This window comes from Bos grunniens, chromosome 8 (genome assembly GCF_055505025.1).
Source record: "Bos grunniens cultivar Pamir isolate PY7600 chromosome 8, Bosgru_T2T1.0, whole genome shotgun sequence".
In the NCBI taxonomy this organism is placed as follows: Eukaryota; Metazoa; Chordata; class Mammalia; order Artiodactyla; family Bovidae; genus Bos; species Bos grunniens.
In genome coordinates, this window is record NC_141172.1 from 78,491,550 (window position 1) to 78,779,907 (window position 288,358).

Sequence of the window (288,358 nt, forward strand, 5' to 3'; positions counted from 1 at the left end):
CAGGTTGGTTGTTTCCAAGTTTGGATAATTATAAATAAAGATGCTATAAATATCCACATACAAGTTTTTGTGTAGACATAGATTTTCAGCTCCATTGAATAAATGTCCAGAATCATGATCACAGGATTTTATGGAAAGTATATATTGGTCTTGTAAGAAAACACCAAACTGTATTTCAAAACAGCAGTACCATTTTGCATTCCCACCAACAGTGAATGAAAGCTCCTGTTGCTCCACATCTTCATCAGCATTTGGTTTTATCAGTGCTTTGCATTTTGCCCATTCTAATAGATATCTTTTTGCCAAAAAAGGTCCGTCTAGTCAAGGCTATGGTTTTTCCAGTAGTCATATATGGATGTGAGAGTTGGACTATAAAGAAACCTAAACACTGAAGAATTGATGCTTTTGAACTGTGCTGAAGAAGACAGAGAGTCCCTTGGACAGCAAGGAGATCAAACCAATCAATCGTAAAGGAAATCAATGCTGAATATTCACTGCAAGGACTGATGCTGAAGCTGAAGCTTCAACACTTTGGTGATCTGATGCGAAGAGCCATCTCATTGGAAAAGCCCCTGATGCTGGGAAAGATTGAGAAGAGGAGAAGGAAGCAACAGAGGATGAGATGGCTGGATGGCATTATCGATTCAATGGACATGAGTTGGAGCAAACTCCAGGAGATAGCAAAGCACAGGCAGGCCTGGTGTGCTACAGTCCATGGAGTTGAAAAGAGTCAGACACAACTTAGCAACTGAACAACTATAGGTACATCATGATATCTCACTATTTTTTTAATTTGCATTTCCCTGATGACATATGGGGTTTACCCTGGGGCTCAGATGTTAAAGAATCCATCTGCAATACAGGGTTCAATCCCTGGGTCAGGAAGATTCCCCGGAGATGAGAATGGCTGATGACATATAATGTTGAGCATTCTTTCATATGTTTCTTTACCTACTATATGTATTCTTTGGTGAGGTAACTTTTAAGATGTTTGATCTAGTTTTGATTGGGCTATTTGTTTTCTTATGGCATCCCACTCCAGTACTCTTGCCTAGAAAATCCCATGGGTGGAGGAGCCTGGAAGGCTGCAGTCCATGGGGTCGCTGAGGGTCGGACATGACTGAGCGACTTCACTTTCACTTTTCACTTTCATGCATTGGAGAAGGAAATGGCAACCCACTCCAGTGTTCTTGCCTAGAGAATCCCAGGGATGGGGGAGCCTGGTGGGCTCCCGTCTACGGGGTCGAACAGAGTCAGACACGACTGAAGTGACTTAGCAGTATATTGGATAATAATTTTTTAAATCAGGTATCTACTTCTGCTTTATTGATTATGCCAAAGTCTTTGACTGTGTTGATCACAACAAACTGTGGAAAATTCTGAAAGAGATAGAAATACCAGAGCACTTTACCTGCCACCTGAGAAATCTGTATGCAGGTTAAGAAGTAACAGAACTGGACATGGAAAAACAGACTGTCCAAACTGGGAAAGGAGTATGTCAATGCTGCATATTGTCACCCTACTTATTTAACTTACACACAGAGTACATCATGAGAAATGCTGGACTAGACTGAAGCACAAGCTGGAATCAAGATTGCCAGGAGAATATCAATAACCTCAAATACGCAGATGACACCACCCTTATGGCAGAAAGTGAAGAGTAACTAAAGAGCCACTTGATGAAAGTGAAAGAGGAGAGTGAAAAAGCTGGCTTAAAGCTCAACATGCAGAAAACTAAGATCACGGCATCCATTCCCATCACTCCATGGCAAATAGATGGAGAAACAATGGAAACAGTGGCTGACTTTGTTTTCTTGGGCTCCAAAATCACTGCAGATAGTGACTGCAGCCATGAGATGAAAGGATGCTTGCTCCTTGAAAGAAAAGCTATGACCAACCTAGACAGCATATTAAAAAGCAGCAACATTACTTTGCCAACAAAGGTCCATCTAGTCAAAGCTATGGTTTTTCCAGTAGTCATGTATGGATGTGAGAGTTGGACCATAAAGAAAGCTGAGAGTTGAAGAATTGATGCTTTTGAACTGTGGTGTTGGAGAAAACTCTTGAGAGTCCTTTGGACTGCAAGGAGATCCAACCAGTCAATCGGAAAGGAAATTAGTCTTGAATATTTATTGAAAAAACTGATGCTGAAGCTCCAATACTTTGGCCACCTGATGCAAAGAACTGACTCCTTAGAGAATACCCTGATGTGGGGAAAGATAGAAGGCAGGACGAGAAGGGGATGACAAAGGATGAGATGGTTAGATGGCATCACTAACTCAATAGACACGAGTTTGAGCAAGCTCTGGGAGTTGGTGATGTACAGGGAGGCCTGGTGTGTTGCAGTCCATGGGGTCACAAAGAGTCAAACATGATTGAGTGACTGAACTTCCCAGCACTAGAGACTGCAGGTTGTTCAGAGAATGTGCTCTCAGCAATGAGCACATCCCAGAACTTCTGCTGCCAGTGTCTTTGTCCCCACAGTGAACCACAGCTGCCCCCAGCCTCTGCAGGAGACCCTCCAATACCAGAACATAGGTCTGAACTAAACTCTTATGGGGTCACAGCTTTCTTCCTCTGCATCTTGGTGCTTATGTGTCTTTGTGCATGCCCTCCAGGAGTGAAGTTTTTGTTTCCCTCAATCCTGTGCAATTCCTTCTATCAAACCCTCTGGCCTTCAAAGCCAGATTATCCAGGGGCATCTCCTCCCTTTTCTGCCAGACCTTAGACGGGGAAGTCTGATGGGGGCCTCAGAACATTCATTCTAGTGAGAAAACTTTATCTCCACTCATCCCTTGAGGTTTTTCTTGGTGAGATATCCAACAGATACGCAGCTCACAGGGATGTTGTGATGTCAAATCACTATAAGCACTGGAGTTGCAGGGACTGAGTCCTAGGTTCTCGAGCTGAGTTTGTATCAACTAAATGTCCAGACTTATTCAGACAGGCAGGAATCAAGTGCCTGAACATCCAGAAATGCTTGTCAATTCAATTTCTTTTTAACAGCTGGATTCTCCCTCTAGGACTGAGCAGAATGTCTTTACAGACTAAGGCTCAGTCTTCTTTCTTTTGTACTCACCTGTTGGAAACTACCACTGTGCTTTACACATAATATCCTGGCCAGCACCATAAGCCTTCTTCATGAGCTGACACAGCATTCTGAGTAACTGGAAGTTGGAGCAAAATTTTAATTTCAAATTTTTAGTATCTCTCCCATACAAAGACCTGAACAAGAAAGGTAATAGCAGTGTTATTCATAAAAAACAAAACCTGGGAAAAAACTTCAAAATCCATCAACTGGTGAATGGATTAAAAATGTGGTATGTCCATGCAATGGAATAATATTCTAAAATAAAATGAAATAGACAACAGATACATGATGAGATGAATGGACCTCAAGAACATGTCATTAAGTGAATGAAGTCAGATGCAGGAGACTGGATATGGTATGGTGCCATTTGAAATGTATGGGAAAGGCTAATATACAGAGACAAAGTAGGTTAGTGGTTGTCTCTGATGCAGAACAAGGAAATACGGAGGAACAGGGATTAACATAAATGCAGGGATTAACAGTAAAGATGCATTGTTGTTGTTGCTGCTGCTAAGTCACTTCAGTCGTGTCCGACTCTGTGTGACCCCAGAGACAGCAGCCCACCAGGCTCCCCCGTCCCTGGGATTCTCCAGGCAAGAACACTGGAGTGGGTTGCCATTTCCTTCTCCAATGCATGAAAGTGAAAAATCAAAGTGAAGTCGCTCAGTCGTGTCTGACTCTTAGCGACCCCATGGACTGCAGCCTACCAGGCTCCTCCGCCATGGGATTTTCCAGGCAAGAGTACTGGAGTGGGGTGCCATTGCCTTCTCCAAAAGATGCATAAGAGAACTTATTAGGGAAATGTGATTTATGATGAGTGTACAAATTGGTAAATAGAATCATTGAATTAACACTTGAAATGGATGAACTATATGATATGTAAAATATACTTCAATAAAGTATTTTGTTTTAATTCTAAAATTCTCAAGCTTGCATTTTGAAATCCTTTTTGTATCACTCTGCCTCCCAGCCAAAGTCAGTTAGGCAAACCATGTGGCATTTTCATCCAATTACTGAAGGAAATTTTACACTAAAAATGCAAAACCTTCCAATATGGAGCTCACACTGTGACTCCCACAAGGCCTATGCAGAAAGAAAGAGTACTGGAGCGGGGTGCCGTTGCCTTCTCCATACATCCTCTAAATCAAGCTTAAATTCATGTCCTGTGGGAAGCTCTGCTGGTCCCTCAGGGTTCAGGCTCACAGCTGTTGGAGCACTTTCTGCCATTGCTTTATAGCCAGGGGTGAGGCTGCCGACTCATGCCCCACGAGGCCAAAGTCTGCCTCGCTCACCTTCATGGGCTTCTGTCCACCCGCAGCATCTGGGTGCCCATCATGTGTGCAAGAAGGCTCTCAGACACATACCACCGACTCTACAGTGACAGCGTCTCTTGCCCTCCTGGAAGGGCCCATGATACACCCTGCTGCCTCAGGTACCCAGCCTCCACTCACCTCTAGATTCACAAAAACAAATATTCAGATCTAATATTCTCTCTGCCTCTAAATTGCTTAAGCCCATTTTCACCTACCTCCTCCCTGCCCAGAGGAGGAGACACCCTTCCTCTTCCACGAAGCCATGCCTTCTGTCCCATCCGCTTCAGTTTCTTTGTTTCATCAAATATGAATGATGCTTTGACCTCTCCCTCCTTCACTCCTCAACCTCTCAGCAGATTTCCAGTCAACTCGCCCTTGACCTCCCCCTCTCACACACACACCTGACATGTGACATTCAGGGATAACGGAAAGGAGGGCTGGGAAGAGGAAACCAGAGTGGGAGGACCCAGAGCAGGCATTGACCTGAACACCACGTGTTGGAGCACAGATTTCTGCCATCAGCCTTCCCTCCAGGCATTCTCATTCCTCCTCTAAGTTTCCACTAGGAGCGCCACAACCCACAGGCCACTTCTGTCTGTCTTCCCTAGAAGGTTCTGCAAGCATGTAAACATTACCCTTCCCTCCCCATCCTTTCCATCCATCCCTCCTTCCACATCCATCTCATTTAACAGCACCTCATCACCTGCTTGTGGGTCACACATGCCGCTCCGGAGGCCTTGCCTTCATTTAGGCACCGGGGCCTGGTTGCTAAGTCTCCAAATTGATTCTTGAATCCTTTTCTCCTGACGCTAACTTTCTTGGCTCTCCAAGGGCCAACAAGCAACCTTAGAGACCTGACTCCTGAGCTCAGGGACTCCAGCCTCCCCCTCAGGTGACATTTGATCATGTCACCTGCTCCTACACCTTCTCTGGCTTCTCCTCACTCAGAGACTACTGTCCCCAACCTCAGTGTGGCATTAGAGAACTTCCAAAGCCCCCACCCTGAGCTTTCCGGCTCCCCCAACCCTGCATTCCACCAAATGACTTGTCCCTCCTTAACCCCACCATATCTGCCCTGCTCTGTGCTCTATGGTTTCCCCCTCACATCTTTCAAGATGCAGCCCCCTTTCTTTGTGCCCATATCAAAATTGAAAATCTGCTCTTCCCTCTCTGCCTGAGTTGTCAGCCTGTATTTGCTTGTCTGTGTCTCTATCCAAACTGTAAGGATCCTTAAAATAGGCACTCCAATTGGCTCCCCTTCACATTGCAGTGCCTCATACAGTGCCCAGCATGCAGTAGGCATCTTAATAGGTTTTAATATTATTCAGTCATGGTAAAGCTGACAGATCAGGAGAGGATTGCCATTGAATAAACAGTTCCTAGGAGAAGAGGGCACACCATGCCTCAGGGGCCACAAGGAAAAGCACGAGAAATGGTCAGGAGACTTCCCTGGTGGCCCAGTGAATTTAAGACTCCACCTGCAAATGCAGGGGATGAGGGATCAACCCTTGGTAGGGGAACTAAGATCCCGCATGCCGGAAGGCAACTAAGCCTGCAAGCCACAGAGCCCACAGGCCACAGCTAGAGAAGCCCATGCTCGCATGCCACAACCAAGAGCCCACATGCAGCAATTGAGACCTGATGCAGCCCCCAAAATAGTTACTTGACAGCAACAACAAAAGAAATGATCTGGAGGCAGAGGGAGTGAGGAGGAAATGTGTAAAAGAGCCTTTATTGTGTTTTTTTGGCAAGGCAGGGTAAACAGGCTGAAAACTGGTTTGTATGAATAGTTTCAGAGCACTCTGGGATATAGGGGCTCTTCCTAATTCCCTGGCATCTGGCCTTTGGATGATAGAGCAAATGGATAGTGGCCATAAGTGTGAAAACTCAGTAAGGGAGGTAGTTGAGGGGTAGACTCTGGATTAATTGCTTTGGAATTGGAAAGGCACTCCTGGGAAGAGGACTTGGGAGCCAATGAGGGATACAGGGCAGCAACACAAGGTGATTCAGCATATCATCTGTTTGTCCAGGACAAGGTGTGTCTGACATATGCATGCAAGGCATAAGTCAAAGCATCAAGTTTATAAGATGGTAGAAACATGGTTGAGTGAATGGATGGATGGATTGATGGTGGATGGATTGGTGGATGGAGGGTTGGGTGAATGGATGGATGGAGGGTTGGGTAGATGGATGCATGGATGCATGTATAGGTGGCTTACATGCTACCAGTTTCAGGTGGTCTGGAGTAATCACTAGGGCTCCAAAATCACTCTTCTTGGGCTCCAAAATCACTGCAGCTGGTGACTGCAGCCATGAAATTAAAAGACATTTGCTCTTGGAAAGTAAAATTATTACCAAACTAGACAGCATGTTAAAAAGCAGAGATATTACTTTGCTGTCAAAGATCCATCTAGTCAAAGCTATGGTTTTTCCAGTAGTCATGTATGGATGTAAGAGTTGGACCATAAAGAAAGCTGATTGCCAAAGAATTGATGCTTTTGAACTGTGGTGTTGGAGAATACTCTTGAGAGTCCCTTGGACAGCAAGGAAATCAAACCAGTCAATCCTAAAGGAAATCAGTCCTGAATACTCATTAGAAAGTCTGATGCTGAAGCTGAAGCTCCAATACTACGGCCACCTGATGCGAAGAACTGACTCCTTAGAAAGACCCTGATGTGGGGAAAGACTGAAGGCAGGAGGAGAAGGGGACAACTGAGGTTGAGATGGTTGGATGGTATCACCAACTTGATGGACATGAGTTTGAACAAGCTCCAGGAGTTGGTGATGGACAGGGAAGCCTGGTGTGTTGCAGTCTATGGGGCTGCAAAGAATAGGACATGACTGAGTGACTGAACTGAACGGAACTGAGAGCAATCACTAAAGCATTTTGGGTTTTTTTGCATATTTCAAACATAGGAGAATTAGGATTTATCTGTAAAACAATTTTCAGAAAAACTTGAGAAATAACAACAGTTTTCTTTCATAGCCTGGCTATGGTGCATTTATGTTACAGATACCATTTATTCATAATTTTTCCCTTCCAATTATGATTAAACATAAAACTCACTGTAGTTCTAAGTCAGGGCAGAGGGTGGAGAGAGGTGTGTATGGAACCTGTATTCACCATCGCAGTAAGTGCAATACAACTGCAATATTCTGGTTTTGAGGAGCTTATTTGTGCTGACAGAGTCACAGACCTGAGTGGGATGTTCAAGGTCAGAGATGAAGACTTAAGGCAACTGAGCCTCAGAACGGTTCAGTGGCTTCAGAAACGACTGCTATAAGACGACACCCCAAGTCCTTGATACTTGATGACCAAGTCCCATTCTGTCTTTCTGCAGCTGCAAAGACAAATGTTTGCCTCCAATTAACAAATTACTGATGATTTCAAACCTAGTGCAAAGATGTTTCAAAAGGAAGCCACAGTCCAGAAACAGCCTGAAATTCAACTCTCAGATGCATCTCAGAAGTATCTCTGGTGGGCAGCCCCCACTTTAATCTGTTCTATGTGATTAAAAGGGGATTTAAATTTTTTTACATTGGCATTATTAATTTCACTAAAAAACAAAAAAACACCCTGCCAGTGTACATAATTGAAGCTAATATAAATCCAAACAAATACAAAAGAAAGAAAGGTTGTATTTATAAGAGAGAAGATGACAAACCATTGCCATTACTGAAATCTCATCTTCAATGGCTTTGGTCCACCCTCAGAATAGTGCTGGAGACCATTTGAGATGCTCAGAGGTGAATGTGAAGCTGAGATCTCCACTGCTCCCAAAAAGAAAGGCACCAGGACTGGTGTAACATGGCCTTCAGCTGAGAGCTTAAAAAAAAAAACCAGGAACTAGAACACATGGCTGCAGTCAGGACTAGAGAGATGGCATTTGGCTAAGCGGGCCAGACAGTTTATTGCTTATTTCTTGGGCTCCAGTTCATTAAGCATTGCTGTTGAAAACCATAGTGGATCCAAGTTCTAAATGAAGTGGACTCTCCTGGCGATGAGAGATGTCACTAACTGCAGACAAAACCTGTTCAGTTTTTTTTTCCCCCACAGGGTGACAGACCACAGGGAACAGATAACGGGCAATTAGCATGCCCAGCGGCTGAATCTGAGGATGCAAAGCAGCCTTGCACAAACAATAGGTCATCGTCAGGGGCCTGAGGGGACTCGTGCTGTCAACATCTCTCTCCAGCCTCCCACACCGGTAGCGCGTGCCCCTTAGCTTTGTTAGTTCACTGCTGTTTTCTCTGTGCTGGGCTAATTGCAGCAGCACCACTGGGCAGTCACTACCACACCCTCCCCCACCAAGGTGATCGTGTGTCTTCTTTCTGCCCTGCCACTGCCCTGCACCAGGACTCCCAGGTATCTCGTCTCCAGATAAGTTTGTTAACTTGCAGGAAAACTTCCAATTAAAAAAAAAAATCCTCCCTCCCTCCCTCATCCCTCAAAATTCCTTGAAGAATTTCTAATTCCAGCCCTAGCACCTACTTAAAACATAGACTCAGGTGACTATGATGCATAAGCCAGTACTGAGAGTTCTGAATATTATCTCTACATATTATGTAGCAACTGCTATACTGGAATGATAATTTTTGTATACTGGGTTAGTTTGAATATGGACTAGGCAATATTATGAAATTACTGGTAATTTTCTTAGGTGTGATAATAGCACTGTGATTGTTAGGAAAATTTAAACACACACTCATAGAGATAGAGAAATCATATATAGCAAAATGTAAATCATTGACTCTAGATGGAGGACATGTGGGTGTTTATTTTACTAGTATTTCAACTTGTCTCAGCTATGAACATTTTTATAAGAAAAAGTTAAAATAAGGAAAAATTCAAATGCATATTACTATTTCAGTATTGACCATCTGGTGATGTGGATGTGTAGAGTGGTCTCTTGTGTTGTTGGAAGAGGGTGTTTGCTATGACCAGTGTGTTCTCTTGGCAAAATTCTGTTAGCCTTTGCCCTGCTTCATTTTGTTTCTCCAAGGCCAAACTTGCCTGTTACTCCAGGTATCGCTTGACTTCCTACTAGCAAGGTAATTCTCAAAATCCTTCAAGCTAGGCTTCAACAGTACATGAATTGAGAACTTCCAGATGCACAAGCTGGGTTTAGAAAAGTCAGAGGAAACAGAATCAAATTGCTAACATCTGTTGGATCATAGAAAAAGCAAAAGAGTTCCAGAAAAACATCTATTTCTGCTTCATTGACTCTGCTAAAGCCTTTGACTGTGTGGATCACAACAAACCATGGAAAATTCTTCGAGATGGGAATACCAGACTACCATACCCATCTCCTGAGAAACCTGTATGCAGGTCAAGAAGCAACAGTTGGAACTGGACATTGAACAACAGACTGGTTCAAAATTGGGAAAGAAGTACATCAAGGCTGTATACTGCCACCCAGCTTATTTAACTTATATGCAGAGTACATCATGTGAAATGCTGGGCTGGATGAAGCACAAGCTGGAATAAAGGTTGCTAAGTGGAGAGTGAAAAAGTTGGCTTAAAGCTCAACATTCAGAAAACAAAGATCATGGCATCCGGTCCCATCACTTCATGGGAAATAGATGGGGAAACAGTGGAAACAGTGTCAGATTTTATTTTGGGGGGCTCCAAAATCACTGCAGATGGTGACTGCAGCCATGAAATTAAAAGACGCTTACTCCTTGGAGAGAAAATTATGACCAAGCTAGACAGCATATTCAAAAGCAGAGACATTACTTTGCCAACAAAGGTTCGTCTAGTCAAGGCTATGGTTTTTCCTGTGGTCATGTATGGATGTGAGAGTTGGACTGTGAAGAAGGCTGAGTGCCGAAGAATTGATGCTTTTGAACTGTGGTGTTGGAGAAGACTCTTGAGAGTCCGTTGGAGTGCAAGGAGATCCAACCAGTCCATTCTGAAGGAGATCAGCCCTGGGATTTCTTTGGAAGGAATGATGCTAAAGCTGAAAGTCCAGTACTTTGGCCACCTCATGTGAAGAGTTGACTCATTGGAAAAGACTCTGATGCTGGGAGGGATTGGGGGCAGGAGGAGAAGGGGACGACAGAGGATGAGATGGCTGGATGGCATCACTGACTTGATGGACATGAGTTAGAGTGAACTCTGGGAGTTGGTGATGGACAGGGAGGCCTGGCATGCTGCGATTCATGGGGTCACAAACAGTCGGACATGACTGAGCGACTGAACTGAACTGAACTGAAGGAGAAATATCAATAACCTCAGATATGCAGATGATACCACTCTAATGGGCTTTCCTCATAGCTCAGTCGGTAAAGAATCTGCCTGCAATGCAGGAGTTCAGTTCAGTCAGACACAACTGAATGACTTTCACTTTCACCACTCTAATGGCAGAAAGCAAAAAGGAACTAAAGAGCCTCTTGATAAAAGTGAAAGAGGAGAGTAAAAAAGCTGGCTTAAAACTCAACATTCAAAAAACTAAGATCATGGCATCCGGTCCCATCACTTCATGGCAATTAGATTGGGGAAAAGTGGAAACTGACAGAATTTATTTTCTTGGGCTCTAAAATCACTGCAGATGGTGACTGCAGCCATGAAATTAAAAGATGCTTGCTCCTTGGAAGAAAAGCTATGACAAACTTTATTAAAAACAGAGACATCACTTTGCTGGCAAAGGTCCATGTAGTCAAAGCTGCGGCTTTTCCACTAGTCATGTATAGACATGAGAATTGGACCATAAAGAAGGCCAAGCGCCAAAGAATTGATGCTTTCAAACTATGGTACTGGAAAAGACTCTTGAAAGTCCCTTGGACAGCAAAGAGATCAAATTAATCAATCCTAAAGGAAATCAATCCTGAATATTCATTGGAAGGACTGATGCTAAAGCTGAAGCTTCAATACTCTATCCACTTGATGAGAAGAGCTGACTCATTGGAAAAGATTCTGACGCTGGGAAAAATTGAGGGCAGAAGGAGAAGGGGACAGCAGAGGATGAGATGGTTGGATGACATCACCAATTCAATGGACATGAGTTTGAGCAAACTCCGAGAGATAGTGAAGGACGGGGAAGCCTGGTGTGCTGCAGTCCATGGGGTTGGAAAGAGTTGAATATTATTTAGCAACTGAAAAACAATATTATTGTTACAAAATACTTTTTATAACTACAATTTATAATAAGAAGAAAAACTTTAAATCTTTATGTAATAAACTTTAAATCTTTATTACATAAAGATTTTCCATGTCAAGATATACTAATCATTAGAAATCTAAGAAAACATGACAAAAAAAATGTGTGCTCCGGAGTGATGGTGGGGGTGAGGCTCTTACTCTGTGATGTCGGGCGTCTTTGCACAGACTTCAGGGAGGACAGTTCAGGAATGTTCCTGAAAAGCAATTACTCAGCTAAGAGTTTAGCCTACACAAGTAAAGAAACAAAGAGGGCTAAGAAGTATGTAGAAGGATGTTCAATGCAGCACAATTTATAAAAGCAAAAACAGCTGGTAATTAACCAAGCACCTTTCGCTTTGGGGCTGACATAGCCACATAATGGGGTAAGACTCAGGCATCACAATTTAGGATACAGATGTAGGTGTGTTAACCTGGCAGGAGATATCCACAGTTGAAAAAGGTAGGTTAGGTACAGACAGACATATACAGACAGGGAGACATTAGTCTTTGTTTCTTCAGTCTCCAGTCTTTGTTTTCATGAAAAATTTTAAATGTTCATTTATTACTTTTGTTTTTAGTGGGGGAAAAGGCCATTTCCATTTGGGAACCAAAAGGACCCATGCCTGGTGACCCACAGTAAATCAATGGGACTCAGCACATCCCATGGGGCCCTACAGTGGCCCGGTCAGCCGTCCTGGGGGAACACGTACATTAGGATCCCTTCCGGGGATGGGAGGTGGTCCCAGCGTCCCAGCCCCTGGCTCCTGGGAAGGAGACGCACAGGCTATCGTTCTTCCCTCCTCCCTCCGGGGCTGCCAGGCTGCCTTTCATAGTATGACTGAAAGTGTGCCACCCCGTCTGTCTCTCCACAAACATGGAAGATTCGGAGCTTGCAGCATTTGGAGGCACACAGCTTGCATATTTTTATAAAGAAAAATAAACACTGTGTATGGTAACAACCGAGTCCTGATGGAGAAAACACGCTGCCATCCAGAAGGGCTTATGCAGCCCAGGGCCTCTGAGTCCAGACAGGTGGGTACAGGCCGGGGGGGCGGGGGGCGCTGGGAGGCTGCCTGCGCTCGTGCCATGGGGAGGACACCCTTATCTGGTCACGTCGCTGTCGTTCCTGAAGAACAAAAGGCACATGTTGTTTACTCTGGTGGCGACAGTCAGTGGCAGCGTCCAGTTCCCTGTGAGCTCCCGGTCACAATTCCCACCATTCAGGTTCGCCCTTCCACCCACCCCCACATCCTCCCGCTGCTCTGCAGACTGGAAGGCATCCACACGATTTTCCCGCCTAGTCCCTAGGAACACTGAGCAGTGGCTCTCAAAGTGTGGTCCCTGGACCGCAGCATCCACACTGCGGGGATCTTGTCAGAAATTCAAGGGCGTAGGCTCCGCCCGGAGCTGCTGGAGGGGAAATGGACAAAGAGCGGGGTGGGCAGGGGAGCTGGGGCGGGGGGCCGGGGCCGCGGGAACCCGCACCCACTTACAAACTGGCCCGGAGGCGCACCCAATGCGTTCCACTGATGTTGCTTTGGCAGAATTGTGTTGTATGGACACTGCTCCCTTCCAGGAAGACTGGAAAATATCGCTTTTTCTTTGGGCCCATTTAGTTGGGGCACAAGCGCACGCGTGCGCGCACACACACATCCCCAATAAACCAGGGTTCAGTCAGTGAGGAAGAAGAGAAAGAAGGCTGCTGGGAGGTGAGGTGGGGGTGCCTGCCGCAGTTGTTTATGTCTCTTCTTCATCTTCCCTCTCTTGGGCTCCTATAGCTAAAGGATGAAGGAGAAATGTCCATCATCTACACTGGCAGACTGGAGGGTGCTGGAATTGTGCGCTTTCCTGCAGGGTTAATCTAGCTCATCCCTGATCACCTTCCCCGTAAAGGTGGGAGAAGGCAACCCCAGCTCTGCACTCTCTCTTTTCTCATCTTAGGATAACACTCCCTTCCATGCCGTTAGACAGACATCCTCACCTTTCCTCACCAGAGCGCTTTCTACATGGACTACACACTCACAGATCCCCTCTCTGTCCTGAGCAGGAGCTCTGTGTGCCATGCCCACAGAGGCATCTTCGTCCAGCCCACACAGCTCTGTCTGAACCAAGGGCTGCCCTGCCTGGCCACTGCTCACCACTCAGGCCTCCTTCTTCCCTCTCTCCACCTTCTGCGCTGACCATACTGAGCACTTGTAGCTTCTTTGAAACCTTGTGCCTGTCTCTCTTATTCTGTTCTTGCTGCTCAGAATTCTCTTCCCTGGCTTCTGAGTTTGGACTTCAGAGTTCAACCACAGGTCCCAGGTCAGACATAACTTCCTCCAGAAAGACTGGCCCAGGTGAGATGCCCATCTTCTCTGTCCACCCCAGTCTGCTTGGCCATTGTTTATTGGTGCTTTTCCCAGAATCCCATAGACCAAATGATCCAAGACTAAAGCTGTACCAGCAGGTCTGAATACAAACAGCAATGATAGAATGAGCCTCATTCTCATAAGAGGGCATCCTGCTCCTAAGGGTAACTGACCTAACTGTCCTCTTGCACCAGGATCTCCAGATGAACTATTTTTGAGTCTCTTTTGTAAAAGGAAGTCATTGGGCTGTAGTTGTTAAATCAGCAGTGAGCAGAAAAAAGAGAGGAAGAAGCTGAACCAGTCTCTAGATTTTACATTATGGTTGAGAAATTATTACCCACCCCCACCAAAGCTGCCCCATACACTCATCCTGAGAGCAACAGGCAGCTTGACTCCCAAGCCAGGCTCTGAAACCAGGGCCTCATCCCTCCCACTGGTGCCTGCTTCCTTTCCTTCTGCCTGGGGGTCTCAGGCAGAAACGCCCAGAATGATAATCAACTGCCTCCAGGCTCCTAGTTATAAACGAAGAAACTTAGCAGGAGTGAAATAGATGTTAAAAAATTCAGTTCTCACCAGGAGGCCAGCAGACTGCGATAGCCCCCCAGGAAGCTTGTGGACATGCGTCCTAAGTCACTTCAGTTGTGTCCGACTCTTTGTGACCCTATGGACTGTAGCCCACCAGGCTCCTCTGTCCATGGGATTCTCCAGGCAAGAATACTGGAGTGAGTTGCCATGCCCTCCTCCAGGGGATCTTCCTAACCCAGGGATTGAACATGCCTCTCTTACATCTCCTGCATTAGGAGGCGGGTTCTTTGCTACTAGCACCACCTGGGAAGCCCCAACCAGGAAGTTTGCACCTAATGCCAGAGCAGGCTGGGCTGTTTTGGAAGTTCTGGCCCAGAGGGAGGTTGACCTTTCTCTCTCCTCAGTCAGCACATGGACTATGTCAAGCCCTCACACATCTGCAAATAAAACCAGCATTTCCTGCAGAGACGTGGGCAGCTACTCCCAAGGGAACAGAACTATCACAGTCATGTTCCTCCTGCTTTCCCACCCCTACTATGACTGTGTTTCTTGGAGGTGCTGTTCCTCACTTAAAAGCTGTAGCCAGAGTAGCTGGAGGAGACCTTTGTAACATGTGTTCCCTAGTCAACAACAGGGGAAATAAAACAGGATAATGGAAAAAACAACATCAAAGGAAAGGAGAGGCAAGAACTAATATTCGTTTAACCCAGTGGGTGCCCTGCACCGTAATAACTATTCTCATTCATTTTCTTAATACCCACAATCTTCAGAGGTTTATGTAGTACCATGTTACAAATGAGATGATTGAAAATCAGAAAGGTTCAGTAATGTGTCCAAGATCACAGAGCAGAGGCAGAAAATCCTAAAATGATCACTTTTTCTTTTCTTTCTCACTTTGAGGTGGCTGGCCTTCTGCTCCTCTGCAATGTGAAGTCCACCTGCTCATCAGAGACCCTTCTTCCCCTGCCACCCAGTTTCCTGCTTCGCAGGAGTCTTTGTGTCTGTTTGATAAACCACAGGGGAGGAAGCTGTTCCAGGCATGGGTCAAGCAGCAAAGGTTTTTGGAATGAAGGGTTGAAAACTCACCTATTTTGAATGATCCCAATTCTGAGAGAAACAAACACAAACCAGAATTCTTTGGCTGCAGTCTGCTGAAATATCTGGACACTTTTCCCAGCATGTGACATCATTTTCCTTCCAGACTTCAGTGTTAAAAATAGCCTGGCAAACCCTTTGAACTATTGTCTCCTTCAAACACAGTATGGATTGTACGTGTGCTTACGACTTGGAAGAAGTGCTCTGTGAGATGAGACATGGTAACAACCTGTTCCAGTGGCACAGGGGACCCATAGACTTGTTGAACTTATACTGAACACACACGCACACACACGCACGCACACCTGCACAGCACACAGGCCACTCTTACGTGGTACAGTCATGTCAAAGTAGCTCCTTAGACTCCTTTAAACAACCCTAGGATATCATCGAATTGACCAAAACCCAGCCGGAAGCCCCATTTTCTCTCTCCCATTCAGGTAGATCAGGAAGAATTTTGAGAAGCTACCATCTTAAAGTTTCTAACTACTTTTCTGCCTGGATGGGCCCAGCAGATTTTGTTCATGGAAGAGTCGCTAGGTGACCTTCCTGGCTCTTTAAAGGTGACAGCATAGGCCTCCTCTGCCCTGGGCCTTAAAAAAGGCCTCTCCTTTTAGGACCACTCTCCATGCAGAGCAGGTGGCTGAAGAGACATGAGGGTGTTTGCTGTAGAGCCGGGACACCTCCTGGGTGCACAGGATGGGGAACTGACCTGAGTCTTTGAGGTTCATGATACTAGAGCAGCTGGGTTGGACTGAAACATTCTGGCCACGGCCAGCTGGTAGGACAGAAGCAAGAGCTTATTAGAAAATAGGCAGCTGACTGACAAGCCCAGCTCAACACCAGGCCTAGCTGGCCGGGCAGCCCTCCTGAACTCGTTGCCCTGAACAAAACTGGCAGAACCTTCAGCAAGTATGTAAGTGGCTTCCCTCAGAAAACCATGGAGGCTGCCAGAGATCTGAGCTAAGGGCTAGGGGGCGGGTAGAGGGAGCAGAGTGGGGAGTGTGGAAACAGGGCTGATCCCTTTAAAGTGCACAAACCCCAGGTGGCAGGGAGACCCGCAGAGGGGGCAGTTCTGGACTTTCTATATGGTGGGCAAGCAGGTGATTGCGGCTCACCTTGAATATCACAGGAGGACTCCACACCCATCACACCACAGCTGGGTCTGACCCCAAGCTGGTCAAGCAGGTCATTCAGGTTACACCCCATGCCCCACACTCAGCTCACAGTAAAGATTGGGGTGTCCCCGGCTGGACTTCTTCCCACTCCAAAGACTGGGTGCTTTGCCCACTTCTGGGGAAAGGGGTGTGGACTGCAGAATTGGGCTTCGTTAAGGGTTATCAGGTAACCCTGGGTTACAGGACGCCCAGTCAAATCTGAGCTTCATATAAACAGTGAATAAGTCCTTAGTGTAAGAATGCCTCCAATATCATACTCTACTGCTTATCTGAAATTCAAGTTCAACTGGGCATCCTATCTCTTTGCTAAATCTGGCCCAGCAGTGAGTCCCAGCCTCACTGCAGAAGCTGCTGTGGGCCTCTTTTCACTATATTCTTACCATGAAAGGAACAGAGCCCTCTTCCTGTGAGTTAGAGGAAGGGATTGAACTGAGCAAGGACAAATGTCCCCCACCTTCATGGGTGTCAGGAGGGGAGGAGGATATAAGAGAATTGATGCCTTAGGGAAATAGGTTTGATGACCCAGGAGGCCCATGGAAGCTGTAGACTTGAACTCCTACCATTCTCTGCACCCTGCTAAGCCCTGGTGGGCAACTTAATGATCCCATCTGTTATGTTTTCTTTTTCTCCCAAAACACTTACATCAACAATACTCAGGGCCCCAAGTCCCCTGACCAAGATGTTCAGTCACCTGCTAACTGTCCTCTGTGATGGCTTCACAGCATGTAAATATCCCTGTCTATCCACATCCACGGCAGAGGTGACCAGACCGAGGAGAAGTGGCTGACCCTCCTGTCAGAGCAGAGATGGAGAGACCTGCAGGTAGCCTTCCTGGCTGTACCTCCCCTTGTGTCCTTGGGCCAGACCCAGTGCAACAGCTGGTATTAATACAACTGGTTTTGAGTATCATTGTGCCATGGGGCAGCCGGAAATGGTGCCCAGCAGAAGAGCCTTCCTGAGTCTGTGCAAAGGCAACTGGAGGCCCAACCTGGAGAGGCTAGCCACAAGTGACACTGACCTCCAGGCCAAGACTGGCCCCAGGACCATCCACAGTGCAGGCCACCACCAGCCTGCTCTTCTCCTGAGCCACCCCCACCTATCCACCTCTCCCAAGGGTCCCAGAACAGGAGGAGAAGCCTCAGGTTTGAAGGAGCTTTAAAGAACATCTATCTCATCCCACATCCCTGAAGAGACAGGGAACTCACTCTTTATCGGTCAGCATATTCCACCTTCATTCATCTCCTACACTGAGTCCAAGCCCATCAGTCCTCATACTTTCCCCCAGCACCCACAGAGGCCATCTGGACCCCTGAAATCCTACTGCATGACCTCTGTACCAATTTATTAAGCGGTTCTCAGCTCTAAGGAGGTACAAGCATGAAACCATGTTATTTTACACCAAAGATTTTTTATTGAAGTATAAGTGATAAATAACATTATATTAGTTTTAGGTGTACAACATAACGATTCAATATTTGTATGTAATGAAAGTAATCACCACAATAAGTGTAGTTAACATCTGTCACCATACATAATTTTTTTAAAAATCTGTTCTTGTGATAAGAACTTCAAAGAACTTTAAAACTTTAGAAACTTTCAAATATGAAGGTGAAATTGTTAGTTGCTCAGTCATGTCTGACTCTTTGGGAACCCAAGGACTGTAGCCCGCCAGGCTCCTCCGTCAATGGAAAGCTCCAAGCAAGAATACTGGAATGGATTGCTATTCCTTTCTCCGGGGGATCTTTCTGACCCAGGGATCAAACCTGGGTCTCCTACATTGCAGGCAGATTCTTTATAATTAACTATGGGCTTCCCAGGTGACTCAGTGGCAAAGAATCCACTTGCCAATGCAGGAGAAATGGGTCAACCCCTGATTCTGGAAGATTCCCCTGGAGGAGAAAATAGCAACCCACTCCAGTATTCTTGCCTGGAAAATCCCACAAACAGAGGAGCCTGGAAGCTTTAGTCCATGGGGTCACAGAGTCAGACATGACTTAGCAACTGAGCACAACAACAACAACATAATTAACTATAGTTACCATACTATAAATTATATCCCCAGGACTCACGCTTCTTATAATTGGAAGTTTGTACCTTTGGACCCCTCTACTCATATTGCTTACCCCCCAACCCCACCTCTTACAACTACCAATCTATTCTCTATATTTATAAGCTTGGTTGTTCTTTGTTTTGCTAGAGTCCACATATAGGTGAGACCATACAGTATTTGTCTTTCTCTGTCTGGCTTATTTGTAATAGGAAAGAACAAATCTGACTCCATATTGGATCTGTTCCTTTTCCTGTGTTTACTCATGTTGGCTCTGCACCTTTTGTAAAAGACAGTTGCCTACAGCCTGAAATATACAGGATAGCCTATTCTCAGGGCTCTGATCTTCAAGAGCCCATTCATATAGAGACAAAAAGTTGCAGAACAGAGAATAACATTGGTCTTGTTGGAGGATTACAGGAACAGCATGACCTGACATATGTGCACAAGTGCAAGAACAAGGGTCAAACACCGAGAAGCTTGCAGCAACTAACCACGCTCCCCCGGGGCCCCCTCACCTGGCCTTTAAAAGTGCCTTGCAGAAACCCTTCGGACAGCTTAGGGTTTTTTTGGGTATGAGCCACCCTCACCCTGCACAGCCCTGCAATAAACCTTTCTCTGCTCCAAACTAGGATGTTTTAGTTTGTTTGGCCTCACTGTGCATTGGGAGAAAGAACTTGTGTTTGGTAACAATTTCACTTATCAAAACGGTCAATGATTATTTTTAGTCATACTGTGTCAAATCTCTCATTTCCTTCCCTTGATGACATCTGAGTTCACACATTTAACTTCGGATGTAATCCAAGCCTCATCTTCTCCCTCCTCCAGGGTTGACTTGAGGGAGAGCCTGAGTGCAGGCAGGGAGGAGGTCGTGGCTGAACTCCTCATCATCCCTGGTCTTGCAGGCCGTGCTCCTCCAGCGTGTAGGGGTGAGGAGCAGGGAAAGGCAAACAAGCGTTTCTTTTAGGTCATTGGGTCCCAGTGTAGCCCTCTTCTTGTTGGTTACCTCTGCCTCTCGGGTTAATAGTTAAGGACAAGATTCGGCCCAGCTGTAAACCTCCCAGTTGGTTGGCACAGCTTTCCAGGCTCACATCCAGAGACTGCTGGTGCCCTCTGGAGTCAGGTGTATCAGGAGGCCTGTGTCTGCGGGCGTCTTCCTCATGACGACACAGTTCCCTGCAGCCCTCTAGTGCCCTCAGCTCGTACCACCAGCATCCAGCCCCTGGCCCTCTCACAGAGGATGCCAGAAAAGCACCTCCATGGCTGCTCCCACAGTTCCCCTCCCTGGGGCGTCAACACCAGGCATCCCTGTCTCGCCTTTTCTATCTGGTTCACTGACTCAGAGCACTTTGTTCACTGGTAAACCCGTATGTATTGAGGCACAATTATGACCACACTTCGTAAAAACAGCCAGAAAATTCAAACTTTCTGATATTAAAAAGTTAAAATGGCCAAGGTCACGCCAATAAAATGCAACACTGTAGTAGCTTCAAAACACAAGGAAGATAAGACTATGTGGCCAAGAGCACTGTAGAGTGTGAAATTCTCTCTCTGCATCTTGAAAATGACTCCACACAAGTATGGATACCAAAACTGGCTGAGCTATTTAAGCACAAAGGAGTCAGGCCACTTCCCAGAGCACTCATCAGTTATAAAAGACAGTGCCGGGCTGCTTCGTGGTTTCATCTGCTACGTTTTTATCTCTTTTCCCCAAAAACTTAACCCAAACTGTTATTCTACACTGAGAATTCATCACATGGAAAGCCTTAAAATTCAACCCATTCCGTACTATTTGACTTTTCTAAATGAGGAAAGTATATTTTCCTCATTTTTGTACTTTCATAATTCTAAGGGGGGATTAAAATAAACTTTCCAAGCTCTCACAAACAAATAAAAAGCAGCACCTTGAAGCTGAAGCCAAACATGAAAATGTTTGGCTCAAACAACAGGAAAGGTGGTTAGTGTTGTTTACCCAAGGAGCTGAGTTGCAGTTTCGTTAGACACAGGCAGAACTCATCACGTGGGAGCTGGACGGCTGGTGGTTTTTGTTTGTGTTCACTCCTCTGGATTAGTTTTCTACTGCTACACATTTAGCAGACAAAAATTATTTCAAATATAGCAGACTGAACAACAGAAACGTGTTATCTCAGTTTCTCTCAGTCCGAAGTCTGGGTCCAGCTGGGTTAGAGGGCTGTCTATCTGGGCTGAATCCAGGAGCCTGCAGGCAAGATGTCAGCAGGGCTGCGGGGCTCTGGGCACCAGCTTGCCTCCAAAGTCACTCAAGTTCTTGGCAGATTTCCTTTCCCTGGAGAACTGGAGATCCGTGTCCTTGTTTTGGGCCTCGGTCACCCCCAGCTTCTGGGATCACCTGCATTCCTTGGCTCACAGCCCACCACTTCCATCACCAGAGTCTTCAGCAACAGTGCTTCAGATCTCTCTGATGGATTTCTGCCTCCTTTCTCTGAGTCTTCTGCCTTCCTCTTCTGCTTTTGAGGGTTCATGCAAGGACACTGACACAGCCAGATAGTCCAGGATAATGTCCCTGTTTTGAAGCTGGTTGGTAACTTTACATGCATCTGCACATCCCTTCAGCAGTACCTAGATGAGTGTTTGAATAACCATGAATGGATATCCTGGACACATCACTAGAGTTCTGCCAACCACACTCTTCTTCCCTTCCCTTTTGCTAACTTGGTTTTAGTTTAATTTTCTTCTTTGCATAGATGGAGATTCAAGCACTTTTAATAAGAATTTCACTTCCTTTCCACTCTTCTGATTTGAGGAGTGCTGGAGTGGCAGCATCTCTACCAAGGCAGGTAAAGCACTTGACTTGCCACCAGATGTGTGGGCAAGGGCCTGGGCCCTGGTGTTCACATCAGGGTGACCTGCGCACGTCATTTTCATCTGCCAAGACAGTCTCTTCAGCTGTGAAATGGGGTAATGATACACTACTTACAGAACAGCTACAACAATTTAACAAGGTAATATACTTGGAAGGGCTCTGTAATTCTACACTGCTGTATATGCAGGTATAGACATGGATGCACACACAAACTCTTGATTCAGTTCAAATACTGCCTCTCTTGTGATGTCTTCCCCAACCTCTGAAGGTAGAGCTCCTGAGGCTGGGCACACTGCCATCCTGAATAAAATCAGGACCCTCTTTCAGAAGGAGAGCAGAGCACGTTGTTGCCCCAGCAGTTTAGTATCGTGCAGATACAGCTGGTATCTCATAATAACCAGTGACACACAAACTTGTTTCAGAGAAAACAAGAAAAATCATACCCCAAAATCTCCAACACATAAGGTAGACATAAGCAGAGCTTCTCTGCCTCAGCCAGAGTTGGCAGTGTAGGGGGAGGGCGGGGGGGGGGGATACTTTCAACCCCCACCCGTTTAGCCTCCCCCTCACATTACCTATCAGTAAATGTGGAGCATGAACCACACACACCACACACACATACCCCACGCAACTGCACATACAGATCACACCACACACATACACACACACACATATACCACACAATCACACACCAAATACCACACACTCATACAGATCACACCACACACACACACACACACATATACATACACACACACACATCTCTTAACAGGAGATAAGCTAGAAACTTTCAAATTAGGAAAAAGGTATATAAAAATGGTGGTACCATTTGTTCAAATAACTTGGTTAATGAAATTTTTCATAAAGACAGGTATTTTTCCTCAGAGAGAAGTGGCTGAAGTCATTCTGCAGGAGGAATACTCCTGCATGGCAAGGAGGTTGTCTCTACTGAGGAGCTGGTTGTGGTGATGCACACTTGTGCTTGTCTTTAGGTCTTTTAGACTCGGGTGTAGAGAGTCATTCCCCCACACCCCAGAGCTGACTTCCCGGCCTTGCCCCAGCCCACTACCTACTCTCAGATCCAGAACTTACTCCTGCTTCACTGCGGATTCAGCCAGTATTCACACTGAAATGAAGAGTTCTGAAGGCAGGGGAGATCTTGGGGAGCAAGGAGTCCTCACTCCAGGTGAGGGCTAGGAGAGTGGGTGGGGCCCCGACAGTGAGAAGGGCGGGGCGGGGGCGGGGGAGGGGCGCAGGAGAGACACAGCGGGTGGGGCCCACAGAGGAGAGAACCAGGTGCTCCTGTACCCCCCAGAAGGGGAGAGATAAATCGGGGGCCAGACTCCTGTTTTTCTCACTTCCTTCTGATCCCCATTACAAGGCACTGGCACCCTTCTGAACATTTCAGTAGAGATGCTGTGAAATCTCAGCAAGCTGGGGTGCACTCTCACTGGGATTCAAAGAGCCAGAGACAGGACCCCGTGGCTGACCTGTCTGCAGAGGACCAGGGTCAAGTTCCCTCCTAGTGGACAGAAAGGAGGCGGCCTGCCTCACAGATTTCCCAGAGGTGAGCAGGACATGGATGATGGCCTGAAACAAGGCAGGTGGTAAGGAATGGAGGATGGGAGCCCCTGGATCTGACCTTCCTCCTCCTTCCTCTCCTTCTCCGTCTCCTTCTCCCTGCCCCACCACTCTTTTCTCCTTCCTTCCTCAGGCCTACTTAACATCAAATCCAATAGATGTTAATCCAACATTTTTCTTTCCCAGTCCCACTAAGAGGGATTCTAGAGTTTTGGTTCTGTGAGCCAAGTTCAATGTGAGATTAATAGTAACAGTAGTAATATCAGGCCAAAGTACTGCTCAGAACACTTGACATATATGTTCTCCATTAGTCCTCAGAGCAAGGAGGCACATCTGTCTTTGCCAGGTTGGGTACAGCCAGCTGTTCTGTCAACAATGCTGCCTGACAAACCAAAACTCAGTGGACTTCAACCACGAGCACTTTTTCTTGCATTCACAGGTCTGTAGGCGGACTCTCTGGTTCAACTGATGTAGCCTGGGCTCAGCTGGGCATCTGCTCAGGCTGCCCATGAGCTATGCTGGGCTCCATGTGCATCTGCTAGGCTATAGGGACAGTGAGACTGGCTGGGGCCCGTGACTACAGTGCTTCAGTTCAGTTCAGTTCAGTCACTCAGTAGTGTCTGACTCTGTGACCCTATGAATCACAGCACACCAGGCCTCCCTGTCCATCACCAACTCCCGGAGTTCACTCAAACTTGTCCATCAAGTCGGTGATGCCATACAGCCATCTCATCCTCTGTTGTCCCCTTCTCCTGCCCCCAATCCATCCCAGTACCAGGGTCATTCCAATGAGTCAACTCTTCGCATGAGGTGGCCAAAGTACTGGAGTTTCAGCTTTAGCATCATTCCTTCCAAAGAACACCCAGGACTGATCTCCTTTAGAATGGACTGGTTGGATCTCCTTGCAGTCCAAGGGACTCTCAAGGGTCTTCTCCAACACCACCATTCAAAAGCATCAATTCTTTGGTGTTCAGCTTTCTTCACAGTCCCAACTCTCACATCCATACATGACCACTGGAAAAACCATAGACTTGACTAGTCGGACCTTTGTTGGCAAAGTAATGTCTCTGCTTTTGAATATGCTATCTAGGTTGGTCATGACTTTCCTTCCAAGGAGTAAGCGTCTTTTTAATTTCATGGCTGCAATCACCATCTGCAGTGATTTTGGAGCCCAGAAAAATAAAGTCTGACACTGTTTCCACTGTTTCCCCATCTATTTGCCGTGAAGTGATGGGACCGGATACCGTGATCTTCATTTTCTGAATGTTGACCTTTAAGCCAACTTTTTCCACTCTCTTCTTTCACTTTCATCAAGAGGCTCTTTAGTTCTTCTTCACTTTCTGCCATAAGGGTGGTGTCATCTGCATATTTGAGGTTATTGATATTTCTCCCAGAAATCTTGATTCCAGCTTGTGCTTCTTCCAGCCCAGCATTTCTCATGATGTACTCTGAATAGAAGTTAAATAAGCAGGGTGACAATATACAGCCTTGACGTACTCCTTTTCCTGTTGTTCCATGCTTGCACTTGGACAAATGTCTCCTCTCCTCGGAAGCAATGGAATACAAAGAAACTATAGCACTGAAACATATACATTACCATATGTAAAACAGATGACCAGTGCGAGTTTGATGTATAAAGCAGGGCACCCAAAGCCAATGTTCTGTGACAACCTGGGAGGGGTTCAAGATGCAGGGGACACATGTATACCTATGGCCAATCCATATTGATGTATGGCAAAAACCATCACAATATTGTAAAGTGATTATTCCCCTGTGAAGGACAGAGAAGCCTGGCATGCTGCAGTCCTTGGGGTTTCAAAGAGTCGGACACAACTGAGTGACTGAACAATTATCCTCCAATTAAAATAAATACATAAATTTTAAAAAATAAATAAAAATTAAAAATAACTGTGCGTGCAGGGAAAGTTACAAACAGCAAGTTATAAAAGGGCCAAAACCCAGCTGCCAGCTCTGAGGTGTAGGGAGAAAAAGCAGGGTCCTTCACATGATCCCTGCACACAGCACCACCAAGGACTGGTTAGACCACCTAGGCTCCGCCTCCTGCCCCACCCACCAACTCCCCCACTACCCTCACTCCTTTTAAGGGACCAGCTCACTGTCCAGGAAGCCAGCAAGGAAGCCTGTTACCTGTTTTGGCTCCCTCATATTCCAAGCACATCTTCATGTCTTGAACAGAAACACGTAACTCTGGTGCGACTGTCCCTGTCCACTTCCCGCCTTGGGCTGTGGAACAGGCTGGAGCAGGCTCAGAGGGTGGGCCTGTTTCTGAGGGCTCCTTGCGAGCTTGTCATTCAGGGGCAGCTAGTGGCCTGAGGGAGTTGGTGGTCAGCTACAAACTCAACCCTGAAGACGGGAGTTGTGAGGCAAACCTAAGAAACCCAATTGGTTGTTGAATCCAAAAGTGAAATCAGGGGTTGATACCCTTCCAGTCATTCTTTATCTTTCTAAAATGTAACACTAATCCCATTATTTGTTTGCTTAAGATAATTCTGTAGCTCCCCATTGACTTATGGATACAAACTCTGTAGCATAACTTCCTAGTCCCTCATGACCTGAACACCCCCCACACCTCTCTTCACCTGCCCACCACCAGCCTCTGTGCATCTTGCTCCCTCCACCTGGAATACCTCCCCACCACCCTCATCCCCATTACCAGCTCCTTTCTCCACTTTTCAAGCCCCCACATCCTTTAAGATCCAGCTGGTCTCACATCCCTGTACCTTTCTCAGAGGTCCACTTGGGGATTGGTCATGCCCATGTGCCCCCTCGGTAATCTTGCCCCTGCAAAATTGGCATGGTTGTTTATTGAAGCCAGGCCTATCCTCCATGGGACTCCGAGTTCCTTGTAGATAAGAACCACGTCTTACTCACTCTCACATTCCTTTCACTTGCCACAGTACCATGTACATCAGTATTTAATAAAAGTTTGACAGATCAATGAGTGAATGAATGTTCTCAACTAAGAGCTGCCAAGCTCATAAGCAGATTTTTCTACGTGTCTCAAATCAAAAGGCAGCTGGAATTACTCTTCAAAGAACAGAACCATTAAATCACTGAGGCAATAGGAAAGAACAAACACATTTTTTTGGATAGTCCTACAAACAATAGAAAGTGCAACTTCTAAACAAGGGATAAGAACATTAAACATAAAGCTTTGGGGGAAAAATAATCAGTCCTGAGGTTCTTTTTTCTACAATTCTGCAAAATAATCAAAATCTTAACCAATATTTGGGCCTTTTGACATTATATGCCTTTCAAAGTACAGAATGTACCAGCATAACCATGGACCAATGATCAGACAAGAAGTGTTACTGCAAAGTCCATTACCAAATCCCACTTACCCAGATTTCTCATTTCACATGAGCTATCATCTTGCTCCTCTCCTATCTCACCTCTTAAAAGCCTCGTTATTAGGCATGGGGAGTGCATATTTGGATGGTAGAGTATTTGCAATTATCCTTAAGGTGATTCCCAAAGCTATAAAGTCAGAGCTATAAATGGCAAGATGGGCAACGCAGTTGTCAACAGAATATGAAACAACTCTGAAACTGAGTCAGTCCTGCCCAGCCTAAACTGATGGTGCCAGCAGAGTGTATGTATCAGGGGGATCTTATAAAGGGGGTTCAGGGAGCTGAATCAGAAAATGGGGTGGCCTAAGGCAAGGCTCTTACCCTCTCTTGGACTGAATTCATCTAAAAAAGGAGTGACTCGGTGAGCTCTGAGGGCCTTTTCAGCACTAAGGATTCTACAGAAGGACAGAAAATTTCTGAAATACTAAGTAGAATAAACAAAATAGAGTCAAATGGGCCACCACCCACAGGTTACACGATTTACTAAGCTGTTATTTTGTCCTGGGCTTTGTACTTCACACCGTACAAATCTGGGTTTCTATAACCTCACAAGCTGTAACAATATTTGGTGAATGAATTAAATAGACAGTAAATCCAAGCTAATACAGTACACCTAAGCCCCTGCTGCTGCCGCTAAGTCGCTTCAGTCATGTCCGACTCTGTGCGACCCCATAGACAGCAGCCCACCAGGCTCCCCCCGTCCCTGGGATTCTTCAGGCAAGAACACTGGAGTGGGTTGCCATTTCCTTCTCCAATGCATGAAAGTGAAAAGTGAAAGGGAAGCCGCTCAGTCGTGTCCGACTCTTTGCGACCCCATGGACTGCAGCCCACCAGGCTCCTCTGTCCATGGGATTTTCCAGGCAAGAGTACTGGAGTGGGATGCCATTACCTAAACCCCACAGGTTATTTAAATCCGATTCTACTTACACAACAATGTGAGAGACTCCTCAAGCCCTCCCAGTAAGCCTTGTGAGGCTTATTCAAAAGGAGGCATACGATAGGGGACAGCCCATAATCAGAGATACTCCTGAGAAGTTAAATGTGATGGCCATCCTGCTACAGTTCCCGAGTTAGCAAGGGGCCTGAGATTGGACTTACTAGTGTTCCACTGTACCTGTTCCTTGGGAGTACAAGCAAAATGACGGGCCCAAATAAATACACCATGCTTGAACCATACTGGTCATGAAATGTCCTCCCTGGTGAGATGCTGTGGAATCCGGGATGAAATTTTGTAAAATCTCTAATATGGTAGTCCTCAGTAGTCACTTTCCTGCTCAACTTAAGAATCAATTGATGTCCCAACATTTATTAATTGTATGATCTTTAGCAAGTTAGCTTCCCCATCTATGAAATGGGGATAATAGTACCTATCATAGGGTTCTTGTGAAGATTAAATAGGTGTATACACTGTACACAGGTCAGTGCCTATAACATAGTAGGTGCTCTGCAAATGCTAGCCTTTATTATCATCAAAGTGAAAAGCATTATTTTATTCACTCCAAGTATAGGACAGATGGACATTCTTTGGAGTGGTATTACTAAAAGGTTTTGTAAATTTGATGGGCTTAAAGATGGGCCAAGGACTCAATCATAACCTAATACAAATATAAGGCTGGAGTGTTTGGGTCATCGTATTCTTGTCTTATATTATAAAAGGCTATATTCCTCTAACTAAAATTCAATCTGGAAAGACAGGTGAAAAAACAGCTTATTTCTAAAGCTTATTGATTGGCCCTCAGTTAAAGTGATAAAAAAGAAGAAAGTATCTTCCTGGTAAAAATATAAATTTATTTTTAAATGTACTTTAGGTTGAGTCTATGAGATACAACTAACTTTAGGTAAGTATATTAGACAAAAATCTTTTCCCTCACCATTATAGTTAGAAAAGCAGCCTTAAGAGAAAGCAGAGAAGACAGAGAAAGACTTGTGCAAAACCATTACCGATTTGACTAAACATAAAATAAAAAAGATTCCAGACTCTTCTTCCTTAAAAAAACAAACAAACAAACAAAAAATATATATATGTAATGGTTAGAAACAAAAACTGGATGGACTGCCTTGTTCCTAACTATCCATAAAAATACTGGTTTGGAAAATATAAGAACCATTCCACAGGCTAAAAGAGAAAATGTTTCCATTGAGATTGTTTTCTTGAAGCGCCCCGGAGAGAGCTTCAGGCACACCTGGTCAGGTTTCGCTCTGCCCACCTGCCTGAGGGACCCTGTGGTGTGCGGTGATAACACAGCTGCCTATTTTCCTAGTGTCATCAAACTCCCCACACAAGGCTGATGGGCTAGCTTGCTCACAGAGGTGGCACAGGCCGCTGGTTACCACCTGTGAGAGAAGTGCAGGTGGTTGGCGGAGGCACCCAAGGCGGGTCTGAGTCTCTGCTCTGCTACACACTAAAGTCCAGGTAACTCATATGGCCTCTCTAAGCCCTGTGTTCCTCACATATTAAATGGAAATGCTAATGTCTCTATTAATAGTCTTTTTTGTGAAGCTCAAATGAGATAACTTAGAAAAGAACTTCTTAAATTTTAAAGAGCTGTTAAAATGCTCTTTATCTATGCATCACCTGTGGATGAAAGGCAGGGATCTGCAGTTCTAAGCAGTAACTGGATGGAAATTGCTTTGAGATTATAACTGAGTAATATTACAACTTCATCCCATTATATGTGCTCATTGGTCTAACTGATGTAACTCAACAAAGGGAGCTCTGTTCCCTGGGTCCACCTTGTTATATGAAGCACCATAGAAGAGGTACTCACTTTCAATGTTAATAGTTTACAACATTTGTGTTGTCCACTACTACAGAGAACTTTCAAGATAGTGAAAGGTCAGCTCTTGGGATAATATTCTCTTGGAACAAGCCAGTAACAACAGGCTTCATCACTTGAGGAAATAATCTCTGAGTTTCAAGTAGGCAATGACAAAAATATGACTCCTTTTGTGCCTAGTATACACAAAATAAACATGAGTTTGTCGACATGAGGAGCTTCCCTGGTGACTCGGCTGGTAAAGAATTCACCTGCAATGTGCAAGACCTGGGTTCAGTCCCTGGGTTGGAAAGATACCCTAGAAAAGGGAAAGGCTACTCACTACAGTATTCTGGCCTAAAGAAGCCCATAGACTATACCCATGGGGTCACAAAAAGTTGGACATGACTGAGCGACTTTCATTTTCACTTTCTGTCTGACATGTATGAGTGGATACCTGCTGTTTTGGCCTTTCCGGAGTGTCTTTCCCTTGTAACTTCTCTTAAGACATGTGCTTTGCATGGAGCCACCCCTTCAGGGATGGACACTGAAGATGGCTGGGTTTTCAGGTAGGTTTCAGACATACATACCTGTATAACAGACATAGCCTTTCCAGTAACAGAAAATTCAATTTAAATAGGCCTAAACTCAGAAGGCAATTTATAGGCCCATATAACTGATGCAATTGAGGTTTCCTGTACAGCTTGATGTGGGACTGAAGTGAGAAGAAGATTCAGCTTCTCCATGCCTTTTTCCTTTGATGCTGGGTGTCTTGGGCGCACTCTCCTCTCAGGGCTGCATTGTGGCTGCCAGAAGAATATCCTTCATTACCAAGGCAGGGTCTTCCTTTGCCAAGTCTCAACATGCTGTTTGGACTAGTTTAGATCATGTGCCCACTGCAGATGCTCAGCAGAAAGAAGAGCAGACTGACTCGGCTCAGGTCACGTGCTCCACTCTGGAAGTCGGCAACCTCAGAACACACGGATTTTGAAGGCTGGTTAGAGCAAAGGGGACACTGGGTGTGCCCGCTCCATCCTGTAAGTGATCTGGGTTAGACAGTGGTTTAGTTGTTGTTATTTTTTCATCTTGTGTAGCTCTTCAGGAGGGGGAAATAAAGGTTAGCAAAGATAGTTATGCATTGTACTTTCTTCTATGTGAAATATAAATTATAATCCTTTAATATGATTTTTTTTAGATTCTGAAGTGTATCCTATCCAATCTATGCACTCTGTTTCAAGTGCTCACATTTTGAAAGAAAAAGAAAAGAGATGAAATGTCAAACATTTCTAAGAATTAAAAGGAGGAAAAACAATCATAGATAATACAAAATCTAGGAAAGTATAAATAATTTTTAAAAATGACACTGTAAACAGAGTACATAACTTGACTTTACTATTTTACCATGAGCACTGAACATGAAAATATGGTCTTAATACTTCCTACTTAATTACACCTTCAGCTAAAGAAAATAAGCTTACAGAGAAGTTGACCTATTTTCAAAGGTGTAGACTTCACATTTATTAAACACTAGCTAGCCTACTTTAATTTTCAATGAGCACCTTTACCTTTTATAATTTCTTCACATTTGTCACTTATCATGGTTCTTTATGTGGTTTAAAAGTACATTAAAAGTAATTGGAAGATCAGCACCAGAATTACTCTGAGCAAATTTTTTCCTGATCCTCACCTCATCTTCACTTGGCACTCTTAGTGATGTCTTTGAAACGGATAGTATCATACATTTGATATTACAAAAATAAACCTTTCTAAATACTCAAAGCCAGATCTCTTCAGCTCTTTAAAGCTGTCTGGGTTTACAGCTAGAAAGGTACCACAAATCCATTTCCATTTCATGGGGGTGACCATCTTCTGCACAAATGGACACCCACAGAGACCCTGTCCACACTCACCAGGGTCAACCATGTCCCAGACTCTCAAATAACACTCTGACTGGCCTGCCTGATGCCTCCCATGCCACCAAAACAGGGCCATTCATTTGGATTTAGGCACTGCCTGCTTAGCAAACTCAAACTGGAAAAAAAAAAAAATAGGTTTAATGACAATACCCTCACCAACCAACCAAGCTCTGAAGACTTGATCGGATTTGACGGAGGGTGCCAGCAGGTCCAAGCGCCTGAGTATAGAAAAGAAGATATTTGAGGTGGGGCGGGAAGAATAAGTGGCCATGGACCAAAGTTACTGTTCGGGTCTAGAAAAAGGAGGGCACCACAAAGGCAGACTTCCCACGGCCAGTGTCAGCCCAGTACAGGCAAGAAGTGCTTTATAAATATCATTAATAGTGACGACTGAAATATAACATTTCAAGGACTAAATCTTCAGAACACTAATCATCATAAAGAAAATGAGACTTTCTTCTGAGTTTTCCTTTTTCAATGTGGGAATTTAAATATGCTTTCACCAGAGTAACGTTTACTTAACAATTAATGATAATATTCTGTCATGTAAAGTAGAATTGATGGATATTAGTAGCTCAGTCATGTTTGACTCTTTGCAACCGCATGGACTGTAACCCCCCAGGCTCTTCTGTCCATGGAATTTTCCAGGCAAGAATACTGTAATGGGTTGCCATTTCCTTCTCCAGGGGATCTTCCTGACCCAGGGATCGAACCCGGGTCTTCTAGCATTGCAGGCAGAGGGGTCTTTACTGTCTGAGCCACCAGGGAAGCAATAATTAATGATAACATTCTGTTATGTAAAATAGAATTGATGGGTTAGTGTGCATGCTCAGTCGCTCAGTCATGTCTGACTCTTTGTGATCCCAAGGACTGTAGCATACCACACTCCTCTGTCCATGGAATTCTCCAGGCAAGAATACTGGAGTGGGTTGCCATTTCCTTCTCCAGGGGATGTTCCCAACCCAGGGATCAAACCTGTGTCTCTTGCATTGGCAGGCAGGTTCTTTACCACTAGCGCCACCTGGGAAGCCTTTCAATTAAAATATTGCTTCTACAGGTTTTTCCGTAATGGAGAACTAGTGTTTAACCTTTCACCAAAATAAGAGAAAAGTTCACTAATTTTCAATTAATATTTTATAATTATTAAAATAAATATAGGAGAGCAAAAAGATTTATAAAGATACATTTATCATCTCATTACTGTCATTTATTTCTGGATCATGCACAAAAACAACTCCATTAGTACACTTATTATATTATCCATTTCAGTGCTTATATTCAATATGATTACCTTAATTTGAAATTTAGAAGTATCATATTTACTGTGGTTAATGTACTATCTGAAGCGGAACACCAGCTTACTTATTTGTAATTAGGATTCAGACAAATTTCCATGTTTCTAAACACCACACAAAAACTGGTAGAAGTGGCAGAGACTGATTAAGAACAATACTTAATCCAGAACAAAATCCTGTATTCAAACAACACTATGACTGCAATGAAGAAAAAGCCATTGTGAACCATAGGTTTTTGCCAGATGAATTTTATAAACTCAAGAAAGACAAACCCTTAAGCTTTTAACATTCCTCACTTTAGGGGGAAAGGGAAAGGCAAAGGACAGCATCTCCTTCTTTGGTAAGAACGTGAGGCTAGTTGTCAAGAGACCTGGGCTAAAGCCCCAGCTCTGCCCCAGTGATTTTCTTGATCTCTGCCTATTTTCTTGATTCTACAAATTACCTTACTCTAACTCATTTCTGGTGCTGACTTCCAATTCATAGGTCCTGTGATTCTTAGGAAACCGTGATGCTAACAGAGCATCATATCATATCAGCGGTTCATACAGTGTGACTCCATCTGAGTGTGATTCCATCTGAGAATTTTTAAGAAATGCACATTTGGGGGCCCTGCCCCAGATCTACAGAATCAGTCATCTATGTTTCGAGAAACAAGTTCTCCAGGTGATTCTGATGCACACAATACATACACAATTTGAGAACCAATGGGTTAGATCAAAACTATAGTTATGAAATTCACAGTTCCAAATGTGAAGTAAATCAAGTAAGTCTAAATTCATTTATTCAGTTCAGTTCAGTTCAGTCGCTCAGTCGGGTCCGACTCTTGCTTATTAGACTTGGTTTATCAACCACGCTTCCCTGATAGCTCAGTTGGTAAAGAATCCGCCTGCAATGCAGGAGACCCTGATTTGATTCCTGGGTTGGGAGGATCTGCTGGAAGAGGGATAGGCTACCCACTCCAGTATTCCTGGGCTTCCCTTGTGGCTCAGCTGGTAAAGAATCCGCCTACAATGCGGGAGGCACGGGTTCGATCCCTGGGTTGGGAAGGTCCCCTGGAGAAGGGAAAGGCTACCCACTCCAGTATTCTGGCCTGGAGAATTCCATGGACTGTGTAATCCATGGGGTCGCAAAGAGTCAGACACAACTGAGTGACTTTCACTTTCACTTTATCAGCCACATTCATTATCAGGATTATGGCACTGAAGGCATATCAGTCATTTTACGAAAATCTAAAAAGGTAAAATTCAGGGCATTTTTAGCTACAAATAGCCAATGATTTTTAGTTTACCCCTAATTAGAAAAGTTAGGATTTAAATTATTTCTTACTTTTCCAAAGTTATTTATTGTTAGTCATCTCCTAACTATAAAGAACTTCTCTTCAATCTTATGAATAATTACTTAATAAAAAGCATGTTCAGGCGTGCAACATATACTAAAAGCCATGCCTCATCAATATAAAGTATGATAGCAGCCTATGGTAAGAGGTGTTTATACTGCTAACATAAGAAACACACACTGTGAGTTATTCTGCATATTCTAGTAGCTGCAGTTGCCTTTCATACAAGACTTCTCTGACTTTTAATTTCTAGTTTTGTAAGAGCCGAGAAAAGTTCACACACGTAGTGGCTCTATAATCCACCCTCTGAAAAAATTAGAGTTATATATGTAATTACTTTCTATTACTATATAAAATAATAAAATTAACTTTACAAATCATTAATTATTAAATAAATAATGCTAAAGTATCCTGACATTTCCTAAATCAGGTCACCACACACTAAGAGGGCTAGTTCAACTTCACAATCTATTTAGTCTTTACTTTCTGAGATTAGTAAGAATTAGGCTATTTAGAGATAAGACCTCAATATTATGGCCCCTTGCTATGTTTTTAAACATGGTTCCTCTGGTACCAAGAAGAAGCCATACTGTGGGTGAAATGTCTCAAATAAGACAATGAAAATCGTTGATATGGAAAGTGCAAAAATCTGAAACACTTTTATAATTTCTTTTTCATTATTACAGGTCTCTAAAGAAAGATTTTGAAAAATTCTCCAGAATATGTGAAGATAACATGCCAAAACTGAAGCACCCAAGCCCTGGCAAGTCTGTTCATACATTATCTTTTTGGATTTGTTTTGTTACAACAGAAACTTAGTTCTTAGAGCATTTATCCAATGTCATTGGACTTGTTTTATTTTGCTTCATAAGTAAGGACAGTCATTCCTGAAGCAGGACAGCTTAAACTTGGGAAGATGTCACTATAAGAAAAGGCTGAAATTCACTGCCTTTTCTAGGACTCAGTTACAGTGTCAGCGTGCCCTAAATGAATTCACGTCAGTACACTTAATAACTGCACAGCTCAGGAGATGCAGCATAAGCTTCATATACATTTAACACTGGCTCATACTCTCACTACATTTTTAAACCTTTTTGATAGTCTGTAACAGCAGACTTTAGGTGCACCCATGAGACACAATTTTAAGAGGAAAGAGCTGTTCAAATATATTTTTTATGATAGGTATGCCTCTACTATATAAACAACGCTATAAGCATTTTTTCCAGAAGTTTTTATCAATGTATTCAGATGTCAGATTATTATAATATTTCCCCAAAGATTCCACAGACCAAATATTCTGAGCTGGTTAAAAAGGATGACGAAATGAATGCAACATTTAATATAGTCTTTATTTGTTTAATTTGGTAAATGTAGAATGTAATGGTTTCAAGGCAAACTCTGGATGATTTCAGTCACAACTCAACAGTTAACATGATTGTGAAGAACAGTCTTATCTTCAATATCTACCCATCCTTACACAGACACATCTACAGGAATCCATGTACATATATATTAGTTTTCCGTAACTCAGGATTCTCAACAACTCTGGAATTTAGACTTTATATTCTCACGCACCTCAAAATTATCCATTTGATGCAGGATATATAACCATAAGATTAAAAACTCATGCAGTGACACTCAGGGTTTTTTTTAAAAAGTAAATCCAATATTTGATACTTCAATGCTATGTAAAGTGCATTGAATATCTAAAATAAAACAAGTGCCAATTTTATCATGAATTAATAACATATTTATTGTCTTGAAACCAAACAGGTCCAAGATACTTTCCGTCTTTCTGAGTCAGCTTTCTATAAAGTCATTTCTCTCAAATTTCCTATGTAACAAAAACCAAGATATTTCATTTCTTCTTCACAATTAATAAGTGATGGCAAAGGGTTCAAGATAGGTATGTTCTTGATTCAGAGTCAGAAAGTACTTCTTCTTGGGCAGAAGGTTCATAGTCTCCTGTGTTTTCAGCCAATTCAATATCTAAGTCATCATTACTTTCTGCACTGTAGTCAACTTCTTCAAGGAATCGAGGTTCATCTTCATCCAAAACATAAGTGGTGGGGCTGTGGCCAAAGCATACAGAACACACAAGACTTAGTTAGGTCACAAGGCTTCAAAATATGATTATTTGACTATACTGGATTAACTTTGATTTCAGTATAATACAAGTAGTAATTTGGGTTAATTTTTTAAATGTTATCCAAATGAACAAATTAAGACATTTGTAATAGCTGAAAATAATTGCAATGATAATATAGGGTGAATTGCTAACTTTTAATTATCTGACAAGAGTATCAATATATATCCTACAATTAGATAGCTAAAAAAAAAAAAAAAATGGACTCTCTCAGTAGGTTACTTCTTTGAAGGATTTCATCAATTTGTAGGCTTAGGAGTTTATTTTGATCACTATAAATCAAGTTAAAGATAATTTCAAGAAGCTTTATAAGAAACTGTGGTATCTAATTGGTTCCTCCAGTAATACCCTGAAACCACTTATTCTAAGTCTACAATCATTTGCCAAAAGAACAGCCCATATACCCATCCTCACAGTCTCCACTGGTCAAGAATAAAAATAAAAACAAGGGAACATTCCATACTCAGATTACTTACTTTCCCTTGGGACACAGAAAAAGATATTTGCTTAAAAGCGCTAAGTGCTTCTAAATATTTCATTAGGTAGGCTGTTTGGGATTAAGGCAACCCTTCCACTAGGTAACATATTCTTTCCTCTTCAAAAAAATCACATATTCTGATTTCTCCCTCTTTGGGAGACTTTACGCGCGCGCATGCACACGCACACACACACACACACACACAATCAAAGAAACATTACAGAAACATCTCAATATCCCCCTTTTGTGACCAAAACGATCTCAATTTCATATAGATGTATGTTTGTTTATAACCTACCTATTTCCAAAAAAGAATTTTGTATTGTTGATGCAATTAAAAGCTATAAAATCAGACAATAAAAAGGGAACAATAATATTTTCAAATGAGCAGAGAAGCTGATGTTATTAGGCACCGAAAATGAAAGAATTCCTGCAATTGAATACTAAATTCAGTTCAAATATCTGAAGTTGAAATGGAAAAGACAAGTTAATGGATTATATGGTTCTAATTTTATGAGAAGGCAAACCTCATCTGATGAGAGTATCATTTTTTCCTAGAATTGTTTTAATATTGCTCATTAAAGGAAAGAGAAAAATATATTGCAAAATCAACTTGATCTTGTATAGTAAACTTCCTCTTAAACGTTCAGAGCTTGCACCATGACACAATAGTACTGATAAGTCAGGCTGAGTGGTTTGGAGGATTATATAAGACTTTACAACACATCTAACGTTCATAAGAACAATTCCATTGTTACACAACTAAAATATCCTCACTCTGTTAGGATTTTAGGGAAAAAAGTTGAATTAATTATTTGCCTTTAAAATGACAATTATTCTTTTACTTTCAAAAACCTATGATTCATTCTATTTTGACCATGGTGCTTCAAATTTTCAGGGTGTTTTTCTCTCTCTGCAATTTTTTTGAAGAGTTTGAGCAGATAGGTGTTAGTGCTTCTCTGGCCCTGGGCTTTTGTTTGCTGAAGATTTTTTATCACAGTTTTTATTTCAGAGCTTGCGATTGGTCTGTTCATATTTTGTCTTCAGTGCTTGTGATCAGTCTGTTCATATATGTCTTCCTGGTTCAGTCTTGGGAGGTTATACTTTTCTAAGAATCTGTTCATTTCTTTCAGGCGTATAGTTGCTTGCAGTAGCCTCTTATAATGCTTTGTATGTCTGTGGTGTCAGTTGTAACTTCTCCTTTTTCATTTCTAATGTTATTGACTTGAGTATTCTCTTTTTTTCCTGATGAATCTGGCTAATGGTTTGTCAAGTTTGTTCATCTTCTCAAAGAACCAGCTTTTAGTTTTATCTTTGCTACTGTTTTATTCATTTCTTTTTCACTTATTTCTGCTGACCTTTAGGATTTATTTCCTTCTACTGTTTTGTGTGTTTTTTGTTCTTTTTCTAGTTGCTTTAGGTGTAAGGATAGGCTGTGTATTTGATGATTTTCTTGTTTCTTGAGGCAGGCTTGTATTACTTTAAACTTCTCGCTTAGTACTGCTTTTGCTGCAACCCATCGGCTTTGGGTTGTGTTTTTGTTGTCATCTGTTTCTAGGTGTTTTTTCATTTCCTCTTTGACTTCTTCAGTGACTTCTTGGTTATTTAGAAGCGTATTGTTTAGCCTCCATGTGTTTGTATTTTTTTTTTTTACAGTTTCCCCCCTGTAATTGATATCTAATTTCATAGCATTGTGTTAAAAAAAAAAAAAGCTTGATATGATTTGAATTTTCTTAAATTTACCAAAGCTTGATTTGTGACCCAAGATGTAATCTCTCCTTAAGAACATTCCATGTGCACTAGAGGAAAAACGTATATTTTGCTGCTTTTGAATGGAATATCCTGTAGATATCAATTAGGTCCATCTGATATGTGTTATTTAAGGCTTATGTTTCCTTATTAATTTTCTGTTTGGATGATCTGTCCATTGGTGTGACTTAAGTGTTGTAGTCCCCCACTATTATTTGTGTTACTGTTGATTTTCCCTTTATAACTGTTAGCATTTGCCTTGTATATTGAGGTGCTCCTTTGTTGGGTGCAGATATGTTTATAATTGTTATATCTTCTTCTTGGATTGATTCCTTGATCAATAATTACTGTTCTTCCTACACAACAGTCTTTATTCTAAAGTCTATTTTATCTGGGATGAGTATTGCTACTCCAGCTTTCTTTGGATATCCATTTGCCTGGAATATTTTTTCTAGCTCCTCACTTTCAGTCTGTATTGTTTCCCTAGGTCTGAAGTGGGTCTCTTGTACATAGTATATATATGGATCTTGCTTTTGTATCCATTCAGCCAGTCTGTGTCTTTTGTTTGGAACATTTAATCCATTTACATTTAAGGTAATCATTGATATTATGATCCTATTACCATTTACTTTATTGTTTTGGGTTTGTTTTTGCAGGTCTTTTTTCTTTCTTTCTTTTTTTTTATTTTATTTTTAAACTTTACATAATTATATTAGTTTTGCCAAATATCAAAATGAATCTGCCACAGGTATACATGTGTTCCCCATCCTGAACCCTCCTCCCTCCTTTTCTCCTGTGTATCCTGCCTAGAGAAGTTCCCTTAGTACTTGTTGTAAAGCTGGTTTGGAAGGTGCTGAATTCTCTCAACTTGTGCTTGTCTGTAAAGCTTTTGATTTCTCTGTCGAATCTGAATGAGATCCTTGCTGGGTAGAATGATCTTGGTTGTAGGTTTAGTGATTTGCTAGGAAGATTTATAAGATTTAGCACAGAGTTATATTCAAAGCTATTACTTATTACACTGAAGATATACAAAGCAAAATCAACCAGGAGAAAAGGTGCATGGGGCAAAGTCCAGAGGAAACCAAGGCCCAGCAAAAGCCACAGCCAAGAGGTAGAGTAGTCATCAAAGCTTTCAGCAATTTCAAAAGAATGGAGGCAAAAGCTGGAGTTCCAGGCTGCCAAGTTTTCTGGAAGAAAGGAGTTACAGAGATGTGACACCCAACGGTTTTTCTCTAGTGGCATTTGACAAATTCTTAAAATACACAGAGCAAGAAGCTGAAAAGCAAAGCAGAAAGCAGCAAAACAAATATAACAGAAAATAACAGAATTTGGGGCAGTCTTGTGAGAAACCCTGGGCCTACAACTGTGACCTCTGGAAGGCAACACTTATAAAGAGGGCAGGGGTGAATGAAGAATTACACGTTTCATATGTTTTACAAACCTACATCAAATCAGCTCAGTTCCTCACCAAATTGGGGCAATCTGCCCTACACTATGGCCTGTCAGAGGAGAGACTGAATCCTCTTCAAATGAATATGTGCTCTTCCTTATTCTAACAGTCTTATTTTGAAGTTTCAAATAGACATCTATGTAAGAAGAATAATTTTATTCTTTTTCTTAAGTTTTTTTTTTCTTTTAAGTCTTTATTACATTTGTTCCAATATTGCTTCTGTTTTATGTTTTGGTTTTTTGGCCATGAGGCATGTGGAATCTTAGCTCCCCAACCAGGTATCAAACCCATACCCCACTGGAAATGCTGCTTAATGGTATGAGGATCTCCTCTGGGAAGATGGCTAAAAAAAAAAAATGGTATTAGACAGAAGTGATTGTACAATATTGTGAACATACTAAATGCCATTAAATTGTTCATTTTAAAATGGTATATTTTATGCTGTGTGAATTTCATCTTAATTAAAAAAAAATCCAAACACTATTTGATTATAAGATAGTAAATAGGCTTCATTTTAAACATGGCTGTATTTTTAATTACAATAAAACACTGTGTAGAGTTTGGTATTTTTCAACTTTACTTTCCCATAATGTTTTAAAACATACTTAAAATCATATGCTTAATATCCTGAAATTTAGTCACCATCACAAATCCTAATGAGAAATATTATTAACTGTTTTAAGTAAGTAAGTGTAAGTGTTAGTCACTCAGTCGTGCCCGACTCTTTGTGACCCCACGAACTGCAGCCCACCAGGCTCCTCTATCCATGAGATTTTCCAGGCAAGGATACTGGAGTGGGTTGCCATTTCCTTCTCCAGGGGATCTTCCTAATCCAGGGATCGAACCCTGGTCTCCTGCACTGCAGGCAGATTCTTTACCAACTGAGCTACAAGGGAAGCCCATTAACTGTTTTACCAGTTCTCAAATCCTTTAAAAAAGGGTTGCTAAAAGTACTGTTTAATAGTCCAGCTAACAGGTAAAAACACTTTTGCTGGGGACTTCCCTGGTGGTCCAAAGATTTAAGACACTACACTCCCAATGCAAGCAGCCCAGGTGCGATCGCTGGTTAGGAAGCTACAGCCTGCATGCTGCAACTAAGCCCACAAATGGCAATGAAGATTCCAAGTGCTGCAACTAAGACCCAGTGCAGCCAAATTTAAAAAATTTTTGCTAAGTTCAAAAACACTACATGGTTGTGTATGGTCGGGCCACTCAAGATGGCTTTGCTCCTGCTCTGTGTACATCCCCGCTCAAGGAGTCCCTGTCTCACCCACAGCCTGTTCACATGACTAACCTTCCCTCTTAATCATAGAGCCTAATCAATAACCTGCCCCACCTCCCATCCTTCCACTCCTAGCTAGTGACTATTCTACTTTTTGGATCAGAATGGCTCCAGTTCAGTTCAGTTGCTCAGTCATGTCTGACTCTTTGTGACCCCATGGACTGAAACGTGCCAGGCCTCTCTGTCCATCACCAACTCCCGGAGTTTACTCAAACTCATGTCCATTGAGACAGTGATGCCATCCAACCATCTCATCCTCTGTTGTCCCCTTCTCCTCCCGCCTTCACTCTTTCCCAGCATCAGGGTCTTTTCTAATGAGTCAGTTCTTCGCATCAGGTGGCCAAAGTATTGGAGTTTCAGCTTCAGCATCAGCCCTTCCAATGAATATTCAGGACTGATTTCCTTCAGGATGGACTGGTTTGGTCTCCTTGCAGTCCAAGGGACTCTTAAGAGTCTTCTCCAACACCACAGTTCAAAAGCAGCAATTCAAAAAAAAAAAAAAAACAAAAGCAGCAATTCTTTGGCGCTCAGCCTTCTTCACAGTCCAACTCTCACATCCATACATGACTACTGGAAAAACCATAGCTTTGACTAGACGGACCTTTGTCAGCAAAGTAATGTCTCTGCTTTTCAATATGCTATCTAGGTTGGTCATAACTTTTCTTCCAAGGAGTAAGCGTCTTTTAATCTCATGGCTGCAGTCACCATCTGCAGTGATTTTGGAGCCCCCCAAAATAAAGTCTGACACTGTTTCCCCATCTATTTGCCAAGAAGTGATGGGATGAGATGCCATGATCTTAGTTCTCTGAATGTTGAGCTTTAAAAATGGCTCCACCCACTATTAATAGTTTATCAAAGTGGTGATGAGGAACAGGCCCTTCTGCTGGTTTCTGTAGTAACTGACGAGACAACCTGACGCCAATTCCCTGTTAAACTGGTAGCACCCACCCCTGCCACCATAGCAAAACCTGCTGCCTTGTCCTGCCCACTGTCTGCTCTCCAGGACCTTACATCAGGCATGTTAAGACTCATTATCAAAGAAAACCACTGATCTCTCTAGTTATCTCTGGGTGCTTTATTTGGTCTTACGGCTGGGCAACTACAAGAACTGCAGGCCTGCAGGGTGCAGCCCAACAAGGTTTAAGTTCTTAAGTGACTTTCCCCAACATTCCCAGCTTTGACCTAAAAGAAACACACCCCCTAGGAAAAATATAAGGCAGAAAGAGTGTTATATGAAATGGAATTTTTATTATACAGCAAATACAATTGGGTAAAATTAAAATGATTTGTGTGTGGTAATTTCCAACAAATGCCCTAACAATATAAAATATAATTAAATTATAATTTCTTTTCGTTTCACTGAAAAAAAAAAGTTGTATAACTTATGATAAACATAGTGGATCTCAAAAGCCACTAGGATGACAGAAAAGAATAACTTTTTAAAAAGGATAAATACATAAGAAAAGAAAACTGAAGAGATAATAGCAAAGAAGAGATCAACAAAATGTTGGAAGATGGAAGAAGACGGATGAAAAGAGGAGGCTTGAGTTCTAACTTGCTCCACTTTGCTGAACATCTACAGAAGGGGAGGCCAAGAAAAAAATGCCGATTTGTATCACAAAACACTAGAAAAGTTCAGGAATTGAAGATAATGGTTGTCAGGGGAAACTGAAAACAGAATTGGTTAAAAGGCTTTATAACAGCAATCAGACCTTTAGATCTCCTCGCTTAGGCAATCCCCTAATCCAAACAGAAGGAAGCTGACTTTTCAAAGACGTTTTATCAGAGACGCTATTCACTTAAGAGTCAAAGGCAGAAAGGGGGTAAAGTGAGAAGAGTAAGTAAAAGCCTCCTCTAAATAAGTTCTACCAGGCTCCCACAATGCTGGACTTACGAGCCTGGGCAATGTTTATCAATTTTTAAAAATCATTCTCTGGAGTCTTTTTTTTTTGAGAGTTTCCTTCTCCCTAATCTCCCCTTAATTCATTACAATTAAGAATTTTGTGTTTGTGTGTCATCTTACACTGTTGATTTTTATTTTTAATTAATTTATATTTTAATTGGAGGATAGTTATAATGTTGCAGTGGTTTTTGCCATACATCAACACGAATTGGCCACAGGTATATATGTGTCCCCCACATCCTAATCCCCCTTGTCCACCCTATCCCAGAGCACTGGCTTTGGGTACCCTGCTTCACACATCAAACGTGCACTGGTCATCTATTTTACATATGGTAATATACATGTTTCAGTGCTACTCTCTCAAATGATCCCACCCTCGCCTTCTCCCACTGAGTCCAAAAGTTTGTTTTTTACATCTGTGTCTCCTTTGCCGCCTGCATGTAGAATCATCAGTACCATCTTTCTAAATTTCATATATCTGTGTTAATATACACTAGTTGTTTTTCTCTCTCTGACTTACTTCACTCTGTATAGTAGGCTCTAGGTTCATCCATCTCATTAGAACTGACTCAAATGTGCTCCTTTTTATAGCTGAGTAATATTGCATTGTGTATATGTACCACAACTTCCTTATCGATTCATCTGCTGATGAACATCTAGGTTGTTTCCATGTCCTGGCTACTGTAAATACTGCTGCAATGAACACTGTGACATATGTCTCTTTCAGTTCTGTTTCCTCGCAGTGCATGCCCAGCAGTGGGATTGCTAGGTCGTAGGGCAGTTCTATTACCATTTTTTTAACAGACTCTCCACTGTTCTCCATAGTGGCTGCACCAGTTTGCATTCCTACCAAAAGTGTAAGAGGGTTCCCTTTTCGCCACACCGTCTCCAGCATTTGTTTGTAGACTTTTTGATGACTGCCATTCTGACCTGTGTGAAATGATACCTCATTGTGGTTTTGATTTGCATTTCTCTAATAGTGAGTGCTGTTAAGCATCTTTTCATGTCTTTATTAGTTATGTGTATGTCTTATTTGAAGAAATGTCTGTTTAGTTCTTTGGCCCACTTTTCGATTCAGTTCAGTTCAGTCTCTCAGCTGTGTTCGACTCTTTGTGACCCCATGAATCGCAGCACGCCAGGCCTCCCTGTCCATCACCAACTCCCGGAGTTCACTCAGACTCATATCCACAGAGTCGGTGAGGCCATCCAGCCATCTCATCCTCTGTTGTCCCCTTCTCCTCCTCTCCCCAATCCCTCCCAGCATCAGAGTCTTTTCCAATGAGTCAATTTTTCGCATGAGGTGGCCAAAGTCCTGGAGTTTCAGCTTTAGCATCATTCCTTCCAAAGAAATCCCAGGGCTGATCTCCTTCAGAATGGACTGGTTGCATCTCCTTGCAGTCCAAGGGACTCTCAAGAGTCTTCTCCAACACCACAGTTCAAAAGCAGCAATTCTTCGGTGCTCAGCCTTCTTCACAGTCCAACTCTCACATCCATACTTGACTACTGGAAAAACCATAGCCTTGACTAGACGGACCTTTGTTGGCAAAGTAATGTCTCTGCTTTTGAATATGCTATCTAGGTTGGTCATAACTTTCCTTCAAAGGAGTGTCCTTTAATTTCATGGCTGCAGTCACCATCTGCAGTGATTCTGGAGCCCCAAAAAATAAAGTCTGACACTGTTTCCGCTGTTTCCCCATCTATTTCCCATGAAGTGATGGGACCAGATGCCATGATCTTCGTTTTCCGAATGCTGAGCTTTAAGCCAACTTTTTCACTCTCCTCTTTCACTTTCATCAAGAGGTTTTTTAGTTCCTCTTTACTTTCTGCCATAAGAGTGGTGTCATCTGCATACCTGAGGTTATTGATATTTCTCTTGGAAATCTTGATTCCAGCTTGTGCTTCTTCCAGCTGAGCATTTCTCATGATGTATTCTGCATAGAAGTTAAATAAGCAGGGTGACAATATACAGCCTTGACGTACTCCTTTTCCTATTTGGAACCAGTCTGTGGTTCCATGTCCAGTTCCAACTGTTGCTTCCTGACCTGCATATAGGTTTCTCAAGAGGCAGGTCAGGTGGTCTGGTATTCCCATCTCTTTCAGAATCTTCCACAGTTTACTGTGATCCACACAGTCAAAGGCTTTGGCATAGTCAATAAAGCAGAAATAGATGTTTTTCTGGAACTCTCTTGCTTTTTCCATGATCCAGTGGATGTTGGTAATTTGATCTCTGGCTCCTGTGCCTTTTCTAAAACCAGCTTGAACACCTGGAAGTTCACGGTTCACATACTGTTGAAGCCTGGCTTGGAGAATTTTGAGCATTACTTTACTACCATGTGAGATGAGTGCAACTGTGTGGTAGTTTGAGCATTCTCTGGCATTGCCTTTCTTTGGGATTGGAATGAAAACTGACCTTTTCCAGTCCTGTGGCCACTGCTGAGTTTTCCAAATTTGCTGGCATGATGAGTGCAGCACTTTCACAGCATCATCTTTAAGGATTTGAAACAGCTCAACTGGAATTCCATCACCTCCACTAGCTTTGTTCGAAGTGATGCTTTCTAAGGCCCACTTGACTCCACATTCCAGGATGTCTGGCTCTAGGTGAGTGATCACACCATCATGATTATCCGGGTCGTGAAGCTCTTTTTTGTACAGTTCTTCTGTGTATTCTTGCCACCTCTTCTTAATATCTTCTGCTTCTGTTAAGTCCATACCATTTCTGTCCTTTTTCGAGCTCATCTTTGCATGAAATGTTCCCTTGGTATCTCTAATTTTCTTGAAGAGATCCCTAGTCTTTCCCATTCTGTTGTTTTTCTCTATTTCTTTGCATTGATCGCGGAGGAAGGCTTTCTTATCTCTTCTTGCCATTCTTTGGAACTCTGCATTCAGATGTTTATATCTTTCCTTTTCTCCTTTGCTTTTCACTTCTCTTCTTTTCACAGCTATTTGTAAGGCCTCCCCAGACAGCCATTTTGCTTTTTTGCATTTCTTTTCCATGGGGATGGTCTTGATCCCTGTCTCCTGTACAATTTCATGAACCTCCGTCCATAGTTCATCAGGCACTCAATCAGATCTAGGCCCTTAAATCTATTTCTCACTTCCATTGTATAATCATAAGGGATTTGATTTAGGTCATACCTGAATGGTCTAGTGGTTTTCCCTACTTTCTTCAATTTAAGTTTGAATTTGGCAATAAGGAGTTCATGATCTGAGCCAGTCAGCTCCCAGTCTTGTTTTTGCTGACTGTATAGAGCTTCTCCATCTTTGGCCACAAAGAATATAATCAATCTGATTTTGGTGTTTACCATCTGGTGATGTCCATGTGTAGAGTCTTCTCTTGTGTTGTTGGAAAAGGGTGTTTGCTATGATCAGTGCATTCTCTTGGCAAAACTCTACTAGCCTTTGCCCTGCTTCATTCCGTAATCCAAGGCCAAATTTGCCTGTTACTCCAGGTATTTCCTGACTTCCTACTTTTGCATTCCAGTCCCCTATAATGAAAAGGATATCTTTTTTGGGTGTTAGCTCTAAAAGGTCTTGTAGGTCTTCATAGACCCGTTCAACTTCTTGAACCCGTTCAACAGCTGTTACTCCAGGTGTTTCCTGACTTTCTACTTTTGCATTCCAGTCCCCTATAATGAAAAGGACATCTTTTTTGGGTGTTAGCTCTAAAAGGTCTTGTAGGTCTTCATAGACCTGTTCAGCTTCTTCAGTGTTACTGGTTGGGGCACAGACTTGGATTACTGTGATATTGAATGGTTTGCCTTGGAAACGAACAGAGATCATTCTGTCGTTTTTGAGATTGCATCCAAGTACTGCATTTTGGACTCTTTTGCTGACCATGATGGCTACTCCAGTTCTTCTAAGGCATTCCTGCCCGCAGTAGTAGATATAATGGTCATCTGAGTTAAATTCACCCATTCCAGTCCATTTTAGTTCGCTGATTCCTAGAATGTAAACGTTCACTCTTGCCATTTCTTGTTTGACCACTTCCAATTTGCTTTGATTCACGGACCTAACATTCCAGGTTCCTATGCAATATTGGTCTTTACAGCATTGGACCTTGCTTCTATCACCAGTCACATCCACAACTGGGTACTCTTTTTGCTTTGGCTCCATCTCTTCATTCTTTCTGGAGTTATTTCTCCATTGATCTCCAGTAGCATATTGGGCACCTACCGACCTGTGGAGTTCCTCAGGATAGGATAGTTCAGTATCCTATCATTTTGCCTTTCCATACTGTTCATGGGGTTCTCAAGGCAAGAACACTGAAGTGGTTTGCCATTCCCTTCTCCTGTGGACCACATTCTGTCAGTTTTTGATTAGGTTGTTCATTTTTCTGGTATTGAGCTGAATGAGCTGCTTGTTCATTTGGGAGATTAATTTGTCAGTTGTTTCATTTGTTATTATTTTCTCCCATTCCGAGGGCTGTCTTTTCACCTTGCTTATAGTTTCCTTCATTGTGCAAAAGCTTTTAGATTTAATTAGGTCCCATTTGTTTATTTTTGTTTTTATTTCCATTATTCTAGGAGGTAGGTCATAGAGGATCTCGCTGTGCTTTATGTCAGAGAGTGTTCTGCCTATGTTTTCCTCTAAGGGTTTTATAGTTTCTGTTCTTACAGTTAGGTCTTTAATCCATTGTGTGCTTTTATCTTTCAATTTGTTAATTTAGTGTATCACACTGATTAATTTGAAGATATTAAAGAATCCTTGCATCCCTGGAATTAAGCACACTTGATCACAATGTATGATCTTTTTAATATGGTGTTGGATTCTGCCTGCTAGGATTTTGTTAAGGATTTTTGTGTCTATATTCATCAGTGATATTGGCCTGTAGTTTTCTTTCTTTGTGGCACCTTTATCTAGTTTTGGTAGAAGGGTGATGGTGGTGGCCTTGTAGAATGATTTGGGGAGTTTTCCTTCCTCTGCAATTTTTTCAAAGAGTTTAAGTAGTATAGGTGGTAGCTCTTCTCTAAATTTTTGGTAGAATTCACCTGTGAAGCCATCTGGTCCTGGGCTTTTGTGGGTTGGAAGATTTTTTATTACAGTTTTTATTTCTGTGCTTGTGATTGGTCTGTTCAAATTTTCTATTTATTCCTGGTTCCATTTTGGAAGGTTATACTTTTCTAAGAATTTGTCCATTTCTCCCAAGTTATATATATGGAATTCTACTACATATTAGGTCAGACAGACCTGACAAGATATATAGCACATGCTTTCCAACAGGAAAAAAAAAAAGCATATTCTTCTCAGGCAAAATTATGCAGGGTAAATCATATCTTAGCCCACAAACAAGTCTTAATTAAGTTAAGAAGACCGAAATCATATTAAGCCCAACCACAACAATACAAAACTCAAAATCAATTGGGAATTCCCTGACAGTCCAGTGGTTAGGACTCCGCACTCTCAATGCTGAGGGCCTGGGTTCAATTGCTGGTTTGGGAAATAAGATCCTACAAGTTGTATGGTGTGGCCAGAAAAGAAAAGTAGAAATCAATTAGGAAAACTGGAAAATTCACAAATATGTGGAGATCACACAACATGTTCCTGAACAACCAATGAGTAAAAGAGAAATCAAAAAATATCTTGCGAGAAGTGAAAATGGAAATACAACATACCAAAACTGACGACATGCAGCAAAATCAGTTCTAAGAGGGAAGTTTATAACAATAAAGGTCTACATGAAGAAGAAAGAAATCTCAAATAAACAACCCAATTTTACATCTCGGGGAACTAGAAAAATAAGAATAAATAAGCCTAGAGTTAGCAGAAGGTAGAAAATAACAAAAATCAGACAGACATAAATAAAATAGAGACTAAAAAGATCCATGAAACTTAGAGTTAATTTAAAAAAAAAAAGAATAAACTGTTAAGACTTTCTAAAAAAATGGAGAAATTATAAATAAAAGAGACATCACAAAAGATACATTAAAAAATACAAAGGATAAGAGACTACTATGAACAATTATACACCAACAAATTGGACAAACAAGAACAAATGGAAAAAATTCCTAGAAAGATACAAGCTACCAAGACTGAATCATGAGAAACACATAGAAAATGTGAACAGAGCAATTATGAGTGAGGAGACTGCATGAATACTCAAAAACCTCCCAAGAAAGAAAATCCCAGGATCAGATGGCTTCAGTGAATTCTACCAACCATTTAAAGACTAAATAATAGCAATTATTTTCAAACTTTTCCCAAATTAAAAGAGGAGGGAACAATTCTAAATTCATTTTATAAGGTTAGCATTATCCTAAATACCAAAGTCAGAGAAAGAACTTTAAAAAAAAAAAGAAAACTACAGGTCAATATCCCTGATGAACTTAGAGGAAAAGTCCTCAATAAAATGCATTAGGAAATCAAATTCAATAATACATTAAAAGACTCACACATAAATCTTGATCACCTTGCACCCTGTTCAACATATGCAAATCAATCCATGTGATTTACCACATTAACAAAATGAAGGCTAAAAATCATACAATCATCTCAACAGATGCAGAAAAGCATTTGACAAAATTCATCATCCATTCACTCAACTCTCAATAAACCAGGTAAAGAGAAAATGCACTCTTGCATAATAAAAGCTATATACAACAAGCCCACAGCTAACCATGAAATACTAAAAGTTTTTCTTCTAGGATAAGGAACAAAGCAAGGATGCCCACTCTCACCACAATACTGGCTTAAGCAATTAGAGAAGAAAAGAAATAAAAGTCACTCAAATAAGAAAGGAAAAAGTAAATTTTCTCTATTTTCAATAGACAAGACATCATATAGCATCCGTAAAAATACCACCAGCTGCATTTCTATACACTAAGCAATGAAACATCAGGAACAGAAATCAAGAAAACAATTTCATTTACTATAGCATCAAAAACAAGTTAGGAATAAATTAACCAAGAAAGTGGAAGATCTGTACACTAAAAACCATTAAGACACTGTACTCCTATGTTCAAAGCAGTATTATTCACATAGTCAAAGTATAAAAACTATCTGACCATCGACAGATGAATGGATAAGGAAAATGCAGATAGATACTAATAAAAGCTATGACAAACCAAGGCAGCATATTAAAAAGCAGAGCTAATACTTTTCCGACAAAGGTCTGTGTAATCAAAGCTATGGTTTTACCAGTAGTCACGTATGGATATGAGAGTTGGACCATAAAGAAGGCTGAGCACCGAAGAATTGCTGCTTTTGAACTGTGGTGTTGGAGAAGATTTTTGACAGTCCCTTGGACTAGTCCATCCTAAAGGAAATCCGTCCTGAATTCACTGCAAGGACTGATGCTGAAGCTGAAGCTCCAAAAGTTTGGCTACCTGATGTAAAGAACTGACTCCCTGATGCTGGGAAAGTCTGAAGGCAGGAGAAGGGGACAATAGAGGATGAGACGGTTGGTTGGCATCACTGACTCAATGGACGTGAGTTTGAGCAAGCTCTGGGAGCTGGTGATGGACAGGGAAGCCTGGCATGCTGCAGCCCATTAGGTTGCAAAGACTTGGACATGACTGAGCAACTGAACTGAACTTATACAATGGAATATTATTCAGCCTTTAAGAAAAGGAAATCCTTTCATTTGCTACAACATGGATGAAACTGGAGGGCATTATGCTAAGTGAAATAAGCCAAACAAAGAGAAATACTGCTTGGTGTCATTTACATGTGAAATGTAAAAAAAAAAAAATTTCAAACAACTCATAGAAACAGAGAGTAGCAAAGTGGTTGCCAAAGGGTAGGAGGCAGGAAGAGGAGGCAATGCTGCTGCTGCTGCTAAGTCGATTCAGTCGTGTCTGACTCTGTGCGACCCCATAGACAGCAGCCCACTAGGCTCCTCTGTCCCTGGGATTCTCCAGGCAAGAATACTGGGGTGGGTTGCCATTTCCTTCTCCAGTGCATGAAAGTGAAAAGTGAAAGTGAAGTCGCTCAGTCATGCCCGACTCTTAGTGACCCCATGGACTGCAGCCTACCAGGCTATGCTGCTGCTAAGTCGCTTCAGTCGTGTCCGACTCTGTGTGACCCCATAGACAGCAGCCCACCAGGCTCCCCCATCCCTGGGATTCTCCAGGCAAGAACACTGGAGTGGGTTGCCATTTCCTTCTTCAATGCATGAAAGTGAAAAGTGAAAGTGAAGTTGCTCAGTCATGTCCGACTCTTCAGGACCTCATGGACTGCAGCCTACCAGGCTCCTTCATCCATGGGATTTTTCAGGCAAGAGGTAAATAATACAAACTTTCAGTTATTGAGATAAACAAGGTCTGAGGAAGTAATGAATAACATGGTGACTATACAACAAAGGTCCATCTAGTCAAGGCTATGGTTTTTCCAGTGGTCATGTATGGATGTGAGAATTGGACTGTGAAGAAAGCTGGGCACCGAAGAATTGATGCTTTTGAACTGTGGTGTTGGAGAAGACTCTTGAGAGTCCCTTGGACTGCAAGGAGATCCAACCAGTCCATTCTGAAGGAGATCAGTCCTGGGTGTTCTTTGGAGGGAATGATGCTAAAGCTGAAACTCTAGTACTTTGGCCACCTCATGAGAAGAGTTGACTCATTAGAAAAGACCCTGATGGTGGGAGGCATTGGGAGCAGGAAGAGAAGGGGACGACAGAGGATGAGATGGCTGGATGGCATCACCGACTGGATGGACATGAGTTTGAGTGAACTCCAGGAGTTGGTGATGGACAGGGAGGCCTGGCGTGCTGCAATTCATGGGGTCGCAAAGAGTCGGACACAACTGAGTGCCTGAACTGAACTGATACTAGAGAATGCTGGATTATGTAACTGAAATTTGCTATGAGAGCAGAACTGAAAAATACTTCCCAACACACATACACAAAAGTAAATATGTAATGTGATGTATGGACATGTTAATAACTCAATGGGGGAAATCCTTTCACAGTGTATACATATATACACCAAATCATCACATTGTATACTTTAAATATCTTACAATTTTATTTGTGACTTTTACCTCCATAAAGAGGTAACACCAACAATGAAACATTAGGAACAGAAATCAAAAGTACATAAAATAAATGAAAAGGAAGCTTCTAAACATCAATGAGAACAACTTTATGCATATTTATTTAATAAATAAATATATTTATAATTATTTCCATTATTGTTTACCAAGTGTTTTGAAGTGTAGAGAATGCAGGTAATCACTATCTCAGTTATCACATTATATAAAAATAGAGTTCTAATTAATGTTTTACTACACTTAAAACTGTTAAGTTGATACATACAACAGAGCCTGGCAATAAATTGACAAATCTAATGTCAGTGTCTACCAACAAAAACCATGAAGATTCTATAAAATGGGACTATTTCTAACTATATGTATCAGAGTATAAAATGCTAAACTCTAGTATTGTGATTAAGAAATATGACATCAAATTATGTCTGAGCCTGTATCTGATCAAAATTTACATACATTGAATTTTAGGAGCAAAAGATTACCTACTTAGAAAAATACTTGTCACATGTAGTTAAATTTTCAGAGTGATACTATATTAGCTGTTTCTAGTTGATGTAGTCAGAAGATATTGGAAAGCCATTTGATGTATATAGATTATCAACAAAATAAAATTTCTTTTGAAGTATGAATTTTGGCTCCAAGCGTTCTTAATTTATATATTACCTGATACATGCTTACTTTTGAGTTAAAAGTAAATCATTAAGATTACTAAAATAGCATTTCAAATATAAGGGTAATTTACTAAAATTTTATCCAAATACCAATGTTAAAAGAATCAAGAATATTATCACATTTTGGAACATACATTAGATGTGCAAACTTATTTATATAAATTCTAAAGATGCTTGACTGTCAAAGTCTCTGTGCCTTTCCTCTTACTGAACTATGAATTCTGACAGGATAACCGCATAACAAAAGAATAAAACAAGTGTGTCTTACCTAGTCACTTTGCAGCTCGATTCAATCAAGTCATTCTCAAAGTCAAGCAGGCTGGAAGGCAGATTATACTCCAATGGGGATGTCAGTCTTTTCAAACGCAATAGACCAACACAAAATTTTGCTCCCATCTCTTCCAATTCTCGAGTACCAATCTGTAAACCCTAGAAATAAAGCAATCATAAACATGTAACTAGGACATTTGCTATCCTCTGGCTATATCTCATTAAAATTACATAAAAGGAATTTGAAGCTATATTAATAAAATAAAAGCCTGTTACTTTGTATGAACCTACAACTCATAAGCACAGTGTCTTAACAATGTAAGATTATTTTAAGTCAAAAAGGAAACCATCTTAAAAAAGAATTTCTAAAATGTCTATTCTCATTTACTGTGTGCAAAATATTTTCACCAACACACTGAGAAGGGGGGAAAAAAGCAGATGACTATCTTGAAGGTAAGTTATTCTTGGAGCTCATATGTAAAAGTATATTTTTACAAGACCTTGCTAGTACTTGTAATCTACTACTCAGATGCTGACGTCGAAACAGTGTTACAATCAAGGCTCCAGTCTGTATACTTGAATATTAGTTTATACATACTTTTTCTACATGATAAATAGAAACCAGTGAGTAAAGAACAAACAAAAGAAAGGTGACTGTGTAAAAAAAAAAAAAAGAATCAACAAATCTAAGCCAATGAGGTAAAAATAAAATAAACTCTTATGTTTCATGTCAGTTAAGAATGCCCATTTCAAATCTGATCTAATAAAACAAAAATAAAGTTTTACCACAACACTTTTTAATAGTTTCCCAATAAATAATATAAGGTTCAGCAAAAGTTAAACATTACCACATAAAGGATAAAAATTGACTACTGTAAATTGACTACTATTTATCATTTACTTTTCAGATAAAAATGAAACTCTAAAGTAAATAAAATCCTTACACCAACAAAGGCTGCAGCCATCTAAAACCATACAGCAACTGAAGAGGTAAATTATAAAAACTGTTATTTACTCTATGAAGCACATGCCTTTAAAATAATGACTGACTGACTGTTTAAATAGTCTGGCCACCTCCAAATACTCTAGGAAATGTAACTTAATTAACTTTATTAGAAAATGCATTTGCCTTCTTAATCTAAGAGGTTTAGAAAGGCTATGCCTATTCCTGAGTTAGCTCATCAAAAATAAAGAATATTTGAAACCTAAAATTCAGTAATATAAGAACATTCTTGAGAGTGAAAAGATTTGTTTCTTAAAATATTATTAGACTCACACAACTTATTAGCTAATATTAACAAGTTTGAAAAGTATACATTATGTGGTGGGAGGGGAGGGTAGGGGTATATGGGAATTCTGTATTTTGCACTCTATTTTTCTGTGAATCTAAAGTTGCTCTTTAAAAAGTTGGCTAGTTAAAAAAATTTTTAAAGAAGTATATGTTATGATAAAAGGACTGAATTTTAGATGTAAAAAACTTATTTTTTGTAGTAAGACATACTTCTCTAAGAGTTTTATTAAATCAACGTAACTCTACCAGTGTAAATCACATGAAGTATATCAATATAAATCATATAAAAGAGAAATGACTATTCATTGTGTGCCCAGTCACTCAGTCATATCAGACTCTTTGCAACCCCATGGACTGTAGCCCACCAGCCTCCTCTGTCCATGCGATTTTTTTTCACGCAAGAATACTGGAGTGTTGCCATTTCCTTCTCTAGGGGAGCTTCCCAACCTAGGAATCAAACTCATGTCTCCTGTGTCTCCTGCATTGGCAGGCAGATTCTTACCACTGAGCCACCTGGGAAGTCAACTATTTACTATGTATCCATTTTATTTTTAAAAGTTAAAATTAATAATTTTTACAAAACTTGTCTAACATTTTGTTTCAAAATACATTTTAGATATTTTATGTGGTTTTTTCAATGACCAAATACATTTATCAAAGCAAAAACAGAACGTTTAAATAACCCAATGAAAGTCTATAAGTAGAATACAAATCTAATATGAAAATACTGCTGTTATTATGCCATAGATGATTTCAAGGGGCATTTAAGTTTCAGCCTCCCTGACATCCTCTCTCCCTACCCCCAGAAACTAGTTTCATAGACACTGATGCTTTTAGTTTCCTTTTCCAATCTGACTGCATAAAGTATCTCTTTGAGAAAAAATAATTTACAGTCTGTTTCCCTAAATCACAAAGTACAAGATTTTTTTTTCCTATGGTCATTTACAAAAGTGACTGTCAAGCTTTCCCATCCCACACACATACCATCCACTAAAGCAATAACCACGAGGCACAATTTGCGGGCTGCGGTACCCAAGCTCCTCTCTCACCACAACCATGACTTTGGGAGTCTAGAAGTCACCACTTTACAGTATTTGGAGAGATTTGAAAAGATAGCACATTCTGAAAGAATAGTATTCTGAGGTCAACTTAAAGTCACTAGGGAAAAGTCACTCTCCACAAAGTACTAGAATTTCACCAAGTTCTACCCATCCAGAGCCCCAAAGTTTGAACATCAGTTGTAAAATTTATACCTTTTTTTTTTTCTAGTTTGTTATAGAATGGAAAAGTCACAAAGCTCTCCACTTAAAGATTCTGGCACCAACCATAATATGTTTACATTTTTAATACTAAGCACCTGGAAGATTTTTAAACTCCTTCTAAACATAAAGCTATAATTGCTTTTATGTGAGATGCGTGAAAATCACCATGAGATTCACTTTCCTCTTGTACCACATCAAAAAAAACAAGACGCAACTAAACAGAATAACAGTTGTTTTACCTAAGGTCTATTTATTTCCTATGACATGCTCAAACTTTAAAAAATTCAAAGTCACCTAACATTTGTTGTGTGTGTTAGTCACTCAGTCATGTCCGACTCTGTGTGACCCCATAGACTGCAGTCCTCCAGGCTCCTCTGTCCTTGGAATTCTCTAGGCACGAATACTGGAGTAGGTTGCCATTCCCTTCTCCAGGGGATCTTCCCAACCCAGGGACCAAACCTGAGTCTCCTGCACTACAGGTGTATCTTTACCCTCTGAGCCACCAAGGAAGTTACTCTTAAATTTACTCTTAAATTTCAAAAGTAAAGTCTGAACTCTCTTCCATTAAAAGCCTATGGCAGCACAGAAGAGTTTTAGTAAAGAAAAAAAAAAAAAATAGTGAAGGGATATGCATTGAAAGGGCTTCTCTGGTGGCTCAGATGATAAAGAATCTAATCTGCCTGCAATGCAGGAGACCCAGGTTCGATCCCTGGATCGGGAAGATCCCCTGGAGAAGAGAATGGCAACCCTCTCTAGTATTATTGCCTGGAGAATTTCATGGACAGAGGAGCCTGGCTGGCTACAGTCCATGGGGTAGCAAAGAGTCGAACACAACTGAGCGACTAACAAACACTTCATGCATTTATAAGTCACACATGCACAAAATCTAAATATAAAAAAAAACTTTATAAATAAATGTGTCTATTTCTAGTGTAATGTGTCTATTTCTAAATGTATAAAAATATACTTACATTCAATAAATTTAAATGATAGAACTTTTTATTAGTAATGTACTACCTTCAGAGTTCATTATAAATCATAATCACTAATCACTATTTAAATGTGTACTACAGTGTACTTTCTTAAAAATTATGACTATAAACAGACTCAACTAAAACTTCATAAGGACCCAAAGCAAGCTATTAGTTCAGAGAATTTAAGAACAAGAGAGAGACTGTTCTTAACACTGCATATGATTCAATTCCATTATTGTGAATTACATATAACTCAGTATAACAAACATATCATTTAATATACATTTGAAAACTACTAGAGTATATATGAAAGGACAGTCTTGAAATATTTCTATGGCTAGAGATCCTGAGATATTTTACCTTATATTTTCCCTGGTCACAGCCGCACAAAGTACTCTCCATGGTATAGCTTCTTTGCACTCCTATCTCTCTCCAAACTACAACACGAGCTGTAGATTCTTTAGATTTTTCCACTACGAAGCTACAGCTGCTCATGCAAAATGCTGGGGCAATATGGCTTAGAATCTTAGGCAAAGTCTGCAAAGATAAAAATGATAAAATATTTCAAAAGCTTTCTTTTTTGTCATTTTTTTTAATTTCTAAAAAAAAATTTTTATGAAAACATAGTCATTACAGCAGTCCATGTGGATCTTCTTCCTATATCCCCTGCTAACCAAAACATCAAAATAATCCTTTTACTAAGTCAGATTTTTCTGCTTTCCCAAACAGTAGTCAGAAAATAGAATAAAAAGTAATATTCATAGTAATAACCAATAAGTGAAATAAAACTATATAAGAAAACCATGTTTTAAAACATTAAGAAAAACATATTTAAAATGAATATGTCATGAAGATGTTTTTCCACTTTAGTCATGAAGATGTTTTGACTAAGAGATTTAACACTGTAAATGTTAATCATCTCTAAATTAATCAATAAACCTAAGATAATCACAATCTAAATGCCCACATTTTTTAAACTTGAAATTATTCTCAAATTCACCTGAAAATAAAATATAGAATTCCCTGGAGAATTCTGAATCAAAGGCTATGACTAGAGAAATAAGCCAACAGATAAATACATATCTAACAGAAGTTAAATGGTGATACTGGTATAGGAATATCACATCTTTAGAAAGAGAGTTCAGAATTAAAGTCAAAGGTATTTGTTAAAGTTAGTACTATTATTAGTTAGGAAGATTGATCATTCACAAAATGCTGACACAGCTGCTCAGCCACTGAGAAAAACTAGCTAAAGTCACTTTCTATCAAATTAAACTTTAATAAGATTGAGAACTTAAATTTTAAATTAGTAAGTTAAATTTTTAAATGAAACTAAAAGCTCTAAAGTAAATATGGAACTCTACTTTAAAAATCTTAGAATGAGAAAATCTAAGCCGCAGAAGAAGAAACCACTTTTTAAAAAATCAACAAATACGACAGAAGTTTTAAACTACTGCACTTCATTAAAAAAAATGTAATATAATACACACGAAGAGTATTTTCAAAACAATAATTAGGTGACTTATACAAAGCAAAGACAGAATATGAAAAAGGCTATTTTTTAAAACTAGAGATCATAATTGGATCAAACAAAGGATCAAAAATAGGGATCAAACATAAGAAAAGATACTTGATCTCATATATTTATAATTACTGATACACAAACTAAAACCATCAGATATTTTTTCACCTGGCAAAGGTGACAATAAGATGTTTAGAGAGACAGCACTATCATTCATCGGGGAGTACTGATTTGTACAATCTTTATGAAAGACAATTTGGCAATACTAACGAAGTGGCCACCAACAAGGTACAATAATAACAAAAATACACAATGAAAATCTTGTGTAATTGTCAAAAAGAGACAGAGACAGATATAAAGATGAAAAGATGGCCATCAAATATTATGTGAAAAAAAACTGCTGTGGAGTGTGAAAAAAAATACTAAAACATCAAATGCTATGTTTACATACCCCTATGAATGAATGTGCTTACAGGCAAGTCTCACAATACACATTGTAAAAGTGATTGATTAGTGATTGAGAGAAGATAACTTTTACTTACTACTTTATATTTGTGGCGTGTTTCTATTTTTAATATGACTCTACTCATTTATTTTGGAAAGGAGACAAAGAGAGAGGATACCAAAAAGAAAAAGTGCTTTGAAGTTCTGCTAAGGGTAGTGGTATGTTACTGAAATCTGTTTTGGAAAATAATCTGGGGTGCTGATTTAGGCATAAGTATGGTAGGAGAGACACTGGGACAGAAGGAAAAGCAGACAAGATGCAAAGTAAAGATCTCACTTCAATCCTAGGCATACCTCAAAACACACCCATACATGGGAAACAAGGTGTATAACAGATGGCTTTACAAAATCAGCAGAGGAAAGGGGTACTGTTTAATAAATGGTGCTGACGCAACTGGTTACACATGGGTAAACAAAAATTATATCCCTCCATCTCATACAAAAATACATTCCAGATAGAATAAAAATCTAAGTGTGAAAAGCACTTGTAGAGGACAAGTGTTCAGTTTTTCACTGCTGAGTATATTAGCATGGGTTTGTCATAAACAGCCTTTATTATGTTGAGATATGTTCTCTCTATGCCAGCTTTGATGAGAATCTTTAACATGAATGGATGAATTTTGTCAAATGCTTTTTTCTGCATCTATTGAGATGATCATGTGATTTTTATCCTTCCTTTTGTTAATGTGGTATATTACAATGATTGATTTGTGGATTCAGAACCCTTCTTACAATCTTAGAATAAATCCCACTTGATCATGATGTATGATTCTTTTCATATATTCTTGGATTCCATTTGCTAATATTTTCTTTGAGGATTTTTGCATCTACATTAATCAGAGATACTGGCCTATAATCTTTTCTGCAGTGTCTTTGGATTTCAGTATCAGGGCAATGTTGGTTGGCCTCATAGGATGAATTTAGGTATTCTCTCCTCTTCAGTTTTTTGAAATAGTTTGAGAAAGGTATGTATTACCTCTTCTATGTATGTCTGGTAGAATTCCCTTATGAAGTCATCAAGCCCTGGACTTCTGTTTGCTAGGTGTTTTTTGATTACTGATTCAATTTTACTACTGGTGATCAGTCTGTTCAGGTTATTTATTTCTTCCTGATTCAGTTCTGGAAGACTGTATATTTCTAGGAATTTATCCATTTCTCTAGGTCTTCCAATTTTGTTGGCATAAAACTGTTCATAGTTTTCTCTTTGATTTTTTGGTATGTCTATGATATTGGTTGACATTTCTCCTCTTTGTTTATTGGGACTTCTTAATGAGCCTGGCTATTTTTTTGTTTTTTTTGTTTTTTTTTTTTACAAAAAAAAAAAAAATCAACTCTTGGCTTCACTGACATTTTCTATTTGAAGATGTGGCAGGGTCTCAATTTTATTTCTGCTCATTTTATTTCCTTTCTTTTGCTGACTTTGACCTTTCTTCTTTTTTAATTATTGTGGATAGCCGGTAAGGATGTTTATTTGGGATTTTTCTTGTAAAGGATCAAGATCAAACTACAAAAATCTGTTGCTTTTCTATACACTAAAAAACTATCATATAGTTCAGGAATCCAAAGCTAATTACATTCTAGATCTTATAAAAAAAATCTAGAAATAAACTGAAAGACCTATATTCTTGACAATTAGAACACTGACAAAGGCAACTGAAAATGATACAAAAAAACAGAAAGACATCCCTGTTCATGAATTGGAAGAAGTAATATTGCTAAACTATCCATACTACTCAAAGCAATCTACAGATTTAATGCAATCATTATCAAAATACCCAGAATACATAGGGTATTTTTCACAGAAGTGCAACAAATAATCCTAAAATTTATATGGAACCTCAAAAGACCATAAAAGCAATCTGGAGGGGAAAAAAAAGCTGAGGGTATCACTGACTTCCTGACTTCAGACTATACTACAAAACTACAGTAATCAAAACAGGATAGTACTGGCACAGAAAAACAATCACACAGATCAGCAGAACAGAATAGGGAGCCCAGAAATAAACCACTAACATATGGCCAATTAATCTATGATAAAAGAAGCAAAAACATACAATAGGGAAAAGACAGTGTCTTCTATAACTGGTGCTGGAAAAACTGGTTAGCTACATGTAAAAGAGTGAAATTAAAACATTTCCTCCCATCATATGTAAAAATAAACTAAAAATGAATCAAAGACCTAAATTTAAGACTGCTTTACAATGATACTCGCAAAGATCGGCTGATTCTGACAGGCACGTTGCTCTCTATTTAGTTTACCAGGCTGATTAACCTCCTAGAAGTGCTAATTCCAGTTTTCTAAAAACAGGAAAAAGGAAAATTTTAAGAAAAATCCAGCTTCCTTATTTCTCTTATTTGAGATATTACTAGTTTATCTGCTGAGTACAAAGATAATAGGATGATCATTGTCAAGAATTTAGTCTCTTCCTTCTCTATCCCTTTTTGAACATGGCCACTGGAACGATCACATGACTTTTCTAGTTATCTTTGAAAAAAAGTTGGTCAACAAGAGGAAGAGACTGCAAATCAAAGTGCCTAAATTTTCACCACTGTTGGAAAAAATGACTCAAAGCACCTGCCCTATTATTAGTGACTTAGGAGAAGGCAATGGCAACCCACTCCAGTACTCCTGCCTGAGATGGAGGAGCCTGGTAGGCTGCAGTCCATGGGGTCGCTACGAGTCAGACACGACTGAGCAACTTCACTTTCACTTTTCACTTTCATGCATTGGAGAAGGAAATGGCAACCCACTCCAGTGTTCTTGCCTGGAGAATCCCAGGGACAGGGGAGCCTGGTGGGCTACCGTCTATGGGGTCACACAGAGTCGGACACGACTGAAGGGACTTAGCACCAGCAGCAGCAGTTGAGAGTATTAGGAGTTTTTTGACTTACTGTTAACAAATAACTTTAAACTTTAATTTAGCAAAGAGGAGGTGAAGTTATTTTGTAGCCTTTTAATTTTGTTTAGTGCACTATAAGCTTACTACTACTACTGTCCCCTCATGGAGAGGAGCTAAGTTATCTTGCTGAAATGTGAACAATAAAAGTATAAAATAAACAGTACAGAAGTTAAATACAGGAGATAGCATGAGGCAAAAGCAGTAGAACTCTGCACACAGAAATACATGCCACAATCTTGTGTAATTATGAAAGGCAAATACAGATTTGGTACCATGACTATAGTTTTACTCCAGCTTTTTGCCTCTAATAAATAAATAGATTCTGTTATTGATTTGTGTATCAGTTTTCTATTGTTTAGACCTTTTAAGTTAGAATCCTGGAGAAGGGAAAGGCTACCCACTCCAGTATTCTGGCCTGGAGAATTCCACAGACTGGATAGTCCATGGGGTTGCCAAGAGTCGGACACGACTGAGTGACTTTCCCTTCCCTTCACAATAAAACTCACAGCAGAAAACATAGGCAGAACACTTTCACATAAGTAGTAGCAATATTTTTTTTTAAATCTGTCTCTTCAGGTAAAGAAAACAAAAGCAAAGATAAATAACTAGGACCTAATTAAATTTAAAAGTTTTTACATAGTAAAGGAAATGACTGACCAAATGAAAAGACAACCTATGCAATGGGAGAAAATATCTGCAAACGACTGAGGGGGCTAATATCCAAATACATAAATAGTTCATACAATTAAATATAGAAAAATAAACAACCCAATTAAAAAGTGGGCAGAAAAACTGAATGGACAGAAAATGGGTATTTTTCCAGTGAAGACATACAGATTGCCAATAGGCATATTGAAAAGATGCTCAACATCACTAATTTGTAGAGATATGCAAATCAAACCACATGAGCTATCACTTCATCTGGGTTATAATGGCCATCATCAAAAGTTCTACAAATAATAAATGATGGAGAGGGTATGGAGAAAAAGGAACCCTTCTACACTGTTGATGGGAATGTAAACTGATTGAGCTGCTACAGAGAGCAGTAAAAAAACAAAAATAAAGCTATCATATGATCCAGCAATCCTATTCCTAGGCATATACCCAGAAAACATGAAAACTACTTCAAAATGACACATACATCCCAATGTTTATAGCTGCACAATGTATAATAGCCAAGACATGGAAGTAACCTAAGTGTGCATCAACAGATGAATGGATAAAGAAGATGTGGTACATATATACAATGGAAAATTATTCAGTCATAAATAATGAAATTTTGCCATTTGCAACAACATGGATGGACCTGGAGAATATTATGTTTAGTGAAATAAGTCAGACAGAGAAAGACAAACTATCATTTATTATGTATATTATCATTATATGTGGAACCCCCAAAATATATGTATTTATATGTATATTATCATTTATATGTGGAACCAAAAAAAATAAAACAAATGACTGTATATAACAAAACAGAAACAGACTCATAGATATAAAGAAGCTAATTGTTACCAGTTGCGAGACAGATGGGGGTAGTGGCAAGATTAGGAAAATGGATTAAGAGATACATACTATTATGTATATAATAAACAAATAAACAGTACAAGGATATACTGTACAGCACAGAGAATACAGTCAACATTTTATAATAACTTAAAATGGAACATAATCTATAAAAATACTAAATAACCACATAATGCATCCAAAACTAATACTGTTAATCAAGTATACTTTAATTAAAAAACATGAAAAGCTAAACTTTTAAAAGAAACATTTCAATTAAAAAATCTGAAACAGAATAACAAAATGGCAACATTTACTGACTCTAAGTAATTTCTATATGTTTTGTGTTCTGTAGTTTCATGCATGTTTGAAATTCAAAACTTCCTGCCTATTATTATAAATTATAATAATTTATAATAATTACCCTGTATCCCACATCTTCCACAACATCACATGACGCTGCATTATCGTTTGTATGCCACACCGTCTCTTTGATGCTGCACCCATACATAAATACATTCTTTTTTCGGGAGTGACCATGATAATCACAATAAACCTTGAAAAGACAATATATTTTTAAAATGAAAATCCTTCAAATTCATGCACTGCCAAGTAAAGCTAGTTAGTATGAAGCCAATAACAGGTCTGTGTTCCTTGGTCATTTTATTGTAAATAAGCCACCATTTAGTAAGTAGAATTCCTAAAAGTAATAGTACATATCTACCTTTGGAAAGGATTTATGATTAATACTAGAATGGCTAAATCCTTTGCAGGCATGTCCTGCATCAAGCCATCAGTTACACTCTTTCTTTTGTATCTACCATCATTTAAAAAATAATAAATACAATTTTAGGTCAAATGTACAGCTGCATTCATCATTGCCCCAAGGGTTGTTAAAATACTTACCTAACATAAGAGAACATGAAAATGCTCTCATGAAAAACACTTTTTTTTAAAGGGGGGGGGGGAGGGTATGCTTTGTAAGAGCACCATTTTAAAAATGGAAAACGGTCAGACTTGCATGTCAATTTTGCCACTCTGCAAAATATTCCATCTTTACCAAAGAAAGATTAAGGCTTAACATGATGGAAACATTCAAAACAAAAGTTGCTGAAAACAGAAGAAATACACAGGCACAGGGTCTCCTACCATGCCTATACTACCTTTCCCACGTGAAACTTAAGACCTACCAGCTTTAGAACTGGCTAAAGAGTTCAGAGAAGGCAATGGCAACCCACTCCAGTGTTCTTGCCTGGAGAATCCCAGGGACAGGGGAGCCTGGTGGGCTGCTGTCTATGGGGTTGCACAGAGTTGGACACCAACTGAAGCGACTTAGCAGCAGCAGCAGCAAAAAGTTCAAAAATAAGCTTCTAGTGCTTTGAGAACTTGGAAGATACATACTTTTACCCTCGTGTTGTTTAAACACTACAGTCAAATACCTACAACTTACAACCAGGAGTGACCAATGTTCATAAACAATAAAGAAAAATAAAAGGCTCGTGAGAATTATAAAAATCAAACCTAATGAAATAAGAATATGGATACACTGTATTAGATGCCACAATTAATATACAAGTGACTGATGACAAAGACACTTTAAAGAAACTGCTTTTGAAACTAACATACAGCTTTTATAACCAGACAATTATTTACAAAATACTAAGCTACCGATCAGCAAAATCACCTCTTTGATTATACAAACAAACACTGCCACTTACCAGTGGTAAACGCTTCACAGCAGCCAGGTACTGTAGCAGACCCTTGGCATGATAAATTGTAGGGTGTAAGTCTGGATTTGGACTTTGCCATTGTCTATTCAAATCCTCTCCACTTAAGGAACAGCGGTGACTGTATACATGTAAATACAACAATAGATAAACACTGGTATCAATAAATTCTTATATGCACTCGATTTATTTTATGATTCTATTCCACTAAGTATTTCAAACAGGTGTAAGTGCTGGGCTTACCAAAATGCATGTTATAATCATTAAGTAAACATCTATTTAGCATTTGCTATGTGCCAGATTGTGGGTTACATGCATTTAAACTGTAGTAAGCTTGCAGGTCAAAATTTTCAAGCTATAGGAAAAATTCTTCATTCTGGGGTTTTGTTCCATACACTATAAAATGTATTCATGGCCATATTTTCCATTCTGACTACATTTCTAATGCTAAAGTTCTGTACTTTGATTGTATTAATTATTATCAAATGTGCTATCTGGACCTTCCTTCTAAAAAAGATAAGTATATAAAAAGTACACATTCTTAGAAAAATTCAAATACATTTTCACTTAATTGTAGGTTTTAAGTATTAAACTCACTGAGCAAAAATTTAAGCAAAGAGAAGGTGCTAACAGAAATATAAACAGAATTCTAACTGGTCAATATGTTTCTGAATTAAAACGACATAAAAGCTCATTTTAGTTCCATAATCATACTATCTAGAAAAATTATTCTATTTTTAAAATTCAAACATTTCCTAAAACATGATAAATATTCATGGTACTTTTACTGAAATAAATAAAGTATAGTACCCTCAACTTTGGAGATGCTCATGATAGCTAGACAAAATCCCACTTTTCAGAAGCAGTAAAGAGACCTTGGTCTAATTAACACGATAAATGAACTGTACTAAACTATGATCCACATCCACTTAAAAAGTAATCTTCCAGTATTTCCACTTTAAAGAATTCCTCCTCATGTCAGGAAGAAGTTAGCACATGGAGCTAATTCCATATTAGTGGAAAGAGATCCCAGAAAATTCTAAATCTTAGAACAACCAAGATCATGCCACTGATAAATAAGAAAGGAAACTACAACAGAATGATGTGTTAAAAAAATCTTTCTCATATCCTAATTCTGTGATTTTCCTAAAATGATTCAAGCAAAACATACATTTTATGAAATTATATTCTCATGAATAGATACAGAATTTCTCAAAACATATTACTACTACTATAGTTTAATTTTCATTTAAAAATTTATCACAGATTAATTCTTCACTAAATTTTTTTGTTGTTCTAGAAAAATCATGACATTTGCTTTCCATATTAACCTGGATGCTATTATTTCAATAAGTTTACACAGGACAGCCACAAAAATCTAGAATTTCTCTATAACTATTGCTTAACTTACTTTCCATTGATGACACCATCTGGATTTAGCATAGGGACAATTTTAAAAATATAGGATTCTCGTAAACTCTGAGCAGTAGGGTTATTACTCATGAGATACTCCAATGTTCCTTTCATTACCCAGCTTGCATTAGTTTCTCCAGGATGTACTCGAGCAGATAAGAAAACATACGGACGATTTCCTAAAGTGTACATAAAATCTCAAATTAAAATGAACAGCTACTAAAGTATGTATAATGGTTGACTTTGGCGCTTTAGAAATATTTCTACTCAACTGTGAATACTGATATAAAATCAAATTAGAACTCACTATGCACCTACTATTTATAAGTACTGCACTAGGCCCTCTAGAGAAAACAGATATAAAACCCATGTAAGCCACATCTTATATGAAAATAACATATTAAATAGTATTTAAGTCACTTATTTATTTCCTAATGATTAATCTAAATATAAAATTAGTTCTTTAATATTACCTTGATTTCATAAAGAATAAGTAGCTGGTGAAATATAGATAAAATATAAATTTTTCATAAAGTCATGGGGAAATTAAGGAAAATATAATCTTATTTCTGTTTTATAGTCACTATGATAAGCACAGAACAATAGGTATATCTGCTCAGGGATTTACAAAGAAACTAAACATTTAGATATACAAGTCTACAAAATAACACTCAGTTCACCTGCTCACATTTTCATGAATAGCAAGTGCCTACTCTTTCTTGAAAACACCTTCTCATCAAAATTAGAACAGTTCTCTTATATACGTATATATATCTTTTTTTTTTTTTTTACCACAGCTGTACATTTGAGACAACTTAAAAAATATAAATGACGGGGAAAAACAAGTAGCTATTCATTCAGTATTAGCATCAAAACACTTGGGGGGTTTCTGATAGTTTTATTTATAAATAAAATTAACTGTAAATTCTTAAACGGATGGTATAACTTGTTATATTATACTTTGAGTATGACTTCTAAGAATAAGAACTACAGTATATCAATATCAAAAGAGACCTTAGAGGTCACCTCAGGCAGCTCCCTCATATTCAAGATGAGGAAACAGAGGCCTAGAAGTGGGCCCAGGGCTAAGCAATAACAAGACCCAGACTAGCACCCAAGGCTTCTGATGCCTATTCCCAGTACTACTGACCTTACAAAATACTTATGAAGCAAAGAAAAATAAGTAATAATGATTGGTACTGCGAGTGAAGAAGACAAACTTACTGAATTGACAGATATGTTCATAATAATTAGACTCTGGCATTGCTGTTATAGTCACCAAGGGACAGCTGTTTCCAGACAGGGTTTCACATAACACATCTTTTCGAAAATAGATTTGCTGAGGATTGTGTGCTGACTCCAATTTTTGAAGATGCATCTTAATAAAAATTTAAAAGCAAAGTATACAATCATTTAAAACCTCCCTATGATAAATAGGAATAAATGCATCCAGATCTCAAACAGAACTAAATGTGAATCAGATCAGGTTCCTAATCCCTTCTCCAAAACCCTCAAGGGCCCAGACGCACTTGAACATCAGTATTTGGGGAACTCGAGAAAGGGGACAGATACGGTTTGGATAATGTTAATAGTGCAAAGTGCAATATAACCAGTGGAGCTGGCGGCAGCAGCCTGTAATCAGCACGTTATTATTTCTGCAGCAAAACCTATGAAGAGTCACTCTAAGTGGAATCAATATTCTAAATAAGCTCACATCAGGCCAGGCTTTGCTGACAAACGGGTTATGAAAATACTTTTGGTTTCAAAGCCTTCCGAATTTTGAAATTTTGTGACTGTAGATCTGTTAACAGCAACCTAAAATATGGAGACTGAAAATCATGTAGCACACATTTTTTAAAAAATTTTCCTGATTTCAAGATTAATATAGGCTCATTGTAAAATGCCTGGAAAATATAAAAAGTACAGGAAAAAATTTAGAACACCTGCAATTGTACCACCTAGAGTACTACTAACAATACCCAATGTATATAAAAGAAACTGTAATTACATGGAAGACTTATTATAATTTGATTTTACCACTTGATAATTTATACATAAACATAAATATATTAATAATTATAAATACTATATCATATCATTAAATATGTTCAATATATGTTTTTTGAAAACACAAGCTTTTTATACACCAAATATAAACTGTTCACTCCCTTATGTTAAAGATATTTAGCTGGTTTCCAACTTTTGCCTATGTTCATTCACATAATCATGATTTACTGGGTGATCACTATTTCTTGGCTGGAAACTGTGCCAGACACTAAGGATACAATAATGAATAAATGGACTCTGCCCCCGAAAATACAGAGTGCTATGAGGGCTTATAAAAAGGGAGAGGAAGCTTGAAGGGTCTGGGCAGTAAGGAAAGGTCTTCCAGAAAAAATTACATTTAAAGTGAGATCCAAAGGATGAGTGAAATGGATATAAAGTGTGCTGTAGGCAGAAGGAAAGTATACAGGAGGACCATGAAATAATAATTTTTTAAAAAGGACATAGCTAGAACAGAAAGAAACAAATCGAGAATTTAACACAGAAGGAAGGGCTTGGTAGACCAGTCCTTCCCAAAGCACAATATTTGCACTACTGGTAATTAAGACAACTAAATGGTATGTGGATAACCTTCAAATTTTTTAAATAGGTATTTTTACTGTGAATTAAAAAAAAGTTTGGCACATTAAACCAGTTATTTCACAGATATTAACTCAGAATGAGGATAATCTTTAATATTAAAAGATAAATATTAAGTAAATAACAGTTCATACAGTACAAAGAAATGGCAAAAACTGTGCAAAATAGAGAAATGACTAAATGCGCCATGGTAAGAATTGTAGATTTCATACACATGGCAAGAGAAATCACTAAGGAGTTTTAAGCAGGGGATCTATATGACTAGACATGCCACCAAAGAGTCTTCCTGCCACAGTGTGGTAAAACACTGATGAAGAAGAAAGGGGGTGTAAGTGAAATTTAGGACAAAAGTTACAAAGAGGCTGACCCAAGTCCAAGTGAGAAACAATGGTAATGCCTGGAAAAGATCACGGTAGTGGGACAGGAAGAAAGCAGGGATACTTAAAATGTATTAAAAAGGTAATGTCAGTAAAGAACAGAAACAAAAGACTACGTAAATAACAACACTTTATGTTTCTGATGCTATGTTATTCAGCACAATAAAATAGCTGTTTATACCTTTACTGCAGATTGTAACTTTATTAAAATAAAGTGAACTCATTTAATGCTCTCAGCCTTGATATTTCTTCGGCTTTGTGGACTGTGTTTTCCTCTCATTTTTCTCCTCTCTAATAACTTGGAAGCTTGTTTCTAATCACAATGTTCCAATTTCTTTCAATTGATCATATGAAGCTTCATGATCCTTGACTATTAGGACAGACATTCTGTTCTGAGTATAAATCTGTCACAGTAATTACTTGAACTGTTTGTTTTAAAATGCAAATAATAAAAAAATCTTAAAAGAACCCACAAAACAACTCTTACACCCCATACTCTAAGCAATCTGGATCTAGGACTCCATATGAAATCATTAGAAGAAATGAATTCACTACAGAGAAACTTAAATTGCATCCACATTGTCTACTGTTATATTTTCTATGAGATTCAATGCTTCTCACTAAACAAGTTGAAAATTCACCTAGTTAAAATTTTTAAATTTGGATTTGTAGATTTCTACTCAAAGATAGAAAGCAAAAACCATGTCATTTCTGTAGTATTTCTATTAAATAAACATAAAGACTACATTCCCATTTTACTTTAATGAATTCAACAAATACTGTATTATTTTCTAAAATTGTCAACCTTGGACCTTTTTATTACCTTATTGATTTATTAAAATAATATTTCTTTTATTACCTAACACATATACATACAATACAATAACGGTTGTAATATAACGTAATGAGTTCTCACCTGCAAAGTTGAATATGTATATGGATAATGATAAGCAAAATAGCACACATCATCTTTATGTGGAAAATTGACAGTAAATGTAATTGTATAGTAGGATTTTCCCTTTTGCCCACCTGCAGCAATTGAACTTCTTGAGAAGTGATTTCTGCAATAGAAAAGCATAAAATGTTATTCATCCACACAAAAATTCTGATTTTTTTCTTATTTTATTAAACAGAACTTTTTTGGGGGGGAGAAAAACCATGGTTTGTAAAAAGTTTAATTTAAATATTCTTAAAAATTAGACTTGGTACTAATAAGGAGAAGGCAATGGCACCCCACTTCAGTACTCTTGCCTGGAAAATCCCATGGACGGAGGAGCCTGGAAGGCTGCAGTCCATGAGGTCGCTGAGAGTCGGATACCACTGAGCGACTTCACTTTGACTTTTCACTTTCATGCATCGGAGAAGGAAATGGCAACCCACTCCAGTGTTCTTGCCTGGAGAATCCCAGGGACGGGGAAGCCTGGTGGGCTGCTGTCTATGGGGTCGCACAGAGTCAGACACGACTGAAGTGACTTAGCAGCAACTAATAAAGCAGTTAACTGCTATCAGCCAACATCATGACTTTCCATTTCTGGATGTGCTAATTAAACAGCTCCTATTTTATGCATCAATAGAAGTTTTAGACCCCCCCATTTTTTGACAGGTTTCGACATTACTGGATCCAGGCAGTGATGAGCAATGGCTGCTACAGCCACTGGATGAAAGGCTGACAGATCAGACAGCAATATCTCAGTTCACTGATCAGTTTTAAGATTACAAAAAAAAGAAATAACCAGAAATGATATGTTTCCTGATGTGATACAACAGGAATTTCCTGCACCCTCTGTGAAGTATTCTTGTCAGAAATGAAACCTGAAGTTGACCAAGCTTCTAAATCTAACTATGAGTTTAGAAAACTGGTGAGAGGGAAGAATTTAGAATTTATTAACACCACAGGGATGCAATCAGCAAAATCCAAAATATGGGAAATCCAGCATGACAAATGATTTAGTTTCTTCAATAAACAAAGGATAAAGTTAGAAAGAGAGAAAAAGGAAGCCTATAAAGTAAGAGACTTGAGAGACGTATGAAGAAAAATCAAATGCAATGTGTGGTCCTTTGGTTGGTCTGATTTAAACAAACCAACTATAAAGTTAGATTTATGAGACAAGTAAGTCTGAACACTGACTGGATATTTTATCACATTTAGGAATTTTCTTCACTGTGCTAACGGTATTGTGGATAGATTGCCTTAAATATGTATCTCTAATGAAAAAGACTTTTGAAGTATTTATGGATAAAATATATTGGAAAATGCCTTTAAAGATTCAGGGTGGAGGTAGGGGTGAAAGCATAGCTAAAATAAAACCATGTGTTGATAATTATTGAAACTTAGAGATGAATACATGGGGCCTCATCATCCTATTATTCACTTTCGTAAATGTTGGAGATTTCAATGATAAAAAGAATTTTAAACTATATTATTTTCCAGACTTTAAATATCCCTGAGATATGATGACTTAATTTCTACCAACTTAAGTTTCAAAATTCCAAATCACCTTGCATTATTTAAGCCATGAACTGAAGAAAAGCCATGGCCTAGAGATTATTTACTCATGTACACAGACATTCAAGGCAGATCACATCCTTAGAACTACCCTGGGATCAGGCTTTCTAATGTAATCTTATGAGAATAAAGCTTGTAATTAATGAAAATAAAAGAACATTGACCTAAAAAGCGGTATAGTTTTCATTAACTTAGCCATTATATCAGAGAAGGAAATGGCAACCCACTCCAGGATTCTTGCCTAGAGAATCCCATGAACAGAGGAGCCTGGTGGGCTGCTGTCCCTGGGGTCACACAGAGTCAGACACGACTGAAGCGACTTAGCATGCATGCATTCATTGGAGAAGGAAATGGCAATCCACTCTAGTATTCTTGCCTGGAGAATCCCAGGGATGGAGGAGCCTAGTGGGTTGCCATCTATGGGGTCGCACAGAGTCGGACATGACTGAAGTGACTTAGCAGTAGCAGCAGCAGCAGCAGCAGCCACTATATCTTGAATAGATACTCAATGACAAGGTGCTAAGAGTTGAGGAAATGCAAAATAAGGTCCAGAAGTAGATCTTGCCAACTCTTTTCCCCCAAAAGTTTAATATCTATTTGGGGGGGGGGGCGGTGTTCATGCCACCACATTACAGCTATGGATTTTATAGGTTATATTTTCTCATATACTTATGGAAGGTAGTTTTATTCTCATTTTACAGATGAGACAAACAAGCAGCAGAGGACAATGCAAAAATAGCAGTTTTTAATACCCTTATGTAGATTTCAGGCTTGAGGAAAGCAACTGGAGTAGTGTGTGTTACATACAAAGTGGTTAATAAATATCTGTTGAATTAGCCTGAATTCCAATTCCAGATTTAGCAGTAGCCAAAAGAAAAAAATAAAAAATAAAGAAACAAAAATCCTTGCCATCACCTCTTACATAGAAAAGAAAAACAACCCCAGATGCTATGACCATTCACTCAACAATGTAAAAAGAAAGTATTCATTGATGATTTTTTATTGTGTAGAAGACAAGCATGAAGGAAATAATACTTTTTGAAAATCACTGTTTCACCCTTTAACATTTTAAATCAATCTTCTAAAATCTAACCAAGCACTTCCCAGACAATCACTGCTCCACTTCAACTTAAAAGGAAGATATAAATGAGGGTATATTTTTATGTTAGCCTAACATGAAAAGAAATATGAAAGTTATTCAGGTGAAAAAATTACATATAACATTATACTTCTGTTCCTCATTTATTCCCTATTTATTTTGCTTAAAAAAAATGGGGGAAACTCTACTGAAATTAATTCCAAGGAGCGTTTCTTTCTTAGAAAGTAATAGCAGTTAAGATCTAGGTTTTCCAAAGCCCTATCTAAATCATTAAAAACATCAATACAGTATACTAACGCATATATATAGAATTTAGAAAGATGGTAAAAACAGCTTAATTTTAGAAGGCTTCATCTACCTGATAAAACTATAAGAAAAGGCATACTAGCACTAGTTAAGCACAATATAAAATATTAAAAAGTCAAAATCCACTAAACAGAAATCTCAGGATTAAGATTAATAAGAGCAAAGAAACAGGGATGTTAAGTGCATTCAATAGCAGACAGAAATTATCTTGAAATGTATTACAGGCAGAAACAGTAAAAATGGAAAGCAAAGCGTATGATAATCCTAGATTACTTAGTCATGAAGTTGAGGAATAATCCAATTTTGCCACTAAAGCAATAAATGATTTCTAGCACTTACTTCTAACTTGATAAACAGATCACCTGTTTGAAGTCAAAGTTGAACTGGCTAAACTGAAGCAACCTAACTATAGAATACATCTCCAACTAAAACACTGGAAGTTAAAATGAGGTAAACATTTGTGTGAAGAAAAAAAATTATACTTAATATCATCAGAACAACAAGAAACCACTGTAAATTATTTCCTAGAGTTTCTAATTTTAGTCTTCCTCAATGAGGTTCCCAAAGTTTTACAGCTATAAAAGAGCTGAGAACATATCTAAATGGGAGAAACAAGACTGGACATATGTCTGTCTACAAAACACATTTTACTGCCACTAAATATACCCCCTAAAATGAATCTCAAATTATAAAAAAAGAAAACCTTTTCTGTTAGAAGTAATACTAAAGCATATCATAATTCAGAGAACACATTATCTCTTTTATCCCTAAACCGAAATAGGATGAACTAATATTTCCTTCTATAAACTGTTGTCCCGTTATTGTCAGAATACTTACTTATAGTAACAAATGTCAGTCCCCACACGAATCCACCATGGTCTAGCATTTAACGCTTCCTGAACCGAATACATGAGTGGTTGCATACCTTTGATAGAAAGAAAAAAGAGAGAAAACTCTTTTCAGAATTTTTGAGTTAAAAATTAATCCTGTCATTTTAGAAAGCACTAAACATTCATGAAAGTTAATGAATATACATTTTGGTATTTCAACATGTATTTTTTAAAAATCTGAGATGTGTGTGTGTGTGTGTATGCACACACTCAAGAATGGTTGACTCTTTGTGACCCCGTGGACTGTAGCCCACCAGGCTCCTCTGTCCATGGAATTTTCCAGGCAAGAATACTGGAGTGGGTTGCCATTTCCTATTCCATGGGATGTTCCCAACCCAGGGATCAAACCTGTATCTCCAGTGTCTCCTGCATTGGAAGGCAGATTCTCTATCACTGAGCCACCTGGGAAGCCTGAGATCTTTCTCGAAGATCTAAGAACTGGTGCTTTTGAACTGTGGTATTGGAGAAGACTCTTGAGAGTCCCTTGGACTGCAAGGAGATCAAATCAGTCCATCCTGAAGGAAATCAGTCCTGAATAGTCATTGGAAGGACTGATGCTAAAGCTGAAACTCCAATACTTTGGCCACCTGATGCGAAGAACCAACTCATTAGAAAAGACCCTGATGCTGGGAAAGATTAAAGACAGGAGGAGAAGGGGACAACAGAGGATGAGATAGTTGGATGGCATCATGAACTCAATGGACATGAGTTTGAGCATGCTCCGGGAGATAGTGATGGACAGGGAAGCCTGGAGTGCTGTGGTCCATGGGGTCACAAAGAGTTAGACATGACTGAGCAACTGAACTGAACTGAAATCAATGAATGATATGTTTTATTTCCAATTTAACTAAAATGAGGTTACCACTTCAATAAGTGAAAAGTCATTTAACATTCTGCTATTACCTTTTCTATATTAGATCTATCTAATTATATATATACAAATTACACAAAAAATTACATATACATAATATATATTATATAAAAATTATACATATATTCCTCATAGCAAGTGAAAAAAAGAATAAAGTTAAGTATTATCTCCCCTCCAACTCTCCACAGATTCCCATCTACAGCAAGGTAAGGAAAACAATGCCACTGAACCGGCATGATTGTTTTCTTCCTCAACAATAGGTGTTTAAAACCATGCAGAAGGAGGGAAGGGAGAAGGAGGAGGGACAGTTAGCAAAAGCAGGATTAAATATATAGTATATTTTCTTAGGTAGTTTTAGAAATATACTTTCACATACACTTTAAAATCATTTAAAAGGTTTCCAGGTTTCTAACTGGAATTAATGAAATTTATATGCTAATTTTGGAAAGGTTCACAATTTTTATTGAAATCTGGCTCAACTTTTTCTTAAATTATAACCTAAAGATACAATCACCTTTTTCATTTTCTTGCTACAGAATCATTATCTTAAACTTACTTCTGAGTATTTTTATTAGTTTTCAATAGTTTCTTGGGTTCTCTAAGCACATAAATCATATCACTTGCAATTTTAAAAATTTTATCTCCTCTTTTAGTATTTATAATAGTTACTTTATTTTCTACTTTTATTATATTTCAAGAAATGAAACAATCTCAAAAACTATTCTGAATACAGTGGTAAGAACTAAAGCTATCTTGCTTATAATTTAAATAAAAATATCTTGCCATAAGATGCAATATTTGCTGATTGTTTTTCTTAATGTCAACTTTATCTTATTTAAATAATGAGCTAATATTGAATAATTTCTATGTGCCAGATACTGCTCTAAGTATTTTTATACCTTTTAAGTCATTAAATCCTCACAACAGCCCTCTATAGTAGGTGCTTATTTCTTCCTACAACTGGAGCAGTTTCCCCCATACGTCTTATTACACTTAAGTGTTTTTAATTGTTTCATTAAATGACTTTTCAGCATCCACAAACAGAACCACATGGCTTTTCTCCTTAAGTCTGTTGATATAATTAATTGTGTAAATATGTTTACTATTGTGAATTATCCTTGCACTCCAAGAAAAAGTTTTTCTCTTATATGCTATATGATGAAATCAGCTAGATTTCACTTAGAATTTTTGCATCTAAAACTTGGTCTTTTAAAAAAAAAATTACCTTTACTAAGTATTGATATAATATTACACTAGCTCCAGAAAAACATATTTAAAAGGTATCCACCATTTACTAGAATGAGAAAAATCTATTTTTAGAAGTAAATACAAATCAGTTGGAATATCATCCTGATATGGTGACTACTAAATACATTTTTAATTTATTTTCAACAGCTGTAGTCTGTTCAGTATCTCTACTTTTTTCAGTTTCAGTATTTCTAGTTTATCCTATTTGTTCTACTTCTATCTCATTTTCAGCATTTTTAAAAAATTCTCTTACTTTCTTTTGGATTTATTTTTGTTGTTCTAATATCTTGAGTATTTTAATACTTTTAATTAATACTCAAAATATCTGGAGTATTTTTTCAGTACTTGAGTAGTAACTTATTTTCAGGTTTTTTATTTTAAATAATGCAGTTATGAAAGGCATTCCGTTTTCCTCCAAATAGCAGTTTAGCTATGTCCCATAAGTCTATAAAGAGTTCTCCTTTGCTGTACTTTCTAGATCAGAGCCATCCAACTGAGCCTTCTGCCAGAATGGAAATGTTCCATACCCGCACTGTCCAGTGTGGTGGCCACTAGCCATGTGTGGCTACTGAGCACAGCAAATAAGCCTACTGCCTCTTAAGAACTGAATTTTAAATTCTTAAAACAACTGTCTTTTAATCACGCTGTATTTCTTGCAGCTTTTGCTCTAGCAGCTATGTGAGTGCCATGTGGTTATGAGTTTTGTACTGTATAAAGGTCAGTGTTCTGTACGGCAAATGAAACCACCAACAAAATGAAATGGCACCCTGACAAATGGGAGAAAATATCTGCAAATCCTAAATCCGATGAAGGGTTAACACCCAAAATATATGAAGAACTCCTACAACTCGATAGCAAAAAACACACAAACAACTGAAAAGTGGACAAAGGATCTGAATGGACATTTTTTCAAAGATATACATATGGCCAACAGGTAAATGTAAAGGTACTCAACATCACTAATCATCAGGAAAATGCAAATTAAAACCACAATGAGATTTCACCTCACACCTGCTTGAATGGCTGTTATCAAAAGGACAAAGAAGTGTTGGTGAGAATGTAGAGAAAAGAGAACCCTTCTGAATCACTGGTGGGAATGTAAATTGGTACACTCACTGTGGAAAACAGTATGGCAGTTCCTCAAAAAATGAAAAAATAGCACTAGCATTTGATCCAGCATTTCCACTTCTGGGTATTTATTCTTAAAAAACTAATTCAAAAAGACATACGCAACTCCCTATCATGTTTAATACATCATTACCTACAACAGCCAACACATGGAAGGAACTTAAATATCCACTGATGAATGAACGGATAAAGAAGTTCAGTTCAGTCACTCAGTCATGTCTGACTCTGTGACCCCCATGGACTACAGCATGCCAGGCTTTCCTGTCCATCAACAACTCCTGGAGCTTGCTCAAACTCATGTCCATTGAGTTGGTGATGCCATCCAACCATCTCATCCTCTGTTGTCCCCTTCTCCTCCTGCCTTCAGTATTTCCCAGCATCAGGGTCTTTTCTAATGAGCCAGTTCTTTGCATCAGGTAGCCAAAGTATTGGAGTTTCAGCTTTAGCATCAGTCCTTCCAATGACTCTTCAGGACTGATTTCCTTCAGGATGGACTGGTTTGATCTCCTTGCAGTCCAAGGGACTCTCAAGAGTCTTCTCCAACACCACAGTTCAAAAGCAACAATTCTTTGGCACCCACCTTTCTTTACAGTCCAACCCTCACATACATACATGACTAATGGAAAAACCATAGCTTTGACTGCTACTGCTAAGTCACTTCAGTCGTGTCTGACTCTGTGCGACCCCATAGACGGCAGCCCACCAGGCTCCCCCATCCCTGGGATTCTCCAGGCAAGAACATGCAGTGGGTTGCCATTTCCTTCTCCGATGCATGAAAGTGAAAAGTGAAGGTTAAGTCGCTCAGTCGTGTCCGACTCTTAGCGACCCCATGGACTGCAGCCTACCAGGCTCCTCCGTCCATGGGATTTTCCAGGCAAGAATACTGGAGTGGGGTGCCATTGCTTTCTCCATAGCTTTGACTAGATGGACCTATGTCAGCAAAGTAATACCTCTGCTTTTTAACATGCTGTCTAGAAGATGTGGTATGTATATAATGCATGACCCTGTGTGCACACACGTGTGAGCACAATGGAGTATTATTTAGCCATAAAAAAGGAAATTTTGCTATTTGTAACAACATGGATAGACCTTGAGGACACTATGTTAATAACTGAAATAGGTAAAAAATAAAGGCAAATACTGTATGATCTTGCCTATGTGTGGAGTCTTTAAAAAAAAAACTCATAGAGGACACAATAGAGGCTTCCATAGGCAGGGGGTAGAGGGGTTTGCGAAAGTGGTCACAAAGTATGAATTTCCAGTTACAAATAAGTAAGTCATGGTGATATAATGTTAACTAGACTTACTGTGGTGATCCTTTTACAATATCTACACACTGAATCGTTATGTTACACACCTAAAACACATTCTACATGCCAATTATATCTCAATGGAAAATGAAGGTTTGCAGTTATAATAGCATCTTCAAGGACTGCAACTTGTAAACACACAATATCTCATGCTTTTGACCCTGAATTATTCTTTGTCAGACATCAATATTACCACATTTCCTTTATTTGTATTTACCTATTAAACCTCTGCCCAATCATTCATTTCAGCTTTATTATTACTATACAAATATTAATTAAAAGATTAGAAAAGATTGAGGGCATGAAGAGAAGGGGAAGACAGAGGATGAGATGGTTGTATAGCATCACTGACTCAATGGACATGAGTCTGAGCAAACTCCAAGAGATAGTGAAGGACAGGGAAGCCTGGTGTGCTGCAGTCCATGGGGTCGCAAAAAGCAGGACATGACTTACCAACTGAACAATAACAACAATATACACATACACATATTCTCCCCATCTGGCAAATTGTATAATTTTCATTATCTGATTTTTGAGGCCATTTTGACTTATAGTTAATAATGACAGATATATGTTTAATTTCATTCCTTCTCCCCTTCCATTTTGTTTTCTTTCTACTATTCATTAAATGTTTTTTTCCTTCTTTACACCTTCTTATTTTACTTACTTGGTTACATTTTCCACATTTTCTTTTCTTCTTCTGTCATTTGGAAGCTTTCTATTGTGCTTTTCCAACTCCATTTCTCATCCTCACAATTATGATTAACTTTGTGTGTAGACATTTCTCTAGTACTATATTATATTAAATAAATGAGCAATCCAACCAGGACAAGTTAGCTTTCACTCCTCTCATATTACTCCTTTTAGAACATTTTCCCTTAACACAATTTATAAATTCTAAGTCTTCTATCTTGATATCTTTTTCATTTATTTTTCTCAGCGAGGGTTCAGGGTAGTATATTTTCTGAATTCTACATACACAAACATGCAGTTTGTTGGCAGTGACAAACAAATGACGGATTTTACAAAAGACATTTGGCTCTCCTCTAGCTTCCACAGATGAGCGTCCAATACTAACCTGTTTCCACACAGAGAACAACATAGTGATTAGGAGCTCACAGTCTATAGCCAGACTATCTAGGTCTGAACTCCAACTCCACTACGTGCCACATGCACGATCCTGGCAGGTTACTAAACCACTCACGCCTCCTTTTTCTCTTCTGTGGATAACAATCTTACTGGATTGTTTGTTGTGTGAATGAAGAGTATCACATGTGTCAGCACTTAAAGAAGCCCTGGCACATGATACATTTTTCAATAAATGTTAGCTGTTATTACTATTATTTAAGTACTGCAGCCAGTTCTATACCTGAAACTTAAATATTTCACTGGTATGTATAAAAGATTCCTGTCTTCCTTATTTCTTTCTAGGAGTCAGTGAGTCATTTCAACTCGAAACTTTAACCTCTTCCAAGCACACAAAATTCTTAATAAATGGTTAATTATAGTAAGGCAGAACAAGGTTCAGGCTGAGGTCAAAGGGCATAACAGATTTATCTGAAGTGTTCTAATTTTATACAAGACAATGTATTCTGTTATTACTTTTAAAATGATGGTTAATTCTGGTCACAGTGAAGGGAGCTATATTTGGAAATTCTGATTATAATGAAGATCATCTGAACAAAACAGGGTCCCCCAGAAAGAAATCAATCAAATGAGGTAACTCAAACTGAATAAACCACAATCTATTAATACTCAAGTTGATACAGAAAGGCCATATTTGAGTAACTTATTTAACCATGAGCCAAAGGATAAACTTTAATGTGTGTAACATAAATATGCTAAGAACTGTCAAGCCTGTCACTTGAATACAATCAAAATATTAAATTGCCAGAGTGAAACCAGCATCTAATGGCACTGGCCTCTAATAATATCCATGTAAACGCTGAAGTTTTATTAAGCACATGCTCAGTAACAAGGGCAGATACAAAGAAAGACAAGATGTTTTAGGCCCTAATCATTAAATGTATTGTGAATCACAGACAAAATTTTCAAGTTAAAGCTAGCACTGTAATTTAACACATGAGGGGGAGCTAGGTTAATCTGAAGGTACCTACCATAAGCTGCATATGTTATTAATAACTTTACAGAGAAAAAAATACATGCTTCTAATATGGCAAGTATTATAACAGAAAGTCATACTAAAAATAGGAAGATGAGATCCTTGGTCTGGAGGGTAATGGTGGCCACATGAATCTCAATCACTCCACACATCCTCACAAAAACAAGTAAAGAAAATCAACAAGCAGTGCAAATAAAAGCACACATGCCCAGGCCTGCAGCATTACTAGACGACAGAATGTAAGAGACTTGCTCATAGGTAGAAAGATGGGCAGATATACCAGGGAAGTGGAAACAAAGTAGACTGCAGGCCAAAAAATACTAAGTAAGACAAGGAATTTTATAAAGCCACAATTCATAGTGAAAAGTAATATAGCAAGACACAGTGTCTACACACCAGAAAAGAACAACCTATTATATAAAGCAGAAACTACAGGAAACGTAGAAGAAAGAGACACACTACTGACAGATTCCAACACTCCACTCTCATTACAAGACAGAACAACCGAACAAAAGAATATTTATAAAGCTCTAAGTAACATAATTCATAAGGCAAATTTTATGTAGATATGTTGAACACTATATCCTGATAGTAGAGAATGCACCTTCTTCTAAGAATATGTGGAATATTCACAAAAATTGCTCATATATTAGGTCAAAAGGAAATGCCAGTAAGTTCCATATAAGAGAAACATTACAAACAAAACCCTCTGATCACCATATAAAATACAGCTACAAATTAAAATCAAAATGAAAATAAACAAAGAGGGCGGATAACCATGGAGAGACAAGGGAGACAGGTTGACTTTGGTGTCAGACCTTGAACAGAATGAGAAGGGCATCTGCCCAAAAATGCAAAGGAGAGACTGTTAAGTACACTGGAATTGATCAAATAAGTAAATATATTAAGAACAGTATAAGCCAAAATTCTCCATTTTGGAAAAGGAAACCGAAAATATGGAAAGAAAACTAGAATAAAATCTGTGCAACTGAAGGTATCAGTGTGACCTCATGGAGATACTATGTGTACACATATGTGTGTATGTGTATAACATACACACAGAAATAAACATATACATGTTATACATTACTACTGATGAAAATTTCTACATACACACTCGTATATACAAATATATATTCCCTAGCTCCCTTCATGAACAGGTCCAATAATAATGTACACACTATGCACACACAAAAATAAACATATACCTACTATAAATTACTACCAATGAAAATTTCTACATAAATGCTTGTATATACAAATATATGTTCCTCAGCTCCGTCCATGGACAGGTCCAGTAACAATGTACACACGATGCACACAGATCTTATTTTTAAAATATTATTCTCCACTAAAATAAATCAGGGCTTTTTGAAGAAATGACTGCTTTGGATGAGATGGCTGGATGGCATCACGGACTCAATGGACATGAGTTTGAGTAAACTCCGGGAGTTGGTGATGGACAGGGAGACCTGGCATGCTGCGATTCATGGAGTCGCAAAGAGTCGGACACGACTGAGCGACTGAACTGAACTGACTGAGGCTGGGGCATGGAAAGGCAAGATAAGCCTTGGGCATCTTATGCCAAAACACAAGAACACCCATAAAGAATGACAGGGACATGTCAACAGAACACACAACCCAGCATGAAGGGATCACAACGGCCAAATCCTGGGCAGCTGAAACACCAAAATACTGATAGCAGCAAACTACAGCCCACTGATTAAACAGGAAACAACTCTATACTGATATCAACATGTAGAATACTTACTGATTACAAACAGAAAAAAAGTGACTTTACAGTGGAAAAGTCTGGCAGACAACAACTTAATCAGGTGATTAAATTATTACTATCAGCAATAAAACAAAATCCTGTGCCACCAACACACAACATCACTACTGTGATGCCCCCACCACAGATGTCTGACTTAAGTCATGAGGAACAGGAGACATCTCCAAACTGAGAACCACTCTACAAAGTAAGTGCTTTCATTTTCCAAAGTGCCAAGGTCATGAACATTAAAGACTGCAAACTGTTCCTGACGAAAATAGTCTAAAGAGACTTGACAACTAAATACACTACGTGGTTTGAGCTGAATTTTTGTGCTATTAAGGTCACTGATGAGAAAACAGGTGAAAACTTAAATGAGGGTCTAAAGATTAGATGGGGTTCAAATATCAATGATAATTTCCTGATGTTGACAGCTTTTCCATAGTTATATAGAACACTGAAAGTGTTCTAGAATGATGGGGCATCATTTTTGAAGTCCAACATGTAGATAAAGGATACAACCTTTCAGTAAGTTTGAAACTATTTCAAAATAAAATATTTAGAAAATGATGATCTTTGAACTAGAGCCTTCTTGACATATGTTCGAGAGGGTCATTTTAAGTTCCTAATAGGATCTTCATAGTTCATTCACCTGTTACCTCATTTATTTAACAAATACTTACTGAACATCTACTAAATGCCTTACTATAAATACAAAGCCCAGCAACAGAGGTACTGTCCCTGATCTCGTGAAACATACAATTTGGGTGGGGGGCGGGGGGTATGCAGTGAGGAAAGGTATTAACCAGCCACATACAAAAACAATGTAGAATTGTGAAGAGTGCCCTAAAGGAGAAAATGACAAGCAATATTTATTAAAGGGACTGACTAATCCTGTATGGGGAGTCAGAGAACAGAAAGTCAAGAGAAAGCTCAGCTCAACTTCCAAGTATGGAATTAACTAACATGAGCAAGGTGGGAATGCTAGAGTTGACTCCAAAATTCTTTTTTGCTGCCTGGTTCCATATATGTTCAATTTATATAAGGGAGTGGTTAAAAATCTTCATATACTTTGGAGATACTGGGGAGGAAGGTCAGGGAGAGAAAGAGGGAGCCTGTGAGTACAGCTCTCTAAATTACTAAAACACAAGACTGCCATCTAGTGGTAATTTGAGCAAACCCTTTTTGAGTAAGGTCAGCGGAAGGGAGAGTGACGGATTACAATGGCTGTCAGTGTATACCATGATATAAATTCATAAACAAACAAACAAAAAATTCATAAACACAAATTCACAAATAAGATCACCCATTGCAATAAAACTAAAACTAAGAAAACTAAATATTTAATATAATCATCTAAAAATTCTCCAAGAAAAAGGCAACTTATGAAACGAAACCAATTCTGCCCTTTTTTGAGGGACACTGACAAAGAGCAAGACCTCCCTCCACTGGGCATACCTGCTATAAGAACCCAACATTTAAATACTACCCCAAGCAGCATGTCTCAACAAAAAACAAAAAGAAACTTACAATTTCCTAATTAACATTACTTCCTGACTTCAATCATGCATGGCAATCAACTAAATTCTTCCAGCTGAAGACGTTTCCACTGCAAATATTTTCAGCCATCATTACCATTCCTGAAGTGAATTCAATATGAATCTCATGACAATTAATTACATATCTAATTATCATTTCTTAAAATTTTGAATTCTAATTTACTAAATGTTGGTCTACTCCTTCTTCTAACTCTATAGATAACCACGCAAACCAAGATTTGCTGTATGTTGCATTAATCTAACAAATCTAGTATTAGGGTTCATTTAAAAATTACATCTACCAAACAGCTCCTTCTATAGCTCCTCGTTAAGTACTTACAAGTATAGCAAAATAAAAGAAGACTGGCAACAGTTAACATCCTGTCAGAATCTGGAAGGAATCTCTACTTATCTTAAGGCAGATGGAGCAGGACTGAGAGAAATCCAGTTCAGAATATGCCTCACAATCTATTTTCAAATACATATTTTGGTTTTCCACAGCTAAAAGAAGTGTTATACTACACTGTGAAGGCTCTTAAAGAATAACACATGAAGAATATAATGAATAAAAATAGAAAACATAAAAAATATCAATTATAAGAACCTTAAATAGGTCAAAATTACATATTAAAAGGCAGGAGTCAAACAACAAAATGCAACCTCCATTCACAAAAATAATGAGCAAAGACGCATCAAATTCAAACCAATATAATTTTAAATATAATTCTAGGCCATAGATAAGGAATAGAATAAACGTGACTGTTTTGCACTATTAATGTGCCTGTGTGTGTTCAGTCGCATCCCATTCTTTGCAACCCCACAGACTGCAGTCCACCAGGCTCCTCTGTTCACGGAATTCTCTAGGCAAAAACACTTGAGTAGGTTGCCATTTCCTTTTTCGGGGTATCTATCCCACCCAGGGATCAAACCCATGTCTCCTGAGTTTGCTGCACTGGCAGGTAGATTCTTTACCACTAGCACCACCAACGGGTATACACAAAACACAAAAAGAACATAGAAAAGTTATAAATGTCTATGTGCCAAATGATAAAGCATTAAAATAGAAAACAAATATTTTTTTAAGTTGACAGAAAAGGGGCTTCTCTAGTGGCTCTGTGGTAAACGAATTCATCTGCAGTGCAGGAGATGTGGGTTCGATCCTTGAATCAAGAGGATCCCCTGGAGAAGGAAATGGCAACCCACTCCAGTATTCTTGCCTGGGAAATTCCATAGACAGAGGAGTATAGTGGGCTACAATCCATGGCGTCATAAGAGTCAGACATGACTTAGCGACTAAACTACCACACTGACAGAAGCATAGTAGAGGTGAAAGACTGTTTAGTTTTCTTAAGCAAACAGACAATATAAAAAATAAAAAGGATATATAAAACTGAATAAACAGGTTTATAACAATAAATTTAACAATTTATCTTAAAATTATGTTGCCAACAGAGAATACATATTTTCCAAGAACCCGTGAACACTAACACTGATCAGATGTTAAGCCATAAAATTACTCCAAATCATAAATTTCACATCAACAAACAAAACTGATTAAAACTTGAATGCAATGACAAAAATCATAACCAAAATAATTTAACCAACTAAAAATGTAACAAACCCTTTTCTAAGCAATTATTGGGCCAAAAAGGATATCAAAATCACACCCAGTTAGAAACCACCTAGAAAATAACAAGGAGGTATTAGTATCAAAATCTGGAGGGGAGAGGGTATGGAATTAAGTTGTAATCAAAACCAAATTGAAAACCTAAATGCTTGCAGGAGAGTTCCCAACATGGCAGAACTGGAAGACCCTGAGCTCACACATGTCTTCTCAGGAGCACACCAAAATCACAACTATTTGCAGAACCACTGAGGAAAAAGACCAAAACCTACCAGAAAAGATCTTCTACAACTAAAGATATAAAGAAACAGCACGACAAGATACGTAAGAGGGGCAAAGTCATGGTATAGTTAAGATCCATGCCCCTCAGTGAACAATTCACAAACAGGAGACTACAACTGCGGAGGTTCTCCCCAAGGAGAAAGGGGTCTGAGCCCCATATCAGGCTCCTTAGCCCAGTGATCCTGCACCAGGAAACAAGCTTCAAGAATGCCTGGCTTTGACGGCTAGTAGGGCTTCAGGAAGATTGGAGGGCTGTGGAAAACAGACTGTACTCTTAACGGATGTACACAATATCTCACATGTTCCAAGATCCAGGGAAAAAGCAGTCCTCTGAAAAGATCCTGGGTCAGACCCAACTGCTGATCTTGGGAAGTCTCCCAGAGATACAAGAGGCAACTGGAGTTCATTCTAAGGACACGTACATTGGGGGCAGCAATTTTGGGGTGCTCATTCTACCAGGAAGACACTGGTGCTGGCAAGTATCATTGTGGAATTCTCCCTCTAGCTTATTAGCCCCAGGACGCAACAGTCTACAGACATCAGTTCTGGGACACCTGACCCCACCCACCAATAGGCAGGCTGCCTTAAGCACCCCTGAACCAAAAAAGCTGCCCTAGACATGTCTATGGCGACCAGAGACAGCCCCGCACATCAGCTCCAACACCTGGCTTCAGCCACCATTGAGTGAGTACCAGCCCCAGGATCTCCTGGACCCCAACTCTGTCCACTAGTGAGCCAGCACGAGCCCTAGGACCCCTGGGGTTCCACAGCCAGCTATTTCAGGATCCAGCCCTACCAATCAGTGGCTAGCAACCTCTGCACAAGGCAGGGCCTGGCAACCAATGAGACCAGGGGCCAGCTACACCTACCATACCACCCACAGTGGTCAGCCCACCACAACAGAAGGACTCAAAAAGCCCACACAGGAGGCACCTCTAGAGCACATAGCTCTAGTGACCAGAGGGAAATTTGTTGCCGGGACACACAAAATGTCTCCTACAAAAGGGTACTTTTCCAAGGTCAGGAAACATAACCAACATACCAGATACATAAAAACAGAAACTTAGGCAAATGAGGTAACAGAGGAACATGTTTCAGATGAAGGAATAGGATAAAATCCCAGAACTAAGTGACATAAATATATGCAATCTACCCAAAAGAGAGTTCAAGGTAATGATCATAACAATATGAAAGAACTCAGGAGGAGAAGAGATGCACAGAATAAGAAATTACAAAAGTTTTTAACAAAGAGCTTGAAAACATAAATAACAACCAAACAAAAATGAAGAATACAATAAATAAAAATTACAATATAAGGAATCAACAGCAGACTAAATGATACAGAAGAGTAAATCAGCAAACTGGAAGACAGAGTAGTGGAAATCACTGAAGCTGAACAGAAAAGAAGAATAAAAAGAAATAAGGACCATTTGAGACCTCTGGGGCAACATCAAGCACAGACATTACAGGGATATAAAAAGGAAAAGACAGAAAGGGGCAAATAACATATTTGAAGAAATAATAGCTGAAAACCACCCTAATAGGGGAAGGGTATAGATATTCCGGTCCAGAAGCCACAAAAAGTCCCAAAAAGAATCAACCCAAGGAGGACCACACAAGGAGCAAGGAAAAAGCAACAAGTTACATAAAAGGGAACTCCCATAAGGCTGTCAGCTGACTTTTCAGCAAAAACCCTGCAGACTAGAAGAGAGTGGCATGAAACATTTAAAATGAAGAAAGAGAAAAACCTACAATCAAGAATACTCTATCTGGCAAGGCTCTCATTCAGATTTGATAGAGAGATCAAAAGTTTTACAGACAAGAAATAGCTAAAAGAGTTCAGCACCAACAACCAGTTTTATAAGGAATGTTAAAAGGACTTCTCTAAGTGAAAAAGAAAAAGCCAAAACTAGAAATATGAAAACTACTAGAAAAACTCATCAGTAAAGGCAAACATAAAGTAAAGGTAGTAACACAGACATGTACAGAGCAAGTAGAAAGGTTAAAAACAAAAGCAGTAAAATCAACCTATATCCACAATAAGCAGTAAAGGAATATACAAAAAAACAGATGCAAAATATGATATAAAAATGGTAACAGTGAGAAGAAAAGAGTACAAATACAGGGTTGTTAAAATGCATTTTAAATTAAGATATAACCAATCTAAATAATCATGTATATAAATATAAATTGCTACATATAAGCCTCATGGTAATAACAAAACAAAATCTATAATAGATACACACACAAAAGAGAAAGGAATCCAAACATAATACTACAGATAGTCATTAAATCACAGGAGAAGAAAATAAAAAACAAAAAAGACCAACAAAAACAACCCTCAAACAGTTAACAAAATGGCAATAAGTACATACATATCAATAATTACTTTAACTATAATCAGAACAAATGCTCCAATCAAAAGACAGACCCATTATATGGCAACAATATATGTCGCCTACAAGAGACTCACTTCATATCCAAAGACACACACAGACTGAAAGTGAGGGAATGGAAAAAGGTATTCCACGCAAATAGAAATCAAAATAAAGGCAGTGTAGCAATACTTGTATGAGACAAAATAGATTTTAAACAAAGACAGTGCCAAAAAAGACAAAGAAGAACATTACATAATGATCAAGGGATCAATCCTAGAAGAAAATATAACAATTACAAACACATATGCACACAACTTAGGAGCAGCTAAACACACAGGGTAAATATTAACAGATATCAATGGAAAGATCATCCAGACAGAAAATAAGTAAGGAAACACTGGGCTTAAATTACACATTAAACCAGATGAACATAATAGATATATATAAACACTCCATCCAAAAGCAGCAGATAACACATTCTTTTCAAGTGCAGCTGGAACATTCTCTAGGATAGATCTCATGCTAGGCCACAAAGCAGGCCTTAGTAAATTTAAGAAAACTGAAAGCATATCAACCTTTTTTCATGACCACAATGCTATGAGACTACCAAAAAAAAAAAAAAAAAAACCCTACAAAAAGCACAAAGAAATGGAAACTAAACAATATACTCCTAAATAACCAATGATTCGCTAAAGATACAAACAAACAAAGAAAAACAAAGACAAATGAAAAGAAAAACAAAATAGATCCGATGTCTAACTGATACAGCAAAAGCAGTTCTAAGAATTTTAAATTAATATATTTACCTCAGGAACAAGAAAAATATCTCAAACAATCTAACTTTAAACTTAAAGAAAAATAACCCAACCTTACATCTAAAGGAAAAAGAACAAACAAAACCCAAAGTTAGTAGAAGAAAAGAAATTACAAAATCAAAAAAGAAGAAAATAGAGGCTAAAAATATAGAAAAGATCAATGAAACTAAAAGCCAGTTCTTTGAAATGATAAAATTGATTAACCATTATGCAGACTCATCAAGAAAAAAAAGAAGGCCCAAATGAATAAGTGAGGGAAAAAAAGGGGGAGAAGTTACAGCCAATTCCACAGAAATAAAAAAGATGATTACTATGAACAGTTGTATGCCAATAAAATAGACAAGCTGGAAGAAATGGACAAACTTCCACAAACGGACAAACTCCTAGAAATGTACAATTTCCCATGACTGAACCAGGAAGAAATAGAAGACATAAATAAGCAAGACCCATGATGAAACTGAATCAATAATTTTAAAACTCCAAACAAGCAAGAGTCCTGGACCACACGACTTCACCAGTGAATTCTGCCAAACATGTAAAGAAGAGTTAAGATCTACCCTTCTCAAACTATTCCAAAAATTGCTGAGGAAGGACTACAACTGAACTCATTTATGAAGATAACATCCCTCTGACATGAAAAATAAGACAAAGAGATCACACAAAAAGAAAATTACAAGCTATTATCACTGACGAACATAGATGCAAAAATCCTCAACAAAATATTAGCAAACTAAATCCAACCATATGTTAAAATGATCATACACCATAATCCACCGGGATTTAGCCCAGGGATTTAGCACAAGGATGGTTCAATATCCACAAATCAATCAGTGTGATACATCATAACAACAAACTGAAGAATAAAAACCATATGATTATCTCAGTAGGTGCAGAAGAAGCTTTTCATCAAATTCAACATCCATTTATGATAAAATCTTCCCAGAAGGGGGTATAGATGGAACATACCTCAACATAATAAAGGCCATATATTATTAGCCTACACCTAACACCATATTCTATGACAAAAAGCTGAAAGCATTTTCTCTGAGGTAAGGAACAAAACAAGGACACCCGCTCTCCTCACTTTTTATTCAACACAGTATCAGAAATCCTAGGCACAACTGTCAAATAACAAAAATAAAAGGAATTTGAAATGGAAAAGAGGAAGTAAAACTCATTGTTTGTAGATGACATGACACTATACGTAGAAAATCTTAAAGATGCCACTAAAAATACTACTAGAGTTCTTCAATGAATTCAGGAAAGTTGCAGGATGCAAAATTAATATAGCACATCAATAGGTTATACATTATATGGTCATTCCTATAAATGCAAAGAGTGAAAGAAAATAATTCTGATTTTTTAAAAATCAGTAAAAATAAAAATTCTTTAGAAAGAATATGTATCTCAAAACAAGAGCGAACATACATAAGAGAAATACTAGTAGCATTTAAAGTCAAAATAAAACATGCCCAAAGTCTTCCTTTAAACAATCTCAATGATCTAGCCAAAAGCAATGAAACAATTACATAATTAGGGATAAGAATAAATTCTAAGGAACTACCCAAAAAATTCAAAGCATCATCTGAGAAACACTGAGAGCTAATAAGAAAGTTAGGTAAGGAGTTTGATTTTCAAGGAAACATAAAATTCCTCAGCTTCCTGTCTGAGCTACCAGGGAAGCCCAAGAAAATGAGAGTGGGTAGCCTATCTCTTTCTCCAAGGGATCTTCCCAACCCAAGAATTGAACCAGAGTCTCATTGTAGGCAGGGTCTTTACCAGCTGAGCTACCAGGGAAGCCCATCAGCTTCCTTAATTCTAAATAAAGACAAACTTGAAAATACTCTTTCAGAACAGGGGGGAAAAAATACATAAAATACTTAAGAATAAAGGTAAAAAGAAGGGTATAAAACTTACAAGAAGAAAACTAAAAAATTTAGGTGAGGGAATAAAAACTTGAGAAAACAAATATATACACCATGTTTTTAAGTGGCAAGATTTAATATAAGAAATCCAGTTTCTTCCACATTATTGTATAAGTTTATGCAATGGAAATTTGGGGCTGTCTGATAAAATTATTCAGAATAATACTGAGAAAAAATTATTCAGGAAAAATAAAGTTAGAAAAAACTGTTAAATCATTTTTGAAAAAGACTACAGAATGTTAAACTACTTTATGAAGTCAAAATAACTTAAAAATCAAAGTGATATGAGAGCAACAAGGATGGTGCACGAGACTGAAAAATCAGAACAACTAAAATCTAGTGATGCTAGAGCAGCAGAAGTTCCCAAACAAATGCTAGAGTATGATGAGGGCCAGAAGTTGATGAGAGTCGTGTCACTGCTTCCACTTTTTCCCTTCTATTTTCCAGGAAGTGATGGGACCAATCGCCATGATCTTAGCTTTTTAATGTTGAGTTTCAAGCCAGCTTTTCACTCTGCTCTTTCACCCTCATCAAGAGGCTCCTTAGTTCCTCTTCACTTTTCACCATTAGAGTGGTATCGTATTTGTTATTTTTCCCAGCAATCTTGATTGCAGCTTGTGATTCATCCAGCTTGACATTTTACATGATGTACTCTGCATGGAAGTTAATGAAAATATACAGCCTTGATGTAATCCTTTCCCAATTTAGAACCAATCCGTTGTTCCATGTCCAGTTCTAACTGTTGCTTCTTGACCCATATACAGGTTTCTCAGGAGACAGGTAAAGTGGTCTGGTACTCCCATCTTTGTAAGAATTTTCCAGTTTGTTGTGATCCACGAAGTCAAAAGCTTTAGCATAGTCAGTGAAGCAGAAGTAGGTATTTTTCTGGAACTCCCTTGTTTTCTCCACAATCCCAACAAATGTTGGCAATTTGACCTCTGGTTCCTCTGCCTCCTTGAAACCCAGCTTGTACCTTTGGTAGTTCTCGCTTCACACACTGCTGTGGCCTAGCTTGAAGGAATTTGAGCATAACCTTGCTAGCACGTGAAATGAGTGCAATTGTGCGGTAGTTTAAACATTCTCTGGCATTGCCCTTCTTTGGGACTGGAAAGAAAACTGACCTTTTCCAGTCCTGTGGCCACTGCTGAGTTTTCCAAATCTGCTGACATATTGAGTGCAGCACTTTCACACCATCATCTTCTGGATTTGAAATAGCTCAACTGGAATTCCATCACCTCCACTAGCTTTGTTCATAGTAATGCTTCCTAAGGCCAACATGACTTCACACTCTAGGATGTCTGGCTCTATATGAGTGACCACACCATCATGGTTTTCCAAGTCATTATGACCTTTCCTTTACAGTTCTCTGTATTCTTGCCACTGATTCTTAAATCTCTTCTGCTTCTGTTAGGTCCTTTTAACTCTTCTGTCCCTTATCCTGCCCATCCTTGCATTAAGTGTTTCCTTGATATCTCAAATTTTCTTGAAGAGACCTCTAGCCATTCCCATTCTACTGTTTTTCTCTATTTCACTGCACTGTTCATTTAAGAAGGCTTTCTTATCTTTTCTTGATATTCTCTGAATTCTGCGTTCAGTTGGGCATATCTTTCCCTTTCTCCTTTGCCTTTTGCTTCTTCTCTTTTCCCAGCTACAAGGCCTCCTTAGACAACCACTTTGCCTTCTTGAATTTTGGGGAGTGGGGGATGGTTTTGGTCACTGCCTTCTGTACAGTGTTATGAACTCCATTCCTAGTTATTCAGGCACTCTGTCTATCAGATCTAATCCCTTGAATCTGTTTGCCACCTCCACTGTGTAACTATAAGGGATTCTAGTGGTTTTCCCTACTTTCTTCAATTTAAAGCTGGATTTTGCAATGAGGAGCTCACGATCTGAGCCACAGTCAGCTCCAGGTCTTGTTTTTGCTGACCATATAGAGCTTCTCCATTTTTGGCTGCAAAGAATACAATCAATCTGATTTTGGTACTGGCATTTCATGGCATGGGGAAATGTTATTACCACATATTGTGTAATTTAAAAACATAACATATAATGACTTTTCATATTTTGAACTCAAATGTATAAAAGGGTAAAATTTAATTTTAAAATTATGTGAATAGTAAGATTAAGGATGGATAACAAAATGCTAAACAGTGGATTTTATCTTCTATTTCCTTCTTAGAGAATCTTCTCTAAAGTTTATTTACTTTACCAAATTCCCTTATTTGGAATAGTAAATCCCATATGATCCATGGTTTCATAATCCAAAAAACAAAAACAAACAAACAAAAAAACAAAAACACTTACAGCTGGAAGACAGATAAATAAATTCCACTTCTGTGAATATGTAAGTAAATTACTATACGCACAGATATTTAGTATAATACAATAATGTTCATCTCAGTAGAAGTTAAAGTATAAAATAATTAGATACAACCTAAGGTGCAATAGGGTCACTAAACTTTGTAATCATTTTATAAGTCAAATCATATGCTGTACAGTTTAAACTTATACAGTTCTGTAGGTCAATTAATCTCAATAAAACTAGAATCAAAATAAAAATGGCTTAAAAGTCTAACAAAGGAACAGTTGGATAAATGTTACAGAACTTAGACAAGATATCCATTAAACTATGCTTCAGAGGGATATTTGTTTAATGACCAGAAAAATAATGATGATATAATCTTTAGTTAAGATGCAGGTTATGAAACTGTGTGTGTTATGAGCATTTTTTTAAAAAACACATAACTATATATATGGAAAGATCACATAATGCATTATAAAAAAAAGCTGGAAAGAAACAACAAACATTAAAATAAATTTCTTTGGATGATGTATTGTTGATGGTTTTAATTTTCTTCTTACCAGCGTTCTGTTTTCCAGATTTTATACAAAGTGAGTTTGGAATGTATAATATATTAATAGTAATACGAACAAGAATACCCAAAGGGCCCAGGGTGAAAAGGAGGGGAAACTTAAAAATTAAAGCAGCCATCTGTCTCAATGTTTTGACTTGGTTTTAGTTACAGAATTTTATTCATTTTAAATTTAAAATGACACTAAAGGAAGAAATTATCACACAGAAATACAGTTTTTTTAATAGAGAAATATTACTCCAAAATATGTGCTTTTAATTATAAAAATTAAAGTATTTTAATAAAGCTTAGTGTATTATTTTATAAAAGTCAATAAATAAATAGTAAAGGTACCATCTACCTATAGCACTAGTATCTGAATATTCTCTATCATTTCTGGAATAAATATGCCTTTATATTTTACTCATAATTGTCCTTCACTCCTGTAAAATATTATGTTAGCATTATATTGAATATTTATAAGTTAAATAGGGAAAACATAAGATCCTTTACTTATTTTGGTATTATTTTGAATGATTTTTCAATTAAAGTAATTTTTAAAGTTATATGAAAGTTTAAGGTCAACAAATGTTTCTAAAAAATAGGACATTCAATGATTAGCAGTCATACCCAAAAGTCAAAAAATAAAACAAGATTTTATCAAGAATATTCATATCACTATTCATGTAAGTCAATATAACCACTGAATCCTCAGTCAAAATATATTTTTATAAGAATACATCATTTTAAATTAGATTACTTAAAACATTTTTAAAACTTTAAAAATGTTTATAACTAAATCAGATATTATAAGCCTTATCTTCCCATAATTATTACATTAAATAGTGAATCTGATTAAAGCTTTATCCTATGTATGTGAAATAATTATCTGGAGTATACAATTTTCTGTTTTCCATATAAATAATGACAATTGGGAAGAATCAAATCTTGACAGCTTCAATTTTCAGAAATGTCCCCTTATATAGAGTATCATCATATTCATGCTTTTAACATTTTAGAACAATTATCTGAAACAGATAATATAGCATGTCCTACCTTAGCTGTTGCTGCTGCTAAGTCACTTCAGTCACGTCCAACTCTGTGTGACCCCATAGATGGCAGCCCACCAGGCTTCCCTGTCCCTGGGATTCTCCAGGCAAGAACACTGGAGTGGGTTGCCATTTCCTTCTCCAATGCATGAAAGTGAAAAGTGAAAGTGAGGTCGCTCAGTCATGTCTGACTCTTAGCGACCCCATGGACTGCAGCCCACGAGGCTCCTCCGTCCATGGGATTTTCCAGGCAAGAGTACTGGAGTGGGGTGCCATTGCCTTCTCTGACCTTAGCTGTTAAAGCTCTTCAATCTTTATACACCAGAAAAAAATTTTTCTTAACACAAAATTATCATCAAATAAAAAACTTGATGTCTTAATTTTCAATTACTGATATTAAGTTTATACAATTAAATAATCTTCCACTTAAATAATACCTGACTATAAAAACCTGATGCCTTGGCAAATAACCCCAAGTTTGACATCTATTAAAGTACTAATAAGTACAAAGCCTTAAATGAGGCTATAAATATATCTTTTTTGCTGGTACAACCCTAGGGTTTTTAAAAACTGCCTCATGAGAAAAACACTAGAGAAAAACAGTGAAACAAAAAGCTGGTTCTTTAAAATATCAACAAAACTGACCAAGAAAAATAAAGACAAGACACAAGTTACTATTGTCAGGAATTAAATACAGGATATCACTAGAGACCCTGAAGCTATTAAAAAGACAGTAAGAAAATACTATGAACAACTTTACATACACATTTGAAAATTTATAAGAAACTGATCAATTCCTATAAAGAACAAACTACTATAACTCACTCAAGGTGAAACAGATAATCTGAATAGTCCTAAAAACTACTAAAGAAGAAATTTAATCTCTAATTTAAAAGAGTACCAAATAAGAAGTCTCCTGGCCCAGATGATTTCTCTGGAGAATTCTACCAAGCATTTAAGAATTAACACCAAATATGCACAAGCTCTTTCAGAAAATAAGAGGAGGGAGTATTACTCAACTAGTTTTAGAAGTAATTGTAATTGTTACCATGATATGCCAAAATCAGATATGATATAAAAAAACATATATATATATATGTGTGTGTGTATATATATATATATCTCTCTCAATATACCTCTTGAATAGAAATTTAAAAATTCTTAATAAAACATTAGCAATTATATATGATGACTATAATTCACATATTTAACTCATTCACAGATAAAAAAGGCTGGTTCAGTATTCGAAAATGAATTAATATAACATGCCATCTTAACAGGCTAAAGAAGAAAAATCACATGATCATATCATTTGATGAAAAAAAGCATGTGTCAAAATTTAATACCCATTTATAACAAAAACTCTCAGTAAACTAGTAATAAAGGAAACTTCTTCAATTAGATTTTAAAATTTACAGAAAACTACAACTGAATGGTGAACTATAAAGGAGTAGCACAGGCTTGGTGGTACTGAAAGAATTCTCTATCCTAGTTGTGGTGACAATAAGAAGAATCTACAAATGTAATAAAAAGGCACAGAATTATGCACCCACACTGTGCCAACGTCAAACCCTGGTTTTGACATTCTAGTACAGCTACGTAGGATGTAACCATTAGAGGAAATCTGGTGAACAGAACTTCTCTGCAACTTCTACAACTTTTAACTTTTTATGACTCTATTCAAAATAAAAAAGTTAAAAAAGAGATTGTTTTATGTAATTCTCTTCTGGATGAACAGACTTCATTAAAAACTTTATTTTAAGTAGCACATGTAATAAATCTTTAGTTGTACTCAATTTGGATGAAATGTTGTCTTACCATAATTAAACTGACTGTTGGACTTTTCACAGTTAATGATGTTGAACCTATAAGCAATACTTGGTCGCATTCCACTGACTTCAAAGTAAAACCACTGATGATAATGATTGCTATTTATGTCTGAGTTCAGAATAAGGTCATATTCATTTCTGAAAACAGAAAATAAACAAATTTGATGAAAATTAGGAAAATATCTATACACAAACAAAACGAGAAGAATTTTAATGACTTACTTTCTAATTTGAATTACTTTACGCAGATTCCCAGATTCAAATTTGGAGTTAAACTTCAACACATCTGCTTCTTCTGGAATGGTATAGCTAAATAAAAATTTTAAGTAAGAATAAAAAATACATAGCATTTAAACAAGTGAGCAAAAACGAAACTACACTATAGATTAAAAATGCACCATTATTGCTCGCTCACCCTCCTCATTATTTTTAAGCCAAAGAACAAAATCAACACAAGCAAACTACAAACTCTGGCTAATATTTACAGAACAAAATATTATAATTACAAGTAGAGATTTTCCCCACAATTATATAGTGAATATTAATCACAAAAATTTTGTCTCATTAGATGCCATTTCTAAATATTAGTAATCTTATGGAAAAGACCAGTTATTTTTTAAAGTGCATATGACTTGTATTGAGTACCAATAATTCTAGAAACTATGCAGTTCTCAGGTAAAACTATTTTTTTAATTTAGAGAGCTTCATTATCTATTGTCTAATATAATTAGTACCCAAAAGGTGGAAGTATTATTTTCATTTTACATATTCCTTACTTTAGCAAGTACTTATTGAGCTCCTACTAGGTGCCAGATACTGTTTTAGTTATCTATTTCCCTGACTGAATACAAATTCTTGCTCTTCTCAAGCTTACATTCTAATGGGGGAAAATGAAGACTCCCAGAAGACCAATGCTTTTGTCCAAAGGCACTTCAGTTAGAAATAGCACTGGCATGTGACACTTCCCTGGGTCTGGAAGATCTTCTGGAGGAGGAAATGGCAACTCACTCCAGTATTCTTATCTGGAGAATTCCATGGACAGAAGGTCCTGGCGGGCTACAGTCCATAGGGTCACACAGAGTCAGACATGACTGAGCAACTAAACAACAAGAATATTCTACACTTAAGAGTTCTTGAGGTTCTGTGTTACCACATTGTCTGGTCTAACACAGAATTGCTAAGTCACTTCAGTCGTGTCCGACTCTGTGCAACCCCATAGATGGCAGCCCAACAGGCTCCCCCGTCCCTGGGATTCTCCAGGCAAGAATACTGGAGTGGGTTGCCATTTCCTTCTCCAATGCATGAAGGTGAAAAGTGAAAGTGAATTCACTCAGTCCTGTCTGACTCTGAGCAACCCCAAGGACTGCAGCCTACCGGGCTCCTCCATCCATGGGATTTTCCAGGCAAGAGTACTGGAGTGGGGTGCCATCACCTTCTCCAAACACAGAATTAGAAACATTGAAATAACTAAGAAATTATGAATAGATTTGTTTTTTATTTTTGTGAATGTTATTTCAAATTCAGTCATTAGCTCTGACATAACATTACCCTCTCTTAACAAAAATCTTTTAAAATGTTTTATTTCCTCCAAATAAGACTAATGAAATATAAAATCTCTCCAAAATATTAGAATGTTAAAGGAGAGAGAGCGAAAACCCATTCATGGGCTGATTAAAGTTCTCATTACTGAAGACAATGCAATGGCACCTAATGAATTATATATAAGTAAATAAATGAAAATGAAAAATGATGAATATGACTACACTTAAATCATTTGTATCCAGTAATGAGAAGCTTAATCATGCATGGATATGAGAGTTGGACCATAATGAAGGCTGAATGCCGTAGAACTGATGCTTTTGAACTGTGGTGTTGGAGAAGACTCTTTAGAGTCCCTTGGACTACAAGGAGATCCAATCAGTCCATCCTAAAGGAAATCAGTCCTGAGTATTCATTGGAAGGTATTCATTGAAGTATTCATTGAAGCTAAAGCTTCAATACTTTGGCCACCTCATGTGAAGAGCTGACTCATTAGAAAATACCCTGATGCTGGGAAACAGTGAAGGCAGGAGGAGAAGGGGACGACAGAGGATGAGACGGCTGGATGGCATCACTGACTCAATGGACATGAGTTTGAACAAGCTCTGGGAGATGGTGAAGGACAGGGAAGCCTGGTGTGAGGCAGTCCACTGGGTTGCAAAGAATCAGACGTGACTGACTGAACAACAACAACAAAATCATTAAACGCAATGGCACCAGTGATAACCCTAAATTGGAAATTACACTAAAACATTCTTGTGGTTTAGTCGCCACGTCATGTCCGACTCTTAAAATCCCATGAACTGTATGTAGCCCACCAGGCTCCTCTGTCCATGGGAATTTCCAGGCAAAAATACTGGAGTGGCTTGCCGTTTCCTTCTCCAGGGGATCTTCCAGACTCAGGAATCGAAACCCAGGCTCCTGTGCTGCCGACAGTCTCCTGCACTGCAGGTAGATTCTTTACCCATTGAGCCACCAGGGATCACAAACAAATGGCTTCAAAAGTCAGGCAAGTAACATGAAACGATTGAAGCAGACTGTAAACAGTAAGAGACGAAAGTGAGAAGTGGGGACTGTGTAAAATCAGCAAGCATATTTTCCTTCTAAAGGGGATGGTAATTTGTTGTCCTAAGGAAACGAAGGCTCAGTATTACAGGACAAAACTGCAGCATTCATATGAAATCTCCATTATCTTAAGTGGAGGTAGTTTCAGCTTTTAAAAACAAAGCATCAGATGTGATGTTTCCCTTATTAAACCTATTAAAAGCCCACATAAGAAAAACTAAATTTGTAGCATACTCAATTTAACCAAATAAACATGATTTACATTACCATTACATCTCTGGTAAAACATAAAAACAGAGTGAGGCTTAACTAGGTGGAAGTTAACTATATTTCTTTGTGTTTTAAAAGAACACCGAAATTTTAAGATAAGAATAAAACCAACAAAACTAAAACATAAAAATGAGACTTACTTTGGGTTATCTAAGTCATATACCACTCGATCTATGATATCACTCTGATGTATTAGCCTCTCAATATCTTGGGCAATTTTTGTTCTGAAATCATAAAGAAGTTTGACCAAAATTCATTATTATATGCTAAGGCAAGAAGTTTGACCAAAATTCATTATTATATGCTAAGGCACAATTTTCCTCCAAGTAAATTTTGAATAAAAAAATATAAAATGAAAAAAATTTCTTAAAATAAAAATTATCATCCCTCTACATATTATGTGTACAAAATAAATCAGTACATAAAATTTAGACAAAAATCAGTATTTTAAAAGTCTTAAGTTCTAGAAAAATAACCAGCACAAGGCCAACAGCTTTATTTAAAAAACCTTGAATGACTATATGCTTTTCTATATAGAAAATTCTTAATCTAGCATTATATAATTAGGCATATTTACTTTTAGTTTTTTATTTTACAAAACTAACTCATCACTGACACAGCAGTCTATCAAGAAAAAACTGAGCATCAAAGGATTATGATATAAATCCTTGATTTAGAGTCAGTGTCCTAACTTTCAAATAGCAAATTCTTTCTACAAAAGCAAAACTTTTAAAAAGCTAAAATTATAGTAATAAACAAATCAAAAATTTATATCACCCAGATCTTCAACAATGAAAGACATGGCACTTACATATACTCAGATATGCCACACCAAAAAATACAAGTATTCAAGTATGGTGAATGACTAAAAACATCCATTTGTCAAAACCATTTATTAAATATTAAATTTATGAAATACCTACCATAAATGTATAAAAAATTAATACTTACAAAAGTTTGCAGTTTTTCTTAAGAAAAATGGTATTAAAAGGCTGATATAACATCTCAGTTCTACAGCAACATTCTGCATTGTAAAACAAGATAAAAAAGCTCGATACCCACAGGGCCAGCACGTGATGTACCTGAGGAGGCCTGCTGGGGGATGCTGTGGAAAACGGGGGAACACAGGATCTGTCTAAACACAACCAAATGCTGCCAGGTAGGAAGAGACGTTAAGGGTGCAATACCAAATTTACAAGAAACAATGGAAACTTGGATCACTACGTGGAGTCTCTCACATGTTAAAGGCTGGGGATCTATTAAAAAATAAAAACAGGGAGAACAAGATGGCAGAGGAGTAGGTGGACATGGAGGACATCTCTCTCCACAGATACATCAGGAATACACCTTCAGACGCAGAAGGGCATACAGAACACCAGCTGAGAGCAGACAGGAGTACCTGACCAGAGGAAACAAATATATAGACCCACACAAAACTCGGTAGGACGAAGGAACTAGGGAGAAAAACAGGAGTGTTAGTAGGACTGGAACCCCCCCTTGGAGGGTGGGGGAACTGAAGCAGGGGTCCGATCCCCACATCTGGGCAACAGAGTCAGAGGAGAAACATTTAAGGCTGAGAGTGAAACAGCTGATCTGTGGCAGCCTAAATGGAATGCAGTCCTTGCTGCAGCCATACATACTCCAGACAGGGACATAGATCCCCTGGAAGGTACAGCGGCTGGGAGCTGGAGTTCAGGGATTGTGGAGCAATCCCAGGGCAAGGGGCTGCTGTTGACTGCTGAGAGACAGATTGAGGGTATGTAAGGGAGGAGATTGTGGTGGGAAATGCCTGTGGAGGAAAGCCGGGCAGCCATGGAAGCAAGGCAATACTGCTGAGTCACGCGTAGGGGGTGGAGCCATCACCATTGACTCTCTCTCCATAGGTGCCACCATCAGCAGCTGAACAATAGAGAGGCTGGCCCATCAAACGCCTGACACACTGAACTACAGAGTCGGACCCCACCCCAGGGTGCCCCTTTAAGTGCCTGATGTACTGATCTACAGAGTAGAATCCCAGCCAAGGGGGCCCTGAATGGGCAGAGCTACAGAGAAAGACTGGCCAAAGAGGCCTTCTGATCAGCTACTGCTACTGCTAAGTCACTTCAGTTGTGTCCGACTCTGTGCGATCCCATAGACGGCAGCCCACCAGGCTCCCCCATCCCTGGGATTCTCCAGGCAAGAACACTGGAGTGGGTTGCCATTTCCTTCTCCAATGCATGAAAGTGAAAAGTGAAAGTGAAGTCGCTCAGTCGTGTCCGACTCTTAGCGACCCCATGGACTACAGCCTACCAGGCTCCTCCATCCATGGGATTTTCCAGGCAAGAGTACTGGAGTAGAGTGCCATTGCCTTCTCCGATCAGCTACAAGAGGCTGGAAAAAAGACTGATAGGGCCATAACTCCTATGGCGGAGGCAGTCCATGTTCCTGCACACTTGGCGCCACCAGGGTCCCCACAAGCCAAGCAGCTGCATCACCTTCATGCTCAACTCTCACTGGGGCAGAGCTGACACAGGCAAAAAAAGTCTTGCATCTAAGTGTGCAGGGTTGCTTCAGTAGTGTCCGACTCTTTGCAACCTTGTAGACTGTGGCCTGCCAGGCTTCTCTGTCAGGCCTCCAGGCAAGAATACTGGAGTGTATTGGCCAATACTGGTTGCCATACCCTTCTAGAGCACTGTATTTCCTGCTGCCCTAGCCGCCAACTCCCCTGAGTACCCGGTGCTGTTGGAACCCCTGTGACCCAAGCAGCTGCACCATCTCCACAAGTGGCCCTCACAGGGGCAAACTCAAGTCCTCCAGGGCAGCCTCGGGAGCAAACTCCAGTGAACAACCCACAAGTAGAAGTGGAAATGAAATCACGATTGAAACCCAGGGGCAGTGTGACTAAGGAAGAAGACCCAAAACTTCCCACCAGCTGTACAAACTACAGATTAAATCCACACAATCAACTAGGTAGACTCTGTGTCTATGTATATATAAAAGGTTACTGAGAGCTCCCACAAAAGAAAATGCACTAGTTCTGATAGCTGTGGACATTTAAAGAAGACAGAGGAGTAGGACCAGATTAGACTCTGAGCTGCCCCCAAAGCAGGTCCAGAGATCAGCAGTGTTGGAGGGCATCCTAGGGAGGTGAGGTGGACTGTGACTCCCAGTGAGGGAAAGGACTCTGACAGCAGTGACTCAAGAAAAACAATTATTATTCTTATGTTTTGACTTGTTCTGTAGATTCTTTTGGTTTTTTCTTTTTTTCCCACTATGCTATAGTTGTCAATTTTATTGGCCCTATGAAATCTAATTAAGCTTTTGAGCTTTTTCTTTCTCAGCCACATTTTTTATTGTTGTTATAAACCCCTGCCTCTACATTGGGCTTTAGCAGTTCTGGGAAGTTTCCCTTTTTTTTTTTTTTTCCTTTTCTCTTTTTTTAATTTTTCAAGCCTATTATTACTTTTTCTACACTTAATCCTTTGTTTGCTTTTTCTACTGTTCTTTTGCCCTTACATTTAATCTTTAATGTATACAAATCTTCTTTATCTACCTCTATTTAACTTTGCATATGTATTCTTTCTTTTTTTTCTTTCCTCTCAACATATGTTAGTTTTATTTTCATTGCTTTCTTCCCCACTTGGCACTTTGCTTTAGTTTTGTTTTCCAGTTTTTGCTTTAGTTAGCTTTGTCCTGGTAGACGTAATTTTTGGTTTTCTTTGTTCACTGGGTCAATCTATTGCACTTTATTTTTGTTGGACTGTTTTGACTTTGTTCGTGGGTGTATATGTATATGTGTATAATCCATTATTTTAATTATTATTTGCCTGATTTTGTAACTGACATTTGTCTGGGGTTCATTTTGGTTCCTCATTTTTTGACATAATCTCACTTAATGCCATAACAAAACACTTGTAGAATCTTCGTTCCTGACCAGAGATAAAGCCCTGACCCTTTGGAGTGGCAGCACTAACTCTAAGATCCTAGATTACCAGAGAACTAACCATAGTGAGTATCATATAGAACTCACACAAAGGAAACCACTTGAATACAAGACCCAGCATCACCCAACCACCAGTAGGACCCTGTGCAGGACACCTCATCTAGACAACAAATAAAACAAAAATACAAACCCAGTCATCAGCTGACAGGATTACCACCTTACTCAGCCTTGCCCATCAGAGGAAAAACAAACAAGCAAACAAAAACTCAGCACAAATCTCACCCTATACAAAGCCTACACAAACCACTGGACCAACCTTAGCGGGGCAGAAACCAAAAGGAAGAAAGAATTCAACTCTGAAGCCTGGGAAAAGGAGACCTCAAACACAGTAAGTTAAAAAAATAATAATGAAAAGGCAGAAAAATACTACACAAAGAAGGAACAAACTAGAAACACAGAAGTCCAAATAAATGAAGAGGAAATAGGCAAAGTACCTGAAAAAGAATTCAGAATGATACTAAAGATGATCAAAAACCTTGAAAACAAAGTGGAGAAAATATAAGAATCAATTAACAAAGACACAGAAGAATTAAAGAATAAACATACAGAGACAAACAATACAATTACTGAAATTAAAAACACTCTAGAAGCAATCAATAGTAGGCTATTTGAAGCAGAAGAACGAATCAGTGAGCTGGAAGATAAAATGGTGGAAATAACTTCCAAGAGCAAAACAAAGTAAAAAGAATGAAAAAAACTCAGGATAGTCTCAGAGACCTCTGGGACAATAACAAATGCAACAATATTTGAATTATAGGGGTCGCAGAAGAAGAAGAGAAAAACAAAAAGGTATGAGAAAATTTTTGAAGAGATTATAGTCGAAAATTTCCCCAACATGGAAAAGGAAATAATCAATCAATTCCAAGAGGCATAAAGAGTCCCATACAGGATAAACCCAAGGAGAAACACGCCAAGACACATGCTAATCAAACTAACAAAGACTAAACACAAAGAAAGAATATTCAAAGCAGCAAGGGAGAAGAACAAGTACCATACAAAGGAAACCCCATATGCTTAACAGCTGATCTTTCAGCAGAAGGGAATGGCAGGATATATTTAAACTGTTGAAAGGGGAAAATCTATAACCAAGATTACTGTACCTGGCAAAGATTTCATTCAAAATCGATGGAGAAATAAAAAGCTTTTCTGACAAGCAAAAGTTAAGATAATGCAGTATGACCAAACTGGCTTTACAACAAATGTTAAAGGGACTTATATAGTCAAGAAATACAAGAAAAGAAAAAAGATCGACAAAATCAACCCCAAACAATTAAGAAAATGACAAAAGGAACATATATATCGATAATTACTTTAAATATAAATGGATTAAATGCTCCAACCAAAAGACACTGACTGAGTGAATGGATATAAAAACAAGACCCATTTATATGCTGTCTACAAGAAACCCACTTCAGACCTAAAGATACATACAGATGGACAGTGGGAGGATGGAAAAATATATTCCATGCAAATGGGAAGCAAAAGAAAGCTGGAATAGCAATCTTCATATTAGACAAAATAGACCTTAAAATAAAGACGATTACAAGAGATAAGGAAGGACACTACATAATGATCAAGGGATCAATTCAAGAGAAAGACATAAAACTTGTAATTATCTATGCACCCAACATAGGAACACGTAAGTACATAAGAAAAACACTAAGACATAAAAGGAGAAATTGACAGTAACACAATAATAGTAGGAGACTTTAAAACCTCCCTCACACCAATGGACAGGTGATCAAAACAGAAAATAAATAAGGAAACATAAGTCTTAAATGATACATTAGATGAGATGGATCTCATTGATATTTACAGGACATTCCATCCAAATGCAGACAAATACACCTTCTTCTCAAGTGCACGTGGAACATTCTCCAGGACAGACCACATCTTGGGTCACAAATCAAACCTCAGTAAATTTAAGAAAATTGAAATAGCATCAAGCATCTTCTCTAACCACAATGCTATGAGACTAGATATCACTTATAAGAAAAAAACTGTAAGAAACACAAACACATGGAGATTAAATAACACATTTCTAAATAACCAACAAATAACAATACTGAAGAAATCAAAAGGGAAATACAAAAATTTCTAGAAACAAATGACAGTAAAAATACAACAATTCAAAACCTATGGGATGCAACAAAAGCATTTCTAAGAGGGGAGTTTATAGCAATACAATCCTACCTCAAGAAACGAGAAAAATATCGAACGGACAACCTAACTTTACACCTAAAACAACTGGGAAAAGAACCAAAAAACAAAACAAAATTAGTAGAAGGAAAGAAAGCACAAAAATCCGAGCAGAAATAAATGAAAAAGAAATGAAAGAAACAAGAGTAAAGATTAAAAAACTAAAAGCTGGGTCTTTGAGAAGATAAAGTTGACAAACCTTTAGCCAGACACATTAAGAACAAAAGCAAGAAGAATCAAATCAACAAAATTAGAAATGAAAAAGGAGAGGTTACAACAGACAAGGCAGAAATACAAATGATTATAAGAGACTATTATGAACAACTATATGGCAATAAAATGGATAACCTGGAAGAAATGGACAGATTCTTAGAAAAGTTCAGTCTTCCAAGACTGAACCAGTAAGCAATAGAAATTATGAAAACCCAATTTCAAGCATTGAAATTGAAGCTGTGATCAAAAGTCTCCCAAAAAACAAAAGCCCAGGACCAGATGGCTTCACAGCAGAATTCTATCAAACATTTAAAGAAGAGTTAATGCCCATCCTTCCAACTCTTTCAAAAAATTGCAGAAGAAGGAACACTTTCAAACTCATTCTACAAGGCCATCATCACCCTGATACCAAAGCCAGACAAAGACAACACAAAAAAAGAAAACTACAGGCCAATATCACTAGAACATAGATGCAAAAATCCTCAACAAAATTTTAACAAACAGAATTCAGCAACACATCAAAAAGCTCACACACCATGATCAAGTTGGGTTTATTCCAGGAATGCAAGGTTTCTTCAATATATGCAAATCAATCAATATGATACACCATATTAACAAATTGAAAGATAAAAAGCATATGATAATCTCAACAGATGCAGAAAAGCTTTTGACAAAATTCAGCACCCATTTATGATTAAAACTCTTCAAAAAACTGGACATAGAAGGAATCTACCTCAACACAGTAAAGGCCATATATGATAAACCTACAGCAAACCTTATTCTCAATGGTGAAAAACTGAAAGCATTCCCCCTAAGATCAGGAACAAGACAAGAGTGTTCACTTTCACCACTATTATTCAACCTAGTTCTGGAAGTCCTAGCTACAGCAATCAGAGAAGAAAAAGAAATAAAAGGAAAATAGATTGAAAAAGAAGTAAAGCCCTCACTGCTTGCAGATGACATGATACTGTACATAGAAAACCCTATAGATAGCATCAGAAAATTACTAGAGCTAATCAGTGAATTTAGCAAAGTTGCAGAACAAAATCAATACACAGAAATCACTTGCATTTCTATACACCAACAATGAAAAAGCAGAAAGAGAAATTAAGGAATCAATCCCATTCACCATTGCAACAAAAAAATTAAATACCTAAGAATAAACTTACCTAGGGAGACAAAAGAACTATACACAGAAAATTATAAGGCACTGATGAAAGAAATCAAAGATGACATAAACAGATGGAGAAATACTTCATGTTCCTGGGTAGGAACAATCAATATTGTGAAAATGACTATACTACCAAATGCAATCTACAGAATCGGTGCAATCCCTATAAAATTACCAATGGCATTTTTCACAGAACTAGAACAAAAAATTTCACAATTCATATGGAAACACAAAAGACCCTAAATAGCCAATGCGGTCTTGAGAAAGAAGAATGGAGCTGGAGGAATCAACCTTCCTGACTTCAGATTATACTACAAAGCTATAATCATCAAGACAGTATGGTACTGGCACAAAAACAGAAATACAGACCAATGGAACAAGAAAGAAAGCCCAGAAATAAATCCATGCACCTATGGGCATTTTATTTTTGACAAAGGAGACAAGAATATACAATGGGGAAAAGACAGCCGCCGCTGCTGCTGGTGCTCATAGACGGCAGCCCACTAGGCTCCTCTGTCCCTGGGATTCTCCAGGCAAGAATACTGGAGTGGGTTGCCATTTCCTTCTCCAATGCATGAAAGTGAAAAGTGAAAGTGAAGTCACTCAGTCGTGCCCGACTCTTAGCGACCCCATGGACTGCAGCCTACCAGGCTCCTCCATCCATGGAATTTTCCAGGCAAGAGTACTGGAGTGGGTTGCCATTGCCTTCTCCGTCCTATCACCATACACAAAGATAAACTCAAAATGGATTAAAGACCTAAATGTAAGACTAGAAACTATAAAACTCTCAGAGGAAAACATAGGAAGAACACTTGATGACATAAATTAAAGCAAGATCCTCTATGACTTATCTCCTAGAGTAATGAAAATAAAATCAAAAGTAAACAAGTGGGACCTGATTAAACTTAACAGATTTTGCACATCAAACTGTAGCAAGGTGAAAAAGACAACCCTCAGAATGGGAGAAAATAATAGCAAATGAAACAACAGACAAAGGATCAATATCCAAAATATAAAAGCAGCTAATACAACTCAATGCCAGAAAAACAAAGAACCCAATCAAAAAGTGGGAAAAAGACCTAAACAGATATTTCTTAAAAAAAGACATACAGATGGCTAACAAACACATGAAAAAATGCTCAACATCACTCAGTATTAAAGAAATGCAAATCAAAACCACAATAAGACATCACCTCACACTGGTCAGAATGGCCATCATCAAAAAGTCTACAAACAATAAATGCTGGAGAGGGTGTGGAGAAAAGGGAAAGCTCCTGCACTGTTGGTGGGAATGTAAATTGATATAGTCACTATGGAAGATGGTATGAAGATTCCTTAAAAAACGAGGAATAAAACGACCATATGACCCAGAAATCCCACTCCTAGGCATATACCCTGAGGAAACCAAAATTGAAAAAGACACATGTATCCCAATGTTCATTGCAGCACTATTTACATAGCCAGAAGACAGAAGCAACCTAGATGTTCATCAACAGATGAATGGATAAAGAAGTTGTGGTACATATACACAGTGGAATATTACTCAGCCACAGAAAGGAATACATTTGAGTCAGTTCTGATGAGGTGGATGAACCTAGAACCTATTAGACAGAGTGAAGTGAGTCAGAAAGAGAAAGATAAATATCATATTCTAACGCACATATAAGAAATCTAGAGAAATGGTACTGAAGAATTTATTTACAGGGCAGCAATGGAGAAACAGACATAGAGAGCAGACTTATGGACATGGGGAGAGGGTGAGATGTATGGAAAGAGTAACATGGAAACTTACATTACCACATGTAAAATAGATAGCCAACGGGAATTTGCTGTATGGCTCAGGAAATTCAAACAGGGCTCTGTATCAACCTAGAGTGGTGGGATGGGAAGGGAGATGGGAGGGAGGTTCAAAAGGGTGTATACATACACCCATATGTATACCTATGGGTGATTCATGTGGAGATTTGACAGAAAACAACAAAATTCTGTAAAGCAATTATCCTTCATTAAAAAAATTAATTAAAAAAAAAGACAATCTTGGCTCAACAAGAAAAAATAAATGAAAACAAAACAAAACTCTCTGCAAGTAAAACCAAAATCATTAGCAAGCTGAATATGGCCTAGAGGTCACTGGTTTTCAACTTCTGAAACTGTATTTTAGGGGATATAACTCCCCATTTATATGTGCGACCCCATAGACGGCAGCCCACCAGGCTCCCCCGTCCCTGGGATTCTCCAGGCAAGAACACTGGAGTGGGTTGCCATTTCCTTCTCCAATGCATGAAAGTGAAAAGTGAAAGTGAAGCCGCTCAGTCATGTCCGACTCTTAGCGACCCCATGGACTGCAGCCTACCAGGCTCCTCCGTCCATGGGATTTTCAGGGCAAGAGTACTGGAGTGGGGTGCCATTGCCTTCTCCCTCCTTTACCTCAATCACCTATTAAAATATATTGCTCTCCAGTCAAAACAAGTGTTTTCCAGGTACCCCTGGGGACTATAACCTCAAACTTACTAACATTCATCATCAAAGAATAGCTCAGAAGAAAATAATTTGAGCAAGGCAATCTGATAAATGTGCAGTCCACTCAGTATAGTTAATACTCAAGAGTTCACATGATATATGGCCAAAACCAAAATTGTAGTTTTGTTAGGTTTCAGCCAATACAGAGCAATACTTACGAAAAACAATTTAACACACTCACTGCCATATTTACTTTACCATAAGGATATCATAGGATATTGTTGTTCATTACTTAAGTGTTCTCTAAGGGTCCACAGAAGATACTCTTCATAAGTATGGTATAACCTCATATATATGATCACTACATATGAATAAATAACAAGACAGGCTCATGACCTAGACCAGGATGACTCTTGGCTCAGTCATTTACTAGCAGTGTAACCTTGGATAGTTACTCAAGAATCCTAAGCTTCAGCATACTCTTCCATTAAATAAGAGAAATAATCGCTATTTCCTCATAGAGCTGCTACACTGTTAAATGACATACTTTAATAAGCTTATAAACACTGCATAACAAAGTGTTTTTTACTTACTTCGGTATCTGGCCCATTAAAAAAAAATCAATATAAAAGTTATCTGCTACTGACACTATAATTATACTTCTCTACTGTCATCTCCATTTCAGAAATACTTGAACCATTCTAAACATGGTAAGACTAAATCCAAGGTTCTGCTTTCGTATTCTGCTTTTGCCACAATTCCTTCACCTACTTTTAATTTTAAATTTCTGAATACTACTACTACTACTACTTACTACTAAGTCGCTTCAGTCGTGTCCGACTCTGTGCGACCCCATAGACGGCAGCCCACCAGGCTCCCCCATCCCTGGGATTCTTCAGGCAAGAATACTGGAGTGGGTTGCCATTTCCTTCTCCAATGCATGAAAGTGAAAAGTAGGAGGAAGTCGCTCAGTCATGTCCGACTCTTAGCGACCCCATGGACTGTGGCCCACCAGGGTCCTGCGTCCATGGGATTTTCCAGGCAAGAGTGCTGGAGTGGGTGCCATTGCCTTCTCCGAAAGTAGTAATTAACTGAATGAATGAGGGATGTGGGGTGTGTTGAAAGGAAGAATCTTCGTTTTAGACTTTTATGTAGTATTTGATTTTTGTACCATGTCATCAAATACTACATAAAAGTCTAAAATGAAGATTCTTCCTTTCAACACACCCACATCCCTCATTCATTCAGTTAATTACTACTTTCCTTCCACAGCACCTTGATTATTTTATTTCATAATACATCTTATACCTCTTTCCATTAGTACACTGTTTTTTTGTGTGTTTGTTTTTTAATCACTGCAAAGTATTCACAGAATGGATATACCATAACTTATTTGACTGGTCTCTGATTGATGTGTTTTGGGACATTACCCACCACAAATTCCATATAATAGTTGACAAACATTTGTAGGCAGAGTATATAAAATAAAGAGGGAAAAAAGTAACAATCTTCAAATGTCTGAGTACTGTTTCCTTACGTAATTCATAAGCATTTTAAGTACATATTTTATATTAGTTATGCTGCTGCTGCTGCTGCTGAGTCGCATCAGTCATATCCGACTCTGTGCAACCCCATAGACGGCAGCCCACCAGGCACCCCCATCCCTGGGATTCTCTAGGCAAGAACACTTGAGTGGGTTGCCATTTCCTTCTCCAATGCATGAAAGTGAAAAGTGAAAGGGAAGTCGTTCAGTCGTGTCTGACTCGTAGCGACCCCATGGACTGTAGCCTACCAGGCTCCTCCGTCCATGGGATTTTCCGGGCAAGAGTACTGGAGTGGGTTGCCATTGCCTTCTCCTATATTCAGTTCAGTTCAGTTCAGTCCAGTCGCTCAGTCGTGTCCGACTCTTTGCGACCCCATGAATCGAAGCACACCAGGCCTCCCTGTCCATCACCAACTCCTGGAGTTCACTCAGACTCAAGTCCATCGAGTCAGTGATGCCATTCAGCCATCTCATCCTCTGGCGTCCCCTTCTCCTCCTGCCCCCAATCCCTCCCAGCATCAGAGTCTTTTCCAATGAGTCAGCTCTTCTCATGAGGTGGCCAAAGTACTGGAGTTTTAGCTTCAGCATCATTCCCTCCAAAGAAATCCCAGGGCTGATCTCCTTCAGAATGAACTGGTTGGATCTCCTTGCACTCCAACGGACTCTCAAGAGTCTTCTCCAACACCACAGTTCAAAAGCATCAATACTTCGGCACTCAGCCTTCTTCACAGTCCAACTCTCACATCCATACATGACCACAGGAAAAACCATAGCCTTGACTAGATGGACCTTTGTTGGCAAAGTAATGTCTCTGCTTTTCAATATGCTATCTAGGTTGGTCATAACTTTCCTTCCAAGGAGTAAGCGTCTTTTAATTTCATGGCTGCAGTCACCATCTGCAGTGATTTTCTAAAGCAATTAACACTATTGGGTAAGTCCTACACATCTAAATATACAGAATCATAATGTTTTGTATGATTGAAAGAGTTATAGAGTTATATTCCTGCCTCATATCAAACATCTGACACCCACAGAAATTTTTACAAATGATATGAAAATGAAAAATTTGACAAATATGATAAAATGTGTCCTCTGCAACACTCACTGTCACACAAAATATATAAGGATGCAGCAAGAGACTAGCAGTCAAAAGTTTTAGATTACATTGTAATTTCTGATGATTCTGCTGCAACAAATCAGGCAAAAGTTATTTTTATCAAGGTCTCAAAAATCAGTGGAGTAAGAAATCTTTGAAACTTGCAGGAGACACACATCACTTAATCCTCCAAGGCTAAGTTATATTTATCTCATTGAAAATCTTCTGGAGTGACTGCAGGTAAACAGGCTGTAAATTATTGGGTTTTCTATGTTTTCATTTCCTGGAGCTCCATCTCCTTTGCACTTTAACTTGTACCAACACACCCACCTTTAAGACACACATCCCAATTCCCAGGGACCTTTTGCTCTTTTATCAGGCTGTTTAGTATCAAAATTATACTATAAAGCTTTGGTTTGAATAACATACAAATTCTGTGGTACGGCAATAAAAAAAGACAACTACTTCAGGAAAAAGTCTGCAGGTGGCCTAATGTAGTCAAGATGTTGAACTCTAATCTGTAGATTACGTACGTAGAGCAATTTGCAAGGTCTGTGTTTCAGGAATGAGGTGAAAAGTATTAATCATAAATAAGAAGAGAGAGGGGAGAGCTGAGAAGAGCAATAGTAATTCAAGTCTGTATCAACTCTTCCTCCACCAGGAAAGGCACAGTCCTGGGGAGACAGCAAATAGAGTGTGGGTGTATGGGTGGAATAACACTCTCTGAAAGACCCAGTCAGGCAATGACAAAGGCCAACACCAGGAAGAGCTGCTCAGAAAGAATAGAGGTCACCAGGGCTGAAGGTTTAGCTCCCCATCTGCAGACATTTGAGGACCCACAGAATAGGTATAATAGCTATTTGTGGTCATCATATAGATAACCCATTTGCAATACAATTGCACTTCATTAGAGTGAGTTTCTTCACTTATCAATATCAAGAATGAATCAACTGAAAAAATGATCTAATGTTAATTAGAGGCTCTGCTTGGCAGGAATTTCTCTCTTTTATTAGCACAAATGTGTAAAACACCTAAATAAGAGTGTGAGTAAAGCTTTTGAAACATAAATTCCATGAGGGAAAATAAGAAGGCTCCTTGGTAGTTAAAATTAAGGCTGAGAATCAGACTAACAAAATAGTTACAGCCCATTTCCACAATCTTCCCTTCCTTCTAATCTTACCTCAGACATTACAGGCTAATAAGGAAAATTAGAACTTTCAGACTGAGGCAATTTAATGAGGAAATTTGCTCTCAGGGTTTAAAGAACACAAAGTTCAGGAAGTGTCTTCTGTAGTCAAGAGGACATCTTTGACTTTTGAAAGATAGATAGAATCTAAGAGGTGATGCTGAAAAGGAGGAAAAACCTAGTTGCTGACTGATTCTGACTTTTGCCTGACATGTCAGTTCAAGTCCTTCAAAAAGCAAATGCCAGACACAAGTACTCTTGCCTGGAAAATCCCATGGATGGAGGAGCCTCGTGGGCTGCAGTCCATGGGGTCGCGAAGAGTCAGACATGACTGAGCGACTGCACTTTCACTTTTCACTTTCATGCATTGGAAAAGGAAATGGCAACCCACTCCAGTGTTCTTGCCTGGAGAATCCCAGGGACAGGGGAGCCTGGTGGGCTGCTGTCTATGGGGTCGCTAAGAGTCGGACATGACTGAAGCGACTTAGCAGCAGCAGCAGCAGCAGACACAAATACAATCTCTTGCAGCCAACTATGCAACACACCTATTAGGGGAAACACATGTGAAAAGCAGAGGAAAGGGAGCAGCAGCAGGTGAGAAGGGCCTTTGGGTCTGTCCAAAAAGCAGATGTGATCCCTAGGAAGAAAGAGAATATTGAGTAGGAGAGCCTCACACTGCAATGTAGCTCTGCAAAAGTCTCAACCACGCCAACAGGACACCACAGAGCAAAGACTGCCAATGAGTAGATCCCTGAACTGGTCAGGAATGGCTCTGCTCTAGAAACCCCATCAATGTCAGACAATAACTGAAGCAATGCAGAGAGGACATGGCCTCAGCAATAACGCTGAAGGAGATTCCAAAATACAGTGGCTAAAGGCTGTGGGCAACTCCATGGCAGGTTCTCTCAAGAAGGGAGCGATGAGAAACTCATTGCTGTGGCTGCCACAGCCCACCCTTGTGCTGCAAGGATCCACTTCTACACTCATGTTGGAAAGTAGCTGCTCCACAGTTCCTGTGGGCCTCTCCTAAGGAGACACTTAGAAGAAAAATATGAGCAGGACAAACATGGTCCCCATTACTGTAATTATTCTCAGGGCTGCAACTCATCTCCATCCTCCAGTATCTATCAAAATTCCCCTCCCTCTCACCTATCCCTTCTGCAGGTCTTGGTAGCTGGTGTGATTAAGTGACCCAAACACTCTTTAGGTCTCTGAAAGTGTTAGTTGCTCAGTCATGTCCATCTCTTTGCAATCCCATAGACTGTAACCCACTAGGCTCCTCTGTCCACGGGATTCTCCAAGCCAGAATACTGGAGTGGGTTGCCATTCCCTTCTCCAGGGGATCTTCCCAACCCAGGGATCGAACCTGGGTCTTCCACACTGCAGGCAGATTCTTTACCATCTGAGCCACCAGGGAAATCCTTACGCGTCTGAGCCTCTAGCAATCATATCGTCATCATCCCAGGGTAGTTGTGACATGTCTATTCATGTCAGAATTAGTGGATCACTCGAGTGCCACCCATAGTCAACCTGCTGCCACTGTGCAGAAGCAATTTTACCTCTTTTAGCTCATCTGGGTCCTGCCTGGTGGGCCATGACACAAGAGTCTAAAGTAAACCATTGCAACCACAGTTTGCAGTGAAACTGTACCCTTGCTATGTCCTCTGTGGAAAGACTGAACCCACTACACGACTGGGACGACTAACCATGCAGAGCTCAGAGGTGCAGAGATACACACAGCTACACGAAGTACCCCAGTGGAACACTGGGAGCTACAGTAAGTAGAACTACCTGTTTCCACCTCCTGCTTCCCAGACCATGCAGCCTGGGGATAGAAAATCAAGTGGAAATTTCTAATTTAGTGCCTATACTGCATCCTGAAAGATGGCAGCCCATCCTTGCAGAGTATTTCCTCTGAGTTGGAGCTTCATCTGTGGCTTCTCAAGACTATTTCAGCACCCCAAGAGGCCAACTGCCTCTGGATGGTACAGTTTGTGATACAACCAGTGGACACCAAGGCACAGCACCCCCTCCCCACCAATACACACACACACACACACACACACACCATTTCCCAACAAACTCAGTCCCTTGTTCTAATGCTGCATTGTATGTGATTCCATACCTGTGGATCAAGGACTCAATTGGTAACATTAAACATATACTAAGTTGACAAGTAAAAATGATTAATTATACGCTAAATTTAAAAATTAATAAAATAGTTTTTGCCCCAGAAGCTCACAGTCTCAGAATCAAATACCCACAGCAATGTCCTACTTCATCAATCCATACCATATTCTTAACAAGAACATATAAATGCTCTCTAGGTATTGATAAGCCATCATCACAAACCCTTAATCATAATCACTGAAAATACTCAAGTGGTAACAAAAATATATTTTTATGCCCAATATTCATTAGTTGGCAACAGTTAATACTAACCATAATTTCCATTGGGTTGGTCACAAAGTTCATGAGCGTTCTTCAAAAAACCAAAACGAAAAATCCAAACGAACTTTGTGGCCAACCCAATAAAATTAATTGGTAATATTTAACAAGTTCAGTTCTATGAATCTTAAATTATTATACTGTACATTTTTAATCCAAATTTTACAACAAAATGATGATGTGTATGTTGCTATTTTTAGATTCTGTATCTAAATGAAGTTCAATAATAATCAAATTACTAAATTAATATATATCACTAATACAATATTTATTCAAAGATTACTAAATAATCTTTTATATTTTCAGATTCATTCTAAATAGAAACTTTCTAAACTGTCCAATGGCCAGGTTTATTATGCTGGCTTCATTTGAATAAGTAATGAACTTAGAAAATAAACCTACATGGACAATTTCAGAACAATGCAATATGTCCAAAAGCAGGATAAAAAATGACACTAACTTTATTTTTTTTTTCTTGATAGTCAAGAAGATTTATTAATATAGGATGCTTCTGAGGGATATAAGCAGGCAGGCAAGGAGCTCTGCCAATACAAACTTTAATTCAGAGTAATTTTCTTCCTAAAACCCAAAGCAGTTGTTTGTTTTTTTCCCATATGCCCCATATGTTGACAATGGTCTTGTTTAAGAAGAAAAGGAAATCTGCAACTCACCTTTGTACACCATAAGGCCTTTCCAAAATAGGCTCTTTGAATGGAGGAGGAATGTGACCAAAATAATCAGGATAAGCCACTTCTGAATATTCTGGGACAGACTTTGTACTTTTTACAATCTCAATATAAAGATCAGAGTCATGGAGTGTTGGTACATCAGGGACTTCAACTGATGCTTGTTCCACTGATGAAGTAGACTCCGTGTCTTCATCATCTTCAGTTTCGACTCCGGTACAGCAGAGCTTGCCTAGCTGAACCGTTCTTCCCTCAAACAGAACATTTCCACAAGCAGCCACATGTGAACATGCTTTAGTGCACGTAAGGACAGTGACAGGGAGACCATAGTCCTTCATTCCTGCAGTAAAACCTGGGGCTGTTTGAGATGGAAAATTCTGCAACGTAATTCGGTCCAAGGCCTTCACTATATCATTGTTTAAGCCGTGGCCTGATGAAATAGTTCTGTTTTGATCATCGAGCTGCTGTTGGAATGTTCTGTCATTATCTTTAATGTCTTCTTTTGCCAGGTCCACAGAGGCAGGTTTCTCATTACCTTCATCTCCTTTAGGAGACACAGTCGTCTTCATTACCATTCCTTTTCTTAAACTGCCTGAATTCCCAGATGCTTCCTCTCCTGCTGTGGGAACAACAATAGGACCACGAACTTTTCCCTCAAATACAAAAGGCTTTGGTTCTTTGGAGATTAAATCATAGCCCTTTGAAAATAAAAAAAAATGTTTAAGCTTTTATGTGTAAATGTTAACACATATTAAAACACATATAAAACTAAGATCATATTTTATATGCTGATTCAGAAACCTAACAAGTGAAAATTTTAAAGACGGATACAACAGGTACATTTTAAATTTGCTAACAGAAGATAAAATGTTTAACCAGCACAAAATTCATTACACTTATTTTACTATTATAAAAACAGTTCCTGTAAATAACAAATGTGGGAAGTTTTAGGAAAGCATAAAGACATTAATATCATCCAAAATCTATGAAAGGAAATACAACAGCTAAATTGTTATTCATTGATTCAACAGATATTTAGAGTGTTTGTTTTGTGCCAAGCACTGTTTCAGGCACTTAAGATGCATCAGTTTAAAAGAAAAAAAAAAAAAAAACAAAACTCTTCCCCTTTGTAGCTTACATTTTTCTAGAGAAGAAGGGGAGAGGACTGTCAAAACAAAAATTAATAAACATTATAAAAATATATTTTATGGAATGTTAGAAAGGGGTAAAGGAGGAAAGGGGTAATAGGAATCAGGAGGGCTGGAGGGGGAGAGGTAGGTGGCAGTATCAATGCCATTGGTTAGGGAGGCCTCACTGAGCAGATACAAGCAAAGACAGTGAGGTTGCTGGTACCCAGGCCCCTGAGTGGGAGAAGGCCTGGTATGGTCAGAGAACAGCAAGGAGGTTAAGATGGCCAGAACTGAAGGACCAAGATGAAGTCCAAGAGGTGAAGAGGGCCAGATACTACAGGGCCCTGCAAGCTATTTTAAGAATTTTGGTTTTTACCCTGAAAGAGACTGGGAGCCACTGGAAGGTTTTGAGGAGAAGAGTGCCATGACGTGACTTATTTGGGGAGGGAGGAGCAGACAAAAACCAAAAACGGTAGTACAGTCTTTCTTAACCACAGCATTTAAATATTTGGGGCTAAATAATTTTTTTGTTTAATTTGGTTCTGTCTTTCTGGGGAGGAGCAGGGCACCGGAGTGGGGTGGGTATAGATGTAGGAAGATCAATTAAGAGTCTTCTGCAGGGACTTCCCTGATGGTCCAGTGGTTAAGAATCACCCTTCCAATGCAGGGGACATGGGTTTTATCCTTGGCTGGGTAACTAAGATCCCACAGGCCAAGGGGCAACTAAGCCTGCACACTGCAACTGCTAAGCCCGTGAGCCGCAACCAGACACAAGCCCACGCCACAGTGAAGATCCTGTGTGCCTCAACTGAGACCCAACACTGCCAAATAAAAAAAAGTAAACAAAAATTGTTTTTAAGAAAGAATCTTCTGCAGTTACCTATAGAAGCTGGTAAGAAGTGGTTGTATTTTAAATGCACTGTGAGCCAGAGACAGGATATCCTAAAATTGATCAGATACAGGGCAGAAGGTACAAATAGAGGTCATAGATGGTGCCAAGTGTTTGCCTGAACAACTGAAAAGCATCAGGAGTTAGCTCTGATATGTTAAGTGTGAGCTATTCACATACAGACAAGGACATAAAGCAGGCAAATGGATGTATGCTTCAAACTCAGAAGAAAGCTGTATACAGAAGATGTAAACTTGAGAGTCATTTACATACAGATACTACTCTAAGCCATGAGACTGGAAATTATCAGTGGAAAGAAACAGAGAAGAGGACAAAGACTGTACCTTGGGATACTACAATCTTAAAGAGGTTGAAGAAATGAAAACAAAACAACAGGATATGGAGAAGGAAAAACTGGGCTGGAAAGATAAAAAACCAGGAAAGAAAAGTGTCCTGGAAGACAAGTTAAAAAAGTATACTACTGACAGATCAAGTAGTCTTCTCTCTTTCTACACTTTTAGACATGATTTTGATCCATATAACACTTTATCAAAGAAAATACCTCAATTGAGCTAACCTTTATTCTATTGTTTGGCATTAAATCCTTTACATATTAGGGAAGGATTTAAGCCATTTACAAAATTTTGCTATTATAAAGAACTCTGCAATGAACATCCGTTTGCATAAAATTTTTTGTTTAGGATCATTTCCTAAGCACTGAAATAAAATTACAGGGTCAGATACTAATCAATTTTAATGTTTAACACAAGTTGTCCAAATGCTTTCCAAAAATACTTATATTAATACTATTCCCAGTAACTTTATATGAAAATATCTAATTCAACTTCTCTATTCTTTGACAACATTAGATACTACAGTTTTTAAAAGCTTTTTCTAAAGTGGTACATAAGAAATATCATCTTACTACCATTTTAATTTCTCTGACTGCTGGAAAAGCAAACAATTTTCCATACATCTGTTAATCAGTTTAATTATTCACAGGTAATATATTTGTTGCTAGAATATAGGGTTTTTCTTGTTTTATAGTATAAATTCTCACACTTATTTACACACACACACACACACACACATACACAAATACACGTCCCTTAATCCATTTTTACAATTTTTCTGGATTTGCAATTCATCCTTTAATTGTGTTTAACTTCTACACACACATTATGTAGTCAAAATTAAGAATCTTATCCTCTGTGATTCACTCTTTGAATGTCCACTGTATAAAAAAAAAAAAAACTGAATCAAACATAATTCATTTTCAATCTCTGTACTCTTATCTAATCCCAGGAGACAAGGAGGTACAAAGGAAGTAACGCCTAAGTCTCTCTGCATTAAAGGGTTGAAGAGAAGACATCTGCATTAAAAAATATCTGTTGTAGGAAACCTGGTGGGCTAGGTAGCTACCCAACAGAAACATACACAATTGTTGGATAAGATATTAAGCTATATTGGAAGTTCCCTGGTGGTCTAGTAGTTGGGATTCAGCACTTGCACTGCCATGTCCTGGATTCAATCTCTGGTCAGGCAACCAAGATAACCACAAGCCATATGGCATGGCCAAAAAAAAAAAAACAGAGATACTAAAAGATACTATGTATAACAACAAGTAAATAAGAAAACAAGGAAAAAAACAGGACCCCAAAGTTTATCCCAAACTGAAGCAGGTTTTCACTTGGAAAACAATTTGCAAAAACAGGTGACCTGGGGTTTAAGTTTTTCCTATCTCAAAAAATATAAAGAACAGGACAGTAACCCAGAGCTTGCATAAGGTACAGAGTCCAACAGAAGACCCTTCCTCCCATGAAGATGGAACCCCAGAAAACTAAATCTTCGATATAGACGCCCTAGAAATACCCCACCACAAACCAAATAACAGCAAGAAAAGACAACAGTCTCAAACCTTTGCACTAAGAGGTTGAAGCACTACTCACAAAATGATACCAAAGGTCTGCCATCAAATCACATGAATCTGTAACCTGATTCACATTACCTGGGTGGTACAAAAACCCTCAGTGAGGAATTTAATCTATTACAGTGCCTGTCAAAACCAATAACAACAAAAATTTCTGGAATTTCCACAAACAAAATTACAAAGAAAATGAGCAAAAAGAAATGATGCTTTTGAACTGTGGTGTTGGAGAAGACTCTTGAGAATCCATTGGACTGCAAGGAGATCCAACCAGTCAATCCTAAAGGAAATCAGTCCTGAATGTTCATTGGAAGGACGGATGCTCAAGTTGAAGTTCCAATACTTTCGCCACTTGATGCGAAGAGCCGACTCATTGGAAAAGACCCTGATGCTGGGAAAGACTGAAGGCAGGAGAAGGGAACAACAGAGGACAAGATAGTTGGGTGGTATCTCCAACTCAGTGGCCATGAGTTTGAGCAAACTCTAGGACATGGTGAAGGACAGGGAAGCCTTGGCGTGCTGCAGTCCATAGGGTCACAAAGAGTCAGAGTGATTGAGTGACTGAATGGCAATGAAATTTGCTTTTGAATTTCCCTGGTGGCTCAACAGCAAAGAATTTCCCTGTAATGCAGGAGACACAGGTTTGGTGCATGGGTCAGGAGATACCCTGGAGAAGGGAACGGCTGTCCACTCCAGTATTCTTGCCTGGGAAATCCCATGGACAGAGTCTGGTGGGCTACATACAGTCCAAGGGGTCATAAAAGAGTTGGACATGATGAAGTGACTAAACAACAACAAAGTTTTCTTTTATAATAAAGAGAAAGAAGAAATACCCTAGTTAACTTCAGAGTTCAGTAAAAACACATTTACCATTTTATCAAGATTAACTAGAATTTCTGCATATATATCACATTTACACTTTAAATGAATACAAGTTCTGTACATAAATTATAACTCAAGAAAGTTTAATAAAACAAAAATAACAAGACTTCAAAGTTTTCAAACAAAGGTGAAAAAAGATAAATGAGGAAAAAAATAATCCAAATGAAAGCAAGAAAAGATACAGAGATGAAACAAACTAAAATACAAAATAAGATCTCTTAATTCAAATATATGAATAATTATAAGTAATCTACATGCTCCAGTTAAATACCAAAGACTCAGGGTTTAGATTCAAAATCCGAGTATTAATCAGATCAGATCAGTTGCTCAGTCATGTCCGACTCTTTGGGACCCCATGAATCACAGCACGCCAGGCCTCCCTGTCCATCACCATCTCCCGGTGTTCACTGAGACTCACGTCCATCGAGTCAGTGATGCCATCCAGCCATCTCATCCTCTGTGGTCCCCTTCTCCTCTTGCCCTCAATCCCTCCCAGCATCAGAGTCTTTTCCAATGAGTCAACTCTTCGCATGAGGTGGCCAAACTACTGGAGTTTCAGCTTTAGCATCATTCCTTCCAAAGAAATCTTCAGAATGTTCTGGTTGGATCTCCTTCCAGTCCAAGGGACTCTCAAGAGTCTTCTCCAACATCACAGTTCAAAAGCATCAATTCTTCGGCACTCAGCCTTCTTCACAGTCCAACTCTCACATCCATACATGACTACTGGAAAAACCATAGCCTTGACTAGACGAACCTTTGTTGGCAAAGTAATGTCTCTGCTTTTGAATATGCTATCTAGCTTGGTCATAACTTTCCTTCCAAGGAGTAAGAGTCTTTTAATTTCATGGCTGCAGTCACCAGCTGTAGTGATTTTGGAGCCCATAAAAATAAAGTCTGACACTGTTTCCACTGTTTCCCTATCTATTTCCCATGAAGTGATGGGACCACATGCCATGATCTTCGTTTTCTGAATGTTGAGCTTTAAGCCAACTTTTTCACTCTCTACTTTCACTTTCATCAAGAGGCTTTTTAGTTCCTCTTCACTTTCTGCCATAAGGGTGGTGTCATCTGCAAATCTGAGGTTATTGATATTTCTCCCAGCAATCTTGATTCCAGCTTGTGTTTCTTCCAGTCCAGCATTTCTCATGATGTACTCTGCATATAAGTTAAATAAGCAGGGTGACAATATACAGCTTTGATGAAATCCTTTTCCTATTTGGAACCAGTCTGTTGTTCCATGTCCAGTTCTAACTGTTGCTTCCTAACCTGCATACTAATTTCTCAAGAGGCAGATCAGGTGGTCTGGTATTCCCATCTCTTTCAGAATTTTCCACAGTTTATTGTGATCCACACTGTCAAAGGCTTTGGCATAGTCAATAAAGCAGAAATAGATGGTTTTCTGGAACTCTGTTGCTTTTTTGATGATCCAGCGGATGTTGGCAATTTGATCTCTGGTTCCTCTGCCTTTTCTAAAACCAGCTGGAACATCTGGAAGTTCACAGTTCACGTATTGCTGAAGCCTGGCTTGGAGAATTTTGAGCATTACTTTACTAGCGTGTGAGATGAGTGCAACTGTGCGGTAGTTTGAGCATTCTTTGGCATTGCCTTTCTTTGGGATTAGAATGAAAACTGACCTTTTCCAGTCCTGTGGCCACTGCTGAGTTTTCCAAATTTGCTGGCATATTGAGTGCAGCACTTTCACAGCATCATCTTTCAGATTTGGAATAGCTCAACTGGAATTCTATCACCTCCACTAGTTTTGTTCGTAGTGATGCTTTCTAAGGCCCACTTGACTTCACATTCCAGGATGTCTGGCTCTAGGTCAGTGATCACACCATCGTGATTATCTGGGTCATGAAGATCTTATTGTACAGTTCTTCTGTGTATTCTTGCCATCTCTTCTTAATATCTTCTGCTTCTGTTAGGTCCATATCATTTCTGTCCTTTATCAAGCCCATCTTTGCATGAAATCTTCCTTTGGTATCTCTGAATTTCTTGAAGAGTCCCTAGTCTTTCCCATTCTGTTGTTTTCCTCTATTTCTTTGCATTGATCACTGAAGAAGGCTTTCTTATCTCTTCTTGCTATTCTTTGGAACTCTGCATTCAGATGCTTATAGCTTTCCTTTTCTCCTTTGCTTTTCACTTCTCTTCTTTTCACAGCTATCTGTAAGGCCTCCCCAGACAGCCATTTTGCTTTTTTGCATTTCTTTTCCATGTGGATGGTCTTGATCCCTGTCTCCTATACAATGTCACGAACCTCCGTCCATAGTTCATCAGGCACTCTATCTATCAGATCTAGTCCCTTAAATCTATTTCTCACTTCCACTGTATAATCATAAGGGATATGATTTAGGTCATACCTGAATGGTCTAGTGGTTTTCCCTACTTTCTTCTATTTAAGTCTGAATTTGGCAATAAGGAGTTCATGGTCTGAGCCACAGTCAGCTCCTGGTCTTGTTTTTGCTGACTGTATAGAGCTTCTCCATCTTTGGCTGCAAAGAATATAATCAATCTGATTTTGGTGTTGACCATCTGGTGATGTCCATGTATAGAGTCTTCTCTTATGCTGTTGGAAGAGGGTGTTTGTTATGACCAGTGCATTTTCTTGGCAAAACTCTATTAGTCTTTGCCCTGCTTCATTCCATATTCCAAGGCCAAATTTGCCTGTTACTCCAGGTGTTTCTTGACTTCCTACTTTCACATTCCAGTCCCCTATAATGAAAAGGACATCTTTTTTGGGTGTTAGTTCTAAAAGGTCTTGTAGGTCTTCATAGAACTGTTCAACTTCAGCTTCTTCAGCGTTACTGGTTGGGGCATAGACTTGGATTACTGTGATACTGAATGGTTTGTTTGGAAACGAACAGAGATCATTCTGTCGTTTTTGAGATTGCATCTAAGTACTGCATTTCGGACTCTTTTGTTGACCATGATGGCCACTCCATTTCTTCTGAGAGATTCCTCCCCGCAGTAGTAGATATAATGGTCATCTGAGTTAAATTCACCCACTCGAGTCCATTTCAGTTTGCTGATTCCTAGAATGTCGACATTCAGTCTTGCCATCTCTTGTTTGACCACTTCCAATTTGCCTTGATTCATGGACCTGACATTCCAGGTTCCTATGCAATATTGCTCTTTACAGCATTGGACCTTGCCTCTATCACCAGTCACATCCACAGCTGGGTATTGTTTTTGCTTTGGCTCCATCCCTTCATTCTTTCTGGAGTTAGTTCTCCACTGATCTCCAGTAGCATATTGGGCACCTACTGACCTGGGGAGTTTCTCTATCAGTATCCTATCATTTTGCCTTTCCATACTGTCATGGGGTTCTCAAGGCAAGAATACTGAAGTGGTGTGCCATTCCCTTCTCCAGTGGACCACATTCTGTCAGATCTCTCCACCGAGTATTAATACATGCTGTTTAACAGATAAACAGCTAAGGATACCAAAAAGTTGTGAAAAGATTTTAAAAGATACTAGGCAAGTAACCAAAATTTATGTAACTATATCAATAATTAAAAAAAAAAACTTTTGTCTTCAAGTCTTAGAGATAAAAACTAACTTCACTAAAAGGTTCAACTCGAAAGGAAAAGAAATCAATTTACACTTATACACTTATTATAAGTAATAAGCTCCCAAAAATATGCAACAAAAACTGACAGACATGCAAAAAGACAGAAACAAATTCACAATCATAGTGAGAAATCTTTAACACACTTTTCTTAATAATTGATAACACGGAATAAAAGTTTATAAGGACAGAAAAGAACTTCTAAATACAATTAAAAATCTTGTTCTTGTATAGGCAAATATACAGTTAGGCCTAATGGGAGCAGAATGTTTTTCAAAGACATGAGAAGTAGTAACAAAAGCTGACCTCATTCAAACTCATAAGATAAATCTCAAAAATTTCAAAAGATTATAATCATAAAGAGATGTACTCTCACTGTACTACAATATGCTAGAATTCAATAAAAAGATGAAAAAAATTGCAGATTAAGGAGGCAACTCAAACATTACCAATGCATCAGAGGAATAAAACCATAATGGACAAAAAGTTTCAAAACAAAGATAAAGACAACAATAAATAGCAAAATCTGTTTGATGCAACTAAAACAGTCATTAGAGAAAAATTTATACCCTAAAATGTAAATATTAGAAGAGAGGACTGAAAATTACTAGATGTCTACCTTAAGTTGATAATAAAAAGAGAGAGAGAGAGAATGAAATCAGGAAAAATAAAGACATGGCACATTAAGCATATCATTTAGAAATACAGGGATTAACTTCAAAAACATATGGAAAGTTGATTGTAGGAAACAGTAGATAACTAGGAGGAAACATTTTTTTCCAATTAAACTATGCAAAACTACTTGCTCTTTAAACTCTGTTCATGCATAACTTTAATAAAAATTTAAAATCAAATTTAAAAGAGGGGGAAAAAATAACAAAAGTCCATATGGTAAATGTTATTAAACTAATACAGATGTATGAAAGAAAAGCTGTCAAAATGCAGGATTCCGGTACTTCTAATATTCTGCCATCAAGAAACAAAAGGAAACAAAACTATACTTGTAACACCAAATGAATAATTATAGCTTTAAAAGCATGCGCAAGGTCCCCTTGAAAAAGTCTGTTAATTATGCTGTCAATTCTGTTGACTTTAAATGCACTCATTTTACCTTCATCAGGCCACTGAATACTAGCTTTAATACATCTGGAAACAAACTGAGTGGTGTTAAGCATACAAACAAACACATCAGGTAATTTTAAGTTTCAGAGGTTGATGTTGAAAGTGACATGCAAATCCAAGTGGAAAAAGTCATAATCAGTATTAATTCATTTCTGTTTAATAACTCATGACCTGCTAGTATTTGATACAATGATAGCTGAAAAGATTCTTCTAAACACTTTCTATTTCAGTTCAGTTCAGTTCAGTCGCTCAGTAGCGTCCAACTCTAGCGTCCGACTCTTTGGGACCCCATGAACCACTGCACGCCAGGCCTCCCTGTTCATCACCAACTCCTGTAGTCCACCCAAACCTATGTCCATTGTGTCAGTGATGTCATCCAACCATCTCATCCTCCGTTGTACCCTTCTCCTACTGCCCTCAATCTTTCCCAGCATCAGGGTCTTTTCCAGTGAGTCAGCTCTTTGCATCAGGTGGCCAAAGTATTGGAATTTCAACTTCAGCATCGGTCCTTCCAATGAACACCCAGGACTGATCTCCTTTAGGATGGTCTGGTTGGATCTCCTTGCAGTCCAAGGGACTCTCAAGGGATTTCTCCTACAACAGTTCAAAAGCATCAATTTTTCAGCCCTCAGCTTTCTTTATAGTCCAACTCTCACGTCCATATGTGACTACTGGAAAAACCATAGCTTTGACTAGATGGACCTTTGCTGGCAAAATAAGGTCTCTGCTTTTTAATATGCTGTCTAATTTGGTCATAACTTCATTCCAAGGAGTAAGCATCTTTTAATTTCATGGCTGCAAGCACCATCTGTAGTGATTTTGGAGCCCAGAAAAATAAAGTCTGACACTGTTTCCCATCCATTTGCCATGAAATGATGGGACTGGATGCCATGATCTTAGTTTTCTGAATGTTGAGCTTTAAGCCAACTTTTTCACTCTCCTCTTTCACTTTCATCAAGAGGCTTTTGAGTTCCTCTTCACTTTCTGCCATAAGGGTGGTGTCATCTGCATATCTGAGGATATTGACATTTCTCCCGGCAATCTTGATTCCAGCTTGTGCTTCTTCCAGTCCAGCGTTTCTCATGATGTACTCTGCATATAAGTTAAATAAGCAGGGTGAAAATATACAGCCTTGACGTACTCCTTTTCCTATTTGGAACCAGTCTGTTGTTCCATGTCCAGTTCTAACTGTTGCTTTCTGACCTGCATACAGATTTCTCAAGAGGCAGGTCAGGTGGTCTGGTATTCCCATCTCCTTCAGAATTTTCCACAGTTTATTGTGATCCACACAGTCAAAGGTTTTGGAATAGTCAATAAAACAGAAATAGATATTTTTCTGGAACTCTCTTGCTTTTTCGATAGTCCAGCGGATGTTGGCAATTTGATCTCTGGTTCCTCTGCCTTTTCCAAAACCAGCTTGAACATGGAAGTTCATGGTTCACGTATTGCTGAAGCCTGGCTTGGAGAATTTTGAGCATTACTTTTCTAGTGTGTGAGATGAGTGCAATTGTGCAGTAGTTTTTAGCATTCTTTAGCATTGCCTTTCTTTGGGATTGGAATGAAAACTGACTTTTTCCCGTCCTGTAGCCACTGCTGAGTTTTCCAAATTTGCTGGCATATTGAGTGCAGCACTTTCACAGCATCATCTTGTAGCATTTGAAATAGCTCAACTGCAATTCCATCACCTCCACTAGCTTTGTTCATAGTGATGCTTCCTAAGGCCCACTTGACTTCACATTCCAGGATGTCTGGCTCTAAATGAGTGTGAGTGATGATACCATCGTGATTATCTGGGTCGTGAAGATCTTTTTTGTACAGTTCTGTGTATTCTTGCCACCTCTTCTTAATATCTTCTGCTTCTGTTAGGTCCATGCCATTTCTGTCCTTTATTGAGCCCATCTTTGCATGAAATATTCCCTAGGTATCCCTAATTTTCTTGAAGAGATCTCTAGTCTTTCCAACTGAGCTGTCATTGGTTCCTATTTAGAACCAACCAATGATAGCTCAGTTGGTAGAGAATCTGCTTGCAGTGCAGAAGACCCCAGGTTGATTCCTGGGTTAGGCAGATCCACTGGAGAAGGGATAGGCTACCACTCCAGTATTATTGGGTTTCGCTTGTGGCTCAGCTGGTAAAGAATCCACCTGCAATGCAGGAGACCTGGGTTTGATCCCTGGGTTGGGAAGATCCTCTGGAGAAGGCAAGGCTATCTACTCCAGTATTCTGGCCTGGAGAATTCCACGGACTGTATAGTCCATGGGGTCACAAACAGTTGGACACAACTGAGTGACTTTTACTTTCACTTTCCACACTTGGTAAAAAAAACCTACTTTTCTCTATTCCCACATCAAAACTCCTGCCATTTTTATGCACAGTATATAATTCTTATATGTATATAAGACAGAGATGAAAATAGATCATTTCTTCACAGAATAATCAATTCCTACCCCAAATCCCCTCCACAATATTTTTCTGCTTCGAATTGGCAGTGTTTGTTATCACTGGATTTTTTAGTGGGCACAAAAGTGTTAAAAGAACAGCTGGATACTTCCTGTAGGTTGCACGAAAGAAAATTACCCTGCATTCTTTCTCAAATGCCTCTTCCTGCCTTCTTCTTTTTCTTTTTGACAAATATCCTCTCCTTCACTTCTGTCCTCTTTCCTGACTTCCTCTGTCCTATCCCTGATTTCAACATACCCTCCAACATCCGCCAAATCTATGGGGAATACCAAGACAGCAGGGGAGGGAGAGAGGAAGCAACTTGCTGCCTCTTCCATAGCATCCAAAGCTCATTGTTTCCCAGAGAAAAACCTGAATAATTAGAAATGTGAAATGTAAACATTAGCTAGCAAGTACTTCTCTATTTTTATCTCTCAATAGCTTTACATTTAAGTCTTTTTCTTTAAGCAACTGGAAATCAACTGTGAAACTTGAGGGAAGTGGTTTACATAAGTAAATCTAAGAATATATGCTTCAAACCCTTCATTTTACAGTTTAAGATCCTGGGCAGTTTCAGGAATCCACAAATGAGCAGCACAATGAGTGCTAAAACTTAGATCTACTACTTGCCATCAATTCAATCAGCTTTATCATTTAACAGCTGTGCAGTCCAGGTTGTCTATTATATTCTAGTAAATAAATGAGGACTTGTTCAGTCACCAGGTTGTGTCTGACTCTTTGTGACCCCACAGACTGCAACACACCAGGCTCCCCTGTTCTTGATTATCTCCCAGAGTTCACTCAAACTCATGTCCATTGAGTTGGTGATGCTATCTAACCACCTCACCCTCTGCAGCCCCCTTCTTTTGCCTTCAATCTTTCCCAGCATCAGGGTCTTTTCCAAAGAGTCGGGTCTTTGCATCAGGTGGCCAAAGTACTGGAGCTTCAGCTTCAGCGTCAGTTCTTCCTGATGAATATTCAGGGATGACTCCCTTTAGGATTGACTGGTTTGATCTCCTTGCTGTGCAAGGGATTCTCAAGAGTCTTCTCTAGCACCACAGTTCAAAAGCATCAATTTTTTGGTGTTCAGCCTGCATTATGATCCAAATCTCTCATCCATACATGACTACTGGAAAAACCATAGACAGACTTTTGTCAGCAAAGTGATATCTCTGCTTTAATACACTGACTAGGTTTGTCATAGCTTTCCTTCCAAGAAGCAAGCCTCTTCTAATTTGATGGCTGCAGTCACCATCCACAACAATTTTGGAGCCCACGAAAAAAAAATCTGTCACTGTTTCCACTTTTCCCTCTTCTTGCCATGATAGGACCGGATGCTATGATCTTCGTTTTTTTAACACTGAGTTTTAAGCCAGCTTTTTCACTCTCATCTTTCACCTGTATCGAGAGGCTCTTCCTCTTTACTATCTGCCATTAGAATGGTATCATCTGCATATCTGAGTTTATTGATATTTCTCCTGGCAATGAAGTCTTTAAGTTGCTTCATAAGGAGAGTGACTTCTTGTCAACATTTCAGAAACAACTTCCAGCTGTCCTTTTTCCCTGACATTCCATGATTATATGGTGACTATTAGCACAGTTCACAGACTAGCACAGACTATATTTTTAATTATTTTCTCTCATCTCCCTTTCAGAAATGCCATTCTAACGATTTTTAAAAGTTAATAAAATCTATGTCAATTATTTTGATTAAAAAAAAAGATTAAAAAATTTAAAAGCTAGTCCAAAATTTAAATGGCCTAGTTCTCTCATTTTACAGATAGCAGTTTCTCATTTTGCAGCTCAGAATGTTGAAACAATTCTCCAAAGTCAGTCAGAAAAGCAATGCCACTTTCATCTTTTAGAAATGAAATGCAGAAGGAAAAGAGTGATTATGGGTCTAAGAGAAAAGAACTCTTTCTTAAAATGAGTTAAGATGCTGAATTATCTATATTTATACCTGAAAATCATCAACAAGCTCAGGGAAAAGGTGTTCATACATTTTAAGTTCTTCTATTGTTCGTCCTGGTTCTTGCTGGGGTTTTAGTTTGTTAATATCCGTTTCAATATCATCATTCTGAAATAATAAAAATGGGATGTCATTAATTAAGAAAAGTACATTTCAGATTTAAAGTTTCCAAATTATTAATTACATGCACACATAGAATAATCACTACAGAAAGGCTGCATAAATTTCATTGTAAAATAAAACTTGCTTGTATTTTTTGGTTGTTGTATTATTGTTGTCTTGGTTGTTTTGTTTTCTTTTAATCAAAGATTATTCTAACATAACACAGTATTTGGGCTCCTCAAAATAGAAAAACTAACATCAAGATCAATACTAAAGTATGCTCCCTGCCCCCAATCTCACTAACTGCCATCATTTTGCTCAGATTAAAGGGCAGTAAAACTTCAGAAAACTAAACTGAAAAACCTAAGTATATGATGGTGGCAGCGATAATCAAAATAACTTTCATCAAGCAATGAAAATATGTGAGGCAATATGCTAAGGATTTTACCTTATGATCTAATTTAATCTGTGTAAGAATACTGTAAAGTAGTATCATCATCTCCATTTAACTAAAGGAGACTGAAGTACAGAGAGGTTAAGTGGCTTGCAAACAGGATCAGAATGTAAAATCATTTCAAAGAATACACTGTTAGCCAACATAATTCATTGCCTCAAGAGAGAGCAATGGGTATCACACACTCTTATATTCCATGGTCAATAAAGTTCCCTTAGAAAAGATTCAGTATCATCATTCACTCTGTTGTTCATGGAAAAAACACTGAGGAGTGAAACAACAGCTGGAAAATGATTTCCATGTCTCTTTGGGCGAAAAAAATAAAGGCTAAATGTAAAGAAATATGACCTCATAGGAATAAGATATGTACCCAGGATCAATCTGATCTGTACCTGTAAAAGGAGATAGTATACATCATGATGGAAAGATAAATGGCAGTTACCTACTATAAAAGCTAGCTTCTAGGACCCTTAACAACTCTGGCCTAACACAAATACAAATCCATTATTACCCGTGTTGATGGTTAAAGAAAGACAATAGAGCAAACTACTTATTTTTCAGATTTAAATTCATTCTACTGTTAATCCTTAAAATACTTTATATACATGTATCTGATTATATTTATATACTGTCATACTAACAAGTAATTTAAAAAAAGAAAAATATACTATGTATTTCCTATATCTCATAATAAGGAGTTTAGCTATTATTTCTTTAAGCAATAAAATTTTCCCATTGCCATAAATAATAAAGACTAGTTTCATTTAAAAAGTATTGTATTAATTATTGTGTCATATACATAAAATATACGATTTTATATAACCTTAAATTATGCTTTGAAGAACCATACATACATAAAGAAAATATGTAATTTTCTTTATTAGCATCTATTAAAGTAGATAATACTATCAAAATAATTTTTAAAAAAAACTTTAAATATATTCCTTTCTCTAAAAACACTAGCAGTCCAATATTCAGTATTAATTTATGATGATATAGCTTTACAAGGTGGCCATCTGTGGTGGATTCATTTCGATATTTGGCAAAACTAATACAATATTGTAAAGTTTAAAAATAAAATAAAATTAAAAAAAAATTTTTTTTAATTTACCTGTAAAACAGGCACAGTGAGGAAAGAAAACTACTTTCAGAAGTCAATAGCAAAATATTTGTGCTTTGGTTTGAGGAAAAACAAAGATAAAGAGCTCCTGACACATTCAGGAAAAATAAACCTCTTACTTCTTAAAGTTCTTCTAAAATTAAAGAGGGAAAAAAAGAATACATTGAAGTTTATAAACTGACGAGTTCTGGCAATCTGAAGACAAGTCTTCTAGAACCTCCAAATTTCTATAAATTTTCCAAACTCTGAAAAATCTAGGGCAAAGAGAATGGAACCACTAGAGGCTGAACATCTGTGTTCAAGTGTGATTGCAGTCTCTACAACGGATAACCTTTCTGTGTCTTTGGTTTCCAACTATCAGCCCTGTAAAGCAGAGATAATAATACCATATACCTTACAGGATTTAATGACTACTATAGGCATACCCGGACACAGGCTCAGTTCCAGACCACCACAATAAAACAAATGTCAAAATAAAGCAAGTTGGGTGAATTTTTGGTTTTCCAATACATATAAAAATTATGTTCACACGACACTGTGGTCCATTAAGTGTTCAATAAATAATATCTAAAAAAAAAACCAATTAATATCCTAATTTAAAAACATTTATTGCTAAATAATTACAATAAAAATCACTGGTCACAGATCACCATATCTATATATTAATAATGAAAAAGTTTGAAACACTGTAAAACTACAAAAAATGTGACACAGAGACATTAACTGAGCAAATGCTGTTGGAAAAATGGCCAATAGACTTGTTCCACATAAGGTTGCCACAAACCTTCTTCAATTTGTTAAGAACACAGTATCTGCAAAGCACAATAAAGCAAAGTGTAATAAAACAAGGTATGTCTATGTATGTAAGGCACATGCACTAGCACAGGACTATGTGTTCAATAAATTCATCTACTACTTTTTCTTATTACATAATTGCTTGTTAAGGTAAAATGGGGTAAATGTGAGCAATCTCAAATACCCTAGTGAGTAATACTGTCAATAACTTTTTTATAGATGTGAATGCCAAAAAATAAATCTGTGGAAATATTCTAAATTAAAGGAGAGTAAGAGACAAGACAGCTGCGCTTTGCTGGAGCAGCCATGAAGAGATACCCCACGACCAAGGTAAGAGAAACCCAAGTAAGATAGTAGGTGTTGCAAGAGGGCATCAGAGGGTAAACACACTGAAACCATACTCACAGAAAACTAGTCAATCTAATCACACTAGGACCACAGCCTTGTCTAATTCAATGAAACTAAGCCATGCCCTGTGTGGCAACCCAAGATGGGCGGGTCATGGTGGAGAGGTCTGACAGAATGTGGTCCACTGGAGAAGGGAATGGCAAACCACTTCAGTATTCTTGCCTTGAAACCCCAATGAACAGTATGAAAAGCCAAAATGATAGGATAGTGAAAGAGGAACTCCCCAGGTCGGTAGGTGCCCAATATTCTACTGGAGATCAGTGGAAAAATAACTCCAGAAAGAATGAAGGGATGGAGCCAACGCAAAAACAATGCACATTTGTGGATGTGACTGGTGATAGAAGAAAGGTCCAATGCTGTAAAGAGCAATATTGCATAGGAACTTGGAATGTTAAATCCATGAATCAAGGCAAATTGAAAGTGGTCAAACAGGAGATGGCAAGAGTGAACATCAACATTCTAGGAATCAGCGAACTAAAATGGACTGGAATGGGTGAATTTAACTCAGATGACCATTATATCTACTACTGCGGGCAGGAATTCCTTAGAAGAAATGGAGTAGCCATCATAGTCAACAAGAGAGTCCAAAATGCCGTACCTGGATGCAATCTCAAAAACGACAGAATGATCTATGTTTGTTTCCAAGGCAAACCATTCAATATCACAGTAATCCAAGTCTATGCCCCAACCAGTAACACTGAAGAAGCTGAAGTTGAACGGTTCTATGAAGACCTACAAGACCTTTTAGAACTAACTCTCAAAAAAGATGTCTTTTTCATTATAGGGGACTGGAATGCAAAAGTAGGACGTCAAGAAACACCTGGAATAACAGGCAAATTTGGCCTTGGAATACAGAATGAAGCAGGACAAAGGCTAATAGAGTTTTGCCAAGAGAACACACTGGTCATACCAAACACCCTCTTCCAACAACACAAGAGAAGACTCTACACATGGACATCACCAGATGGTCAATACCGAAATCAGATTGATTATATTCTTTGCAGCCAAAGATGGAGAAGCTCTATACAGTCAGCAAAAACAAGACCGGGAGCTGACTGTGGCTCAGATCATAAACTCCTTATTGCCAAATTCAGACTTAAATTGAAGAAAGTGGGGAAAACCACTAGACCATACAGGTATGACCTAAATCAAATCCCTTATGATTATACAGTGGAAGTCAGAAATAGATTTAAGGGACTAGATCTGATAGAGTGCATTATGAACTACAGACGGGGGTTCATGACATTCTACAGGAGACAGCGATCAAGACCATCCCCATGGAAAAGAAATGCAAAAAAAGCAAAATAGCTGTCTGGGGAGGCCTTACAAACAGCTGTGAAAAGAAGAGAAGCCTAAAAGCAAAGGAGAAAAGGAAAGATATAAGCATCTGAATGCAAAGTTCCAAAGAATGGCAAGAAGAGATAAGAAAGCCTTCCTCCACGATCAATGCAAAGATAGAGGAAAACAACAGAATGGGAAACACTAGAGATCTCTTCAAGAAAATTAGAGATACCAAGGGCACATTTCATGCAAAGATGGGCTTGATAAAGGACAGAAATGGTATGGACCTAACAGAAGCAGAAGATATTAAGAAGAGGTGGCAAGAATACACAAAAGAACTGTACAAAAAAACTTCACAACCAAGATAATCACAATGGTGTGATCACTGACCTAGAGCCAGACATCCAGGAATGTGAAGTCAAGTAGGCCTTAGGAAGCATCACTATGAACAAAGCTAGTGGAGGTGACGGAATTCCAGTTGAGCTGTTTCAAATCCTGAAAGATGATGCTATGAAAGTGCTGCACTCAGTATGCCAGCAAATTTGGAAAACTCAGCAGTGGCCACAAGACTGGAAAAGGTCAGTTTTCATTCCAATCCCAAAGAAAGGCAATGCCAAAGAATGCTCAAACTACCGCACAATTGCACTCATCTCACATGCTAGTAAAGTAATGCTCAGAATTCTCCAAGCCAGGCTTCAGCAATACATGAACTGTGAACTTCCAGATGTTCCAGCTGGTTTTAGAAAAGGCAGAGGAACCAGAGATCAAATTGCCAACATCCACTGGATCATCAAAAAAGCAAGAGAGTTCCAGAAAAACATCTATTTCTGCTTCATTGACTATGTCAAAGCCTTTGACTGTGTGGATCACAATAAACTGTGGAAAATTCTGAAAGAGATGGGAATACCAGACCACCTGACCTGCGTCTTGAGAAACCTATATGCAGGTCAGGAAGCAACAGTTAGAACTGGACATGGAACAACAGACTGGTTCCAAATAGGAAAAGGAGAATGTCAAGGCTGTATATTGTCACCCTGCTTATTTAACTTATATGCAGAGTACATCATGAGAAACACTGGGCTGGAAGAAGCACACGCTGGAATCAAGATTGCCAGGAGAAATATCAATAACCTCATATATGCAGATGACACCACCCTATGGCAGAAAGTGAAGAGGAACAAAAACGCCTCTTGATGAAAGTGAAAGAGGAGAGTGGCAAAGTTGGCTTAAAGCTCTACATTCAGAAAACAAAGATCATGGCATCCGGTCCCATCACTTCATGGGAAATAGATGGGGAAACAGTGGAAACAGTGTCAGACTTTATTTTTGGGGGCTTCAAAATCACTGCAGATGGTGACTGCAGCCATGAAATTAAAAGACACTACTCCTTGGAAGGAAAGTTATGACCAACCTAGACAGCATATTCAAAAGCAGAGACATGACTTTGCCAACAAAGGTTCGTCTAGTCATGCGGGGAGCTGCCCGTGAGAACCGACACAGCTCTGGGAGCTGCCTCAGTCCTTGAGGGTTTGCTTGCAAACATAGCTCTCTGTCCCGCCACCCCAGAGATTAGGCGCTTATTTACTGCAGGCACCTGGAGTTCTGTGCAAACTTCTCACGCACAGAGAAATGTTATCTGGTGTAAGGAATAATAACAGGGAGCCATTCCCATGCTCTCAAGATTTCTTGTGACTGTTTGTAAGATGTATAGGCTAACCAAGAAAAAATGTCAACTGCTTTGTCTCTCTCACGCTTTTCTGTATAAATATGAGATGTTGAATAAAGTTGGTGTCAGACTGCGTCCCTTCGTGGTGACGTGTCTGAACCTCTCGACCCCATCTTTGTAGTCTCTTGCTTTAGTTTCTTTCTTAGCCCCGCCGTGCACGTTCTCGGGACCTGATCGACTTTGCCGGCTGGCTCCGGCAGGTTTAAAGAGACGGGGTCTCGCTATGTTGCCCAGGCTGGAGTACAGTGGCTATTCACAGGCGCGATCCCACTACTGATCAGCACGGGAGTTTTGACCTGCTCCGTTTCCGACCTGGGCCGGTTCACCCCTCCTTAGGCAACCTGGTGGTCCCCTGCTCCCGGGAGGTCACCATATTGATGCCGAACTTAGTGCGGACACCCGATCTGCATAGCGCACTGCAGCCCAGAACTCCTGAGCTCAAGCGATCCTCCAGCCTCAGCCTCCCGAGTAGCTGGGACTACAGGCGCGCGCCACCGCGCCTGGCATAGTCAAGGCTATGGTTTTTCCAGTAGTCATGTATGGATGTGAGAGTTGGACTGTGAAGAAAGCTAAGCACCAAAGAATTGATGCTTTTGAACTGTGGTGTTGGAGAAGACTCTTGAGAGTCCCTTGGACTGCAAGGAGATCCAACCAGTCCATTCTGAAGGAGATCAGTCCTGGGTGTTCTTTGGAAGGAATGATGCTAAAGCTGAAACTTCAGTAGTTTGGCCACCTCATGCGAAGAGTTGACTCATTGGAAAAGACTCTGATGCTGGGAGGGACTGGGGGCAGGAGGAGAAGGGGACGACAGAGGATGAGATGGCTGGATGGCATCACTGACTCGATGGACGTGAGTTTGAGTGAACTCCGGGAGTTGGTGATGGACAGGGAGCCCTGGAGTGCTGCAATTCATGGGGTCGCAAAGAGTCGGACATGACTAAGCGACTGAACTGAACTGAACTGAATAACTATATACACAGCATTTACATTTTACTTACAACTGTTTATATAGAATTTACATATTATTAGGTATTATAGGTAATTTAGAGATGGCAAAGTATATGGGAGGATGTGCATAGGTTACATGCAATTACTTCATCACTTTATATTAAGAAATTGAGCATCTGTGGATTTTGGTATCCAAGGTGGGTTCAGGGACCAATTCACCCCAGGACACTCACATAGAGAGATGACTGTATCACTGTCATTAGGAAATACACACTAATATATTTAGGGATAAACAACCATGATATAAGGTATGTAACTTACCCTCAAATGATTAAAAAAAAATTTTTAAATATGTATTCATGCATATACACTGACAACCTCCAAACAGAAAAATTAGTATCACTGTTATAAATTCCTATTGAGTTCTACTTCCCTACCAATTTCCATTTTACATCTGTAGATCACAACATCTGTATATATCTTTAATAAGGACCCTGAGCCAGAAAGAATAAATTATACTCAAAATACTCTGTTTTTAATAGACATGGAAACATACATAAAAGAAATGTTTCCAACAACATACAAAACTTTAAATTATAAACTTAGTGTTAATCTATGAAATTTTACTATGTCTAAACACTCATATCCCAATAAATCCAAACAGTTGATTTTAATATACCTCCTGCTATCTAAGGAACACTTTGTATACAGAATGTAAACTCTGCTGACCTGCCCTGACTCAGAGTCTACCAGTTCATTCACCGTATCAAATCCAGAACCACCAACATACAGTTACCCCAGATTTTTTGCCTTGAACACCAGAGCCTGTAGCTTCCCTGGTAGCTCAGACGGTAAAGAGCACCTGCAGTGCAGAAGAACCAGGTTTGATCCCTGGGTCAGGAAGATCCCCTGGAGAAGGAAATGGCAACCCACTCCAGTATTCTTGCCTAGGAAATCCCACGGATGGAGGAGCCTGGCAGGCTATAGTCCATGGGGTCACAAAGAGTCGGACACAACTGAGCAACTTCACTTTCTTTCCAGAGCCTGTGCTGTTTTTCTTCTCTGTAGCTTCTTGATGCCAGGATGCATACCATCATGTTTTCTAAACTGGCTACCTTTACAGTTTTGCCAAAGCTTGCCTTGGTTATCACATAAAACTGGTTCTACATCTGCTGTTAAGATAGAAATCTCCTTCCAGGATCTTAGACTCTATCCCCAAAGACAGTCAAATACTCAGTGTAAACCAATTTCAATGTAGCATTTCAAGACAAAAAGGCCCAAGGAGACGAGAGTCAAATAAACTCTCTCTGCCCCCAGAAGATACTAAAAGCTAAATAGTTGAAAAATGAAGGAATTAAACAGATGTTTTTCTACAGATACTAAAATGGCCCCCTCTACCACTACCCCCTCTACCAATAAAGCAAAATAAGTTGTGACTCAAACTTAGATTTCCTTAGACTTTAAAATCTAAGTCAGAAACTTTAGATAAAATCTCTCTGGTCAGAAAAGAGTGAAAATATCTTATTTTAAGGACCTTTTCAGACAATGTATTTAAAGCAACATTATTTTCATTTCAATAGCTTAGCATCCACAGTTATTCATGATAAAAAAAGATGTGGATAAAACAAATTAATCTACTGTTTCCTGATAGCTCAGTTGGGAAAGAATCCACCTGCAATGGATGGAGACCCCAGTTCGATCCCTGGGTCAGGAAGATCTGCTGGAGAAGGGATAGGCTACCCACTCCAGTGTTCTTGGCCTTCCTTTGTGGCTCAGCTGGTAAAGAATATGCCTGCAATGCAGGAGCCCTCGGTTCAATCCCTGGGTTGGGAAATCCCCTGGAGAAGGGAAAGGCTACCCACTCCAGTATTCTGGCCCAGAGAATTCGGGCAAAGACTCAGACATGACTGAGTGACTTTCACTTTGAATAGATATATATATCTACCCAATCTTTTTTCTACAAATGTATACATTCATAAAATTGACTGAAAACAAGAATTTATACCAACCTTAAAATTTTGATCTAGGTCATCTTCATTTTCAGTTTCATTTTCAGCTTCTAAATCAATATCATCGTTGTCATCACTTTCATCTACTACGTCATCCACTGTGATACAAAATGTGCTATAAGTAGGTCAGAGGTAAGCATTCTATAACATGCACATCCAAAAGTAGAATGTTATATAATATATATAGCACCAGTATCTCAATTACTAAAGGAAAAGTAAATTACATTTTCTTATTAAAAAATGTCTCTAATGTTGTCCCAGGTGTTGAAAAACCTATGAGATGAAGTGAAAATACTTCAAAATTTGAAAAAGCACTCTAAAAATGTATGGGCTTTTTTACTAATGTTGGCAAGTTCTAAAAAATTAATGTCTTACATTGCAACAGCCTGAATGAAACATCTTGTTTCCTATTTATGATACATTTCAATAACTACTTTCATCCACTTACAATTCACTTCCCATTTATTTCCCTCAATGACTGCCATGTGCCATGCATTGTGTTGTGTGCTGGGAATTTTTAAAAAGATGTGTAAATGCAGTCTCTGCCCTCAGGGCACTTATGAAGTTAAATAGAGAAAGACTAAAAATAATTATAACATAAAAGATATATGCTAATGAAGGCATAAACTTAAAAATGCCATGGGAAAACAGGGACGGGAAGTAAATACAAACTGCTTAGGACCAAGATTATTAGTAACCACTTCACAAAACAAGTAGTAAGCAGTATCTTAGAGGAAAATATAGCAACTTTCTGGGTGAACTTAAGAGTGTGTGAGTGTGGCTTTTAAGAAGAAGAAATGATAACCTGAAAATAATTTTAATGATATCTTTGGAAAATAATAAGTTAATCATGACTTAACTTGCATGCTTGAGAAAGTACTAGGAAAAGCACAGAAGAATGAGGAAGTGAAGGGTATGAGAGGCCAAGTAGTTTAGATTTTCACCCAATAGAAGACAAGTACCAGGGATTTTTAAGAGGACAGTGGTTTAAGACTTTTGAAAAGATCACTCTGACAGGCATGAGCATCAGAACACAGATGTGGAAGGCGACCAATGAACAGAGGAAAAGACAATAACTACGTGGACCAATACAGTAGTAATGAGGACGAAAAACGAACATACATTAGAGAAAGCCCAGGAAATAGAACGCAAAAACCATGAGGGCATGGATGTGGGGGACACAAGGAAAGAAGCATAGAGGAGAGCTCTGAGAGGACTCATGTAAGCAATGAGTGCATTGAGACAAAGTAGAGAATATTTTTAAAGAATATGTTCCCACCTTTGCTTTTATTTTTTATTCTATTGAGGAATAACTGACAAATATAACTGTATATTAAAAGTGCAAGATATAATGATATATGGTAAAATGGTAAATCATGGTAAAATGACTGTCAGGATGAAGATAATACCTCCTTCATTTCACATGGCTAGCACTGTTAACACCTTGTATGTGTGTGTACACGTACATGTGGTGAGAATGCTTAAGATGTACTCTCAGAAACTTTCAAATACACAATGCCACATTAACTAGAATGGGAAAGACTAGAGAACTCTTCAAGAAAATTAGACATACCAAGGGAACATTTCATGCAAAGATGGGCTTGATAAAGGACAGAAGTGGTATGGACCTAACAGAAGTAGAAGATATTAAGAAGAGGTGGCAAGAATACACAGAAGAACTGTACAAAAAGATCTTTATGACCCAGATAATCACAATGGTGTGATCGCTTACCAAGAGCCAAACATCCTGGAATGTGAAGTCAAGTGGGCCTTAGGAAGCATCACTATGAACAAAGCTAGTGGAGGTGACGGAATTCCAGTTGAGCTGTTTCAAATCCTAAAAGATGATGCTGTGAAAGTGCTGCACTCAATATGCCAGCAAATTTGGAAAACTCAGCAGTGGCCACAAGACTGGAAAAGGTCAGTTTTCATTCCAATCCCAAAGAAAGGCAATGCCAAAGAATGCTCAAACTACCACACAATTGTACTCATATCACGCTCTAGCAAAGTAATGCTCAAAATTCCCCAAGCCAGGCTTCAACAATACGTGAACTGTGAACTTCCAGATGTTCAAGCCGGTTTTAGAAAAGGCAGAGGAACCAGAGATCAAATTGCCAACATCCGCTGGATCATCAAAAAAGCAACAGAGTTCCAAAAAAACCATCTATTTCTGCTTTATTGACTATGTCAAAGCCTTTGACTGTGTGGATCACAATAAACTGTGGAAAATTCTGAAAGAGATGGGAATACCAGACCACCTGACCTGCCTCTTCAGAAACCTGTTTGCAGGTCAGGAAGCAACAGTTAGAACTGGACATGGAACAACGGACTGGTCCCAAAAAGGAAAAAGAGTACGTCAAGGCTGTATATTGTCACCCTGCTTATTTAACTTATATGCAGAGTACATCATGAGAAACGCTAGCCTGGAAGAAGCACAAGCTGGAATCAAGATTGCCGGGAGAAATATCAATAACCTCAGATATGCAGATGACACCACCCTTATGGCAGAAAGTGAAGAGGAACTCAAAAGCCTCTTGATGAAAGTGAAAGAGGAGAGTGAAAAAGTTGGCTTAAAGCTCAACATTCAGAAAACTAAGATCATGGCATCCAGTCCCATCACTTCATGGCAAGTAGATGGGGAAACAGTGACAGACTTTATTTTTCTGGGCTCCAAAATCACTGCAGATGGTGATTGCAGTCATGAAATTAAAAGATGCTTATTGCTTGGAAGGAAAGTTATGACCAACCTAGATAGCATATTCAAAAGCAGAGACATTACTTTGCCAACAAAGGTCTGTCTAGTCAAGGCTATGGTTTTTCCAGAAGTCATATACGGATGTGAGAGTTGGACTATACAGAAAGCTGAGCACAGAAGAACTGATGCTTTTGAACTGTGGTGTTGGAGAAGACTCTGGAGAGTCCCTTGGACTGCAAGGAGATCCAACCAGACCATCCTAAAGGAGATCAGTCCTGAGTGTTCATTGGAAGGACTCAGGTTAAAGCTGAAACTCCAATACTTTGGCCACCTCATGTGAACAGTTGACTCATTGGAAAAGACCCTGATGCTGGGAAAGATTGAGAGCAGGAGGAGAAGGGGACGACAAAGGATGAGATGGTTAGATGGCATCACCAACTCAATGGAGATGAGTTTGAGTAAACTCCAGGGGTTGATGATGGAAACGGAGGCCTGGCGTGCTGCAGTCCATGGTGTCGCGAAGAGTCGGACACAACTGAGCAACTGAACTGAACTGAACTGAACCACGCTATATGTTAGACCCTCAGAACTCACTAAAAATGTACACCCTTGGATCTTATCACCCATTTACCATTCTCCCAGCCCCTGGAATCCAACATTCTATTCTGTTTCTTTGAAACTGGTTTTTTTTGTCTTAATTCAAAGATTCCATGTATAAGTGATACCACACAGTATCTGTCTTTCTGTGTCTTGCACATTTCACTTAGCATAAATGCCCTCCAGATTCATCCATGCTGTCACAAATGATATTTATTCTTTTTATTGGCTGAATCATCTATACAAATCACTTTTCTTTTATCCATGGAAAGACATTAAGGTTATTTACAAATGTTGACTAGTGTAAATAATGCTGAAATGAACATGAGTATGCTTTTATCTCTTTAAGATAATGTACCATGTTACATTCCTATCAACAGAGTGCAAGGGCTCTGTTTTCTCCAAATCCTTGCTATTTGCTGTCTCTTGTCTCTTTGATAATAGCCATTCTAAGAGGTGTGAGGGGGTATCTCTTGTGCTTCCCTGATGATTACTGGTATACAGCACCTTTTCATTATCTTCTGGCCGTTGGTACATCGTTCTTTGGGGAAAAAGTCTATTCAAGTCTTTTGCCCATTTTTAATTGCACTATCTCCCTTTGTACTATTCAGCTGTATGAGTTCTGTGTATTTTTTATATTAATCTTTCATTAGATATATAGTTTCTAAATATCTTCTCCTATTCTATAGGCTGCCTTTTCAATAAATTCTCCTTTGCTGTGCAGAATCTTTTTAGTTTGATACAGTCCCACTTGTTTATTTTAGCTTCTGTTGCCTATGGTTTTGTTATCTTAACCAAGAAATCACTGCTAAGACCAACTACATCAAGGATCTTTTCCCCTAAGTTTTCTTCTAGGAGTTTTATAGTTTCAGGTCTTATATATACAGTTTATCCATTTCGAGTCAATTTTTGTGGCTGGTGTAAAATAGGGGTCCAGCTTCATTCTTTTGCATGTGGATACCTAGTTTTCCCAACATAATTTATTAAAGAGACTGTCTTTTCCCCACTGTGTGTTGCTAGCACCCTCATCAAAACTTAGTTGACCGTATTATGCTTGGGCTTATGACCGGGCTCTCTATTCTGTTCCAGCTCTTACGCCTGCTTTATTTGAGTACTTTACTATTTTGATTACCAATAGCTTACACTCAATCCAAAAAAAATCAACCCTGAATATTCACTGGAAGGACCGACGCTGAAGTTGAAGCTTCAGTTGGACATGACTGAGAGATTGAACAACACAGCTTGAAATCAGGAAGTGTGATGCCTCCAACTTTGTCCTCCTTTCTCAAGACTGCTTTGGCTATTTGGGTCTTTTATGGCTTCATATAAATTTTAAGATAGTATTTATATTTCTGTGAAAAATGCCACTGAAATTTTGATAGGGATTATATTGATTATGAAGATAACTTTGGTCAGCATGAACATTTTTATATTAATTCTTCCAAGTCAAGAACACAGGATATCTTTCAATTTGTGTGTGTGTCTACTTCAACGACTTTCAACAACATTTTATTAATCAGCGCACAGGTCTTCAATTCCTTGGTAAAACTTATTTTTAAGTGCTTTATTGTCTTGATGCTACTGTAAATGGGGTTGCTTTCTTAATTTCTCTTTCAGATAGTTCATTATTAGTGTATAGGAATACAATGATGACTTGTATATTGATTTTGTATCCTATACCTTTACTGAATTCATCTATTAGTTCTAACAGTTTTTTGGTAGAGATGTTACAGTTTTCTACTTATAAGATCATGTCACTGCAAACAGAGATGATTTCATTTCTTCCTTTATGAATTAAATGTCTTTTCTTTCTTTTTTCCTAACCTAATGGCTATAGCTAGAATATCTGGTACTTTGCTAAATAAAATGGTCAGAGTGGGCATTCAGCTTTTGTTATTTTCCTTTAGTCTTTATATCTCTTTCATTTCTGAAGGAAATTTGACAGGTGAAGTATTTTTTATTGACAGTTATTTTCTTCAAGCAATTTGAATATATCATCCTACTCTCTCCTGGCATGCAAAGCTTCTGCTTGAAAAATTTGCTAATAGGCTTACCAGGATTACCTTGTAGCTAGGTACCTTGTTACCTGGTGGTGCTAGCAGTAAAGAACCCACCTGCCAATGCAGGAGACGTAAGAGTGGGTTCAAGCCTTACGTCAGAAAGACCCTGTGGAGGAGGGCACAGCAACTCATTCTAGTATTCTTGCCTGGAAAATCCCTTAGAGAAGCCTGGAAGCCTACAGTCCATGTCGCACAGAGTCTAAAGCAACTTGGCACACATGTACCTTGTTACCTAGAAGGTATCTCTAATTTTTTCTCTAACTGCTTTGAAAATCCTCCCTCTGCCTTTGATCTTTAAGAGCTTAATGGTAATGTCTTGGTGAAGATCTCTTAGGGGTGAATCTATTTGGGAATGTTTGAGCTTATGCACCTAGATAGCCATACCTTCACCAGATTTGGTAAGTTTGCAGCTATTATATTTTAGAGTAAGTTTTCTCTCCCTTTCTCTCTCTTCTTCTTCTTCTGAGACTCCCATTACATAGATGTTGTTTCATTTAATGGTGTTCCATTATTCACATAGGCCTTCTTCACTCTTTTTCTTTCTAATTTCTTTTTTTCCTTTGCCTGTATAATATCATGAGATTTGTCTACAAGTTCACAGATTCTTTCCTCTGCTTGACTAAGCCTGATACTGAAGTTCTCTACTGCATTATTCAGTGTATTCTTCAGGTCCAGAATTTGTTTTGTTCTTTTTATGATTTCTTTCTCTTCACTGAAATTCTCATTTTGTTCATGTATAGTTTTCCTAAGTTCACTGAACGGTTTATCTGTCTTCTCTTGAATTATCTGAGCTTCCTTAATCATTTTGAATTCTTTTTCAGATAACTCCCAGATCTCCATTTCTTTAAGTTCAGTTACTGATGGTGCTAGTGGTAAAGAAGCCACCTGCCAATATAAGGGACATAAGAGATACACAGTGGTCAGGCTCACTGGGATTCTTCTGCTCTCCATGGAAAAAACTCTACTGAGGAGAACCTTCCTGATGCCAAACTGCCCTAGACTGGGAGATCGAGTGATAGAAATAAAATGCTCCCTGTACTTTTCTGTGTGGCCATTCTTGGGTTTTGTGCTCTACGGGGTTTCTGATGCTTGTTCATTCTAATCCAGAGCTACCTATTTACATCATATTCTCATTTGCTACTTATTGTTTTTGCTGTATTTGCAGGGAAGATGAGCACTGGAACCTTCTACCCCTCCATTTTGCTGATGTAACCTTCTTTAGACTCTTTTTTACTTCTATTTCCAATGTGACTTATTACCGTGAAGATTATAAACTCCTTTCCACTCTCCAAGTATCTGTTCTCTCTTTCAATTTAGTACCTGAACCTCTGAGTTTTAGCTAGAGGTTATAGATTCCAGCCCCCTTCACAGTAGTTACAGTCATGATTAAATTTTGGCCAACAGTATGTGAGGCAAAGTTGTCAATACAAACTCCAAGTCACATTCTTTAAAAAGGAAACTGCCCTCCATCTTCTTTCATTACCATTTTCCACATGCACATAAGGAAAACACCATAGGAGATGATGAAAACAGAATCTTTTTCCTTTGATGACATGGTGGACAGATACCTAATGTCCAGGATCACCTGACAAGCCCATCTTCTGAATGGATATGTGAAAGGAAAAAAAAATCTATTTCATGGCAATATAGCAAATGGGCTCTGGAGACAGAATACCCAATTCAAATCCTGACTCCTCCATTTACTAACTACATGACCTTGAACAAGTTACATAAGTTATTTTTGTCTAAGACTAACACTTACACTTTCACTATCCTCATCTATAAAATGGAGATACCCATGCATAGTGTTGTTGGGAGAGTTAAAGGAGTTAATACACGTAATGTGCCAGGCAAAGAGTATATGTTATAAAAATGTCCGTTATTACTACTGTTGCTCAAGTGACGAGGGTACTATACTAGGTCACTGGGTAACAGCAGCTCAGTCTATCCCAACTAATACAGTTACCAAATTGCTCTAAATTCTTTTGGAAATAAGACTGAAAAAACTATTTATATTGCATATAGTAACTGAGTCTATTTATGTCAGTGTATTAACAGCAGTTAGTTCTAGATAAACAGAGGAAATGATATTTGGAAAAAGAATTGTTAGGAAGAAAGAAGGAACTGAATTCAGAAAAGCCTACTGCAAACAAGAAAGACAAGCCTTGGATAGGAAGAAGGGAAAATGCAGTTCAGCATCAGAGAGAAAATATGTTTTTAATTTTTAATCAAACCTGTCAAATATCTTCCTTTATAGGTATTTTCCTTTGGTTTCATACTCCAGATGTGAAATGCCATATAGCTTAGAGTATCTAAGACCTTCTTTTCTATTCCAATGATCTACTTTTATACCATCAACACTAAAAATCAATTATTACATTAATAACTTAATCTCACAACTAAAAGCAGGGAATATAAATCATCCTTGTTAATTTTCAAAATGTTCTTGGCTCATTTATAGTAAAGACAAAGATACAGGGGAAAAAAAACTAAAATGGCTATCAATAGGAAACCAGTTAGATAAATTATACAATATCTGTATAATATAATAATTTAAAAGTATGAGTCAGCACTTTCCATAAGGTTTTGGAATATATATTCCAATAGGATTTATTTTGTTGGTCCTATTGCTCTTAAAAATGTGATCTTTCCCTTTGTGTTTTCTAATGGTTATTGTGTGCCTATGTCTATCAAATTCATACACAAGTAAACATACACATGCACCCAAAGGAAAGCTAGTGAATTTTATTCACTTATCTTGTAAATAGTACTTCACTGAACTTTTATTTGGTCTAAGATACACTTTATAATTGATTTGCTTCAATTTTCTACATAAACAGTAACATCCTCCACAGACACTGATATAACTTTATCTCACTCTTTTAATGATTAGTATCTTTCCTTTCCCTGTCTTACTGATCTCACTAGAGCTTTCAAAACAATGTTAACGAATAAAGGTCGAGAGAGGCTTCCTCTAACACTTCATAACTATTTGTGATGTTGGTTACTGATCTGAGTTAGATAATACACAGCCAGCTTGGAAAATATTCCTTGATTCATTAAGAAATTTAATCTGGAACTAATAATAATTTTTATCAACCCCTTTCATGGTATTTATTAAGATAATCACTGTTTTTCTTTCTTTGATATATTGATAAATTTTCATTAAAGTCTTAATATTACAATAAACTTACTTTCAAAAATAATCCTTATGTTGTCAAAGTGTCTTAAATCTGAAAATGCTGCTCAATTCAATTTGCTAATATTTTAGATTTTTATATTATCTTCATTAGTGACAATGATCTGTAAATTGTTTCAGGTTTTGATTTCAGCATCATACTAGTTTCTAAGCTTCTCTTTATTTCCCATGCTCTGGAAAATCAAGTATAGGAAAATTTCTTGAAAGTTGAGAGAAATAACCTACTGTTTGATGTCTTCACTGAAGACAACTTGATTGCATACTCTTGATTGCAGGTTTTCTACTATGTAAGTCAATTTTTAGTGAAAGTCGCTCAGTAGTGTCCAGCTCTTTGCAACCCCATGGACTACATAGTCAATGGAATTCTCCAGGCCAGAATACTGGAGTGGGTAGCCTTTCCCTTCTCCAGGGGATCTTCCCAACCCAGAAATCGAACCCAGGTCTCCCACATTGCAGGTGGATTCTTTACCAGCTGAGCCACAAGGGAAGCCCAAGAACACTGGAGTGGGTAGCCTATACCTTCTCCAGAGGGTCTTCCTGACCCAGGAATCAAACCAGGGTCTCCTGAATTGCAGGCAGATTCTCTACCAACTGAGCTATCAGGGAAGCCCAAGTCAATTTTAGTGATTTATATTTCCATAAAATATTGTCCATTTCAAATATATTTTCAAATGTATTAACAGGAGGTATCTTTAGCATCCACTTACATTGACTGGCTCTCCTCTATATAACTTACCAAGAACTTAAGACATTAAAATCACTCACTAATTCTGTGTTTCTATCAATTTATCCTTATTATTTAAATAATTATAGCTTCATCTACCTTTGTTTTAGTATTTGGCACATGTTATTATCTACTTTGCATAAAATCATCTTTACTATCTTGTTCTAAACATATTGTTTTGTATGTACATATTGTAGGGTAGTAATGTCTTCCTCACCTGTTTTGAGCTGGGAATAACAGATATACAGTTGCCAATCTGTTTAAGAGTTCAGTCTTACTATTTCAAGAGTTTCCAGATCTATCAGCTACTTAGATTTTGTTTTTAACCCAATCAGAGAGTCTCTTTTTTTACTGGGAGTATTTTATTCATTTAGATATCTTATTACTGAAACTGATTTGCTTGTTCTTGCTTTGCATTCAGCATTCTCAGGATTTTGTACATTTTTGAAGTTTTCCTGCTTTTCTATAGCAGCACTTCAAGAATGTTTTCCAAGAAAAACATATACATAATTTTATATAGAATTTCAAAGGGTTCTTAGTCTCTCAACTAGGAACTTAGTCCAGAACTGGACTTAGTCTAGAGACTAAGAACCATGGATTCCTATGGTTCAGTAGATTCTAGTCTATAGATCTCTGTTCTAGATGTTACTTTTACATTTTAAAACACATATTTGGGCCACTATTTCTATAATTACCATTTTATAAATATAGCAATATTATAATATTGATAAATATATGAATATGTATTATTAAAAGACCCAGTTTGTGACAGCCATATATTATCTTTCATCAAAAATTAGTTAATTAAAAAAAAAATTAGTTAATATATTTCAAAATAACAGTAGAACTATTTAGCAATACATAATTTAACAATTTTTAATGTTAAATACAATTACTCTACTACCATGTCTCTGCACACCTGATTTCTTAATTCATCACTAGCCTGGCTGGAGTAATATTTCATGTAATTACTTCAGGTCTCTGCACACCTGATTTCTTAATTCATCACTAGCCTGGCTGGAGTAATATTTCATGTAATTACTTCAGGAAGGGGACCTGGGCAATATGCTCCTGTATCCTTGAAAGGGGACCTGGGCAATATGCTTCTGTACCCTTGCATATCTAAGAATATGTTACTTTTACATACGAGTGGCAACTAATAAGGGTTCAGAAATCTTAAGAACTCTTTTCCTTCAAATCTCCAAGGAGGCTGCTTCACTATCTTTTGGCATTAAATGTTCAAGAGAATAAGTCTTGTGGCCAGTTCAATTCATTCACTAACAAATGTTAAATGCACATTCATTGTGTCTCATGCAATCTAATGGATGCTGAGGATAAAATGAAGGAAAAAAACAGTTTTATCTTCATGGAATTTACAGTCTAACTGAGAAAGATAAAAAATAATGAAAACTGATAAATGTAATGAAGCCTGATACGTGAGAAAGTGATGAAGAGGAGAAAAATTGTGTTATCCATATGTCTATGCAAGTGTCATTAGAATCTTTCTCTCACATCTTCTTCCTGAAGGCTTGTTAGTTGATATAAGTAATCATCTCTAGTTCAGTGATACATCAATCTGGCCCTCAATCCAAAGCCAGAGAAACTGCATTTCATAGAAGAGTGAATTAGAGCTGACGCTCTTTAATCTATTCTTTTCTCCACCGTGTTTGTTGCACATCCTGTTTATTCCATGAGAATGCTCCTTTTATCTAGTTTTCAGATTCAGTACAGTTTTTTTCCCCTCTATTTATAAAGTCTGTTGGTAATTTTAAATGGAATAAGAATGGAATGGAATTAGATCACTACTTTCACTTAGCTATCTTTAATCAAGTCCCAGACTTAGTCTTAGACATACCTTTTAAACGAAGTTTGTAAATAATCCATTTTGACAGTGTGTGTAGACTAAACTATTTTAATAACTACTTTAGAAATGAAATCATAAGACTATACTCTGCGATATATCAATGATAAGAAACTAATTAAATTTACTTTAAAATTATCTTAAATCACTTACTTCAAAGAATTGCTCTCAATTATAAATAAAAGATCTTTTATTTTTTTTAAAGTGATCAACTAATGAGGAAATACTGTAGAAATCTTAATAGCCTAGATTACTTTCTCTTTTTAATTTGCTAGCTCTTATCAAAAAAATTCTGCTTTTTTGTCCTCACATTAAGATAGGTAAACTCTTACTTCCTTTGCTATGTACACAGCATTGTACCAAAATGACAAAGATTCAATTTACGATAATTTTGTATTTTCTATCAGGTAAAGAAAGCTGAGTGCAGAACAACTGATGCTTTTGAACTGTGATGTTGGAGAAGACTCTTGAGAGTCCCTTGGACTGCAAGGAGATTCAACCAGTCCATCCTAAAGGAAATCAGTCCTGGGTATACATTGGAAGGACTGATGTTGAAGCTGAAACTCCAATACTTTGGCCACCTGATGTGAAGAGCTGACTCATTTGAAAAGAGCCTGATGTTGAGAAAGATTGAATGCAGGAGGAGAAGGGGACGACAGAGGATGAGATGGTTAGATGGCATCACCAACTCAATGGACATGAGTTTGGGTAAACTCCGGGAGTTGGTGATGGACAGGGAGGCCTGGCGTGCTGCGGTTCACGGGGTTGCAGAGTCGGACACAACTGAGCAACTGAACTGAACTGAACTGAAGTAATGGTGCAAGTTTTGTTGAACATAAAACTGTAACTGGTTTAGTGATTAGGCATTTTAACTTTTAAAAATGAAGTTCATTAAAAAGCTACAAATGTAAGCTCAAATATAATTACCTAAACATTTATAAGAATGTTTATACATTCTTATATTTTGAAAATTTATATAAGCTATCAAATATTGTTTCTACATGGTGCTGACAGTTCTTCACAATTCACATTTACACATATGTAGCATATCCCACATTCTTTCCCTTAATTACTCAACTGTAATTTCTTATATTTGAAGAAATATTTATTAACTAAAAAGTAATCTGAAAGCATATCATGTTCATTAAAGCCTTCTTTTGCTAGGGAGATGAACAAAAGCAAAAATAGATAAAGTCACACAATTCCAGCAACCACCAGAAGCCAGCAAGAACCATGTGGTCCTACCTTCAGGAGGTAAACTGTAGAGCTGGGCCACAGGTCCAGTCACAGGAATAACAGGTAACTGGAAATGGAAAGAACTTTTAATCGTTGGGAGTGGCAGGCGATTTTTAGGAAAGCATTTCCTCATTATCAGACTGGAGGTGTTGACAAGAGGATCAAGGGTCCTTACTGCCAAACATTCCTGTTTTATAAGAAAAGACAAAAAAAAGATAATGTGCCTTTGGTGAATAAGTGAAACAAGTTTATACTACTTCAGAAAATAATGTGTTAATAATTTTCAAAAGGCACATATCACAAAACCTAATATTTTTAACATAATTATAAAGTAGCTTTGACTAATCTGAAATCTCTCTTTGTAAGAACCTCATATGGCAAATTTGGCAGCAATTTTCCTCACACATCCTAACTTAGCAGAAATCAGTACCATGTTTGGTTCCAGAACTCACCAAAGCACTAATACCTATGAGTGACTTAGGGAGCATTTCAGCAAGCCTAGGGCATAAAATAAAAATTTAATGGAAAAGAAAAAAAGAAGAAAAACTCATAAAGAAAGATGTAAGAAATAAAAAGGAATGTGCATTTAGTGAGCCTTTCTCAGAATTCTATAAGTTATCATGCAATAGCACCTCTAATAAATTAGCTGTTCGACTTAGAAAAGAATAGCCTGAATATCACAGTTTTAAGTTTTAAGAATTTAATTTACTATCCTGTTATCTAATCTTAAGAAGGGCTCTTGAATAGGACATTTGAAAGTATTTCATTTAACACTGTTATTATTGACAATTGACACTTAAATGGCTTTAAATGGCACTTTGATAACCTGTGCGATTTTCAACAGAAATCTTCACATCTGACCTGTCAATAGCTGAGAAACTAAGACTCAGAAGTGTGAAATGGCATAAACCATCACCCAATCTCTCCTCATATACTGTCTATTTTAGGAACAGTAAAAATAAGTGCATATGATTGATCTACAATAGAAAAAGCTGAGTTAACATAAAATGTGTATTCACATATCTTAACTACTCCCACAAAAAGATTAGTTGTCGTGTGTAAGACCAAGAGGGCACAATCAAGATGTTGGCTGGAATTTTCAAGAAGACAGATTTCATTCTAATAACTAGAGTCTTGTAAAAATAAAAGGGTTACTTTGCAACATCCCCACTCCCCATCATCGAGAGCCTTCTACAGATGCTAGAATACCGTTGAGAGGGTTTATGTATACGATGGCTGGCAGAACCAGAATCCCTAACTCCAAGTTTCACTTTTGTACCTTCATTATTTGAAAATATTCTCTCCAGAACAAAGACACAGAGAACACTCACAAATAACATACCTCCCTTACCGGTCATAAAGGATTAATGAATATTTATGAAAGGAACATACAAAACTGAGTATAGATAACAGCACACCTTAGAAAATGTGGCTATATGGAATCCATTCCTGCCCAGGGAAGAGATTTATACATCTTCCTTCTACCTATGAGGGGAAAAAAAATCTCATCTTGCAGAGATAGACACTAAGTACTTTCTCGAACTTAGTCTAAGGTCACATGTGAGAAATGATTGTGCCTTTTGGTTTTCAAATTTTTTAAATATATTTATCATATTGTACTTTTAGAAACAGTAAGTTTTCTTAAGAACCAAATCCTATCATTAATAGATAATCATAATAACAGGAAGGAAATTAAAAACTTACTTGCGAAGTGTTATAAAGAATTTTCATCCCATTGGCATCAATAAATGCTTTTCTTCCCAACTTGATGTTTGTAACACTTTTTAAACTCTGTAAAATTCCTTTTCGAATGAGCATGTTTCTATGCCGATTATCATGGCGGTGCCAATCTACATAAATTGTTAAAAGGACTTGGACATATCCTCTGTCTACAGCTCTCCTGGCATTAGTTTCTTTAACAAAAGAAAATTGAAAAAGAATATTTTTAAAATAATAAAAGACATTGGTAAAGTCAAATTGAAAACATAACCATAATATTGTAATGAATTCTTGTAATTCCTTTTTTCCAAGAAAAACTTTGGCAACCACATATTTCAATATTTTTAGCTAACAAAATAAATATGACAAGTTCCAGATAACAAAGTATAATTTTCTAGAAATCTGCCTATCTATTGTTTTGAGGTAAATAAATATCAAAATATCTTTAATACAATTAAGGTTGTATCTTTCCAAATGTTAATACTAATGAAACTTTCATATATTTTAAAACCTATTAATATACTAACTTTGATTACACCAAAAGGAATATATAAGCCTTTAACTTACTAGTTGTGACTCTGATTTTCTTAAAAGCCACTATCATTATTGCAACTTCCATTACAATATTTGTGTGAAATTAACTTTGTATGTTAGAACACTCTATTTATTTTGTGTCTAGAAGAGCTAGTTTGCTAAGGTGTGGCTATCAGGCAAAGCAAAGTAGCTCTTCCAAACATACAATAGAGGTACTAAAGACCTTTCACATAAGAAAGCACCCCTCCTACCCCATGAGTTTCTCTCAGTTCTCTAATATCAGAACATAATGTCTAAGACGGCATTAAGAAGTTTGTTGATCTCAGTGTCTTTACCTATGTTTTAGGTGTGTATTAGCACATTTAAAACTAGTACTGCAGGCAACTAAAAGCAGCACAGCCTTACTGCTGCATTATCTTAATGTTCATGCCATGAGCCTGGCATTTTGTAGGTAAATATAGATGAGGAAGAGACTGGTATTTCTAACCAAACAACCTCAGGTGAGTTGGTATTGCACATTCTCTTGCACTCTTATCATTGGAGCACCCAAGTGGTGCTGGGTGGCGATCTATAAAAAGTTCAAATAGTTTTAACTAATAATAGTTTCATGTCTTTTAAACAAATATATATATATATATAATTTTTGTTTACACTAGTTGGAATATATAAGCCTTTAGCTTACTAGCTTTTTAGTATCACCAACAATACTTAAAAGATATTACTATCATAATGTCTTAAAAGAATGATTCTCTTAAAAAACATTACACTTACTGAAACTCCTATCACAAACTGTGTTTCCAGTGGAATTCCCAAAAGCCTAAATGGTATTTATGAGAAATATTTAAGTTCTTCATTGAAGATTAAATAAGAAACCTGTCCATAACACACAGTGAGTGACCCTTAGTACACAGCTATCTGCAATCCAGAGTCATTCTACTTGTCAGTTACGTTTTTACCAGATATGTTTGCCTACCATCCTCCTCTGAAGGAGAAAAAGGGAGGGAGTAAAAGAAAGATTATTATTTAAAACTGAAGATATCAGCATTTCAATCATTTTAGGTTACTGATTTCTATAAATCCTTGAAACTCGTTTTAGTTTTTCCTGACTTAGAATTAGTGACTTTGTCATTAGTGATTCTACAAATTAGTAATAAGCTTTAATAAAAATTTAGCTTAATGGCTATTTTAATCTACTCTAAATCAAAAATATACACCTATATTAATTTAAAAATTAATGTTTAAACGCCTTGAACAACAAAGGCAGGGTGGACACATCAAAGCAAGGCTACAGATATTTCTGAAATTAATCCAAGTATCCTAATCTTGGTCTACAGTTTATCACATCATATCTGAAAACAAAGCTATACAGCTAATCTAATTGAATACTACACATTTAAAGGACAAAACTGTCAATTGAATATAGCAGCTATAATACTAATACCTAAGGTTATTTTTTAATTTAACAAATCATTATCAAATATCAGATTTTCAATCAATTAATCATTTGTTACTATTCTTCTCATAATTCAAACTTAAGGGCAAGTTGGTCTCACCCTTGATAGACAGTTTTGGGGAAAAATAACATCAAAAGCCATCAACATAGATCTTTAGGATTGAATGTTATCATGGTTAAATACAATGTTAATTTAATCAACCAGTGAGAATGGGAGTGCTAAGAAAATTAATATTTAAAATATAGATACTGGGTATCACGGAGAGACAGATCCACATAATGTAGATGGTTACTCTCCAAAAGCAACATATGACACATTTCCTCCAACACTTCAATTTCAAAGATTAAAAAAACAATGTTTTAGTTTCTAAATGCATTCAATAAACTCTAAATTTACATTAAGCCACTTTTAATGTTACAAATCTGAATTTATGGTAGAAATAAAATTTCTAATAAGGAGGTTCTAATTGAAAATCATACATTTTATAGAGATAGTAGTTGTCAAAGATATTCTTCATAGTAAATGTTCTCAAGGCCATGTTATGGTCACTTTTTCAAAATGATACTATAGTATATTTACATGTTACTTTCCCCTATTAACAAGGCTTTATGTTTATATAAGTAATTTAGAGAAAGGAAGTTAATATACTTGAAGAAATTATATAAATACACTGATAAACAAGTTAGAGCTCAATAAACATAAATGATATTAGTTATACATCAATCAACTGCTCTAAAAGATAAAATCAACTTTGACGTTAAATTATTACGAACAAGCTTTATAACTGTTAACTAAATCTACATTTCCAGTTTCTTTAAAATAGCAGTTAGAATACTCAGAAAAACAGTATCTAGTATTTCTAGTATTTAAAAACTTACTTGATTTTAGCAATGCAGCAAGAGTGTCTAAAGCAACCCTGTCAACATGAGAAAACACAAACAACAACAAAACTAGTAAAATTAATCTACAATAGTAAAGTCACACAATCTTTTCAGATAAGTAATCAGTATCTACTCCAAATGTCATTCCTGGGATACTCAGTTACATATGGTGCCTCTCTGTATGCCTCACTTCCTTCAGGTTAAAATTGATTATGAGGAAATATCAACAAAGAAGCACCAGAAAATGTTTAAGAAAAGAAAAAGAAGAAAATTAACAATGTTTAAGTCTTCATATCAGAGGTTAGATGAATGGAATCATTGTACCTGTATCTGACTGGGCCAGAGTTCACAAAGGAATACTATTCTGACTGGGCCAGAGTTCACAATGGAATACTATTAACAATCAGACTCGGAGTCACAAAAAAATTAAAACAAAAACAAGTTTTAACAGAGGCTGTAACTACAAAATTCTATAGGTATTCATAGCTATCTGACTTCAAAGTATGTTAGTTCTATCAAGCAATAATCCTAACATTTACTGTGGTAACAAATGTAAAATATTTTGGAACAAGGAGATTAGAGAGAGGATGTATGAGCCCTTAACATTTTTCAGCCATATAGCACCAAAGAGAACAATGATTTAATTCATATCTCAAAAATTCTTACTGCCTATTAGAGCACTTAGATTTTCTCTGAACATAAATATGCAGTTACACACAGTGAAATCAATGCCATTCAGCACCTTTAAAAATACATATAACATCACTGTGGAAAACCTGTAATTCAAGTGCTATTTTAGAAATGAGTTACTGAAGAAATGGCACTTACTTTCAGCAACTTTAAAAATATAAGACTACATACCACAGTACCTCTTAGTAAGATTTCAATAAGGATAATTAATTTGCATATAAATATGTATACTGTCAAATTTAAGCATTTCACTCATCATTAAGGATTTGTTGAATGCCTACTAGATACCCACAGTAGCAGGTTCTTCATGGTTACAAAATTAGAAAATAAAATTAACTCTTACATAGATTATTTTACAATCTCGATAATGTAATAAAATGTACACATCTATGGAAAAGTAAAAAATTAAAACCAAAAATATCTACTCAAGAAAACAAAACTGAAAACAAGGGAATAAAATTAATAAAGCTGCACACCCATTAGTGGTACACATAGCATGATCAGATGACAACTTTTAAAATGACTTAGAAGATTTAGGACAGATATAGTTTTAAGATGGATACTGGTTCACAGTAAAACCTGAAACAATAATCTAGGACTAGGCACAAAAGTGCTCATTTATGATAAATGCTCATTACTGTTACCCTTTAGAGCAAGCCGTTAACAATTACACTTTGGTTTACTGACACAAATAAAGCAACCATATAAAACTTTATTTATGATAACATTTGGAAAATAAAAGCAAAAGTATATGCCCTAAAAAATATAAATTCATGTGACTAAATTCCTCAAAACAATGTGCAGTTTTGGTAATGGCATGTTAAAAGTAAATGAAAAGTATAAAATTAAAACAATTTTCCGAGCACTGATTCATCAGTAAGAAACTTTGCATAACCTTGTAATTAATTACACAGTAATATGCACTTAAGACTGTAAACTATCAGAATAAGGATGACTTTTAAATCGGTCAAAATTAAATACAGAACTAAATGGGCCTTCTAAGTTAAATGGCAATTTAGGGGAAAAAAATGGAAAGGAAGACTTCATTCAGTAAGACCTGACAAGTGCCAAAAATTGTCCTACATGTCTTGTACATGTTTTTTAGTTGTACGTGCTTTATAGTTTAACTTTTTTTTAAAATCCTAGTCTCTAGAATTGGCACATTTTATGAATAAAGACACTAAAGATTTCAGAATATAATATGCCTAGGGTCACATAAAAACTAAGTGAGATGAAAATGACTAAAATGGTTGCTGAGAAAGAAAATTATGAAATCAGAAGTGTCAGTCTCCTCTACAAAGATATGTTGAAGTCCTAACCCCTAGCACCGCAGAATGTGGCCTCATCTGGAAACAAGATCTTTGCAGATATAATTAAGATGAAGTCATGCTAGAATAGACTGCTCTTAATTCATCAAGGCTGATGCTCTAGTAAAAAGAGCGAAGACTATTCGAAGACAGACACACAAGGAGAGAACACCATATGAAGACAGAGTCAGATGCTGAAATGTTGCAGCTACAAGCCAAGGAAACACTAAAGACTCCCAGCAAACCATCGAAAGCTAGGGACAAAGAGGGGTTCTCCCCTACAGGCAACAAAGGGAACACTGGCCCTGTTGACAAGTTGATTCTGAACTTCAGCCTCCAGAGACAATAAATTTCTAATATTAGAAAAAATACTAAAGAAAAATCTCATAATAGTTGTGTAGGATAGATTTTCCTAAACAAGACAAAATCCAGAAGCCAACACTCTTCTAGAGCCACCCTCTCCTCCCCACATCCCACCTTCTAGGTCATCACAGAGCATCAGCCTGGGCTCTTGCATCATATAATAACTTCCCACTTGCTATCTATTTTACACATAATGGTGTATATATGTCAGTGCAATGCTGCTTGTTCAATTCATCCCACCCTCTCCTTCCCCTGCTGTGTCCACAAGTTCTCCACATCTCTGTCTCCATTCCTTCCCCACAAATATGTCCATCAGTACCATTTTTCTAGATTCCATATACATGGATTAATACGCAATATTCATTTTTCTCTGACTTCCTTCACTTTTTACTTAACAGGCTCTAGGTTCATTCAGCTCACTACTCAAATCTGTCCCTTTTTATGGCTGAATAATATTGCACTGTATGTATGTACTCCATCTTCTTTATGCATTCATCTCTTAATGTATATCTAGGTTGCTTCCATGTCCTGCTACTGTAAATAGTGCTGCAATGAATATTGGGGTACATGTGTCTCTTAGAATCTGGTTTTCTCAGGGTATATGCCTAGTAGTAGGGTTTCTGGGACATATGGTATTAATAGATTAATTCCTAGTTTTTTTAAGAGTCTCCATACTCTTCTCCATTATGGCTGTTATCAGTTTACATTCCCACCAACAGCTCAGGAGTGTTCCCTTTTCCCCACATCCCCTCCAGCGATTTACTATTTGTAGATTCTTTGATGATGGTCATTCTGACTGGTGTGAGGTGATACGTCATTACAGTTTTGATTTGCATTTCTCTAATTTAAAAGTTTAAAAATCTTAAGAGCACTTTCAGAAACATCTTTCTCCCTGCTAGCAGTTATGTACAACACATGTGAACCAAAGAAAAGTGCTCTGACATTTTCTAAGCCTTATGCTATATGTTTTTTTCTTGATGCTTATTCTTCACACTGGCAAAACTGGGATATACACCTAATTCCTTCTTCCCATCATGCCTGTTCCATAGCTCCACTAGATTAAAAGAAATTATGAAGTTTGGTGTAAAGTCATCTAGATAGTCTCACCAAGATGTTATTTTAAAGATATTTTTAAAAACTTCAGCACAGAGGAATTTCTGAAATTCTATGTCACTTATAAGTCTGTGTGAATTTATAATATAGTCACCAAAAAGTTACAGAAAAATATTTATTGAAATGCACATTTTTTAATTAGAATTTCTCAGCACCAATATTTTATACTTCCTCATATATTTTTCCAATCTTCCTAAGTCCTACACAGAATAACACAGCTAACAATGGCTTTAAAAACAGTTTATGGCTTATTCATTTAAGAGCAGTGAAGAAGGAAAAGCTTAAGCCCCAGGTACTCATAAAGTTATTTAAGTTGGGAGGTCAATCCTTGCAATTACCTCCAAACCTATGTGTGCTAATTTGCTCAGTCATGTGTGACTCTTTGCAACCCTATGGACTGTAGCCTGACAGGCTCCTCTGTCCATGGGGATTCTCCAGGCAAGAATACTGGAGTGGGTTGCCATGCCTTCTTCCAGGGGATCTTCCCAACTCAGAGATCAAACCTACATCTCCTGCACTGGCAGGCAGACTCCTTACCGTTAGCACAACAAGGGATGCCCCTCCAAACCTATAGGGAAACTCAAAATGACAGAGTTACAATAAATTCAGAGTTGCTTCCTATAAATTAACAATGTTTAAATCCAAAACCTAAAATTGGAAAGGAAAGGAAGTCTGAAAGGGAAGCATCACTCTTCAAACATAAATAATAATCCTCAATCTTCTTCAACTAAATGAAGGGTACTATTTAAGGACAGGAAGAACTGTGACACATAAATGCTCTAGATGTTGAGATTGTTTAATTATGGGGGGAGACCCTATGATTATTCAAAATAATAAAGGAATCATGATACAGATGTCTAATCAATGAATGTTTATCCTTTTTAAAGTAAAGTTAAAAACAGGTGTTCTTTTTAAAACACAGAGAAAAGAATGAAGGGATAATTTAGATAATGACATTCCTTTCTCACAAGTTTAGACCCACTGATTTCTACACGGTTTTAGAAATATATCATGTTGTATATTATAAAGATACTTGTAAAATGTTCTTATCTCCTAGGAACATTTTATATTAGATTTGGTAATGGGTTATAATAGGTTAATTTAGATCTTAAGTAGATCATAGTCATTAGATAAAAATTAATTATGAAGTACTTTAAACATCAAAAAGAGGAAAGGCATAAAAATTTTAAAGATAAAGAATATATTTTTGATAGTAACTAGGATTCATTCATCCACATTACACTGCTTACCTAAACTAATTACACTGCATTAATATAGGCACTGTGCTAATTACAGGAATTACCTAAACCCTCAAAACAATCTTATGATGTAGGCGCCAATACTACTATTTTACAATAGAAAACTGGGGCATAAAAAGTTAGGTAACTGGGGCCTCCCTGGTGGCTCAGTGGTGAAGAATCTGCCTGCCACGGCAGGAGACATTGGTTCAATCCCTGGTCTGGGAAGATCTCACATGCTGCAGAACTAACCCCATGTGCCACAACAATTAAGCCTGTGCTCTACAGCCCTGGAGCTGCAACTCCTGTGCCCACATGTCACTACTACTGAAACCCATGTGCACCAGAGCCCGTGTTCTGCAACAGGAGAAGCCACCGCAGTGAGAAGCCCACACACCACAAATAGAGAGTAGTTTGTGCAGCAATGAAGATACAGCACAGCTATAAATACTTTTTTTTTTTTAAGTTAGGTAACTTCATATCATGAAGCCAGTGAGTGACAAAGCTAACATGTAAATCCAGTTTCTGCCTGCTTCCAGAATCCATTCACTACACCTATTCTGGAAGTTGGTCTTACTAATTGTGATATAATCATTTTCTTTTATCTTGTCACATTTCATCAGATGCTCTAAGACTGTATAATCCTTATATAAGTAAATATGCCACCATCCCACCGAATAATAAATAATTAAATGTGCAAGTAAGCATCCATTTTCAAGAAGGGAACAAGCTAAATATTTGACCTTTATTAAGAAAGGGTGAAAAGACTGGGTATGTTCTGAACCTAATTCATTGTAAAATTTAGCCTATGAATAGTTGATGCAGACAAGTTTTCCCTTATAAAAGATTCACAACTAACAGAAGTAAAAAGAATGAGAAAATTAGAAAACTCATTATTTCGCACATTTTTAAGAAATAATGGATCTAAGCAATGTCATGAAATATTGCTAAGTGATTAGGTGAAAGAAGATGGACCACTTCAACTCGACAATTTTAAGTAATGCAAAACAGAGACCCAGCACCACCTATGAAATATTCTGATAATTAAAAAAAAAAAATCTAATCAAGCCTCAAGCTCCATCAGTCTACAAAAAAATTTGAAAGTATACCTACAAGTTAAAAGACCCCAGGATATAGTTATCTTAATCTTGCAACATTCTGTAAAATGTCACCCAGGTCCTTCACCAAGTAAATCAGAAACAAAAAAACAGAGGGACAGGGAATAGTTACTGACTGCAAAAGATTACAAGACTTATCAATCAAACAGAATGTAGAAGAGCTCTTATTTCAATCCTGATTTGAACAAGACAACTGTAAAAAAAAAAAAAAGAAAGAAAAAAAGACATTTCTTAGATATTCAGAAGATATTACATGATCTTAAAGAATTATTAATATTGTTGAACAAAGAAATGATACTTTGGTAACACTAAAAGAAAAAACTATCTGATAGCAATAATACTTAAGAATTAACTGAATAAATCTCATGGCTGATATTTGCTTTAAAATACTGGTAGGAGGGAGACTTCCTATATTTTTCCTGAGACTTCCTGAGGACTTCCCTGGTGGCTCAGACAGTAAAAGCGTCTGTCTACAATGTAGTAGACCCGGGTTTGATGCCTGGGTTGGGAAGATCCCCTGGAGAAGGAAATGGCAACCCGCTCCAGGACTATTGCCTGGAAAATCCCATGGACAGAGGAGCCTAGTAGGCTACAGTCCATGGGGTCGCAAAGAGTCGGACATGACTGAGCGACTTCACTTCACTTCAGGAGGGAGACAAAGAAGGGAAAGGTGAAATTTAAATTGAAGAATGTTGACACTTGTTGAAATTGACTGATGGGTATATCAGGGTTCATTATTCTATTTGTGTGTAGATTTGGAAATTTCCTAAATATAATGAGGAATAATAAACTGTGGAAAACTCTTCAAGAGATGGGAATACCAGACCGCCTGACCTGACTCTTGAGAAATCTGTACGCAGATCAGGAAGCAACAGTTAGAACTGGACATGGGGAGAAGGAAATGACAATCCACTCCAGTGTTCTTGCCTGGAGAATCCCAGGGACAGGGGAGCCTTGTGGGCTGCCATCTATGGGGTCACATAGAGTCGGACATGACTGAAGCCACTTAGCAGCAGCAGCAAAGGTCATGGAAGCCTGGGTGCTGCAGTCCATGGGGTCGCAAAGAGTAGGACACAACTGAGTTCAGCAACAGCAAATTGGAACTATATTGTAGAGCACCTTAAAAAGAAGGAAGACATTTATCCTTTTTGTTCTGTTGCTGTTGATGAGCAGGATTAAGAGGGACAAATCAAGAACAAAGAAGTAATGGAAAATTCTGTGAGTTTCAGTATCTTGCCAGTCCCATACATCTATGCTAGAGACAAATATCAACACACAACTGAAAATGTTTAGGACTTAACAGTTTATAAAGTGCTTTAATGTTCATGAAATAAACATGAAACAAATTAAACAAATCTTTACAAAAAAAAATAAAAGAACTGGACATGGAACAACAGACTGGTTCCAAATAGGAAAAGGAGTACGTCAAGCCTGTATATTGTCACCCTGATTATTTAACTTCTATGCAGAGTACATCATGAGAAATGCTGGACTGGAAGAAACACAAGCTGGAATCAAGACTGCAGGAGAACTCGAAATAACCTCAGATATGCAGATGACACCACCCTTATGGCAGAAAGTGAAGAGGAACTCAAAAGCCTCTTGATGAAAGTGAAAGAGGAGAGTGAAAAAGTTGGCTTAAGGCTCAACATTCAGAAAACGAAGATCATGGCATCTGGTCCCATCACTTCATGGCAAATAGATGGGGAAACAGTGGAAACAGTGTCAGACTTTATTTTTTGGGGCTCCAAAATTACTGCAGATGGTGACTGCAGCCAAGAAATTAAAAGATGCTTACTCCTTGGAAGAAAAGTTATGACCAACCTAGATAGCATATTGAAAAGCAGAGACATTACTTTGTCAACAAAGGTTCGTCTAGTCAAGGCTATGGTTTTTCCTGTGGTCATGTATGGATGTGAGAGTTGGACTGTGAAGAAAGCTGAGCGCCGAAGAATTGATGCTTTTGAACTGTGGTGTTGGAGAAGACTCTTGAGAGTCCCTTGGACTGCAAGGAGATCCAAACAGTCCATTCGAAAGGAGATCAGCCCTGGGTGTTCTTTGGAAGGAATGATGCTAAAGCTGAAAGTCCAGTACTTTGGCCACCTCATGCGAAGAGTTGACTCATTGGAAAAGACTCTGATGCTGGGAGGGATTGGGGGCAGGAGGAGAAGGGGACGACAGAGGATGAGATGGCTGGATGGCATCACTGACTCGATGGATGTGAGTTTGAGTGAACTCCGGGAGTTGGTGATGGACAGGGAGGCCTGGCATGCTGCGATTCACGGGGTCACAAAGAGTCAGACATGACTGAGCGACTGAACTGAACTGAACTGAATGTGTGTACTTTGTTTTAAACAAACCAATTGTAAAAGGGCATTTTGAGATAACTAGAGAAGAGTAGACACACAGAATTTTTGATTGTGTTAAGCAATCAATAAATTTGTTGAGTACAATTATAGTATTATGGTTATGTTCAGGTCCTTATTTAGCTGAGTTACATAAAGAAGTATTTAGGGGAAAATGAGAAAATACTTGGTACTTGCTTACAGAAACTCATATATATGTAAATAACATCCTGGATTTGCTTAGAAATACTTTAGGAAACATAAATAAAAGTATGGAGGGGGAACAAATGAAACAAAAATGGCAGAATGTTAATAATTGTGGAATATAATAAGTAATTAATATAAATAATTCAAGATAATTAGTTTAACACAATGTAAATGCTATATTTGTTTGAAAAATTCCAAAATAATTTTTTTAAAAGAATGATGATTAATATGGCTCAAGAAAGCACTAAATATAATGAAATAACTGAAAATGCTTTAAAGTCTGAGGTTGAAAGACACACAAACGAATGTATCTATCTATATATATATATTTGTGGGTGTATGTATATATATGTACATATATACACACAAACATAAATATACATATATGTAATATATATTTTGAGACATACATACATATATACATATCTCAAATAAGAAAAAGAATGACATTATTTGACAAAAAAGAAATATATAAATTTAAAATATATCCAGATAATTGTTAGAATGAAGGAAACGGTCATTAAAAGATTATAAAATTGGGTAGGGAATATAGTAGGCATTCAATAAATGTTTCTGAATGAGTGATACTCTGTAAAGGTCTTTTTTCCTATTATAGTATCTAGGAATATTCAAAGTCTAAATTTCTATAACAGTATAAATTCAGTTTTCTAATTCTGATATATTTCTGAAGATAAAACTTTATACTAAAGAAAATCTTTATCATAATTAAATCACTATTTAAGAACTAAGAAAGGACCCTAGATACAATTGAACTCAATCATCTCACTGTACAGATTAAGATGATAAGGCCCAAAATAACAAAGGGTATACTTTTATTTACACTTAAAACATTTACTCACTTCATAAGATTGGAATTCTTCTTACTAAATGGTCCGATGATTTTAAACATCAGTTCCACAACTCCATTTTTCCCTAAAGATACCGAATTCACAGCTGGGAAGCGGAAAAAAAGATGTAAAGTGATTTAAAAACCTCAGTGGATAGAAATGTTTATACATGTGGCACACGGCCGAAAAACATATACAAACTGTTTAGTAAATGTGAACTCTAAGTCTCTCATAAAGTCCACCTTAGTTGATACTTCAAAGGCATGCCAATGGGAAGATGAAGTGGGAAAAGAAGTAAATAAATTATGAAAGTTCCTAGAAGTTGTGAATTCTTTCAAATATAGGGAACTGCCCAAAAGCAACAACAAATCAGATCTGCAGGTCAGATTTTAGATGCAAGTCAGATCTAAGAGCACTACAGGAAAGATGGCTGTGGCCTAGGTGAAAAGTAATGAGGACCTTAATTAAAGCGACTGCAGTAGGCAAAAACAGGTCACAACTTTAGACAGAACATGCAAACAATTACCTAACCAGAAAACTGGGCCTAACATTTTCAGTCTTGGAAGAAATATTATTTAAAAATTATAGATACACCATTTGCTAGCCTCCTGGTGCTTAATGAAATAAAATGCCCTAAAAATGTAGTTCCTAAAGTTTTGTATGACAATTTTAATTTCCTCTGTATCTGCTTATCGCTCCATTATCACTTCTAATTCTAATCTGTTTTGTCTTTCTTTTTCCTTAATTAGGGAATTCAGTGGTTCATCTATTTTTAATCCAATTGTTTCATTCTTTAATGAATTTTTTTAAATTTTATAATGTATTTTTTCTATTTCATTCTCTACTTTCCTTATGTTTATTGCTCTGTTCCTAATTTCTTTATAAATAGAATTCATTAATTTCCTTATGCTCTTTTTAATTATATAAGTGTGAATTATTTAAGTGTTCAAAACTATTTTTCTGTGAGCACACCTTTAGATATACTTTCAAAGTATAGATACTGATAACAGATAAATACACACACATACATACAAACCTACCACTGAGATTATCATTACTTTGCAATGATGTTCTTATAATAAAATGTACTCTACAATCTCAATGTCAAGCGTCTTGTTAACATTCCAATCTCATATCCATAGTCAGGAAATAGAAAATCCACACTTCGGGGGTTGGGACCTAATATTATATTAGTGAGAGACAGAGAGTGAGAGAGAGAAAGAGTATATGTGGATGTGTGTGTGTGTGTGTCTGTGTGTGTGTTGTGAGACACTTCATCTGGGAGGGTGGGTGTGGGCATGGGTGTATGTGTGTGTTTATGTTGGGAGACACTTTATCTGAGGCTACCTCTCCATGTGAATGTGTATGTGTGTGTGTTGTGAGACACTTCATCTGAGAGAGTTGGTGTGGGCGTGGGGGTGTGTGTGTATTTATGTTGGGAGACACTTCATCTGAGGCAATCTCTCTGATCACTGCTCTCTACAGCTTCCTCAGAGGCTCCTGTCCTATTATTTTTGGTTCTGCTACTTCCCTATAGATTGCTAAAGATAATTAGCTCCAGGTGTCTATGCCACTGCTTTCCTTCCTTCTCAGTTTTCCTCTCATCTGTAATAATCCAAATAGGCGCAGCAGTTTTTCCAGTTGTCAATACTCGGTTATTCTTCAACATCTTTTCCACAGGCTGCCTACTCATCAGCCTCACTACATACCTTTACAAATGGGGGGAATTAAGGAGAATTCTTAAGACTTTGTCAACTCACCTTCTTACATACATCACCTTTGAGGGAGTGGTTAGAATTACAAAGAGCCATATTAAATATTCTCGTTCCTTGTCCACAACTTTTAGAGATTTATGGAGTTAAAGTACTTTAAAATTTTCATTTTGTGTTAATGTGACAACATCGAGCTAACTAAAAGCTGCTCTGAAATACTTACAGTTGGCAGAATATACTCGTAAAAGCTGAAGACAAGGCAAAACCAAGCGATGATTCTGCAAATTCTGTTTGACCAAATTCAGAGTTATATTTAGAGCTCCATTAATTCTAGCTTTCACTCCAAATTTTTTGTCTGTTTAAAAATAAATGAACAAACATAATTTATTCCTATGTAACTTCTGAATAAAATTAAAATGTCATAATACTATGAATGCATATTATCAACTACTAATATAAAGTTGACCTGAAATAACTAAAGCTGTAATCATTTTCTTATATATTTTAATACTTCTTACCCTTTTAAAACATGGCTTGAAAGAAAGAGTAAGGGGCAGGCAGGATGACAGGGCAGGGCAACAGAGGCTGGAGTGGCCCAACACAAACTATTACTGAAAGGAATAACTTAACTGATTTACCCTACACAGGAAAGTCTCTCCAGCTTAACACAGTCAAAGGAATGCCATCACATGGTTAAAGAAATTGGAAAGAATCTAAATATACATTACCAACATTATTTACTTAATATTAATTGTACTGTTTTCAGACTTAGAATATGCATACATGCATACTAAGTCACTTTAGTAGTGACTCTTTGCAACCCTATGGACTGTAACCCACCAGACTCCCTGCCAATGGGATTCTCCAGGCATTAGAATACTGGACTGGGTTGCCATGCCCTCCTCCAAGGGATCTTCCTGACCCAGGGATTGAATTTGAGTATTCTATGGCTCCTGCATTGCAGGCAGATTTGTTATTGCTGAGCCACTGCGGAAGCCCAAAAGAATATAATGAAAAAATGAACAGCTTATTAGAAAATAATCTAAAAAATATTATCAAATAAATTTCTAGAGGGAGCTAATTCTTAACAAAGAAAAGGAAGAAAAGAAAGTTCTTGATTTTTATTATTAGGAAGAGATTAAAATAGTAAAAAAAAAATCTGGACAACAAGAATTTGAGAATGTTAGGATTTTTAACAAAGAAAGTAAGCAAGACTAGCAAGCAAAGTTATTTCATCAACAGAAAATGTAAATCAAAAAACCTAATATTCTTAAGGGAAAATTATTCTCAGCCCATAAGGGAAAAGAAAAAAGTTATAAAATCACCCAAGAAATTCAAATATAATTCAATAATATAAAAATGTAAAACTAGGACAACAGCAAAAATAAAGGAAACAGCAAAAATTTAGAAGTATAGAGGAAAATATTAAAAGAGCTACAACTTACAAGGGACATTAAAGAAATAAAAATATAAATTAAACAATATCTTAATTTAAGCACAAGAAAGATAATGAAAGCTTTATGCTTTAGTGAAAAGCACAGGAAAGATAACCTGGTTTTAAATACAGGAGGAAGCATGATATAACAATATTCACCAATACAAAAAGGTTTTCTCATTTTATTTTTCGTTTTCAACAAAAATTTCAGAAAGCAGCCCTTAAATCTCAAATACCAGAGTTTAAAAGTATAAGAAAGAGCTAACATGTTTCTTAAATAAACTGAATATATGTTTAAGTCTTAAGGTCCGTAAGATACCTGAAAAATTAAAGTCATCTCAGGGATACCTTAAGACAATGATTATTAACAGTATTATTTAAATATTCATACAATACAAAAAGATATGCATGAAATACACATAAGTATACAAACTGCATACACATTTTCAGACACTTTTTAGAAAAAGCACTTTAGCCAAATACTTTAAAGTTTAAAAACACAAGGCAATGGCAGAACTGTTAAAAAATCACTACTCAAGAGTTTAGAGAGTCATTTTAATCTCTGTGCAGACAGACAACTCTACACTGAGCTTAGGTTCTAGTCAAAGAATGCTTTTCTCTTTTAACATAATCTAAATCAGCTTCCTCCTTTGTTTTATAGCCTATGTTTTCTCAATTTGTAGTTTCCAATATTTTGTATGTCTTACTATTGTAATAAATCAGTCTTACAATTTTTTATATCTCTTTTGATCTTAACTAGCTTGTCAGCTTTTTAAGCACTGAGACATGACTATCACTATTGGTTGGTCATAGTGATGACCAACCAAACTCATGTCCACCACTGACTCAATGGACATGAGTTTGAGCAAACTCAGGGAGGTAGTGAAGGACAGGGAAGCCTCACGCTGCAATTCATGGGGTCACAAAGAGTCGGACATGACTTAACGACTGACCAACAATGAAAAGAAAACATGTCTTATACCCATGCTCCTCAAAGCATTCCCACGCACACTCCCTCCTTCTAGCCTCAACAATATCCATGTTATGTGTATCCTTTATAACATATACATGCCAGAAACACACACACACCAAGACACATTTCTGATTCTGAGACACTTTTGTCTTCCTTTTTCCATCACATGCAATAGAAATATGTGGGAATTTAGGATCCTCAATTCGTGCAGGTCACTAGTTGACTATAAAAAGCATTCCTAACTAAGGCTAAGAATAAGCAGTAACATTTTAGATTTTAAAGTTTACCAGTTTCAAGGCACACAGAACCAAAGTAAAAAAAGTAGTTCCACCTGATAGTCATGCAAGTGAAATCCTTACCTTTTGGTCCAATCTTTGCAAGAATGGAATGAATCTGAACCATTAACTCCTCATTCAGGGGCGATTCTTTGCTGGCATTCATAAGTAACTGTAATAATATTTGTGAACCACCTTTGGAGACCAAGAAACTCGCTCTTCGACCTCCACCTAAAAAGTTTTTTGAAAGAAATCTGTTCAAACCACAAATTCTTCCATAATATATTAGATATCACACCTTGTTACCATTCAAGTAAAAGTGATGACTTTAGAAAGCAAACAAATAAGATCAGAATATTTATATTAATTAAAAAGTAGCACAGACAGTAAATAAACACTGATGCAAAACTCATGTTCAAGGCTGTAAACCACATGGGTTTGAGGGACACTGGAAGATATCAAATACAAAGCAACAACAAAGAGTATGACATTTTGGCTTCCAAATTCCAATACTCAGAATAGCCTCTGTATGAGAATCAGAAAATTCCAAATACTTGTATATTTTTGATCATTATTTACAAATAGAAATAGACCAAAGGAAACAAAAACTTACCTGCTGACACCAGCTCAACAAGAATGCTCAAGATATTAAGTGTAGTTTGAAGATCTTTTGTGTTCTGAAATAAAGTTTATTTGCTTTATTAAAACATTATAAATCTGTGATTCCCAAACTTCTCTCTGTTGGGAACTACCTACATTTACAGATGACCTCTTTGGTTTCTCTAAGAATAAATGTATTTAGGTTTTCACTATTCTCATATACCACTTCAGTCTCTTTTTACTGCTCTTAAAAATTCTTACAAATCATCTGAGCTATTAATATCAACAGGAATTAATTTGTTATTTGGACATATCAACTTCTACCAAGTAGATAATACAAATAAATGTATCAAAATATAAAAGGCATGACAATGTATATATGGTGACTAATCAGTCACTGAACTCCCCTCTCAAAAAGTAACTGCATTATCAATTTTTTGTGTATCCAGCAAGATAATGTACACACATAAAAGAAATCCAAGTAAATATACATTTATATATAGATTTCTCCAAATGATATAATTCTACTGATATATTCCATTAGATGGCAATGTCATTGGTTAGGTAACCACCTATCAATTTGACATTTAAATATTTAAAATCTTTTGCTATTAAAAAATTATAACCAAAACCAAGTACATACATTTCCAGGGAAGCAAGTACAACTGTACATGGGAAATTCCTGGAATTTCTGGGTCAATGATATGGACATTTATTTTGATAGGTATTATTAACTTGCTCTTAGTGGAGCAATTTACACTCCTACCAGTAAAGTTGAAGAGTAATTATTAATATTTTCCAAAGTCTGGACAAACAATCTAATACGAAAAAATGTTTAAATACTGTACTATGGTTATATTTCTCTTACTAAAAGCAATATTTGGATAAAGAAAAATAGACAAAAGAATTGTGGCCTATTCAAGAAACTGCCTGATCTCAGAATAGAAGGATTTTACAGTGTTTATTTAGACAAATTTCAGAATTGCAATGTATCAGTGACTAGAATGGGACTCTTGTTCTAACTCCTTCCAAAAAGGAACAAATATTGTCTCTGCTTCACCATTTAAGGGCAGAAACTAATGGGTCCAAAAAATCAAATCCAGAACAGAAAGAGGACCGCACATTAAGCAGAGACCCTTCTCTTAGCACTGAGGGTATTATTAACGACCACTGACTCACTGGTGATGAAGTTGGAAGAATGAGAGACAAACATTTGTTAAAGAAAAGAACGGACTGTTACAGAAGCAATATTGCTATGTTTATCTTCTTCCTGGGTACACAGCCAAACCACATTTTCCAGCTCTTTTGTAATTAGTTTTGGGACACGTGATTGAGTTCAAGCCACTGAAACCCGAATGGAAGTTACACTGTTATCTCTAGGCCTTATCCAGATAGGTCTCCCATTTGTAATTCACCACCTCCCATCTCTGCTGACTTCAATAAATTGAGACAGGAGCATACAGAAAAAGTATGGGTAGCAATATACATATCAGACAAAAAACTTTTAAAACAAAGGGTAAAACAAAAGATAAAGAAGGGAATTACGTAATAATAAAAGGACCAAAACAAAAAGAGGATATTAAATTCATTAACATATATGCACTCAATATACAGCACCTACAAATATAAAGCAAATACTAACAGACACAAAAGAAGAAACTGACAATAATACTTAAGACTAGGGGACTTTAACACGCTACTTTAACACAATAAGGTATTGAGAGAGTCGACTCCAATAAAGAGTCAGTTCCTAGGCAGGTTGATAAGAAGTTGGGGGGGGTCCCAGGAAAAAGAGGTCTGGAATTCTCAAGGAGGAGGAAAGGACTTTTTTCCTCTACATGCCTTAGTCTTAGTTACATAAACTTTTTTATTTCTTTCTTTAAGCCCAGGACTGATGATTACACAACAAACAACTCAGTTCAAACTCTGTACTAAGGATTATATAACAACAAGGTATCCTGCGTGAGGACAATTTCCCCTTCTTGAAAGTGAAAGTGAAGTCCTGTCCAACTCTGTGACCCCGTGGAGTGTAGCCTACCAGGCTCCTCTGTCCATGGGATTATCCAAGCAAGAATACTGGAATGGATTGCCATTTCTTTCTCCAGGGGATCTTCCCGACCCAGGGATTGAACCCAGGTCTCCCACATTATAGGCAGATGTTTTACTATCTGAGCTACCAGGGAAGTTTTCCTTCTTGAAAACCTGTCTAATCCTGTTCTTAGAATGTATATCATGGGAGTGGGTCTGGTAGGATCTTTCTATTGTTAACTTCTAATCCTGTTATTCTAAAATGTAAATTGTGGGAGTGGATCTGGTAAAATTTTTACAACCTTGAGACATTCTTTGAATTACTGTAATAGCTAAATTAAAAAGTATATAATGCCCTCACTAAAGACTAGCCAGGGGGGCACTCTCCATCCCCCTTCTGATGTCTATGTTAGAAGCTTTCTCTGTCACTTTTCATACTTTAATAAAACCCTGCTACACAAAAGCTCTTGAGTGATCAAGCCTGATCCCTGGTCCTGAAGCCAAAACTTCTTCAGAGATCAAAAATCCGATACCGTTCACCATAAACTATCAGTATCCTTATTGTATATATTTTCATGTGCCTTTTAATTTTTTGAGACTTGCTGTGTGGCCTAATATGTGATCTGTTCTGGAGAAGTTTCCATGTGCACTTGAAAAGATTATGTATTCTGCTGTTTTAGCATGTAATGTCCTGTTCACTTCAGTCACTCAGTCGTGTCCAAATCTTTAAACCCCATGGACTGCAGCACGCCAGGCCTCCCTGTCCATTACCAAATCCCAGAGTTTACTCAAACTCATGTCCATTGAGACGGTGATGCCATCCAACCATCTCTTCCTCTGTCATCCCCTTCTCCTCCTACCTTCAATCTTTCCCATCATCAGAGTCTTTTACAATGAGTCAGCTCTTCGCATCAGGTGGCCAAAGTACTGGAGTTTCAATTTTAACATCAGTCCTCCCAGTGAATATTCAGGACTGATTTCCTTTAGGATTGACTGGTTGGATCTCCTTGCATCTAAGGGACTCTCAACAGTCTTCTCCAACACCACTGTTCAAAGGTATCAATTCTTCTGCACTCAACTTTCTTTAGAGTCCAATTTTCACATCCATACATGACTACTGGAAAAACCATAGCCTTGAATAGATGATCCTTTGTTGGCTAAGTAAAGTCTCTGCTTTTTAGTGACTAGGCCAAAGCCGTTGACTGCGTGGATCACAATAAACTGTGGAAAATTCTGAAAGAGATGGGAATCCCAGACCACCTGATGTGCCTCATGAGAAACCTATATGCAGGTCACAAGACAACAGTTAGAACTGGACGTGGAACAACAGGTTGGTTCCAAATACGAAAAGGAGTACGTCAGGCTGCATATTGTCACCCTGCTTATTTAACTTATATACAGAGTACATCATGAGAAATGCTGGGCTGGAAGAAGCACAAGCTGGAATCAAGATTGCCGGGAAAAATATCAATAACCTCAGATATGCAGATGACACTTTCTTACGGCAAAAACTGAAGAGGAACTAAAGAGCCTCTTGATGAAAGTGAAAGAGGAGAGTGAAAAAGTTGGCTTAAAGCTCAACATTCAGGAAACTAAGATCATGGCATCAAGTCCCATCACTTCATGGCAAATAGATGAGGAAACAGTGGCTGACTTTATTTTGGGGGGCTCAAAAATCACTGCAGATGGTGACTGCAGCCCTGAAATTAAGAAACGCTTACTCCTTAGAAGGAAAGTTATTACCAACCTAGATAGCATATTAAAAACCAAGTACATTATCAACAAAGGTCTGTCTAGTCAATGCTGTGGTTTTCCAGTGGTCACGTATGGACGTGAGAGTTGGACTATACAGAAAGTTGAGCACAAAAGAATTCATGCTTTTGAACTGTGGTGTTGGAGAAGACTCTTGAGAGTCCCTTGGACTGCAAGGAGATCCAACCAGAACATCCTAAAGGAGATCAGTCCTGAGTGTTCATTGGAAGGACTGAGGTTAAAGCTGAAACTCCAATACTTTAGCCACCTGATGTGAAGAGCTAACTCATCTGAAAAGACCCTGATGTCGGGAAAGACTGAAGGCGGGAGGGGAAGGGGACAACAGAGGATGAGATCATTGGATGGCATCACTGACTCAAAGGACATAAGTTCGGGTGAACTCCAAGAGTTGTGATGGACAGGGAGGCCTGGCATGCTGCAGTTCATAGGGTCTCAAAGAGTCAGACATGACTGAGCAACTGTACTGAACTGAATACACGGTCCTTTGTTGGCTAAGTAAAGTCTCTGCTTTATAATATGCTGTCTAAGTTGGTCATAACTTTCCTTCCAAGGAGTTTAGTTCAGTTCACTTGCTTAGTCATGTCCGACTCTTTGTGACCCCATGAATTGTAGCACACCAGACCTCCCTGTCCATCAACAACTCCCAGAGTTCACTCAGACTCACGTCCGTCGAGTCAGTGATGCCATCCAGCCATTTCATCCTCTGTCGTTCCCTTCTCCTCTTGCCCTCAATCCCTCCCAGTATCAGAGTCTTTTCCAATGAGTCAACTCTTTGCATGAGGTGGCCAAGGTACTGGACTTTCAGCTTTAGCATCATTCATTCCAAAGAAATCTCAGGGCCGATCTCCTTCAGAATGGATGGGTTGGATCTCCTTGCAGTCCAAGGGACTCTCAAGAGTCTTCTCCAACACCACAGTTCAAAAGCATCAATTCTTCAGTGCTCAGCCTTCTTCACAGTCCAACTCTCACATTCATACATGACCACTGGAAAAACCACAGCCTTGACTAGATGAACCTTTGTTGGCAAGGTAATATCTGCTTTTCAATATGCTATCTAGGTTGGTCATAACTTTTCTTCCAAGGAGTAAGTGTCTTTTAATTTCATGGCTGCATCACCATCTGCAGTGATTTTGGAGCCCCCCAAAAATAAAGTCTGACACTGTTTCCACTGTTTCCCCATTGATTTGCCATGAAGTGATGGGACCACATGCCATGATCTTCATTTTCTGAATGCTGAGCTTTAAGCCAACTTTTTCACTCTCCACTTTCACTTTCATCAAGAGGCTCTTTAGTTCCTCTTCACTTTCTGCCATAAGGGTGGTGTCACCTGCATATCTGAGGTTATTGATATTCCTCCCAGCAATCTTGACTCCAGCTTGTGCTTCTTCCAGCCCAGGGTTTCTCATGATGTACTCTGCATATAAGTTAAATAAGCAGGATGACAATATACAGCCTTGACGTACTCCTTTTCCTATTTGGAACCAGTCTGTTGTTCCATGTCCAGTTCTAACTGTTGCTTCCTGACCTGCATATAGGTTTCTCAAGAGGCAGCTCAGGTGGTCTGGGACTCCCATCTCTTTCAGAATTTTCCACAGTTTATTGTGATCCACACAGTCAAAGGCTTTGGCATAGTCAATAAAACAGAAATAGATGTTTTTCTGGAACTCTCTTGCTTTTTCGATGATCCAGCAGATGTTGGCAATTTGATCTCTGGTTCCTCTGCCCTTCTAAAACCAGCTTGAACATCTGGAAGTTCACGATTCACGTATTGCTGAAGCCTGGCTTGGAGAATTTTGAGCATTACTTTACTAGTGTCTGAGATGAGTGCAATTGTGCGGTAGTTTGAGCATTCTCTGGCATTGCCTTAGTAAGCATCTTTTAATTTCATGATTGCAGTCACCATCTGCAGTGATTTTGGAGCCCCAAAAAATAAAGTCTGTCACTGTTTCCACTGTTTCTCCATCTATTTGCCATGAAGTGATGGGACTGGATGCCATGATCTTAGTTTTCTGAATACTGACTTTTAGGCCAACTTTTTCACTCTCCTCTTTCACTTTCATCAAGAGGCTCTTTAGTTCTTCTTCACTTTCTGCCATAAGGGTGGTGTCATATGCATACCTGAGGTTATTGATATTTCTCCCAGCAATCTTGATTCCAGCTTGTGCTTTATTCAGTCCAGCATTTCCCATGATATACTCTGCATATAAGTTAAGTAAGCAGGGTGAAAATATAGAGCCTTGACGTACTCTTTCCCTATTTGGAACAAGTATGTTGGTCCATGTCCAGTTCTAACTGTTGTTTCCTGACCTGCATACAGATTTCTCAAGAGGCAGGTCAGGTGGTCTGGCATTCCCATCTCTTGAAGAATTTTCCACAGTTTGTGGTGATCCACACAGTCAAAGGCTTTGGTATAGTCAATAAAGCAGAAGTAGATGTTTTTCTGGAACTCCCTTGCTTTTTTGATAATCTGATGGATGATGGCAATTTGATCTCTGTTCCTCTGCCTTTTCTAAAACCAGCTTGAACATCTGGAAGTTCACGGTTCATGTACTGTTGAGGCCTGGCTTGGAGAATTTTGAGCATTACTTTACTAGCGTGAGATGAGTGCAATTGTGTGGTAGTTAGAGCATTCTTTGGCACTGCCTTTCTTTGGGATTGGAATGAAAATTGACCTTTTCCTGTCTTGTAGCCACTGCTGAGTTTTCCAAATTTGCTGGCATATTGAGTGCGGCACTTTCACAGCATCATCTTTTAGGATTTGAAATAGCTCAACTAGAATTCCATCACTTCCACTAGCTTTGTTCGTAATGATGCTTCCTGAGGCCCACTTGATTTTGCATTCCTAAGTGAGTGATCATACCATCGTGATTATCTGGGTCATGAAGATCTTTTTTGTACAGTTCTTCTGTGTATTCTTGCCACCTCTTCTTAATATCTTCTGCTTCTGTTAGGTCCATACCATTTTTGTCCTTTATTGAGCCCATCTTTGCATGAAATATTCCCTTTGTATCTCTAATTTTCTTGAAGAGATCTCTAGTCTTTCCTATTCTATTGTTTTCCTCTATTTCTTTGCATTGATCACTGAGGAAAGCTTTTTTATCTCTCCTTGCTCTTCTTTGGAACTCTTCAAATGGGTATATCTTTCCTTTTCTCCTTTGCTTTTCGCTTCTCTTCTTTTCTCAGCTATTTGTATGGCCTCCTCAGACAGCCATTTTGCTTTTTTGCATTTCTTTTTCTTGAGGTTGGTCTTGATCCCTGTCTCCTGTACAATGTCATGAATCTCCATCCATAGTTCATCAGGCACTCTGTGTATCAGATCTAATCCACTGAATCTATTTCTCACTTCCACTGTATAATTGTAAGGGATTTGAATTAGGGCATACCTAAAGGGTCTAGTCAGTGGGTGTTAAAGTCTCCTACTGTTAAGCATTATTGTCTACTTCTTTCGTGCCCGTTAGTATTTGCTTTATATTTTTAGGTGCTTATATTGAATGTGTATATGTTAATGAATTTAATATCCTCTTTTTGTATTCATCCTATTATTATTATATAACGTCCTTCTTTGTCTTTTGTTTTACACTTTTTTTAAAAAGGGTTTTTTGGTCTGATATATGTATTATTACCCATGCTTTTTTCTGTTTGTTCATGTCTCAATTTATTGAGGTCAACAGAGACGGGAGGTGGTGAATTACAAACGGGAGATATAAGGATAATTATTATGGTTTCCCAAGTGACACCAGCGGCAAAGAACCCACTGCCAATGCAGGAGACATAAGAGACAGAGCTTCAATCCCTGGGTTGGGAAGATCCCCTAGAGGAGAAAACGGCAACCCACCCCAGTATTCTTGTGTGGCGAACCCCATGGACAAAGTAACCTGGAGAGGTATGGTCAATGGGGTTGCAAAGAGTCAGACATGACTGAAGCGACTTCGCACACACACACATGCAAGGACAATTATTATATAAATGCGAATCAAAACACCGGGGTTCGACCGCACACCTGTCAGAATGGCTACCATCAAAAGAACACAAAAAACAATTTTCCAAAGTATGTGGAAGAAAAAACCTTTGTACACTGCTGGTAGGAATGTATGTTGGTGCAGCCAGTGTGGAAAATAGTATGAATGTTTCTCGAAACTAAAAACAGAACAAGTGTATGATTCAGCAATTGACTTCTAAGTATGTATCCAAAAAAATAAAAGCAACAAAAACATTTATTTGAAGAGATTTATGAACCCCAATGTTCATAGCAGTACTATTTATAATAGCCAAACTATGGAAGCAACCCAAGTATCCACCAACAGCCAAACAATATTACTCAGCCATAAAAAAAATAATGAAATTCTACCATTTGCAGTAATGTGGATGAACCTAGAGAATTTTATGCTTAGTGAAATAAATCAGAGAGAAAAACAAATAGTATATGCTATCACTTATATGTGGACTCTAAAAAATAATACAAACAAATGGATAAAGCAAAACTGAAACAGTCTCACAGATACAGAAAACAAACTAGTGGTTACCGATGGGGAAAATGGCATGTTAGGGGTATGGAATTAAGACTCACAAACTATTATGTAAAAAATACAGGCAACAAGAATATATCGTACAGCACAGGGAATTTATAGTCATTATCTTATAATAATTTTAATGGAGTATAAATTGCAAAAATATTGAATCACTATGCTGTACATCTAAAACTATAAAAAATATAATATTGTAAATTAATTACACTTTAACAACAACAACAAAAAAAAACAGGAATTCCCTGGTGGTCCAGTGGTTAGGACTCTGTGCTTTCACTGCCAAGGGCACAGGTTCAATCCCTAGTCAGGGAAATAAGACCCTGTGGGCCACATGGTGTGGTGCATCCACAACACAGACACAGCACACACACACTTTGGCCACCTGATGTGAAGAGCTGACGCACTGGAAGACACTGATGCTGGGAAAGACGGGTCAGGAGAAGGGGCGACAGAGGATGAGACGGTTGGTGGCATCATCGATTCAATGGACATGAGTTTGAGCGAACGCTGGGAGACAGTGAAGGACAGGGAAGCCTGGTGTGCTGCAGTCCATGGGGTCTCAGAGTCGGACATGACTGAGCAACTGAACAACAACAACACATGAACTCACTCCTTGATCTTTCCCCCCCAAGTTCTAATGAGATATAATTTGACATATAACATTGTTTAAGTCTAAGGTATACAATGTACTTAATCCTTATTCTTAACATTGCACTGAATAAAATATAAAACTGTGATTCTGAGCATGTCCTGCTGATCCACCACAAACTTTTATACTAGCACAGAAATGTAATTAATATCAACAGTTATGCAACCAATGTATGAAGTACAGTTAATCATGAATATATAGCAACTAACATAATAAGTGAGAATTTCCAGTTTCAATCTTTTAAGCTAAAGATTTCCAATTAGTGTTTTATTTTTAATGTTAAGATTTAAAATAGGGTTATCATTATAACCATAGGGAAATAAAGTTAGAGATTTACCTAATATATATCAGAATGCTTATATCCCCATTGTGAATAATCTAAAAAATAAAACAAACTCCCATTCACTGGCTCTTCCACTAGGATAAAAATTCTGTACTTCAATTTTTTTCCCTCAGTACTAGTTGGTATTAACAGCTACATAATTAAAGCATATCAGTGACCAACCTCTAATGTTGACAGCAGAACCTCCATTCCTGTAGAACCTTTGGCTGTCATTTCTCTCCTTGTTTTTTCTGAAAAGTAGGAGGAAAAAAAAGCTTTCTTCTAAAACATGAAAGAAAAAAAAACTGCATAAAGATTTATCATATAGTTAACATATAATAAGATTCAGTTCAGTTCAGTTCAGTCACTCAGTCGTGTCCGACTCTTTGCGAACCCATGAATTGCAGCACACCAGGCCTCCCTGTCCATCACCAACTCCCGGAGTTCACTCAAATTCACGTCCATCGAGTCGGTGATGCCATCCAGCCATCTCATCCTCTGGCGTCCCCTTCTCCTCCTGCCCCCAATCCCTCCCAACATCAGAGTCTTTTCCAATGAGTCAACTCTTCGCATGAGGTGGCCAAAGGACTGGAGTTTCAGCTTTAGCATCATTCCTTCCAAAGAACACTCAGGACTGATCTTTAGAAAGAACTGGTTAGATAATATATAAAACATATAATCAGTGTCCCCACTGGCCCAGTAAACACTCTAAATTGGTTCTTAAATGTTCCTTCCACTGATGTTGCTAGCTCTACTCTGTGTGCACTTCTGGATTTCAGTTTACAAGACCTTCCCTGCATTTCATCACAGCTTCTGTCATGGACTAAGTGAATCCTTGTCAATACATCTAAAATCTTAAGATCATTATAATAAGACAGGTACCAGAACCAGAGGTGAAGTAGGAACAATAAAGGCAAGCCTCTTTATTATCTTTATGACAAAAACCAGAAAACATTTAATCAAAATTCATGAAAACAGAAGCCTACCACCATTTTGAAGTGGTTTCATTAATACTATTTTTAAATTCTGACTTCAATTAAAAAAAAAAAACACTATAAATCAATTGTACCTCAATAAAAAAGTTTTTTTTTTTTTTAATTTGAAGCACATAGAAATAAGACTAAGGAAGAACAATTCATGACTCAGATGATCCCTTTCATCACAATCAATAGAAAAAAATCACTATAAATTATTTCTATTGTTTAAAGACTTCTAAATTTCTCCACAATTCTTTTCCTTTAATTAAAACAGGGGGAAAGGGAGCTTAGAGGCCAATATTTAGGAAAAGAGATAAACTTTAAATGTATTTATATATATTTTAAATAAATTTTAAAGGTTACACTCTATGTAGAGTTAAAATAACACTGATTATACTCCTCATGTGTACAATATATCCTTGTAGCCTAGCTTACATCAAATACTTTGTACCTCTCATTCCCCACCATTATACTGCACCTCCCTCCCCACTAATAATCACTAGTTTGTTCTCTGTATCTGTGCATTTGCTTCTTTGTTATATTCCCATTTGTTACACTTTTCAGGTTCCACATTTAAGTGATATCATACAGTACTTGTCTTTCTCTGCCGGACTTCTTTCTCTTAGAATAATGCCACCAAGTCCACCCGTGTTGTGCAAATGGCAAATATTGTTCTTTTTATGGCTGAGTAGTATTTTATTTTCAACGTGTGTGTGTGTGTGTGTGTATCATATCTTCTCATCCATTCATCTGTTGATAGTTAAGTTACTTCCATATATTGGCAACTGTAAATAATGCTGATATGAATACTGGGGTGTAAATATATATCTTCAAAAATTAGTATTTGGGGGTTTTTTGGAATATACTCAGGAGTGGAATTTCTGGATCAAATGGTAGTCCTATTGTTAGTTTTTTGAGAAACCTCCACACTGTTTTTCACAGTGGTTGTACCAATTTACATTCCTACCAACAGTGTACAAGGGTTTTTTGTACCACTTCCTCACCAACATTTGTTATTTGTGTTCCTTTTATTGACAGCCATTCTGACAGGTGTGAGGTGATATCCCATCGGGGTTTTTATTTGCATTTCCCTGATGGTTGGTGACATTGTACATTTCTAAAAATGTGCCTATATTTCCTAGATTGTCCATTTTATTGCTATATAGTTGTTCACAGTAGTCTCTTGTGATCATTTGTATTTCTGTGGTATCAGCTATAATGTCTTTTTCATTTCTGATTTTATCATTTTGAGCATGATAAAATGCTCTTTTTTTATGTATCTGGCTATAGGCTTATCAATTTTATCTTTTCAAAAAACCAGCTCTTAGTTTCACTGACTTTTCTATTTTTTTTTGGTCTCTATATCATTTATTTCTGCTCTGATCTTTATGATTTCTTTATTTCTACTAACTCTGGGGGTTTTTTGTTCTTTTTTCCCCCCTACTTCCCTTAGGTGTAAGGCTAGGTTGTTTATTTGAGATTTTTGCTTCCTGAGGTCAGCTTGTATCACCATAAACTTGCCTGTGAGAACTGCTTTTACTGCATCCTATGGATTTCAGATTATTATTTTCATTTTACTTGTTTCCAGGTATTTTATAATTTTCTTTGATTTCTTCAATGATCCATTTCTTGTTTAGTAACACTTGTTTAGCTTCCACAAATTTGCGCTTTGCAGTTTTTTTCCTTATAGTTGCTTTCCAGGCTCATGGTTTTGTGGTTAGAAAAGCACTTGATATGACTTCAATTTTCTTAAATTTCCCCAGGCTTATTTTGTGGCCTAGCATGCTATCTATCCTGGAGAATGTTTCATATGCACTTGAAAAGAATGTGTACTTTGCTGCTTTCAGAGGGAATGTTTTATTTATATATATATAGTTTATTTGGTTTAATGTGTCATTTAAGGCCAGTGTTCCCTTGCTAACTTTCTGTCTGGATGATACGTCCATTGATGTAAGTGGGGTGGGGTGTTAAAGCCCCCTACTTCTATTGTATTACTGTCCAGTTCTCCCTTTGTGCCTATTCTCCCTTTACACCTTTAATATTTGCTACACGTATATAGGTGCTCCTACATTAGGTGCATATTTATTTACAATTGAATTGACCCCTTGATCATCATGTTAAGTCCTTTTCTGTCTTTAAAGTCTACTTTGTCTGATTTTTTTTTTTTTGTTTATTTGTCTGATTTATTTTATTTTGTCTGATACAAATATTGCTACCCCAGCTTTCTTTTGATTTCCATTTGCATGTAACACTTTTTCCTGCAGAAGAAATGTTTAAAGCTAGCAGAGGCTTAATTCATGAGGCTTAATGAAAGAAGTTGCCTCTGTAACATAAAAGTTCAAAGTAAAGCAGCAAGTGCTGATGTAGCAGCTGCAGTGAGTTGGCTACATGAAACAACTGACTTTCAACATAAACAAAATATACTTATATAGGAGGAAGAAGCTATCCAGGGCTTTTCATACCTAGGGAGGAAAAGTCAATGCCTGACTTTAAAGCTTCTCTTATTAGAAACTAATGCCATCTTGTGACTTGAAGATGAAACCAATGTTCATTTACAATTCCAAAAACCCTAGGGCCCTTAAGAATTAAGCTCAATCTACTCTGCCTGTACTCTATCAATGGAACAATGATGCCTGAATGAGAGTACATGGTCTCCAGCAAGGTTTACTGACTATTTTAAAACCCACTGTTGAGACTTACTACTCAAAAAAAAAAAGATTTTTTTCAAAATGGGACTGCTCATTGACAATGCACCTTCTCACTCCAGAGGTCTGATGAAGATATACAAGATTAGTGTTGTTTTCATGCCTGCTAACACAACATCCACTCTACAATCCATGGATCAAGGAATAATTTTGCCTTTCAAGTCTTCCTATTTAAGAAATACATTTCATAAGGCTGTAGCTGTCATAGGTAGTGATTCCTCTAATGGATCTAGGCAAAGTTAATTAAAAACCTTCTAGAAAGAGTTCACCATTCTAGATGCCATTAAGAACATCTGTGATTCACTAGAAGAGGTCAAAACATCAGCATACACAGAAGTTTGGAAGAAGTTGATTTCAACCTTCATGGATGACTTTGAGGAGTTCAAGACTTCAGAGGAGGAAGTAACTGCAGATGTGGTAGAAATAGCAAGAGAACTAGAATTAAAAGTGGATCCCGAAGATATGATCTGCAGAACTGCTGCATTCTCATGATAAAATGTTAACAGATGAGGAGCTATTCTTAGAGATAAGCAAAGAAAGTGGTTTCTTGAGATGGAATCTATTCCTGGTGAAGACTGAAGTGGCAACAAAGGATTTAGAATACTAGGAAAACTTAGTTGATAAAGCAGCAGATTGAGATAAAATCCAATTTTAAAAGAAGTTCTGCTGTGGGTAAAATGCTATCAAACAGCACTGCATGCAACAGTGAAAAAATGTGAAAGAGTGTGTGTAGCTGATTTCACTGTCTTATTTTAAGAAACTGCTACAACCATACCAGCCTTCAACAACTACTACCTTGATCAATCAGCAGCCTACTATAAATATAGAGGCAAGACACTCTAAGAGCAAAAAGGTTATGACTCACTGAGGGCTTACATTTTTCAGCAATAAAGTATTTCTAATTAAAGTATGTACATTTTTTACACATATGTTATTGCACACTTCACAGACTAAAGCACAGTGTAAACACAACTTTTATATGCACTAGGAAACAAAAACTCCACTTGACTCACCCTACTGCAATGTTTGCTTTATTGCAGTAGCACGAAATCAAACATGCAGCATCTCCAAGGACTCTCTGTACTTACACACATGAGCCATATCATATATTATAAATAATTAATTACTTTTAATAGTTGTATAATGCAGTTATACAGTCCCACAGTTTGGCTATATCAAAATTAATTCAACCATTTTCTCATTGTTGGATATTTCAGGTGATTTCTTGAACTCTGATTTTATATACACACTGAAACATCTCCAAATAGTCTTTTTATAATATGACTTTTATTTCACTCAGGTTTCTGAGAGTGAAGTGTTAAATAAAACAGCAAGTGCACTTTAAATTGCCAGATTCTTTTCTCCAAAGCTTATAATAATCATTACACCACCGACAGTGTATGAGAATACCCTATTTTCCATGCCTTCAACAGTACTGGATATTGTCATTCTCTAATTTCTGCCAAAGTAACTAATGAGAAATAACTTCATTGTTTTCATTAGTAATTCCTGACTTCTAATATATGTTTATCGGCTATTTGTATTTCTTCTTCTTTGAGCCATAAATTCCTAATCATTCTCTCTAAAATGGATAGATGACAGGACAATCTTTCACTACTAATTTATACTGTGTCAACTATAAACAGAGTCATTGGATTACATAACCTCAGGGGGCAGTATTCAAGGGCTGGCTCCCCCACTGGTGGATGGCAGGGTGAGGAAACGGACAGTGTATGGTAGTCGTATGACTAGGTGAATTTTTAGTGATGGTGTTGGAGTAGGGGCTTCTAGAATGTGATGGGAAGAATCTACAGTCATAAGAGCAGTTAAACATAGTATCTATAGGTTTAAAAAAATTGTCTTCTCTTGGTTTTTGCTGAAGTGCTTTGTTTTGTTTTAAGGAGTTATTTGATATGAGAAGACAGTGAATATACTAGGTATATCTATCTTTGCACTAATACAGTGACTATCCTTACACATTTACCTTAGTTGATAAACACAATATTTACAAAGGCTAAAATCCAGTATAGCAACTTTCTGAATTAAAAGATTTTGCTAGAAACAAATGCAAAGATCTCTCCTAGGTTTGGGGATGGTCAAATATTCCTTAAATGGGCTACATAGGAATAAGTTACCAAAATAAAATAAGGGCCTATAGCCACGAAGATAGGTTAATAAATACCAGCTTCCTGAACACAGTAAATGCTTGCTGAACATCTTACTTCAATTACCTTACACCTCTAGAATAATGCAATAATAAAAAACCAGTAAACTAAAATAACTGTGAATTGTCTGGATCTTAATTTTAACAGAATGCTTTCAATGTGTCACTGTCAAATATTAAGGCAGCTGTTGATTTACCCTTATTTAGAAAAAGAAAAATCAAGGTCTCTTTTTCCTTTTTAAATCAAGCACAGATTTTGGAATCCTAAATTTCTTAAATTTAAAAAAATTTAAGAAAATCTTATAAATCTTACATTTTTTTTAGCTCCTATTGAGACAATTACATGGGTTTTTATTGGACCTGTACAAATAATGTTATACTGATATATTTACTCATATTATAATTAGACTTGATTTACTAATGTTTTATTTGGGATTTTTCAAATTAATGTTCCTTAGTGAAAAGTTAATACTTTTCTTCTCTTATACTCTGTCAAGGTTTGATACCCTATGGTTCAGTGGTGGAAAATCCACCTGCCAAGCAGGAGATGTAGGTTCAATCCCTGGAGAAGGAAAGAGCAACCCACTCCAATATTCTTGCCTGGGAAATCCCATGGAGAGAGGAGACTGGCGGACTACAGTCCATGGGGTTGCAAAGAGTCAGACACAACTTAACAACAACAACAGTAGTACTAGCTTTATAAATTGGATAAATTATGCTTAATTACAGATATCATTTATTGAACACTTTTAACATCATTTTTATATACTTCTCATATAAATTTCATGCTAATTACATGGTATTTCTTATCTCTATTTCAGAGTCAGTGCAACTAAGTCTCACAGGTTCAAAACTTCCCTAAGGTCACCCAATCACTGAAAGACAGTGCTTGCATTTCAAAGCAGGGACAATACTAATAACTAATATAATACCTGACATCTTTTTGTCAACATTCTACAAGCAGTACTGGAATTAGGTGCTGCCTGAAAAATGGGGAAAGGAGGGCAATCATATATGAGTGAAATCATAATCATTTTTAGAAATAATGCTTTGAAAAACAATTCCGTCCATAGTTATTCAGTTTTCAATTCCTTGAATCTATATAGAAAGTTTGAATTTTACATAAAATCATATATTTCTCATTTTTAGCATCTACTTTTAAGCAATTAAGAAAGCATTTCAAAAACAAGAGATGAAAGCTTACCTTGACTCTGAGCCAGATGAAGAATTTTTGATGTAACATATCTGGCAGTATCTGATTCTGTAGATTCAGTATTGATCTTCTCCAGCTGAGCCAGGAGTCCCACAATTCTAGAGTTATTGGTGAGGCTAAAAAGAATATTACTTTAAATTAGGGCACATTCTACATCAATTGTAAATTCAATACTATGAAGATCCGTTGTTAAAAACAAATCAAAATTCTACCCTTCTAAAAACATTAAGCATTTACACGTCACATATCCTTAATCTGTTTTAGAGCTTAATATTGCAAACATCCAGTTGATTTAAGTGAGAAACATTCTATTTCAAAAAACCACAAAGGTGCATTCAATCCTGCCAGCAATCTTCCATCACATCCTGAAAGTTCACCTTTTCAGTTCCCCACCTCCACCAAGCAGGCTTTTTACACATTCTATGCTCTCCTCAGACTCTAACCATCCCTTCTACCCAACTCCATTTTTCAGCTAGCACCCTGCTTCACAACTATTATAAAGTCAAAGAAGAGAACACTTATCTTCACACAACCAGCACCTTAAACCTCTCTGATTCTCTTCCCACATTCTTTCTTCCTTATTCTCATTCATTATACATTTGTACCATTTGACAGTACCATTCTAGATACTGTCAACAGAGAACAAAACAAACAAAAATTACTGCCCCTCAGAGTGAACATTCTAATGAGACAAAGAAAATACATAAATAACTATATAAATAGTATTAAGGTGGTGGGAAGCACTATGGAGAAAAGCAGGTTGTGGGGATAAAAGGGGCAAGGAGGCAGATGGCTGCAATTTTGGAGAGCATAGTCAGGAAAAACCTCGAGAGGGCACCATTCAGGGAAAGGCCTGAAAGGAGTAAGATAATGAGCAGTGCAGATACCCACTGAAAGAGCTGTAACAATCATCAAATCACCAAGGCAGGACCATGCCTGCTGTGTTCAATTAAGAACAGCAGCAGACTTAGAGTTGGGGGTCATGCAGAAGACAGCACCATCATTCAGAGCCTTGCAGGCCACTGTACAGATGTTGACTTTTTTCAAGTAAATGAGATGGGAAGTTTTTGAGAAGAGTGATGTGCTCTGACTTGCTTTTAAAAGGTTTTCTTTTGCTGGTATGTTGAGACACAAAGAACAATTCCTCCACTTGTATGCCTAACCCCGGCCCTTCTTGCATTTCTAGTGTATTTGCTCCTTCCAGTTGATCCTCCTCTGATTCATCATTTAGCTCTCCCGTGCAATCGCATCATACCCATTGGCACACAACACAATCTAGGAGCTCCCACTAATTAGCACCCCACTTCTCAGCTATTCCTTGAAGATGTCTGTACTTGCCCTCCCACATACTGCTCACTTTTTCAAAGTTTAGTTTCTAACACTGTGAGGTCTCCCCAAAACCTCCTGCAGTCACAGCTTTTCTTTTCATACTCACCGCTGTCCAAGTCAGCTCCTCTGTCTACACTTTCCTCTTTGGGCTTTAATGGCTCCACACACACCTGAGTTTCATCCTATGGCCACTTCTTCTAGATCTCCTCTCATGGCTACTCCTCCCACAAATCTCTAGATGTTGAAGACCCCCCAGAGTTCTATACTCAGCCCTCTTCTCCTCACTCTCCCTACTCTACTGCCCCAAGCAATCTCATGCAACCCCACAGCTGCAAAATCAATACACTGCCCAGCTCCTACATTTAATTCCAGCCTCAACTTACTCCTCTTTGATTGTAACTTTCCCAAACTCACATAAACCATCAGTTGCTCAAGACAAAAATCCAGATTCCCTTTCCCACACTCAACTCATTATCAGCTCTATCTCTAAACATCTCAAATCCATCCACTTCTCTCCATATATAATCATTATTTGGAAAACCAAGATCTACTATCATGACCTTGACAGCTTCCCCTACTTAAAAAATTTCATGAAAAAATCAGTGGTGATATTAATAAATATAATTTTTAGAAACTGTGTAATAAAGTGTGTCAATATTCAGATATCCGCATAATTTACATGCAGAGTACATCATGCAAAATGCCAGGCTAGATGAATTACAAGTTTGAATGAAGACTACTGGGAGAAATATCAACAACCTCAGATGTGCAGATGATACCATTCTAATGGCAGAAAGTGAAGAGGAACTGAAGAGTATCCTGATGAGAGTAAAAGAGGAGAGTGAAAAAGCTGGCTTGAAACTCAACATTCAAAAAACTAAGATCATGGCATCCAGTTCCATTACTTCATGGCAAATAGAAGGGGAAAAAGTAGAAGTGGTGACAGATTTTACTGGGTTCCAAAATCACTGCAGATGGTGACTGCAGCCATGAAATTAAAAGATGCCTGCTCCGTGGAAGGAAAGCTTTGACAAAACTAGATAGTGTATTAAATAGCAAAGACATCACTTTGCCAACAAAGGTCCATATAGTCAAAGCTTCTCATGTACTGACGTGAAAGCTGGACCATTAAGAAGGCTGTGCACTGAAGAATTGATGCCTTCAAATTATGCTGCTGGAGAAGGCTCTTGAGAGTCCCTTGGACTGCAAGGAGATCAAAGCAATTAATCCTAAAGGAAATCAACCCTGAACAGTCATTGGAAAGACTGATGCTGAAGCTAAAGCTCCAACACTCTGGCCACCTGATATGAAGAGCCAACTCACTGGAAAAGACCCTGATGCTGGGAAAGACAACGGCAAAAGGAGAAGAGGGCAGCAGAGGATGTCCATTGACCACTGACTCAATGTACATTTTTTGAGCAAACTCCGGAAGACAGTGAAGGACAGGGAAGCCTGGCATGCTGCAGTCCATGGGGTCACAGAGTCGGACATGACTGAGCACAACAACATATATAATATGTATACTAATATATGACACACTGAACTCAGAAGCAGACAAGAGAATCCAGCTGTCTTCTGTTAAGACAGACATTAAAGAAATGAGCAAACATTTAATAAAACATTCCACTTTCTGGATTTCCCTGGCAGTCCAGTAGTTAAAGACACCAGGATTCCAAGCCTGGGACATGGATTCAATCCCTAGTAGGGAAACTAAGATTCCACATGCTGTGTAGCATGACCAAAAAATTAAAATTAAAAAAATTGGGGAAAAAAAGGATTGTAAATGCCACCTTCTATTTTGACAACTTATTTTAGTAAAAATATTATTACATACAATAATAATAATGTTATATTATTATAATCTAAAAAATAGATTACTATTTTTTAATGAAATAATTTCTCAATTTTAATTTATCATATGGTAGTATTACTATATTACATATAATTATATTGATATATCATAATATAAATGGCAATATCGATGTTATGCTGGACTGGAAGAAACACAAGCTGGAATCAAGATTGCCGGGAGAAATATCAATAACCTCAGATATGCAGATGACCACCACCCTTATGGCAGAAAGTGAAGAGGAACTCAAAAGCCTCTTGATGAAAGTGAAAGAGGAGAATGAAAAAGTTGGCTTAAAGCTCAACTTTCAGAAAACGAAGATCATGGCATCCGGTCCCATCACTTCATGGGAAATAGATGGGGAAACAGTGGAAACAGTGTCAGATTTTATTTTTCTGGGCTCCAAAATCACTACAGCTGGTGACTGCAGCCATGAAATTAAAAGACGCTTACTCCTTGGAAGGAAAGTTATGACCAACCTAGATAGCATATTCAAAAGCAGAGACATTACTCTGCCAACAAAGGTTCGTCTAGTCAAGGCTATGGTTTTTCCTGTGGTCATGTATGGATGTGAGAGTTGGACTATAAACAAAGCTGAGCACTGAAGAATTGATGCTTTTGAACTGTGGTGTTGGAGAAGACTCTTGAGAGTCCCTTGGACTGCAAGGAGATCCAACCAGTCCATTCTGAAGGAGATCAGCCCTGGGATTTCTTTGGAAGGAATGATGCTAAAGCTGAAACTCCAGTACTGTGGCCACCTAATGTGAAGAGTTGACTCATTGGAAAAGACTCTGATGCTAGGAGGGATTGGGGGCAAGAGGAGAAGGGGACGACAGAGGATGAGATGGCTGGATGGCATCACTGACTTGATGGACGTGAGTCTCGGTGAACTCCAGGGGTTGGTGATGGACAGGGTGGCCTGTCATGCTGCGATTCATGGGGTCGCAAAGAGTCAGACACGACTGAGCGACTGATCTGATCTGATCTGATCTGATGGTAAATATCAATACATCAAGTAACCTACATCAACAAAAGCTTTTTGGAGTCTCCATTAATTTAAGACCACAAGGGGATTCTTAGCCAAAGTTTGAGAACTCTTGTTCTAAACTTCTCCTGTACATTTTGTGCTCTGATCTAGAATCAACCCTTTCTCCAAAAAGCCCCGGGTTTTTTTGGTAAGAAATGGTATTAAGACACCAGAGTCTGAACACTAGAGAGGAAATACATCTTTAAAAACAATTCTGTAACTTAGATGTAAGGGAAATTTGCATTATGGAAATCGGAATTCTGAAATTTATTAATTAGGGGTTTTTTTGTTTGTTTTCTCCAATAATATTTCTCTTTAAGGTTATCTGTTAGCATTTTTCAGTAGGTAGAACGTTTACTATTAAAAATATCCAAAAACATATGAAACACACTGATCATAACACATCTTCTGTTCCATTCCAAAGTGAGAGTTTTTTTTTCCAGTAACTCTTAAATTTTTAAATTAAATTACACTGCTACCAAAATAAAACAGCTTGCAATTAAGTGATTCTAAGAATCATACTCTTACAAATTATAGATGTATGCATGAATTTTTTGAAGGAAGGCAAACAAATGGAAATTAAGAACAACGTAATAAGCAAGCTGATGTTCCTATTTTTTACTTTTCTCACTGACAGAATAAAAACTGAACAAAATATTCCAAGCCACCTCCAGCTCAGATCTAAAAATCTAAGACTGTTGACACTAATGTTGAGAGAACTGTAGGGTGAACACTAGAGGGCAGTTCTACCTACTGCACGATTTTTTGTTTTGGTTTAATAGGACTCTGTCAGACCCCATGGACTGTAGCCCACCAGGCTCTTCTGTCCACAGGATTTCCCAGGCAAGAGTACTGGATTGAGTTGCCATTTCCTTCTCCAGGGAATCTTCCTGACCCAGGGATTGAACCTGCACTCCTCTTGGCAGGCGATTCTTTACCACTGAGTCAATGATTTTTATATCACTGATGAACATAGATGCAAAAATCCTAAACAAAATTCTAGCAATCAGAATCCAACAACACATTAAAAAGATCATACACCATGACCAAGTGGGCTTTATCCCAGGGATGCCCTTGCATCCTTCAATATCCGCAAATCAATCAATGTAATACACCACATTAACAAATTGAAAAACAAAAACCATATGATTATCTCAATAGATGCAGAGAAAGCCTTTGACAAAATCCAACACCCATTTATGATAAAAACTCTCCAGAAAGCAGGAATAGAAGGAACATACCTCAACATAATAAAAAAAAAAAAAATGATTTTTAGAGTTTGGCAAATCCAAGCGTAAAGGAGAAAAAACAAACAAAAAAGCTATACAGCTATTCAATGAACAATTTAAACTATAATTTTTCAGCAAAGCAGAAAACTGTTAAATAAAAAGACTCAGATAAGAATTTATCTTCCCTCCCTTGCCCTATTTTGAGGTGAATCAAAATGAGACCAAAACCAACCTCGGGAGGTTACATTTATAACTGATAACGTTAATTACTTGAATAGTTAGAACATTAGGGAATTGAAAACATGACCGATGTGGAGTATATCAAGTCAAGTTAACTTTCCAATGTATATTTTAAAGACACTATCACAAATATTTGTTTCACTGTAGTAGTCTCCTACTGCTTTTGATTCTCTGAGTTTACACACAGTCTTACAGCTATTTCCTTAAAAATATAAATTTTTTATATGTTACAAAAATCTCAATGGTATATACATCCTGCAACAAATAATTTCCCAAGCAAGTGCAAGAGCTAAAGAAACTATCTTCACATTGCAAATAAATTTTATTTACCTCTCATAATAAAATGTAAATTGCATACAGGTAACAAACACGTCTTCGTAAATAAGCTATAAACATCTGACAGCAAAAAATTCATTAAAATATACCAAAGTTTTAAACTTAATCAGTAGTCTTAGTAAATAAGACTTAATTTCAAACAATATGGTATCATTTCCAAAATATGCACATTATCGTTCAGAAATGGTTGTTCCTCATTTCTAACTCTTTAATTTTTATTTATTTTTACTACTTTTGCTTTAATCACGTTTTTATTGTTTCCAAATACTGAACACAAAAGTTTATTTTTCTTTTTTGTTGAGCAAAGGACAATGAAAAATGGAAATTTCACTATCATTCCTTTGTAGAAATAGTTAAATAGTTAAGTATGTAAGTTTAGAAAACAATATTCTTCTAACTGGAAGAGAACAATAACTATTTATCTAACTACTTCTTATATAATAATTAAACGCAGTAAGGCACAGGCACTAAGCTGAACATCCTGATCAACAGAACGAAACTGAGTATAACAGATCTACACTTACACAAATAACTGACTTTTGATACAGGTACAAAGGAAACTCAGTGGAGAAAGGATAGTCTTTCTAAAAACGGTGCTGAACAATCAAATATCCAAATGCCAAAAAAAATGTTCTATCCACACCTCACACCATATAAAAATTAACCCAAATAGGAGCACAGACCTAAATGCAAAATCTAAAACAATAAAAAACTGGAAGAAACATAAAAGAAAATATTGATAATATGGGTTCTGCAAATATTTCTTAGATATAACTCTAAAAGCATAACCCATAAAAGAACAAATAAACAAATGAAAATCATCTAAATTTAAAACTTCTGATCTTAGAAGATACTACATTAGGAACTTCCCTGGTGGTCCAGCAGTTAATAATCCACCTTGCAATACAGGAGACTCAGGATTGAACCCTGGACCAGGAATTAAGAACCCACATGCCTTGGAGCAACTGAGCCCTGCGTCACAACTAGAGAGTCACGTGACACAATGTGACACAAAGAAAGATCCTGCATGATGCAACCAAGACCTGACGCAGCCAATAAATAAATAAATATTAAAGACAGAGAAATTGAGAGAGAGAGACGACAGCACACAGAATGGGAGAAAATATGAAGGAAAAAAAAGAAGTGCAACTGAAAGAAAATGCTTACAATTCAAGTATCTGATAAACAACTTGAATCCATAATATTAAAAAAAAAAAACCTAAAACTCAATTATTAAAACACTAAAATTTCAAAAAATAGAAGATTTGGAAAGAGACATCACCAAATAAGAGATGCTAAAAGATAATGCACCAAACAACTCATGAATTGATGTTCAACATCATCAGCCATTCAGTTCAGTTCAGTTCAGTTGCTCAGTCGTGTCCGACTCTTTGCAACCCCATGAATCGCAGCACGCCAGGCCTCCCTGTCCATCACCAACTCCCGGAGTTCACTCAGACTCAGGTCCATCGAGTCAGTGATGCCATCCAGCCATCTCATCCTCTGTCGTCCCCTTCTCCTCCTGCCCTCAATCCCTCCCAGCATCAGAGTCTTTTCCAATGAGTCAACTCTTCGCATGAGGTGGCCAAAGTACTGGAGTTTCAGCTTTAGCATCATTCCTTCCAAAGAAATCCCAGGGCCGATCTCCTTCAGAATGGACTGGTTGGATCTCCTTGCAATCCAAGGGACTCTCAAGAGTCTTCTCCAGCACCACAGTTAAAAAGCATCAATTCTCTGGCGCTCAGCTTTCCTCACAGTCCAACCCTCGCATCCATACATGACCACTGGAAAAACATAGCCTTGACTAGACGGACCTTTGTTGGCAAAGTAATGTCTCTGCTTTTGAATATGCTATCTAGATTGGTCATAACTTTTCTTCCAAGGAGTAAGCGTCTTTTAATTTCATGGCTGCCATCACCATCTGCAGTGATTTTGGAGCCCAAAAAAATTAAGTCTGACACTGTTTCCCCATCTATTTCCCATGAAGTGATGGGACCAGATGCCATGATCTTCGTTTTCTGAATGTTGAGTTTTAAGCCAACTTTTTCACTCTCTTCTTTCACCTTCATCAAGAGGCTTTTTTTAGTTCCTCTTCACTTTCTGCCATAAGGGTGCCATCAGCCATTAGGGAAATGCAAATTAAAATCACAATGAGATATCAGTATACCCCTACTAGAATGGCTACAATTTTAAAAGAATGATCGTAAGAATTTAAAAAGAATGACCATGACAAGTGTTGGTAAGAATACAGAAGAACTAGACTTTTCATACACTGTGGGAGAGACTATAAGATGGTATTAATGTCTTTGTAAAACAGATCATTGTTAAGTTTCCTAAAAAGAAACACAGACCTACCATATGCTTCAGCCATTCCATTTATAGGTAGTTACTGAGCATGATAAATATGTTCGTTATTTTCACTGAGATAATGATTTAACCATTATACATAAGCCAAAGTTATCAAACTATATTTATCTTGTTATAAGATGATTATATCTCAATAAAGCTGTTTAAAAATTCGTAGGTGACCTTAACACGTACTGTTGGTGTAGTGGATAATGCAGGAACTAAACAAGAGTGATTGGAGAGTGTGACATGAGATGCAGATTGCATTTATAGGCTATTTAAAACTTTTTGGCTTTTGAGGAAATCAGATAAATTGTGTATTAACAGAACTGTACTGTCCTGTGCTTGAGCTACCAGGGAAGCCCAGTAACAGAACAGTGCAGTCTAAATATGGGAAAGCCCAGACTGGTTTAAATGATATGGAATTGAGGAATTAAAGATTCAGTAGAGAAAAATACTAATGATTAAAAGACCAAGAAAAGAGACACATCCTTTGTAGCAAAAAGTAACAGGAAGGTAAGCAAAGGATACAATCAAATAAAGGGGAACAAGCAAATTTTGTGCAAGAAATATGAGGACAATAAATTGTATTATCTCTAAGATTAGGTCAACTTCTGAGAATATGTACATATATATCTGACAATTTCAAATGTTTGAAAAGTATAAAACAGTCATTCCAAAATTTAGAACCAGAGTAGTTAAGATTGCTGGGCTCAGTTCAGGCTGTTTATCAATAATCATTTTAGTAATACCTTCTAAGTTAATTCATCCTCCAATATCATTCAGCCACTCAGTAAAGGTCTATCCAGGAGAAAGACTTTGTTAGGTATGTGTGATGAAAAAATACAAAGTGAAGTAAAAACATTTCAGGTATTTGCAAGACTGGAATGATGAACAATGGATCCTACACTGGGTAAGACAGGGGCTTCCCTGATAGCTCAGTTGGCAAAGAATCCACCTGCAATGCAGGAGATCTTGGTTTGAGCCCTGGGTTGGGAAGATCCCCTGGAGAAGGGAACGGCTACCAACTTGAGTAAGAAGGCCTGGAGAATTCCATGGACTGTATAGTCCTTAGAGTTGCAAAGAATTGGACGTGACTGAGCGACTTTCACTTCACAAGAGAGGGCGTGATGATGAGTCAGTAGATCAGAGCTCTGAATAAGGCAGAACTCTTGCAGTACAGACACTTGAACAAGAAAGCTAGAAAGATAAAACTCCATGGATCTCAAAATTTAACACTTCACTATATACTGGTTAAACCACTATACTGCATTTGTTCAGGTGTTCTCATCAGGTTATAAGCCTCATGTAGAAAGAGAATAGGGCTCATTTTACATCTTTAGAAACGTGCTCAACACTTTTTCTGCAAAGCACTGCATTAAGCATTATGTTTCTTTTCTACTCTCCCAGATTCAGCACTGAGTTAGGTACATAAACATGTTTAATAGATACTTCATAGTTGAGAAAAAAATCTAAAGGGGGCAAAAAAAAAAAACTAAAAAGAGCATCCATAGAAGCCTTTAAAGATAAAAAATATATAATAAATTTTCTATGGAAACTGACGTGCTTTGATCAAGTCTTACGTAAGGAAAAAAATTCAGTAGCCATAAAATATACAAAATGTTATGTTCTAGTAAAATTCTATTTATGTACACTGAAACTTGAATTTCATATGATCACATTTTTATTTTTATTCCCAACCATTTAGAAATGTAAAAACCACTCAGGCCATACGAAAACAAGCAGTAGGTCAGATTCGGCCCATGTGTCAAGTTTGCTGACTCCTGCTTTAAATGAAAAGTTAAACAGTAATAAACATTAACAAAATAACATAAATATATGATGCTGCATTTAAACAAATATATTTTAAAGTAAAAAGTTTCATACAATCACTTAACGTATTATGTCTATAATTTACACATACTGGTATTTAAAATTACAATACCTTTTCTCTGGTATCACTTTTAACTTGCTCATCTTGAATTACTTCATTTCACCATTGCAGATAATCTAAAAAGAAAAAAATACTGATATTAAACACACAATTTTGTTTTCTATATATTAGATGTCATAAAAGTCATACAACTGATCGTTTTTATTATGGGCAACACAAGATAAGATTGGAAACCAAAGGAGAATGTTTGAGTTTTACATGCTTCTGGCAGGTCACTTCAAAGTACAAAGTGTGCCTATTAAACCACTTAAAATCAGTCAGTAAAAGGTCATCAAAAATCCAAGTGCTACAAAAGTGTAAAAACATAATTTATACTATAGAGCCAAGATTTCTTTTGAGACAATTCAAATTATCCTTCCTGTTCTAATATACACCTTAAAATAGTCAAACCAATCCTATGATTAGTGTATTGTCCACCATTCACACAGCAGTCAAGTACGGTAAATATGTATGATTATTTCTGTATGAAAACATTTTAATTAACAACAAATTGTTTAGACAGAGCAAAATCTTCTCAAAAATCTCTCATCTCATTTAATATATTTACGCATATTTTCCTTCAACCAACAGAGGTTTCATCTTTGGAATGTACATATTATATATTTTAAAACCTTACATCTTTTTTAATATAAGGGATCTAAAATAGGAGTCAGTTACACAGATGTTGCAAGGCTGGCAAGCTATAGAGGAAGCCTAGGGAGGCTCAAGATAAACAACTGCAAAAGCAGTTACCACCCTGGGTTAGGAGGGCAAGAAGGAAAAGAGATTTAAAAGAAAAGAGATTTAAAACCCTAAATCTCTATTCATAATTTTTATAATTTTTCAGATTTATTTTACAGCTAGTCACCCAAAAAAAAACCTCAGATATCTTTTAATTTTACATATCGATGCGTATTACCGAAGCAGAATTTTGTGGCATTTTTAAACAAGAAGTTTAAAAACTATTGTCAATTCAACAAGTTACATCCTTATGCAATGTTTAGTAATGCTATATTTAAAGGAAAACAAACATGCCCAAAAAAAGAGATTTCAAATTGCTTAATAGATTTAGAAGATATAGATATTCTCAGTGTTTTACTACAGTAACAAAGAACTTCTCGTTTAACTAAACATAACTTTTTTTCCTTTTTTTTAAACTCAATTATAATAGAGGAAACATATTTAGGACTATCTACAAAAATTACATAGGCTGTTTTTAAAGTAGATAAGAAATTTTTAAGTGCTAACTACTTCTTCTTTTAACTGACTTTTTTAATGCCTACAAAGTCAAAAGTAACTTTTTCTGATTTCCAAATTAATTAAGAATCATTATACATCCAAAGGTAGGGGGAATCTTACATGTTTTCAAAAGCACCATTGTTGCCATAAACAGAATTAAGCTACTTGGTTAAGTAGTATGACTTTCTCTAAAACTACATCAACAGCAAGCCCATCTCAGAAGGTGAAGGGCCTTGTCTCGCCTGTCTGGGATGCCCAGGGTAAAGGGAGCAATAATGCTGGCACAGGCAAGCATACTGAAGCAGGATGAGGACCTCACAGGGTTCCGGACACCAGCCATCACCTCCAGCTCTGCTCAGAGGGATGCTGTGAGAGACAGACTGTTAAAGAGGTTGCAGAACATGAAGCCAAACTACACGTCTAAGCTTACTGAGAGAACGTTCAGTTGATGGCACTGGATGGGCTCCCCTGAGGACGCGGAAGGATGTTGTTTGGGGATTAAACTCTGTTTACCGATCCTCTGAATTCTGATGCTCCCTGAATATTGAAGCTGCAGAACCAAACATCATTTGTGGGACAAGGAGGACCTGGGCAATAAAGTTGAAGACTACATGAAGAATTATGACAGATGACAGGAGGAGAAGGCTGCAGGCCCACAGACTGTGTTGTAAGTTTGTCTCCAACTTAAATCAAAAGGAAGCCCTCCTCCCGAGTCCTCAAGCTTCCTCTTTGTCCCTCTGGGTCATCCAAGTCTGTGATCATGTTATCCTGAGCAAGAACCTCTTCACAACTGCTCACTGTAGATGGAGCCTTCTACATATATAGAGTAAAAAAAAAAAAAAAAGTGTCTGAAGTTCCAAAGAGTTGCCTCCTTAACCTCAACAGATTTCCTTTTCTGAAACTGTACGAAATACACTGCTGCTGAGATTCCTGAGAAGTCGTAATGAACTCAGAATTGAGGCTAGAGCTTGCTTCTCACCCTTTTCCCAAACAAAATTAGTTCCCTGCACAAATGACACTAACGACATGCTTAGCACAGCTCATAGACTACCGATAAGAAATCCATTACAGACTGTGATCAGATGTAAACTCTCAGCCCTTTCCTAGATGTCTTGAAGCTTCTGAGAATGCACAGTCATTCACTATAAATCTCTACTGAAAAGGGTATTATATTTAATATAAGTCTATCTGGAACAGATTTGTAATTTGTACATTTAATGCTTCAATCACTTTTTTCTATTCTCAGTTAGTTTGTATTTTCATTGTATAGGGATGTTAAGAAGGATGTTAAGTCAAGCAACTATGAAGAGAAACACAAAAAGGGATATGAAAGAAGGGGGGAAAGTGCACTTCACTAAGCAAATATGCCCTTTACAGCCACTTTTTCTTGCTGAATCCTGAGGCCAGAGTGCTTCAGAGAAAAGGAAAAGCCTTCTTTTTGCTGTGAAAGTTTGTGTTTATTACAGTACGGTGTAATAGAAAGAGCAGGAACCTAGAAGCAGAAATGTTGCATCTCATGAAGTCTGTGGCTTTGCCAACCAAGTGTGACAAAGCAAGACGCTGAGACCTTATGCAAGAGAGGCTGTGAAGTCCAAGATCAAGGTGCAGGCAGTTACGGTGTCTGGTGAGAACTGGGTATGTGGTTCACAGACCCCCATCTTCTCACTGTACTGTGGCATGGGGGAAGGGCCAGGGGAGATCTCTTGGGTGTCTCTTCCTCCATGAGAAGATGGGGGGTCCCATGTTCCCTCTGTTTCTCCCAATGGTTACATGACATTTCATGCTAATTCTAGCATAGCGTCAAAGCCAGGAATCTGACATTCATACAACATGTGTTTCTAGTTCTACGTCATTTTATTACATGTGTAATTTATATAAACTACCACATTTTGCTATATTTTTACAATATTAGAAAGCATGGATTTCTATTACTTGAATAACTTCAAAAAGATAATGAAAATCACTGTAATCTCAAAATTCGTTCATTTAACATTAATGGCTACACAGCTTCAACTGTGTATGGCCAAAGAAAGTACTTCCAAGGAGATCATTTAATATAACTGATCACGCCTTCTTCTTATAAATACTTTATTATATAGCTGTAGTTTGTTTTCTGCCTACTCACTGCCATTCTTTCTTAAATTTCCTTTACTAGAATGCCCTAGGGCTCAGTCCTTGGCCTTTTCAACTCCACTCTCTTCGCTGGTGATCTCATCCAGTCTCATGACTACTCAACATCTCCACCTGGCTCTCTAATAACATCACAAACTTAACACATCCAAAACTAATCTCCTGACTTTGCTTTCCCTTCCCAATGTGCTCTAACCTCAGCTTTCCTCAAATGTATTTAAGAGACAATTCTCTCTCTGCAATTGCTCAGTCCAAAACGTTAGTGTCCTTCTTTACTCCTGTTTTATACCCCACATCCAACCCCTCAGGAATTCCTGACAATTCTACTCTCAAAACATATCCAGACTCCACTCACTTCTCCACACCCATCAATACTACCATGTGGGCCACTGCCCCTGTTTGTCCCTCTTCTATGTGTGGCACCTACAGTCTATCTTCAACACAACATCCTGACTGATCCTTTTAAAAGCCTGGAGAAAAGAGGGGGGAAAAAATGCAGATAAATCTTGCATCGCTCTGCTCAGAGCCCAATGGGTGCTGCCCAAATATTTAAATGACTTTACGGGCCCTGAAGGAATGCCCCAGCCCTGCTCTCTGTAACTTGCCTACAACTCCTCTTCCGCACACTGCTCTGGACGCACTGGCTGGGCCTCCATGCTTTCCACCAGCACACCAGGCTCACTCTCACCTTACTGCCTTTGCCCAAGCTGTTTCCTTTGCCTGAAATGTTCCGCCAGATATCCCAATGACTAACCAGCTCCCAAATTTCCTTTGCTCAAGAATCACCTTTTCAAAAAACACAATCACCTTTTCTTTTCTTTTTTTTTTATTTTTTTAATTTTATTTTTAAACTTTACATAATTGTATTAGTTTTGCCAAATATCAAAATGAATCCGCCACAGGTATACATGTGTTCCCCATCCTGAACCCTCCTCCCTCCTCCCTCCCCATACCATCCCTCTGGGTTGTCCCAGTGCACTAGCCCCAAGCATCCAGTATCGTGCATCGAACCTGGACTGGCAACTCGTTTCTTACATGATATTTTACATGTTTCAATGTCATTCTCCCAAATCTTCCCACCCTCTCCCTCTCCCACAGAGTCCATAAGATTGTTCTATACATCAGTGTCTCTTCAATCACCTTTTCAATAAAGCTTATCCCAACCATCCTATTTAATACTGTAAAACAGCTCCAGACATCACCCCTTACCTCAATCTAGTTTTCTCTTTTCTCAGAGCACTTCCAGCCTTCTACGACAGGATGATTCAAAAGTAATAGAACACTTTGAAAACTGTACTCAATAACTGATTACATATATATGAACAGGTGTCAAAACAAATTCTTACAGGAAGTTTATTTCCATATACTTACAAATCTCCAACATATGCCCCCATCACATCACATACATCAATCCCATAATCTAATTCATCCCAGAGCCTCAACAGCTTATCACTACTGGTGGCTACAAAAGCAACCAAAATAGGTTCCTTTATTTCCTCAAGGTTTTGAGGAAAAGAGGCAGAAAACCAAGGTTCTTGATATAATCACATAAGTCATGTAGTTTAATACCTAATATCTTGGTGCAACTCTTTTTAATCACCTTGTAAACTAGGCAATTTAACTATGTGTACTATTGATATATATTATTTATTTCTCTCCACTGAACTAAACTTCCATAATAGCAGAAATCTTTGTTTTGCTCACTGTCCCCCAAGTACCTCGTACAGTGCCAGCACATTGCAGGTGGTAAATAAATTTCTGAATGAACAAATAAATGCTTTAAGGACATGAGACAACTTTACTACACAAATGAGCAAGTCTTCATTTTAAAAAACTCAATAATATGGTGGATATGGTACAGTGGCACACAGTATATACACTAACTGCTCTCTAGCATGCCTTCCTGCACTACAGGAATGTAGTACAGGAAAGCCAAAAAAACCCACAGCGTTTCCACTGCAGTTAGGTTCCAGATGTTTTTATACCCGCCAAACTCAATTTTACTTTTATGAAATTTGTTAGACTGAAAGTCACACAAATGCCACCTGATCCCACGGTGAAGAACCAACTTAGACATGCTTTGTTCTACAACAGGGTATACGGAGATGCTAAAGCCTTGTCCAGGGTTTCTCAAAGTGGGGTCCACAAGTTGTTGCTAGAATTGTTTGAGAGTTCAAAATGGAACACAAGGGGTTCTTTTTTCCTTCTCTTTTACTTTTGTGCACCAAGTAGTGGCCCCTAATTAATGGTTTTATTATGTATCATCTGTGTGTGCTAGTACACAGGACCATGTATATTTGGTTCGAGTTGGCTGTGATAACTGGAGATTGCATGGCACACGGAGAAGGTAATGGGCTAATGAATATCAGCCCCTTCCTCAAATTACCTCCCCTAAACCCCCCTTATGCACTGCCAACTGCCTTACAGGAGCAAAAGTTCTACAACGGTAATGAAAAACTGGAGGGAAATTTTAATATTAATGAAAAAAACTGTATACCCAGATGTACCCATTCCTAACATTTTGATATTGCGATGAACATTCCAAACTGTGAACTGAATAAGTGGTAAGGGACTTACATTGTGAAATGTTTGGACTTTTCATGACTTTCTCATTTAGTTGTTTAGTATGTCCTTATGTTTTAGACATTAACATTTGTAATTTACAAATATGCCTGATAATCCAATGTGGCAAGTTTTGAGGCTGAGGTATGAAAGGAGGGTCAGTCGACAATTCTGGTAAGATTAGCAATGAAGAATTGTATCCTCCAAGTCATTTCACTAAATTAGTGCAACAAGTTGCTACTGCTGCTAAGTCGCTTCAGTCATGTCTGACTCTGTGCGACCCCATAGATGGCAGCCCACCAGGCTCCCCCGTCCCTGGGATTCTCCAGGCAAGAACACTGGAGTGGGTTGCCATGTCCTTCTCCAATGCATGAAAGTGAAAAGTGAAAGTGAAGTCACTCAGTCATGTCCGACTCTTAGCGACCCCATGGACTGCAGCCCACCAGGCTCCTCCGTCCACGGGATTCTCCAGGCAAGAATACTGGAGTGGGGTGCCATTGCCTTCTCCAACCAAGAGACACACATAAAAAAACACATCCTTGTATTGAAAACTACTTATCAATAGATTTATACAATGAAATATAGTATTCCATTCTGTGCGGGAAATATTTCAAGTGAAGTAATGACTCTAGCAATATTCAAAACATACAGCTGCAAATTATAGTAGTTTGACACATTAAAGGTACTAATGGGATCTCCAAACAAACACAATAAAGCTTTGGCTTAAAAAAAGTTACATACAATGAAAAGGCTAAGGTAGCAAGTGATACAGCAGCAGAGTTTCACTGATTAGCAAAAGGAAAGTCACCCCAATTGCTGAGAACCCAGTATGTCCAGAATGTAAAGTCATGCCAAATGAAATAGTTTACATGAGATGTAGTAAGAGAAAATTTTAAAGTTCTACAGTATAATAACAGTAAGTCAATGTATTGACATGTCATGTGATATTAAAGACCCACGTGATAAATAGAAAACAAGTTTTCCTGTCCAGACTGAATGATGAAATCAAGAAAACATTTTTTGTGTGTGTGGGACTTCCCTGGTGGTCCAGTGGTTAAAACTGTCTTTCAACACAGGAGACTAAAGTTCAATCCCTGGTCGGGGAACTAAGATCACATATGCCATGGGGCAACTAAGCCTCTGTGCTCTGGAGCCCACCTGCCACAGTTAGAGAGAAGCCTGTGAGGCACAACAGAGAGCCCACATGGCACAAAGACCCGATGCAGCCAAATTAATAAACAATTTTTTTTTTTTTTGGCCACAGAATGCTGCCCAAAGCCAGAAAAAGACAGGATAGCTGATGTTTTACCTTCCTGTCTAGAAACATAAGGTCCACCTTGGAAGAACTTTGTTGGCGTCTGTGCTGAAAATGTTCCAATAGCTGGCTCCATGTGAGGATGTGCTACTGTTGTTTAACAACCCCAGTCTCTCCAAAAAACACCTGACTTTTTAACACAGCATTTTCTTCACAGAGAAGAGTTAGTAAATCAAAAGCTCTGGTGGATGAAATGAAAACGTTCTCTTAAGACATCCAGGAGCTTAGCGGATGAAGAGTTCTCGAGCGTGTGTCAGAGCTGAGTGGTGTACTGCAGGGGTACTTTCACAAACACAGTAGGCCAGATTCTGCTGAGCACTCCGGATGAAGAATGGCTACTGCCACTAGCCAACTTAGCAAACATTTGTTACCATATGAAACAAATCAACCACTACTCTCTGCAAGACCTAGAGAAAGCATTTTGACTTCCAAGTAATAAGATTTTTGGGCTTCCCTGGTGCTCAGTCAGTAAAGAATCCACCTGCAACGTAGGAGACCTGGGTTCGATCCCTGGGTTGTTAAGAGCCCCTGAAGGAGGGTATGGCAGCCCACTCCTGTATTCTTGCCTGGAGAGTCCCCGTGGACAAAGGAGCCTGGCAGGCTACAGTCCATGGGGTCACACAGGGTCGGACACAACTGGGCAACTAAGCACACGATTTAAGATTCTTGGGGAAAAAATTCAAATGACAAAAGGATATCAAAAGATGCTCTTATTGCTGCTTTGGACTTGAGAGTGAAAAGGGGTATCAACAAATTTCAAATCTTGCTGACCTAGAGGAAAAAAATTAGAAAATAAAACTGAACAGTATTTTCTCTTTCTTTTCAAATAAATATAAGACTAAATGAGAGGCCCTTTCTCTGAATCATCTGCTTATTCTGAGAACTTGACTGAGGGGGAAGAATTTTTGTGCACTGCAGTATGACTATAAACTCAAGATGAGACTTACCTGCTCTGTCCCTAAAAAGTGCTAAATTTCTATCAAAGAGTAGTGTCTTGCAAATCATACAAGGGTAATGAACATTTTGCTGCTGGTTTTCAATTTCTTATGTGTATATGGAATTTTCTATTTAACAAGCATCAAGACCAAGGAGGAAATCATCTCATGTTGGTTGAAAATGAAATGTGAATAGTTATTTCAAGTTCAACAAAAGAAAATAAAAACAAGTTTCATATGAAAGAGATAAACCACTATTTTTAGTTTTTAAAACTAGTAACTTTATTGTATAAAACTTTTTCATAAAATACGAAGTAATCAATATACATATATATATATATAATCATTTTTAACTCCTGGACCTTTATTTGGTCCAGGAGTTCATAATGAGGTTCAACTCCTATATCTGAACCTCATTATGCCAGTCAGGGCAAAACAAGTTTTTCAAATTCTGATATAAATTGTTAACAGGCTACATTTTTAATATTACTTTGGCTTATGGTTTTTACTAGCTTTGCTATTTGCACTGTCAATTTTAATGCTTGTGATGAAAACTAGTTAAAATCAATTTACACTGGTACTGGCAAAAAGACAAAGAGACCAATGGAACAAAACTGAAAGTCTAGAAATAAACATATACATCTATGGCCGACTGATTATTGACAAGGGTGCCAAGTCCACTCTATGATGGAAAAAAAAAAAAAAAAAGTCTCTTCTATTGCTGGGACAAATGGATTTTCACAGGCAAAAGTATGAAGTGGAATTCCTACTCACACCAGAAACAAAAATGAATCAACAGTCATCACAATGAAACAACAACATGAATATAAGCAGCTAAAACTCTTAGAAGAAAACATAACAGTGAATCTGTATGACACAGAATTTGGCAACAGATTCTCAGTTACAGCAACAGAAGCACAAGAAACAAAAGAAAAAGAAAGATAAATTGAACTTCAAATTTTAAAACTTCTGTCTCAAAGGACATTATCAAGAAAGTTAAAAGATAACATAAAGAATGAGAGAAAATATCTGCAAATTATATATCTGATAAGGGTTTAATATCCAGAATATATACAGAACACCTACAACTCAACAATAACAAAAAAAACAGTCCACTGAGCAACTGAACTGAACTGAACTGAAATGATCTGAATGAACATTTTCCCAAAGAAGATATTTGTTGTTGTTGTTCAGTCACTCAGTCATGCCCAACTCTTTGCAAACCCCTGGACTGCAGCGCACCAGGCCTCCCTGTCCTTCACCAACTCCCAGAGTTTACTCAAACTCATGTCCACTGAGTAGGTGCTGCCATCCAACCATCTCATCCCCTGTCATCCCTTCTCCTCCTGCCTTCAATCTTTCCCAGCATCAGGGTCTTTTCCAGTGAGTCAGTTCTTCGCATCAGGAGGCCAAATTATTGGAGTTTCAGCTCCAGCATCAGTCCTCCCAAATGAATATTCAGGACTGATTTCCTTTAGAATTGACTAATTTGATCTCCTTGCAGTCCAAGGGACTCTCAAGAGTCTTATCCAACACCACAGTTCGAAAGCATCAATTCTTCGGTGCTCAGCCTTCTTTATGGTCCAACTCTCACATCCGTACATGACTACTAGAAAAACTACAGCTTTGACTATATGGACCTTTGTCAGCAAAGTTATGTCTCTGCTTTTTAGGTTTGTCTAAAAATACAAAATACAGTATTCCACTGTATTGTATGTATATATGCACCATAACTTCCTAATCCATTCAACTGTTAGTGCAACGCATAGGTTGCTCCACGTCATGGCTACTGTGAATAATGTGACTGTAACTCCCATTGGCCATTTCTGTCAATGCTCTAATGTTTCTAGAGTCAAGCTGACACCTATGATCAGCTTATACTGAGCATTTCATTTGATCTGGAATCTGGTTTCTCCTTTGACTTATGCTCTGTGTTTGTGTGCTCAGTTGCTCAGTCATGTCTGACTCTTTGCAACCAAGTGGACTATAGTCCATGAGGCTCCTCTGTCCATGGGATTTCCCAGGCAAGGACACAAATTTCACGGCTGCAGTCACTGTCTGCATTGATTTTGGAGCCCAAGAAAATAAAGTCTGTCACTACTTTTATTTTTTCCCTATCTATTTGCCATGAAGTGATAGGACCAGATGCCATGATCTCAGATTTTTGAATGCTGAGTTTTAAGCCAGCTTTTTCACTTTCCTCTTTCACCTTCATCAAGAGGCTCTTTAGTTCCTCTTCACTTTCTGCCATTAGTTATTGCTGCTGCTGCTACTGCTGCTAAGTTGCTTCAGTCGTGTCCGACTCTGTGCAACCCCATAGACGGCAGCCCATCAGGCTTCCCCGTCCCTGGGATTCTCCAGGCAATAACACTGGAGTGGGTTGCCATTTCCTTCTCCAAAGCACGAAAGTAAAAAGTGAAAGTGAAGTCGCTCAGTCGTGTCTGACCTGTAGCGACCCCATGGACTGCAGCCCACCAGGCTCCTCCATCCATGGGATCCTCCAGGCAAGAGTTATTAGGGAAATGCAAATCAAAATCACAGTATTACTTCACACACACTATAGGATGGCTATAATAAAGAAAAAAACAGTAAATAAGTATTCTCAAGAATGTGGATAAGTTGAAACCCTCCTAAATCACTCATGCGAATGGAGCAACCACTATGAAAAACATTTGGGCAGGTCCTCAAAAAGCTAAATATAGAATTATCATATGACCCATCAATTCTACTCCTAGGTATATATCCACAAGAATTGAAAACAGAGAATCAGATAATCATATATCAATGTATATGGCAGCATTGTTCACAACACCCAAAGGTAGAAACCCAAGTATCTACCAAAAGATAAATGGACAAATAAAACATGGTATATATATACACACTGGAATGGTATTTAGCCATTAAAAGGCATAAAGGTCTAACACACGCTGCAATATGAATGAACCTCAAAAACATTATGCTAAGTGAAACAAGTCAGAAACAATATTGCAAGCTTCATTTATATAAAATATCTGTACATGCAAATTCACAGATATATAAAGTATATTAGGTTACCAGGGGCTGGGGGCAAAAGTGAACAGAGTTACTGCTTAATAGTTACAGATCATGGGGTCACAAAGAGTCAGACACGACTGAGCAACTGAACTGACCTGATCTGTAACAGAGTGATGACAAATTTTGGAAATAGATAGTAGTGACTGTTGTATAATATCATGAAAGTAATTAATGCTACTGAATTTTAAGCTTAAAAATAGTTAACATGGTAAATTTTATGTTAAACCACAATATCTGACCACATAAAAAGACTTTTTAAATGAGCTTACAATATTTTTTAAACTGCCAAGCCTAGTTTAAATAAATTAAATCCTATTTCAGCTAAAGCCAGCAATTTAACAGAAATTATTATCTTTACCATATGAGTTTTTAAAAATCACAGAAAGGAAACAGATTAACTTCAGAATGGTAAGCTAAGTTTAACTACCTGTTTATTTTTCAAGTAAGGTTGGTTAAAGTCTTTTTTATTTGTTTTAAATAAAGAAAAATAAAACTCTTATACAAGCCATATACCACAAGCCAGACTTTAGTAATATATTATAGAGCAAAAATGTGTAAAACTCCTAGGCCTGCTTTGAATAAAGTAAAAAGAAAAAATACCGTGGGAAATTTAGAAAAAGAAGTCTCTTTTCCTATCTGTATTACTAACTCATGCAAGAGTTTATATCATTTGGAGGGATGGAGATTTATACAAAAGAATAGACTAGACAGCCAAAATAAATAGATGCATTAAAAATATCATTCTCTATCAAAAAAGCATTAACAATCATTCCTGGAGTACTGTATCATAAGGCCTAAAATTTGAAGGGCTGCTCTGACTGCTTTGAGCCTCACAGGGCCCCAAATGCCTAAGGAAAGTTCTCCCAGTCTTGCCATAGTCAATGGGAAAGGCTCCTCACCCAGCTAGGTCCACTATCAGTTAAACCAGCTGCATGCCTCTCAGTCCTCAAGCTAAAACTAGTTTCAGTTCCCTGCTAGCCCTCAGAATTATTCACACAAACTAATCACATCCTCGCCCAGGAGTGGAGAGTAGTGGTTCACTCCACTCCCAAGCACCATTCCCCTAGGTTGAGAGTATATATGACTAAAAACCTGCTGTCAGTCTCACCTCATCAGGGTCAGGTAGTAGCTATCTTGCCCAGTTTAGGACAGGTGATCCCTCCTTCACCAATGAAGTGAAGGGAGGTGAACAGGAGATAGTCAGACAATTACTGTATCTAAACTTTCTTTTTACACTAATATCACAGCTATAACCTGAGACCCGAAAATTAGTTCATGGATCCTCCAGGGTATAAAAATTGGGAAAGGCTAGTCCAGACTCTTGTAGGCAGTGCTGGTCCAGGCCAGAATAGGTCCAGTGTGGTTCTAGAGCTTGTTAAGTACTAGCAGACGATTCCTGACTACCATGGCCTCCTAACGACAAGATTTTTCCGATTTTAAGACAGCAATAAAGATCTAGAGGCAATTTCACAATTAGGCCAGAGGCCTCTTACTCAAAAAGACAATACTTTCCTGAGTTTCTCAGTTGTGTGCAGAACTCAGGTTTTGGAGGTTTGCTCCTTGAGTCTCTTTCTTTAAATGTCTAAACAATTCTGTAAAGCACTTAATACCTGTGGCAAGTTATTGAGTTATTGCCCCTCCTCTCCAAAGTCACCCTTTTTGCCTGTACTGTGAAAACAGATTAATGCACTTAAAATACTAATTTCTTTGCCACCTGGCAAGATATTAAGCTTTGTCAAGAGAGCACTGGGAAGACTCTGCAGGGGTAAAGGATTCTGTTCCTGGTTCCGGCATGCCCACTTGGCTGCAGTAGGCTTGGCTTCTCCAAGACCCACTCCAACAAATACGGCTTCTCCAGCACCAGTCTCCTGTAGCAAGTGCAGATTCTCCAATAGGAGGTTATGCAATTTTGCAGCAGAATGCCTCTGACAAGTCATCTCCCCAGGAACAGCTTTCCCTGGCACCCAAGAAGGCACATACCCAGCAAATTCTTCTAGTGCCACAACTTAGCTGCTTGAACAACATCTAGACTTCAGTGAGCCATAGGGTTGGTAACTGCTCTTTGTAGTAACTGCTCTTTGTGTCAGCTAGTCCTGTATTGTCTGTTATCTTGACTTCTTACTGATAAATCCCTCACTGTTCCTATCCCTGTTATAGTCAATACTTCTTTTTTTAACTTTTTATTGGAATATAGTTGATTTTTAATGTTGTGTTAGTTTCTGCTGTACAAGAAAGTAAATCAGTTATACATATACCCCCTTTTTTCAGATTCTTTTCCCATATAGGTCATTACAGAGTGTTGAGTAGAGGTCTCTGTGCTATACAGTAGGTCCTTATTAATTATCCATTTTATATATGTGCATGCATACTAAGATGCTTCAGTCATGTCTGACTCTTTGCTACCCTATGGACAATAGCTCACCAGGCTCCTCTGTCCACGGGATGCTCCAGGCAAGAACACTGGAGTGGGTTGCCATGCCCTCCTCCAGGGGATCATCTCAACCCAGGGACCGAATTGGCATCTCTTACATCTCCTTTATTGGCAAGTGGGTTCTTTATCACTAGCATCACCTGGGAGGCCCATTTTATATGTAATAGTGCATATACGTCAATCTCAATCTCCCAATTAATCCCTCCTCCTCTTTCCCCCCTGGTAACCATAAGTTTGTCTTCTACATCTGTGACTCTATTTCTGTTTTATAATTAAGTTCACTTGTACCCTTTTTTAGATTCCACATATAAGCAGTATCATACGATATTTGTCTTGTCTAATTTACTTAGCATGATAATCTCTGGGCTCATCCATGTAGCTCCAAGTGGTATTTCATTCTTTGTTACAGCTGAGTAGTATTCCACTGTATATATGTATATATGTACCACATCTCATTTATCCAGCTCTCTGTTGATGGACATTTAGGTTGCTTCCATGTCCTGGCTATTGCAAACAGAGTTGCACAGAACACTAGGACATATATATCATTTCGGAAGATGGTTTTCTATGGATAGATGCCCAGGAGTGATCATATGATAGTTCTATCTTTACTTTTTTAAGGAACCTCCATACTGTTCTCCATAGTGGTTGTACCAATGTAAGAAGGTTTCCTTTTCTCCACACCCACTCCAGCATTTATTGTCTGTAGATTTTTTGATGATGGCCATTCTGACTAGTGTGAGGTAATACTTCAACGTAGTTTTGATTTGCAGTTCTCTGATAATTAGTGATGTTGAGCATCTTTTCATGTGCTTTTTGGCCATCTGTTATGTCTTCTTCAGAGAAATGTCTATTTAGATCTTCTGCCCACTTTTTGATTTGAGTTGCTTGTCTTTTGGACACAGAGCTGCATGAGCTATTTGCATATTTCGGAGATTAATCCCTTGTCAGTCACTTCATTTGCAACTAACTTTTCCCATTCTGTGGGCTGTCTTTTCATTTTGTTTATGGTTTCCTTTGCTGCGCAGATGCTCTTATATTTAATTAGGTCCTGTTTATTTTTGTTTTTATTTTTCATTATTCTAGGAAGGATCAGTTTAGTTCAGTCACTCAGTCGTGTCTGACTCTTTGCAACCCTGTGAACTGCAGAACGCCAGGCCTGCCTGTCCATCACCAACTCCCAGAGTCCACCAAAACCCATATCCATTGAGTCGGTGATGCCATTCAACCATCTCATTCTCTGTCGTCCCCTTCTCCTCCTGCCTTCGATCTTTCCCAGCATCAGGGTCTGTCTTTTCAAATGAGTCAGCTCTTTGCATCAAGTGGCCAAAGTATTGGAGTTTCAGCTTCAAAATCACTCCTTCCAATGAACACCCAGGACTGATCTCCTTTAGGATGCACTGGTTGGATCTCCTTGCAGTCCAAGGGACTCTCAAGAGTCTTCTCCAACACCACAGTTCAAAAGCATCAACTCTTCAGTGCTCAGCTTTCTTTACAGTCCAATTCTCACATCCATATGAAACTGGAAAAACCATAGCCTTGACTAGATGGACCTTTGTTGACAAAGTAAGGTCTCTGCTTTTTAATATGTTGTCTAGGTTGGTCATAACTTTCCTTCCAAGGAGTAAGCATCTTTTAATTTCATGGCTGCAATCACAATCTGCAGTGATTTCTGGAGCCCAAAAAAATAAAGTCAGTAACTGTTTCCTCTGTTTCCCCATCCACCAGATGCCATGATCTTAGTTTTCTGAATGTTGAGCTTTAAGCCAACTTTTTCATTCTCCTCTTTCACTTTCATCAAGAGACTCTTTAGTTCTTCTTTACTTTCTGCCATAAGGGTGGTGTCATCTGCATATCTGAGGTTATCGATATTTCTCCCAGCAAACTTGGTTCCAGCTTGTGCTTCCTCCAGCCCAGAGTTTCTCATGATATACTCTGCATATAAGTTAAATAAGCAGGGTGACAATATAGAGCCTTGATGAACTCCTTTTCCTATTTGGAACCAGCCTGTTGTTCCATGTCCAGTTCTAACTCTTGCTCCTTGACCTGCATACAGATTTCTCAGGAGGCAGGTCAGGTGGTCTGGTATTCCCATCTCTTGAAGAATTTTCCACAGTTTGTTGTGACACACACAGTCAAAAGCTTTGGCATAGTCAATAAAGCAGATGTTTTTCTGGAACTCTCTTGCTTTTTCGATGATCCAGTAGATGTTGGCAATTTGATCTCTCATTGCTCTGCTTTTTCTAAATCCAGCTTGAACATCTGGAAGTTCACGGTTCACATATTGCTGAAGCTCGGCTTGGAGAATTTTGAGCATTACTTTACTAGCATGTGAGATGAGTGCAGTTGTGCAGTAGTTTGAGCATTCTTTGGCATTGCCTTTCTTTGGGATTGGAATGAAAACTGTGGCCACTGCTGAGTTTTCCAAATTTGCTGGCATATTGAGTGCACCACTTTGACAGCATCATCTTCCAGGATTTGAAATAACTCAACTGGAATTCCATCACCTCCACTAGCTTTGTTCGTAGTGATGCTTCCTAAGGCCCACCTGACTTCACATTCCAGGATGTCTGGCTCTAGGTGAGTGATCACACCATCGTTATTATCTGGGTCATGAAGATCTTTTTTGTACATTTCTTCTGTGTATTCTTGCCATGTCTTCTTAATATCTTCTGCTTCTGTTAGGGTCACCTGTTCTAAAAGATACAAAATACCTACTATCTAACTCTGATTAGATCAAAAAGGATATTCCTTCAATGAGTGTTCTGCCTGTTTTCCTCTGTCCTGCCTATGTTTTCCTCTAGGAGTTTCACAATGTCTGGCCTTACATTTAGGTCTTTGATCCGTTTCAACTTTATTTTTGTGCATGGTGTTAGAGCTGTCCAGTTTTCCCAGCACCAGGTCTCAGCCTTTTGGCTAAGATCAAGTGGTCTATAATTCTTTACTCTTTCCCTATTAAGTTACTACATGCCTTTTATCTCTTGACTGGACCCAGAAGGATACATACCAACAATTTTTTAAGCTATTTAGTATGCCACGGTAAATAAATCATGTCTGCTTAAGTCATAACAAGTGGATTCTGTTCTCTACAATTGAGTCTTCACTGTTTCTCTTTTGATAAAGAATTTTTTGCTAAGAGATAGGGGCTCATACAATACTCATGACATCATTATTTTAATTGGGAAGTGATACTAATTATACATAGACAGGGTTAAGAATGGCTACTGAAGATTATATTTCTAAGTCTGCCAATTATATACTTCAATCGTAATATTAGAGTACTATCTTTCCTGTAAGGCCTAACTACTATTTTAAAAACTTAGTCTACAGTGAGATACCACTTCACACCTACTAGAATGTCAATAATAAAGAACACAGATAATGACGAGTGTTAACAAGGATGTGGAGAAACTAGAACCCTCATACACTGCAGATGAGAATGTAAAACAGTAACAGCTGCTTTGAAAACAATCTAGCAGTTCCTCAAAAAGCCAAACATAAAGTGGCCATCAAGACTCAGTTATTCCATCTTTGGGTACATACCAAAAAATGAAACTACATCCATACAAAAACCTGTACACAAATGTTCATGGCAGCATTATTCACTAAAAAAAAAAGGAAAGGAAACAACCCAATGCCCTGATGGATAAATAAAACGTGGTATATCTGCAGAATGTAACATTATTCAGTGACAAAAAGAAACAAAGTACTTCTATGTGCTACCTGGATGAATCTTGAAAATATTTATGTTAAGTGGAAGAAGCCAGTCAAGAAAGATCACATAATTACATAATTCAATTTGTATGAAATATTTAGGAAAGGTAAATCTTTAGAGACAGAAAGTAGATTAGTGGTTACCAAGAACTATGAGAAATGGAGAGAGGTATGTAGGAAATGACTAAAACGGTGTGGGAGCTTTTTTGGGGAGTAATGAAAATGTTCTAAAATTGATGGTGGTAATGGTTGCACAACTCTGTGAATGTTTTAAAATCTACTGAATTGCGTACTTTAACTGGTAAAATTGTATGGTAAGTGAGTTATATCTCAACAAAACATATTAATAAAATAACAATTAATAATTAATAAAATTAATTATAATAAAAATAATTAATAAAAACTTAATCCCTGCAGGTACTTACATAATTCAACCATTCCTAAATTAGGGTTAGGGATTTACACTCTCTATACCTCAGTGCCTGCTTCCCATGATGGAATACGATATCCTTTACACTAAAGCAAAACTATAGACCCAGCTGGCTCTAGGACAGATGTATTCTGAGTATACCCTAAAGAAGTCTGGGGGAGAGGTGGGAAGCCTCACAATGCTGTCACATAAAAATCCACAGTATATACCTCCCTAAACTGGGGCAAGTGTCTGCACAAGTTGATTTTTATATATTTACACGTGGCTTACACTAAAATTAAATGTGGGAATCTGGCCTCAGCAGAAAATCATACAAGCAAGATAAACTTGCTCAAGATAGCCCACATAGAAAGAAAAGCAAATAAGTTTGCATTATGATAGCTCAATAAATGCACACAAAGGTTTCAGATCAGATCAGTCCCTCAGTCGTGTCCGACTTTTTGCGACCCCATGAATCGCAGCACGCCAGGCCTCCCTGTCCATTGCCACCTCCCGGGGTTCACTCAGACTCACGTCCATAGAGTCAGTGATGCCATCCAGCCAACTCATCCTCTGTCATCCCCTTCTCCTCTTGCCCCCAATCCCTCCCAGCATCAGGGTCTTTTCCAATGAGTCAACTCTTCGCATGAGGTGGCCAAAGTACTGGAGTTTCAGCTTTAGCATCATTCCTTCCAAAGAAATCCCAGGGCTGATCTCCTTCAGAATGGACTGGTTGGATCTCCTTGCAGTCTTAGATCTTCTGAATTTTTGAGATTTTCCTGATCTTTTGTTCTGAGCTAGAACTAGTTCCAGAGCCTAAAGAATCTAAAACCTGAAGCCCTCAGTTGCCACTGGCTTAAGCCTGGAATCAAGCCAAGTCAGCAAACCAAGTGCACATCAGCCAAGTCAATAAGCATGTGCACACACACTTGAGAAGTTCATACACGTACACTGTCCTCATTTTCATTCCACAAACACGCCACAAAAGAAATTCTGACACACAGCAACGTAAGCCTGTACATTCTAATTATATAAATACTTCAATACACATGGTTTTAAATTTATTTCAAGTCAAACTGCTAAAAAAAGAAAAATGCCAAGAACCATATACTGTTCACACTTCAAAGCCCCATATAAATCTTTTAAAAAACAATCTGAGGAAATATGATCCCTTTGACTTCCCTGGTTTAAACAACTTGGTCCAGTTCCCATTCAACCAGAACAACTTCATTATTTTACTCTCCTGTTTACCAAAGGGTCTCCCCACAAGATATCATTAGACAAAAAGTTTCCACTATTTAAAACATTTTAGAATTAAAAAAAAAAAAACGAGAACCACTGCTCTAATTAACAGTGATAACCTTTGCTGTTAAATACCAGATAGTTGTTCTTGTTGAAAAGGTTGTGGGCAACAGGAAAGGACTACAGTTAAAGAAGATCTGGGTAGCTGGTTCTACTACAGGGAATGCAAAAACAAGTATGCTGCAAATGCATTATCTTTTTTCAGCACTGTTTCATCATCTCAAAGGAAGAAATCACTTTCAAGAACTTAAGTGAACTACTACTGTTCTCCCACACCAGTTATGTCAATGTGATGGAAAACTGCAAATCATGATTATTTAATAAGATCACCAAAAATATGATTATACCCCTTTCCCTTATTAAAGGAAAAAGAAACTTTAAAGGAAGAAGGTAAATACTATCTGCTGTTTAAAGGATAGAAAAGTAATATGCTCAGCATTAGAAAGATAGAGATTACTATCATTTAAATTAAATGACAAACATATACACTGGACATGGCCTGTGTATGTTCAGTTCAGTCGCTCAGTTGTGTCTTGACTCTCTGCAACCTCATGGACTACAGCACACCAAGCTTCCTTGTCCATCAGCAACTCCCTGAGCTTGCTCAAACTCATGTCCATCTGTGTATGTTAACCTACTCTAAATAACAATATTAAGGTATACATTTTCATTTGGTTACCTTAAACATATGACATTTGATGATTACCTTGTGGATAACAGTAAACCTATAAAAAGGTTACACCTTTTACCTTTCTTCATTATTCATCCTCTTAAAAAACACAAGATTTTGGATGTTTCACACACTACTCCACAAAAGATGCTCTGACACTTACAAAGGTCTAATTTGTTCTGCTATATGATGTTTTAATTATAACACAAATAATAGGGTGTTATTGTTGGAGGAACAGAACCCCATTACACTTCAATTAAATAGTTTACTTAATATTTAAAATAACTCTTCCCTCAATACTGATTCCAACTGATTAGTTTTAGACTTAAACAAGTGCCAAAATTCCTAAGTCCATATAGGTGATGAATGAGATTAAAATTCTTACCTTGAAACACACATTTTCCTTGCCTCTAACCTATGACTCTAACCCATTAAAATGGTTTAAGTTTTGTTTGTTTCTTCTTGTTTGGTTGGTTAAGGAAAGTACCACAGCCCTAAGTCATCTCCCATTAACATCAAAATAGGAATCAAAATACACAGGACAGGAAGGACTCAAAAAGCTATAAGGCATCAGAAACAAACAGTAAAATGACAGAAGTTCCTCCTTATGAACAATTACTTTAAATGTAAATGAATTAAACTCTCCATTCAAAAGGCAGAAATTAGTAAAAATGGATTCTAAAAACATGATCCAGGAATCTCCCTGGAGGTCCTATGAAGACTCTGCACTCCCACTGCAGGTGGCACAGGTATGATCGCTGGTCAGGGAACTAAGATCCTACGTGACATGTGGTGCAACCAAAAAATTTAAAAAATAAATAAATAAAAATTAAAATTAAAACATGATCCAACTATATGTCCTCTACAAGAGATTTACTTTAGCTACAAAGGAAAAAATAGGTGGAAAGTAAAAGGATGGAAAAACATATGCCACGCAAACAGTAACTAAATCAATCAATTCAGTCGCTCAGTCATGTCAGACTCTTTGCGACCCCATGAACCGCAGCACACCAGGCCTCCCTGTCCATCACCAACTCCCGGAGTTTACTCAAACTCATCTCCATTGAGTCCGTGATGCCATCCAACCATCTCATCCTCTGTCGTCCCCTTCTCCTCCTGCCCTCAATCTTTCCCAGCATCAGGGTCTTTTCAAATGAGTCAGCTCTTTGCATCAGGTGGCCAAAGTATTGGAGTTTCAGCTTCAACATCAGTCCTTCCAATGAACACCCAGGACTGATCTCCTTGCAGTCCAAGGGACTCTCAAGAGTCTTCTCCAACACCACAGTTCAAAGCATCAGTTCTTCAGCGCTCAGCTTTCTTTATAGTCCAAGTCTCACATCCATACATGACCACTGGAAAAACCATAGCCTTGACTAGACAGATCTTTGTTGACAAAGTAATGTCTCTGCTTTTTAATATGTTGTCTAGGTTGGTCATAACTTCCCTTCCAAGGAGTAAGCGTCTTTTAATTTCATGGCTGCAATCACCATCTGCAGTGATTTTGGAGCCCAGAAAAATAAAGTCAGCCACTATTTCCACTGTTTCCCCATCCATTTGCCATGAAGTGATGACCACATGCCATGATCTTCATTTTCTGAATGTTGAGTTTTAAGCCAACTTTGTCACTCTCCTCTTTCACTTTCATCAAGAGGCTCTTTAGTTCTTCTTCACTTTCTGGCATAAGGGTGGTGTTATCTGCATACCTGAGGTTATTGATATTCCTCCCGGCAATCTTGATTCCAGCTTCTGCTTCTTCCAGCCCAGCGTTTCTCATGATGTACTCTGCATATAAGTTAAATAAGCAGAGTGACAATATAGAGCCTTGATGAACTCCTTTTCCTATTTGGAACCAGTCTGTTGTTCCATGTCCAGTTCTAACTGTTGCTTCCTGACCTGCCTACAGATTTCTCAAGAGTCAGCTCAGGTGGTCTGGTATTCCCATCTCTTGAAGAATTTTCCATAGTTTATTGTGATCCACACAGTCAAAGGCTTTGGCATAGTCAATAAAGCAGAAGTAGATGTTTTTCTGGAACTCTCTTGCTTTTTCCGTGATCCAGCGGATGTTGGCTATTTGGTCTCTGGTTCCTCTGCCTTTTCTAAAACCAGCTTGAACATCTGGAAGTTCACGGTTCACATATTGCTGAAGCCTGGCTTGGAGAATTTTAAGCATCACTTTACTAGCGTGTGAGATGAGTGCAATTGTGCAGTAGTTTGAGCATTGTTTGGCATTGCCTTTTTTTGGGATTGGAATGAAAACTAGTAACTAAAAGGGAGGCTCTACTAATACGAATAGTAACTGAAAGGATGGCTCTACTAATATGAAACAAACTAGACTTTAAATCAAAAAAGGTTACAAGAGACAAAGAAGAACACTATATATTAAGAAAAGGAACAAAAGAGCAAGAAGATATAACAATTATAAACACTCTTGCACCTAATAACAGACCACCAAAACAAATGAAGCAAAAACTCACAGAATTATCTATAATAGTTTGCAGTTTCAATACCCTACTCTCAATAATGGATAGAACAACCAGACAGAAGATAAGAAAACAGAGGACTTGAAAAACACAATAAACATAGACAACTAGACATAACAGACATATATACAACATTCTACCTAACAACAGATAAATTCTTCTCAAGTGCAAACAAAACATTCTCCAAATACACCATGTGCTGCTAAGTCGCTTCAGTCGTGTCCGACTCTGTGCGACCCCATAGACAGCAGCCCACCAGGCTCCCCTGTCCCTGGGATTCTCCAGGCAAGAACACTGGAGTGGGTTGCCATTTCCTTCTCCAATGCATGAAAGTGAAAAGTGAAAGTGAAGTTGCTCAGTCGTGTCCGACTCTCAGCGACCCCATGGACTGTGGCCCACCAGGCTCCTCCGTCCATGGGATTTTGCAGGCAAGAGTGCTGGAGTGGGTGCCATTGCCTTCTCCGAATACACCATATATCAGGCCACAAATTAAGTCTCAATAGATTTTAAAAGACAGATAATTGTACAAAGTATTTCTTCCAACTACAACAGAATGAGTTTAGAAATCAGTAAGAGAAGAAAAACTAGAAAATTCACAAATTTGTGGAAATTAAACAACACATTCTTTTTTTTAATATTTACTCATTTATTTGGCTGTGTCAGGTCTTAGTTGCAGCAGGTGTGGTATGCAGGCTCAGCAGTTTTGGCACACAGGCATGTGAGATCTTAGTTCCCCCACCAGGGATAGAACCCACATCCCCTGCACTGGAAGGCGGATTCCCAACCACTAGACCACCAGGGAAGTCCCAAGAATACACTCTTAAACAACCAAAGGGTCAAAGTAGAAATCACAAGGGAAACTAGAAATATTTAAGAAACAAATGAAAACAAAAAACACAACATATCAAAATTTATTAGATACAGCGAAGAAGTGCTAAGGGGGAAATTTATAAAATTATAAAAAATAAGAAAGACTTCAGATCAACAACTTAAGTTTATAATTTAAGGAACTAGAAAAAGCAGAAATCCAAAACCAGCAGAAAAAAAGAAAAGAATAAACATGAGGGCACAGATAAATGAAATAGTGAACAGAGGAAAATCAACGAAAACAAAAGTTGATCTTCAAAAGATTAACGAAATTCACAAAACTTTAGCAAGATTAATTAAGAAAAAAGGAGCCAGTTACTAATCACAAAGTGGAAACATTACTGATCCTACAGAAATAAAAAGGATTTAATGAGAGTACTATGACCAACTGTGCACCAATAAAGTGGATAACCTAGGTAAAATCAACAAATTTCTAGAAACCAACTGAGTCACAAAGAAAGAGAAAATTTGAATAGGCACATAAATATTAAGGAGATTGAATTAGTAATCAAAAACCTCCCAACAAAGAAAAGCCCCTGATGGCTTCACTAGTGAACTGTACCAAACATTTAAAGCACATCAATGCTTCTCAAATCCTTCCCAAAAAGCTGAAGTGGAGGGTATACTTTCTAACTCATTCTATGAGGCTAGTATCACCCTGATAACACAGCCACAAAAAGACATTACAACAAAACTACAGACCAATATTCCTATTGAACACTGATTCAAAAATCCCCAACACCAGCAAACTGAATTAAGTAGCAAAAATGCAAATCAAAGTCATAATGACATATCATCTCACACCCATTAGGATAGCTACTATGCAAAAAAGCAAAAAATCCACCCACAGAAAGTAAGTGTTGATAAGGATGTAAACAAATTTGAACCTCTGTACAATGTTGGTGTTGCTGTGAATGTAAAATGATGCAGCTGCTATGGAAACAGCATGGTCAGTCCTCAAAAAAATTTAAAATTTAAAATTACCGTATGAGCCAACAATTCCACTTCTGAGTATGTACCTAAAAGAACTAAAAGCAGAGTCTCAAAGAAATATTTGCACACCCAAATACACAGCAGCAGCATTTTTCACAATAGACAAAAGGTAGAAGCAACCCAAGGATCCACTGATGAACAAATAAACAAAATATGGTATATACATATAGTAGAATGTTAGTCAGTGCTGAAAACAAAGGAGATTCTGACAGTTTAGCTGAATTTTGAAGACACAATGCTAAAAGAAATAAGCCAATCACAAAAGAGAAAATACAGTATGATTCCACTCATATAAGGTACACAGAGTAGTAAATTCATAGAGAGAAAAAGCAGAATGCTGGCTGCCAGGGGAAGGTGGGAGGGGAGGAAATGGGCAGTTTATAACTTAATGGATCCAATTAAGTTTTGCATGATGAAAAGTTCTAGAAATGGATGGTGGTAATAGACGTACAACAGTGTGAATGTACTTAATGCCACAGAACTGTATACTTAATATGGTAAAAGTGCTAAACTTTATATGTACTTTACCATAGTTTTTAAAAATACATTTTTAAATCAAAATATGGACCAAACATATGAATGAGTCAATAATGTTAAAAATTGGAAAAAATAAATTTCAAATGTAAACACAAAATTAAAACTGATGAGATGAAATTAACAGATGAAAGAGATATTCTCAAGGCAAAGAAAAAAAATCCCAGAAGTCTAGAGTTGTAGCAAGCTTCAAAGATCTTGTGAAATTCAAATCTTTTCACTCTGTAAATTAGGAGAGAAGCTCTTCAGGGAGGTTAGCTATCTTACATTCACCATCGGTCAGTTCTGCCTACATGCAACAAGAAGCTGTTAATTAATAAATCCCTAGAGTTTTTGGCAAAATAGTATTCAAACTCTATCATATGTAGGTAGTGTTCCTATTATTATTATTCTACCATAAATATTTCATTGACATTATTATTATTCCCAATGTAATCTATACCCTTATAATCTTAACTGTAAATCATTCTCCCCATAGAGAAGATGAGAGGCAAAGACAGCAAGTACCTCTCATCTCCTTAGGACTGTTCATCCTCAGCATGAATTAAATGAGAAATGAAAGGAGATTAAGAAAGAAGCTAAGTGGTCTCTTTTTTCCCGCTTATGAACTAGATGTCAAGCCAGCTTTCCATACTGTGCCCTCACTATATTTGTCTAATAAGTAAAACCAAAAAAAAATTAGATTTGAATATTTATGTGGAAATGTAGTACCAAATCTTTGTTTTTAGACAATGTAATTTCAGAACACTAATAATATAGTCCCTTTGTATCAGCGCTTGACTAAAATGCTAAGAAACCTTTCAACTTTCTGTGAATAACCTTTCAGTTCAGTTCAGTTCAGTTGCTCAGTTATGTCTGACTCTTTGCGACCCCATGAATTGCAGCACACCAGGCCTCCTGTCCATCACCCACTCCCGGAGTTCACCCAAACTCATGTGCATTGAGTTGATGATGCCATCCAGCCATTTCATCTTCTGTCGTCCCCTTCTCCTCTTGCCCCCAGTCCTTCCCAGCATCAGGGTCTTTTCCAATGAGTCAACTCTTCACGTGAGATGGCCAAAGTATTGGAGTTTCAGCCTCAGCATCAGTCCTTCCAATGAACACCCAGGACTGATCTCCTTTAGGATGGACTGGTTGGATCTCCTTGCAGTCCAGGGGACTCTCAGGAGTCTTCTCCAACACCACAGTTCAAAAGCATCAATTCTTCAGCCCTCAGCTTTCTTTATAGTCCAACTCTCACATCCATACATGATTACTAGAAAAACCATAGTTTTGACTAGTTGGACCTTTGTTGGCTAAGTAATGTCTCTGCTTTTGAATATGCTATCTAGGTTGGTCATAACTTCCCTCCCAAGGAGTAAGCATCTTTTAATTTCATGGCTGCAGTCACCATCTGCAGTGATTTTGGAGCCCAGAAAAATAAAGTCAGCCACTGTTTCCACTGTTTCCCCATCTATTTGCCATGAAGTGATGGGACTGGATGCCACGATCTTAAGTTTTCTGAATGTTGAGCTTTAAGCCAACTTTTTCACTCTCCTCTTTCACTTTCATCAAGAGGCTCTTTAGTTCTTCTTCACTTTCTGCCATAAGGGTGGTGTCATCTGCATATCTGAGGTTATTGAGAGCTTAAGCTAGCATTTTTCATTATACCATCTTTACTTAAAAGAATGTCTTAGGTATTTTGGCAGAGGTTTGCTCAGAAATGAAGGAAGTCTTCTTGTCACTTTAGGAAACAAATGGCAACCTTATTTTTGCCAATGATAAAATTTGAACTTTCAAGCAAAAATCAGATTTCTGGAAAACTCATATCCATCACCATGTCACAACAGGGACGGTTTCCCAATAACTTATTTCTGTTGGAATGGGTGATATTAACAAATGTGATATTTTAATAGCTTATAATGAAAAGTAACTTACTGAACCAATATTGACAAGTGACCAAGGCATGATGTTATACAGTCAGACATAGGCATACGATCCACTCTATGTTCAAACCAATGGATTTTAACATAACATTATTAAAAAGTCCACTGATATGATTTCAGATTCCAGACTGCAAATGTCAGGGAGGAGGAAAACTTTCCTTTACTCTCCTAGGTTCTTCTGGCTGGTCTAAAAATTAAACTGGCATGAGACAGATTAACAAGAGAAAATCAAATTTAATGTCATATGTATGGGAATTCCATACATAAGATGGGCCAGACACCCTACATACACGAGAGATTCAAAGATAGAAAGGTAAAATGTGGTGTAAATGTCACTTTGAACTACAGGATGGGACAGGGGCCTGGGGCGTAGAAGAACAGGAGGATCATTCACAGGACAATAAGCAGCAGAGCAGATGTTTCACAATGCAGCCACTAGGATAAAATTTATCTCTGGTAATAACTTTTTTTCTGAGAAAAATCCCCAATTTAAATTCTTCTAGGTGGTTAAAAAGGGGCAGTAGTTTCTCTCAAACCCACAGGGTCTCATCTGCTCAAAATAATCAATCATGCAAAAGTGGCAAATTTCAAGAAGGTTCATTTCAAACTCCTACATAATTTACTAAAAACTGTTATATGCTGAGTCTTGATGTAGTTAGCAACCAAATATAGGGCTTTCCACGTGGCTCAGTGGTAAAAAATCCACCGGACAATGCAGGAGACACAGGAGTCGCTGGTTCCGCCGGTTCAGTCCCTGGGTCAGGAAGATCCCCTGCAAGAAGAAATGGCAACCCAGTCTTGCCTAGGCAATCCCATGGACTGAGCAGCCTGGAGGGCTACAGTTTGGGGGTTGCAAAGAGCTGGACACAACTGAGTGACTGAGCGCGTGCATTCGCGCACACACACACACACCAATAAAATATATCCATAATTCCTTGGAGGCTATCAAAATATCCCTCCCTTTTTCAACCATTAACTGTGTGAGGCTGGATTTCTCTCTGTATATATACTTCAACCCAAACAACATACTGCAATAGACTGAATGTAAAAGCAAATATGAGAATCCTGCTATTTCTATTAAACCAGACATTAGAGATTTACAAAAATCTAAAATGCCAGTCTTCTCACTCCTTCGTTCTTAAAAAACAGTAATCTTTTACTAAAAGAAAAAAGAGTTTATATTAACATGTAATGGGTTTATACTGCTCATTTTAAGTGAATTAATAAAAAGTTGTATCTCTGCTTTAATTTATAACATAATACAGACAGCTATAACCCACAAAAGCTCTCTGTGTGCTCAATAATTTTTTAAGAATATAAAAGAGTCCTGAGACAAAACATTTGAAAACACCTGATTTAAAGAACAAAGTATTAATATCAGATCCCTGCAAAACAAAAAGAACAAGAAGTACTTTTTCTTTATTTTTTTTTTAGTTTTCCTAAAAGACATTACATGAAAACTGAAAAGGGACACAATGGCAAATCAAAATTATTTGATTCCTTCTATGTAACATCAATAAGAATTTTAAAAAAGAAAAGAATGCTTAGATCAAAGTGATTTTGTATATCCTGGAAACATAATGCAATATCTTGATTAGATAAAACATAAATATATCCATTTGATAAATAATATTTTTGATAGCTGCAAATGACAGCCAAAGAAACGAGCAGTCACAAACTCAAAAACAGATGATTAAAATAGCAGCCGCCACCACCGTGAGGGAGACAATCCAAGGTCCTGTCAGAAGGGACAAACGGGTACTTCAGCCACTCTCCAGCAGCATCTCAGGACACCCAGCTCAGGGTCTAGCTGTTCTATTTTAAACTAAATTACATGCTTCCAAGACAGGACAGTAACACTAAGCTCTCAGCCCCAAAAGAGCAAATGGGTCTTAGTGGGATTAACCTGAAGTAACAGGACTCAATCAGCCCAAAGCCCCTTTTCAGCTACAACATCCCCTGTGCTGAGGAAACACAGAAGCAATAATAATATTTATTGAGCATTTTCTATGTGCCAGGCACTGTGGGCTAAGCACTTAACATTCAAGACCATCTTAAGAGTTTACACCATAATTATCCCCATTTTTGGAGTTGAGAAAACTGAAACACAAAGAAGATAAATAACTTGCCCAAAGCAAAGCCAGGATTTAAATCCAGCCTGTCTGACTCTGAGGCCCAGCCCTTTAGCCACTACACTACAGTACACACAGGCAAGTAACCAACAATAATACATAAAGTTGAAAGTCAATGTCCACTGTAGACCATTTCTGTTGTTCATACTGCCTAAGAGAAGCTTCCAATTTGCAGAGAGTCCTCTGACAGGTTCATCCATTACTCTACAGCTGCTGTTCAACTTCCAAGTACCAGAGGACCTCAGGCAAGAAGAGTAGATTTTGGAAGGTAAAACTGGAGGACATTTTTCTTTAGCCCAAAATATAGAATACAGAATAGAATAGAATAGAAGTTAGATCATTTCACAAGTCTTGGACCTCTTTGCCTTCTGCAATTGAAGATAAAAACCATTATTATTTAAGAATCTAACTAGACTATTCCAAAGAGAATAATGCCTCAATTCAAATCAACTCATAGAGCTTTATAAAAACTGCTTTTACAAAAGTTCAAATTACACTACATCTAAATGTTTTGCAATGCAGCTAATTACAAGGGTAGCTCTAGGTCTACGCCTTTCATTTCAGTGTTCAGAGTGAGAATGAAGTTCCAAATATGTGTTGAAGCAACTTAAGGCAGAGTTTTGAGGTCATTAAAAATGAACCTGGGGGGGGAGGGGGCAAAAAAAAAAAAAAATGAACCTAGAACTTCACTGTAGAAATTAAATCAAGCAAAGTGGAATAAGTCATGTTACAAACCAGCCCTAAGGATAAGGAATAAGGAGTGAATAAACACTAACTATCTCACATTAATTACAGAAGAAAATACTCAGATATTTCAGAGTTTTTGTTCAGTGTTAACATTTGGCACACGTTTTAAAATATGTACCATACAAAGTGCCTTAAATAAACTATTATTTTTTTGGCCTACCGAACTGAAAACATTCCACAATATAATTACAAAAATAACTTTCCGGTTTTCTCAGGGATTAAAAAAAAAAAAGAATTTCTAAAACAAATTCAGAGGATAACAAAGAAAGAGATAACTCGATTTACATAAAGATTCCAAGAAAGACATAAATGGTAAGTGAAAATGAGTGATCCAGCAGACTGTTAAAAGTCCTTTCTACCCACAAACTGTACGAACTGCATCACAGACACTGCTACAAACGTACATCATAAACACTGTTACAATTTTGAGTACCTGAAAGTAAGAAGAAAAAACAAACCCACGCAGAATTAACATTGCCACAGAAAATTTCTACTGAGTCTTAAAACATATTAAGTCATCAGCAGTGCTAGACCTGCAGGCACTTGAGAAAGCTATCTTAAAAAAGAGAAACAAGCTTTATGTTATCAACATTCACAACGATGTGTAAAACTCTATTCCAAGATGGATAAATGCCCAGGAAAGGAAACCGATGGACTCAAACCTGCACTGGTACATTAAGAGACTTAAAGGCGCAGGAGGGTAACTACCGTGGAGCCCCGAGCAAGCCTTTGCGTGGGGTTGCAGGTGCCCCTGCACACTCGCATGAAAAACCCGCAACTCAGGAAGCAAGGCTGGAGGGAAACTCTGCACTGTCATCTAGGGCGATCTCCTTCATGTCCAAATCAATCACACAAGGCGACAAGTTGTAAGCAGAGAACACACTTCGGGTCAAGTCAACCATAGAAAGGAAGCAAGCTCGGCCATCGCCGTCGTCACACCACCACCCACCTTGAAGCCGGGTGCACTTAGGGGCTGAGAGCTGGGTAGGTGCGGAGGCAAGGCGCGCGCCCGGCCCCTGCCCACCGCCCCTCCGCACAGCTCAGCTCCGCGCTGCACCGCGGTCACCGCCGAGAGAAAGGAAGAGCAGGGCAGGGGGCCGCCTCTGCTCGGAGACCTAACCGGGTACCCTCCGCGAGGGCTGGAGAGGGGACGACCGAGTGACCATGGGTGGGGGCGGGGTGGGGCGTTTTCCAGAAATCGGCCAAAGCCCCCACCCATCAGGGATTCCCTTCAAGACCTGGTCCACCCCAGAAAGACACGGGTTACACAACCTGTCAGGTAAGGGACCCAGAGGTAGCAGGGCGCAAACCGAGGAGGGCCGGGGGTCGCTCCTTCCTTGCTTCTCCCGCCCCCAAGACACAGCGGCCGGGGAGAGCGAAGTGGTGGCTGCCTGGAGGATTAGCCGCGGCCGAGAGGCTGCCGGCCAGGACGCGCGGACGGCGGCGGCGGCGGGGCGCTCACCGGCTCTGGATGGGGCGCTGGCAGGAGCTAGGCAGAGCCGCAGCACCCGGCTCGGCGTCGGCAGCGCGAGCTGCTGCTCTCCCGACACACCGCGGATACCTCGCCGCCCGCCGCCGGGTGTTTTCATACAAACCCCGGTGGCAGGCTAGGAGGAGGAGGAGGTGGAGGAGGTGGAGGAGGAGGAGGAGGTGGTGGCGGCGGCGGCGGCGGCGGCGGCGGAACCTGCCCGCATCCCAGGCAACGTCAGCGCGGCGCCCCGCCCACCGCACTCCTCAGCCCGCCGGCTCGCGCGCGCCGGGCGGGAGGGAGGGCGGGGCGCGCGTGCGCGCGGGCAGGGTAAGCGCGCTCCGCGGAGAGGGCGGGGTGAGCGCGGGCGGGAGCAGCGACGGGGAGCGCGTTGGGGACCGCGCGTGAGAACGGAGGGAGCGCGCGCAGGGGGGAGGACTAAGGGAGCGCGCGCAGGGGGAGGGCGGGGAGCGCGCGCAGGGGGAGGGCGGGGAGCGCGCGCCGTTGTTTGGGGGCGGGGGAGACCCGGGCGGGATTTTGGAGCGGGTGCTGTTCGGGACGCCGGCTGTTGTACCCTGCAGCTGCTGCCCTACCCAGCCAAATGGGTCTCCGGGCGGCTCCCCACGTCCCGAAAGTCACCTTCCTGTACGCTCCCAATTAGAGCCTCCGCTTTTTTCCAAAACTAAGCTGGAGCCCAACCCCACCCTCTTAAGAGGCTTCTGCGGCGCGGGACCAGCGGTTCTTAACTCGGACTCATGTGAGGTCGCATTGGACCCTGAGGACCGCAGTAAAATTTAGCCTTTTCCTGACTTTAAAGAGAGCTCAAGATTAGACGAAAAAGGAAGCAGCTATCACACCCGAGCTCCCAGAAACAATGAAATTTCACCTTGTGGCAGTGCCTCCATAAATCAGGTATCTAGCGCTGCAACAAGCAAAATAGCGTGCTGATTTATTTTTTGCTTTTTTTGTAAACGTGCATACATAAGTCTCAAAAATGGTAATGCTAAATTAGCCGCTGAAGGCAGAGAGGAATGTTTTATCTGAGCCAAAGTAATGTGTCAGACAGATTAAAATACTGATACATTCTCTTCTGTTTTGACTGTATGTAGGTATATATAATACTTAATACTTAACTATAATATATTCCTAATAAATACTGACATTTCCTTTTTTTCACGAGCATGGATCATCTTTGCTGCTGTTTGTAGTAGCTGGTAAGGAATGTAAAGTTGTTACAACTAGATAGGGAAATAAATTGAGAGCTCTAAGGTTTTGTTTTGTTTTCCTATCATCCTGTTTAAAAGAAAGTAAGCAGGTGTGAAGGCCATTCAAAAGGTAATCCAAGGTACATCCTGCAGTTTGCCCTTGGCAAGTACAAGAGACTAACATTTTAACTAAATCCTTTAGTTTCCTTGACTGTGAACACCAAAGGTAGGTTACAGTACTTTAAATAATTTTAAAACAATTACCACACCAAACCACCCATCCTGAAAACCATTAGCCGAAAACACCTAATTATCTAAATATTTAACACTTCACAAAAATTAAATATATGTGATATACACAAAACTTTATTCAAAGAACATCTTCCTCAATGAATTAACCTGCAATGTGAAAGGTATGGGCTTCTCTGTTGGCATTAGTGATAAAGAACGCACCTGCCAATGCAGGAGACATAAGACACATGGGTTTGATCAATGAATGGGGAAGATCCCCTGTAGGAGGGCATGGCAACCCACTCCAGTATTCTCAACTGGAGCATCCTATGGACAGAGAAGCCTGGCAGGCTACAGTCCATGGGGTCACAAAGAGTCAGACATGCCTAAAGCGACTTAGCATGCCCACTTAGCATGCACATACCTAAAAAGGTATAGATATAAATGTGAAAGTGTGTTTTGTGGAATTAGCATTCAACTTTAACAAAATATCATTCGTATGGTTTAATGGCCAGGAGACAGACCCAGTATATTAACCCACACAAGTAAGTAAAAAGCAGAACCAATCCCTGTTGGTACCTCAGCTTTCTCAACACACCCTATTATGATATAAAAAAAACTTGATGTTTGTAATTGTGATGTAGACCAGAGACTGACCATAAATCATATTCATTTAATGATACTATTCAAATCAGTCTAGCTCATGCTTTGTTGTTGCTGTTTAGTTGCTAAGTTATATGCAACTCTTTTGAGACCCCATGGATGGTATACCACCAGACACCTCTGTTCATGGGATTTTCCAGGCAAGAACACTGGAGTCAGTTACCATTTCCTTCTCCAGAGGATTTTCCCGACTCAGGGATCCAACCCGTGTCTTCTGCATTGGCAGGTGGATTCTTTACCACAGAGCCACCAGGGAAGACCAGCCTCTGTGTTGTAGGTATTCAATAAATGTTTGATTATTTTAACTTTGGACTAGACTGGGAGAGAAAGGTGAGCATGGAGCCCAACTATTTCAATCTCCTCTTTTGTTAATTTCCTTACCTCCCTAACTTTATTAGAGAAATATACAAAGTGCAATAAACTTTATAATGAAACTGGATAGCCATAAGGTTTAGAATAATGGTACTTCTCTCAAAAGTATAGTCATTTCCATCTGAAACCATAAATGTTAGATTCACAAGCTCAATTATGAAGTTTCCGAAACATATCCAGTCTTCTGGAGTTGCAACCTCAATCTCAGGGGTCCCCAACACACAGGTCTCAAACAGGTACCAGTCTGAGGCCTGTTAGGAACCGGGCCACACAGCAGGAAGTGAGGGTCAGGCAAGTCAGTGGAACTCCATCTACTGCTCCCCAGTGCTCCCCATTTCTGGCATTACCACCTGAACCTCTTACCTTCCCACTCCTCCTCACCCCATTTGAGGGAAAATTGTCTTCCACAAGACCAATCCCTGGTGCCGAAAAGGTTGGGAACTGTTTCTTTTTAGGATTGTAATAACTATTCAATATCATTCAACAGTCATCAATTTATTGAGCACCTCCTATGTGCCAGATGCAATCCTCCTGAAATATTCTGTGGAGTTAAACGAATGATAACGCTCAACAAAATAACCAAAAGGTATTCTGTATCAAATTAAAAGCTTTGATCTGCCTCTTGAGAAATTTGTATACAGGTCAGGAAGCAACAGTTAGAACTGGACATGGAACAACAGACTGGTTCCAAATAGGAAAAGGAGTTCGTCAAGGCTGTATATTGTCACCCTGTTTATGTAACTTATATGCAGAGTACACCATGAGAAACGCTGGACTGGAAGAAACACAAGCTGGAATCAAGATTGCCGGGAGAAATCTCAATAACCTCAGATATGCAGACACCACCCTTATGGCAGAAAGTGAAGAGGAACTCAAAAGCCTCTTGATGAAAGTGAAAGTGGAGAGTGAAAAAGTTGGCTTAAAGCTCAACTTTCAGAAAACTAAGATCATGGCATCTGGTCCCACCACTTCATGGGAAATAGATGGGGAAACAGTGGAAACAGTGTCAGACTTTATTTTTCTGGGCTCCAAAATCACTACAGATGGTGACTGCAGCCATGAAATTAAAAGACACTTACTCCTTGGAAGGAAAGTTATGACCAACCTAGATAGCATATTGAAAAGCAGAGACATTACTTTGCCAACAAAGGTCCGTCTAGTCAAGGCTATGGTTTTTCCTGTGGTCATGTATAGATGTGAGAGTTGGACTATGAAGAAGGCTGAGCACCGAAGAATTGATGCTTTTGAACTGTGGTGTTGGAGAAGACTCTTGAGAGTCCCTTGGACTGCAAGGAGATCCAACCAGTCCATTCTGAAGGAGATCAGCCCTGGGATTTCTTTGGAAGGAATGATGCTAAAGCTGAAACTCCAGTACTTTGGCCACCTCATGCAAAGAGTTGACTCATTGGAAAAGACTCTGATGCTGGGAGGGATTGAGGGCAAGAGGAGAAGGGGATGACAGAGGATGAGATGGCTGGATGGCATCACTGACTCGATGGACGTGAGTCTGAGTGAACTCCGGGAGTTGATGATGGACAGGAAGGCCTGGTGTCCTGCGATTCATGGGGTCGCAAAGAGTCGGACACGACTGAGCGACTGATCTGATCTGATCTACACATGGACATCACCAGATGGTCAAAACCAAAATCAGATTGATTATATTCTTTGCAGCCAAAGATGGAGAAGCTCTATACAGTCAACAAAAACAAGACCAGGAGCTGACTGTGGCTCAGATCATGAGCTCCTTATTGCCAAATTCAGACTTAAATAGAAGAAAACAGAGAAAACCACTAGACCATTCAGGTATGACCTAAATCAAATCCCTTACAATTATACAGTGGAAGTGAGAAATAGATTCAAGGAATTAGATCTAATAGACAGAGTGCCTGAAGAACTATGGACGGAGGTTTGTGACATTGTACAGGAGGCAGGGATCAAGACCATCCCCAAGAAAAAGAAATGCAAAATGTCAAAATGGTTGTCTGAGGAGGCCTTACAAAGAGCTGTGAAAAGAAGAGAAGTGAAAAGCAAAGGAGAAAAGAAAAGATATACCCATTTGAATGCAGAGTTCCAAAGAATAGCAAGGAGATATAAGAAAGCCTTCCTCAGGAATCAATGCAAAGAAATAGAGAGAAAAATAGAATGGGAAAGATTAGGGCTCTCTTCAAGAAAATTAGAGATATCAAGAGAACATTTCATGCAAAGATGAGAACAATAAAGGATAAAAGTGATATGGACCTAACAGAAGCAGAAGATATTAGGAAGAGGTGGCAAGAATACACGAAAAAACTATACAAAAAAGATCTTCACAACCCAAATAATCATGATGGTATGATCACTCACCTAGAGCTAGACATCCTGGAATGCAAAGTCAAGTGGGCCAAAGGAAGCATCATTACAACAAAGCTAGTGAAGGTGATGGAATTCCAGTTGAGCTATTTCAAATCCTGAAAGATGATGCTGTGAAAGTGCTGCACTCAATATGCCAGCAAATTTGGAAAACTCATTAGTGCCCACAGGACTGGAAAAGGTCAGTTTTCATGCCAATCCCTATAAAGGCAATGCCAAAGAATGCTCAAACTATCACACAGTTGCACTCATGTCACATGCTAGTAAAGTAATGCTCAGAATTCTCCAAGCCGGGCTTCAGCAATACATGAACCATGAACTTTCAGATGTTCAAGCTGGTTTTAGAAAAGGCAGAGGAACCAGAGATCAAATTGCCAACATCCGCAGGATCATCGAAAAAGCAAGAGAGTTCCAGAAAAATATCTGCTTTATTGACTATGCCAAAGCTTTTGACTGTGTGTGTCACAACAAACTGTGGAAAATTCTGAAAGAGATGGGAATACCACACCACCTGACCTGCCTCTTGAGAAATCTGTATGCAGGTCAGGAAGCAACAGTTAGAACTGGACATGGAATAACAGACTGGTTCCAAATAGGGAAAAGAGTACGTGAAGGCTGTATATTGTCACCTTGCTTATTTAAATTACATGCAGAGTACATCATAAGAAATGCTGAGCTGGATGAAGCACAAGCTGGAATCAAGATTGCTGGGAGAAATATCAATAACTTCAGATATGCAGATGACACCACCCTTATGGCAGAAAGTGAAGAGGAACTAAAGAGCCTGTTGATAAAAGTAAAAGAAGAGAATGAAAAAGTTGGCTTAAATCTCAACATTCAGAAAACTAAGATCATGGCATCTGGTCCCATCACTTCATGGCAAATAGATGGGGAAACAGTGGAAACAATGACAGACTATTTGGGGGGGCTCCAAAATCACTGCAGATGGTGATTGCAGCCATGAAATTAAAAGACGCTTGCTCCTTGGAAGAAAAGTTATGACCAACCTAGACAGCATATTAAAAAGCAGAGACATTACTTAGCCAACAAAGGTCTGACTAGTCAAGGCTATGGTTTTCCCAGTAGTCATGTATGGATGTGAGAGTTGGACTATGAAGAAAGCTGAGCACCAAACAACTGATGCTTTTGAACTGTGGTGTTGGAGAAGACACTTGAGAGTCCCTTGGACTGCAAGGAGATCCAACCAGTCCATCCTAAAGAAAATAAGTCCTGGGTGTTCATTTGAAGGACTGATGTTGAAGTTGAAACTCCAGTACTTTGGCCACCTGATGCGAAGAACTGACTCATTTGAAAAGACCCTGATGCTGGGAAAGATTGAAGGCAGGAGGAAAAGGGGCCGACAGAGGATGAGATGGTTGGATGGCATCACAGACTCAATGGACATGAGTTTGAGTAAACTCCGGGAGTTGCTGATGGACAGGGAAGCCTGGCGTGCTGCAGTCCATGGGGTCACAAAGAGTCAGACACGACTGAGCAACTGAACTGAACTGAAAAGGTGTCCCACAGAAAACCCTGGAGCAGAAGTGCAGCAAGAATAACCTGAGATGAACCTAAACAAACATGACAAGGCTGAGAGGCAACCCCAGCATTTCACAGAATGGAACAGATCTGGGGGCAAAACCCTTTACAGTGGAAATGGTTTCCTATAGTCATGTGGTAGACTATGAATGACATATGATTCAAAGTCAGAAAAGTTGACTTTAGAGATCTGTATTGGTAAGCCACTACACCTTCACTTTCTTCATGGGTGTAACAGAACTTAAATATTCCTGCCAAAGTTCACGTGTGGAAATTTGACATACCCTTGTATCCACCTAACAGAAATTTATCCTAAGGAAATAATCAGGGAAGTGGCAGAGATTTACATAAAAGAATGTTTATCCCAGAGTGGTATTATTAACCATCTAAAGTGTTGAAGAGAAGGCACCTGGTTGATTTTACAGCCATGCAGTGGATCACCAGGAACAGACATAGAGAATAGACTTATGGACATGGGGAGAGGGGAGGAGAGTGTGAGATTTATGGTAAGAGTAACATGGAAACTTACATTACCCTATGTAAAATAGATAGCCAAGCAGAATTTGCTCTATGGCTCAGGAAACTCAAACAGAGGCTCTGTATCAACCTAGAGGGGTGGGATGGGGAGGGAGATGGGAGGGAGTTTAAAAAGGGAGGGGATATATGTATATCTCTTGCTGATTCATGTTGAGGTATGACAGAAAACAGCAAAATTCTGTAAAGCAATTATCCTTCAGTAAAAAATAAATTAATTTTAAAAAAATGATGTGGTAGAGAAGGCAGTTTTAACCTGGGGCCCTATAGGTATAATTCATTAACAGTCAAGCATTTACCTTGAGGCTAAGATCATGGCATCCAGTCCCATCACTTCATGGCAAATAGATGAGGAAACAGTGACTGACTTTATTTTTCTGGGCTCCAAAATCACTGCAGATGGTGATTGCAGCCATGAAATTAAAAGGCACTTACTCCTTGGAAGGAAAGTTATGACCCACCTAGACAGCGTATTAAAAAGCAGAGACAGTACTTTGTCAGCAAAGGTCCGTCTAGTCAAGGCTATGGTTTTTCCAGTGGTCATGTATGGATGTGAGAGTTGGACTATAAAGAAAGCTGAGGGCTGAAGAATTGATGCTTCTGAACTGTGGTGTTGGAGAAGACTCTTAAGAGTCCCTTGGACTGCAAGGAGATCCAACAAGTCCATCCTAAAAGAGATCAGTCCTGGATGTTCATTGGAAGGACTGATGTTGAAGCTGAAACTCCAATACTTTGGTCACCTGCTGTGAAGAACTGACTCATTTGAAAAGACCCTGATGCTGGGAAATATTGAGGGCAGGAGGACAAGGGGACAACAGAGGATGAGATGGTTGGATGACATCACCGACACAATGGGCATGGATTTGGGTGGACTCTGGGAGTTGGTGGTGGACAAAGAGGCCTGGTGTGCTGTGGTTCATGGGGTCACAAACAGTTGGACACAACTGAGCGACTGAACTGAACTGAATAGAGTGAGCAGTGAAGTGCTCTCTTAACCTTTCACTTATGCAGGGTCCTGTGTCACTGAGTTGCTCAGACTTAAAGAATTTTCTAGGCATTTAAGGGGAATCCAAGTTGGGATCAGGAGGCATTTTTGCATAGCATGTCTATAAATTCCTGTACAGGTCTCACTTGAAAAGGGCCTGAATCTCCAAGTCTCCAGAAAGATCCTGTGATTTCTCATTCTAAATAAATCCTCATATTTATATATAATTTTGTAATTTAATTTTATATAACATTTTATAATTTTTTCTTTGAGAGGGCTTCCTGCAGTGTGAGAAAGAGGGAACTTCCCATGATTTTCAGGTCAGTTTCTCAATCCTACCATCTAGACAAGTGCTTTGATTTGTTTCGTTCTTAGTAACCAAAATAATAATTTTTTAGCAGAAATCACAAATACTGAATGTATTCTGTTTTCTACTTAATAAAACTGTTTAGCATTTCCAAAAGACTAATAATTAACCAATTTTAAATGTTACAGAAATAGTTTTCATACCAGCTAATCGTTAATTAGATTGAAATTTAAAAAATGGAGTCAAAATTAAATTCATTTTCTCATATTTAAGAAATTCTTCAATGTCCAGCATATCATTAAAAGAGAAAATCAAGTCATTAAACTGTATGGATTGTATGGTGCAAGTTGTATTTTTTTTAAAAATCAATACTACAATAATTATTATGCATTTATAATTTCATAAATAGGGTGCTATAAGGGAAAATACCCTTCTACTTACTAGAATTGCTTGGGGCCAGATTGGAGCAGATCACTTTGTATATTTTGCATTGTTTCGATGTTTTAAAAGTAAGCATGCAACCTAAGAAAAAATAAAGTTGAAAACAAAAAAATAAAAGAGTCCCCAAATCATATAAACTTCAAATCCCATAAATCCTAAATCTTCCTCTATTCATTAACTGATACATATTACTTGGGTATTTGTATAGCTGCTTTTTCTGGGGCTTAGGGAACATAGCTTTCATTAGATTCTTCAGTAGGTCCAATTATAAAAGGATTAAGATCACAGTTCAAGAGGAATACACTTAATGACACAAAATCACATTCATGATACATTTATATTAGTTAGCAGGTTATGTGCAAATGATTCCATTATTATAAAAACATATGTCTTTATAGGTATAAAAACAAGAATGGAACATTAAAGTTTTAACAACAGTTATCACTTGATAGTTGAATTACAGATCATTTCAAATTTATTCTTTTTGTTTCTCAATGGTTGTTAAACTTGCTACAATAAAAATATGATATTTTAGCCAAGTGGTTACAGAACTTAAATTATCAAAACTAATTTTGAAAGTTATTGAGTAGATTAAAAGTTATGGTACATATAAAGGCATGTTGTAAATCAAAAGACACAAAAGTTAATTATTGTTTTTCTGGCTCTAAAGCAGCCACAGAACAGACACCAATAGACTGTATTAGCCTGAGACCAAGACAAGCGGTAGGAAGTCTCATCCAGAAGACAGTCTCAATTCTCTCTTCTGTCACAATCAACTTTGTGAACAACATCTTTTTTTCTATTTTTTAAGTATCTATTTATTTATTTGGCTGGCATGTGGGATCTAGTTCCCAGACCAGGGATCAAACCCAGGCCCCCTGCACTGGAAGTCTGGAATCTTAGCCACTGGACCAGTAGGGAAGTTCCTAAACCTTTTAAAACAACAGTTAATGCAAATAGAAAAGATTCGGATTTTTTTAATTACAAGGAAAAGTCATGCAGAATTATCTTTGGCTTAAAAATAAGAAAGGATTTTTTATGAATTACTGAAGAAAAGTATTTCTTATTTTTAGACATATGAAATTTGGGGATACCTTTATAGTCTTAGAGCTAAACTAGACTTCAATTCCTCTCATCACAATGAAATGGAAATTTCAGGACAATAATCACTCAAATTAATAAAAGGGTTTATTTGTTCTATATCTGTATCAGTTCCCAGATTCAAGATCCAGATCTTGGAGAGAGCACAGCAGTGAGTCACTGAGATGATGGAGAAGTCCCTGTGGTACTCTGCTGGCAGAACTTGCTGGAAACCTGTCCTTTGGAACTTATTGGAACTCTGTCATCTGGGAAAAGCTCTTCATGGGAAGGTATCTCACCAGAGACAGTCCACTATGAAACTGCCTGAAGGGGCGCCAGCTGCTGGTCACTGGATGCTGTGTGTTGGAGAAGCCACCCAATGGGACTTAATGTTGTTCTTTGCTGTTTGCAATCAGAAGTGGTGTTAGCCGAGTCAGTCTTAGTAAGCGGAAGTCATGTTACTGAGCCCACGCATAGCCTCCATTCAAACCACCGCAGCCACTTTGTTCAGGGGCCCACTGAGCAAACACTGCGGTGTCTGGGGAAAGTATCTGACATCTCAGAGACCATAATTTTGTCCATCTGATAATAAACCTTCTCTGCAGCAGAAAGCCTTTAAGTGGCCTTTCAAAATGTGGAACACAAATGTCTTCGTGGTCTGTGCCCATTCAGAGAAGGCCATCCACATAATCTCCTTTCCGAGTTTCTTCATCACCAATCTCTCAATCCCATTTCTTGAAAGAGTGAAAGCAAAAGTGTTGGTCACTCAGTCGTGTCTGACTCTTTGTGATGCCGTGGACTGTAGCTCACCAGGCACCTCTGTCCATGAGATTTCCCAGGCAAGAACACTGGAGTGGGTTGTCATGCCCTTCTCCAGGGGATCTTACCAACCCAGGGATCAAACCCATGTCTCCTGCACTGCAGGCAGATTCTTTACCATCTGAGCCAACAGGGAAGCCCACAAGTCCCTAACTCACCAGCCCAACAATTGGCAACTGCCCAAGAAGCTTTGTAGATCCATACTTCAGACCATCTCTCAGTCCAGACATGGACAACCAAATCTATTACTCAAAATTCTGCACATTAGAGGGATTTTTCTTCTCTGTTGTCCTTCAGGGTCACCCCTGCTGTGGGCTGTAATGCTATAGCTGTTCACTTTCATATGGTGCCAGCATATTGTACAGATGCATCTGTAAACCGTTTTGATTTTTTTTAATCTTCAGAAAACTAGTCATATATACAATGTCCCTAAAATATCTGGATATTACATGTACTGCTTTTGGTCTTCCTCCAATAGGTGGGAATCTTGGATCTGCCAAAGAACTCTAGACCTGTGAGTCCTCCCTGAGAAACTGAGATTTAACAAGTTTTAATTTTGACACACTGGTAAAAATACTTTCACAACTTGCTTTTGCATTGTTTAAGATGCAAAGTGACAGGCTTATACTTTGACTGTTTATAAAGAAATGCATGTCTAAAAAGTAAGAAAACAATTCATGGATAAGAGGGATTTTTAACCAAAGTATTAGTGGATACTGCTCAATGAGACATGAATATATTTACAGAAAAAGACTCAGTGATTCTGCCTTGCATTGCTTATGGACAACGGTCATGGTATGCTAGTATGTTATTCCTAAAACAAATGATAAGTTGCTAATCGGCTAGAGTCAGCCATCTCAGACTCCATTTGGGAATTTTCCCAAGAATTTTGCATAACACAGGACAGCACAGAAGGAATGCTTTATTTCTCCGGGAATTAATTTCTCTTGATCCCTGTGGTAGACAAGACAGTGCTCCCTCCCCCAAAGGTATCATAATCCCCAGAACCTATGTATTACCTTACATGGCAAAAAGACTTTTCAGACTTTATTAAATCAAGGACCTTGAGACAGAAAGATCACTCTGAATTGTCTGGACTATTCTGAATTATCTGGGCCCAGTCTAACCATACAAGACCTTAAAAGCAGAGAGTCTTTCCTGGCTATGATCAGAGGAAGATGTGATTACAGAAGACAGATCAGACAGGTGTGACATTGCTGGCTTTGAAGTGGAAAATAGAGGCCGTGAGCCAAGAAGTGTGGTGGCCTCCGGAAGCTGAAACAGGCAAGGAAAGGGAACCTCCCCAGAGTCTCTAGAAAGGAGTGCTCCACTGTCAAAATTTTAATTTTAACCCAGTAGGTCCTGTGATGGACTTCTAATCTACAGAACTATCATATAATAAATGTGTGTTATCCTAGCCACGTGGATGTGCTAACTTGTTACAGCAGCAACAGAAAACTAATACCACCTTCATGTTGATTACACATAATGAGAACTACTGTATCCACACTGACTTCTTAAACACACACAAACTTCTCAATTCTGAATGTGATGATACTGGAATTTTTTTTTTTCTTTTAAACTTCCTAGTCAGAAAATGTAGATATATTTCTTACTTCTGAACTGGAGAAAGTCTCATTATTATGTATTTATCATCATACCAGCCCGCCCTCACCCCCAAACTCAGGATGATACACTCTCTAAGAGAAGGTACTCTTACAATAACCTGCATGTTGTTGTTTTAGTTGCTAACTCGTGTCTGACTCTTCTACAACCCCATGGACTGTAGCCTGCCAGGCTCCTCTGTCCATTTGATTTCCCAGGCAAGAATACTGGAATGGGATACCACTTTCTTCTCCAGGGGATCTTCCCAACCCAGGGATCAAAAAATATCTCCTGCATTAACATGGGATTCTTTACCACTGAGCCACAAGGGCTTGATTCATGTTTGCATAAGCTTAGAATATCTCTGAAAACAAACAAGCAACTGATAACAGTATTTGCCTCTGGGGAGAACTGGTAGATGGTGCAGAGAAACTTAAGTTAATTGAATACCATATTATGCTTTAAAAAGCAAAGACATCACTTTGCTGAAAAAGGTCCATAGAGTTAAAGCTATGGTTTTTCCAGTAGTCATATATGGATGTGAGAGTTGGACTATGAAGAAAGCTGAGCACCAAACAACTGATGCTTTTGAACTGTGGTGTTAGAGAAGACTCTTGAGAGTCCCTTGGACTGCAAGGAGATCCAACCAGTCCATCCTCAAGGAAATCAGTCCTGAATGTTCATTGGGAGAACTGATGCTGAAGCTGAAACTCCAATACTTTTACCACCTGATGTGAAGAACTGACTCATTTGAAAAGACCCTGATGCTGGGAAAGATTGAAGGCAGGAAGAGAAGGGGACGACAGAGGATAAGATGGTTGGACATCATCACCAACTTTATGGACATGAGTTTGAGCAGGCTCCGGGAGTTGGTGATGGACAGGGAAGCCTGGCATGCTGCAATCCATCGGGTCACAAAGAGTCGGACACAACTGAGCAATTGAACTGAACTGAACTGATATTATGCTTTTAGATTATACAGTATGTAGTACCTACTAAAATAACTACTTGATTTTTTTAAATTTGAACCTTTTACATTACCTTTTATTTAGAATTTTATATAGAGAAAAGGCTTTCATGTAGTGATCAACCTGTATCCATAGATTAACATATACAGGAACTGTGATAAGAACCAGTCAAATGTCATTACACTGCAAGCTCAAAGTTTAAAAACTCCTCTTAAAAAAGTCATATGTATGTGGGTGAACATGTGTGTTTGTATAAATTATTAGAATATATATCAGAAGTAATAGTGACTGTCTTTGGGTGGTAGATAAAGTGATTTTCATTATCTTCTTTTTGCTTTCCTAAAAAAATTTTCTTCGGTTTGCTTTTCCTAAAATAACTTAAAGGACATAAGGTCACTTTTTAATTAGAAGAGGAGCCAAAGACAGAAACTTACAATGACTTAAGTTCAGCTCACCTGACTGACTACATTTTCCACTTTCCTTGTAGCAAAGAGAAAGTTGCCCCATGCAAGAGAGGGCTGTTGGAGAGAACAGCCGCCTGACCCTGATCAAAATCTCCGAAGGGCATTTCTTCACAACAAGTCTGGTCTTCAACATGAGAAGTCAAGAAATTTGAATTTTCAGTTGGTGCATCACAACCTTATCAGTTAGTAGGAAGCTAATTAAGATTAACTAATCAGACTTTCGGAGAAGGCAATGGCACCCCACTCCAGTACTCTTGCCTGGAAAATCCCATTGATGAAGGAGCCTGGTAGGCTGTAGTCCATGGGGTCACTGAGAGTCGGACACGACTGAGCGACTTCACTTTCACTTTTCACTTTCATGCAATGGAGAAGGAAATGGCAACCCACTCCAGTGTTCTTGCTTGGAGAATCCCAGGGACAGGGGAGCCTGATGGGCTGCCGTCTATGGGGTCGCACAGAGTCGGACACGACTGAATCAACTTAGCAGGAGCAATCAGACTTTATTTGGGGGGGGCTCCAAAATCACTGCAGATGGTGACTGCAGCCATGAAATTAAAAGACGCTTACTCCTTGGAAGAAAAGTTATGACCAACCTAGATAGCATATTGAAAAGCAGAGACATTACTTTGCCAACAAAGGTTCGTCTAGTCAAGGCTATGGTTTTTCCAGTAGTCATGTATGGATGTGAGAGTTGGACTGTGAAGAAGGCTGAGCACCAAAGAATTGATGCTTTTGAACTGTGGTGTTGGAGAAGACTCTTGAGAGTCCCTTGGACTGCAAGGAGATCCAACCAGTCCATTCTGAAGGAGATCAGCCCTGGGTGTTCTTTGGAAGGAATGAGGCTGAAGCTGAAATTCCAGTACTTTGGCAACCTCATGCAAAGAGTTGACTCACTGGAAAAGACTCTGATTCTGGGAGGGATTGGGGGCAGGAGAAGAAGGGGACGACAGAAGATGAGATGGCTGGATGGCATCACCGACTCGATGGACGTGAGTTTGAGTGAACTCCGGGAGTTGGTGATGGACAGGGAGGCCTGGCATGCTACAATTCATGGAGTCCAAAGAGCCGGACACGACTGAGCGACTGAACTGAACTGAACTGAACTGAATCTCACAAGTGGGCTTCCCAAGTGGCACTAGTAGTAAAGAACCTAAACCCACCTGCCAGTGCAGGAGACATGAGAGATGTGGGTTTGATCCCTGGGTCAGGAGGATCCCCTTGAGGAAGGCACAGCAACCCACTCCAGTATTCATGCCTGGAGAATCCGCATGGACAGAGGAGCCTAGCGGGCTACAGTCCATGGGGTCTCACAGAGTCAGACATGACTGAATCAACAGCATACATGCAAACTCACAAGTAGCTGGATTATATCCAGAAAAATAAATTAGCTTTAATAAGGGATGTGCTTTTCTGGCGCACAGAGTACTCTGGCCTACTATTTTCAAAGGCTTTTTTTTTTTTAATGGTAGTATGCTTTCTCCAAGCAACTGTTTTGTTTTGGATTGTGTATGTATGACCAGTATGTAAAACAGAGAAAGTGAAACTGCTCTGGTTGAAGTTGAAAGACCTGCTCAGCCTGGCATGATCTTCACCTCTTTTCCCCAGATGTCCTCCAGGATGGTTCCTTAGAATCCCCAAGACTTGAAGGAACTCCTTCTGACACCAATCTATCTACTAGGACCAAATAAATAAGCAGAAGGTTGCTTAGTGAGCATGGACATGAAGCAAAGAGACTTAGAGCAATATTCCATCCGAGTTCTGGGAAATGTCTGGTGAGCTGTCCCAGTTCCACACAATACATGCCTCACTGAGAGATGCAAATTTATGTTTTCCTGACAGGCTCTCTTTGCCTTCAAGAGAGCTAGACAGTGGTGGATGGGTAGACCAACTCTATGAACACTAAACAAAACTAGCAAACAAAAATCCATGTTCTATAGGAACTGCCAATGTCTGTGGTATTAACCACTTTCACCGGGGCTGATTTTAAGGCCAATGGAATTTACTTGAATACTTAACAATTGGTTCTGTAAAAGCTATCCTGCCAACTTCAGCAGAACACTACTATACATGGGCTCCGTGCAAAACACAATCTGCCGTTTCTTCCCCGTTTGTTCACTCATTTGGGTTACAATGCAGTTCAGGAGACCAGAGCTTTCTTTGGTAATGTTCCTGTCTGGATAATATATGCTGACCAGCTTTATAAAATTTAGAGGTTTCTTGAATCTCTGATAGTCACACATTTACAAACCATCTGTGGATGGTTTCTGCCAAAGGTAAATCTATTTGTCATGTGTTCATTTTTCCTACTTTTATTCAGAGGACAACCAAATTCTAAAAGTTTCACTATTTATTGACAGCAGTGATTCTGACAAAATGTCTGACAAATCCTGACAAATCTCTCTGGTCTGATGATGATTTAATACTGTATAGCCTTTTCTTCCCTATGAATCATCCTGCTGTTTCTTCCTGGAAATGAGATGGACAATTTTTCATCAATGTCGTATTCATACAGCCACAGAAACAAATAACTTGTTGAACCAGAACAAATAACTGAGTTAGTCCCTTTTTCTGTTTATTATCCTTACGTCCTGATTTCACACTGTGGACCTGCAGTTCTGCTGTCCAGGATAAGATAGCTCCTGGTTTAATTTTTTGCAAAATCATATAAGTTTACTATCTTGTGCAGAAGCATAAGCACTGTGAAATATTTCTATTCACTTCCTAGGAAGTGTCACCTAGTGTCAACTGAAAAAAAAATGCAGAACCTAAAAGTTGAGAGTTATGTTTTATTCAGCAAACATTCTGAGGACTGAAGTCCAAGGATTCTCAGATGACTCTGAGTGACTGCTCAAAAAGGGCTAGCCGTGGGGAGGGTGGTGAGCCAGGATATGTAGGGGTTTTTACAACAAAAATCAGGTAGTGGGAAAATCAAAAGATTACTATTAAGTAAAGAAAACTAAACATCTCAAGTTAAGGAATTTAGTGCTTTTCTATGTATGGGAAGATGCAAGAGTCTGGACTTACTGACATCATTCCTTTCATGTGCACCCCAACTGTCTAGTCCATATAGTCAAAGGTCTCTGTGTGTGTGTACATTATGACCAACCTAGATAGCATATTCAAAAGCAGAGACATTACTTTGCCAACAAAGGTCCGTCTAGTCAAGGCTATGGTTTTTCCTGTGGTCGTGTATGGATGTGAGAGTTGGACTGTGAAGAAGGCTGAGCACCGAAGAATTGATGCTTTTGAACTGTGGTGTTGGAGAAGACTCTTGAGAGTCCCTTGGACTGCAAGGAGATCCAACCAGTCCATTCTGAAGGAGATCAGCCCTGGGATTTCTTTGGAAGGAATGATGCTAAAGCTGAAACTCCAGTACTTTGGCCACCTCATGCGAAGAGTTGACTCATTGGAAAAGACTCTGATGCTGGGAGGGATTGGGGGCAGGAGAAGAAGGGGACGACAGAGGATGAGATGGTTGGATGGCATCACTAACTCGATGGATGTGAGTCTGAGTGAACTCCGGGAGTTGGTGATGGACAGGGAGGCCTGGCGTGCTGCGATTCATGGGGTCGCAAAGAATCGGACACGACTGAGCGATTGATCTGATCTGATCTGATCTGATATATATATAAAATCTGTCTAGTCAAAGCTATGGTTTTTCCAGTAGTCATGTATGGATGTAAGAGTTGGACCATAAAGAAGGTTGAGCGCCAAAGAATTGATGCTTTTAAACTGTGGTACTGGAGAAAACTCATAAGAGTCCCTTGGACAGCAAGGAGATGAAACCAGTCATCCCTAAGGGAAATCAACCCTGAATATTCATTGGAAGGACTGATGCTGAAGCTCCAATACTTTGGCCACTCGATATGAAGAGTCAACACTTTAGAAAAGACCCTGATGCTGGGAAAGACTGGGGGCAGGAGAAGAAGAGGATGACAGAGGATGAGATGGTTGGATGGCATCACTGACTCAATGGACATGAGTTGGAGCAAATTCTGGGAGATAGTGAAGGACAGGGAAGCCTGGTGTGCTGTGGTCCATGGAGTTGTAAAGAGTTGGATACAACTTGGTGACCGAACAATGACAACCAACTATCTGGGGCCAGTATTCTATTTTTCTCCACGCTGAGTCCCCTTGGAGTGCACAGTTGGGAGTGGCTGCAGAGGCTGAGGGCTTGGCAGTGGGCAGCCCATTTGTTTCCATTCTGAGTTCCCTCAGGGCTGACCATCTGGGCAGCTGTAATGTGATGACTTGATGGCTGCAAAATCCTTCGAGCAATATTTCTCATTCACACTAGCCTGAGTGGCTGATGTGAAATAAAGAAAACTTAAAATAAATGCCTACCCCAAATATTTCCAGCTGCAGGTTCATCAAGTTTCCTGAAATTCTCAACCTGGGAGTCACTTCTCTGAGGTAAATTCTAATTCTCCAAAGGAACTTAGAATTATGAAATAGTTAACTTATGAGGGAGATACATTTAGAGATACATTTGTAAGCATTTACAAATATCACTTTTAGCTATTTGTGAATTTAATGAAGACAGGCCACAAAAGACAGATTACCAGGAAGGAATGGGAGAAAGGTTCAGAACTTGGAAGAATGCCAAGTGTGAACTCTGGGCAGAGCTAAAGCACAGTGAGCTCTGAAATGAAATGCAAGTCTACAGTAACAGGAGGTGAATTGCTCAAAAACAAACTGTAATTCTGTGACTTTTATTTGCTTGCTGGCTTTGATTCTAGCACATATATGATTCTGGAAAACAAAATGCAGTGCTCTCTTTTCTGGTTGAAGTACATTCAGGTCCTTTGGCACTGCAGTTGAAATTGAAAAGTAGATGAGAACTCTGAGATGTATCAGCCCTGCCCTCTATGAATTAGCAGTAATCATGAGTGTTAGTCAACAGAGTGTGCCTGGAAGGCCACCAGTGTGTAATGGGATCAGGTATCATTAATAATTATAGGAAAATGAAAGGAGACAGTAGCTAAAGGAGGAATTTGAGCTGAGGCAGGCAGCCTGAAGCAGCTGGAAAGCCAAGTTATTATATGTGCAAAATCGAACCTTCCGGTCAGTCTTCAGGAGACTCACTTATTGCCAAGAAGGGTTTAATTCAATTAGCAAAGAGCTGTGGGGAAAAGGCTTGTGCAACCTTGAACTGGCTGGATATCTTTAGCTCTAAAGGAAGGTTATTTTGGGAGGATCATCATAATTCGCTTGCTTCAGCACCTGAACCCATCCAGGATGTGCTCCCTGAAACTCAAAGAAATGCTCTCACATCCAGTATTTCAGCATTTATTTATTTTTTAAATTTTATTTTATTTTTAAACTTTACAATATTTTATTGGTTTTGCCAAATATCGAAATGAATCCGCCACAGGTATACCTGTGTTCTCCATCCTGAACCCTCCTCCCTCCTCCCTCCCCATACCATCCCTCTGGGTCGTCCCAGTGCACCAACCCTAAGCATCCAGTATTGTGCATCAAACCTGGACTGGAGACTCGTTCCATATATGATATTATATGTATTTCAATGCCATTCTCCCAAATCATCCCACCCTCTCCCTCTCCCACAGAGTCCAAAAGACTGTTCTATACATCAGTGTCTCTTTTGCTGTCTCGTATACAGGGTTATTGTTACCATCTTTCTAAATTCCATATATATGCGTTAGTATACTGTATTGGTGTTTTTCTTTCTGGCTTACTTCACTCTGTATAATAGGCTCCAGTTTCATCCACCTCATTAGAACTGATTCAAATGTATTCTTTTTAATGACTGAGTAATACTCCATTGTGTATATGTACCACAGCTTTCTTATCCATTCATCTGTTGATGGACATCTAGGTTGCTTCCATGTCCTGGCTATTATAAACAGTGCTGCGATGAACATTGGGGTACACGTGTCTCTTTTAATTCTGGTTTCCTCGGTGTGTATGCCCAGCAGTGGGATTGCTGGATCATAAGGCAGTTCTATTTCCAGTTTTTTAAGGAATCTCCACACTGTTCTCCATAGTGGCTATACTAGTTTGCATTCCCACCAACAGTGTAAGAGGGTTCCCTTTCCTCCACACCCTCTCCAGCATTTATTGCTTGTAGACTTTTGGATCGCAGCCATTCTGACTGGCGTGAAATGGTACCTCATAGTGGTTTTGATTTGCGTTTCTCTGATAATGAGTGATGCATTTAACTTTCCGTGAATTATACTACTGCTCCCTATTCCCGTCTTTCCTTGCCCTATCTGGCCTCACTAGCATGCAGAAGGATTGAGCCCCTTTGCCTTTAGGGCAGCTGGAGCCCCGGAGTTTGCCACTTCTAGATGAAAACCTTCTAATCCATTTTGGTGTGCAGTATATATACTAACTTCTACAGAAAACACTAGAAAACATTAAGATCCCTTTCAGAGAGAACATTCTGTGGATCTGTAAAAGCGGGTTTGCATTTCCCAGAGGGAGAGTCTCCAAAACCCTCAGGACATATGGATGAGAGGCCATGGAAAAGACCAGGTGAGGGTTTTCTTTGGGGACTCTCAGATATTTATAGCAAAGGTAGAGAATTTGCAGTAGTTTTAACAAGAGTTGGCCTTCAGAGGTGAGTCCGCTAGATGGCATTTCTGGGGCCTCTGAGGAGCTCTGGTTTTTCATGTCTCAGCACAAAAAGAATTCAGCAAGAAGCAAAGTGATAGAGAAGAAGTTATTTATTGGAATAGGACACTTGTGAGGCTTACAAGTGGATGGATGAGGGGATGCCACAAGCTGAAAACTTAGTGAGGTAGTTTTATAATCAAAGGAAAAGTGGGGAGGGGGAAAAGACAACCTTCTTCCTCATTCTTGAATAGACATCAGCCTTCCATTATCAGCTCCTCCTTCAGATTGGGGACAGAAGTTTTTTTTTGTCCCTCCAGGGTCAAGCCGGGACTGTCATGGCATGATGGAAAAATTATTTCAGGTCTCAGTACAATGAGGATCTTTCAATTTGAAGTATCACCTTTCCATAACTTAGTGTTTTTATGTGTGCGGAGAGCATGTCCTAAGGAATCATTAACTTACTGAGCTGATTTGGGTAGGAGTGGGTCTCATGTCACCATTGCTTTATTGTTTGGGGGCATGTCTCATGCTTCTGCTGTGTGGTTTTGTTGCTAAGCAAGCCTGCTTGGTTTTGTGATTAGGCAAACCTGCTTTCTTGAGTGATTATTAACTTACAGGGGTCTTCCATACTTTTTTCTTGGCTTACAATCTTCTAGTTTAATTACCTACTTTGTTTAACAGAATTACCTGCTTCTGTTTAATTACCTACTTTGCCCCTTTACTGTGTCTCTATCAGAAATACATTAATATTCCGTACCTGTAGAATAGTAACAATGATAATTAAAAGATAGTCCTGCATACAGAGCTGGTATAAAGGGTATGCTCAGTAAAAAATGAATAAATGTATGCCCTTTACTGAGAGATCACAAGGAACTAGGATTATACCTGTAATCCCAAAGTTTCCTTGGTTAGTCTCAAAATTGCAAGATATGTGTATCTGTTGCCTGCACTAGACTCTGAGGGTCCCTTGAGCAAGTCCAATTTGTCTCCTAGCACTTAATAAAGTTATTTGGATATAGTGTATGCTTAATACAAATATGCTGAGGTTAATTTAGAGATATCAGTTCAGTTCAGTTGCTCAGTTGTGTCCAACTCTTTGCAACCACATGAACGAACTGCAGCACGCCAGGCCTCCCTGTCCATCACCAACTCCCGGAGTCCATCCAAACCCATGCCCATTGTGTTGGTGATGCCATCCAACCATCTCATCCTCTGTTGTCCCCTTCTCCTCCAGCCCTCAGTCTTTCCCAGCATCAGGGTCTTTTCCAATGAGTCAGTTCTTTGCATTAGGTGGCCAAAGTATTGGAGTTTCAGCTTCAACATCAGTCCTTCCAATGAACACCCAGGACTGATCTCCTTTAGGATGGACTGGTTGGATCTCCTTGCAGTTCAAGGGACTCTCAAGAGTCTTCTCCAACACCACAGTTCAAAATTGTGCTCAGCTTTCTTTATAGGGCAGCTTCAAGCAATTCCTGCTTTCAAAAAATTTACATTGCATGAAGAAAACAAGGTTAATCAGCTTTAATAATTATACACATTACATTTATTAGCAACAATAATTATGGTTATTAATATGGAATGGTTAATCTAAGAACGGTTCTTAATATAAAACTAGAGAAACAATTCAGTTTTTCCTTCACTGTATATGCTTTTAATTTTCCTATCATCGTTCTCCCCTGTAGCCTAAAATTGACGTTTTTCCTATTTGATGGGAGACTTCTACTTTCCTTTTCGAAACCACAATCTTCTGCCTGCTCTCTTCATGGCTTGCTCTGTCAAGCCTTCAGGTCTCAGTTGGGTTTCGCTTTGGTATCTCCTGGGCTGAGACTGACTTAAGGACTTAGGAAGGGATTCCTGGAAGCACTAGAGAGGGAGTAGAGAAGAATGAGACAAGGAGGGAAATCCAATAAGGGACCCACTAGTGGCTGGCTTCCCTTTTATGGGCTACTGCGACTCCCTCTCTCTAGGAGCCCTCTGCTCCACTATATAGAATGTGCTTCAGAATTGTTCTCTAAAAAGGCTGGAGTCTGAGGCCTTTATCTACTAACTTCTCTACCCTTTTGGTTAAGGGGTGCCCCTGGTGAATACTTTCAGTTTGCCCTGTACCTGGCAGAGCAGGCTTCCAAAGAATTTCTGCCAAAAAAGCCCTGAGGCAGAAGTAGAGGTGGGATGCTGTCTGTGCACAGGGGAACTGACCCCTTCAGGTACGGCTCACATCAGACACAGGTGAACCCGGCATGAGGCTTTGCTAAATAGGCTTCCCTTAAGGCATATTGCATAACAGTATTGATCAGCTTTAATTTCATTGTCAGGGTATATCATTTTTTATCTCTGTTCATCAACATCTAGTGTTTTGGGGGCTTCTTTTTTCTGGAAAATGTACTGCAATTTTTCTCTAGGAAAGTTTTGATGTTCCAACTGAGGCAGGAGGTAGATGACTCCTCCCACCCCTCAGGGTAGATAATCCAAGACAAAAATAGCAGGACTGTCAAGACAGGATGCTGGACTCTGCCCAGATAGAAGATAAGAGACTACTTATCACTCATTCTCAAAATTAGGAGACCTCCCTGACTACATAGACACAGAAAGCCTTCTTGGAAGTCAAAAGGGGAGTGACGCTAACTGATGACAACTACCCATAGGCCTCTTCAGTGGAATCCATCTTGGCAAAGAGATGCGTGCGCACACATGGGAGGATCCTGAGATAAACCAAGCATTGTCTCTGAACCAGGCAAATACAAATGACTGACCAGAGGAAACCCAGAAAACCCAGAAGAAATGCTCCAAATAAGTGATGTGAACTGCCACAAAGGCACTGCTCTCTGAGCCTGCCTGTGTGTCAGTCCACATGTACTCTACTCTTCTTCCTAATAAATACTTCACTTGTTTCACTGCTTTCTGTCTTTGTGGGAATTCTATTTCTGCAAAGTTCAAGAACTGGGGCTGTGTCACTGACCACTGGTCTAGTGGCTAGGATTCAGTGCTCTCACCGTAACAACCTAACTTCAATCTCCGGTCGGGAATTGAAGCCCCACTTCAAGCCACTGCAGGCTGAGGCCAACCAAGATCACAACTAGGTTTGGTTGTTAAAATCCTTCCATATTCTGGTCTCTCCTTTACCCCTTCAGAAGTTCCACCAGAGCTATCCAAGAGGATGTCTTTGGGGTTTAAGTCCTCAGAAAGTCTTCCAAAATTCTCAACTTTTATGTCGTACCATTTTTCTTCAGTTGACACAACAAAGCCATAGATCAAGAGAAGGGTGGATTTTATTAATTGCAGTAAGAAAGGAGAACACCAGGGATCTTTCCCAAAGCAGCGTCTCCCCAAACAGTAAAACTGGGGAAGCTAAGGGTACATGCTGGGACATACAGGAGATTTTGCAATGAAGAAAAGGTAGTTGGGTAGTAGGGTAAATTACACTACCAAAGAAAATTATATGTGAAAATAGCACACATCTAAGGTGAGCTGTATTCATTCAGCTCCTGGCAGGAAATTAGGTCCACATGTTTTAACAAGGAAGGCTTTAATGAAGGGATTATTTAAGAATTCCTTTATGAAAGGACCATGCAAGAAAAGGTGAGGGATCTAGAGCTTGCAACAGTGGAAATCTGCTACCATGCCTAGGGTTAAAGGGATAAGCAGAGGAAGAACTGTCATTAGAGCTTAGGGAGAGCAAGGGTAGAGAGAAAGGGCTGTCATGTAAGAGCTAGAGCACAAAGGAAGTTTCAGTTCAGTTCAGTTCAGTTCAGTCGCTCAGTGGTGTCTGATTCTTTGCGACCCCATGAACCACAGCACTCCAGGCCTCCCTGTTCATCACCAACTCCCAAAGTCCATCCAAACCCATGTCCATTGAGTCGGTGATGCCATCCAACCATCTCATCCTCTGTCATCCCCTTCTCCTTCTGTCCTCAGTCTTTCCCAGCATCAGGGACTTTCCAAATGAGTCAGGTCTTCGCATCAGGTGGCCAAAGTGTTGGAGTTTCAGCTTCAACATCAGTCCTTCCAATGAACACCCAGGACTGATCTCCTTTAGGATGGACTGGTTGGATCTCCTTGCAGTCCAAGGGACTTTCAAGAGTCTGCTCCAACAGCACAGTTCAAAAGCATCAATTCTTCTGCGCTCAGCTTTCTTTATAGTCCAACTCTCCCATCGATACATGAGCACTGGAAAAATCATAGCCTTGACTAGACGGACCTTTGTTGACAAAGTAATGTCTCTGCTTTTTAATACGCTGCCTAGTTTGGTCATAACTTTCCTTCCAAGGAGTAAGCATATTTTAATTTCATGGCTGCAATCACCATCTGCAGTGATTTTGGAGCCCAGAAAAATAAAGCCAGCCACTGTTTCCACTGTTTCCCCATCTATTTGCCATGAAGTGATGGGACCAGATGCCATGATCTTCTTTTTCTGAAAGTTGAGCTTTAAACCAACTTTTTCATTCTCCTCTTTCACTTTCATCAAGAGGGTCTTTAGTTCTTTTTCACTTTCTGCCATAAGAGTGGTGTCATCTGCATATCTGAGGTTATTGATATTTCTCATGGCAATCTTGATTCCAGCTTGTGCTTCTTCCAGCCCAGTGTTTCTCATGATGTACTCTGTATGTAAGTTAAATAAGCAAGGTGACAATATACAGCCTTGATGTACTCCTTTCGTTACCACTGTCAAAACCACAGTGCCCCCAGGAAGGGAGAACATAGTGGAATTAATACTCTGACCTCTACCTCCTCCCCAGAAACCTGAAGAAACCTAACCAGAAGTCAGTCTGTAAAGGAGCCTGGGTGATACCATCCCCAGAGGCAGCCTCTAGAAATATAGAGAAAGGTAAAATAATGAATCTTGTGTGGCAGAATGGAGAACAACTATTATAAATACAAGAGAAGATTCTTTCCAGAGAATAAGGATTAATAGACCACAGAAAAGAAGAAGGATACAAAATAAGAGAGAGATCTTCAAATCAAGTGTCAGTGCTATTGCACTTTCCTCTCATGCTTTTTTTTTTTTTTCTCCTTTTAATAGGTATATCTCTCTTCATTTTTCCCCCTTGAAGTTTATGATTGCCTTCATCCTTCTAATGTTGTCTTTATATACGAGTATTTTTTATTGAAGTATCATTGACATACAATATCACTTTCAGGTGTGCATCCTAGTGATTTGATATTTATATACATTTTTAAAATGGTCACAACAGTGTCCAGTGAACATTTGTCACCATACAAACTTATGACAGAGTTGTTGACTGTATTCCTTGTGCTGTACATTACATCTCTGTGATTTAATTTTTTTTATAACTCGAAGTTTGTCCCTCTCAATCCCCTTCACCCATTTCAGTTGCCCTCACAACACCCTTCCATTGGAACCACCATTTTGTTCTCTATGAGTCTGTTTTGTTTGTTTTGGTTTTTGGATTCCATGTGTATGAAAATTCACCTGATAATTGTCTTTCTCTGTCTGACTTATTTCACTTAGCGTAACAACCTCTAGGTCCATCCATGTTGCTGCAAGTTTTCTTTCTTTCTTTTTGGCTGAATGATATAATACTAACTATATATACTAATATCTTCTTTATCCTTTCATCTATCAGCAGACACTTAGGTTTCTATATCTTAGGTATTGTAAGTAACGTTGCAAAGGATATATGCATACAGTTGCATGTATCTTTTCAAGTTAGTGTTTTCATCATCTTTGAATAAATTTCCAGAAGTGAAAATGCTGTATCATATCTTAGTACTATTTTTAATTTTTTGAGGAAACTGAATACTATATTCTATAGTGGCTGCACCAGTTTACATTCCCAGTATGCAAGGATTCCCTTTTCTCCACATCCTCACCAAAACTTGTCATTATTTTTGATTTTTTGATAGTAGCCATTCTGACAGGTATGAGGTGATATCTCGTTATGGTTTTACTTTGCACTTCCCTGATGACCGGTGGTGCTGTGCCTATTTACCATCTGTGTATCTTCTTTTGAAAATGATCTGTTCAGATCCTCTGCCCATTTTTTAATTAGGTTGTTTTCTTTTTTATATTAAATTGTATAAATTCTTTATATATTTTGAATATAAACCTCTCATCAAATATGTGATTTGCATATGGCAACCCACTCCAGTACTCTTGCCTGGAAAATCCCATGGACGGAGGAGCCTAGTAGGCTACAGTCTATGGGGTCACAAAGAGTCGGACACGACTGAGCGACTTCACTTCCACTTCACTATCCCATTCAGTATGTTGCCTTTTCATTTTTGTTTTGCTTTCCTTATCTGTGCAAAAGATATTCAGTGTCACGTAGTCCTGTCTAAAAAAGATCTTCACGACCAAGATGATCACGATGGTGTGATCACTCACCTAGAGCCAGACATTCTGGAATGTGAAGTCAAGTGGGCTTTAGAAAGCATCACTACGAACAAAGCTAGTGGAGGTGATGGAATTCCAGTTGAGTTATTTCAAATCCTAAAAGATGATGCTATGAAAGTGCTGCACTCAATATCCCAGCAAATTTGGAAAACTCAGCAGTGGCCACAGGACTGGAAAAGGTCAGTTTTCATTCCAATCCCAAAGAAAGGCAATGCCAAAGAATGCTCAAACTACCACACAATTGCACTCATCTCACATACTAGTAAAATAATGCTCAAAACTCTCCAAGTCAGGCTTCAGCAATAAAAGTTCATGAACCATGAACTTCCAGATGTTCAAGCTGGTTCTAGAAAAGGCAGAGGAACCAGAGATCAAATTGCCAACATCTGCTGGATCATGGAAAAAGCAAGAGAGTTCCAGAAAAGCATCTTATTTCTGCTTTATTAACTATGCCAAAGCCTTTGACTGTGTGGATCACAATAAACTATGGAAAATTCTGAAAGAGATGGGAATACCAGACCACCTGACCTGCCTCTTGAGAAACCTGTATGCAGGTCAGGAAGCAACAGTTAGAACTGGACATGGAACAACAGACTGGTTCCAAATAGGAAAAGGAGTTCGTCAAGGCTGTATATTGTCACCCTGCTTACTTAACTTCTATGCAGAGTACATCATGAGAAACACTGGGCTAGAAGAAGCACAAGCTGGAATCAAGATTGCCGGGAGAAATCTCAATAACCTCAGATTTGCAGGTGACACCACCCTTACGGCAGAAAGTGAAGACGAACTGAAAAGCCTCTTGATGAAAGTGAAAGAGAAGAGTGAAAAAGTTGGCTTAAAGCTCAACATTCAGAAAACGAAGATCATGGCATCCGGTCCCATCATTTCATGGCAAATAGATGGGGAAACAGTGGAAACACTGGCTGACTTTATTTTTCTGGGCTCCAAAATCACTGCAGATTGTGATGGCGCCATGAAATTAAAAGACGCTTACTCCTTGGAAAGAAAGCTATGATCAACCTAGATAGCATATTAAAAAGCAGAGACATTATTTTGTCCACAAAGGTCTGTCTAGTCAAGGCTGTGGTTTTTCCAGTGGTCATGTATGGATGCGAGAGTTGGACTGTGAAGAAAGTTGAGCGCCAAAGAATTGACGCTTTTGAACTGTGGTGCTGGAGAAGACTCCTGAGAGTCCCTTGGACTGCAAGGAGACCCAACCAGTCCATTCTAAAGGAGATCAGTCCTGGGTGTTCATTGGAAGGACTGATGTTGAAGCTGAGACTCCAATGCTTTGGCCACCTCATGCAAAGAGTTGACTCATTAGAAAAAGGTGCTGGGAAGGATTGGGGGCAGGAGGAGAAGGGGACGACAGAGGATGAGATGGTTGGATGGCATCACCGACTCGATGGATATGAGTTTAAGTGAATTCCGGGAGTTGGTGATGGACAGGAGGGCCTGGTGTGCTGCAATTCATGGGGTCGCAAAGAGTCAGACACGACTGAGCGACTGAACTGAACCGAACTGAGTCCTGTCTAGTTTTGCTTTTGTTGCTCTTGCCTGAGGAGAGGTCAAAAAAATATTGGTAAAACCAGTATCAAAGCTTACTGCCTACGTTTTTTTCCTAGGAGTTTTATGGTTTCAGGTCCCTCATTCAAGTCTTTAATCCATTTTTAAATTTATTTTTCTATATGTTGTAAGATAGTGGTCCAATCTGATGTATTTTTTCGGGGTCAAGCCCCGGTTGGATCCAGGGATTCCCTCAGGATGACCGCATTGGCGATTAGAATAGCAAAGCAGAGATTTATTAGATGCTCAATAATGACTGGTTTACGCGGGAAATCAATAAAGTTCGTGACACCAAACTTGCTCTGACCACGGAGGCCGCAGGCGCCCTCTCAAATAGCGGAAGGTGCCCCACCTTAGGCGCTTTCTCCAGTGGGTCTTAGAAGCCCAGGCAAATAAGTGGTCGCAGAGGACCCCCGCGCTCCAAATTATTTTGGCATGAAGGAAGAACAGAAGAGAAAAGGAGGAAAAGGAAACAAGAAAGAATGACATGGGGAAACCAAGCTTCGGTAAGCAAGGCCCGTAGCTTTATTTTCAACAGGGCCTTTTATACCCTAAGTTGCACATAGAGGATAATAGGGGGTGTGAAATCATGCAAAGTCAGCAGTTTTGATCCTTATCGAAACCAGGGTTTCTTTTTTGCAAACTTATCGTATACAAATGGTTTAGGTGATTACATCATCTTTTGGCCAGAAGGCCTGTTAACATTTTATGACTCTGATAAAGGTTTGTCAACTATAAGACTTATTTTCTCTAAGAGTAATTATTTTAAAGTTTGGCACCATCCTCCGAAGGTGTTAGATAAAGTTGCATTCCTATAGGGCAAAGGTGCAATGGGTTTACAACAAAGGAAAGAATTTATTACCTTAAGGGTCTAAAGTTGTTAACACCAAGGTCACTACTTATTGTTTCTATATACCAACTATATTAATTAATACACTTCTAAGGATACAATACAGGGGATGTGGAAACTTGGCAGCAAGTATTGGCTCTACAATGAAATCTTCTACTAGTTCTTTTCTGACAATTTTTAACTCTCCGAGAGGCTCTATACTATTTGAATATCTTAAGCTTCCTGTGCCTCTCGCGGCTGGGAGACTGTAAACAATCGTATGCCTAGCTGTAGGAGTCCGGGTAAACCTGTCAGGCAAGTTGGAGAGCCATCTGAGGGGTTTGTGAACTAAAACACTCTTGTCACACCCAGGAACTTTATTAACTGGAGCTGTAAGTTAACTCTTTTTCAGAGAGGGAGATGGTGGTGGGGGACAGCCCCTGTAAAGTCAGAGGTGTAGGTGAGAGCACAAAGCAGTAAAGCAGGCAGACTCTGGTTTAGGGGTAGACGCTCAGGCGTCTACCTGAGGGGCTGTCCCTCTGGTTTCAGGTCCCTCATTCAAGTCTTTAATCCATTTTTAAATTTAAATGGAGTGCGCCAGAGGGGCACCCCTTGAGTTCTGGCTCGCCTTGCCCACGAGAACTCTCCCACATAACCTTGTTACGGGTGGGGACTCCTGTGCTGGCTCCCGGCAGTATTTATCTAGTTTTCCCAGCATCAATTACAGAATACATTGTCTTTTCTCCATTGTATAGTTTTACCTTCTTTGTCATAGATAATTGGCCATATAACCATGGCTTTATTTATGAGCTCTATGTTCTGTTCCATTCGTGCCAGTATCATACTGTTTTGATTACTATCATCTTGTAGTGTACTTTGCAAATCAGGGTGCATGATACCTCCAGCTTTGTTGTTCTTTCTCAGTTGTTTTTGTTATTTGAGGTTTTTTGTGATTCTGTACAAATTTTAAGATTCTTTGTTATAGGTCTTGAAAAAATGTCATTGGTATTTTGTTAAGGATTGCATTGAATCTGTGGATTGCTTTGGGTATTATAGACATTTTAACAATATTAATTCTTCAAATGCATGAGCACAATACATCTTACCATTTGTGTCCTCTTCTATGTTTTCATCACTCTTATAATTTTACAGATTTTTCACCTCTTTGATTAAATTTATTATAGGTGTTTTATTCTTTTTGATGCAGTTATAAATGGGATTGAAGTGAAGTGAAGTGAAGTCGCTCAGTCGTGTCCGACTCTTTGCAACCCCATGGACTGTAGCCTACAAGGCTCCTCTGTCCATGGAATTTTCCAGGCAAGAGTACTGGAGTGGGTCGCTGCCGGGGTCCAGCCCCGGTGGATCCAGGGAATTCGAAGCGGGGACGGCGTCGGCAAGGATCAGGAAACAACTGCTTAATTAAACCTTAATTAAGGATATAAAGAGTAATAGAATAAGGATAGCTCAGTAGGAAAATTCAGTGAAGAAAAGAGGCTGAAATAAGGATAGCTCAGTGAGGAAATTCAGTGGAGAAAAGAGGCTGAATAATTCAGCCAGAAGGTGAGAGCAAGAACGACATGGGGAGACCCAAGTTTCAGTGAACAAGGCCCGCACTTTATTTTCCAAAGTAGTTTTTATACCTTAAGTTGTGCATAGAGGATAATAGGGGAAGGGGTAGAGTCATGCAGCAAGCCAGGCTTTCTTCCTGCAAACTTATCATATGCAAAAGCTTAGGTGATTTGCATCATCTTCTGGCCCGGAGGCCTGTTAACATTTTAAGACCCTTTCTTCAGAAAACTTATTTTTCTCTAAAGGTGATTGGTCAGGAGCCACCCTCCAAAAGCATTAGATAAAGTTGCATTCCTACAGAGCAAAGGTGTGGTGGGCTATAACAAGAAAAAGAATTAACTCAAGAGTCCCAGGTTACAAACATTAAAGCTACTACTTACACCAATTATATTAATCAATACACTGCCAGGGACACAGCAGGTAAGGGATATGGAAACTTAGCAGCAAACATTGGCCCAACAAGTGAAAATCCCTTCAGCAATACAATTTCTAATCAATCTTTTAACTGCTCAAAGGAATCTGTATTTAGACAGTTTAGAACATCTCATGCCTCTCACAGTTGGGAGGCTCTGAGCAATCACATGTGGCCGGAAAAACCTATTCAGGCAGGCTAGAGGACTTCCAAAGGTGTTTGTAGGTTGAAATACTGTCACACCCAGGAATTATTAACTGGAGCTGTAAGCTAACTCTTTTTTCAGAGAGAGGTAGTGGGGGACAGCCCCCCGTAAAGTCAGAGGTGTAGGTGAAAGCACAAAGCAGAAAGTAGGCAGACTCTGGTTTGGGGGGTAGATGCTTGAGAATTTCCAGGGGAACTCCTGAGGCTCGATCCCGCCTTTGCGTATGTCAAGCCTCCTTCCTCATGACCTTTGCCACGGGCGGACCTCGCTCCCAGCAGGTCACCATTTCCTTCTCCAGGGGATCTTCCCAAGCCAGGGATCGAACCTGGGTCACCCTCATTGCAGGTAGACGCTTTACCGTCTGATTACTTTTTAAACTTCTCTTTCTGAGAGTTCATTATTAATGTGTAGAAATACAACCAATTTCAGTGTATTAGTTTTGTATCCTATAACCTTATTGAATTCATTTTTTACTTACAGTAGTTTTATGGTGGAATCTTTAAGTTTTTCTGTATATAGTATCCTGTGTGTCGTCTACAAAGAGTGATGTTTTACTTCTTTTTGAGTGCCCTTTACTTCTTTTTTCCCCTAATTGCTGTGGGTAGGGCTTCTAACATTATGTTGAATAAAAGTGGTGAGAGTGGCATCCTTGCTTTGTTCCTGATCTTAAAAGAAAAGCTTTTGACTTTTTTATCATTGAGTATGCTGTTAGCTGTGAGTTTGTCATATATGACTTTAATTATGCCAAAATGCACTCCCTCTCTACTCACTCTGTTGAGAGTTTTTGTCATAAATGGATGTTCAGTTTTGTCAAATGCTTTTTTCTGCATCTACTGAGTAATCAGATGATTTTTATTTTTTGTTTTGTTAGTGTTGTATATCATGTTGACTGATTTGCAGATGTTGAACCATCCTTGCATCCTTGGAGTCAACTCCATTTGATCATGGTGTATGATCCCTTTAATATGTTTTTGAATTCAGTTTGACAATATTTTGTTGAGGATTTCTGTATCTATGTTCATCAAGGATATTGGCCTGTAATTGTCTTTTTTTGTAATGTCTTTGTCTGGTTTTAGTTTCAGGGTATCACTGACCTCATAAAATGAATTTGGGAGCATTTCTTCCTCTTCAGTTTTTCAGAATAATCTGATAAAGATAGGTTATATTATCTCTTCTTTAAATGTTTGGTAGCACTCACCCTGAAGCAGGCTTGTCCTGCATTTTTGTTTGTTTGGGGAGTTTTTAATTGCTGATTCATTACTAGTAGTTGGTATATTCAGATTTTCTATTTATTCATGATTCAGTTTTGAAATATTGTGTGTTTATAGGAGTTTATTCATTTCTTCTACATTGTTCAATTTTTTGGGTACAATTGGTCAGAGTAGTCTCTTATGATCCCTTGTATTTCTGTGGTATCAGCTGTAGGTTGTCCTCTTTCATTTTTGATATAACAGTTGGGCCTCTGTCCTTTTTTGGTGAGTCTGGCTAAAAGGTTGCCACTTTTATTTATGTTTCCAAAGAACCAACTCTTTGATTCATTGATCTTTCTATTATTTTCTTAGTCTCTATTTTATTTATTTGCAAAATCTGGTCTTTATGAGTTCTTTCCTTCTATAAACTTTGGGATTTGTTTGTACTTTTTCTAGTTCCTCTAGATACAAAATTACGTTGTTTATTTGAAAATTTTATTATTTTTTGAGATAGGCTTTGATCTCCATGAACTCTCCTCTTAGAGTTGTTTTGCTGTGTCCCATAGATTTTGGACCATTTTCTTTCTGTTTTTATTTGTCTCTAGGTATTTTTCTATTTCCTCATTGACCAACTGATTGTTTAATGGCATGTTGTTTAGCCTCCGTGTGTGTTTTTTCCAGTTTTATTCTTGTAATGACTTCTAGATTCATACTGTTGTAGTTGAGAAAGATGCTTGATATGATTTCAGTCTTCTTAAATTTATGGAAAATTGTTTTATGGATTACATGCATTCAATCCTGGAGGATTTCCCATGTGCACTTGAAAAGAATACGTATTCTGCATTTTTTTAATGTAATGTTCTGTGCATGTATGTTAAGTCTGTGTAATCTAATGTGTTAAAGCCAATGTTTCGTTATTGATTTTCTGTCTGGATGATCTATCCATTGATGCAAGTGGAGGTATTAATGTCCCATACTAATATTGTATTACTCTAATTTTCTCCCTTCATGTCTGTTAATATCTCCTTTATATATTTAAGTGCTCTTCTGTTGGTTCATAAATATTTACAAATGTTAAGTCTTCTCGTGGGGTTGAACCCTTTCAGTTCAGTTCAGTCGCTCAGTCGTGTCCGACTCTTTGCGATCCCATGAACCGCAGCATGCCGGGCCTCCCTGTCCATCACCAACTCCCGGAGTCCACCCAAACCCATGTCCATCGAGTCGGTGATGCCATCCAACCATCTCATCCTCTGTCGTCCCCTTCTCCTCCAGCCCTCAGTCTTTCCCAGCATCAGGGTCTTTTCCAATGAGTCAGTTCTTCGCATTAGGTGGCCAAAGTATTTGGAGTTTCAGCTTCAACATCAGTCCTTCCAATGAACATCCAGGACTGATCTCTTTTAGGATGGACTTGTTGGATCTCCTTGCAGTCCAAGGGACTCTCAAGAGTCTTCTCCAACACCACAGTTCAAAAGCATCTATTCTTCGGCGCTCAGCTTTCTTTATAGTCCAACTCTCACATCCATACATGACTACTGGAAAAACCATAGCTTTGACTAGATGGACCTTTGTTGGCAAAGTAATGTCTCTGCTTTTTAATATGCTGTCTAGGTTGGTCATAACTTTCCTTCCAAGGAGTAAGTGTCTTTTAATTTCATGGCTGCAGTCACCATCTGCAGTGATTTTGGAGCCCCCAAAAATAAAGGCTGTCACTGTTTCCCCATCTATTTGCCATGAAGTGATGGGACTGGATACCATGATCTTCGTTTTCTGAATGTTGAGGTTTAAACCAACTTTTTCAGTCTCCTCTTTCACTTTCATCAAGAGGCTCTTTAGTTCTTCTTCACTTTCTGCCATAAGGATGGTGTCATCTGCGTATCTGAGGTTATTGATATTTCTACCAGCAATCTTGATTCCAGCCTGTGCTTCCTCCATCCCAGTGTTTCTCATGATGTACTCTGCATATAAGTTAAATAAGCAGGGTGACCCCTTTATCATTATATAATGCTCTTCTTTGGCTTTTGTTTCAGTCTTTACTTTAAAGTCTATTTATTCTAAGTATTGCTACCCGGCTTTATTTTGTTTTCTGTTTTCATGGAATATCTTTTTCTATCCCTTCACTTTTAGCTTGAGTGTGTCTTTGAATTTAGTATCAGTAGGTAACATACGGATAGGTCCTATTTTTTAATTATTCATTCAGCCACCCCATGGCTTTTGATTAGAGAATTTAGTCCTCATACTTAGAGTAACTAAAGTAACTATTGATAGATATGTACTTATTGCCATTTTGTTCATCATTTTCTGGTTGTTCTCATAATCTGGCTCTTCTTCTTCTCTTGGTCTTTTCTTTGAAGAGAAGTTTTCAGCCATTATTTTTTCAAATAAGTTTCCTGCCACTTTCTTTCTTCTCCTCTGAGACTCCTGTAATATAAATGTAAATATGCTTGATGTTGTTCCAGAGATCCCTTTTACCATCTTTATTTTTTTTTAATTCTCTTTTCTTTTTGCTGTCTTGATTGGATGATTTCCACTACCTTGTCTTCCAGATTGCTGATCCATTCTTCTGTATCACCTAATATGTTTTTGGATCCCTTTAGTGAACTTTTCATTTCAGTTTTTGTATTCTTTAATTCTGGTTGGTTCTTTATTATATTTTATAACTCTGTTGAAGTTCTCACCATATTAATTCATTCTTCTTCTAAGTTCAGTGAACATTTTTATGACCATTACTTTGAATTCTTTCTCAGGTAGATTACTTATCTCCTTATCAGGGTCCTTTTTAAGGTTTTGTTTTGTTCTTTCATTTAGAACATATTTCTCTGTTTTCTCATTTTGCTTACCTCTCTGTGTTTGTTTCTATACATCAGGAAAAACTGCTGCCTGTCTGTCTTGAAGGAGTGAACTTGTGTATTGATAATCCTTCTCATTCAATTCTGACCTAGCTCTTGGTTGTCTCTCAAATCTTTGTTGTTGTCTATACTACCTGATTTATTCCTAATATAACCCTGCTGTTGAGGGTGAGCTGTCAGTGTTCCTAGGAGAGGAATATCATTTTGCACCTAGTCTCAGGCTGATTGGATGACAAGCCCTTAGGCAGCTCTTAAAGTGTGCAGATATGTACAGCCCTGTGGAACTGCAATTGTAATCCTGATGGCCTCCAAACCAAGAGATCTGGAGGTGCCCCTGGGCAAGAGTTGCAAAAATCAGGGCTCCTGACAAATGTATATGCTCCTTCCTAGGGAGTCTTGTCAAGCTGTAGTGATGCCAAGTGAGTTCACAAGGATAGTGTCTCCCTGCTTATATTCCTTGGGAGTACCTCCCTAGCCTGTAAGTATGTGAGACCTAAACCTTCTCCCTCAGGGTGAAGCTCCAGTGTCACTATGAACTCATGGATTTTAAATACGTTTGCACTATTTTATACCTTGTCATCCTTATTAGTACTCAAATTTCTCCATTGTTGGCCAATGAAAGTATATTTAAGTTGGTTCTAAATCCCTTTGATTCAACCCCAGTATCAATGGTAGTTTTTCTATTGTCTGATATTAAAAGATATTCTAGCCTTATCTTGTACTTCTCCTGTCCCTAACCTGGAAGCAGCCATTTCTCCAAGGAATCCTGGTGTTCTTTGGTACTCAGTGAAAATATCTAAAAACAATAACCCCCTGAATAGCAATGAGGACCTGTGGTGGTCAAATCATGATCGCAAACTAGCACTTTTCAGTAGATCATTGTCTCCATGTCTTTTAAGTAATGATAAGAAATTGTAATAAATGCAAAAACAGGCACAAATGTCTCCCCTTCCTCTATGCAACATGTCTCTGACCTTAACACTCCTCCCACTGAAATGTGGATCTATTTCTCTAACTCTAGAATCTGGGTTTGGCCATGATACTAGCCTTGGCTAATGGGCAACAGCAGAAGTGACAAAAACACAGACTTGAAAAGCATAGGTGCAAAGGGGGCTTGCTCGGGTATTGCTGGGAACAAGCCTGTGTTATCTTCCTTAAGGGAAAAAGACCACATGGAGAGAAGCACCCACCATCACACATGTCCCAGTTGAGACCCCAGACATGTGAATAAGGCTGTCAAACACAATCCCTCCCCAAACTAGCTTCCCAAACCAGAAGAACTATCCAGCTAACCCACAGAATCATGAGAAATAAAAACACTGTTGTTTTAATCCATTAAGTTTTAGAATGGTTTTGTTAAGCAGTAGAAATCAACTGATACAAAAATATGCATTTTAAAGCTAACGTATATCATCTGTTCTCATTAATACTGAAGCTAAAATCTAATTTTACAGCTTTTACTTAAGCCTTGATCCTTCACTGAAACTTCTTTTTCCTACTCCAAAAATTCTTTTATAAACAAAATGAACATGATTAATTATTTCCTTTATCAAAAACCACATATCTAAAGGCCTTAGAACAATAGTACAGTTATCCTTCACAATCAATGGGGAATTGGTTCCAGGAGCTTCCATGGTGTCAAAACCCACAGATACTTATGTTCATTATATAAAATAGTATAGTGCAATGAATACAGTGGGTCCTCCATAACTGCAGGTTTTGTATCTGCAGATTCAACTAATTGCAGTTGAATCCACAAATGCAAAACCTATAGATACTAATGGCGTGCTGCAGTCCATGGGGTCACAAAGAGTCAGACATGACTGAACAACTGAACTGAACTGATAGATACTAAGGGCCACCAGTACTAATGCTACCTCTGTCACAGATTGGGTTTCTGGAAGCAGATACTGAGATGGAATTTAGAATACGACATGAGAAAGGAAGGGGGAAGAAACAGAACTGGGAAGCAGCCAGATCAATGTGATGTGATGTGATGAAGGCCCTCCAAACCTTGGCTAATGCACAGGAGGTATGAGATGGATAATGCTTATTCCAGAGGTCTCACATTGGACTGAAACGACAAGACGTTTATATTCCTGTCCTGCTTAGTCACCAGATGTGGACTGCACCAGGAAAGGCATGACCAGGCAGGGTGGCTCTGAACCTAAAGGAATTGATACCCTAAGGCTCCGCTGACCACACTGCCTTCCCTCAAAGGGGATCTGAGCAGCACTTATTTATGTCTGCCACAACCTCCAACAGTGTGACTGAAACTGAAAACAGCTTAGGATTATGTTTGTAGTTCTTTTCATCCCTGGGGTGTTTAAGCAATCAATTAACACCCATTAATCGATTAATCTAGGTATGAGCAATTGATTTATATTTTAAAGACATTTGGAATAATGTCTTGTTTGAAGTTAATGCTAACAGCTGGATTTCTTTTTAAGTTTATTTATATTTTAATTTTTACATTTAATTTTATGTTATGTTTTATGTTATGTTATGTGAGACATTTATACAGTTCCAGAATTAAACATATAAACAAAATATATTTGAAGAAATCTAACTTCTTTCTCTATCCTCACCTACCTTATAGGTAACATATTTTTAAATACAATGATTTGTCCTGCCATTTCATTGTTACTTTTAAAACACTTCACTAAACAATTTTAGATAAATCATTTCATTGGGAAATTAGAGTAATTTTGTTCATTATACTTGCCTAGAACATCAGTTTATAGAATTCTTTGATGCATGATTGCATTGTATAAAGGGATTTCAGAAGAGAATGTACCATTGGCTTTTTATGAACCTGTTCTTAAGTGAGGTGTGCTTCTAAAAGACACACATTCTCCTCTCCAGAAAACTAAAAAGATTTAGGCAATTTGTACTTTTCGGTCCAAGTCATCCCATAAGTGTATGTATGCCAGTATATCAGAGTTGAGCTCTCTGAAAAATGAAGTACATAGGCTAACAAATCTTTCCAAGTGTTATTTGGCTCAGGCCCTTCTATTCTCTCTTGGTTCCACTCCAACAGCTAAATTAAATGAATAAGAAGTTGTAATTCACTTCCACAACACAGCACATACGATTTGGAAGGTGGCTGCTAGGTTCTATGGAGATATGACAACAGGCAAAGAAAGCCCAATGCCTGACTTCAGAAGGTAGGAAGCCAGTGGATTTTTAGCAAGCAATCCAAACAACCTCTCAGAATTTCTGTGCATTGAAAAGAGTCCTGTTTCACATGATTTATTTTCTAGGAAGCTTCATCAAAGGTAAGCCTTTGAACCGGAGTTTAGGAATATCTTTAAATGCTACTATTTTTTTATTTTTCTTCAGAATGATTGTAGAAAAACCACCTTCTGACCTTAGGATCATACCCATGGTTCTGTAAAACCATACTCAGAGGTCTTTACCTGACAGAGTATTTCGGTGCAGGGTGGCAGCAACAAGGTATTACAGCGGCTCACTCCAATACAGAACGTGCCCTTTGTGAACAGAGCCTAGGGAAAAACAAGCTAAACATGCTGTCAAAAAGACCTACATAACATTTTCACATAGCAGCAGCTGTTTTCTCTCTGAGCTTTTAGCCCAGAATCTCCAGAGAATGTTCTCTAAAACAAAGCTGGTTCAAACAGTTTCACAAAGGATGTACTTTAAAAATGAACTCTCTAAATAATTTTTTACTTCATGTGTTATTTCCCAAACCTCGTAATTAGAAAAGAAACCAAAGAAAAGGCAACATGAGTTTATCTTATTTTCTGTGTTTTCAATCCTTCAGAAAGTTAAGAGCACAAAGGTCTGACATGGAAAATTTTAGGGTCTGTAAATAAGAAAGTACTGTTTTTGTGTTTTTAAAAAAGAGGTCAATGAGTATATACTATTGAAATTATCAAGCCAGATTGCATGATTTATAAACATTCACTTTCTAGCTGCTACAGAGGTAACAAAAACAGTTGATAATACTAATGCTGCTATTGTATCCATATGACTAAATACCTTTTGAATTTAATGAATACTAACTTTGTACTAGACCAGGAATCAGCAGACTATGTCCTATAGGCTAACTCCAGCTCACTGTCTGAATTTAGAATCTTAAAAAAATTCTATCCTCATTACTATTTCAGTTTCTTCATAATCTGTTCATTTCTCTTTCTTTCTTGGCAGTTTAAAGAACTTAGATTTCTGGCTAGCTTACTTTGATGTGTGGGAGTAGACGTGCAAGGGGTCTGGAGTGATCCTGCCTAAGAATGGTTTTACATTTTGAAATGATAGAGGGGAGGGAATCAAAGGAAGAGAGAGTAATATTTTGTGGTACATGAAAGTTTTATACAAAATTTAAATTTTGGCCTCCATAGACAAGTTATCATTAGTCACTTAGTCGCATCCGACTCTTTGGAACTCCATGAAATAAAACTCACCAGACTTCTCTGTGAAGTTTAACTGAAACTTTATCACACCCATTCATTTACATATTGCCTAAGTCTGCTTATATGTTGAATTATTGCAACAGAGACTCTACAGGTCTCAAAGCTTAAGATTGCTCTCTGGACCTTTACAGAAAACTAGGGAAGAATAGGTGTGAGAATACATTGATGATGTGCCATAGAAGACAAGATCCCTTGCCTCGGGGATGCCAATATACTATCTCATTTAAATCTCACAGCAATTTTAGAGGAGAAGGTACAATATTATTATCAACTCCATGAAATTATGAGACATGCTGTTATTATGTCCACAGGGCAACCAAAGTGGAACTTGTCACATCCTAAAAGATGCTGAGGGAAGTGGGATCTTCAGCTCACTCCAGAGCCCTCGCACAGATGCTGCTCATGAGATAGGCTGCCTAGGAAGCTAAGCTCTTTAAGTTGAAAAACAAAGCAAATCTTACTATGAAGAGAATGAAATAGCAATGAAGATATTATTTTATCAACAGGCTTTATTTTTGGACAGTTTTAGATTTACAGAAAAAAATGGAGTATATAGTACAGAAAGTGCTAATACATTACCCTCCACCTCTGCATACATTGCTTCTATTTGTGACACTTTATATTAGGGTAGTACATATGTGACAATTAAGAAGCCAATAATGATGTGTTATTATTAACTTAAGTCCATACTCTATTCAGATTTCTTTAGTTTGCCCCTAATGTCCTTTTCTGTTCTAGGATCTCATCTAAGACACTGCATCTAATCATTAGGCCTCCTTAAGCCCCTCCTGGCTATGACAGCTTCTCAGACTTTCCTTGTTTTTGAAGATCTTGACGTTTTCAGGAACACTGGTAAAGTGTTTTGTACACTGTCCCTCAATTTGAATCTGCCTGCTGTTTCTATCATGATAATGAGAGTTCTGGGTTCTGGGAGGAAGACCTCAGAGGTGAAGTGACATTTTCATCACATCGTATCAACAGTGTAGATGATCAGCATGAGTTGTAACCACTGATGTTGACCTTGTAACCTAGCTGCAGCAGTATTTGTCAGGTTTCTCCAGCATACAGTGACCTTCTTTCCCCCCTTTTCCATGGTGTAATATTTGGAAGGAAGCCACTGTCACAGCCCACACTTAAGGGATGCATCATTACATTCTCCTCCTTTAGGGTGGAGTATCTACACAAATTATTTGGAATTCTTCATGGGAGACTTGTCCCTGCTTATTAATTTACTCAATCATTTATTTATATCAATAAGGACTCTATGGATAGTGATTTTATACTTTGGGTCACAATTCAATATCACTTTATTTTCCTGTTCAAATTTTCCCAGGTCTGGCCACTGAGAACCCTTCTAGTTGGCTCCCATAGATATGAAATACTCCCAAAAATATGTTGAAATACTCCCATAGATATGTTGAAATACTCCCATAGATATGTCACATTGAAATACTCCCATAGATATTGTTGTTGTTTGAGAACTGGTGCTACAAGGCTTGCATGTATCCTATTCCCGTCTTAGAATCCACCATTGATCCAAAGAGCCCCAGTTCTTTCTAATGGTTCATGGGATTGGAAACCAAAGTGTGGGCAAGGGACATACTTGTTGCAATTAGGTGTCATTCGTTTAGGCCTTCTCAACTGACAGAGATAAGAAATATGTGTGTGTAAAGTAATCTGTATGTGGTAGGCTGAAAATGATCCCCCTCCCTCAAAAAAAAAATAAAGATATCTACCTTAAGTCTCTGAAACCTGTGAATGTACATTATTTGGGAAAATGAAATTTGTAGATATGATTAAATTTCTTGCAATGTGGAGATAGTCCTGGATTGTCTGGTGGGCCCTAAATGCCATCGCATATATACTTATGTGGAGAAGACAATGGCACCCCACTCCAGTACTCTTGCCTGGACAATCCCATGGACGGAGGAGCCTGGTGGGCTGCAGTCCATGGGGTCGCTAAGAATGGGACACGGCTGAGCGACTTCACTTTCACTTTTCACATTCATGCATTGGAGAAGGAAATGGCAACCCACTCCAGTGTTCTTGCCTGGAGAATCCCAGGGACAGGGGAGCCTGGTGGACTGCCGTCTATGGGGTTGCACAGAGTCGGACACGACTGAAGTGACTTAGCAGCAGCAGCAACAGCATATACTTATGAAAGAGACACAAAGGGGAGAGACATACAAAGAGGAGGAGGTGATGTGATCGTGGAGGTGAGATTGGGGTGATGCAGCCACAAGCCAAGGAAAGCGTGAAGCCACCAGAAGCTGGAAGAAGCGGGAAGAGACTCTCCCCTAGAGCCTCCAGAAAGATGGCAGGCCTGCTGACATGTTGATTTTAGACTTCGGCCCCCAGAATTTTGCTTGCTTTAAGCAACCCAGTTGTGGTAATTGTTACACATGTGTGCCTGCTACATGCATGCCAAGTCACTTCCGTCTTGTCTGACTCTTTGAGACCTTATGAACTGTAGCCCACCAGGCTCCTCTGTCCATGCAGTTCTCTAGGAAAGAATACTGGAGTGAGGTGCCACTCACTTCTCTGGGGCATCTTCCTGATGCAGGGAACCAACCCATGTCTCTTACATCTCCTACATTGCCAGACGATTTCTTTACCACTAACACCAATTGGGAAGCTGAAATGTTACACAGCCACAGCAAACTGTGGAGATGGAAATGGCAACCCACTCCAGTATTCTTGCCTGGACAACCCCATGGACAGAGGAGCCTGACATGCTACAGTCCATGAGGTCGCAAAGAGTCAGACATGACTTAACAACTGCACAACAACAGCAACACAGCAAACTAAAACACCTGTGTATATACATAGGGGTACATTTCTGTCATCTGTATCCAAGGTAACATGAGTTAACTTATTAAGTTAAACCTGAGTTCTTCCTGATGCCTCCATCTCTAATCCATTACATGGGTCATTCTAAACTCCTACCCTTCAGTTCAGTTCAGTCGCTGAGTCGTGTTTGATTCTTTGTGACCCAATGAACTGCAGCCTCCCTGCAGGCTCCCTGTTCATTACCAACTCCTGGAGTCCACCCAAACCCATGTCCACTGAGTTGGTGATGCCATCCAACCATCTCATCCTCTGTCATCCCCTTCTCCTCCTGCCCTCAATCTTGCCCAGCATCAGGGTCTTCTCCAATGAGTCAGCTCTTCGCATCAGGTGGCCAAAGTATTGGAGTTTCAGCTTCAACATCAGTCCTTCCAATGAACACCCAGGACTGATCTCCTTTAGGATGGACTGGTTGGATCTCCTTGCAGTCCAAGGGACTCTCAACAGTCTTCTCCAATGCCACAGTTCAAAAGCATCAATTCTTCGGTGCTCAGCTTTCTTCACAGTCCAACTCTCACATCCATACATGACCACTGGAAAAACCATAGCCTTGACTAGACGGACATTTGTTGACAAAGTAATGTCTCTGCTTTTGAATATGCTGTCTATATTGGTCATAACTTTCCTTCCAAGGAGTAAGTGTCTTTTAATTTCATGGCTGCAATCACATTCTGTAGTGATTTTGGAGCCCAGAAAAATAAAGTCTGACACTGTTTCCACTGTTTCTCCATCTATTTGCCATGAAGTGATGGGACCACATGCCATGATCTTCGTTTTCTGAAAGTTGAGCTTTAAGCCAACTTTTTCACTCTCCACTTTCACTTTCATCAAGAGGCTTTTCAGTTTGTCTTCACTTTCTGCCATAAGGGTGGTGTCATCTGCATATCTGAGGTTATTGAGATTTCTCCTGGCAATCTTGATTCCAGCTTGTGCTTCTTCCAGCCCAGCATTTCTCATGATGTACTCTGCATATAAGTTAAATAAGCAGGGTGACAATATACAGCCTTGACATACTCCTTTTCCTATTTGGAACCAGTCTGTTGTTCCATGTCCAGTTCTAACTGTTGCTTCCTGACCTGCATATAGGCTTCTCAAGAGGCAGGTCAGGTGGTCTGGTATTCCCATCTCTTTCAGAATTTTCCAGTTTATTGTGATCCACACAGTCAAAGGTTTTGGCATAGTCAATAAAGCAGAAATAGATGTTTTTCTGGAACTCTCTTGCTTTTTCCATGATCCAGTGGATGTTGGCAATTTGATCTCTGGTTCCTCTGCCTTTTCTAGAACCAGCTTGAACATCTGGAAGTTCACGGTTCATGTATTGCTGAAGCCTGGCTTGGAGAATTTTAAGCATCACTTTACTAGTGTGTGCGATGAGTGCAATTGTGTGGTAGTTTGAGCATTCTTTGGCATTGCCTTTGTTTGAGATTGGCATGAAAACTGACCTTTTCCAGTCCTGGCCACTGCTGAGTTTTCCAAATTTGCTGATTCATAAATTCCCACTTCATTGGTAAGAAACTTGGCTCCCACATCTGTCATCAATTTATTAAACTGTTCAAGTCCAATATATATGTAGAGCAGTCTCACAATGCCATCTCTCCCAAAGGAAACAATTTTATCAGCCAGAATACAATACCACATGCAGTTCCTTTTGCCCTCTATTTTACGGACTCCATTCACTTTCAAAGTTATTTGTCAGCAACTTCCGGCCCCCAATTCCTTCAGTGAGATTGTTTCATATATTGTAATACAGAGTCTCTTGAACCTGCATTAGAGTCTGCATTTTTTCATAGTGTATAATCTGACCACCCAAATTTTTAAAAAAATTGCATACATTGCATTTCACTTTTTGTGTTATAAGGTTCTGTAGGTTTTGACAAATACATGATATCACATTTGCATCACTACAGTATCATGAAAAGAGTTTCATTGCTCTAAAAGTCCCCTTTGCTCCACCTATTTCTCCCTGGAAACCACTGATCTCTTTATTGTTATCTCTATAGTTTTGCCTTTCCCAGAATGTCATATAGTTGGAATCCTACAGTACATAGTCCTTTCAGACTGGCTTCTTCTCCCTTAGCAATATGCATTTAAGATTCCTCTATGTCTTGTAGTGCTTAAGTGATTAATTTCTTTTTGATGCTAAATAATGTGTGCACATAGGTCTTCAATACAAATGGGTAAATACCTACTAGTGATTGTGGGATCATATAGTAAGATCATATTTAGCTTGAGGAGGTCATTTTTATGGATATTCTTATTCTAGAAAAGAAAAGTATTTTGTTGATAACCTTACTCTTTTAACTGAGAGAATCCAGGTCCTGTGTTTTAGTATCTCAATGTCTTCTCTATGCCTTTTTATTCTCCATGTCATTTTATTGCATTAGCAATAAAATCTTGCCCATTTGGAAGACCCAATTTGAAATAAGAAAAATCCTGACAGATATTTTTTAAATAGCTTTATTACTTGGGCTTCCCTGGTAGCTCAACTGGTAAAGAATCTGCTTGCGATACAGGACACCCCGGTTCGATTCCTGGGTTAGGAAGATCCCATGGAGAAGGGATAGGCTACCCACTCCAGTATTCTTGGGCTCCCCTGGTGGCTCAGATGGTAAAGAATCTGTCTGTAATACAGGAGACCTGGGTTTGATCCCTGGGTTGGGAAGATCCCCTGGAGGAGGTCATGGCAACCCACTCCAGTATTCTTGCCTGGAGAATCCCCATGGACAGAGGAGCCTGGTGGGCTACAGTCCATGGGGTCACAAAAAGTCAGACACAACTCAGTGACTAGGCTCATTACTTTCATATATGTAGAGTTATGAAATGAATGGCCAAGATTGCACTGACTAATACAGTTCTCATTGATTAATAAAGGAATTACTTTCCAGTAACAGATAAGAATTTTCAAACATTATACAATATGTATAATTTGGAAACTACATGAAAGCAATATTCTTACTAATATATGCCTAACATTCATTGTATTAGGATAATAAATTTGCCTTTTCTCTCCAACCACTAATGGGTTAACAGTTTATGACCTATAGTCTGCTCCCATTATTTTCTTTATGCATAATTAATGCCATGTATTTCCTAATTTCCTTGAAGTGGGGATTATAATCTTTTCAATCCTGATTCTTAGTCCAATCTGATGTATATTGGCTACTCAATAAATGTTCATTAGGAGAATGGATGAAATTAATAAGGAAACTGTTGAAGAATTTGTGACACTCAGCACCTTTTACATTTTACTTCTCCTCAGTATTTATTGTCTATTATGAACTCAGGGATGCATAGTTAAACACAACCTGGACAGCATACCTACCCAACTACAAGGAAGCCATTGCGCCCGTGGTAACTGACTACCTGACCATCAGAGCCCTAGACTGATGGGATTCCACAAAGACCACGCCAGCCAGCAAGACTCTAGGACAACAGAGGAATTTTCCAGAAGCTAGAGAAATGTGAGATTAGTGGAAAGAGAGGATATGGAAGATCCTTAAAGGCCTTGCCATCGGAACAAAGGAAAACCATGAGAGAGGAGGAAAGTAAGGCCAGACCTCCGATGGAGATCAGCTTTCATCTCAGCTGAGGCTGGCCACAGTGGAGGGCTCAGCCATCTGAGAGGAGACTGGTTGGCAGTCTGCAGCAGAGTCAGCAACTGACCTTGACAGGGTACATAAGAGAAAGGGAGAGACAAACACTGTCAGGATTTCTCAAGTTTTAATGTGCATAGAAATCACCAGGGAATCTTGTGAAACTGCTGATTCTAATTCAGAAACTGTTGATAAGATCTTCATTCTTGCATTCAGAAGATCGCAGTTGGGAAAAAGAGTCTGCATTTCCAGCAAAATAATGTCCACAGACTACACCTTGACTAGCTGTGTAGGACTGAATTTCAGTGGAAATTCATAAGAAATCTCTACATCTGAGTTTACCTGGAAGTATCCAGATTAGATTTTCTGATATTAGGCAGAAAGAGGAGCTTGAGATAGAATTTCAGTTCAGTTTTAGAGGGAAAAATTCCATTGCTATATCCGCCTGATTTTATGACTTGAGAAATGCAGGCTTACTTTTACACTTCAGTGTCCAATTCAAATACACCGTCCTCCCTAAAGTCTTTCCACCCATGTCCCTGCTTGGAATTAACTACTCTTGAAAACTCATCTCTCATGTGTTAGGGACTGACTCAAAATTTATGTTGAAATCTAATTACCAATGTGGTAGTATTTTTTTTTTTTAAGTTTTTTCTTTAATTGAATTTGTTACAGTATTGCTTCTGTTTTAGGTTTTTGACCCCAAGGCATGTGGGACCTTAGCTTCCTGACCAGGGGTCGAACCCACACCCTCTGTGTTGGAAGGCGAAGTCTTAACCCCTGGACCACCAGGGAAGTTCCCTAATGTGGTAGTATTTGGAGGTAATTAAGTTATGAGGGTGAGACCCACTTGAGTGGGATTGGTATCCTTACAAGAAAAGGCCAGAGAAGCAGCTTGCCCCTTTTTAGCCACTTGAAAACCCAATAAGAAGTCAGCCATCTGCAGCCCAGAAGAGGATCCTCTCCAGAGCTTGACCATGCTAGCACCCTTATCTGGGGCTTACAATCCCCAGAACTATGAGAAACACATTTCTTTTGTTGAAACATCATCCAGTTGACTGTATTTTGTTATGGCAGCCCAAGCCAAGACATCATGTTTCCTTTAAATCTTATTTTAGTGTATATCCCACATATATCATATATCACAGTGTTGAGGAGGAAGAATTTTCCTCTACGCTTCTAGGTTCTTCTGGCTGGTCTGAGAATTAATCTGACATGAGACAGATTAATAGGAGGAAAACAACTGTTTAATAACATGTATTCAGGGAAGAGAGAGACCCAGAGAAACACGCCTAATTTATACTACACTTGTATCTACAGTGAAAGCACCCTTCCGGGAAACAAAATCCTGTATCTACTTTCTTTTAGAGAGTTAGGGGGAAGGTCAAAGGTTCTCTTGGATGTTGACTGTTTTCAGTATGAAATAATTTGCACACCAAAAAAACATTTCAGAGTGGCAAATTTTGTTCCCTTACAGCATATATTAAGTATGATAGCAGACACGTAGCTATCTCCTCTCTTTTTCCCCAAAGTGTTTAACAGAAAAGTAGTTGTGATTCCTTCTTGATTTGAAAATATTGGTTTAAAATAGAGTAGTGATAAAATGAGAATAGTCTCAAAAATTTAAGTACTATGTCATGATATTAAGCATTAATCCATAAACCATTTGAAAAGACAAAAAAGAAAGCATTGACAGTTGGCTGGGAATTTCTTTAAGGAACAAACAAAAATGTTCTCACATTTTGGGGGGTAAGGATGACTCAGCCAAAACAAGTCAGAGTTCTTTAGATAAGTAAGTATTTAATCTTTAAGGTGGTTAAAAGACTGTCTTCAGTAAACTAAAATTATCTTATAAAGACTATAAAACTAATAATAGTGATCACATGCAAACTTTAAAATATAATCAAAGTTAGTTTTTACTTTACAGAAAGCTTCCAAGTTTCAGTTTTCTTTTAGTAATCAAAAAGTTAGGTACAGTAGAATTGTTTCATACATTAAAGTTAAGTTCTAATGCAAAAGACTAAAATTGAGGTTAATCCAAATTCCTCTTTTAAATCCTTTAAAACATCAGTAATGTATGTATTTGTCATCAATTTTCTTTTTTTGTCAAGTACTTATAGTTGAATTCCTATAATTTATATTCACAAAGTAAGCTAGATTTCCACTGTATAGCACTAGGAAAATAAGAATGTTGAAAATGTATTTTACTAAAATCCATTTATAGTTTGTCCTGTTTTTGTTCAGAACAGTAAGGACCTTTTCATCATTTTGCAAATAAATCTAGCATGAACAACAAAGAAGTAAAGCTCGTCTTGGTTAGAAAAATAGCCCTCTGTTCCCTGGAATTATTGTGTGCATTAGGGCATGGATTAGGTAGGCCTCCAAGGATTTGAGCAATAATATTGTACACTCATCCATTTGCTCACATAGGAGGAGAAGACATGAACTGTGAAATGATCGTTGAAAATCTAGACCTTGTTTTTTAGCCATGAAATCCTGACATAATGATCACAGTCCCAAGAAAAAGAAAAAACAGGCGTTCACGCGTTTTACTAGTCTTGGGAAAAGTAAAAAGTAAAGAGTAAAGAGTGAAAAGTAAAGTAAAGTAAAAGTAAAAAGTAAAGAGTGAACTTTAACACTGCTTTTAGGATTTCTGAAATTGTTACTGAATAGCTGCACCTATCAGACCATGATCTAGAAACTGAAGAGAGTAATCGATGGTTAGCCCTGACTGTTAGTAAAACCAGTTTTTCTTCTGGACTTTTATTTCTCTTGATTTTCCAATTCTTGTAACAATATCAGTGTCTTAATTGCAGTAGAAATAGCAGTATCTTCATAGATGATGGAGCAAGTCCTTTTACCTATTATTCTAGTGCCTTGACTATTTTGGGACCTTTGTTTCATTTTTAAATTTAAATTTATTTTATAATTTTTAAATTTTTTAAATTTCTTATACCATTTAATGGTTATTTACCATTTGCAGTTACTACAAAATATTGGTTCTATTCCCCACATTGAACAGTATATCCTTCCTTGAGCCTGTCTTCAGTTCAGTTCAGTCCAGTCGCTCAGTTGTGTCCTACTCTTTGCAACCCCATGAATCCCAGCACACCAGGTCTCCTGCTCCATTACCAACTCCCAGAGTTTACCCAAACTCATGTCCATCGAGTTGGTGATACCATCCATCCATCTCATCCTCTGTTGTCCCCTTCTCCTCCTGCCCTTAATCTTTCCCAGCATCAGGGTCTTTTCAAATGAGTCAGCTCTTCGCGTGAGGTGGCCAAAGTATTGGAGTTTCAGCTTCAACATCAGTCCTTCCAATGAACACCCAGGACTGATCTCCTTTAGAATGGACTGGTTGGATCTCCTTGCAGTCCAAGGGACTCTCAAGAGTCTTCTCCAACACCACAGTTCAAAAGCATCAATTCTTCGGCACTCAGCTTTCTTTATAGTCCAACTCTCACATCCATACATGACCACTGGAAAAACCATAGCCTTGGCAAGACAGACCTTTGTTGGCAAAGTAGTCTCTGCTTTTTAATATGCTGTCTAGGTTGGTCATAACTTTCCTTCCAAAGAGTAAGCATCTTTTAATTTTGTGGCTGCAATCACCATCTGCAGTGATTTTGGAGCCCACAAAAATAAAGTCTGACACTGTTTCCACTGTTTCCCCATCTATTTGCCATGAAGTGATGGGACCAGATGCCATGATCTTAGTTTTCTAAATGTTGAGCTTTCAGCCATCTTTTTCATTCTCCTCTTTCACTTTCATCAAGAGGCTTTTAGTTCCTCTTCACTTTCTGCCATAAGGGTGGTATCATCTGCATATCTGAGGTTATTGAGATTTCTCCCGGCAACCTTGATTTCAGCTTGTGCTTCTCCATCCCAGCGTTTCTCATGATGTACTCTGCATATAAGTTAAATAAGCAGGGTGACAATATACAGCCTTGACGTACTCCTTTTCCTATTTGGAACCAGTTTGTTGTTCCATGTCCAGTTCTAACTGCTGCTTCCTTACCTGCATACAGGTTTCTCAAGAGACAGGTCAGGTGGTCTGGTATTCCCATCTCTTGAAGAATTTTCCACAGTTTGTTGTGATCCACACAGTCAAAGGCTTTGGCATAGTCAATAAAGCAGAAATAGATGTTTTTCTGGAACTCTCTTGCTTTTTCCATGATCCAGCAGATATTGGCAATTTGATCTCTGGTTCCTCTGCCTTTTCTAAAACCAGCTTGAATATCTGGAAGTTCATGGTTCCCGTATTGCTGAAGCCTGGCTTGGAGAATTTTGAGCATTACTTTACTAGCGTGTGAGATGAGTGCAATTGTGCGGTAGTTTGAGCATTCTTTGGCATTGCCTTTCTTTGGCATTGGAATGAAAACTGACCTTTTCCAGTCCTGTGGCCACTGCTGAGTTTTCCAAATTTGCTCGCATGTTGAGTGCAGCACTTTTGCAGCATCATCTTTTAGGATTTGAAATAGCTCAACTGGAATTCCATCACCTCCACTAGCTTTGTTCAAAGTGATGCTTTCTAAGGCCCACTTGACTTCAAATTCCAGGATATCTGGCTCTAGGCGAGTGATCACACCATTGTGAATATCTGGGTCATGAAGATCTTTTTTGTATAGTTCTTCTGTGTATTCTTGCCACCTCTTCTTAATAACTTCTGCTTCTGTTAGGTCCATACCATTTCTGTCCTTTATCAAGCCCATCTTTGCATGAAATGTTCCCTTGGTATCTCTCATTTTCTTGTCTTAGCATCCAATAATTTGTTCTTCTCAACCCCACCCCCGCCCATACATTGCTCCTCATCCCAACATAACCACCATATGTTCTCTGTATCTGTAAGTCTTCTGCTCTGTTGGTATATTTGCTAGTTTGTAGTATATTTTAGATTCCACATATAAGTGATATCATACAGTATTTGTCTTTTGTTGTTGTTCAGTCACCCAGCGTATCCAAATCTTTGCAACCCCGTGGACTGCAGCACACCAGGTCTCTCAGTTCCTCACCATCTCCTGAAATTTGCCCATGTTCATTGCATTGGTGATGCCATCCAGCCATCTCATCCTCTGACACCTTCTTCTCCTTCTGCCTTCAATCTTTCCCAGCATCAGGGACTTTTCCAATGAGTCAGCTGTTCACATCAGAAGACCAAAATACTGGAGTTTCATCTTCAGCATCAGTCCTTCTAATGAGTATTCAGGGTTGATTTCCCTAAAGTTGACTGATTTGATCTCCTTGCTGTCCAAGGAACTCTCAGGAGTTTTTCCCAGCACCACAGTTTGAAGGCATCAATTCTTCAGTGCTCAGCCTTCTTTAAGTTCCTGCTCTCATAACCGTAAGTGACCTCTGGGAAGATCATAGCCTTGACTCCACGGACCTTTGTCAGCCAAGTTATGTCTCTGCTTTTAAACACTCTGTCTAGGTTTGGCAGCTTTCCTGCCAAGAAGCAAATGTCTTCTGATTTCATGGCTGCAGTCACCATCTTCACTGATTTTAGAGCCCAGGAAGAGGAAATCTGTCACTAATTCTACCTTTTCCTCCTCTATTTGCCATGAAGTAATGGAGCCAGATGCCATGATCTGAGTTTTTTAATGTTTAATTTTAAGCCAGATCTTTCACTCTTCTCCTTCACCCTCATCAAGAGGCACTTCAGTTCCTCTTCACTTTCTGCCATTAGAGTGGTACCACCCGCGTATCTGAGGTTGTTGATGTTTCTCCCACCTATCTTGATTCCAGCTTGTAACTCATCCAGCCTGGCATTTCTCACTATGTTCTCAGTGTATAGATTAAACAAACAGGGTGACAGCAGACAGCCCTGCGGTATTCCTTTCTCAACCTTGAACCAATCAGTTGTTCTATACAGGGTTCTAACTGTTGCTTCTTAACCTGCATACAGATTTCTCAGGAGACAGGTAAGATGGTCAGATATTTCCATCTCTTTAAGAGCTTTTCACAGTATATTATGATCCACACAGTCAAAAGCTTGGCATAGTCGATTAAACAGAGGTAGATGTGTTCCTGGAATTCCTTTGTTTTCTCTATGATCCAGCAAATCGTGGCAATTTGACCTCTGATTCCTCTTCCTTTTCTAAACCCAGCTTGGATGTCTGGAAGTTCTTGGTTCCAATAATGCTAAAGTCTGGCATGCAAGATTTTAAGCATGACCTCACTAGCATGGAAGATGAGTGCAATTGTCCGATGGTTAGCACATTCTTTAGTACTACCCTTCATGGGAATTGGGATGAGGATTGGCCTATTCCAATCTTGTGGCCACTGCTGGGTCTTCCAAATTTGTTGACATAATGAATGCAACACCTTGGTGGCATCATCCTTTAGGGTTTTAAATAGTTCTATTGGAATTCCCTCACATCCACTAGCTTTATTACCAGCAGTGCTTCCTAAGGCCCACTTGACTTTCTCTTCAGATGTCTGGCTCTGGGTGGCTGACCACATCATTGAAGTAATCCAGTTCATTTGGATCTTTTTTGTATTCTTTTTTGTATTCATGGATCTTCCATGTATTCTTTCCATCTCTTCTTGATCTCTTCAGCATCTACTAGGTCTCTACAATTTATGTCCTTTGTCATGCTCATCTTTGGGCAAAATGCTCCTTTGATATCTCCAACTTTCCTGAAGAGATCTCTAGTCTTTCGCCTTCTGAGGTTTTCTTCTAGTTCTATACACTGTTCACTGAAGAAGGCCTTCTTGTCTCTCTGTGCTGTTCTTTGGAAATCTGTGTTTAGTTTGATATACCTTTCCCTTTCTCCCTTGCTTTTCACTTCTCTTGTTTTTTTAACTGTTTGTAAGATCTCCTCAGATAACCACTTTGCCTTCTTGCTTTTCTATTTCTTTGGGATGGTTTTGTTTGCTGCCTCCTGTACAATATTACAGACTTCTATCCATAGTTCTTCAGGCATACTCTTAACTAGATCTAATCCCTTGAATCTATTCATTACCTCCACTGCATATGCATAGGGGATTTGGTTGAAGTCATACCTAGCTGGCCTAGTGGTTTTCCCCACTTTCTTTAGTTTAAGAATGAATTTTGCTATGAGAAGCTGGTGCTCTCAGCCACAGTCAGCTCCAGGTCTTGTTTTTGCTAATTGTATACAGCTTCTCCATTTTCAGGTACAAAGAATGCAATCAATTTGATTTTGATATTGGCCATATGGTGATGTCCATGTGTAAAGTCATCTCTTGTGTGATTGAAAAGGGTATTTGCTATGACCAATGCATTCTCTTGGCAGAATTCAGTTAGCCTTTGCCCTGCTTCATTTTGTTCTCCAGGGCCAAACTTGCCTGTTACTCCGGGTATCTCTTGACCTCCTACTTTTGCATTCCAATCCCCAATGATGAATAGAACATCTTTTTTTGGTGTTAGTTCTAGGAGATCTTCATAGGTCTTCTAGGTCTTCATAGAACTGATCAACTTCAGCTTCTTCAGAATCGGTGGTAGGGACATAGACTTGAATTACTGTGATGTTGAATGGCTTGCCTTGGAAACAAATGGAGATCTTTCTGTCATTTTTGAGGTTGCATCCAAATACTGCATTTTAGACTCTTTTGTTGATTATGAGGGCTACTCCATTTCTTCTATGGGATTCTTGCCACAGTAGTAGATATAATGGTCATATGAATTAAATTTGCCCATTCCTGTCCATTTTAGTTCACTGATTCCTAAGATGCCTATGTTTATTCTTACCATCTCCTGCTTGACCACGTGCAATTTACCTAGATTCATGGCCCTAACATTCCAGGTTCCTATGCAGTACTGTTATCGAAGCATTGGATTTTACTTTCATCGCCAGATCTACCCACAGCTGAGCATCATTTCTGCTTTGGCCCAGCCTCTTCATTCTTTCTGAGGCTATTTAGTAGATCTCTTTTGCTCTTCCTGGGTTTCTGTGATAGCTCAGTTGGTAAAAAAAATCCACCTGCAATGCGGGAGACCTAGGTTCGATCCCTGGGTTGGAAAGATCCCCTGGAGAAGGGGAAGACTACCCACTCCAGTATTCTAGCCTGGAGAATTCCATGGACTACAGTCCATGGGGTTGCAAAGAGTCAGACACCACTGAATGACTTTCACTTCGCTCTTCCCCAGTAGCATGCTGGACACCTTCAGACCTGGGGGACTCGTCTTCACTGTCATATCCTTTTGTCCTTTTTTACAGTTCATGAGGTTCTCACAGCAGATATACTGAGGTGGTTTGCCATTCCCGCCTCCATTGGATCACGTTTTGTCAGAATTCTCTGCTATGACCCATCTGTCTCGGGTGGCCCTGCACGGCATGGCTCATAGCTTCACGGAGTTACATAAGCCCCTTCACCATGACAGGGCAGTGACCCGTGAAGGGGTATTTGTCTTTAACCAGTTTTAATTCTCTTTCAAGAGCATGCAGGAGTATGGTTGACAATGTAGTCACAGCTTATACCTCTGAGAATGTGAAGGTGTTGAAATAACAAATTGTCATTTTTCAGTGGCAACTATGTTACCTCCAACTTTTTCGTAATGCTGTTTCAAAATTTCCCTCATGTAATTCAAGACTGTTGGTTTTATCTTGATTTTCTCCACAGATCTTAAGACAGCTGTTCATTTTAATAGAACTTGAGGTCTTTGAACCCTGAAAACATTTGTACATTTTTTAAAAAGTTTATTTCTGTCTTTGCATTCCCGAAACTAAAATAGAAATAATTTAATCTTATTTCTATAGTAAATGCTTTATTATAGTCATCAATATTTACATTTCTGAGACTTATTAGTCACCCAGAAACATACACACATACTTTCTCAGTGTTGAATGTTTTCAAATTTAATAACTTCTAAACCAGTTTTTGGAACCTATCACAAACTATTGTGCTAAGTTATATATGAAAGTGTTAGTTGCTTAGTCGCGTCTGACTCTTTGCCACCCTGTGAACTGTAGCCCACCAGGCTCCTCTGTCCATGGGATTCTCCAGGCAAGAATACTGGAGTGGATTGTCATTCCCTTCTCCAGGGATCTTTTCAACCCAGGGATCAAACCTGGGTCTCCTTCACTGCAGGCAGATTCTTTACCATTTAAGCCACCAGGGAAGCCCAAGTTATATATATGCATGAATCTAATTTCTTCACTGTTAGAATATAAGCAAACTGAGAAGTACTGTCCTATACTGTACCTTAAAATAAAAGAATGAGTGTGCATTCATAAAAGAATATTCATTTATCAAAAAATATACATTCTAGATGATTTTTTGACAATATTTGGAGAACTCTTTTATAAAAATTTGAGAGCATCCAAAAATAAAAATATAAAATTTACCTTTCTTTTGAAACAAATTATTTTGTGTTACTTAAAAACTTAAGTTATAAAAGATTTAAATCAGTGTCTTAGTTTATTCAAGACAATAGATGTCCATGTTGATTACCCTTACATGCTGTTATTTGATTGCTCAGTCACGTCTGATTCTTTGAGACCCCATGGACTGCAGCACACCAGGTTTCTCTATCCTTCACCACCATCTCCCACTTATACATTCAGAAAAAAATTCAGAAATGTCAATTTTAGGGTTCCTCTAGGGTCTGTCCGGCATCACCAGAGTGAATTGATCAGGGAGTTGAAAAGGGCTTCAAAGGTGGCAAGTGAAGTCAGTACCTTAGTAACCGGTCAGTATATGTTTTGTGCTTTATTCTTTTATCGCAAAAAAGAGAAGAAAGACTGCTGTGAATGAAGATTCCTCTGCATTTTAGCACTGCTTTTTCTACTGTAGTTGGCTTTTGAATGAGGATGACAATGGAAGAGATGAAGAATGAAGCTGAGACCACTTCTATGGTTTCTCTGCCCCTCTATGCAGTCATGTATCCTGTGTTTAATGAGCTAGAACGAGTAAATCTGTCTGCAGCTCAGACATTGAGAGCAGCTTTCATTAAGGCTGAAAAGGAAAATCTAGGACTCACACAAGACATAATTATGAGAATTTTAGAGGGAAAAAAGTGTAGAAGTCAACTTCACAGAATCCCTTCTTCAAATGACAGCTGGTGATGTAGAAGAGTATATGATTGAACGATCAAAGCCAGAATTTCAGGACCTAAACGAAAAGGCACAAGGACTTAAACAAATTCTCAGTAAGATCCCAGATGAGATCAACAACAGAGTGAGGTTTCTGCAGACAATCAAGGATATAGCTAGTGCAGTAAAAGAACTTCTTGATACAGTAAACAATGTCTTCAAGAAATATCAATACCAGAACCGCAGGGCACTTGAACACCAAAAGAAAGAATTTGTAAAGTACTCCAAAAGTTTCAGTTATACTCTGAAAACTTATTTTAAAGATGGCAAGGCAATAAATGTTTTCATAAGTGCCAACAGACTAAATCATCAAACCAACTTGATACTTCAGACCTTCAAAACTGTGGCCTGAGAGTTGTGTATGTTAAGAGACATACTTCTCAGTGGCATCATTGGACTGCCTTTATCTGTAAATTTTAAAGTTTGACTGTATAAATTATCAGTCCCTCCTGAAGGGATCTAATAACCCAGGATGTTGAATGGGATTATTGCCATCTTACACCACATTTTTGTAAAATGTAGCTTAATCATAATCTCACACTGAAGATTTTGCATCACTTTTGCTATTATCATTCTTTTAAGAATTATAAGCCAAAAGAATTTATGCCTTAGTGTGTCATTATATAACGTTCTTTAAAAGAATTGTAAATATTGGTATTTGTTTCTGACATTTTAACCTGAAAGTGATATGCTGCAAGATAATGTATTTAACAATATTTGGTGGCAAATATTCAATAAATAGTTTACGTCTGTTAAACATTTCTTTACTTGAAAAAATGCATATATATATGTGAATATATATATGATCAGAAGACCAAGACAACTTGGTGTAACGTCTGCTGCTGCTGCTAAGTCACATCAGTTGTGTCCGACTCTGTGGAACCCCATAGACGGCAGCCCCCGGGCTTCTGTCCTGGGATTCTCCAGGCAAGAACATTGGAGTGGGTTGCCATTTTCTTCTCCAGTGCATGAAAGTAAAAAGTGAAAGTGAAGTCGCTCAGTCGTGTCCAACTCTTCGCAACCCCATAGACTGTAGCCTAGCGGGCTCCTCCATCCATGGGATTTTCCAGGCAAGAGTACTGGAATGGGTTGCCATTGCCTTCTCTGGTATAATGTCTAAAGAACTTCTAATGGAGCCTTATTAGCAGTTTATCAGGTAATAAAGCTACAAGAATTCCTATTTTTTTGTCCTTAATCACTCTGGGCAAAAAGTAGTTAATGGAGATATTTTTGTTAGTTACGGTATTTGAGATACTGAGTATTTTTCCAACCTTTGTTTTAAGAGACTTAGAAGAAGTAGATGGCAGTTTACAGTGTCTTCACATTCTACATGTCTACACAGAGCCATGTTTGAGCTCTGTGACAATGTAAGATTAAGTCTTTCTGGCATGCTGGGCCGTAATAAGCTTTGTGTCTTTTTTCCATATATAGCCACAACTAATAGTAATTTGAAGCTATATCGATGCTAGTTGGTTTGAAATTGTCATGAGTGTTAATATTATATACACTCTTTAAATATGTACAGTTTTGTTTCACCATAGAGAAGTTCTAAGGAAATTATGTATCAAATATTCATGTTAAGTGATTTCATTTTTCAACTATGATAAAATAAAGGAAAAAAATCAGAAAAATAAAAAAGAAATGTCCATTTTAACATTATCTTCAGAGTATGGTGTTAGAGTAAGCAAAAGTGCTGTAACAAAGAAACCCCAGGAGGTACAATGGTTCAAGTGCAATAGAATTAGACTCCTCACTTGTGTAATAGTCCTGGTTATTGCAACTCTGATGTTTGTTCTCCAGGAGGTAACTCAGGAACCCAGACTCTTTCCATCTTTGTGGCTCTTAGGGGCTCACTGTAACCAGACTGTGGAAGTGGGACAAGGGGCAGAAGATTTACACTTATTTCTATAAAGGTACTTCCACTCATAAGCCATCAGCTAAATTCAGTCACAATAATCACATCTACCCTGAGGCACACTGGGAAATGTAGTTTAACCACTGCCATTTGGGAGGGGAAATCAATTTTCTGTGAATAGCTAGAGTTCCAGCAGGCCATGGCACCCGACTCCAGTACTCTTGCCTGGACAATCCCATAGACGGAGGAGCCTGGTGGGCTGCAGACCATGGGGTCGCTAAGAATGGGACACGGCTGAGCGACTTCACTTTCACTTTTCACATTCATGCATTGGAGAAGGAAATGGCAACCCACTCCAGTGTTCTTGCCTGGAGAATCCCAGGGACAGGGGAGTCTGGTGGGCTGCCATTTCTGGGGTTGCACAGAGTCGGACACGACTGAAGCGACTTAGCAGCAGCAGCAGCAGCCAGCTACATCAGAAGACCCCTGGTGGCTCAGACAGTAAAGAACCCACCTGACAATGCAGGAGACGTGGGTTCAATCCCTGGGTCGGGATGATCCCTTGGAGAAGGAAGTGGCAACCCACTCCAGTGTTCTTGCCTGGAAAATCCCACGGACAGAGGAACCTGGTAGGCTACAGTCCATGGGGTCATGAAGGGTCGGAGAAGACTGAGAGACTAACACTTTCTGGCTACATCAGGTCAGACAACTACACACAATTACAGTGATGTGGGAGACTATTTTCTAGGTTTGAAAGTTACTCAGATTAGGATTTACATGAGCCTTTCACTTTGCAGATTTGAGTCCGGGACACTAAGTTTGCTTTCACTATTGGAACAGTTACAGCTAAGTCACTTCAGTCATGTCCAACTCTGTGCAACTCCACAGACGGCAGCCTACCAGGCTCCCTGGTCCCTGGGATTCTCCAGGCAAGAACACTGTTGGAATAGAGATGTGTATTATGGAGAGACACATGTGCATGTGTGCTCAGTCACTTCAGTCGTGTCTGACTTTGCAACCCTATGGACTGTAGCCCGCCAGGCTTCTCTGTCCACAGGATTCTCCAGGCAAGAAGATTGAAGTGGGTTGCTGTGCCCTCCTCCAGGTGATATTCACCCAGGGATTGGACTCACAGCTCTTATGTCTCCTGCATTGGCACAGGCAGATGCAAAACTAGAGCTACCAAGATTGCCACTTTCTGGTAAGAGGGATTGCTGCCACCTGGAGGATGAACACCAGAGTGAAAATCCAATTTTGGGGAAGCTCAGAACAGTTGTGTAAATGCTGGCTCTTATGCTTTAAAATTTGAACTTCATGTAAAATGGTGCACAGGCACAAAGCCTTTTCCTTCCTAAACTGTACCCAAGCAACCTGAAGTTGGTCCAGGACTACTCTATTTCTTTCCCTTAGAAGAAATAGATCAAGCTCACAGAAATATAATAACGAGCCAAGTCAAGCTGAGAGGGAAAAAGCTTTGAGTGCTAGTTCTAAGGCTTTGCTGTGGGGCTTTGAAATCTTCACATTAGGACCTGGGGCTTCCCTCATAGCTCAGTCGGTAAAGAACCTGCCTGCGATGCAGGAGACCTGGTTTGATTCCTGGGTCTGGAAGATCCCTTGGAGAAGGAAATGGCAACCCACTCCAGCATTCTTGCCTGGAGAATCCCATGGACAGAGGAGCCTGGCAGGCTACAGTCCATGGGGTCACAAAGAGTTGGGCATGACTGAGTGATTTTCACTACTACTGCTTTCACTAATGGGTGGAACTAGTCTAATTTATTTTCTAATTGGACACATTCATTTTCTAAATTCATAATGAATTAGAGAGAAATAAGTTCTATTATAAACTGTTCATTTAAGAATTCCCTGAGTCAGAGACCTGTCCTGGGCAAGGATCCAGCTCTGACGTGTGGCTATTTTATGCCAGCTTGACACCTACCTGAATGTTCAGGCATCTGCCATTTACACAGTCGAACATTTTAAATATCACACTTGCTAGATCCCCTCTTAAGGAACATTCTCCCAAGTATAGGGATGAAGACTCCTGGCCTCAAAGGAAGGCCACCTTTAAAGTCAGATTTTGATAGGATGCTTCTGCTTTGTAAATGTTTTTCCATATCTGGGCAAGGAGCCTGTTCATTTAGGATTGGAATGGCTACGCCACACTGTTGGTGCAGGAAATGTGTTTCCCTTGAAAGTTGCCTTTGAATAAGATAGGATGGCCCATCTTCACAGGGAATTAGCAAATAAAGTTGTGTAGTCTCAAATTCAGTAGAACTCTTATTTTGATTGGTTCTAGACACTACCAGGTACAATACAAATCTAAAATAAGAGGTGTCAAAGACTCCCAGAAAAAAAGAAGTAAATAAAACAAATGAAGCCGAAATATTTATACTTTTTATGAGCATAACTTTGAGAAAAACTGTTCAGGATGATAGAAATAAAAGTGTGGACTTCATGAAGCAATCAATCAGTAAATTATATATTATCACCTGCACAAATACTTTGAAATGGATTAAAGAGATAAGGCTTCAGAGATCTAAATTTTATAATTATTTTCTACTTGGAAAAAATTCCTTTTCTTTTCCAAGTGACAATCAGTTATTCAACTGAATTATGAAATCTAAGCTTAAAGGTATATATTATCTTTACCAAATAAAAACGTAACTTTGGTATATAAA

At 38.6% G+C, this 288,358-nt stretch overlaps 1 protein-coding gene, 1 long non-coding RNA gene, 1 other non-coding gene and 2 pseudogenes across 21 annotated transcripts; 3 read left to right on the plus strand and 2 right to left on the minus strand.

Moving 5' to 3' along the window:
* Positions 1 to 35,166: 35,166 nt before the first annotated feature.
* AGTPBP1 (ATP/GTP binding carboxypeptidase 1) lies at positions 35,167 to 228,079 on the minus strand. Of its 16 annotated transcripts, none has more exons than XM_086416841.1 (26): positions 227,785 to 228,079; positions 196,896 to 196,960; positions 186,586 to 186,710; positions 179,719 to 179,786; positions 170,251 to 170,314; positions 169,722 to 169,868; positions 167,178 to 167,309; positions 165,255 to 165,348; positions 156,011 to 156,048; positions 153,130 to 153,338; positions 151,435 to 151,612; positions 139,054 to 139,151; positions 130,202 to 130,318; positions 116,272 to 116,984; positions 99,443 to 99,526; positions 96,651 to 96,737; positions 96,418 to 96,566; positions 73,634 to 73,721; positions 69,802 to 69,946; positions 67,090 to 67,243; positions 65,864 to 66,044; positions 64,444 to 64,573; positions 63,150 to 63,281; positions 56,654 to 56,830; positions 52,765 to 52,925; positions 35,167 to 35,910 (listed from the first exon to the last, which is right to left on the minus strand). In XM_086416841.1, the coding sequence occupies exons 2-26, from the start codon at positions 196,925 to 196,927 to the stop codon at positions 35,736 to 35,738; spliced, it is 3,678 nt and encodes a 1,225-aa protein (XP_086272967.1). In that variant the 5' UTR covers positions 196,928 to 196,960; positions 227,785 to 228,079; the 3' UTR covers positions 35,167 to 35,735. The 16 variants fall into 16 exon arrangements, with proteins under 16 accessions (XP_086272967.1, XP_086272971.1, XP_086272968.1 ...); XM_086416845.1 differs by having other exon boundaries at positions 179,719 to 179,817; positions 227,785 to 228,041; XM_086416842.1 differs by having other exon boundaries at positions 227,595 to 228,032.
* On the minus strand, positions 136,302 to 136,601 carry LOC147367518 (signal recognition particle RNA). Its single transcript, XR_015132199.1, has one exon.
* Positions 198,398 to 198,838, plus strand: LOC147367519 (NEDD8-conjugating enzyme UBE2F pseudogene; annotated as a pseudogene).
* A 66-nt stretch (positions 228,080 to 228,145) lies between the features above and the next one.
* LOC147367520 (uncharacterized) lies at positions 228,146 to 239,858 on the plus strand. Of its 3 annotated transcripts, none has more exons than XR_015170161.1 (3): positions 228,146 to 228,194; positions 228,478 to 228,702; positions 237,629 to 238,261. It is a non-coding gene; the product is annotated as an uncharacterized LOC147367520 (long non-coding RNA). The 3 variants fall into 3 exon arrangements; XR_015170162.1 differs by lacking the exon at positions 228,146 to 228,194 and adding an exon at positions 238,794 to 239,858 and having other exon boundaries at positions 228,208 to 228,702; positions 237,629 to 237,786; XR_015170160.1 differs by lacking the exon at positions 228,146 to 228,194 and having other exon boundaries at positions 228,208 to 228,702.
* Positions 239,859 to 283,357: 43,499 nt separating this feature from the next.
* Positions 283,358 to 284,429, plus strand: LOC147367521 (programmed cell death protein 10 pseudogene; annotated as a pseudogene). The gene has a single exon (XR_015168834.1). The product of XR_015168834.1 is annotated as a programmed cell death protein 10 pseudogene (transcript).
* Positions 284,430 to 288,358: the final 3,929 nt, after the last annotated feature.

Excerpts from the sequence above, each read along its gene's own strand:
- AGTPBP1 (XM_086416840.1), bottom strand. The coding sequence starts at position 187,186 with ATGAATGAGAATAAGGAAGAAAGAATGTGGGAAGAGAATCAGAGAGGT. Across the intron at positions 165,349-167,177 it reads ACGAGTATATTCTGCCAACT|CTGTGAATTCGGTATCTTTA; the intron begins GTAAGTATTTCA and ends TCCGCTTCCCAG. Across the intron at positions 156,049-165,254 it reads AAGAATTCCAATCTTATGAA|GGTTGCTTTAGACACTCTTG; the intron begins GTGAGTAAATGT and ends TCATGTTGACAG.